Genomic DNA, 288358 nt, shown 5'->3' with positions numbered 1-288358 from the left:
GAAATCCCGATTCTTCACCTCACCAGAGGCGGTTCAGGAATGGCTTGATGGACAGGCGCCGGAGGCTCCGGCAGCGCAGAACCGCGACAACTGGAGGGAAACCGGGGCCCCATCCCCAGGATCGGCGGCGGAGAAATCGGCCGTAGATGACCAGAGCCAGAGATCGTGGCGTTCAAGGTCTAACAGTCCTCGCTGGGACCCTCTTCAGGACACCGCGGCACAGTGAGGTGTTGGGCGGCAGGCCGTGCTGGGATGAACGAAGCTCCACAAGCGTACACAGTGGTAAGACTCCCGGTCACTGCCAGGGGAAGCGGACGCACTCGTCCATGACTGATGTACTTTTGAGCTGACTCCTGAAATGCCATAGTCTTAAGGGACATATAGTTGTGGGGACACGGGCATGGCGGCTGGAGTTGGGACTGGCACACGTGCCTACGAACAGTGTTTCCTCAGCGGGGGAAGTGGTTTACTCTCTCCGGGGTGGGGTTGGGCGACAGGCGCTCTGCTAATTGGGGTTGTGGGTAGTTTGAGGCCTACAGAGCAGGGAGCAGGGTGGGGGGGTTGTTCAAAGAAGGGGGAGGTTAAGAGGGGGGTAACGGATTCAGAAGTTACAGATCCATTGATGAATGCGGAGTTGGCTTCGGCAATTCATGTTGGGGGGTTAAGGGGGAGGGGAGGGGTGTTGGGGGATTTTTACGGTCAGGTATAGTTTGCCATGTCAGTCTCGATCAGGGCACTGGAAAGCGGGTTCTAGCTCTCACACACAGTAATGGTTATGGCTAGGAGGTGGGAAAAAAGTCTAAAAGTCCTGAGCTGGAACGTCAACGGGCTGGGGGATAGGCTCAAACGCACCATCGTCCTGCAATTTCTTAAAAGACACCAGCCGGACGCGGTTCTGCTCCAAGAAATGCATCTCATGGGAAACACATGTCAGGCCCTGAACAGGTGGGGTTACACCCTTGCAGCTCACTCAGGCTTCACCTCAGGCTCCAGGGGGGTGGGGATTTTGCTGCGTCGATCACTGCCTATCCACATAGACCACACTGAGGCAGACCCGCAGGGGCGCTTTGTAGTGGTGTACGGCAGAAGGAAGGACGCCGCCTTAACCTACTCTCGGTATACATCCCACCGGGTCTTCAAACCCAAGCATACACTGACCTGGGCACGAAGCTACTCTCCCTCCCGGACGGTCACTTGGTGATGGGAGGGGACTACAACGCTGTGGTGTCGGGCACTCTGGACAGACATCCCCCCAGAGATATACCACAAGGACAGCGGTGGCTGACACACTTCCTTGAAGCCTTCGGGCTCACGGACGTCTGGCGGCTACTGCACCCGGCGGAGGCCCAATACACCTTCTTTTCCGGTCCACATCACACATTCTCGCGCCTCGACTACATCCTTACTCTACTGCAACATGACATGACGATACATACCGCAACACACCTAACACGCGGCATATCTGACCATTCGCCGGTTTTTACGCACTTCACGTTTGGGACTCGACGGGAGGGCTGTGTCGCACCAATCAGTGCTTGGCACCTGAAAAACGAGGAGACTAGGAAAATACTTACGAAATCGATCACTACCTACTTTGAGAGCAACGTGGGGTCGGTAGACTCCCCTGTCATCGTATGGGAGGCCTTCAAAACCGTGCTCAGAGGGGAGGTGCTGTCGGCCATAGCAGGTAGGCGCAAAGATAGGGAAAGGCAGGTGGCTATGATGGAAGCGGACCTGGCGGAGCTGGAGAGGGAAGCGACTGAAGATAGGACAACAGAAGCGCAGCATAGGTTGAGGCTCAAGACCACAGAATACAGGGAGCTAGTCACGCAAGAAGCTCAAACAGTAGCCAGACACAAAATGGGGAGGATATACGACCAAGGGGACAAGGCTGGGAAACTAATAGCTTGGCTTGACAAGCAGCAACAGGCCAGTAGAGTAGTTCCGGAACTGTCAACAACCTCGGGGATCGTAATAACTGAACCCCGGGAGATAGTGGCGGAATTTGCACGGCACTACAAGCGGGTGTATGGCCAGGAATCCGACCGTCCAGAGGAGGACTCAGTAGCCCTCCTGGCGGATATCCGCATGCTATGCCTGTCGGAGGATGACCGAGAAGCCCTTGAGAGTCCGCTCGAATTTTCCGAGCTGCAACGTGCAATTGTTGATCTCCGCCCAGGTAAGGCCCTAGGACCTAACGGGCTTCCAATAGAGCTCTACAAATTACAGCCGGACGCCCTTAGCAAACACCTAAAGCCCATGTTTGATGAAAGCAGGGAGGTGGGAATCCTGCCACGAGATCAGCGCTTAGCAACATAGTGGCGATACCTAAAGAGGGAAAGCCCAAAGAGTTATGTAGCTCCTACAGGCCGATCTCGCTGATAAACGCGGAACCGAAAATTCTGGCCAAAACACTCGCAAACAGACTCCAACCGGTCCTGTCCACCCTTGTCCGCCCCGGCCAATCAGGATTTATGCCCCGCCGCAACACTGCGCTTAACATTCGCCGATTACAGGGGGTACTCGGGCAGCGGCACAGGCTGCAGGAGGACGCCGTGGTGGTTTCTCTAGACGCCACCATGGCATTTGATACCCTAGAGTGGCCATACATGTTCGCGGTGTTGCGCAAATTGGGCTTCGGACCGAATTTTATATCATGGGTGCGCCTCCTTTATACCGAACCACTGGCCCAGGTGGTGGTAAACGGAAAGGCGTCCGAAGTCTTTGCCCTCGAAAGAGGGACTAGACAGGGCTGCCCTCTCTCACCCCTCCTATTTGCGCTCTCTATCGAGCCGCTCGTGGCCTGGATACGACAGGATGTCTACCTTAAAGGCATAGCCTGGACGGACGGCTGGGAGGACAAGATCTCCCTCTACGCCGATGATATCCTCCTGTACCTGACCAGACCGCGTAGATCTATTATGGCAGCGCTTGACATCCTTGCGAGTTTCGGTCGAAATTCAGGATTCCGGGTGAATTGGAGCAAATCCAATCTTTATGTGTTGCACGGCGACCCTCCGAGACTTCCAGCCACATGCCCCTTGACTGTGGCGGCGGACGGCTTCCAATATCTTGGGGTCTTCATCTCCACAGATAAGACGCTGATTTACGAACGCAATCTACTCCCGCCCCTCAGACGGCTCCAACGAGAAGCTCAGTCATGGCAGAAACTTCCACTGTCGCTGTTAGGTCGTGCGGCCCTCTTTAAAATGGTGGCGCTACCGAGGTTTCTCTATGCGTTGCAGAACTACCCTGACTTAGTACCCAACTCATACTTCGCAGCAGTGGAGGCGGCGCAGCGGAGCCTCTTGTGGGCCGGTGCGCCTAGAATTGCCCTTCACAAACTCACGCTGAGGTGGTACGACGGCGGGATTGCTCTCCCGGACATTCGTAAATACTGCTGGGCGGCTCACCTATCGGCTATAAACCACGGGGCTTACAGTGCTGGGGACGACCCCGGATACAACATGGATAGATGGCTACTCCCAGGGGGGAATTACGAGATCGCGCTCTACTCTAAGCCGGGAAGACACCACCTCACCGGACCGACCAAACACTCAGTACACATATGGCACATTGCCCAGAAACAGCTAGGGTGGTCTGAGGTCCTCACTATGTCCACACCTCTATGGGCCTCCGAAAAACTTGGTACCCTAGGGCACACTAAGGGTTTCCGCAATTGGGATCTGATAGGAATCTCACAAATCAGGGACCTCTGGGGACCGAAAGGAATTCACACGTTCGCACACCTGCAAGACACATACGATCTGGCACACACCGAACACTTCCGATACCTACATGATGACAAACAATCCACCAGATACTGTTCTTCCTCAGGCCTCCCCATTGGAGGACAGATTGCTGGACGGTCACATCCCAGAACATGCCATCTCCCTCACATACAAAAAGTTAATCAACAATCCCCCAGACACCCTTCTTCCCCTGAAAGCAAGGTGGGTCGCAGATGGGCTAGAGATCGACGAGGAAGAATGGTCATACGCTCTCTCCTCACCTAGGGAGGTGGCGATCTCGGCCCGATTAAGGTTAATCCAGCTGAAAATCCTTCACAGGGTCTACATCTCATGTACCAGGCTAGCAGCGATGGGGAGAGGTGGAGAGGGGCTTTGTAGAAGGGGCTGTGGAGGGACAGGCACCTTCTTCCACACACTCTGGGAATGTTCAAAAGTGCAAGGATACTGGAAACGGGTGGTACACTGTATGCAGGAGGTTTGGGACGTTGAAATCCGTCTTGAGGCTAAGAGATGTCTCCTGAACATTTGGGAACCCACAGATCTGTCGTCCAGAGGGAGAACTTGGGTGACTCTTGGGCAAATGGTGGCAAAGAGAAATATTGCGAGACTGTGGGGTGCCCCCAATCCACCAAAACTGAGGGACTGGTAAAGCGACATGGATTGGTGCATGCTACAAGAAAAGACGGTATACACAGCAGAGGGTGCCCCCGTAAGTGGGGGGAAATCTGGTCAAACTGGAATGAATTTAGAGGTCATCTATGTGAGCCTCCCCAAGTCCCACGAGATGGCTCCGAAGCTATAGACTAATCCGTTTTTCTTTCCCTGACGAGCGTTACCTGCACACAAAGTGCTTTACACGCTACTTCTGGTGCTGACACAGACTCGAGTCTGGTGCAACTCACTGACCACCTTAGTTCTTATACCTGACAGGGGGGGGTTTGTTGGTTGTGGGGGTTGGGGGGGGGGGAAAAACAAAACTCTGTTCTACTGCACTGCATCCTACCATCGATGTCCTGTTTCACCACACGAGCTGACATGCGCTTTCTCAACATCATTGTTTGACGCCACCGGGCCCCCGGGATGCCGGTTTAAGGCTGTGTACACATGAAGATCGCCTCCTACTGATTACACATGACGCTGCCGGCCTCCGGGTTGTAGGCGTAAAAGCAGTGTATTGAATAAGCAATGGAATAAAGCAGTTTGAACGCCCAAAAAAATAAAAAATAAGATCTGCTAACCACAATAAAAAGTGTGATGCGCTATTATCATGGCCATACAGGTACCCTTCCTAGTATTGTGCACCATAAAGTACACAGGCTGAGAACTGTCCCATCCTGTCAATGTTCCTTACTTTTAACTAAACATCTTGACCTCAGTACCCACTCAGCAGGGCTTACAACATTCCTTTCAGTTTAGTTCAAACCATTTCTGTAAACATTATTCTTATTTTCACATCATCCGTTACAACCTAGCTACTTCACTAGTTATTGAAGGACTTGTGATGTCCCTACAACTTATATGCAAGGTTTGTAGTAACATGAACGTTGATGGTGGTGCCACTAAGGCATTCAAATGAAAGCCACCGACATATAGCTCCCTTTTAAAGGTCAGATTAGGGGACATCAGTCGTCTTACCCGTCCTTTAATTTTCAGCCAATTAAATTCCATCATTTTACAGGAAGGAGGGGCAGTAACATGGCATAATATGGTATTTTGTTACTGTCAATTTGTTCAAACACTGTTTTGTTAAAGCCAATTAGACGTGTACTTGTGAGGTACAGTGTCTTCATTTATTCACAAGCGTATTCACAGCATTCTACGAAGTGAATGGCTAAGAGTGAGTTGTCTTATGGAATTGGTCCCAGCATGGTCATTCCTGGACAGCGTAGGTAGGCTCAAAGAGAGAGAGTGCACAACAACAAGCTATCTAGTGCGCTTACCACATAGAACAGTACAGGACAATTCGCATAATAAGCACATAAGCTAAAGGAAAACATAAAACGCACAGTCTTTGTGTACACACAATACAGAATAGGACGCGACAATACATGTACCAAGCACAGAAACCGACGAAAAACGCAGTGTTAGTTGCACAAAAAGACTTTTTCATGCATGTTGTGCATCTCATAGTTCATTTAATTTACCCAGGGGCCAGGCTCCTTCCTTCCCCCTTTTTGACAGTAGATGACCTAAGCAGGTGACCTTCTTTTGAAAATACTTACTCTTTTTAATGGCTGGACACAAGCACAGTCGTACTAATACTCACAGTGGTATCCCCCAACATCTAGCAACGATAGTCCGAGTTGAGGTATAGGTGTAAAGTAGGGATGCCAGTCAGATGTGCAAAGGTACAGCTCTCATGTTTATATGTGGATGGAAGAAGAAGGGGTAAATATGAAACATGACAATATCTCTAACTTCTGGGGGGAGGGAGATAGGATGAACCCCAACCCAGGCGACCCTCCACTTCTCCATTTGGTCAGTGCATAAGTCAAATTCATCATTCTCACTAGTGTTCGTTACTTTGGTTTAAATAGGATAGAAAGTGTTCCTAGGAAAAGTGAAAGGTTGCCCACTAGTGATACCAGCTGTAGCCGGGCTCTTTGTACTGAAATAAACCTTCAGGCTCCTGATGTAAACTGCCCTCCCTTTCACTGGCTTGAAGGAGACACGTTTTTAGTAAGGAATGTGTCACATTTCAATTAAAATGCTATTTGTCTTCCGCATGCGGGCACCAGGTTCGGGCCTGTTTTTCACATCCCATTGGCCACCTGGTTAGCAACCCAGCCATACAAAAGCATTCTCATATTGACCCATATGCACATGACACATACACATACATACTATACAAACATTTCACGCACACACAATGCACAATTTCATAACACTAGCCTATTTTCGGATAAAAGACAGTGTGCTAAGCCTTTCCAACCTTCAGTTGAAACACCGCCATAACCTAAAGAAAAAGAGGTGGGGGGGGGCAGCATCTAAAGCACATCAATACGCATGATGATGAAGATTTTTAACCCACCATGAATCAGACTCATCTCTGAGATGCAGTCCTTGGCACCTTGGTATTGAAGCCCAGAAAGATTGTTAGTGCTGCAAGGTTAACTAATGGCGGAACATTCACTACATGGATCATTCAAGTGCAGCATTACAGACCGAGTGTAGGAAAAGGTCAGATGCCAGAGGTATTCAGTATAAGGTAGGGGGATGATGGATTAATGCTTTTATTAAAAAAAAAACAATCTACAGTGGTCTGGGGCTGTCCCCATTCACAGAATAGGGAAACTATAGGAGGTGGCAAGTTTCATTGGGTGCATCCTTGTTTCTAAGGGTGTACATTTTGGCTACAGTGGCAAGACCACTAACAAACTCGTTTAATTTTTGCATGGAGATCAGTTTTGTGGGCGGATGGGGGAAACACTGCAGCTCCAGTTAAAAATAATCCTGGGAGCACAGCTGTGCCTGGAAACCACAGATTTGTAACTGCCAGGGCTGGCAGACCTACCCATGGACTCCGCAACCACTGACTAGGACATACCTTAAATGCTTGTGCAGGGTGCACCACTCTATATGACATAAAAGAAGCTGTGCCTTTCTAAAACCGCATTATGTGTCTGCGCCTGACTCTTAAGATGCGGTGCCTAGAAAAGCTTTTCCATATTACAATCTAAACAGATGACCTTTTTCCTAGGAGGTTGTGGGTGGTTAAAACAGAGCAAGACTTTCCTTAAATGCTCATTCAGGTCATGTAACTTGTGCATGGACATCAAATGCTAACACTTAAAATGAGCTTTCTTGTGATGTTTATCCAAGCCCTGGCTTTGGCCATGCAAGCAATGTGTTAGGGAATATTTCCTCTCTTTTCATTTAATAAATTTACATCTCACTTCTGTCTAATGTTAGACTGGATGGAATACCCCTGGTAAGGCTCAGTAGGATTTGAAAAACCCCTCTGAAGGTTGGCAAGATTATTAGAGTGGAACGTGGGTGGGAAGGTAGGTGAAACACATGGTATGCAAAATATAAAATTATGATGTTTAGGACCCCAAGAACCAGAATGCACCTGGGGCTCACAGTCAACCAATATCTGGCTAAAGAACTCCCTTGGAAACTTTACAATAGTAGTACCAAAATGTTCAATGAGAAAAATGTGTGCTTTTGCTCCTTCAAGGGAGCTGCGAAGTAAAAGAGGCAGAATTTACTATCCTCCTCATTGACATATCTAAACGCCAGAATCTTACAAATTGCTTATGTTGTAGAAGTGCAAATAAATAAAACATATCTTGACTATTCTTTTAGCGTTGTTTCTGCGTACTGAATCTTTTTAACTTTTTTTTTTTTAGAATTTTATTACTCATTCTACTGGCCACTGAAAATTGAGTTTCTTCTTTGTGCATTTGTTCCACAATGAGCCATACATTATGGGACAAATACTGTACTTTATATCTAACAAACGATTCGAGCTTAAACAACCATTTTCCAACAACTTTAGAAAAGACAGGCATAATGGATATCGGTCGAAATAAATCTCTCAATTAATCCTAAATTCAGACAAGAAGTCTGCAGTACCTGACCTTTACTATTTGCAAATAGTAACTTCTGTTCAAAGCATCAATCGATCAATATTCACGAGGCTAATTCATTTTTAACGTACATGTCTTTGTTAGGGGTGCCTTCCGGCAGAGCCGGCTGACTGACTTCTAACAAACGGTCCTGCCTAAAACAACTACCACACAATCTAGAGAAAACAGGCATGACGTATTTACCGGTCAACATGAATATCTCACTCTAACAATTTTAGACAAAAAGCTTGCACTACCTGTCCTTCGCTGTCTGCAAAGGGAGAAAATATTCCTATTCTCTGTTGTTTGCAAGCAGGGAATGTCTCAAATAACTCAAAAAGGAATGCTAGTATTTGATCAAACTATTCAATCAATCAATTTGACGCTTTTTCACGACCTTACCCGGACCGTATGTACAGTTCTTCGTCTTCCCCTTCCAGCGCCTGTTTGTTCTCTCACTCCAATATCAATGCGGTACTCCTCTCGCAGGTCAATTGAGAGAGGTCAGTTCGGAACTGGTGAAGTTCAGTTGATCGGCAGCCAGACGAGGGTCTTTTCAGGGCAGGTTAACTCCAATCGTTAGATGTTCACTCCATCGTTAGGACCTCTCTCACCAGACCCATGTGTCACTGATGGACCCTGCGTTGGGACGCCAATTTGTGAAAAGCAGCGAGTCATCTAAGACCCCCAATGCTGCCCGGAGCAGGGTCACCTTTAATTCACTTAGGGTTCGCTATCAAAATAATGAGGCAGGTGCTGGAAACTGGAAGACAAGAAAAAAGTTTATTTCTCATGAGGAGAACCTGTCAACAGACACTGTGGTAATCTGCTGAGGTGTTTTAACAACAGCTCTCCTGCAGGTCACTTTTATACAGCATCAGGAGAAAGTAATCTTTATGATCAGTGACATGTAATTTTGGTATAGCCGCCCCTGGACAGGATGCCATACAAGCAGGACAAGTCTGTTTATACCCTCCCAGCCACAAACAATCGGACAACAAGTGATGTTATCTGCCAGCTGGTCCTTGCCTCAGGGTCGAGAACATGTGAGACTGGTCAGGTTTTAGTGTCTTTTACTGTTGATAGGAAACAAGTTCCATTGTCCATTGAAAGGTGAATTCTTTGGGGTGCAATAAACCATGTTTGTACGGGTCCTCTTGGTATCTGAAATCTTTGGTTGCGTGCACCAGTGTGGGGAGGAGAAAAGAATGCAAAAAGTTAATTAGGTACTGAGGACAGAACGAGGTGGTGGTTTAGAAAAAGGGCGCTAAGGTTTGTTGTGGCACTAGGGTTTATAGCCCCCAACACACATATCAGGTTTGGTCATAGAGTCAGAAGGATGCTAGCAAGGACAGGGTGAAACAAAGGTGACCAACTGAATACAAAATGGCTGCAGTCGGTCAGAATGATTGCAGTTTATGTGCACGTAGAAACTTCCATCAGACAAGATGGCGCAGATAATGTTCATGATTGTCGTTTTGCTTTTAACAGGTTGACAAAAATATTGTGTCAAAAATATAATTTGCCACAATATCAGTGCTTCTAGACTTATAATGGTAAGTACAAACATTTTGTTGACACTAATATCAACCAAAATATCAATATTTTTTATATAAATAGAGTTTCAATTATTCAATGAAATTTTAATATATAAATGAAATATCATGTAAATAATTATATTCCAATAATATTCAATACTATAATTAAATGTATACTTATTTAAACACACAAACACAAATATATGTGGATTTATATATATTATATATATATATATATATATACATTATGTATAAATAGTGTAACATAATAAAAATATTTAACATTCACATTCATACATATAAACCATTAAAAAAATCATCATCGTCATCAAAAGACTTTAGTTCGATCACTTGGATCATAAATGTACAACACAGAACATCAGACATACGTATAAGATAGATTAAAATAAACAAGCAATAAATAACACAATATGTACACATGAGATAAAATATCACAGTACATTTAGCAACCAATGATTAAGAAATTTAAAAGTGATGAACAATAGGAAGCATCGTAAAAAAACTATTAACAATACATTAGAATAGCAGCGTATAAGAGGTAAAATCCATACGAAATAGCAGCACCGATTAAAAAGCCCCTCCACAGTAAAAATTCATACAAAAGACTGTCAACAGTACAACAACATAGCAGCATATAAGAGGTGGGGCAAAGGGAGGTAGGTGTACTGAATAAAACACGGAACACAAGACAAAAATCCTGTGTGCCATTGAGAGTAGCTATCAGAAAAAAATACTTTACACAGGATTCCAACGTCTTATCCACATGGCCATTAAAAAATTGCCCAAAAAGAAGACCACAACCTGACTACGGTCGGTTTGTAGCAGTCTAAACCCCTCCTGGTACTTACTAATGCCCACATTTTTACAAAGTGGAACAATCCACTTTGTACGAAGCCGGTTATGAAACAGACAGAAGAACAATATATGGATAAGAGATTTGGGGCCCCCTCAGCAGACCATACAAAGACCATCGGCATCGACCGATTCCTAATAAAAGCTTTAACAAGTAGAGAGCCATTCCTGAATTGTAGGTAAAGCTTCCTTGCTAAAGGGGCACAATTTCTTCGATAGTGTTCTCTTAAACTGCACAAGGTTTAAAATCAATAAAGGCTAGGTTAAAGATCCCTTACAATGCAGAACATTCTCTTCCAAGGGATCCTCATCAATAGTCATAAGCACATGAATATTCCCACCCATGTGCGGGACCCCGGAAAACATATATATGTAGCTTTACATATATGTATATATGCATATATAAAAACACACTTACAATGCAGTCCTCTCTGGAAAAGCTGAACAATGCTGCAAAAGACTTCTTTGCACTTAAACATTCCAATAAAAGCAGGGAGAAAGAAAAAACCTTTGAAAACTGCTTTATTACACAGTAGCCGATCAACTGAACTTCACCAGTTCCGAACGGACCTCTCTCGATTGACCTGCAAGAGGAGTACCGCATTGATATTGGAGTGAGAGAACAAACAGGCGCTGGAAGGGGAAGACGAAGAACTGTACATACGGTCCGGGTAGAAAGAAAAAACCTTTGAAAACTGCTTTATTACACACTAGAAAAGGTAATCCTGCAAGGAAAATGAAAGCATTGTCAGCACATAGGCTGCATTGTAGGGAAAACCATAGAGTAGAAAGCTGAACAGCCAACTCATATAGAAAGTAACAGACAAACTGGCACTGTGCCTTTAAAGCAGCCATGACCCCTAGATCCCATCATGCCTCAGGGGTGACAGTTAGGTCAGTTGTTCTTTACGGCTCCTTCTGACAGGGCCCTGGTCTCTACAGCTCTTCTTTTTTCTGACTTTTAGTCAGAAATTGCTTCCCTTTTTGAGGTTAAACCTCTTTCCTTCTGCGTTTTTCCAGTGTTGAAGTGTTTTTCAACAGTTTTTGAAGGGTTTTGGCATTATTTTCCAGTCAGAAATGCCTTCCCTTTTTGATGCTTGCCCCTCCTGTGGCATACAGTTGGCTAAAACAGGCTCTCATTCAGTCTGTATTCTGTGTTTGCCTTCAGATCATGATCCTCGCACCTGCCAGCATTGTTGTCTTCTGTCCAAAAGAACTTTAAAAGACAAAGAGAAGATTCGCCTCTATGGCCTTGCAGAGAATAGAAGATCATCCTCTAGAGGCAGGTCACCGCTGAGGAAGAAGAGAACATCAGCGTCGGGCTCGGCGCTTCAAAACCCTTCTTCAGCTACGGAAATGGTGACAAAAGGACCATCGGCGGCGGACTCACCGTCGAGAGAAGACCGGTCGTCGTCGAGGTTCATAGGTACGTCGAGACCTCCGCCGTCGTCAACCAGGCAGCGATCGGCTTCGAGGCAGCGATCTCCGTTGGTGCTGGCTCGCACAACTGTCGAGAAATAGGTCTCCGTCGTCGCCGTCGAAGCGGCATTCGACGTCGAGACAGGCTCCGTCGACGCCTAGTCACAGGCGTTTGACGTCGAAGCATGGGATTCCGTCGACGTCAACCAGGCGATTGTTGACATCGAGTCAGGCTTCGTCGATCGCCTAGTCACCGGCGATCAACGTCGAAGCATGGAACACCGTCGGCGTCAACCAGGCGATTGTCGGCGTAGAGTCAGCCTCCGCCGTCGCAGGATCATCAGCGACCGGCGTTGAGGCATATGTCTCCGTCGACATCGTCCAAAAGGCGTTCGACGTCGAGACAAGTACCATCTCCTCCGTCGGCGTAATAACGATGTTCGACGTCTAGGTCCAGATCCCCGATGAGGCAGAAGTTGACGTCAAGGCCAAGGGTGTCGACGTCGAGGGATCGTTCGACGTCAAGAAGGTTTTCTCCGTCAGACAGAGCATCGGGGAGGCAGCAGGCACGCTCTTCGCATAGAGCCATTCGGCATCACGTCATACGACGTCGAGGCACTCAAGATCGACGTCGAGGAGACGCTCAAGATGCAGAGTCACCCCCATATTGGTGACGCAGAGGAGATCCACGTCAAGACAGACGTCTCATCCCTTTCCGCGACGACGGTCGCGTTCAAGATCATGTGGGGCCTCTTCGCATTCCATCCGAAGTCCCCCACAGATAATTGCCTCTTCTCGCAGTGCATCTGTGCAATCTGGAGGTCCTGCAGGTTCCCCTTCTAGAAGCCCTCATAGGAGACAGAAAACCCTTTCGGTTCACCTCTCTCCCAGATGGATGCAACCACTGCATGTGTGGCAGTCGACAGCAGCGGGCGGAGGAAGAAGGGAGGCTGAATATTCAAGCCCTGTACATAGGTCTCCTTTACAGCGCTTGCTGCAAGAACCAGACAAATCGCCTGCCACTCGCCCCAGGGAGCACAGGGGCAGGTCTCCAGACCGAAGACCTGCACATAGCCATCATAGAAGACAGCGTACACCATCATGGTCGTCAACGACAACGCAATCGTCTAAGAGGGATTACTCTACAACCCTCACGGAGAGTCCTCCCAGCAGAGTGTCACCCATTGATGACGTGAACACTTTCCACGATGTGTTATCCAGAGGTGCACATAAGTTGGGCGTTACCATGGCCACAACTCAGACGACAACGTCTATAATCTTTGAAACGCTGCACCAACGATCGATGTCTAGACCATTACTCCCCTTGGTACCGGGAGTCATGAACCGGTGATGGATGTTTTTCTGGCCCCAGCATCAGCAAAAGAAGCTCCCGCAAGGATCTTAAAGAAATATAAGCCTGCGGCTTCGGATCCTCTGTTTTTAAGATCTGATCCTCCCCCTGACTCAGTGATAATCACAGTAGCGAAAAAGACACGTTTGTGGCATCTTCATCTGTCCCACCAGACAAGGACAGTAAAGTTATGGACTCTTGGGGAAGGAAAGCCTGTGGTTCAGCTGCATTCTCGCAACAGGTTTCCAATGCTTTAGCCCTTTTAGGGCGTTATGACAGATCCCTGTGGGACTCTTTAGATCGTTTCAAGGCAAAACTCTCGAAGGAAGACCAACAGGACTTCGCGGAGATTATCCAAGAGGGATCTTTGGTTTCTAACCAAGTAATAAGCGCAGCAGCTGATGGTGTCTCCCTAGCGACGCATTCTTATGCGCATGGCGTTTGCACACGCTTTTCCTCTTAGTTACGACTCACCGCGTTGAAACCAGATGCTCAACAACGCGTTTTAAATTTACCCTTCTCCGGTACCTCTCTGTTTGGTGCCCTTGCAGACGAGGAGATGGGCAGTATGAAGGCGGAGTTGGACACTTTGAAAGCGGTTGGCCGTGAAAAAAGAAAGAATTCAGGAAGTGTTTTAAGCCGTACAATCGCAAAGGGGGCCAACAGAGGGTTCAAACCCCTCAATGGTCCCAAAATAAGCAGGGGAAATCCCAATATCAAGGCCAACGATCTTCCAGAGGAAGAGGAGGACGCCAGCAGCAATCCTCTTCCACACCCAAAGCAGAAGGGAAGCAATGAGTCTATGCTTCCTCCAGCACCGTTGCGCACTCCAGTTGGAGGAAGTATGATGCACTATGCTCAAGAATGGCGCACAATAACAAAAGATCAGTGGGTGCACAATATACTAGTGAATGGCGACGCACTACTTTTTTGCAAAGCTCCAAAAGACTGTCCTCCGATAAAATCCAGACAACATCATCTGGACCTCTTGCGTCAGGAAGTGGTGACCCTTCTAAAAAAGCAAGCGATAGAAGTGGGCCCATCACTACAAAGAGGAAAAGGCATCTATTCCAGATACTTCCTGGCCGGAAGAAAGACCAGCAAGGCAAATTCAGACCCATCTTGGATCTGCGTCTTCTAAACAGATGCATCAAGAAAGAAAAATTCCGGATGCTGACTCTTCATCAGATTTTCCCTCACCTGAAGACGGGCGATTGGATGTGCTCAGTGGATCTTCAGGATGCATACTTCCACATCACGATCACGGCACGGCACGGCATAGCAAGTTCCTACGTTTCACGGTAGGAAAAGATCATTACCAGTTCAAAGTCTTGCCCTTCGGCCTCAAGTCAGCCCCAAGGGTATTCACAAAGTGCATGGCGGTAGTAGCAGCATACTTATATCGTCAAGGCCTACACATATACCCATACCTGGACGATTGGCCACTAAAAGAATCGTCCCCTTGTCTGGTACAGGAGCATCTTCACATGTGTCTAAGCCTTCTTCATCATTTTGGCCTTCATGTCAGTCTGGACAAGTCAGTCCTGCTACCGACCCAATCGATCCACTATCTGGGGGCCACTATCGACTGCGTCCAAGGAAAAGTGTTTCCTTCGGCGTAAAGACTATCATCAATAAAGATCAAAGGAAACATGATTCTTCAAACTCTGCGGCCATTGGTGAGGCAGGTGGCTTCTCTGCTGGGCTCAATGGCCTCCTGCATTTTTCTCATACCCAATGCCAGGTTGAGGATGAGGCCACTTCAGCAGGACCTGAAAGACAAATGGAGTCAGGCCTCAGGTCAGTGGAACGACCGGGTTCTTCTATCCTCCATTGCGAGGAAGTCCATCCTCTGGTGGATACGCCCTCAGAATCTCATGGTGGGAGTTCCATTTCATCAGCCTACGCCTGTACAATCCCTGATCACAGATGCCTCTCTTCAAGGCTGGGGGGCACATCTGGGGCCTCTTCAAACTCAGCGGAGATGGACCCCCCACAAGCAGATTTACCATATCAGCATGCTCAAACTGCGGGCAGTCCACTTGGCCCTCAAGGCTTTTCAACCAGCCCTTCAGTCAGACTCAATTTTGGTTCAAACGGACAGCACAACCACCATGTACTATTTAAACAAACAAGGTGGAACATGATCTCATCCACTGTCTCTCGAGGCTAGGGCGATTTGGCACTGGCTGCTAGCCAGGAACCTATCGATCACAGCAGTCCATCTGCCGGGAGAGCAGAATATTCAGGCAGACTCCCTAAGTGATCATTTCCAAAAGCAAGAGGACTGGGTGCTCAACGACGACGTAGTGTACAACATTTTCAAGCAGTGGGGTCATCCAAGCATCGACCTCTTCGCAGACGAAGACAACAGAAAATGCCATGCCTTCGCATCCAGGTTCTTCCGACCAGGAACGAGGGGGAATGCACTTTTGATCAGTTGGTCAGGGACGTTTGCATGTGCCTTTCCACCCCTCCCTCCGAAGGTGGTGGCGAAGCTTCTGAGATCCAGGATGAAAATGATACTAATAGCACCGGATTGGCGTCGCCAGTGATGGTACCCGGATCTCCTGCAATTGTCAACTCGCCCGTATCGGAGACTTCCATGCAGGCCGGACCTTCTTTCCAAGATGGGGGGAGAGATCTTCCATGCGAGCCTCCCCTCCTTCAGCCTGACAGCATTGCTCTTGCGGTCCTGCAGTATGGACACCTAAATCTTCCTGCAGACTGTATGGAAATTCTAAAGGAGTCAAAGAGGCCTTCCACACGAATCTCATACTCTATGAAGTGGAAGAGGTTTTATCTGTGGTGTGTTCAAAAGGGTTGGAGCCCAACTACTGGTCAAGAGGAAGTCATACTACCGTACTTACTCTATTTGGCCAAGTCGGGTTTAAGGTACTCTTCTATAAAGGTACATTTGGCAGCCATTACGGCTTATCGCAAGTCTCCTAACCAACCTTCATTTTTGCAGCTTCAGGTGGTTAAGGATTTCCTAAAGGGGCTAAAGAAGGTTTACCCTCCTGTGAGACCTCCCTCTCCACCTTGGGAGCTGAATTTGGTATTGTCCAAGTTCATGGGCCATCCGTTTGAGCCCATCCATAAAGCATCTCTGCAACACCTGTCCTGGAAAGTGGTGTTCCTGGTGGCACGCAGAGTTAGCGAAATTCAGGCTTTGTCATCTAAAGAACCCTATACAGTGTTCCACCATAATAGAGTGGTTATGCGAACCCACCCTTCTTTTCTACCTAAAGTAGTGTCGGAGTTCCATGTAAATCAGTCCATCTCTTTGCCCTCTTTTTTTCCAAACCCTACGACTCCAGCGGAGTGAGCTCTGCATTCGCTGGATTTATAGAGGGTTCTCAAACTTTACTTAGAAATCACAAAATCTGTGAGAAAATCTGACCAGTTGTTTGTAAACTATGGTTCGGTCAGAACGGGTTTTGGTGCTTTCAAACAGACCATCGCTAGATGGATAGTCTTGTGTATAAAGTTATCTTACCAATTGGCAAATAAACCTTTGCTCTGTAGTGAAGTTCCTATTTTCCCAATAGGCTCTGCGCATTGGAATAACATAAACGATAGTTTAGACGTAGGACTGAGGTCGACTAGGTCTCTATTGAATATGTTAGACTTAATTTAGGTTTGCCAGCTAGCTCGGAGGTCACTAGAAACTTTCTCGAATGAACAGGGAGGAGTGAACTTCCCTGATTAGACAAGAAGGGATTCAGCTTCTGACAACCGCATAAACATGACAACTTTGCTCCCCCAGAATAAGGAGTATATCTCCAGAGTTGTGTGAAAACAATAGATAGCTATTTCACTCACTCAGTTGTGCATACTTAGTTTCACCAGAGTGCAGAGAAATAGAGAGACGGGCGTTTTCAATAAAAAGATGTTATTTATTGAACAGTCTTCTTTCTCATGCAAGAGAAATGAATTGCTATGATTGCAATACTTGTTTTAAAGTAAAGTGCGTACAGTAAACGGAGTATTACAAAATAATACTGTAAAAGCATTGATATGGTTTCTGAGCCATATGATACTTAAAAGGTATAAAATATATACAGTTACATACAAAGATAAAAGCTTGACCAAAGGTACTCAACTGGTGCTTCTAATTACGCCTACCCGGGTGTACCTAACCTAAGCCTAGTACGTGGGAAGGAGTAGATGGGCTGCAGTTTAAGTTAAGTTAGTGTTTGCCAAGTATCAGACCCAAGAATTCTCTAAGGATCTAATCAGCTCCGTACCTTGGTTTTTAGAATGGAGGAGGTCTTGTATCTCGCTATCAGGACTTGATCCCCCAGTCACCCGCGAGGGTGACTGGAAACACCGGAGCTGGATTTTCTCGGCAGGAGAAAAGACAGCGTCTTTCTCAGTGGGTCAAATGGGAGGGACGGCTTCCTTCGGCACTCGCATCAGCTGGGCTTCGGATAATTAGATAGCCGCTCTGCTCCACACCACCGTGTGTTGCTTAAGGCAAACACTAGTATATTTATACCTGGAAGGTGCCGTGTTTGACGTAAAGTTGGACATAAGACGTCAATTAAAGATGTCACCAAGAACTGACCGTTCTTTCAGTGCTTGCAGGAGTTCTAAGACAAATCAAAACAAAAGCACGGGGAATTCCCAGGTTGCTGGAGGTTTGGAATGTTGTAAGAACTCGTCGTGCTTTCTAGGAGTCTGAGGAAGTAGCCTTGCCGCATTTGGTTTGCATTGGCTATTACTAAATATGAAATATTTAATTAGGGTCCTAGATAAAACACAACACCCACTCCACGTATAATGTCCATCATTACTAAATACTAAGCAATATATAAACATATAGGTATGCATGTGTTTTTCCATCCCACCCCAAAATACATTAAAAGCATTTGAAACGGTATAGATACAAGAAAATGAGTATTATACTGTACGCATTCAAGCAGTGGTATCATTCAGATAATTCAAACATAAATATCAGCTGAATGATTTGCGAAAATTACATTTATGAAATGGCTCTTAATACAGAAGAGAAGGCCGAGACCATTTAATCACATATTCATACAAGATTGTAAGTGTGCTAGAGGCTGATTCAAAATATTGTCTCTAGAGTCTCTAGAAATAGAAGCTCTGTTCTCTAAGAATAGTTCTACTCTAAGCAGAGTACCTTGTGCCAAAAAAAAGGATAAATATTTTGAAAGTTCTCGGAGAGAAAAAATAAATTTTCTTTCAGAGTAAGAAAAATAGTTACAAGTCTCTTCAGCAGTGATGTTTTTTTTTAAACGTTGAAGGCCGAATTCAGAGTTCAGGGAACGCTGGGTGCTCGTTATTTCAATTGTTATTCTCGTTGTTAGGAGAGAACATTACCTCAGCTAGACCAGCAAAAAATTTGTCTACAACAGTAGGTGACAGTTGGGCCAACGCTGAAAAATCAGAAATAGTGCATATTTGCGATGCATTGCCATCATCGGTGTTTAGATCAGCAATGTTCACAGAAGATTGTACCTGTGTGCTGCCGCTTTCATCTCGTCCTTCACCGCCACCTACTCGTAATGGTGAAGTCTCAACGAATGCCGTCATCAGAATCGGTAGCCGCTGGGGACAACACGTTGCATGAGTCGTTACTGGACAAAGCAAAGCGTCAATATCCATTGGTACTATTGATGGTAGTGTAAGAGAAACGTCCAACACGCATTCTTCTCCGCATAGCAGACATCGAAGCAGAGGTAAGATGCAATTTTGCCAGATCGGTCTGAATGAAAGAAACCAGGTTGTATTCAGATCTCTTAGCCGGGCAAATCCGAGGACCTTAGTGTTACGGTCTCGGTATCGTATTGCTAGGATCGTTTCTTCCATCGAAGCCTGAGTTTTGTTTGTGACTTGGCTTGCCATATCGGAGCAGAAGGAGCAAAAATAAAATTCCTGCTACGAGTCCCAAAATGAGTGGCAGGCCACCAAAAAGAGAGTGGACAAAATTCGGGAAGATGCCCAGGACTGTCTCAAAGGGTGTTAACAGTCCCGAAAAAATTGTCTTAAATACATGTGTGATGCCACTGGTATCTGACATGTTTAAAATTTGGCTTAACATTTCTACGAAATGCACGGGCAGTTTGTTGATAAAAGGGTATGTATCTCTGCGCTGTCCTTCCAGCTTGCAGGTCGTACGTCTCTTTGGACTAGGTTAAAGGCACAGTTGTCTGTATAAGAATAGACTTCATTCTGCTTAAAGTATCAATTTGAATAGAAGAGATATTCTCATAAGGCCAAATTTCCGCCTCCATATCTGGATTGCTTTTTGGATACAATACTTGCATACAACAAATGACCCTGGAAGTCACGCTCACGAGATAGGGTTTTCCTGGCACCATGCCACAACAGCTGCGGTCACTTAATATAACGTAGCTACCGTTGGAAAGATGTCTGAAAAATGGCTCTATCTGTGTAGCCGGGGTTCCGTGCAGGTGACATGAAAGGTTATTTGATGAACCCTTGCAAGGTCCATGCAGATTTATACCTTCGCATAGGAGTGTACCGCTCAGTGATGTTTTGCAGTTACTACCACTAAGAAATACCTCTTTCTTTCCCCCACTCCAACACCTGTGTGTAAATGGTAAATTCCAGGTTGATTTGATGTACCCTTTACCCAACCTTTCATACAGGCCTGCTGGTATATACTCTTGGCAGCATTGAAACTGAAAAGTCGTTATCGGGATTGTAATGGTGCCATGTATTATCTATTCAATGACAGGTCTTTCTGACATTGTCAATGGTAATCTCTCAAGTTTTTCAATGCTTAGCACCGTATAGTCTGCTCCTTTCTGTGCCAACAAGATTTGTCTACCAGTAAGGTTAAAGATAGAAAATAATGACGTTATGTTGATTAGACGCCGTGGCACGTGGCCTGAAAGCAAATTTTGTAACGTCCAGCCTAGCTCTACAATAGAACGCAATTGGGACTGACCATGTTGTAACAGTATCATATCCTGTTCTATTATATTAATAGCAGATGATACAATGCTATCCAGTGAATAGAGTCTGGAGGACAGAGTCGTTAACCCATTGTCCACTACAGAAAGTGCTTTTTCCAAATTAATATGATCAATTTCTCGTATTTTTTCAGCAGTTTCAATTTGATTTAATTTCCAAGCTTCATTGTATGCTGCATATATACCGGCGTATATGAAACGTTTTTGACGCTGTTTGCGTCCCATTATGAAAGCTCGCAAGTCAGCACCTTCTTTAAGTAAAGTTAAGTGTTGCTTAATTTCTGGAAGTGTGGATTTCTGTAGCCATTCGAGGCATACTTTTCCCACACTGTATGTTGTAATTATCCCTGGATGTTGTCTTTGGGGATATCTTGGGTCTGGCCTGTTTTGTTTGAACCCCTGTATTTTGTTCAGGAATCTATCATGACAGTTATTAGTGTCTGAGGGCCAGAGTAACCATTGTTTCCAATCAGGAAGTGTTCTGTTTTGTTTTAAAATATAGGCCACGTCTAATCCTTCATCTGCAGTGGTGTTTCCATCAGGTATTGGCTTTGGTATAGACAAGTTGTTTAAATCTTTTATCTTGGCTAAACCAAGACAGGTTGTTTGCTGAACTGTGTCATTCAGGAACATTATTTGTTCTGGGATCATGCAGGCTCTGAACAATGCTTCTACACCTTGTACTTGCCATTCTTTTGTTCCCCAAGTGGTTTTTGTCTCAATGTTATTTTTCCAATATTCAAAACCAAATGTAGACATTTTTTCATAACATTTTTCTGAATAAATCAGTTTAGTATTTGTCAACATATTTTTCACCCCTGTCTTATTTAACATTTTAAAATAGAATGTTTCCTGATCAGTGACATTAAACCCCGAGAAGTATGGGAATTTTTCAAAAAATGTAATTGAGCTGCCTTTTGGCGGGGTTGGACAATGCTCCCATTGATTATAAACCAAAGTATTTCTAGGATTTGCGTATTTATGCAGATAATGATGCCCGTAATGGTTAAAACAGTACACCTCCTCATAATTCGACGAACCCTGTAAATAATCATGTGCAGTAAATTTTGCTGACATTTCTAAATCGGACATCATATTATTAATATTTTCAAAGTCCCATTCATCAGAGAATCTACTAGGTGAAACAAAGTCACTCAACGAAATCTTAAATTGGTGTGGTAATTTCAAGAGCTCAACCGGGCCATAAATTTCATAGTCAGTTTTGTCCCATGCTATACCACCAGGTATGGGGATGGCTGTGATGTTCACTGATGACAGTTCTCTTTTTTCGATGTGTGATGATCTGTGTGGTTTCAGGACCAAGTTGATGTTCTGACTTGCTGTGTCCATTGTACTACATTTTCCATCAATAAATCTACCCAAACTTAAAACCAAGATGAGCCACAGAAAGAGGAAAAGTACGCCTAACACAATCCACAATTTAATCCATTGAGGAGTTAGATATATTTCTTTGAGTTGATGAAAGAGTTCTTTTACTTTTTCTTTGAATGTTTTCGTTGCTGGCTTGTCTCCATGTTCACTTGGATCATCGGAAAAATCATCAAAGTTGATAAAATAGCCAGATGCAGTTCTGTCAATTGGTGGAATTGCTTCCGGATTTCCATTGATCTTTGCATTTTCTTTTGTTACATTTGTATAGTCTGAAGCTACATCGTGGTAGACTGGTGTTTCTTGTTGAACTTGTTGAACTGTAGCAATTTGGGTCTCAAAAAGGCACAAGTTCCATGGCTTTGTTACATAGTCCTTTCCTAATCACTGTAGGTTTATCAAATGTGATTAGTCTCTCAGTTTGTGTCGTGCTTGCAGCCGGGGTCGTGGTTGGCAAGAACAGCAACCAGTTGGTTGACAAGGCACGCTGCGCATGCGCGACGATCTGAGCATGCGTATGAGCGCCTTCCCCGGCATTTAGTCCCTCCCTTCCATTCCAAGAACGCTTCGCGTTCCTTTCCGGTTCCGGGGTCGATTGATACTGAGTCCGGGTCACGGTGGTGGCGTTCAGCGGGTCCTGTCGGGTTTGCGGCTGTCGTCGGTTCGGTTACAGTGAAGACTTTCTATCCATGTCCATATTTCAGGTATTCAGCTTCTTTGGTCGTTACTTGTGCATTCGTCTGTTTCTTTTGGCAAATAGCGGTTTGTGATTCAAAGGCAGTTTCTCATTAGAGACGCTTATAAAGATTCGAGTCTCAAATGCTAATCCCTGATACTTAAAGGGATCTGCATTCCTTCTGCTTTATTCTTTAATTTACCCTCGGACTTTCTGTCCATTACTTAGTATAGTTTTTGTATATAGAAAGGTAGTTCTCCCTGTCATTTTAGTTGGAACTAGAGGAGTATCTTTTCTAGTTCTAGCTTCTAAGTTCTACCCTACGCATACACAAATAGGCCACGGATTATATCCTCTACATCAGAGGTCTTCAAACTTTCGTCGGCTGAGCCCCCCCCATCTAAAACTTTTTATACGCCGAGCCCGCCCCCCCCCCCCACCATCACCACCACCTGACAAAAATGTTCTGGAAGGTGGTACTCTGCATCATTGATGGCCCTTCCCTCCTGCAGAGCCCAGGTCGCATAGGGCAAATAATATTAAATAAATTAAGAGTGTTTAGTAAACTGAAGTCTGCTTGCCGGTAGATATCTGGAGTACCCATAGGACATCTTGAGTTCCCTACAGAGGGCTGCCTTTAAGGGGGGGCACTGACAGTGCTGCACCACCTTTTGTAGCCTCCTGATGGCTTCTTCGCCTTTTTAGCCAAGTCCATTTTATGGCACAGCCGGAGAGGCAAAGAGATTCACCCTCCTGCAAATGAGAAACTGCGGTCTTGAGCACTCTGCCACTCCAGTTCAGACATGGCCATATGCAAATCAGTCTGACCCTGTGCCTCATGGGAACAGTCCAGCCCAAACTGCCAAGCCATGCCTTCTCTGGACCGGAAAGAAGCTTTGGTTTTGCTTTGTTCGCCATAAGTCAGACGGGAGTGCCTTGCTCACTTTGCCATTGGATTCAAGCGGGCCGGGCTGAAGATGGCTGAAATGCCAGAAACCAGTTCTCTGAAGCTTGTTTCCGGTCCAGGGAAGGCATGGCTTGGCAGTTTGGGTTGGACTATTCCCATGAGGCACAGGGTCAGACTGATTTGCATATGGCCATGTCTGAACTGGGGTGGCAGAGTGGGCTAAAGAACGGTGATGGATTAAACCCAGATCGTTTGACTGGGTGTGAGTGTTTGATTGGTTCAGATTCTCCGTCCATCACCACCCCCTTTTGTACTATTTTGTACTCTTGAATTGAGCACTAGCACAAGTGAGGGATTGAAAATCTTCACTAACCACTAGCAAACTAATACTGAATTTGCTAATCAAATCAAAAACAGCCAGGACACACATGAAGTGAGGTTCATAGAAATGTAGCTACCTAAAACTCCCCAGCAGCCTCTATATTAACATAGAAATAACCTACTTAAAAATGCAAAAACAGTTATTGCGTGCATGGGATGGTCTTATTGTAAGGTATTTTTAAACGTGACCACTGTAATAGAAGGTCCTGTGAGCTTGTGGCGTGTTTTGATGGAATTACAGGGATTTATCAGAGTTTGCAGTCGACATCACTGGAAGCTGCCATTAAATAAAAACATATTCCCTCTTATAATCACTGTGCAAGAGGTCACCGCTCCTTCGTGCTACAGAAATGTTCTGCATTTTTGGAAAGTTCTCATTGTCTTGTCTCATTGACCAGGACCCTTTATTTATCTAGGCGAGTAAATTAGAGCATCCCCAGTGCTGTGTTTCTATTTCCCTCCCTCTTGATTTTCCTTTGTCGCTAGAGCAGAGGCCATGGAAATTCTTGTGTTTTTAAATTAGGATAAAATTCATATACTACGTCCGGTGCAGCAAGAGAATTAACCCATTGTATCCATCTTGGATGTGAAGCTTTAGCATTGGGGATGCTTGCTCTTGTTACTGCTTCTAGGGCAGGTATTGGTGTAACGATAATTATTCGTTTACCTTGGGCTAGGGCTCTTTCTTTTGCTACAGCCGTCTGAACCGCAGTTAAAAAAAATTCTGTTGAACTGAATTTCATTTCAGCTTGTGTGTACAAATGTGATTTGTAAGCTATTGGTACCGTTTCTCCCTCATTAGAGGTCAGGTATGTGAATCTGCATCTTCCTGGGATGATTCGGATTACAAGGTTAAATTCATTCGCGTGTGTTTGTAGTTTTGTTTTAGTTAACATATCTGTCTGCAGTGATCTTAAAACTTCTGTGTGTTTTTGAGTCCAATTAATTGATTTAAAATCTGGTTTTATTAATTCGTAGAGAGGTTTAACGCTCTCTGCATAATTTAAAATGTATGTTCCTCCGAAATTCAGGAAACCTAGTATTGATTGCAGATTTTTCAGCGTTTTTGGAGCTTGGAGTACAGCACACTTCTCTAAGAAGTTGTCTGCCAGGCTTTGCCTTCACTTGATAATTCATATCCTAAAAATAGGACAGTTAAATGGACAATTCTTGATTTTTTAAAATTAAATGAGTACCCTTCAGAAGCGAACCCAAGTATTATGGTGTTCACTCTTTTCAAGTGAGTCTCCAGGTCATCATCTGTAAGATAGATGTCGTCGACATAAGATAAAGCCTCATCATCATAAATTTGTAGTAACTCTGTTACCCTTGCTGAAAATAATCCTGGGCTGTTCTTGAATCCCTGTGGGAGACGACAAAATTGTTTTTGCGACCCCAATATTGAGAAAGTTGTCAAATACCTGCTTTCAGGTGCAATGTTCGACAGAAGAATCCATTAAAGATATCTAATGTCGTTTTATATTTTTTGCGCACGATGTTATTCATTAGTGCTGCACTGTGTGAGTTTTGGACTGCAAACGTTTTACAGCAGGAGTTTAGATGTCTGTAGTCCAAAACTAGACAATATGAATCGTCTGGCTTGGAGACAGGAAACAAAGGATTGTTCATTCGTGAGGTGCATGTTTCAATTACCCCCTGATATTCAAGTTGATCTAAAATTTCTTTTACTTGTTTTTTAGCTTCTTGCTTAACAAGATACTGCCTTTGTGCAGTAGGTTGATTTTTTAACTGGATTTTATGGTGAGGAGAATGCTCATCCCATCCTACATGATTTTTATATAATGCTGGGGCTTGGGCCACTGCCCATTTCTAGCAAGTGTGTATTTTTTATGTATTGGAATGTGATTTGAGAAGGCAAGCATAATAATTTCTTCGCCATGTGGGCACTCCCTGACAAACTCTGGTGGCCAGTCTTTTTCTGCTAGAAGGATGTCATAGCCTTTCAATAGATTTTCTCAAAAGAGACTTTTTATTTTCCTAGTTTTATCTCCCTCTATACGCAATGTTAGTTCGTACAGTTTATGGGGCACACTCACTCGGGTGTCTGCAGTTTCCACTTGAATGTATTCATTCGTGTCCACTGTCTCCAGAAGATTCATCAGAATCTTGCGAACTATGCTCACTTCTGCTGCGCTGTCTAGCATTGTCTGGGCCCACTCTCCATTTTTCAGTTGTGTCCTCAGTATTCTTGGCATGTTTTATTTTAATACTTGCTACCTTCTTTCTTGGAAATTGTGATTTTTTACCTTGATGAGCAGGCTCTTTGTCTTTGGACTTGACGTGCTCTTCTTTATGTTCTGACCGTCCTCTTCTTTCCGATTTCTTTGAGGAAGTCTGAAAAGATCGAGAGGAACGTGTATCAATATCTTGATATCTGTCAGGTTTTCTCAGATTGTCCCTATTTTTAAGGTTATATCTTTTCTCAGAGGACTCCCTTTGGGGAGACTTGCCCCCCATCTCTGGAGATCTATTTCTCCGTTGGGGAGACCTTCCTCTGGACTGAAATTGTTTTTCTCTGGGAGTGGTTTGTTTGTTACCCTCCCAGTTCTTGTTTTGAGAATTGAGATTATTTTTAATAAAGGTTTTTTCCGGATTTTCAATTAGTTGGGGTTTTACTGGTTTACCACCCAAACTATCTCTGCCTAATTCTTCATAGGATTGTTCAATTATTTTTGCGAGCTCAAAAGGTTGGTCTGTTATATCTGTCTCCTTCATTTTTTTGCGGATCACCACACATGCTGCTTCCCCTTTAATATTGGCCAATAATATAGCCGAGACCTGCTTAAAGTCTTTTAGTAATTTCATACCCAGAGTTAAAGCAGGTTCTGGACCGTATTAATTTTGAATCTGTCTTAGCACATCTGGTATAACCGCCATAGACGGAACACCATGTGTTTTTGTGTAGATAGAAGCAAAGACTGTGCCCCAAATGTCACAGTCCTCCACATGTGGTGCGATCCCCATTGGGAGGCAGATAGTCAGAATTCTGTGTTTTTCGTGTGGGGGAGTATCGGGAAATACTGCCTCTATCTGAGTAATTTTTTGAGCTAACCAGAATGGAATTTGTTCCCGTTTTGCGGGTGTTTTACCAAGACTTGATTGTATATTCTGTGGTGTAAGTTTGTTTGTGTTCCCCTGATGAGGGGTGTTTTGTGGAAGTTTAATTGCAGGTTGGACTGTTGAAGTCCGCATGACATATTGGACCAATTGTCTATGTATTTTAATTAGTTGTTTTAACTGAACTAAAAGTTCTCTGTCTGACATTGTTTCAATGTCAGGATGTGGTGTGTAGCTGGCTAGAACCAGCCATGTGGCTCCTGGTCTACCCAATGGACCATTAAACAAGAGAAGGTGCTCTTGGTATGTCAGTGGAATTTCAACTTCCTCGAAAGGAGAGTATTCCTCTGGAGATTCCGCTACTTTGTAGAAGTGGAAAAGTTATCCAGGAATAGAATACCTCTGTCTGCCGAAACTCATGTGCCTCTACCACAAATACGGCCGTACCACCTCTTGTTGTTACTTTCTATAAGTTTTCTAGTTATGGTTTTTTAGGTCTCGGCTAGCCGCGCGGAAGCGCGTCTCCACCGAGAACTTTTTGTCGACGAGTGTGCTTCCCAGGAGACACTGCTGGCCTCACGCAGGCGATTCTAAAGTGGCACGCGCACAAGTACGAGCGCTGCGCGAAGCTCCCACACAACACACGCATGCGTATACATAGAAACACACACAGAAGCGCACACGCACGCACATACATACAGAACCCCCCCACTCATACACACACGCGCACACACACACACACACACAAGTGCACCGCCCCCCTCCCCCCTCGCCCTCCTCCCCTTTAACTTACTGTGGCAATCTGGGGGACTCCGCTCTCCGCACGGGCAGGGAGAGTTGACGCTGCGGCTCTTGGTAGCTCCTTTCCCGGGGCTCCCTCTTGGTCAAGGGAGCCCTGCAACACGTGTGCAATGTCCTGTTGTCGGCCCCTGGGCTCTCCACCGCTCGCAGGAGCCCCGGGCTGCTCAACGCATTTCCTCCGCCTGCCTCCTCTTCCGATCCGGACGCGGCTCCGCCCCCGTCACAAGCGACCTTGCCTGACTTCCGGTGCGGCCGCGGCGGAATTCCGGGGGCAGTAAGAGTTATTTTATATTTTTCTAGTGTGTTTTCTCGTGATGGTGGGGGCGTGATTGTTAGCAAGTTGTTGTATTTTCAAACTTTATTTCCGCTTGCACAGGATAGAACGGGCAACACGAATGTAGCACGCAGGGTGAGTTTATGGTTATTACAGGCTTGCTCCTTTGCACGAGCCGCTTAGGGTATGTGGACGCGCTTTGCAGAGTGTGAGTGCAGAGTTGAGAGTAGTGAGTGCAGAGTAGTGAGTGCAGAGTAGTGAGTGCAGAGTGCAGAGTAGTGAGTGCAGAGTAGTGAGTGCAGAGTAGTGAGTGCAGAGTAGTGAGTGCAGAGTGCAGAGTAGTTAGTAGTGAGTGCAGAGTAGTTAGTAGTGAGTGCAGAGTAGTGAGTGCAGAGTAGTGAGTGTAGAGTGCAGAGTAGTGAGTGCAGAGTAGTGAGTAGTGAGTGCAGAGTAGTGAGTAGTGAGTGCAGAGTAGTGAGTGTGAGTAGTGAGTGTGAGTAGTGAGTGCAGAGTAGTTAGTAGTGAGTGCAGAGTAGTGAGTAGTGAGTGCAGAGTAGTGAGTAGTGAGTGCAGAGTAGTGAGTGCAGAGTAGTGAGTAGTGAGTGCAGAGTAGTGAGTGCAGAGTGGTGAGTGCAGAGTGGTGAGTGCAGAGTAGTGAGTGCAGAGTAGTGAGTAGTGAGTGCAGAGTAGTGAGTGCATAGTAGTGAGTAGTGAGTGCAGAGTAGTGAGTAGTGAGTGCAGAGTAGTGAGTGCAGAGTAGTGAGTGCAGAGTAGTGAGTGCAGAGTAGTGAGTAGTGAGTGCAGAGTAGTGAGTGCAGAGTAGTGAGTGCAGAGTAGTGAGTAGTGAGTGCAGAGTAGTGAGTGCAGAGTAGTGAGTAGTGAGTGCAGAGTAGTGAGTGCAGAGTAGTGAGTAGTGAGTGCAGAGTAGTGAGTGCAGAGTAGTGAGTAGTGAGTGCAGAGTAGTGAGTGCAGAGTAGTGAGTGCAGAGTAGTGAGTAGTGAGTGCAGAGTAGTGAGTAGTGAGTGCAGAGTAGTGAGTAGTGAGTACAAAGTAGTGAGTAGTGAGTGCAGAGTAGTGAGTAATGAGTGCAAAGTAGTGAGTGCAGAGTAGTGAGTGCAGAGTGCAGAGTAGTGAGTGCAGAGTAGTGAGTGCAGAGTGAGTGTGCAAAGTGCAGAATAGTGAGTGCAGAGTGCAGAGTAGTGAGTGCAGAGTGCAGAGTAGTGAGTGCAAAGTGCAGAGTAGTGAGTGCAGAGTAGTGAGTGCAGAGTGCAGAGTAGTGAGTGCAGAGTGAGTGTGCAGAATGCAGAATAGTGAGTGCAGAGTAGTGAGTGCAGAGTGAGTGTGCAGAATGCAGAATAGTGAGTGCAGAGTAGTGAGTGCAGAGTGAGTGTGCAGAGCAGTGAGTGCAGGTGCAGAGTGATGTGTGCTGTTGAGTGCAGAGTGCTGTGTATTGGCAATGTAAATGACAATGCCATTTATTTACGATTTAAAGAAAAAAAAAGAAATGTCATGAGCAATGCCAATAGCTCTACCTTTAATGATGCCGAGACCATTGCATTGCAAATGCTTGTCTTATGTTGGCCGGGATGATTACTGCATCATGGTCGTCTTCATTCAACCCAGTAATGTCTGTACCCGGTTGATTCGCATTTACTGCGGCTCCACCGGTTTAGTTGTTGTCGCCGTTAAGCGACATTATTTAATGAAAAGTGTCTTGCTGAGCAAGTTTTTTTTTTTTGAGGAAACAAAAGATTAGGTGCACAATATTTTGGAACACTGTATCCTTCAACGTTGATTATACCGTAAACTAATACATAGGATTCTCATCCTACTAAGTTCCGGCGGATATTAACCTTTCACCCACTCCAGACATCTATTGGAGTTTTTACGGGGAAAAAGAGTCTGTGTGAAAAAGCACGACTGAGTTACTCTAGTATCTTGCGTTAGATTATCGCCTTACCAAACGTTGGGCGCCATGTAGTGTAGTTCCTATTTTCCCAATAGGCTCTGCACATTGGAATAACATAAACGATAGTTCAGACTTAGGACTGAGGTCGGCTAGGTCTCTATTGAATATGTTAGACTTAATTTAGGTTTGCCAGCTAGCTCAGAGGTCACTAGCAACTTTCTCGAATGAACAGGGAGGAGTGAACTTCCCTGATTAGACAAGAAGGGATTCAGCTTCTGACAACCGCATAAACATGACAACTTTGCTCCCCCAGAATAAGGAGTATATTTCCAGAGTCGTGTGAAAACAATAGATAGCTATTTCACTCACTCAGTTGTGCATACTTAGTTTCACCAGAGTGCAGAGAAATAGAGAGACTGGCGTTTTCAATAAAAAGGTGTTATTTATTGAACAGTCTTCTTTCTCATGCAAGAGAAATGAATTGCTATGATTGCAATACTTGTTATAAAGTAAAGGGCGTACAGTAAAAGGAGTATTACGAAATAATACTGTAAAAGCATTGATATGGTTTCTGAGCCATATGATACATGAAAGGTATAAAATATATACAGTTACATACAAAGATAAAAGCTTGACTAAACGTATTCAACTGGTGCTTCTAAATACGCCTACCTCGGTGTACCTAACCTAAGCCTAGTACGTGGGAAGGAGTAGATGGGCTGCAGTTTAAGTTAAGTTAGTTTTTGCCAAGTATCGGACCCAAGAATTCTCTAAGGATCTAATCACCTCCGTACCTTGGTTTTTAGAATGGAGGTCTTGTATCTCGCTCTCAGGACTCGAACTCCCAGTAACCCGCGAGGGTGACTGGAAACACCGGAGCTGGATTTTCTCAGCAGGAGACAAAGACAGCGTCTTTCTCAGTGCGTCAAATGGGAGGGACAGCTTCCTTCGGCACTCGCATAAGCCGGGCTTTGGATAAGTAGATAGCCGCTCTGCTCCACACCACCGTGTGATGCATAAGGCAAACACTGGTATATTTATACCTGGAAGGTGCAGTGTTTGACGTAAGGTTGGACATAAGACGTCAATTAAAGATATCACCAAGAACTGACCATTCTTTCAGTGCTTGCAGGAGTTCTAAGACAAATCAAAAGAAAAACACAGGGAATTCCCAGGTTGCTGGAGGTTTGGTATGTTGTAAGAACTCGTTGTGCTTTCTAGGAGACTAAGGAAGTAGCCTTGCCGCATTTGGTTTGCATTGGCTATTACTAAATATGAAATATTTAATTAGGGTCCTAGATAAAACACAACAGCTCGCTACCCCTAAGGCTCATTCAACTAGGGGCAAAGCGGCAACAGTGGCTTTTTAACATAATGTACCGATGGCTGAGATTTGCAAAGCGGCAACTTGGAAATCGGTTCACACATTTACCAGACATTACTGTCTGGATTCAGACTCCAGAGCAGATACCCAAGTGGGCCAGGCCTCCTTGCGGAATCTGTTTAAGTGTTGAAGGCTCAGAGTCTGTGCTCACCTAACGGCGGGTTGTTTTCTGATGTCTGCATAGTTTCCAGCCTACTTGCCCGCCGGATGAGGGGTTGGCTTGCTATTCTATTCATGTGCTTATGACTATTGATGAGGATCCCCTGGAAGAGAAGGATTAGTTACTTACCTTTAATCCTAGTTCCCTTCCAGGGGTATCCTCATGTTCAAGTTCAGAAATTTGTATAGTGCACTACTCACCCAGAGGGTCTCAAGGCGCTTGAGGGAGGGTGGGTGCATTACTTATCGAATAGCCAGGTGTTTAGCTGCTTTCTGAAAGAGAGGTGGTTCTGTGTGAGGCGGGGGGGAGTGGGGAGAGAATTCCAGGTTTTGGCCGCTAAGTAGGAGAAGGATCTTCCCCCCATGGTGGATCTATGGATGCGCGGAATTGCAGCGAGGGCTTGATTGGATGATCGTAGTTGGCGGGTGGGTGTGTAGAAGGACAGTCGTGTGTTGAGGCATTCGGGTCCTAGGTCGTAGAGGGCCTTGTATGTGTGGGTGAGGAGACTGTAGTGTAGTTCCTAGTTTCCCACTAGGCCCTGCGCATTGGAATAACATAAACAGTAGTATCGACGTGGAACTGCAGATATTCCAGGCCTCCACTGACTATGCTAAACTTAATTGGGTTGTGTTACCAACTAGCTCAGAGGTCACTGGAAACTTTCTTCTCTGCATAGGAAGTGATCAGCTTCCTTGGCACAGACAAGAAGGGATTCAGTTTTCCAACAACCGTGCAACATGACAACTTTGCTCCTCAGATCAAGAGTCGATCTCTAGGGTCGTGTGAAACAATAGACATAGATTTCACTCAGTCAGTCTAGTGCAGTTTACTTTCACAGTATGTAGAGAATAGAGAGACGGGCGTGTATCAATAAAGGTTAACATTTATTGAACAGTCTTTCTTCTCATACAAGAGAAATGTATTGCCACAATTGCAATCACTGTTATTATAAAAAGTACGTACAGTAAGATAAGAATTGCGAAATAGAACTGTAAAAGCATTGATATGGTTTCTTAGCCATACAATGGTTTAAAAGTAATAAAACATATATACAGTCATATATACATTAGGCTAACATACTCAACTGGTGCTTCTAACTAAGCCTACCCCGGTGTGCCTGACCTAAGCCTAACACGTGAGAAGGGGGAGTAAGTAAGTAGCTTAAGTTAAGTTGGTTTTGCCAAGGTTTGTTTCAAGAATTCTCTTCTAAGGGTTTAGTCAACACCATACCTCTGAATAGAATGATGGAGGATTGGTATCTCCTTCAGGGGTCTCTCTCGATATCCCAGTCACCCGCGAGGGTAAACCGGAAGCGTCGGGACTGGATTTCTCTGCACGAGAAAGGCAGCGGCTTCTCTCAGCGCGTCGAGGAAGGAGGGGTGACAGCGTCCGCGGGCAGCTGGGCTGGATGTCTTCGCAGAGGACGGCTGCACGGCTCCTCAAGCGTACTGAACCACAGTTCGCGCTGTAGCGGCGATAATGGTAATCAGTAGCTTCACCACCACAGGATAGCAGGCTGCAGCGACAGAGTGCTAGTTGTTACCAACACTGGTCATGCAGGCAGCTGGCATCAGCAACAGGCAACGCTCATTGCTTAAGGCAACGTTGGTAATATTTATACCTGACAGGTGCCGGGTTTGACGCAAGTTTGCTGGACATAAGACGTCAATTAAAGATGTCACTAGGAAGTGATAGTTATCAGTTGCTCATTAGAGTTCCATTACTAATCAAAACATAGCAAGCGGGGATTTCCAGGTTTGCTAAGTTTTTATCTTGTTGAAGAACTCGGAGTGTTATCTAGGAATATCAGATAGTGACTGCTGCTCTGTCATTGCACTAATTGGTCGCAAAGGAAGTAGCAGAGAGTCATGCTGGAATGTGGCTCTGTGGCTCTGCTCGTGTGAGGCCAGAGATGACTTTTCAGAAAATCGCACTTGAACGGTTATGCCAATATAGGGAATAAAGGGCTTTATAGCCGAATAGGGGCATAAGGTCACAGTATCGATCAGGAACCTAGATAAGCACATGACACCCACTTCACGAATTCATGTCCATCAAAATTACTAAGACTAAGCAATTAGATGCATGTGTAACATTGTGTAACATAGCCCACCCCAAAATACATAAATGCATTCGAAATAGGCGTACTTGTAATACATGGAATTTAGGTACTGTACGTAGTTTTAAAACATAGTAATCATTCAAAAGGTATTGCATATAAAATCAATGAACGATTATGCAAAAAGAATTACACATGAAGTATCTCTGACAGAAGAAATGCGAGATAAATCATCACATAAAAATGCATTGTAATAACATGTGTGCTAGAGGCTGGTGTAATGTTGTTATGTCTCTAGATGTGTTTAGAAATAGAAGTGTGAAGCTTCTGTTCTCTAAGAATAGTATTTACGTTAAGCAAAGAATTGTTCGTGCCAAAAAGAAGAAAAAGGTCAATATTTAAAAATTGTCCAATTCAAAGAAAAATCAGTTTACCAAAGCTCCTGGCAGTTTTTTGTTGATCAAAACTGAAGGCCGAATCCAGAGTTCATAGGAACGCTGTGTGTCGGAAAGCTTTCCAAAAAGTTATTGTTTCTCTGTGGGTGAGAACATCGTATCAGACAGGCTCGCAAAGAATTGGTCTACAAAATCAGGTGAAAGTTCAACCAAATTAGATAGCGCTGTAACTTGGCAGGTGTGAGAATGATTGCTGTCATCTTAGTCGGGACCAGCAATGCTCACAGAACGTTGTACCTGGGTGATGTTGCTTTTGTCACTCGCTCCACTGTTACCACTTGGCTGTAGTACAGGAGTCTCCACGAATGCCGTCATCAGGATTGGTAGCCGCTGGGGACAACACAATGCGTGAGCCGTTATTGGACTCAGCAAAGTATCGACGTCCATTGGTACTGCTGATGGAAGTGAAAGACAGATGTCCAATACGCATTCATCGCCGCAAAGCATACACCTTAGCACAGGTAAAATGCAATTTTGCCATATCGGTCTGAATGAAAGGAACCAGGTCATGTTTAGATCTCTCAGCCTGGCCAATCCGAGGACGTTAGTTATCCTGTCCCGGTAGCGCATTGCTAGGATTGTCTCTTCCATTCCCATGGGAGCTATGTCTGAGCCGAGGCTTGCCATATCGAAGCAGGAGGGTCAAAAATAGAATCCCTGCGATGAGTCCCAAAAATAGTGGAATACCACCAAAGATGGAGTGCACAAAATTAGGAAATATTCCCAAAATTGCCTGGAAGGGTGTTAGCAGTCCCGTAAAGACTGTCTTAAATATGCCTGGGATGCTTGTAGCACTAGACATGTTTAAGGAGTTGGTCGAGCATTTGTACGAAATGCACGGGGCAATTTGTTGATAAAAGGTCATGAACCTCAGTAGCCGTCCTTGCGACTAGAAGATCATACGTCTCTTTAGATGACGTTATAGGCACTGTTGTCTGTAAAAGCACAGATTTCATTTTGCTTAATGTATCAATTCGTATAGAATAGAGATTCAGACGAGGCCAGATGGGAGTCACTATGTCTGGAGGCCCGCTCGGGAACAATGCTTGCATACAGCATTTGACCATGGACGTTACTTCTACTAGATAACTTAGTCCGGGCGCGAGGCCACAGCACCTGTGATCCGTTCTAAGAATGTAACTCCCATTCGAAAGTTGCATAAAGAAGGGCTCTATCTGAGTTGCAGGTGTGACTAGCTGGTGGCATGAGAGGTTGTTTGAATTCCCATCACACGCTCCGTGTAAATTAATACCCTGACACAAAAGTATACCGCTTAGTGAGTGTTTACAGTTGTCACCACTAAGAAATACATTTTTGTCGCTGTCACTATAGCAAGAATAAGTGTATGGTAATTTCCATTCGGATTTTATATATCCCTTACCCAATTGTTCATACTGGCCAGCAGGTATGTATTCAAGGCATTTATGAAATCGGAAAGTTGTTATCGGAATTGTGATAATCCCGTGTATTATCCATTCAATGACAGGACTCTCTGACATTGTCAATGGTAATCTCTCGAGTTTCTCGATGCTCAAGATTGTATAGTCTGCTCCTTTCTGTGCCAAACTGATCTGTTTATCAGTAAGGTTAAAAATGGAAAATAATGACGTTGTGTTAATTAAACGCCAAGGCACATAGCCTGAACGAAGATTTTGCAACGTCCAGCCTAGTTCTATAATAGAGCGTAATTGAGACTGGCCATGTTGTAACATTAGCAAATCTCTGTCTATCACATCAAAGGCAGAGGATACAATATTGTCCAAAGAATATATTCTGGAAGACAGAGTCATTAACCCATTGTCTACCACAGAAAGTGTTTTCTCCAAATTAATACGATCAATTTCTCGTATTTTTTCAGCAGTTTCAATTTGCTTTACTTTCCAAGCCTCGTTGTAAGCTGCATAGATACTGGTCGCTATGAAACGCTTTTGACGCTGTTTGCGTGGTCCAAGAATGAAATCGCGCAAATCAGCACCATCTTTTAATAAAGACAAGTGTTGCTTAATTTCAGCCAGTGTGGATGTAGTTAGCCATTCTAGGCAGAGTTTCCCTACACTGTATGTGGTTACAATCCCTGGATGTTGTCTCTGGGAGTATCTAGGGTCTAATCTGGTCATTTTTAACCCCTGTGTTTTATTCAGGAACCTATCTTGACAGCTATTTGTGTCTGTAGGCCAGATTAACCACTTTTTCCAATCAGGATGTGTTCTGTTGAAATGTAAAATGTGTGACACGTCTAACTCATTATCTGCAGTTGCATTCTCAGCTATTGGCTTTGGTATAGACGGTGTTTTAAGGTCTTTGTTCTTAGCTAGGCCAAGACAAGATGTTTGGTGTACAGTGTCATTTAAAAATAACATTTGTTCTGGTATCATGCAGGTTCTAAACAGTGCTTCTAAGCCTTGCACCTGCCAATCTTTTGTACCCCAAATTGTTTTCGTTTCAATATTATTTTTCCAATAATCAAAACCAAATGTCATCATTTTGTCATAAAATGCTTCTGAATATATCAATTTAGAATTTGTCAGCATCGTTTTCATTCCTGTTTTATCTAACAGTTTATAATAAAACGTTTCTGCATCACTGGTGTTAAACCCTGAAAAATATTTGAATTTCTCAAAAAATGCTTTAGAACTGCTTTTAGGTGGTGTAGAACAATGTTCCAATTGATTATACATAAAAACATTTCTAGGCTGTGCAGATTTATGCAAGTAATGATCACCATAGTGTGTGTAACAGAATAACTGCTCATAACTAGATGAACCTTGTAAATAATCATGATCTGTGAATCTAGCTGACATTACTAAATCAGACATCATGTCATTAATACTGTTAAAGTCCCAATCATCAGAGAATGTACTAGGTGTAACAAAGTCACTTAAGGAAACCTTTAGTTGATGAGGATACTTCAGGATTTCGACCGGACCATATATCTCATAGTCTGTTTTCTCCCATACTACCCCACCAGGTATTGGAATTGCTGTGACATTTACTGTTGACAGTTCTCTTTTCTTCACATGGGATGATCTGTGTGGTTTCAGGACTAGGTTGATGTTCTGACTTGCTGTGTCCATTGTAATATATTTTCCTTCAATGAATTTTCCCAAACACAGTACCATGATGAGCCAAAGCAGGAGGAAAAATACACCTAGACCGAACCAGAACTCTAGCCAAGGGGAAACAAAGTAGATTTCCTTCAGTTGATGAAAGAGTTCCGTTGCTTTTTCTTTAAAAGACTTTTTTGTTTCTGGCATCACTTCGGGGTCGTTAAAATCTTCAGAGAAGTTGTCGAAGTTGATGAAATAACCAGAGGCAGTTCTGTCAATTGATGGGATTGTTCTTTCAATCTGTCTCTCGGTAGCACTTTCTGATGCCACATCATTGTAGACTGGTGTTGTTTCTTGACGAACTGTTTCAATCTGTGTTTCAAGAGGCACGAGTTCCATGGCTGTATTGCATAGTCCTTCATTGTGCACTGCAGGCTGATCGAATGTGATGAGTCTTTCAGTTTGAACCTCTTGGATTGTTGCAAGTTTGGGTATTCTGTTGTTTCTTGGGAGTCCACTGGGCCTACTGTTGATTATAGGCCACATGCTTGTGGTTTTACCAGATCGATGGACACGATTCTGTTCTCCTTTTTACCAGCAAGGGGCGGTAGCACAACTGATCTTGTTCCGGTGACTGCTAAGACAGGTACTGCTTTTCTGTAAGAAGGCCCAAATTCCTTCTTCACCGCGATCTTTTCTCTGACTAGATCCCCAATCTTTGGAATCCAGACAGGCCTTGCTGGGGCTGTTGCGGGTGGTGCCTCGTCAGTGGTATTTGGCTGTTGCTTTAACTTTATGTTGCTTAATGATTTTCTTGTTTCATTCAGTTCCTGTAAAACAGCCAAACGGTCTTTTACTTCAAACTGCTTTGTTTCTTTTTGTACCACTGACATCTGACTATCGAGGTCCTGAACGTTCATTCTAATTCCGAACAATAGTTCGTATGGGCTGAAACCTTTTAGAGAATTTCTTGGCATGTTGTTAAGACTAGTCTGGACACTTATTAAATGTTTGACCCACCCAGCGCCTGAACCTAATACCTTCGCTGTTATAGATTGCTTTATATCCCGGTTTTTTCTTTCTATCACACTATTCCCTTCCGGGGTATGACTGACAAGAATACCACAACCCAATTCCCATGCTAGCCATGGCCTCCCCATAAGCTCGAGAGCTAAAAGCAGGACCCTGGACAGAATGGAACGTGGTAATTGCGTATATGCCGATATGGACTCGCTAATCTTTTATAACAGTTCTAGGCGTCAGCCGAGTGCTGGAGGTCTCATTATTTTAAGTGTATTTCGTCTTAAAAGTTGTACACTGGGACGCGCTTCTCTTCTTTGATTGCGCAGATAGACCGCCTTATGCTGTCTAGAAGGGATCCTGAAACTACACTGGCCTTTTCATTTCTGCGATCTCTGTTGCAGCCTTCACAATTTTGAGCAAAACATTGAATATCTATACTCATTCCTGGCCACCAGTACTCTGATTGTAATTCTTTCAGAGAGGCTTTGATTGTTTGGTGTTTCAGACCCAACCCCATGTGTGCTTCCAGTAATAGGAAGCCCCTCCTGCTCCTGTTTGGAATTACTCTATCCCCCACTCCAGGGATTCGAGCAAAAGGAACGGAGTTTGCATCGATTATGTATGCATAATTGAGTGGATAGTTTACGGGTAGTGCTGCACAGTCGCCTTTTACGGTCGTTCTTACTGCCAGCATGGTTTCCCCGTCTATATACTTATCTGTACGCTTTTTTGTGGCTACGGAAGCCGGGTTAGTTGCTTCCGCTGTGGCTGTATTAGCCAATGAATTCCCTGCAACGTGAACGCCATCACGTTGAAGACTCTGTGCGTGAATCACGTGAGTCTTTTGTAGTTCTTTGTGTAAAAGAGCTACCTCGTTCCAGAGCTTTTTATGCTTTATTGTGGCACCTGTGTCATCTTTGTAGTCGTTTTCGATCCAACTCTGCAGTTTGTTATTGTAAGAATTGACGCAAAAATGAGAATCGCACACGATAAGTGTGGGGAATTCGCGTTCTGCATTTTCGAGCGCCATCTTTAAAGATCTGATCTCAGTTCTTTGAACCGAACAGTTTCTTACAGATTCAGTTTTTGTTACTTTCGGTCTGAATTTACCGCACAGCCAACGACCTTTAATGATCGCACATGCTGCATTGTAGGATTTACTCTCTACATTAAAATGCTGTACAAAGCTATCTGTATAGATTATACATGCGTATTGTGGGAGAGGCAGGATTTCGATTGGCAGAGGATATTCTTCTTCATATTCTAAATCATTCAGTTCTTCGTATTGAGGGGCAAAATAGTATTTCACGTCTTCCGCTCCTAGAGAATCTATGCACTGTATCCATTTTGGATCCAGTGACACTGTAGGCAGGTTTACTGGGCTGAATAGCGCCTCGAAGGCGGATTCCGCTGTGAGGATATTAATCCGTTTGCCGTGTGCTAGTTCTCTTTCATTTGCTAATGCGATTTGCACTGCGTTCACAGTTTTTTCTGTGCGACTGAATGTTTTTTCTGCTTGTGTGTACAAGTGAGATTTAATTGAAATTGGTACCTTTTCTCCTTCATTAGAGGTTAGGTACGTGAATCCGCATCTTCCTGGGATGACTCGGATTACAAGATCACGTGTGTTGTCACGTGTGTCTAATTTTGTTTTTGCTAACATGTCTGTTTGCAGCGATCTCAAAATTTCTGTGTGTTTTTGAGTCCAATTGATTTGTTTTAAATCAGGTTTTATTAGTTCGTAGAGAGGTTTAACCCTCTCTGCGTAATTTAGAATGTAGGTTCTTCCGAAATTCAGAAAACCTAGTATTGATTGTAAATTCTTCAGCGTTTTTGGAGCTTGGAGTACAGCGCACTTCTCTAAGAAGTTGTCCGCTAGGCTTTTCCCTTCACTTGATAATTCGTACCCTAAAAATAGTACTGTCAGATGGGCAATTCGGGACTTTTTAAAGTTGAATTTGTAACCCTCTGCTGCGAACCCAAGTATAATGGTGTTCACTCTTTTCAAGTGAGTATCCAAGTCGTCGTCTGTGAGATAAATATCATCTACGTAAGATAATGCTTCATCATCATAGATTTGTAGTAACTCTGTTACTCTAGCTGAGAATAGTCCTGGGCTGTTCTTGAACCCCTGTGGGAGTCGACAGAATTTTTTCTGCGACCCAAATGCGGAGAAAGCGGTCAAGTATCTGCTTTCTGGTGCAATGTTTTGACAAAAGAAACCATTAGAAATGTCTAATGTCGTTTTATATTTTTTCCTAACTATGTTATTCATTAGGGCTGCACTATGCGAGTTTTGTACTGCAAAAGTTTTGCAACATGTATTAAGGTGTCTGTAGTCCAAAACTAGACGATATGAATTGTCTGGCTTGGAGACAGGAAACAAAGGATTGTTCATTTGAGAGGTGCATGTTTCAATCACCCCCTGGTATTCAAGTTGATCTAAGATCTCCCTGACCTGTTTTTTAGCTTCTTGCTTTATGGGATACTGCCGTTGGGCAGTTGGTTCACTTTTTAGTTGGATTTTGTGAGGCGGAGAATCCTCATCCCATCCTACATGATTTTTATACAATGCAGGTGCCTGGGCTACTGCCCATTTCCGCGCATATGTATATTTTTTGTGAATCGGTATGTGATTCGAGAAGGCAGGCATAATCACTTCTTCGCCACGAGGGCACTCCCTGACAAACTCCGGGGGCCAATCTTTTTCAGCTAACAGAATATCATAGCCTTTTGAGAGCTTATCCCAAAATAGACCCTTAATTTTCCTAGTCTTATCACCCTCCATACGCAATGTTATTTCGTATATTTTATGGGGCTCGCTGAGTCTGGCGTCGGCAGTTTCAACCTGAATGTATTCATTCGTGTCCACTGTCTCCAGATGACTCATCAAGTTCTTGCGCGCTATACTGATCTCTGCTGCACTGTCCAACATTGTCAATGCCCACTCCCCGTTTTTCAACTGTGTCCTCAGTATTCTCGGCATGGTTGATTACTCTAATACTGGCTACCTTCTTTTTCTGAAATTGAGATTTCTTATTTTGAGCAGGTTCCTTGTCTTTGGACTTGGTGTGCTCTCCTGGGTCTGACCGTCCTCTTCTTTCCGAATTCTGTGGAAGAGATCGAGAGGGACGTGTATCAATACTTTGATATCTATCAGGTCTTTTTATATTATCCCTATTTCTAAGGTTATATCTTTTCTCAGAGGGCTCCCGTTGGGGAGACTGGCGTTCTCGAGTCGGAGTTCTTTCCCTCCGTCGAGGAGACCTTCCTCTGGACTGGAAAACTTTTTCCTTGGGAGTGGATTGTTTATTTCCATCCCAGCTCTTTTTAGGAGTGTTTAAATTATTTTTAATAAATAATTTTTCAGGATTTTCGAGCAGTTGGGGCTTAACTGGTTTTCCACCCAAGCTGTCTCTACCTAATTCTTCATAGCATTTTTCTATGATTTTTGCAAGCTCAACAGGATCTTTTATATCTGTTTCCCTCAACTTCTGGCGAATCGCCACAGATGCTGCTTCTCCCTTTACATTGGCTAATAATATAGCCGTGACCTGCTTGAAGTCTTTCAGTAATTTCATACCTAGATTTAAAGCGGGCTCTGGACCGAATTCATTTTGAATCTGTTTTAGCACGTCTGGTATTACCGCCATAGACGGAACACCGTGTGTTTTTGTGTAAATGGAAGCAAAGACTGTACCCCAAGTGTCGCAGTCCTCCACGTGTGGTGCGATTCCCATAGGAAGGCAGATGGTCAAGATTCTGTGCTTCTCAATAGGGGTAGTATCAGGAAATACTGCCTCTATTTGAGTTATTTTCTGGGCTAACCAGAAAGGAATTTGTTCCCGTTTTACGGGTGTTTTACCAAGACATGACTGTATGTTCTGTGGTGTAATTTTATTTGTGTTCCCCTGATGAGGGGTCAGCTGTGGTGAATTAACAGCTGGCTGGACTGTTGCAGTCCGTATTACATATTGGACTAATTGCCTATGTATTTTTATTAATGTGTTTAGCTGTGCTAACAGCTCTTCTCTAGACATTCTTGCAATGTCAGGATGTGGTGTGTAGCTGGCTAGAACCGGCCACGTGGCTCCTGGTCTACCTAGTGGACCGAGCCTGGTTATGTGATCATTGTGTTTTAGGGCGCCATTAAACCAGAGCAGGTGCTCTTGAAATTTAAGTGGGATTTCAATCTCCTCGAAAGGAGCGTACTCTCCCGGAGGTTCCTCTATTTTGTAATAGTGAAACTCTTGTGTTATAGCGTTTACCGCTGGAAAGTTTATCCATGAATAGAATACCTCTGTCTGCCGATACTCGTGAGCCTCTATCACGAAAATTACTGTACCACCTTGAGGTGTCAGTCCATTCTCCATAAGTTTTAAAGTTATAGATCTTCTTAACTGGACCGGGATGATAATAGCATCCGGGTCTGCTTGTAGGAGACTCGTGTCTTCCTCCATTAGCTGGGATGCCAGTCTAACTGCTTCCCTTTCTTCTTCACTGTCTGTCATTTAAAAAAAAAAATGCAGGTTTTGCAGAGTAGGTCTCCAAGGAGACAAAGATTAGATGCACAATATTTTGGAACACTGTATCCTTCAACGTTGAATAAACCGGAGCTTTACATAGGAATCTCTTCCTACTAAGGTCGGGCGGATTTTAACCTTTCACCCACTCCAGACGTCTATTGGAGTATTTACGGGAGAAAGGGGTGTGAAATATGCACGACTGAGTTACTCTACAAGTCTTACGTTAGTTTATCGCCTTACCAAACGTTAGGGCGCCATGTAGTGTAGTTCCTAGTTTCCCACTAGGCCCTGCGCATTGGAATAACATAAACAGTAGTATCGACGTGGAACTGCAGATATTCCAGGCCTCGACTGACTATGCTAAACTTAATTGGGTTGTGTTACCAACTAGCTCAGAGGTCACTGGAAACTTTCTTCTCTGCATAGGAAGTGATCAGCTTCCTTGGCACAGACAAGAAGGGATTCAGTTTTCCAACAACCGTGCAACATGACAACTTTGCTCCTCAGATCAAGAGTCGATCTCTAGGGTCGTGTGAAACAATAGACATAGATTTCACTCAGTCAGTCTAGTGCAGTTTACTTTCACAGTATGTAGAGAATAGAGAGACGGGCGTGTATCAATAAAGGTTAACATTTATTGAACAGTCTTTCTTCTCATACAAGAGAAATGTATTGCCACAATTGCAATCACTGTTATTATAAAAAGTACGTACAGTAAGATAAGAATTGCGAAATAGAACTGTAAAAGCATTGATATGGTTTCTTAGCCATACAATGGTTTAAAAGTAATAAAACATATATACAGTCATATATACATTAGGCTAACATACTCAACTGGTGCTTCTAACTAAGCCTACCCCGGTGTGCCTGACCTAAGCCTAACACGTGAGAAGGGGGAGTAAGTAAGTAGCTTAAGTTAAGTTGGTTTTGCCAAGGTTTGTTTCAAGAATTCTCTTCTAAGGGTTTAGTCAACACCATACCTCTGAATAGAATGATGGAGGATTGGTATCTCCTTCAGGGGTCTCTCTCGATATCCCAGTCACCCGCGAGGGTAAACCGGAAGCGCCGGGACTGGATTTCTCTGCACGAGAAAGGCAGCGGCTTCTCTCAGCGCGTCGAGGAAGGAGGGGTGACAGCGTCCGCGGGCAGCTGGGCTGGATGTCTTCGCAGAGGACGGCTGCACGGCTCCTCAAGCGTACTGAACCACAGTTCGCGCTGTAGCGGCGATAATGGTAATCAGTAGCTTCACCACCACAGGATAGCAGGCTGCAGCGACAGAGTGCTAGTTGTTACCAACACTGGTCATGCAGGCAGCTGGCATCAGCAACAGGCAACGCTCATTGCTTAAGGCAACGTTGGTAATATTTATACCTGACAGGTGCCGGGTTTGACGCAAGTTTGCTGGACATAAGACGTCAATTAAAGATGTCACTAGGAAGTGATAGTTATCAGTTGCTCATTAGAGTTCCATTACTAATCAAAACATAGCAAGCGGGGATTTCCAGGTTTGCTAAGTTTTTATCTTGTTGAAGAACTCGGAGTGTTATCTAGGAATATCAGATAGTGACTGCTGCTCTGTCATTGCACTAATTGGTCGCAAAGGAAGTAGCAGAGAGTCATGCTGGAATGTGGCTCTGTGGCTCTGCTCGTGTGAGGCCAGAGATGACTTTTCAGAAAATCGCACTTGAACGGTTATGCCAATATAGGGAATAAAGGGCTTTATAGCCGAATAGGGGCATAAGGTCACAGTATCGATCAGGAACCTAGATAAGCACATGACAAGACGGAACGTTATTCTCTTGTTGACGGGGAGCCAATGGAGGTCTTTCAGGTGACCGGAAATGTGAGCTTGACGGGGTATGTCCAGTATGAGTCTGGCTGAGGCGTTTTGGATGCGTTGGAGTTTTTTCTGTAGTTTGGCTGTGGTCCGGCGTAAAGGGTATTTCCGTAATCGAGTCGGCTAGTGACCAGTGCGTGGGTGACTGTCTTTCTTGTTTCGGTGGGGATCCAACTGAACATTTTTTTGAGTATGCTTAGGATGTTGGAGCATGAAGATTAGACGGCGTTGACTTGTCTGGTCATCGAGAGGGAGGAGTGTATGATGAAGCCTAGGTTACGTGCGTGATCTGTGGGTATGGGTGCTGTACCCTGGGCCGGTGGCCACCATGAGTCGTCCCAGGCAGAGGGGGATGATCCTAAGATGAGGACTTCCGTTTTGTCCGAGTTTAGTTTTAAACGGCTGTTCTTCATCCATTCGGCTACTTCTTTCATTCCTTCGTGTAGATTGGATTTGGCGGTGTTTGGGTCTTTGGTGAGGGAGAGGATCAGCTGGGTGTCGTCTGCGAAGAAGATGATGTTGAGGTTGTGTTGTCGCGCGATGGATGTGAGGGGGCTCATGTAAACGTTGAAGAGGGTGGGACTGAGTGATGATCCTTGTGGTACGCCGCAGATGACTTCGGTGGCCTCTGATTTGAATGGGGGGAGGCGGACTCTCTGGGTTCTTCCGGCGAGGAACGAGATGATCCAGTCCAAAGCTTTTCCTTGAATCCCGATGTTGCTGAGGCGTTGTATGAGGGTGCTATGACAGACTGTGTCGAAGGCGGCGGAGAGGTCAAGTAGGATGAGGGCAGCTGTTTCTCCGTTGTCCAGTAGTGTTCGAATGTCGTCAGTTGCTGCGATGAGGGCGGTTTCGGTGCTATGTTTGGCTCGGAAGCCGGACTGTGAAGGGTCGAGGGATTTGTTGGATTCGAGGAAGGCGGCGAGCTGGCTGTTGACGGCTTTCTCGATGACTTTCGCAGGGAATGGGAGGAGCGAGATGGGGCATCCTATTAAGGCAGCTCTTATAAACGCCCGTTCTATGGTGAAACATGCAGAAAATGTATTCGAGCTCATTAGAGACAATAATCTAGACATTCTGTTCATCACAGAAACGTGGCTAAGCGAATCATGTGCCCCAGTGGTTGCAATAGCAGTCTCACGTGGTTATCGCCTGGCAAGAGCCGATCGCCCCTCAGGCAGAGGGGGCGGCATTGCTGTTATATTCAGAGATACATGGACCTTTTCCTGCGACACTTCTCCGAGTGTGCTGGATGGCGAAGCTCTTGACTTCTCCTTTACACTCTCTCCCCACTTCACTTTAGGAGGGACCTTGATTTACAGACCGCCGGGGCCGATTGGCTCCTTCCTGAACTCCTTGGGTGACACTTTGACGGACCGTGCATTACGGTTCCCTAAGTTTCTCCTTTTAGGGGATTTTAACATTCACATGGATTCATCTAGCTCCTCGGACACATTGGGCCTTCTAGACATTTTGGCCTTAACGCACCTAACTCAGTGGGTCTCGAAACCGACGCACTCACTAGGGCACGTGTTGGACTTAGTGTGTTCTAACTTTGCTCTGGTCCTTAAAGATCCCCAGCCTGTTACCTGGTCTGACCATGATTGTCTGAATCACATTAATTGTAGCTGCCTCACGGAGTTGACAGAGAGAAGCCTTTGAGTAATATGAATTGGTTACAAGAGCACCTTTTCAAACATCAGCCTCAGCGGGTAATTCGTGCCCTTGATTGAAGATTTCATTAGCTTATGACCTCCGCTACGGCTTCACGTTAGCTGCCTCACGGAGTCGACAGAGGAAAGCCTCCGATTAATGTGATTCAGTCACAGGAGCAGCCTTCCAAACAACAGCTTTAGCGTTTAACTCGAGCTCCTGATTCGAACATCGTCGAAGTTTGTTAAACACGGAAATGGCTATTTCATGTGTTAATTAATTAACATGATGCTCTAACAGAACAGTTCAAAGACCATGTTCGGCCTGCGTCATATACGGAATAGGCTACTTGAGAATAATTAAAATAATTTTAGCGCGATGCCAAAAAAAACAAATTTTGGCTTCTAATCACTTTGGAGTGACCTATAAAGTTGTCACCATTCACGACGCCCTTAGTGCCAAGTGGAACAGCGCCACTCACCTGTGTGTCTATTATAGCATTGCCCCTCCCCAACTCTCCCAGTCCTGCACACGTCCTGATGAAGACCCCGTATAAGGATTTAATGTAGCCTACGGCTAGGGGTCGAAACGTCGACACCTCTTCCTTCTCAGACCTCCGGCACATGCCCCTGAACATTCGGAATTGTGGTTGTGTCCGTTGATTGTCTGCCATATAATAGTTTCCTAAAGGATGCCTTTAAAAATTTAGGCTTTTTGTATCAGATTTGCTTTGATTCTGTTTTACAGACTGTTATAACTCACGATTCTTTATGACTGTGTGTCCTTTTTTCTTTGACTTAACACTGCCCTGAGCACATCCTCCCTCCCCTCCTTTCCTTTTCTTACTGGGGCTATTGATTAGAGATGAAATTTTCCAAATTGATTGTAATTCGGTATTGTTACATAAAAGACAATACTTGTCATTCATCTGATTTATATCCCTTTATTAATGGTTGTGTTATTCAGTGTTAGTGTATATTGTACATAACACGCTCTCCTTGCGGGGGCCCTCCTTTACACATACCTTGGTAAGACAGCTGGGATCGAATTTGGTCGCTCTATCAATTTGAGACCTTCATTCCAAATGTGGTCGATTATCCGAATAGTGTGAGCTTGCCTTTGAGGTAAGTCTTTAAAATCGTAAAGAAAACAAACAGTCTGTTGGACGTCTAAAGTGAGGTGAAACCTCTTAGCAGCGCGGACCATCAAGTTATGAACGCTGTCAATGTCCACAGGAGGCGAAGCTAATGGCGACGTTGGTGGGGTTGAAGGTGTGTGAGCCCTGTAATCGTCCCACTCTTGAAGGCCGTTATCATCATCATCATTCTGATCTGTGTTGTGAGGGTCTTGATCCTCATTATCTGTATCCTGCTGGGTAAGCACTGGTGACTTGGGTGGAACTGGTGCAGGAATTTGAGGCTGTGGAGGAGGTTGCGGCACTGGAGAAACGGGCCTAGACGGTGGGAATCTGCGATTATAATCTTCCAGCATGTGCTGCAAATTCATTACCAAAGACAGTGGTATCTGTGTCGTTTGTTCCGCCATAGGTGCCTCCGACCTGTCTACAGGAAATAGATCTGCCCCATCTTCGACATTCTCTTCCTCCTCCTCATCATGATCTTGGCACTTGATGTATAGCTTGGATGGGCTAGTCGCTTGTCTAAAGACATTCTCCATTTCTGAACCATCATTGGAGTCCTCCTCCGCAGACTGAAACAATTGGTCAGGAAGAGTAGAACCACTCTTTATAGGACTCAACTATATAAGAGGCATCCGTTTAAGTGTGGAAGCAGTGACCACTGTGAAGGTGGTAGCCGTGACCAAAGGATGGTGCAACGTCGACGAATCCGTCGACGTGGTGGTGGATGCTCCAAAAGCCGGTTGAGGCGTTTGCGCCGTGACCACGGACAAAGAATCCGTAAGTGAAGCTGGATGTGATTTAGCCTTCGTCGACGTAGATTTTTTTGCCATCGACGACGTCGTCGACGAGGGTAGAGCCTTGCTCGTTGACGGAGATGGTCCCGTCGACGAAGGTTGGACCGTCGACGGGGTGGCAACCGTCGACGAAGTCGCCGTCGGCGGTAAGGCTGTCGTCGACGAAATAGTCGTCGACGAGGAAGGTCCCGTCGACGGACGGCGGCCCGTCGACGATGCTGTAATCTTGATCGACGACGAGGGGTGCCATGACGAATGACACGTTGACGGTGGTTTCTTCGTCGACGGAGTTGATTTGATAGTCGTCTCCGAGATCTTTAAGATAGAGGTAATGGGTCTCACCTCATGGGTAGCCGTCGACAAGGTGGTCGTCGTCGACGTAGTCCTGGAAGACATAGAACATGTCGTCGTCGACGTGGAGACAGCATCCACGGATTTCGTCGTCGTCGTCGGACGCGTCGACGATCCCGTCGACGAGCCAGTGCCCGTTTTTTAGGATGATGGCATGCCTTTGGACAGTGACGCCAGAGAACCAGGTCTCGTAGGTGTAATTGGAGGTAAATCCTGTGGGGAGACATCCTTAGAGATTTCTACAAGTCTACTTTTCTTGAGAAAAGGAAAAGGCATCTCTGTCTCCGACCCACACTTCTGAGAGGTCTTTGACTGGAAAGAAGAGACACTCTCATCCTCCTAGACCACAGTGTCAGTTGTCTTCAACTTCTGAAGCCACAGAAGGAGACGGGCCTCTCTGTCCCTTAAAGTTTTAGGTGGAAAAGTACGGCAGTACTTACAGTTCTTTACTTCATGGTCCGGGTAGAGACAGTAAATACATTTACTGTGTGAATCTTCATGAAAGAGACGCAATTTTCCACATGATGGAAATGGTTTGAACAAAGATTTCTTTGAGGAAGACATCTGAGAAGAAAAAAACAGCTATGTAAGAAGAAAAACTGAGCAGAGCTCAGGGAGACTCCCTTCACACGACGTGCAGCAGAAAATCTGAGGACTTGGGCTTCTGAGGAGAAGGTTCTAGAGGGAGCTACAGCCTAATTGGCTAGAATGTGGACCAATACATAATGACACTGATATGTTACTAAAGTGAGTTCTCCCTTAGGCTTTCTATGGGCCTATTCTGTTCTATGGTACTTTTAAATTTTGGAAAATGTTCTGTATTTTATGTATGTATCTATATAATTATGGAACTTTTTATTTATATATGCATATATTACTGCTATTTGTACCGTGGGACTCCCACTTCGACGACGGCGAATATTCAAGCAAGCATTTGAATCTATGAAAGACACCCCAAATACTGGAGAAGGGTCGACTCCGGCATTCCCTCTCTTCCCGGGACCCGGAGCGACCCCAGACTGGCGTCAACCGACACCGGTTCCGGCGACGTTGGTTACTTTTGTGCCCTTGATCGACCCTGGTACTTTAGACCAGATTGGCAGCCAGAAGAGGGAGAGGAGGACTGGGAGGGGTCTGGTGAACCTCTAACTGACCAATTAGGCTATGAACCAGACTGGAGAGAGAAACTTGGGGAAGCCAGTGGTCTGGATACCTTAGCAGACCTTGGCATGGTGTCTCCTCCTACCGTGGCTACGGAGGAGGGAGCGTCTTACGCCGTGGTGTTACATAGGGCGGCTGAGGCTCTCACCTCGAGTGACCTACAGTGGCAGTCAGGACTTCCTGACAGAGGTGCTTTAACTGGCGGCGAGCTCTTGGGACCCCCTGCTATCGTTTAATAAAGCCCTCACTGACATCCTTTTGGGCACCTGGTCCAGGACCAAAAGAGGGGCTCCTGTGGATAGGATGATTGCCTGATGCCACCGCCCGGCTCCAGGCGACCCATCTTACTTCTCCCAACACCCCACCCCTGAGGGCTTTGTGGTCCAAGCTTTCATCTCCAAAGGCGCATTCACTAACGCACCATCTCATAGGGTATCCAAAAATCTGGGCCATCTTGGGAAGATGTTTTCTTCCTCAAGTTCAAGTTCAGAAATTTGTATAGCGCACTACTCACCCAGAGGGTCTCAAGGCGCTTGTGGGAGGGGGGGGTACATTCCTTATCGAATATCCAAGTTTTAAGTTGCTTTCTGAAGGAGAGGTGGTTCTGTGTAAGGCGGAGGTGGGTGGGGAGAGAATTCCAGGTCCTGGCCGCTAAGTAGGAGAAGGATCTTCCCCCCCTGGTGGATCTATGGATGCGTGGAATTGCGGCGAAGGCTTGATTGGACGATCGCAGTTGGCGGGTGGGGGTGTAGAAGGACAAGCGCGTGTTGAGGCATTCGGGTCCTAGGTCGTAGAGGGCTTTGTGTGCGTGGGTGAGGAGTCGGAACGTTATCCTCTTGTTGACGGGGAGCCAGTGGAGGTCTCTCAGGTGACCGGAAATGTGAGCTTGGCGGGGGATGTCTAGTATGAGTCTTGCTGAGGCGTTTTGGATGCGCTGGAGTTTTTTCTGTAGTTTGGCTGTGGTTCCGGCGTAAAGGGTGTTTCCGTAGTCCAGTCGGCTTGTGACCAGTGCGTGGGTGACCGTTTTTCTTGTTTCGGTGGGGATCCAACGGAACATTTTTTTGAGCATGCGTAGGATGTTGAAGCATGATGATGAGACGGCGTTGACTTGTCTGGTCATCGAGAGGAAGGAGTCCAGGATGAAGCACAGGTTACGTGCGTGGTCCGTTGGTATGGTTGCTGTTCCCAGGGTTGGTGGCCACCATGAGTCGTCCCAAGCAGAGGGGGAAGAGCCTAAGATTAGGACTTCCGTTTTGTCCGAGTTCAGTTTTAAACGGCTGTTTTTCATCCACTCGGCTACATCTTTCATTCCTTCGTGTAAGTTGGTTTTGGCGGTATTTGGGTCCTTGGTGAGGGAGAGGATCAGCTGGGTGTTGTCTGCGTAGGAGATGATGTTGAGGTTGTGTTGGCGCGCCATGGATGCGAGGGGCCTCATGTATACGTTGAAGAGGGTGAGACTGAGTGAAGATCCTTGTGGTATGCCGCAGATGACTTCAGTGGGCTCCGATCTGACATCCTCCAGCTTGGGATTGCGGTCGGTAAACACAGCATGTCTGTTGGGCCGTTATACCCACTACGTGTGGGATACGTTGGCGCAAGTGCTTCGTCAGTACCCGGAGGAGGACTGGACCGTAGTCTCTCATGCAGTTGCCGAAGGGAGAGACGCAGCAAAGTTCACCATCCGCTGTGGGCTGGATACCGCCAACTCACTAGGCAGGACGATTTCCACGTTGGTAGCCCTTCGAAGCTACACCTGGTTGTCGTCGACTGGTTTTTCAGGGGATGTCCAATCCACTCTTATGGACATGCCCTTTGATGACCGTCGCTTATTCGGCGACAAGGCAGACAACGCGCTGGAGTGCTTTAAAGATTGTCGGGCTACGGCCAGGTCCTTGGGCCTCTCCACAATTCGCCCTGCGCAGTTTGCTTTTTGCCCCTTTTGTGGCTACGGAGGGGTGTCCTGCCACGTCCCACCCAGGGCCACAGGCCAGCACAAGCTGTTCAGCCCCTGTGTGGCCGGGGATATGGGAACCACCACCGTGGTTCTGGGGGCCAGCGGGTGGGCCCATCCACCACAGCCCCCTCCGCTGCAGCCGCCAAACGCTCCTAGTCCGACCTTTCAGGGCCACCAATTGCCAGTGGGCGAAAGGATTCACCATCGCCTCCCCCACTGGTGCACCATCACGTCGAACAGGTGGGTTTTGAAAATAGTCCGAAGGGGCTACTTCCTCCCCTTCAAAGCTACCCCCCATCAATGCCACCTCAGTACCGTGGCATGTCGGAGGATCATCTGGCCCTTCTCAAACAGGATGTTTCATCACTTGTGGCCAAGGGTGCCATTGAGCAAGTTCCTCTCCCACAAGTAGGTTGTGGTTGCTATACCCACTACTTTCTGGTGCCCAAGAAGGACAAAGGCCTGCGTCCTATCTTAGATCTCAGGAACGTCAACCGCTTCCTCCGGAAGGAGAAGTTCAAAATGTTTACGCTAGCTAAGGTCCTGTCTGCCCTCGACCCTGGAGACTGAATCGTAGCGTTGGACTTGCAGGAAGCTTACTTTCACATCCCCGTCCTGCTTTCGTTTCCTGCGGTTCACGGTAGGCCATAAGCACTTTCAGTTTACTGTGCTCCCATTTGACCTTACCAGCGCTCTTCCGCTGTTCACGAAAGTGATGGCGGTGGTCGCAGCACATCTGCGCAGATCAGGGGTTCCAGTCTTCCTCTATCTCGGCGACTTGCTGATGAAAGAGGGCTCACCCCAGGCTGTCATCTCCCACCTCCAGACTACGGCCAACCTCCTGCATTCGCTGGGGTTCTCCATCAACGTGCCGAAGTCACACCTGACTCCCTTTCAGAAGCTCCTCTTCATCGGAGCGGATCTGGACACGACACAGTTTTGGGTCTATCCTCCCAAGCAGCGAGCGCAGAATATTCGGGCTATGATTCCGATCTTTAAGCCTCTATCCCGGATTTCGATCAGGATAACCCTCCGGCTACTGGGCCTGATGGCCTCCTGCATCCTGCTGATGGACCATGCTAGATGGCATATGCGGGCTCTGCAGTGGGACCTGAAGTTCCAGTGGGCACAACATCAGGGGAACCTATCCGATTGCATCCAGATCTCGGAGGGCACTGCATATCAATTGCAGTGGTGGCTAACAAACCAGGATTGGGTCAACGGCAGATGTCTCTCCCTTCCCCAACCAGAATTCACAGTGGTGACCAATGCATCACTTCTGAGATGGGGGCCACAAGAGGGAGGTGGAGATCAGAGGCCTGTGGTCTCCGGCGGAGTCCGGGCTCCACATCAACTTTCTGGAGCTTCAGGCGATTCGTCTAGCACTAAAAAGCATTCCTTCCCTTGTCCGGGGAAGAGTAGTGCAGGTGTTCAGGGACAACAAACAAGGCGGGGTGAAGTCGTGGACCCTATGTCAGGAGGTCCACAGCCTCTGGACATGGCTGGAACATCAGGGCATATCCCTGGTGGTTCAACACCTGGCAGGTTCCCTGAACGCCAGGGCGGACGAACTCATCCGCAATTGCATGATGGATCACAAATGGCGTCTTCACTCGGAGGTGGTGCAAGGACTCTTTCAACCGTGGGGAGAGCCTTGGTTAGATCAATTCGCCACCGAAGAGAACGCGCAATATCAGCAATTCTGCACATTGGAATTTCCAAGGCGGCACTCGCTAGGCGACGCTTTTCGCCGTGAGTGGAGTTGCTGTCTTCTATACACCTTTCCCCCTTTACCACTTCTGTCCAGAGTGCTGAAGTAGATCAGGCGTGACTTGGCCCAAGGCATTCTTGTGGCTCCGGATTGGGCACGAAGAGTCTGATCTCTGGAGCTGCTACACATGGCCATCGATCCTCCTATCAGACTGCCTCTTCGGAAGGATCTTCTGTCGCAGCAGCAGGGGACGTGCCTCCACATAAATCTGTCCAGCCTCCACCTCCTTGCGTGAAGATTGAGCGGCGGCAGTTGACGGTGTTTGACCTGCCTCCTGAAGTCTGTGATGTTATCTTGGCAGGCTTGCATTCTAGCATACCGGTGTGCGGTCTTTTGGCGGTCGAGTACTGCTACCAGTCCTTTTCTACCAGGAGCGTCACTATCTTCATCAAACCTAGGCTTGCATTCTAGCATACCGGTGTGTGGTCTTTTGGCGGTCGAGTACTGCTACCAGTCCTTTTCTACCAGGAGCGTCACTATCTTCATCAAACCTCACGGGCAATGCTATGACCAGATCATCCTCCATAGTATCTTCCGCTCCTGGGACATCCTTTCTACTTTATCTTTAGGTGGATACAAAATATTCGTGCTAACAATTATACATCATTATTGCTCGCCTCCGGATATTTTATCAACTTGTGGAGATAAATACTCGCTTCCTTCACTATTGCTCTCATCACCTTACCATCTACTCACTGGAAGTTATCCTCGTGGAGATTCTACAAATGTCAACACAAATAACGATCTGAATCTAAGCTACCTCCACTATACTGTTCTACCACCTCCTTTTCTCTGATGTCATAACATCATATGACAAGCTATAGGACTACATCGTTCCACATCTCAAGATCTTTAGAAGCTGCCTTTACCAACTGACCTTTTATATCCACGCCACACCTAACCGTGAGTCCTGGACTCTTTGAAACTCTAACAATAGACGGTCACCTGAAGAAGGCTCGAGAGACGAAACGCGCGTAGTGGTGTCTACCGCTTTGCCTTCATCACTGTATATATGTTTCATGTCTATTGATTTTGTATTTTCTCTTTTGTATTTTTTAATTCAAGACTATATAAAATTTAAACACATAATCACTTATAAAAACTATATATACAAAAAACAGTAAAAAACAAAAGAAAAATAGTCAACAACAATAAACAATAAAGCTCTATCAGAAATTATTTTGCTCATTGGTTTCTGTACACAAGTGGACTTAATATACTGTTTCATTCTAGGTTTTTATTTACAAAAAAACGTAAATTGTATTATCTAATCAATGTCTGTCACTTTGCTATAGACCTTTCCTAACTCCGTTATCTTGGCAGCCAGGCATGCTTCCATTCGGACCGTATACGCCTCTAGATGGAACAAATTTGTGGCATAGTGCGCAGCAAAGGCTGTGGATCCCCTTTCTGCTCCTCTTTCTGAGGCTCTCTTGTTCGTCCTTTCTTTGGCCCAGCAGGGCTCTGCTCTGGGCACTCTAAAAGGCTACCTCTCGGCCATCTCAGCCTTTCTTAGGCTTCCTGATCAGCCTTCTCTTTTCAAGTCCCTTGTTGTAAATCTCTTCCTTAAGTGCATTACTCATCTTTTTCCTCCTGTTCCCTTCGTAATGCCCCAGTGGGACTTGAACTTGGTTCTTACATACCTTATGTGCGCTCCCTTTGAGCTGCTACATAACTGTCCTCTCAGGCTTCTGATTTTAAAAACTGCCTTTCTGGTGGCCATCACCTCTCTGCGCAGGGTGAATGAGCTCCAAGCACTTTCTTCTAAGCCTCCTTTTCTGGCTGTTCATCCGGACAAGGTTGTCCTTTGAACTCGTCTATTCTTCCTTCCCAAAGTGGCTACTGTGGTTACTTCTTTCCACATTGGACAGACCATCACTTTGCCCACCTTCTTTCCGCCTCTGCATCCTTCCAAAGAGGAAGAGAGGAATTCTAAGGTAAGGAATCTATACCTAACCTATGTTTCGTACAAATATATCGTTACCGAAGGTAAGTAACTTGTTCGTTTAGCAGGGAGTGTACTCCATTGCAAAGACAACGGCATACTCTTGCAACCAAATTGAAGGTCCATCCGCCTCATTATAGTCAGGCAGACCATCATTATATCGATGGTAGAGACGACTACTTCTCCACTGCAGACATACACTTCCGATGGCCTGACAGAGTAACGGGCCTTCAAGGCTTTGCCATTTGTCTTCCCGTCCTATTTAGAGTGCGCGGACAAATAACAAATGTTTTTTGTCCATAACAGTCAGGTAAAATTTGTCAGTGAGGGACAGTGAGAAACTGTAAGAGATTTCTCCTGGGCTTGAAGATATCTGAAAATTTGGCAAGCTAGATACCTTCGCAATGGCAGCAGTAAAGTGCTCCGCCATGGACACTGTACATACTCCATCTGCCAACCTCTAAATCAGAATCTAAGTTCAAATGTAGAAATCTTGGCAAGCAAAGGTGCAAAAAGTATCTGCCTAATGAGAGGACTTTGTTGGCTCAGAAATCTGACTATCTTCCACTTGATGAAGACTTTGACCAATACAGCCTTCAACCTTGACCCGCTTTAGAATGTTGCCGTCCATAAAGAAATATTTGACAGCCTGCTTGGTGTATTCGACATGCACGTCCAGTGCAGTGGTCCTGAAATTAAGGCTAGCTATCGGTCAACCATAAACAGTGATTTCTGGTTACTTTTTTCTTGGCCCTTTTTGCCTAAAAACTTTAAAAAATCTATATATTTCTACTCCCCCCCCCCCTATAGACTTTAGTTGTTTTCATTTTTCCTATTAAGTTTTTCTTTCTTTTTTTAATAAAACTTCTTTTTATTACAGTGTTACAGCAAAATTACATACACATAACTTATTGGTTATCCACCATTCCGAAAAAAATATCAGCACATTACATCAACTATCTGTATTTATATTTCACAACATTTCCATCACTCCCATCCCCCCGCATTGTCGACGTTTAATAATTTCCATCCTCCAATCCCTGTTGTCGAGTTTGGGCAGTAGGGGCGGTGCACAGTAGTCCTCTACACTCGTTCGGTTTAGTCCAGACCCGTCACCACTTTTGAGGATAGCCCCTATTCTGGTAAGTCGTTTTTTCGGCCACCATGCACCAGTCCATATCTTTTTTCCAGTCGCTGAGTGTTAATGTCGTTTCAGCTCCACAACTCCGTGCTACCTTTCTTTTGGGGATTACCAGGGCTAAAGTCACACCCATTCTCCCCCCCTCTCCAGATCCATTGCCTCCCATACATTAAGCAAACATAACTTGGCCGACAATTGCACCTCCACTCCGCATAGATTACTTAAGCAATGGGTTATCTTAGTCCAGTAGGACTGGATCCTGGGATACACCCATATTATTTGAAAAGATTTTCCCTCTTGACTGCAACCCCTTGGGCAAAGTGAATCTAGTCAACTACCCATCTTTGCTAATGCGGTGAATGAAATGTAAGTTCTGTGGAGCACTTTGAGATGTATGAGGCAGAATCTGGACCTAATGGCTACTTCTCTAGGGGAAGATAGGGTGTCGGGCTATTCGTCCTCTTGCATGTCTGCGATGTTCCTTTCCCATTTTTCCCACAGTTCTGCTAATGAATCAGGGGCCTTATTTACTAGCTTTTTGTATTTTAACGATATTGCCTTTTGAGTTATGTGTTCTTCAAGCAATCTGTTCTCTAGGAGGGAAGATTCTGGTAGTTTTTCTTGTCTGGGTATTATAGTTTGTGTGGCGTGTTGAAGTTGCAGGTAGGAGAATACCTCAGTGGGCGCCAAGTGATATGTTCCCTGTAGGTCAGCAAAGGACCGTATTCCTGTGGATGAGTAAATATCTCCCACCCTTGAGATCCCTAGCAGGACCCATTTGTCGAAACCTGGGATGATTCTTATGTCTCCAAGGAGGCCAGATTTCCCTGGGTTGTAATTAGAGCTCCCGGTTTCATGGTATTTATTTTTTTTGTCATTTCTGTCTGTATTTATCCCTATTTATTTTTTGCTAATTTCATCTGTATTTATCCATATTTATTTTAGAATTTGTGGAAAAATTAAGCTGAAATTAGTATGTTTCCACATTTATTTAACAGATAAATATGCACTCATGCTTGAATGTCTGCCAGGTTTCAGTGCTGTGAACACCCGCAGAAGATAAATCAGTGCACTTAAATGAAAATATGCAAATTTCAGTATCAACCTTGTGTATAACTACAATTGCTAAAGCCTCTTTACTAAAATTCCTTTAGTAAACCCCCTTATCTCTCAATCCACAGATCTGTTGGCCTGGCAGTCATGGCAGTCAGTATTTTGAATTATTCAAAAAGCAACCAATTTCCATTTTTATCCACATTTAAAAATAAATACAGACAAGAAAATCAATGTTTTCTATATGTATTTATCTGTTAAAATCAATAAAAACAGAAAACAGGGAGCCTTAGTCGTAATACAAATCTGTCCATCCGATATGCCGAATCCGTGATTGGTTGATTAGCCCACTGGTTAATAACTACCAGCTGCGCAGCTCGGTAATATGACTGAAAATCCACTGTCATACCACCCTAGAGTTAATTTATTGAGCGCTATTCTATGGGAACCCCATCCCACAATAGGGTTGTAACCTCACTCTGTATGTCTCTGAAGTAGGCATTTGATACCGGATAAGGAGTATTCTGTAAGACATCTTAAAAAACGCCGCCCTTCCCAACAGGGGTATGGTAGGGACCGCCAATGGCTCACGTCGCCCTTCGGTCGTTATAGTGGAGGTGGTAGGTTTTTTGACTTAAAGAGGTTCTGACGAGTCGTAACAAATATCCTAAAATAACGGAACCCCACCGTTACCTCCTGTGTCTCACACTCTCTCAGCATTCATGGTGATGAACCGCTTAAGACAAATACCTCAAACTTAGCCCAGTTTATTTCATATCATGAATACTGCTGGAATGTGGCGAAAATATTGAGTATTCTGGAGATGGACGCATATGGGGCCGCCACATATAAGAGAATGTCATCTGCAAAGGGGGATATTCTATCCTCCCAGTCTGCATTCCATTGAAAGCCACAGATAAGTGGGTCTCCCCGTATCCAAGCTGCCAGCGGGTCCACACCAATGCAAATAGCAATAGCGAGAGAGGGCAACCCTGTCTGGTGCCCCAACGGAGTGGGAAAGTGCGGGATACTCTACCATTCACCACCACTTGCGCTAGAGGGGCTGTGTAGAGGAGGCTAATCCAGGCAATGAATCGTTGTTCTACTCCTAGGTGCTCAAGGACTGCGAATAGGTATGGCCACTGCTTCCTCTTGGATTTGGTGAACTAGCCCAAGGATTCCATGTAGTCGTCTTAGATTGAGGGCCATGTTCCGGCCCGGCATCAATCCAGATTAATCTGGATCTGCCAGTTTGACAACTATCAGGATGAAATGGTGGGCTAGTAATTTAGCCAGGATTTTCACTTCAGCATTTATCAAGGATATGGGTCAATATATTCCACAATTGTCAGGTGATTTTCCCTACTTGTGGATTACCACTATTGTCACGAGGCTCTGGTCTCTGGGCAGAATACCAACTTCCCTGCTGTTCTCGTCCATCCAGAGTAGGTACGGTGCTGTAGTTGTCACTGTTAGTTTGTACAATTCAACTGGGATCCCTTTGGGGCCCAGTGCTTTCCCGGATTTAAGCTCGTTGATCGCCTTCCCCACCTCCTCACCCATCAGCTCGCCATTTAAGGTTTGAACATCCACCGGAGTAGGTTTCGAAAGGGGTCGATCCTTAACCTTTTCACTGCTAGGCCTTTTCCCCCTGTGCTAAGCCTTTTTTGGCTATTTGGGGTAGTTCGCTCTTAGGCCCTTGTGACTTTTTGATCACATAAGGTATCCACGCCAAATTTGCATCCTTTTCTTCCAACATCATGGGAATTTTAGTATTAAATCTGTTTATTCAGAGCAAAAAAAAATACGGACCCATGCTTGTGAAGGCACCGGCCACACAATTACAATGCTTAAGTAAGATCATAGCGGGTATAGGTGTCATTCAGGACGCATTAAAAACAGCAAGCTGCCTACAACCCAGTTGGGCCGGCCGCGTCGTAAGGCAATGGAGTGTGTCGGATGCTGAAATGATCTGTGCAACAAAACCAAACCCCAAACGACCCCCCCATCCCCCACCCCCTTCTTGTCCGCTAAGTAATCCAGGCTGAACCCTCTCTAGCCCAGCAGCCCTAAAGGGCCGGTTCTTGAACTATTTCACACTGAACTTTACGCCTGCGGGTCTTGACCTTAGGCTCAGGGAGCGGGATGTCTGCGAGATGCAGCAATCATAGGTATCGGGGGCAGCTCAGCTCCTGAAATTCCCCAGTGAGCAAAGTCAGAAATGGCCGCCAGATGTCTGCGAACTCCTCGCCCCGCCCTGCCGCTGTCAGGGACAGTTTCTCCATCCCCAAAACTGTCCAGAGTCTATGTAGCCAGCCAAGATGTATGGGTGGCTGTGGGTCTCTCCAGCGTGCCACAATGTTCTGCACCGCGGCACCCAGTGCTATGGCAATTAACCTCCCTCTCATGGATTTCAGGGGATACATCAGCGCGTTCGGCAAGCCAAGAAGCACATAGGCAGGGAACCTAGGAAGTTGGGTGTCTAAGTGCGCGTCTACGAGATCTAGGATGGTGGACCAGTATTGTTGCAGCCTCTCACAGCTCCAGAGCAGGTGTTCGAGTGTACCCCGTTTCCCACATCCCCTCCAACAGCGATCACTTGCCTTGGGATCCCAACGATGGATGCGCGCTGGTGTGTGGTACCAATACATGGCTACTTTTGTCAGGGTCTCTGGAAGACCGGTGTGGTAGGCCGAGTGTCTGGCTCTATGATAAATCCCCTCCCACTCCTTCCGCGTGAGTTACCTCCCCAGGTCTTCTTCCCATCTAGCTTTCCCTGGGTGGTAGGTGTATATGTGAGTGAGGAGCAAGTGTTGGTATAGATCTGATAGTAGTTTCTTCTCAGACGTGCGCGTGAGGAGCCATTTCTCATACGGTGTGAGGAAACGCTGCGCTCCCGGCTGAATGGAGGGGTGTAAGACCCAGTGCCGGTGCTGTAAGTATGGGAGTCGGTCTGCCTCCTGTATCCCATACTCCTCTTTCACTTTCTGAAAGGAGAGGATGCCCTCCAGGTTGAACATGTGCCCTACCTCCCTACAGGGAGTAGTCCTCCATGTTTTGAAAAGCTGCGGTTCCAAGCCCGGAGTAAAGTCGGGATTCCCGAATATGGGCATCAACGGGGAGGGAAACGAGGTGAGTTCTCTGCGGACAGCCACTTGATCCCAGACTTTCATCACAGTGCTCGTGTCATGGGAATTTTAAAGGTACCCAGGGTTTTTTTATTCCCCTGGAGGGGACACAGAAATTAGCCACAATACCACATTTTTGGGGGTCGGGGGGGGGAATGGGAACAAAGTGCTGCAGAAGAAAGTGTCTGTTTTTTTCCCCTGCAAATGGTATCAACAAAGGGTTTGTGGTGCTGAAATCACCATCTTATCAGCTGCAGAGGGAAGACCGCTGTCTCACTTGGAGGTGTCTATCTTAGGAAAAGGTGTAGAGCCCCTAGTCGGGGCTGCAAGGAAATAGAGGTAGTCCCTCAGAAAGGTAGCTGACCAAGGGGCACCAGATATACTCAAAACTTTTCCGGGAGTCTTCAGTGATATCAGTTAGTCGCTCCATTGCCAGTGCCCTCCAAAGGCGCGCATGCCACTTCTATGGCTATTTATTTATTTATTTTTGTAAACATTTTTTATTTTCAAAATTGACACCGAATACACAGCTTTACGCCCACAGCCCTGAGGCCGGCAGCTGTTGAGCATTCTACACAGCTTTTTAGCCCACATCCCGGAGGCAGGGCAGCGTTACAATTAAGAATTGTAGTTCTCACCTTCGTGTCAGGGGCATACTCTGCGCACCAGTAATCGGGGACATTACACAAAGTTTATATGTCTATGGCCATTTTGGCAATACCCATGCACACCCATAGGACCGAGCGATCGCCATGTGTTTGGTATTTGAGCAGTGGGTCTCGGAGGCCTAGTAACACATGTTCCATAGACTCTTCAATAGGGTATCCCAGGATGAGCTTAGTTTAGGCGAGGAGTTCTTTCCAGAAAGTCTGGATGACTGGGCAATCCCACCAGATATGTTTAAAATCACCTAGTAACCTACATCCCCTCCAGCAACGGTCGGAAGTGCCAGGAAAGATGGAGAGCAATTTGTGGGGGTGAAGGTACCATTCATATAATGTTTTGTAGTGGGATTCTCGGAGATGCATAGATCTATTGAATTTTGCTATATCTCTATAAAGGGATTCCCATTGATTTTCCGTCGATGGAGTTCGGAACATGTCCCCCCAGAATGTTTTGTGTTGTGCCCGATGTGGTGAAAGCTGAAGTAGAAGCGTGTATAAAAAGGAGATGCAGCCCTTGCCCATAATGCCTGTTTTTTGTTTTTTTTTACCTTGTATTATATAGCGCGAACTTGACCCGAACCGAATCGGCTATCAGAGCGCTTTACATAGCACCAGTTACGTTACATGAGGACACCTTTTCTATTGGAAGGAGGTCCCTGGTGGCAGCTTGACGAAACCGTGGTTGTTGGACCCAGTGGATTAGTTGTGCGAACAACTTGTGACATTTTACAAATATTACTAGATAGTCTGAAGGTTTTAGATATACAAAAAGAACTTTTGCGCCAGATTCTTAAAAAGTACGAAGTAATAAATAGAGGCCAGGCAATAAACCTTTTAACAGAAATGAGTACCTTGGCCATAGCCTGTGCCATGGGGAAGTTTATTCAAATAGTTAAAAGTATTTCTCAAAAGTGAATATAGCTGAAAGATTGTTTTATAGTTTTAGGTAATCTGTGTATGTGTATAGTGGATAGGACAATTGAGTGTTTTTCACTTGAAATTTTTATGATGTTTTAAGAATTGTGATTTTATAATTTGTATTAATCTATTTTTAAAACGTTTAAAGACCACTGGTCTAAATAAACTTGCTTTGAACAACAGTGGATTAGTAGCGTATAGTGGAACCTCTCAGAGTGTGGGAGGTGAAAGTGATTCATGCAGTCTGGAAAGGAGAGTATTTTACCGCCCTGGAACAAAGCTGAAATAATGAGACAACCTCCGTCTCTCCACTGGTCAAAGGCCCCTCCCGTGAGTTGGGGGAAGTCCTTGGAGAAATGGATGGGGTTGTAGGTAGAGGGAAACAAGGTCAAGGGTAGAGATTTGGTGACTGTGTCCCACACTTGCAGGGTGGTAGAGGTAGGGATTCTCAAGTATGCGTTTAATGGCTATCAGACTTGTGTCTCTAGGGTAAGTCCCATATAGTTCTCCAAGTAACCTGTCTATCAATGTGGAGCCATAGCTTATCAGACTCCTGTAGAGACCATTCGCCCAACACTCTTAGTTGAGCCGCCCTGTAGTAAGTTAAAAAATCTGGAAGGGCCAGGCCCCCTTGGGCACGTGATCTCGTCAGTACGTGGTATGACAGCCTCGCCCGTTTCCCCTGCCAGATAAATTTGAGGGTATTTACCTCGTATTTGATATTCATGTCAAATCGATTGATGCATGAAATGGGCTTTTTTCTTGAATCGTACTTATTTGTTCAGTACTAGTGGGGCTAAAATTGATAAATTCTCACCCCCCATTGATAAATTCTCACCCCCCAGCTCACATACTGATAGTTGTGATTTTTCTAAATCTGATGGTTACTTTTCAAAAAAAATTTTTGATTGTCCATGTTTATGTTAGGATTATGAGCACCTTTGTGATTTAAATGTATTTATACGTTTTCTGTTGCATTCATTCACTGTAAATATTCACAAATTTGTATTGTAAACCACACATGGTTATACGTGAAGTTGATGGCGACCTTGTTCTGTGTATAAAAAGAGAAAACAAATTGTGAGAATCAAAAAACAAAAGATAAAATTGACTGTTGGGGTAAACAAATAAAGTTATGTTTATCCGTCAAACAACATTTAGTGTTTCAATTAATTCTCAGAGGTTTAGGTAAAAACTCCCCGTTTTTTCAGATAAATTTGAGGGGCATTGTTTTCAAGTCCGGGAAGAGGGATTTTTCAGGTAAAAAAGGGAGTCCCTGAAAAAGGTAAAGGAGGCGGGGTAATATGTTCATTTTAATTGCATTAATCCTGCCTATCCATGAAAGATATGCAGCGCTCTATGTTTTAAAATCAGATTTAAGTTGTTGGAGCAGGGTGGGAAGTTGCCTTTGTACAGATCAGAGAGGTGGGGGGTAATTTGGACACCTAGGTACATGATAGCTTTCCGTGCCCCGTGGAAAGGGGACATCTCCGCGATCGAGGATTGGGTCCTGGGGGAAGAGTAAGGTTTAAAAGAGAAGACTTAAAGATATTGATTTTAAAGCCCGAGACCACTTCGAATTGTAATAGTTCCTGTCTGATCTCTGGCAGGGAGACTTCGGGGTTGGCAATCGGAAGGAGGACATCGTCCGCAAAAAGGGCAATTTTATGGTCAGTTTCCCCAAATGTAATTCCAGTGATTTTTTGGTTGGCTCTTATACGAGTCGCAAAAGGTTCTATGCTTAGAGCGAAAAGTAGTGGGGGCAAAGGGCACCCCTGCCTAGTCCCCCTCGTAAAGTTAAAAAAGTTGGAGACCACACCATTCACCACCATGCGCGATCTAGGGGCACTGAAATTGGCTTGGACCATTTGTATGAGAGTCTCACAAAATCCAAATCGCCGCAGAGAGAGTGGTAAAAAGTTCCAATCAACTCGATCAAAAGCTTTTTCTGCGTCGAGTGAGAGTAAGGCTGCCGGGATGGGTTTCTAGTGAGCCTTATCGATAAGGTGAAAGGTCCGTCTGAGTTTGTTGTGGGTTTGTCACCCTTTAATAAACCCCAACTGGTCCGGGTGAATATGGTTGGGTAGAATTTTTTCGAGGCGGGTGCCTAAAGTGTTTTAGTAGAGTTTTGCATCCAAATTTAGGAAGGCAATGGGAGGGTACGATGAGCATTTCTGTGGTTCTTTCCCCGGTTTTGGGAGAACCGAGATCACCCAAAGTCGGGGAAACTGTCTTTTGGGAGGCAATGGCATTAAACAATGCGGTCAGGTGAGGGCTCAGATCCGCTACTAAGATGCAATAAAATTGGGCCGTGAACCCATCAGGGCCCGGTGCTTTGCATAGCTTGAGGGAATCTATCGCCATCGGAACTTCTTTTCTAGTAATTGCTGTGCCTAAGCTGTTTTTGATGGTGGCAGGGACTTGAAGGAGGTCTGGAGTAGCGAGATACTGCAATTGGTCAGTGTTGTTGAGGGCGTCAGCCTGATAAAGTGTTTGGTAGAATTCTTGGAATGCCCGTGCCTTCCCCTCCTCACTATTGTTGTTGTGCCTTGATCATCTATAATTTGTTTGATGAATTCCTTCTCCTGTTTGACTCTTAAGTTGTTTAGCTAAGAGAATACCCACTTTGTCCTTCCCCTCATATCCCTGGGCTTGGAGTCTAAGAAGAGTCTTCTCCGCTCTATTTGTATATATGGCATTAAGTTTTTCTCTAATGGCCGTAAGTCTCTGCAAGGAGGGGGCTGAGGGGCGTCCTTATGAGTTTTCTCTGCATCCGCGAGCTCTTGCTCTAGCCCCAAGCGCTCGTTCGTTTGGAGTTTTCTAAGAGAGGTAGCTAGCGAGATACAATGACCCTGAATATGTGCCTTAAAAGCATCCCAATTAGTCATTGGGGAGGTATCTGCAGGGTCGTTGAGTAGGAAGAAGTCTTTAATCGCCTTGCGAATATCATCACGGTGTAGTCAATCCCTGCCCAAGAACTCGGGATAATACCACCTAGCTGGGTTGGAACGTGGAGTCGGCCAGTCCAGTAGACATATCAGAGGAGCATGGTCAGAGAGAGCTATGGGGAGGAGGAGCGAGTGTGTGACTGCATGTATCAGCGATTGGCTTATAAACATATGGTCAATCTGTGAGTATGTTTTGTGAGCATGTGAGAAGAATGAAAAATCTTTTGAAGTCGGGTTGAGATGGCGCCATATGTCTGTCAGTCCTAATTGCTGCATGGAAAGCTTAAGTAACGCAGGGAACATCCCCTCTCCCGATCTATGGGTGTGTGAGGAATCCATGGTGGAGTCCCAGACAAGGTTAAAATCGCCCATAACAATCAGGTCCCCATTTGCAAATCCTAGCAGTGTGTCCAGAAAGGAAGATAGGAAATCCGCTTGGCCAGTGTTGGGGGGTATACAGAGGCTATTGTGCACAGCCTACCTAGAAGCATACCCTTGACTATAATGAATCTCCCCTCCCTGTCTTTTTGTGTGGCCTCATGCATGGAATGGGCGGAGGTGTGGAATAATAATGCTACCCCATTATGTTTCTTATGGCTAGTGGCCTTATAAATGAGGGGGAATCACCTATGCTTAAGTCTACCCTCCTCCTCCCTCTTGATGTGGGGTTCCTGTATCACCACCACCTGAGGGGATGGGTCTCCCAGAAACTTCCAGAAGCGCTGTCGCTTGTTTGGGGAGTTAAGCCCCCTAACATTCCACATGAAAAGCTTAACCCCCCCATCCCGGTCACAATGGTCAAGCGAGCTAGACTGGGCCTCTTCCCGCCCACCTTTGTGTTCTCCTATTTCCCCTGTGGAGCCCTCCTTGGGTCAAAGCAAAAAAACAAAAAAAACAAAAATAGAGAGTTAAACAATTAGTAGAACTAGTTCGCCATGCAACGCAGGGCTTGTAGCCTGCATTTCCAGGTGGTCATTGGGCCAGGACCCAACCCTCATCGATCAGTCCGCTTCAAGTAAAGTGTGACCAATGTCTCAAAAGATCATCAATATCAGGAGCTGCAAGGAGTTGCTCATAGATAAGCCAGAGGGCACGCCATGTTCAGAGAGCCCACTACTGCAGTGAGAGGGTGCAAGTATCCATTGGAGGTGGCGGGAAGAGGTAACGGACCAGTTGATGATTTTGTGCCGTGTTCATGGTGAAGCTAGGGTGAGTTGCATGTACTTCTCATGGACGTTTTTTTTGCCAGCGTTCGACACCCGTTGCCAGGTCCCAGTAGTGTCTCGAATCTTTGTCCTTCTTCTAGTGCCGTCTGCAGGTGTGGGATCCGTCTGTGATGGCGAGCCGGTGATTTCCAGGAGGTCCGCCGCCCCTTCGACCTCAGTAAAGTGGTGATGTTTGCTGTTGTAAGAGAAGGCAAGACCAAAAGGATATGTCCATCTGTATTTCACCTGTTTCTCCTGCAAAGTTGAGGTGATGAGCTGGAATTGTTGACGCCTTAGAGTGTGGCCTGGACGACATCTTGAACAAGAGCGCAGGAGCTACCTTGATATTCGATCAAGTCACTGCGGCGGGCTTTACGGAGCACAAGTTCTTTGGTTTTAAAAGAGGCGAATTTAGCCAGGATATCTCTTGGGCGATGTTTCTTATCTTGCAGAGCCGGGCCGACCCTGTGCACTCGCTCCAAGAGGACCTGTGGACCGCCGTCTCTGATGATGCTGGTGAAGAGGCCCACCATGAATTGCTCCAAGTCAGCTCTCTTGCGTCCCTCCTTTAGGCCCACACCCTAATATTGTCCCGCCTAGAGCGGTTTTATAAGTCCTCGCATTTTAATACTGCAGAGTTCAATTGTGCAGTAAGGGTGTCAGAGCCCTCCTCAAGCGGATGAAGTCGTTCTTCGAGGTTCTGGCATTTTGCTTCTAAATCAAGATTGCGGGTCCCCACCGAGTCCACATCAGACTGTATTTCAGTTAGTTGGAGGCTCATCTCTGATTTAATGGCATCAAGTGAGGCACTGATATCGGCCTTGATGTCGGCACGTTGTTTGCTTTTGAAGTCCCGCAGTGGCACCAGGAGATCCTCTCGGGTGAACGACATGTCGCCCTTGGGCCGATGATGTCCACTTTCTGGCCCGTCCGTCCCACCGGAGGCTCCAAAGTAACTGGAGACCTTGTTATTTTGCGATTTCTTGGTAGGCATAGGGGCAGGTGGAGTCCTCTGCTCCCGCATCCAGGCGAGTGTAAGTCCCTCGGGGGGGTTGCTAGGTGTCCTTCTGCCTTACGAAGGAAGCCTGCTAGGTGGCGCTCTCCACTGGTCTCCAATACCAGCTCCGCTGTGCAGGCATAGCTTAATTGCAGGGATCAGCCAGACCAAAGGAAAGCCCTCAAAGAAAGCTCCCGCAGGACCCATCCGCCTGTTAGAGGCAGGTCGTCATCTTAGGGTCAGGCATGCAGGTTCAGGCGGCTCGGTAGAGCAGATTCCGGCGTGGATGCGGGCCCCCAATCGCGCCCCTGGTTCTCCCAATGCGTCCTCACAATGATGTGCACCTCAAGGGGCAGGTGGTCCAGTCCACCGGTGCTGCAGGTAGCTAGATATGCGCTACTGTGAAGGGGGGTAGGTGCTCTCACTGTTTAATGCGAATCTCAGAATGCTTAGAGTTCTGGGTCGCTGACAGCACCGCGAAGGTCCCACATTGCATCGGTCGGCATGGCATTGGAAGCAGGTCAAGCTGTTGCCGCGGCCGACCAATCTTCACCGAAACGGTTGTCCCAGGCAGCCGCCATTTTGCGAGAGCTAGTATCCTGCGCGGATCCCCGACTCGTCACTCAGGGTTCTCCAAGCGTGTTCCGAGGTACAAAACAGACCGGTATAGCAGGTGCCAGCGGACGGGTCAATGTCCCACAGCTTCCCTGTAAGCAGCACACCTCCGGGCTGGCGGGCAGGATGCCCGACAACTCTTATCTACTGGCCGCCATGTTAGAGTAGAAGACGCCTCCTCTCGCGTCCTGCACCTCGGGAGTCGGGGCACTTTCCCTTGCATCCCAGCACTTCCAATTGGTCACTAGTATTCAGGCATCCAGACGTTGCACAGTCAAGCCTGTGGGCGCCCCGATAGCCGCCAAATTCATCGGTAGAGTGGACCCTGATGCGGGGAGCCGAATCAAATCACGTCCGCATGGCCATGATGGTTGGCCACGCCCCCTTCAAGGTCTTTTTTATAGAAACTAACAGTTGGAAAACAGAAAAAAATTAAAAAGGGTTGAAAAAAACAGCCATTTGTGCCCACGTTTTAACCTGTAACTTTTTCTACGTATGACAGATTTCTGAAAGCAATATACCTTTACATCTGCTGGACCCTTCCTGTTGTGGGGATATTTAGGACTTGCAGTGTCTTGCAATGGTTTTTCATTGTGTACTGGGTATATTAATTTGGTAACATATAAAGAGTGAAAAATAGGTAAGAAAGACACCTATTGTTAGAACTGGCTATTTCTGGTAGGCTAAGGCTGACGCCAAAGCCAGGCAGAAACCACCATTCTAGTCAGGGCAAGGAAGTCACACGCCAAGGTAACCCCTGCTCACCCTCTTGGTAGCTTGGCACAAGCAGTAAGGCTAAACTCGGAGGCAATGTGTAAAGCATTTGCGTCAGCGCACAACAGCAACAACATACTAGGCACACCACAAAAGAGACTCCACACAAGGTTATTATAAAAATAACTTTTGTATTGTAAAAACACATATCAGATAAAAATCACACATGTACATTGTGCCAACTGGCACGGGCAACATTCATAAGGGATTATTTACAAGACAGGGCCACATGGGCCATTGTCAGAATCAGATATAGTACTTCTAGAATAAGAAATAATAAACATAACATGGTAATCACAAAGACCACAACCAGTATCCACTGGTAACAGGAACCAGGACCTTACTAGGACCACCTGTACTAAAAAGGACAACCACCTAAGAATAAAATACATTTAGGGGTATACCAGAACACATTACCCATGATGCATGAACCACATTCAGAGGAGTAATAAAGAGAAACACATGATGCCTAAAACATTCAGAGGTGTTAAGAATAAAGCACATGATGCAATAAAATACATTCAGGGGTGCAGCGCAAGAAGACACATGATGACTAAACATTCAGAGGTGCAGCACAGGAAAGAAAGACACATAATGCATAAAAACATTCAGAGGTGCCAGAGCCCTACAATAGCGCAAGGATCACATGATGTCTAAAAACATTCAGAGGTGCAGGAATAACACATGATGCAAGAGAACACATTCAGAGGTGCAATAACCATATAATTGCGCAAAGACTCACATAAGCCACTACCTGTGGCAGTCCCTAGGCCAACTGCCTAGTTGGGGCTCAGACGCCCTGAGTCTCAATGTCAGGGTGCGCTGCCATGCAGCGCCAGTCTCAAAGTACAAAAAGCCTAAACGTGGCAGCTGCCCACAAAGTGCTGGGCAGCTGTGATCAGAACTGCGGCCGGGCCCTCACTAGCCCTCCGGAGCAAACTGCGCCCACTGCGGCCGCCAAACATGCCCAACGTTGGAGCTCTCAGGCTCTAAAAACAATGGTGCCCCCATGAGCCTCACCGGACTCTTAGAACACTGTGGGGTCGTTGGAGCCCCCTCTGGGGCTCGTCGTCATGAAGATGGCCCCCGAGCCTCTCTGGGCTCTCACACGTTGGGGCGACCCACTGCCAACCGGGGCCACCCTTGGAGCCCTCATGGCTCCACGCGCACAAGGAGCGCGAGCTCGCGCTACTGGGGGGGGGCGGACACCGACAATGTGTCCCGGCGCCCCTCCCTGCCGTCTGCTCACTCACCGGTCGGCGGCTTCTTTATTCGGGGCTCTCCCTCCAGTCGGGGAGCCTCGCGGTGGGGGCAGGCACCGGCAATGTGCCTTGCGCCCCCCTCCGCTCGTACCTGCAGGCCGCTCCTCTCGCTCATCCGGGCACAGGCCGATCTTCCAGTCGGCTCCTTCACTCACCGGGCGCAGGGTCAGATGCCTCGGAGCTCCAGCGACGGCTTCTCCGGAGCAGAGTCTTGCTTCAGGGGCTGGGCCAATCCCAGCGCGGCCCTGCGGCGAGCCTCCGCTGACGTCAGCGCTTCCTGGGCCAATCAGGACGCGACTTCCTCGTCGAGCCTTCCGCTAAGGCCCAATCCGTGCACGGCTTTCCCGGATCAGCCGCCAATCAGCAGGCAGTCCCTTCGGTGCAATCTTCGTGGCTGTGGAGCTGCGGCGGTGATTTCCCAGGCAGATGCAAGCCCCGGGTCGCGGCGGTGAACCAAGGAGCATAACAAAGGGGTGAGCACCCTCGCTACTAAAATGAAATATACCAGCGAGGCGGGCACTCGCAGCAGGGGCATATAAACTGAAGAAATCCCGTACCTAAAAAAATAAAGTGCACACGCAGCACTCGGAAGGCACACCAAGGGCAGGAGCGCTTCCCATACGGGATAGCCGCAGCGCTCTGCCCGAAATCAGGGTAAAAGCGCCCAAGCCCAAAAATAAGGCGCAGGAAGGCTGTAATGAAGCCTTGGCAATACCAAAGCCAACCAAAAAGGTATCAGCAGACCTGGAGATCAAAGGATGGAGCAACAGAGCTCCCAGCAAGGAAAATGCAGCTTCTCCATGCTGCAGAAGGTCCCAGAGATTCCCAGGGGGGCAAAGCCAAGTCCCCCCATCAGCCCAAGCAAGGCAGAGGGGTCCCCCAGGAGTCCAGGAAAGTCCATCAGATGTCCAGGGGCTGGGCAGAGCCCAGGGGTTCCCCTGAGCCCAAGCAGCAGCAGCCCCTGGCAGATTCAAGTTGAAAACAAGGACATTTTGGAAGGGGACACAGCCCCTTCTTATACAGAATAAAGTTTTTGAAGTCCTTTGAAGCAGGCAGTGTGAGAACCAGCTAGAACTGGTTATAGGGAAGTCCCTTCAGTATCAGGGACAGAGGTGACAGTCGCCCAGTGGGAGGTGGAGCCAGCTTTGTAGTCAGGCAGGCACAGCCCTTCACTATCAGGTGCCATCTCCTCCCACTTCCCTGGCAGCAGATGCTGCCTTTCATCCATGGGCTGACTTCAGACAACCTCCTGGGCTCTCCAGCCCCTGTTATCCTCAAACCAGACAGTCAATCCACAAGCAGGCCCAGGCACTCTGGGTCAGGCTCACCAGCCAATCACACGCTAGAACCAACTTACACAAATATGCCAACTTCCAAAAGTAGTACTTCTAGACTAGACACAGTCATGCCGCATATATCATTTTGCAGCATTCATTCTCACGAGTTCGCTCATACCAAACGCGCCCCTGCACTCCCCACACATCAGGAACTACCATGGGCATACATATTCCCCATTCATTCCTATGGGAGGGCAGGTCACTCACCACTCATTCACAGAGAGCTCAAGCACTTTACACTGTACCACAGTGAAAAAGTGCGCAGAGGCCTAAAATCACCACCACCAGGTTCCAAAAACAGGCTAGGAAAAAGCAAAAAGTCTAGGGGTGAACCTGCCTAAAGGGCCGGGTCCAACACAACCCCCTTCCAGCCAAAACGCAGGGTAGACCAATCACACCACTGATGGGCTTCCTTACTTTGGGCGATAAAACACGGACACGGACCCGCACAGCAGGGACAACCTCCGGTTTTTCGTCACTCTGAACCTACATGGTTTCCTCCAAACAATAACTCTCTGACACAACTAGGATACCCCACTGGTACTCCCTAGTCATCCACAACCAAGACCAGGCCATAGGCCATCCAAATCACAGGTCCTAACTAATCCACAGAGCGGGGGGGCAGTAACCCCTGGCACACAATAGCCATTCTCCACTCTTCCTCAGTGTAGCTTCAACTACCACTGATCCAACAACCTAGGGTCCACACCCCCAGGCTGACCAGAGGTCACGGGCAAGAATGCCCCACCCTACCTCTACTTCTGGGTTTCCGCACCCTCACAGAGAAGCACTCACCAGAACACAATTCTCCTACCAGATCAGGACCTCACTCCATCACGGGTCTACCACCTGGAAACTATTTCACTTCAGAGGTACAAAGCACACAGCACAGTCCCTCTTCAAGCAGGTGGGGGGACACAGCACACAGCAAAGTCCCCTTTCTCTACCTTAGTGGAAACAACAAACTGCAGGTGAGCCCCAGAACACACAGAAAGGGCAGCCTCCTCAGTCTCTTCAGCTGATCCACTTTGGTAGAGATTCCTCTTGACCTAGAAGTTTCCTAATCTCCCAACCTAAGATCTAAACCCTCAGGTTACACCGGGGTTAGAAGTAAGGACACCGTCCCTCTGCACCCCCTTCCAGTTCCAGTATGTCTCAGGCTAGACAGAGCACACGCCAGCGGCGTATCAGCGACACACTCTCCTCCAGTACTCCCTATCACAGGGTGATTCTCAGTATGTCCCAGGCTAGACAGAGCACATGCCAGCGGCGTATCAGTGACACACTTTCCTCCAGTACTCCTTCCAGGTCAGGCCACAACCCCAACCTGGCTTTCCCCCCTCCTCGGGGATCGACCTCCAGAGGCCCCACAAATGGTCAAGCACTCTAGACGGTCAAATGCTCAGCGAGCCAGGACTTCTGCACCCTCCAGTAGGAGCGGTACTGCCCAACACTAGGACCGCCGGAGTTCTGGTTACAGACACTCCCCGTCCTCTAGACACAGGAAGATCCTCCTCAAATGACCTATGTACAGCTTAGGCCCCTGACCTGGCGCTCCCTTAGGGAACCCTCCAGGCCCTGAGATAGGGTTTCAGGCCAACGTGGGACACACCGTCCCACACTCACTCCATCTCCACTGAGACAGGGCGTGAGCTTCTACACCCCTACCATACTACTGGGACCTAGCTGGGTTACACATGAACCTCTTCCCCTTCACAGGATCATCAGATACACAAGCTACTCCTTTTGGAACCACTCCCTAATGCCTCTGCAAGACATCTAGCACACCGCCGGACATCCACCTTCCTGTCCAGTGCCTCTGTAGGACCTCCTGCACACCACCAGAGGTACACCTCACGTGCAAGCTCCTTAAAAAAAACTCACACCAACTCCTCCAGTTCAAGACACCACTCATCCACACACTCCCCCTCCAGACTGGTGAGACAGTTCCTTACTGCCCCTGACTCTCAACCTGTCACCCTCTTACTGAACACCAGGCACCATACTCTGGGAACTGGGAATGGGACTTCACATGCACTGAACACATTTAAGCTGCCACCACTGGATCCTACCACACTGGGGAATCCAGACACACACACTACACTCAGGGAACAACCACCCTCCTGAGCTAGTCTTTTCTCCTCACACTCCTTCTCTTCCATCTACCCACACAGGGATAGGATTTGGGATTGGACACTGGACCCAGCAAGGGATTCCTAATCTATGGGAACCTCCCCCTCTACTGGCATCCTGCCCTGTCACTTTCTCTCATCTGCCACTAAACATAAAGCGCAGGAACACATTTGAAAATGACACTCTTGAGGAAAAAAATCAAAAACAATAATCCCAAACATGTGACTATCTGAAACAAAATTGCAGAGTTTTGTAATGTAGCCAGTTGTCGCTATGGCACTGCGCAAACACAAGTCCAAATCCGCATCGCTGACCAACAATGTTAGAACTGGCTATTTCTGGTAGGCTATGCCTGCAACACAATCCCGGGAAAGGAACTGTAGTACCCCGGGGAGGGTTTGGGGTCCCGAATCACCCGTTCGAAGTCCTGCAGATGGACTACATCCAACTAGACAGATGTCAAGGCCTGAAATATGTACTTGTGGTGGTATGCGCATTTAGCAAATGGGTGGAAGCATATCCAACCCGTGACAACACTGCTATGGCCACAGCAAAAGTACTGTTAAAGGAGTTTTTCCCCCGTTACGGCCTTTGTCGAATTTTGTGGAGCGACAATGGCCCCCACTTCGTAGCCGAAGTTATCCAACTCATTTTGAAGGGGTTGGGTGTAAAACAAAAGTTCCACGCAGTCTTCCACCCCCAATCTGCTGGACTAGTTGAACGACATAACGCCACACTAAAACTAAAATTGGCCAAAATAGTAGCTACCACAGGATTGAAATGGCCAGACGCACTCCCCCTGGCATTGCTTTCAATGCGTTCCACCCCCACCAAACACCACTTGACGCCATACGAGGTTGTTTTCGGCCGGCCTATGAATGTCTGGTCTGCACCTAAACCAACTTCCATTCATGACGTCCCGGACGTCCTAATGTCTGATTACTTATGTCAGTTGACTAAGACGCTGTCTGTTATCCATCAACAGGTGCTGCATGCCATCCCTGACACTTCCAGGGGTCCCGGACACACCATTCAGCCTGGGGATTTCATCCTGATCCGGAACTTCCAGCGTGCCAAGAGTCTGGAACCCCGGTGGACGGGCCCTGGCAGGTCCTCATCACCACCCGAACAGCACTACGGGTGGAGGGTAAACGCAACTGGCTGCATGCACACCACTGTAAGAAGATCTCCTCAACCCTGACCTCGACCGAAAACATCGGCAACCAAGAAGAGCTCCTGAACAAGGACCGACCGTCACTAACCTGCTATCCTGATACCGACACACTTGAACTTTCAAAATTCTCTGATCTCACAGTGCCATCGAAAGAAGGGTATTTCCTGCGTCGAAAGGAGGGAGTCTCGGCTAAGTAGACCACGGACTGAGTTAAATCTCAGAACGGTGACCTAAACACTACCAAGGGTTACCCGGAGAGAAGCAAAACAAAGTCTGTGGTTCTGCCCGCTACCGAGCCCCTTGAAGATGATGGAAGCGCCAGATAAGAAGATGATGGAAGCGCCAAATAAGAAGATGATGAAGGAAACAGGAAATACCCACCGCAGAAACCCAAAAGCAGACAGACTCCATAGCCCAAAGACTATTGCACTCTTCATCACAATCCTCTTCTGCTTTCTCCTCATGACCACACTCTGGATTGTGGAAGAAAGTGCACCTGCTCACGAAACATTCCTGACCACTGTCCAGCCTACCACCATGAAGGAACATTATCTGATCTCACTCTCTCCCCAACTCAGAGAGAGGCGAAAGGAATTTTGGAATAACTCCTTCGTACAACTACTTCACCAGCACAACCTTGCCACCAATGCCACCAACTGTTGGATCTGTGGGTTGCTACCCCACGCCACTGGACACTCGATACCATTCATCCCTTCACCTTTCTCAGTTCATGGCTCCTGTCTTGCCTGGCTGATGCTTCTGCAAGAAAGCTTTAAGGACAATGCCACCTCCAGCAAAACCGCGACGCACTTCTACCACGGGGTCTGGCGGAACGGAACAAAGACACACTTCTGCCCACAGACCAACGACAACACAATCCACTTGGACATCCCTGCTAAAGAACAAGTTGAAATGCAAGTGTTCAATAATCCAACCAGAACCACCTTCTCCTACCTGCGAAAACGAACGGCTGCCACCCTGACTGTGGCCCTGTCGGTCATCAACGTCACCGGCCATATGTGTATGGAAGGGCTTGGGACTCAGCTGGTAGGCCACAGTGCCTGTCGGTTTTCCAGAACTCTGGACTCCACCGACCCACCCTCCTTTGTGGCATCACCAAACACGTATTTCGTCTGCGGCACAAAGGCTTACACCTGGCTCCCCAAAGGCTGGGGGGGCACTTGTTTCATTTCCTTCGTCCTTCCTCCGACCTATGTGGCACCAGCAAATCATCACAGACAAAAACGAGCCAAGGACATCGAACAAGCCGACTCAACAGGAGCGCAATTCATCGATGCTATGAAAGGACTTGTCCCCCTCTGGGGCCCGATGGCAAACAGCCGTGCCATCCGACATCTGACTCAAGCAGTCGAGACAACAATGAACATCACGGCTGGTATCCTTGCTAACAACACCGCTGAACTTCAAGCGGTCCGCTTGGTGGCCCTCCAGAACCGCCTTGTCCTGGACGTGGTTCTTGCGGATCGTGGTGGGGCATGCCGCATTATTGGGTCCAGCTGCTGCACGTACATACCGGACAACTCACCCTCAGTGTACAAAGCCATCGAACATCTTCATAGACTCTCTTCAGAAGTCCACCAAGAACAAGAAGAATGGTCGCTTGGTGGGTGGTTCTGGAGCATCGTTAAGAACTGGGGCTGGAGACTATTCACCATTATCCTGATTCCTGTGGTTGTAATATGCGGTTTATGCTTAGGAATTCAATGTCTACCACCTCTGTGTACATTATGCGTAAACTGTATTTGCCCTAAGACTGTGGACTTTGGAAACGAACATATGAGGGCAATATATGATGCCGAGGTTAGGAATTTGATGAAGATTGACATTGAGTAAGCAAGTTGGCTAAGATATGTTGAAAAGGGAGGACTGTTAAAGATTAGACTGCAAACGTCAACATTATCGGCGCCATCTTGCCCCTTTTCGAGCCCATTTGTGCGCGTAAGCGGCAGCCATTTTGAGCACCACGGCCTCCCTGCCCCTCGCTGATAGCCAGCGCGTCTCTCTCTCCTAACCTCGCAAACATCCCCCCCGCACGTTGACAACCCCCGCTCTCTCATGCCTTGGGTCATAAACCCCTCTTCAGCGCAGCTCCGCCACAGAACCCCATCCTGTTCCCAGCGCGACACCTCCCCTCATTCCTTTCATGGCCTCAGATCCTTTTGATACAAACCCCCTTTTCCTGTATCCCCGTTTGTCTTCCTTGTTCCCAGGCCGCCACCTGGCCTTGCGGATACTGTTTATTACCCCGTACAGTAGGAAGCTTCCCCTCCCCATCAAAAGACCCTCGAGCCGATCAAAGCCCCCACCCTATGATATCCGATCAACCCCATGCATTCCGTGAATCGGCGGAATGCCCTGCTGTGCGACAACCATCACCTGTTGTGACCGGGGTGGGGAATCCAACTGTAAATGTATGTGGGAACGGGCCTGAAGGGGAGATTCCGAGGATGTTCTTTCAAATACTAAAGTGTTGCGAGAATGTGTTATGTGCAATAAAGGTCATAAAACCCTAGTATAAGAGGCCAGGCCTCAGAGATGTGGTTAGAGCACCTCGTGACGATACTTGCTGTCTGAATTGATGTGTTCTCCTCCGGAGAGAATAAAATCCTCGTTTCCTGCCTTCCAGTCTCCAGCGCCCGCTTCTTCATTGATTAACATTGGTGGGTCATAGAGGCGATACCGCCGGGCAACATAAAAAGGGTCTTTGGTTACTGGTTGTCTTTGGAACCCCTTTTTTACAATTGGCGTCCCAAACGTGGGGCCCATCAGCGACTCGTGGATCCAGTGGGAGAGGTCCTGACGACAGAGTGAACGACTGCAACGATCGGAAGGTACCCTGTCCGATAGACCCTCGTCTGACAGCCGATCATCCGAACTTCACTGGTTCCGAACAGACCTCTCTCGAGTGATCTGCGGTCCTGACTGGGAACCATCAGGAGTGCCACGAGAAGTACGGAGAGAAGAGGACGATCGGGCGCTGGATTCGGAAGACAAGAAACTGTCCATGCGGTCCGGGTAAGGTCGTGTAAACACGACGAATTGCGAAAGTGATAGATAATTGAAAGTGATCGATAATTGTTGAGAAAATACTAGTATTACTTTTTGTTAATTTATTGGAGATTCACTGTCTACAAACGGAGAAACAACAGGCTCTCCCTTTATAAACAGCGAAGGATAGGTACGCACCCGTCGGACCTATTTTTCTCCCCTACTGAACAATTGCCCCTTCCCCCCATTGATTAACTGTTATAGATTGTTTTCTGGAGATTCTCTGTCTGAAAACAGGGAAGATTAGGTCCCCTCTTTACAGATAGTGAAAGGGTAGGTGACGCGAACCTTAGCGAGCTTACTTATTCTCCCCATTGACCATATTGATTTTTTATTTTTGACCTAACATTGATTGATCGAAATTGATTCATGAGGTATTCACTACGTGCAAACAACGTAGAATAGAAATATTCTGTCTAGTCTTTGCACGCAGTGATAAGATAGGTAGTGCTGACTATTATCCCATTGTGATCCGTCATGCCTGTCTTCTCCCCACTGGTTAGTAGCCTGTTTAACCCGGACCGCTTATTAGAGATGAACCATCCGGCTCCGCTGGAAGGCACCCCTAATAAGGACATGTTCACGAAGCATGGATTAGTCGCTATAGCCTATAGCCAGCTATGGCATAAATATACGAAAAGGGATCGAGAAAGTCAGTGGCCACTGATAGGATCCTTCGAAGATGATAGAATAATCGCACTAGAAACAGCCCTTGGTAAAAACAAGACGACGTCCACTATGCTTGACAGCTTCGGCATGTGGCGAAAAGAAGCCGAACAACGCAAAAAGAGAACCGAGAGTAGGTTGGGAAAAGAGCTGCGGAAAGCAGCCCACCTAGCGGCCCAGAAACTAGAGAAAGAGATAAAAGAAAGAGAGGATACCAAACAGAAGCTAGAAATAGAAACATCAAGCCAGTGTCTGGTTAGAACTCCCTCCACGCTCTACCCTGAATTACGCTCAAAACAACGAACCGACGATGATCTGCTGCTAGGTCCTCCGATCATCCACATGCCCCCTCCATATGCCCCTTCCCAACCCTTAGCCCAGCACCCACTATCCCCAGGTACCACCGAGAGTAGCACCACGGCTTCAGCCCCCATGGCCCCCGTGCCGGCTGAACTCCTTGTATTAGATACTACGCAAACGACAACGCTGAGCGACCCGGAAGCCCGAAGGGGTGGTCCTGCTAGAGCATATAGACTAAACAAACATGAACGAGCGGGGGTCGACAAGATAGCAAAGATACTGATAGAGAGGAGGGAGGATGAAGAGTCCGTCATGGATGTGTTTAATTCTTATACTGGGAGTCACAGACGACACTTCACTGTACAGCTGTGTTACCATGTCTTAAATGCATACGAGGACCGATATCAAGAAAAAGGTCCACAGAGCCTAACGACTCTGTACCGGAAGGTTGATATCGGGGATGAGAGTGAGAGTGATGTGACGGACCTCCTTACGCGTACGCTTGAGGTTTTCCGCCACCTCACTGAACAAAAGCCGAAAATCGAATCCACTACCTCCGTAGCAACCAACCCGCAAACTGAACGACCTAACACTATGATGCCGATACGAGAGGCTGCTCCTTACTGGGTTCCTCCACGAGGTGAAGGGACTCACGATGACGCAAACAACAAAGATGCAAAGGGAAGGGTAGTGTACAATTGGGTCTACCAACCATGGGACCGGCAAGAGATTCTGACCTTCCGGAAATCTCTGCCTGACCTACGTAAAAACCCCACTGCCTTCTATACTGAGTTAGGTACGGCCCTAGGATCGACGATTATGACTCTAGCTGACATCGACTTGTTTTTCGGGTTATGTCTACCAGCTGATGTGTGGAAGCAAATCCGGAAAGTCGACCACTCTGAGCTGTTTGGACATAACTGGTCACAACTTGATGGCATAGACAGACAACGAGAACCCGGACAAAAGCCTTTGAAAGCCATTTTAGACCTCCCGGATAAAATCGTGCAGAAATTAAAAACCCTGATCCCAGAAAAGAAAGTGGACTGGTCGATAGTAACGGCTTGTCGCCAGAAACCTCAGGAGGATGTATCGGAATACTTCTCCCGGTTTGAAACGGTGTTCTCCGATTACAGCGGCCAGGACCTGACCACTGCAACCGGACACCATCTGTTTGTCCAGAATTACGTTAAGGGCTTATCACCGGAGGTCTCGCAGAAACTGCAGGCCAGCGAAAGTAGTTGGGCAGCCTCCAAACCTACGGCTATCCTCCAGATGGCCCAATATTATGAACATCAGAAAAACGAAAGCGATAGAACAACAGAGAGAAAGAAGAAAGAATTAAAGGAGAGGGTGATGATAGCACAACTGCAAGGGGTAACTCTGGGACGAGACCAATACCGGGGAAACCCTCAGATGAACGTCCCTAAAACGGCACCTCCCAGAGACCGTGCTTCAACTCCCCACATTGGACGTACAGACATTAGAGAGGACCAGTGTGCCTTCTGTAAAGGATCGGGCCACTGGAAATCTCAGTGCCCGGTTCTTTTGGAACTCACCAGAAATAGAGATCCTAAAGATCCAGCAAACGAACCAAGAAATAGGGGACCACAGCGAGGGCCCCCAAACAACGCGACTAATGATAGACCAAGTAGACCAAACACATTTGATCGACCCCGACAGAACCAATGCCAACAATCTGACTACGATGACGTTCATGACTTTGCATAGGACTGCCTAGGGCAAGGGAGGGATCCAGTCGAGCTCCATGTTGACCAGCAAGGCCCTTATGTCACTGCTAAGGTCTTGGGTACAAAGTCACCATTCCTGGTAGACACTGGCGCAACACGTAGTGCATTATCTAAACGACTGATTCCAAGGGCACCCTTGTCTGGCTCACTAATAACATCGACAGGTTTCGATGGGACGCCCTCCACTAACCCTTTGTCCGCCCCAATCCTCTTTGACTTAGAAAACAACACCACTGACACTACGTTTTTGCTTTCCTCCAATAGCCCTGACGCAATCATGGGACTCGACCTATTGAAACACTTCCGAGCAACGATTAGATGTTCTCAAGATGGAGTCCGAGTTTTCCTTTACGACAATCCTGTTCTGCTCAGACATTGCCTCCCCAGACACATGTTTTCCATCACCGACGCTGACACTTCCCTGCTCGACACTCTGCCTCCGTATCTGTGGGCCAAAACGGATTCGGATGTAGGGCGCATGATGATTGACCCAGTGCACATCACTGTTCGACCAGATGCAACACTCCCAAAACTTCCACAATATCGGATATCGCCCGAGGGCGAGAAGGCATTGGTAGAGATCATCCAATCACTGATAGACGCAGGGGTGGTAGAGGAAGTAGTTAGCAACGTTTGCAACAGCCCAATCTTGCCCATCATTAAGAAACAGGGAGAAGGGGATGAGAAAGCATACCGCTTCATCATTGACCTTCGAGAGATCAACAAAGTGGTGGTACCCCAGTACCCTGTGGTCTCGGACATTACCACCATCCTGACCTTGATTCCCTCCACTGCCACCACCTTCACTGTCATTGACCTCAAAAACGCATTCTTTTCCATCCCCATCCACCCAGACAGCCGATATCTCTTCGGTTTTACCCTAAAAGCCCGCTCATATAGGTTCTGCCGAGCACCCCAGGGCTACACAGAAAGCCCTAGCATCTACAGCCAGGCCCTCAAGAGACAACTGGATCAAGTCCAGTTACCCGATGGAGTGGTGTTAGTACAATATGTCGATGACATCCTCTTGGCAGCCGACACCACTCCACTAGCTGTCGCAGCCACCATTCAACTCCTGCATTTCCTTGCAGAAAATGGCCACAAGGTCTCTAGGAAGAAGTTGCAATTCTGCCAACCCCAGGTCACTTACCTAGGCCACCTTTTGTCCAAAGACGGAAGGAAATTGACTCCTGACCGGATCCAAACCATTCTTGACACCCCCGCCCCTAAGACCCAGAAACAGGTCCGCTCCCTACTAGGCCTCACCTCCTTCTGCCGACAGTGGTTACCCAACTTTAGCCTTGTAGTAAAACCACTGCTTTCATTGTTAGCAAAGGACATCCCTCTCCCACTCCCTTGGACCCCTGAGTGTCAGGCTTCTTTCATGCAACTACGAGATGCCCTCTGCTCGGCCCCTGTGTTGGGTACCCCCGATTACACAAAGCCCTTCTCCCTTTACACCCATGAAAGGGAGGGGTGCGCTTTATCTGTCCTGACCCAGTCCATCGGCTCAAAGCAACGACCATGCGCTTACTTCTCAGCCACTCTTGACCCTGTAGCCAGAGCCCTGCCTGCTTGCCTTCGAGCCGTAGCTGCTGCTGCGATCTCTATCCGACAGAGTGAAGGGATCGTGCTCTCGAATTCCCTCACAGTACTGGTACCCCATGCAGTTGACACCCTCCTAAACCAAACCAAAACGCAACATCTGACGAGTGCACGACTGACAGGATACGAACTGACTCTGCTCGCACCCCACATCACTCTGAAGAGATGCACCACACTGAACCCAGCAACCCTACTGCCCTTACCAGAAAACGATCCCAATGCACACCCTGTACACGACTGTGTGACCCTCACAGACGAACAGACCAGAAGTAGGGTTGACCTCAGAGACACGGCCTTCCCCAACCCCGACGGAGAGCTGTGGGTGGACGGTTCTTGCATCAAACTCCCCGATGGCACCACTTCAGCTGCCTATGCAGTCACCACGGCTCGAACTGTGGTCGAGACAGCCCGCATAACGCAACGATCTGCCCAGGCAGCGGAACTGATTGCCCTGACACGAGCCTGTATTCTAGCAGCAGGAACCACAGCAAACATTTACACCGACAGCCAGTATGCCTTTGGGGTGGTTCACCATTTTGGGCTCCTTTGGAGGGAGAGGGGATTCTTGACCTCACACGGCACCCCCATTTTGCACGGCGATCTAGTCTCCGCCTTGATCGAAGCCGTCCTTCTCCCCAAAAAGCTTGCAGTCATCAAATGTCAGGCACACAAGAAGGTGACGGACATTGTTGGACAGGGGAATGCACTAGCCGACATCACTGCCCGAACGACAGCTGAAAATAGGACGACAACACGCATGTACGTGACCAGGTCACAAGCAGAAAAATGGTCTGACGCTAGGGACACTATCAGAGACATTCAAATGGCTAGCACACAACACGAACTGACTGAATGGACACGGGTGGGATTGAAAGATGACGAAGGCTGCTGGCGGACAAAAGACACAAACAAATGGTTGTTACCCGACTCGTATCTGATTCCCATACTGACAATGGCACATTCCCCTGCCCACATAGGATCAGCTCCCATGATTGAACTTGTCTCCAGAGTTTGGCACAATGATAAGATCACAGAGTCCGCCAAACGCCTGGTCCAACAATGTTTGATATGCCTGCAACACAATCCCGGGAAAGGAACTGTAGTACCCCGGGGAGGGTTTGGGGTCCCGAATCACCCGTTCGAAGTCCTGCAGATGGACTACATCCAACTAGACAGATGTCAAGGCCTGAAATATGTACTTGTGGTGGTATGCGCATTTAGCAAATGGGTGGAAGCATATCCAACCCGTGACAACACTGCTATGGCCACAGCAAAAGTACTGTTAAAGGAGTTTTTCCCCCGTTACGGCCTTTGTCGAATTTTGTGGAGCGACAATGGCCCCCACTTCGTAGCCGAAGTTATCCAACTCATTTTGAAGGGGTTGGGTGTAAAACAAAAGTTCCACGCAGTCTTCCACCCCCAATCTGCTGGACTAGTTGAACGACATAACGCCACACTAAAACTAAAATTGGCCAAAATAGTAGCTACCACAGGATTGAAATGGCCAGACGCACTCCCCCTGGCATTGCTTTCAATGCGTTCCACCCCCACCAAACACCACTTGACGCCATACGAGGTTGTTTTCGGCCGGCCTATGAATGTCTGGTCTGCACCTAAACCAACTTCCATTCATGACGTCCCGGACGTCCTAATGTCTGATTACTTATGTCAGTTGACTAAGACGCTGTCTGTTATCCATCAACAGGTGCTGCATGCCATCCCTGACACTTCCAGGGGTCCCGGACACACCATTCAGCCTGGGGATTTCATCCTGATCCGGAACTTCCAGCGTGCCAAGAGTCTGGAACCCCGGTGGACGGGCCCTGGCAGGTCCTCATCACCACCCGAACAGCACTACGGGTGGAGGGTAAACGCAACTGGCTGCATGCACACCACTGTAAGAAGATCTCCTCAACCCTGACCTCGACCGAAAACATCGGCAACCAAGAAGAGCTCCTGAACAAGGACCGACCGTCACTAACCTGCTATCCTGATACCGACACACTTGAACTTTCAAAATTCTCTGATCTCACAGTGCCATCGAAAGAAGGGTATTTCCTGCGTCGAAAGGAGGGAGTCTCGGCTAAGTAGACCACGGACTGAGTTAAATCTCAGAACGGTGACCTAAACACTACCAAGGGTTACCCGGAGAGAAGCAAAACAAAGTCTGTGGTTCTGCCCGCTACCGAGCCCCTTGAAGATGATGGAAGCGCCAGATAAGAAGATGATGGAAGCGCCAAATAAGAAGATGATGAAGGAAACAGGAAATACCCACCGCAGAAACCCAAAAGCAGACAGACTCCATAGCCCAAAGACTATTGCACTCTTCATCACAATCCTCTTCTGCTTTCTCCTCATGACCACACTCTGGATTGTGGAAGAAAGTGCACCTGCTCACGAAACATTCCTGACCACTGTCCAGCCTACCACCATGAAGGAACATTATCTGATCTCACTCTCTCCCCAACTCAGAGAGAGGCGAAAGGAATTTTGGAATAACTCCTTCGTACAACTACTTCACCAGCACAACCTTGCCACCAATGCCACCAACTGTTGGATCTGTGGGTTGCTACCCCACGCCACTGGACACTCGATACCATTCATCCCTTCACCTTTCTCAGTTCATGGCCCCTGTCTTGCCTGGCTGATGCTTCTGCAAGAAAGCTTTAAGGACAATGCCACCTCCAGCAAAACCGCGACGCACTTCTACCACGGGGTCTGGCGGAACGGAACAAAGACACACTTCTGCCCACAGACCAACGACAACACAATCCACTTGGACATCCCTGCTAAAGAACAAGTTGAAATGCAAGTGTTCAATAATCCAACCAGAACCACCTTCTCCTACCTGCGAAAACGAACGGCTGCCACCCTGACTGTGGCCCTGTCGGTCATCAACGTCACCGGCCATATGTGTATGGAAGGGCTTGGGACTCAGCTGGTAGGCCACAGTGCCTGTCGGTTTTCCAGAACTCTGGACTCCACCGACCCACCCTCCTTTGTGGCATCACCAAACACGTATTTCGTCTGCGGCACAAAGGCTTACACCTGGCTCCCCAAAGGCTGGGGGGGCACTTGTTTCATTTCCTTCGTCCTTCCTCCGACCTATGTGGCACCAGCAAATCATCACAGACAAAAACGAGCCAAGGACATCGAACAAGCCGACTCAACAGGAGCGCAATTCATCGATGCTATGAAAGGACTTGTCCCCCTCTGGGGCCCGATGGCAAACAGCCGTGCCATCCGACATCTGACTCAAGCAGTCGAGACAACAATGAACATCACGGCTGGTATCCTTGCTAACAACACCGCTGAACTTCAAGCGGTCCGCTTGGTGGCCCTCCAGAACCGCCTTGTCCTGGACGTGGTTCTTGCGGATCGTGGTGGGGCATGCCGCATTATTGGGTCCAGCTGCTGCACGTACATACCGGACAACTCACCCTCAGTGTACAAAGCCATCGAACATCTTCATAGACTCTCTTCAGAAGTCCACCAAGAACAAGAAGAATGGTCGCTTGGTGGGTGGTTCTGGAGCACCGTTAAGAACTGGGGCTGGAGACTATTCACCATTATCCTGATTCCTGTGGTTGTAATATGCGGTTTATGCTTAGGAATTCAATGTCTACCACCTCTGTGTACATTATGCGTAAACTGTATTTGCCCTAAGACTGTGGACTTTGGAAACGAACATATGAGGGCAATATATGATGCCGAGGTTAGGAATTTGATGAAGATTGACATTGAGTAAGCAAGTTGGCTAAGATATGTTGAAAAGGGAGGACTGTTAAAGATTAGACTGCAAACGTCAACATTATCGGCGCCATCTTGCCCCTTTTCGAGCCCATTTGTGCGCGTAAGCGGCAGCCATTTTGAGCACCACGGCCTCCCTGCCCCTCGCTGATAGCCAGCGCGTCTCTCTCTCCTAACCTCGCAAACATCCCCCCCGCACGTTGACAACCCCCGCTCTCTCATGCCTTGGGTCATAAACCCCTCTTCAGCGCAGCTCCGCCACAGAACCCCATCCTGTTCCCAGCGCGACACCTCCCCTCATTCCTTTCATGGCCTCAGATCCTTTTGATACAAACCCCCTTTTCCTGTATCCCCGTTTGTCTTCCTTGTTCCCAGGCCGCCACCTGGCCTTGCGGATACTGTTTATTACCCCGTACAGTAGGAAGCTTCCCCTCCCCATCAAAAGACCCTCGAGCCGATCAAAGCCCCCACCCTATGATATCCGATCAACCCCATGCATTCCGTGAATCGGCGGAATGCCCTGCTGTGCGACAACCATCACCTGTTGTGACCGGGGTGGGGAATCCAACTGTAAATGTATGTGGGAACGGGCCTGAAGGGGAGATTCCGAGGATGTTCTTTCAAATACTAAAGTGTTGCGAGAATGTGTTATGTGCAATAAAGGTCATAAAACCCTAGTATAAGAGGCCAGGCCTCAGAGATGTGGTTAGAGCACCTCGTGACGATACTTGCTGTCTGAATTGATGTGTTCTCCTCCGGAGAGAATAAAATCCTCGTTTCCTGCCTTCCAGTCTCCAGCGCCCGCTTCTTCATTGATTAACATTGGTGGGTCATAGAGGCGATACCGCCGGGCAACATAAAAAGGGTCTTTGGTTACTGGTTGTCTTTGGAACCCCTTTTTTACATAAGAATAAAATACATTTAGGGGTATACCAGAACACATTACCCATGATGCATGAACCACATTCAGAGGAGTAATAAAGAGAAACACATGATGCCTAAAACATTCAGAGGTGTTAAGAATAAAGCACTTGATGCAATAAAATACATTCAGGGGTGCAGCGCAAGAAGGCACATGATGACTAAACATTCAGAGGTGCAGCGCAGGAAAGAAAGACACATAATGCATAAAAACATTCAGGGGTGCCAGAGCCCTACAATAGCGCAAGAATCACATGATGTCTAAAAACATTCAGAGGTGCAGGAATAACACATGATGCAAGAGAACACATTCAGAGGTGCAATAACCATATAATTGTGCAAAGACTCATATAAGCCACTACCTGTGGCAGTCCCTAGGCCAACGGCCTTGTTGGGGCTCAGATGCCCCGAGTCTCAATGTCAGGGTGCGCTGCCATGCAGCGCCAGTCTCAAAGTACAAAAAGCCTAAACGTGGCAGCTGCCCACAAAGTGCTGGGCAGCTGTGATCAGAACTGCGGCAGGGCCCTCACTAGCCCTCAGGAGCAAACTGCGCCCACTGCGGCCGCCAAACATGCCCAACGTTGGAGCTCTCAGGCTCTAAAAACAATGGTGCCCCCATGAGCCTCACCGGACTCTTAGAACACTGTGGGGTCTTTGGAGCCCCCTCTGGGGCTCGTCGTCATGAAGATGGCCCCCGAGCCTCTCTGGGCTCTCACACGTTGGGGCGACCCACTGCCAACCGGGGCCGCCCTTGGAGCCCTCATGGCTCCACACGCACAAGGAGCGCGAGCTCGCGCTACTGGGGGGGGGGGGGCGGGGGGACACCGACAATGTGTCCCGCGCCCCTCCATTCCGTCTGCTCACTCACCGGTCGGCGGCTTCTTTACTCGGGGCTCTCCCTCCAGTCGGGGAGCCTCGCGGTGGGGGCAGGCACCGGCAATGTGCCTCGCGCCCCCCTCCGCTCGTACCTGCAGGCCGCTCCTCTTGCTCATCCGGGCGCAGGCCGATCTTCCAGTCGGTTCCTTCACTCACCGGGCACAGGGTCAGATGCCTCGGAGCTCCAGCGACGGCTTCTCCGGAGCGGAGTCTTGCTTCGGGGGCTGGGCCAATCCCAGCGCGGCCCTGCGGCGAGCCTCCGCTGACGTCAGCGCTTCCTGGGCCAATCAGGACGCGACTTCCTCGTCGAGCCTTCCGCTAAGGCCCAATCCGTGGGCGGCTTTCCCGGATCAGCCGCCAATCAGCAGGCAGTCCCTTCGGTGCAATCTTCGTGGCTTTGGAGCTGCGGCGGTGATTTCCCAGGCAGATGCAAGCCCCGGGTTGCGGCGGTGAACCAAGGGGCATAACGAGGGGTGAGCACCCTCGCTACTAAAATGAAATATACCAGCGAGGCGGGCACTCGCAGCAGGGGCATATAAACGGAAGAATACCCGTACCTAAAAAAATAAAGTGCACACGCAGCACTCGGAAGGCGCACCAAGCGCAGGAGCGCTTCCCACACGGGATAGCCACAGCGCTCTGCCCGAAATCAGGGTAAAAGCGCCCAAGCCCAAAAATAAGGCGCAGGAAGGCTGTAATGAAGCCTTGGCAAAACCAAAGCCTACCAAAAAGGTATCAGCAGACCTGGAGATCAAAGGATGGAGCAACAGAGCTCCCAGCAAGGAAAATGCAGCTTCTCCATGCTGCAGAAGGTCCCAGAGATTCCCAGGGGGCCAAAGCCAATTCCCCCCCATCAGCCCAAGCAAGGCAGAGGGGTCCCCCAGGAGTCCAGGAAAGTCCATCAGATGTCCAGGGGCTGGGCAGAGCCCAGGGGTTCCCCTGAGCCCAAGCAGCAGCAGCCCCTGGCAGATTCAAGTTGAAAACAAGAACATTTTGGAAGGGGACACAGCCCCTTCTTATACAGAATAAAGTCTTTGAAGTCCTTTAAAGTCCTTTGAAGCAGGCAGTGTGAGAACCAGCTAGAACTGGTTATAGGGAAGTCCCTTCAGTATCAGGGACAGAGGTGACAGTCGCCCAGCGGGAGGTGGAGCCAGCTTTGTAGTCAGGCAGGCACAGCCCTTCACTATCAGGTGCCATCTCCTCCCACTTCCCTGGCAGCATATGCTGCCTTTCATCCATGGGCTGACTTCAGACAACCTCCTGGGCTCTCCAGCCCCTGTCATCCTCAAACCAGACAGTCAATCCACATGCAGGCCCAGGCACTCTGGGCCAGGCTCACCAGCCAATCACACGCTAGAACCAACTTACACAAATATGCCAACTTCCAAAAGTAGTACTTCTAGACTAGACACAGTCATGCCGCATATATCATTTTGCAGCATTCATTCTCACGAGTTCGCTCATACCAAACTCGCCCCTGCACTCCCCACACATCAGGAACTACCATGGGCATACATATTCCCGATTCATTCCTATGGGAGGGCAGGTCACTCACCACTCATTCACAGAGAGCTCAAGACTTTACACTGTACCACAGTGAAAAAGTGCGCAGACGCCTAAAATCACCACCACCAGGTTCCACAAACAGGCTAGGAAAAAGCAAAAAGTCTAGGGGTGAACCTGCCTAAAGGGCCGGGACCAACACCTATGTATTTCCAAAATGGTAACAAAATATAGAGTTTAGAAATAGTAGCTATTTGCACATCGCTGAAAATGTGGGTACCCATAATAACATGTGAACTATAGGACATTTTTCAAAGTGACTTCTTTTTTTACACATTGTCTTACATTTGGAAGGCAGAAATGCATCAAAATTCAAAAGGTAATAACAGTTGCTCTACAATTCTGTGTTCCCCTAAGTTTCCCGATAAACATGGTACCTCACTTGTGTGGGTAGGCCTAGTGCCCGTGACAGGAAAAGGCCCTAAACGGAACATGGACACACCACAGGTTTTTACAGCGAAAAACAATCCTTTTTTTTGCAAAGTGAATAGCTGTAGATTTTGAACGCTAGCTCTGCCAGCACCTAGGGAAAGCTAGCAAACCTATACATTTTGGAAAACTACACACACCCTGGGGAATCCAGGATGGGGTGATTTGTGTGGCTCTCACCTGGTTCTTTTACCCAGAATCCCTTGCAAACCTCAAACTTTGTCCCAAAAAACTAATTTTCCTCCCATTTCTGTGATTGAAAGTTCTGGAATCTGCGTTGGTCCGCAAAATGTAACCCACCTGGCATTCCCCAAAGTCTTCCAATAAAAATTATACCTCACTTGTGTGTAGGCCTAGTGCCCGCAACAAGAAACGACCCAAAAGGCAACGTGGACACACCACATTTTAAAGTGAAAACATACCCTTTTTTTGAAAAGTACCTAGGTGTAGATTTTGAACCCTAGCTCTGCCGGCACCTAGGGAAGCCTAAGAAACGTATACATTTTTGAAAACTAGACACCCAGGGAAATCCAGTAATGGGTGACTTGTCTGGCTCTCACCATGTTCTGTTACCCAGAATCCCTTGCAAACCTCAAACTTTGCCAAAAAACCCACTTTTTCTCCCATTTCTGTGATGGAAAGTTCTGGAATCTGCGTGGGTCCACAAAATGTAACCCACCCGGCATTCCCCAAAGTCTTCCAATAAAAATGGTACCTCACTTGTGTGTGTAGACTAGTGCCGGCAACAAGAAACGGCCCAAAAGGCAACATAGACACACCACATTTTACTGTGAAAATTGACCCTTTTTTTTGTAAAGTACCTAGGTGTAGATTTTGGACCCTAGCTCTTCCGGCACCTAGGGAAACCTAGAAAACCTATACATTTTTGAAAACTAGACACCCAAGAAAATCCAGGAAGGGGTGACATGTCTTGCTCTCACCAGGTTCTGTTACCCAGAATCCCTTGCAAACCTGAAACTTTGTATAAAAAAGTATACTGAAGATGTCGAGCGGTTTCTTGTTCAAATCACTGGTAAACTTTAACACCTGCATTAGTGATTTTGGGGGTCGATCAGTCACAAAATGGTCTCCTTCATAGTAAACCTGAGCGAGGCTTTCTGTTCATTGCTTTGTCTATTTTTAGGGCATGTGTAACTTTACATTGGATTAGTCCTGATTCCCCCACCTTTATTAACTGGAGGGCCCGACTATTGGCAACGTATAATATGGAGTCAGCCGTTTATAGAGTAAAAGGCCAGAGAAGACAGCAAATGGGTCGCAGAACATGGGCTCCTGTCACGGATTGGCTAGGATGAATTTCCTGTTTTTGATTATCATTTATGTGTATTATCTGCTCTTTGTTCTTTTTACGCTGTTTCTTTTTCTCTTTTCTATGTATTATCGTATTGTGTATTAATTTGTTATTTTTCTGTATATTTTCGAACTTTGTATTGTTCAAAGACAAAATTGTTTTTTTTTAATGAAACTTTGTGGAAAAAAACCATTTTCCTCACATTTCTGTGATGAAAGTTTTGGAATATGCGTAGGTCCACAAAATTCCACCTACCCTGCATTCCCCAAAATCTTCTGATAACAAAGGTACCTCAGTTGTGTGGGTAGGCCTAGTGCCGGAACAAGAAACAGCCCAAAATGCTTTATGTACCTGTGTAGCTTCTTTCTGCACTTCTCTTGCCTCTTTCTGCTCCTCTTTTGCTTCTTTCTGCACTTCTCTTGCCTCTTTCTACACCCCTCTTGCCTATTTTTGCACCTCTGTTGTTTCTTTCTGCACTGTTCTTGCTTCTTTCTGCACCTCTCTTACAAATTTCAGCGCCCTCTTCCTGTAGCCCTCCTCCCTCTTTCTGCACCTCTCTTGCCTCTGGCTGCACCCCTGTTCCCTCTTTCTGCCCCTCTTTTGCCAGGTTCTGCAACTCTCTTGCCTCTTTCTGCAGTTCTCTGCACCACTTTTCGACATGCACGGGTACTGCTGCCAAAAAACTATCCGGATCCAGTCTAGTGCCTGGGGGTAATTCTAAGGTAAGGAATCTATAGCTAACGTATGTTTCTTACAGATATATTGTTACCAAAGGTAAGTAACTTGTTTGTTTAGCAGGAAGTGTACTCCATTGCAAAGACAATGGCGTACTCTCCCCGCTAAATTGAAGGTCCATCCGCCTCATCATAGTCAGGCAGACCATCATTATGTCGATGGCGGCGACTACTACTTCTCCACTGCAGACATACACTTCCGATGGCCTGACAGAGTAATGGCCCTTAAAGGCTTTGCCATTTGTCCTCCCGCCCTATTTAGAGTGGGCGGACAAACATCAAATGTTATTTGTCCATAACGGTCAGGTAAATCTGGCAGTGAGGGATAGTGAAAACTGTAAAATTACCCTCATTCCCATGCCGAGGTAGTCACTGATTTTTTTATTTTCAAAAACAAAATCCTGCTATTGATTCTGTTTTTGGAAATAAAAATAATTTACTGCAAGCGGGGTGACTGTGATGGTGAATCTGGAACTGTAAGAGATATCTGCTGGGCTTGAGGCTATCTGAAAATTTTGCAAGCTGGGTACCTTCGCAATGGCAGCAGTAAAGTGCTCTGCCATGGACATTGTACATACTCCATCCACCAAACTCTAAATCAGACTCTTAAGTTCGAATGTAGAAATCTTGGCAAGCAAAGTTGCAAAAAGTATCTGCCTAATGAGAGGACTTTGTTGGCTGCAAAATCTGTATTTCTTCCACTCAATTAAGACCTTGACCAATACAGACTGCAACCTTGCCCCGCTGGAGAATGTTGCAGTCCATAAAGAAATATTTGACAGCCTGCTTGGTGTATCCGACCTGCACGTCCAGTGCAGTGGTCCTGAAATTAAGGCTAGCTACCCGTCAACCATGAACCGTGATTTCAGTTACTTTCCGCTTGGCCCTTTTTGCCTTAAAACTTTACAAATCGGTATCTCTACTCCCCCTTTATAGAATTTAGTTGTTTTAATTTTTCCTATTAAGTTTTTCTTTTTTTTTAAGTAAAACTTCTTTTTATTACAGTGTAACAGCAAAATGACATACACATCACTTATTGGTTATCCACCATTCCGAAAACATTAGCAGCATATTACATCATTTATCTGTATTGATATTGCCGTACATTTCCGTCACTTCCCCCTCCATGGTCCACGTTTAATAATTTCCATCCTCCAATCCCCTCTGTGGAGCTTGGGCAGTTGGGGCAGTCCTCTTTACTTGTTATATTTAGTCCAGGCTCTTCCCCATTTTTTAGGACAGCCCCTATTCTGGTAGGTCGTTTATTCGGCCACCATGTACCAGTCCATATCTTTTTTTCCAGTTGCTGAGTGTTGGTGTTTGTTGAGCTCCCCAACTGTGTGCTATATTTCTTTTAAGGATTACCAGGGCTAAAGTCACACCCATTCTCTCCCCCCTCTCCAGATCCGGTGCTTCCCATACATTAAGCAAAGACAGCTTGGCTGACAATGGCACATCCACTCCGTATAGATTACTTAACCAATGGGTTCACTTAGTCCAGTAGAACTGGATCCTGGGACACACCCATATTATTTGAAAAGATTTTCCCTCTTGACCGCATCTCCTTGGGCAAAGTGAATCTAGTCGTTTATCAATCTTTGCTAATGCGGTGCATGAGATGTAAGTTCTGTGGAGCACTTTGAGATGTATGAGGGAAAATCTGGACCTAATGGCTACTTCTCTAGGGGAAGATAGGGCATCTGGCCATTCGTCCTCTTGCATGTCAGCAATGTCCCTTTCCCATTTTTCCCACAATTTTGCTAACGAATCAGGGGCATTACTTACTAGCTTTTTGAATTTTCAACAAGATTGCCTTGTGTGTTATGTGTTCTTCTGTAGTGTATTTCCTATATCCCCGATAGGCTCTGCGCATTGGAATAATATACAATATAGATGTGGCATAGGACTGAGGTCAGTATGCCTCTATCGAGTACATTAAACTTAATTACTTGTGTGTGCCAGCTAACCCAGAGGTCACTAGAAACTTCTCAAATGAACAAGAAGGGATTCGTTTCTGACAACCGCATAAACATTAATTTAAAAAAAGGGACACTGTTCCTAGTGCAGGGTGCAAAAAGTCACCAATGCATGAGGGTGCAAAAAGTCACCCACATGTGAAAAAAAGGAAATGAAAAAAGAGAAGAAAAAGAATTCCTAGGTAAAGTGACCCACAGAAAACGGAAACCATTTTGTGTCCTCTGTTGCCCTCACACACCTCGAAAGGTGTCATGCTTCATCATCGGGCAGTTGCTCCTCGTAGGGCCAGCGCTGCAATTCCCTATGGGTCCCCCGAAAGGTCTCTTTGTCGGAGATCTTTTGTAGGACTGCCGGATGGTGCATGCGGGTGTACGGGGTCAATTGAGGGTGATAAAAAGTGTGTGCAAGTGTAATGTGAAAATTCATAATGGGTAGCCATGCAGCAAATGTTTGGATCATGTACCCTAAGCAGACTCATCTGCTAAATAAAATCTAGCCCCTGTGGCATACTATGCCCGGGTTTTGAAAGACATAGGTCAACATCTTTCGCGCCTGTGTCGCCTTAAGGGTCGTTGGCGCTTCTTTAGGACCAGAATTATAAAATGTAAAGTGCACGTGAAAGACAAATTAAAATACCCTCATAATCGATCAGGGCGGGCAGTAACCTGTATACTCAACAGCTGGCTACAGCTGCATGTTGTAACCGCTTCTGATCAGTACCTCGCTATGCTGAGGAAAACCATCCACTGGCACCAGGCAATGGACTCCCTCAATTTACCAGGATCTTCAAATGGGTGCTGCCTCCTCCACACCTACCCCATCATTGCGTCAGCCAGGAATAAACATGACAACCTTATTTCCCTTTAGAATCGGAACAGTCTCAGAATCGTGGAAATAATAGATAACAGGTTCACTCAGTCAATCGTGCATGCTTCGTTTCTACAGAGTTTTACACAGAAATATGTAGAAGGGCATTTCAATAGAAAGGGTTTATTGAAAAGCCTTATTTCTTGTGCAAGAGATATGAACTGCTACAATCGAAAGACAGAATGGCAAGTATAATACGTACAGTGTCAGCAGTAAGATTAGGTAATACTGCAATAGCATGGTTTGCAGCTATGACATATATTCATAAAAATACATAAATAACACAGGCTAAAATGTGAATACTCATCTGGTGCTTCTAGCTAGTTCTACCCCAGTGTACCTTACCTAAGTGGAGTAGGAGGTATGAAGTAAGTGCTGTTTTTCTATAGTCTAGTTCAACTATAGTTTGCCAAGATTTGTCAGAGTTGGCAAGAGTCCCTCTAGGTTCTAGTCTGCTCCATACCTTAGAATGAGAGAGGTCGGAATCTCTTTACGGGTCTCGAACTTTAACAGCCGGCAAGGGGAGTCAGAAACACTGGAGCCTGATTCTCTGCGAGGAGGATGACAGCGTCAGTTCAGTGCGTCAGGTGGGGGACTTGACTTCCTTCCGAACTTGCCTTGGCGAGCCATGCAAGTATGTAGCTGAACCGTGCTGTGGTTTGCCATGGCAAAGAAAGGTATATTTGTACCTTGAAGGTGTTTAGGAATGCCAGTATTGACATAAAAGTCGGGCAGAGGAACGTCATGAATGAACCTCTAAGGAATAGATGTTCATGCATAATAAATAAGTTATTGGAGAAATCAATAATCCAAGCAAGGGGAAGTCCAAAAGGCTTAAGAGTCTGATTTTCCAAGAAATCGCTGTGACGTGGATAGACGGGTGTAGGTGGCCATGCCTGTATTTGGTTAGCATGGATAATGCCTAAATAAGGGTAGGATTTCTATCCCTAAATAAGGGCAATGTGAGTTGTGCCTATATAAGGGCGGAAACCTACATAAGGTATCTAATTCGACACACAACGCCCACTCCAGTTTTGTATGAACAACATTACTAAATTCTAAACATGCTAAACATATCTAAAATATAGCTACACATGAATTGCTAAAAACATGTCTAAAATATATTCTAACAAGCATTTACAATGCAATAGATCTCGCATTGACACAAGTTTGAGCTATTGGCATTGCAAATAACGATGCCTTTTATTTTTGTTTTCTTTTTAAAAAAATAAATATAAGACGTTGCCATTTACAATGCCAATAGCTTAAAACTTGTGTAAATGCGAGACCTATTGCATTGCAAATGCTTGTTTGTATACTTTCGTGGTTACCAAAAAGTCCTTTGCTTCCAGTAGTTATCCTCTGCCTGGCTACTCCAGAAGTATCAGCAGCAGAGATCCCTTTTAGTTACCACAAGCTACAAGTGTCATGACCTCTCCTTTGAAGCAACCCGCACCCCGTGTTGTTCCAGAGCCATTTATTAGACAACAGTTATCTAGGCTTCAAAGTCACAAAAAAGCAAACTACTGGCTTTTGTGAGACTTTGCCCTACAGCGCGGCTTTTTGTCACAGTCCAGCGCTATACAAATCAGAGAAAGGAACGCATGCCTAATTAAATAAACTGTGAAAGTGTTCACACCGTGGTAAGCTCTGACTTCCTACATCAAATATACTTTGATTGCATATATATTTGCTACGTCCGACTGCAGACTCTGCCAGCCTTAAACACATCTCTCCTCACTTCTGCCAGCACAATATCACAACAGACTCATTCCCCAGCAGATCACGTGCTCGACGCCCGCTTAAGCCCTTCTCGGATTGGCTCCAAATTCCGTCCCGTACTGCGCTTTCATACCCAATTAAATGTACCTGTCATATTTTATCACCCTGCCACAATAGATATTTCAATGACACATTATGTCATCTACATTACAATTATATCACTTTTGCACCTCGTTGATCGGTAAGACATTGCGACATTTGTGTGTTATGACATATGTGTGTTATGTGCATTCCGAGGTGCAGACCTCTTAACTGTCTGCCAACTGTGCACACCGGAGTGACAGACATCAGCATGGGTGGTAATTAAGCAATGTGCAATTTGACCCCGAGATTTCCCCGGATTTGCATCCTTTAATTTACAATTACGTTAATTTACTCCATGAAAAGTGTTCTGTCACCATTCTTGGGTCTCCTAGGCGCTAGAACAGTGCTTGAAATGGAAAAATAGAAGTGCAGGCGCTTTGCACTAAAGTACTTGCTTTTTTCTGAGAAGTGCCGGTGCTCTCCAATCAAAAGTATAAATTTCTCTTGAAAAGTGTTGGTACTCTCCCTCTCAAAATAAAACAAGCGCAGCCCGCGCTGAGGATACAGCGGCGGCAGCGGCCCCAATGGATGCTATATGCTTGCTTTGGCGACAACAAGCACCGAACGGCGGGATGACCTTGGAACGTCGAAGAACTGACCCTCCGGGGTCGGACAGAAGGCCATCGGTGTATTTACACCACGCTTGGAGGATAGCGCCTGACTGGGAGGAAGGGACGAGGGCAGCTGGAGCACTTGTTTACCTTCTCCGTTTCCCCTCCTCCCCCTGGAGACTTGGCTCAGTATCTGTGCAGTTTTTACATTGCCAAGGAGCGGGACCCGAGGCTCAATCCAGAGCATCGGAGCCTGGTGAAGACACGACTCGGAGTCAGCGTCAGCACCGACCTCTGGCAGCCCCCAGAGATGCTTAAAATCATAGAGGGACAGGTGACCGTCTTTTCTTTTCGGCAGAACGCTAGATGACTCTTCGAACAAGGGTCAGCAGTGGGCCGCCGTGTCGCACTAAATTCTAAAACGTTAATTTCTAGCTGTAGCGAGGTATAAACACCACTCATGTATATAGGTGGAATACAGTTCCAGAACTCCGCAAAATAAGGCTTCGCACAGATCACCAGATTAACGGGGGGATAGTGGTGTGAAGAGAATAAATGGGTGGGACAGCAACACAGTAAACAGCTTCACAAACCTGTGGGACACCGCGGTGCCCCCGCTCCAGGCACATCCCTGCCCACACAACTTAGAGATGCTGATTGCTTAGCAGGAGGCAAGTGTGGCGAAGCAGTCGGCTACTACAAGGTGCGGGGCTATATAACTAAGAAAATAAGAAGGGTGGATAAACAATCAAAACACCGTAAGGGGATGTTTGGAGGCCGAAATGTAAATAATGGGTCTAGAGGAAGAAATGGAAGCAACGCACACTTACCAAAATTGTTGTTATGTGTGCATGGGTGGAGGTCAGGGGACACATGAGCAGCCGGGGGTACACTTCGGGGACAGGGGTCGACACTCAGGAAAAGGATGGGCAGGAGAGCTTAAGATAAATGAAGAGGTGGAAGGGGGAGTGTCCGGTACACGTGGTGACAACATAAGGGGGCGGGGGGCATGAGGAACAGAGACGGGGAGCCAAAAGTGCAGAGAGGCACTCAAGCAGTATGAGCTGTTGGGATAGGGTAGCCGATGACTGCCAGTGGTAGAGGTCGTTCCACGAGAGAAGGGCATGTTAGATGCTTTATGAATCCAAGGAAGTGATATCAGACCGTTAGCTTTCTTATGGTTGCTCAAGTGGAATTGCAGGGGCAGTGAGCGAGAACACACACGTAGTTCCAAGGGCAGGGCTTTAACAAGCGCTCGCCATAGACTTTTTTCTTTTTCTGCCGTACCACTTGGGCGGCCTCGGCCTGCTTTCCTTCTGGCGTAAAAGGTTTTTAATGGGGCCATGTGTTTGGCCCCATAAAGATAAGAAACCTTTTACGCCAGAAGGAAGTCCGACCAGGCCGTCCAAGTGGTATAGCCGAAAAAGAGAAAAGTGTACGTCATCAACACCTCTTTCCGAATGGCTGGCCACAGTTTAGCCTAAACGGTGACGCCGGCCAATGGGAAAGAGGGGTGGGGCTTAAAGCCTGCTTGTGAAAACTCCTCAATATCATTAAATCTCGCCAGCGAGACTGCGCATGCGCAGCCTATGCAAGCTCGACCTAAAAATGCATCAAAACTGTTGCTATGCATAAAAAATGCAATGGTGCTGTACATATTAAAGCGATGTTTCATTCCAAGCATATATTTATAGTGAATGCTAAATGAATGAACATACATATATTTCTCCAGTATTAGGGTGTCTTTCATAGATTCACATGCTCGAATATTCCCCGACGTCCGAGTGGGAGTCCCACGGTAAATAAAATAGCAATAACATACTCATAATATGTATATGTAAAACAATAACACATGAAATACACATTAGAAAAAAGGCAGTAAAAGCCTAGACATAATTCCACATAGGAATACATGAAGAGAGAAAAGACACTTGTAGTCTATTCCTGTCATTATTTTGGTCCGAACTGTAGCCAATCGGGCGCCAGCAGCCCTCCAGAACCTTCTTCTCAGAGCTCAGTACCTCAGATTTTCACAACACAAGAGTGACCAAAGAGTCTAAGAGGAGAAGAGAGCCTCTGAGGGGAGTTGGATGGGTCGCATGTGAATCTATGAAAGACACCAATACTGGAGAACCACCTGTTTACAGGTAAGTAACAATTGTACAACAAAGAATGGTCTCAGCACACTAATAATTAATAAATACAGTCGGAAAAACAGTTCTTATATAACGTTGAGTTTCAACACTTGTTCAAAGTAAGCACATAGGAAATAATCCAAGTGTAGTCGATGTTCTTTTTTTCAAAACTTTTTCTTCCTTTATTATTTAGAGTGTGAAAACTCTTCAATTTGATAAAATCATCTCATACACAGCCATAGCCAACGCGTTTTGTCTCTTTTCTAGAGACTTCTTCAGGGCTTTTAAGAGCATGTACAATGTTCTCAATTGATTCGCATGTGAGGAGAAGAATCAAAATCGTAACTCCTCTGGAAGATCCAGTAAATCTCCAGTCAGATACACAAAAGTTTTAGTGAAAGGTAATTCAGCCTTCTATTGTGGCTCCATGAAATGTTTAAATCGTAACCGCACGCCGACAATCCCGATCCGAAGCGTTTTGAAAAAAAGAACATCGTCTACACTTGGATTATTTCCTATGTGCTTACTTTGAACAAGTGTTGAAACTCAACGTTATATAAGAACTGTTTTTCCGACTGTATTTATTAATTGTTAGTGTGCTGAGACCATTCTTTGTTGTACCTATGTTTGTAGGTTTTTACCTACAATTTGTGGGGAGTGGAGGGGGAAGCATTCCCAGGTCCCTTGCACCTATTTACCAAACGACACTAACGGTTAGGTAGATTGCGGGTTCTATTGGCCCCTGCCCTCTGTTTCTTGTATCAGGTAAGTAACAATTGTTCTTCTCCAGTATTAGGGTGTCTTTCATAGATTCACATGCTTGAATATAGAATAGAAAGCAGTAATAGCCGAAAAAGGCTTCCATAGTCATGATACCCATGAACATACTTATAAGACCAAAGTTTATATATATATATATATATAGTCAAGCAAGTCATACAGTAAAATGGTAAACCATAATGGAGGAGGGAAGACAGAGGCTCACAAGTTGAACCCTGAAAAATATGGAAATTTGTTCGCAAAAGTTTTTGAGCTACCCTATGGAGGTGTAAGACAATGTTCCCATTGGTTATACATATATACATTTCTAGGCATTGCATATTTGTGCAAGAAATGATGACTATAATGGTTATAACAATACATTTGTTCATAGTCTGATAAACCCTCTAAATATTAATGATTTGTGAATACTGCACACATTTCTAGATCAGACATCATGTTATTAACAATCTCGAAGTCTCAATCATCAGAAAAGGTACTAGAGGTAATAAAGTCACTTAATGAAATCTTGAATAAGTGTGGAATCTTCAAAAGCTCTGACGGGCCAAAAATGTAATATTCAGTTCTGTCCCAAACTATACCATCTGGTATAGGAACCGCTGTGATGTTCACTGCTTACAAGTCTCTTTGTTCACTATGGGATGATTTGTGTGGCTGGAGAAGTAAGTTCACTTTTTTACTTGCTGTGTCCATTTGAATATATCTTCCATTTATCAGCATACCCAGAGATATTACCAAGCACACACTCATCCATACAGCCATTCTCACTATCACTCACTCACATATTGTCACTTATATACTCCAACACTCACATATACTGCCTTTCACATATTTAGTTACTCATACATATACCACTGAGACATCATTCACTCACCAACATAGCCATACGCACACTCACCCGTCAGAGTGTAGTGTGCCTATTGTGTATGTGCCGATATAGACTCGCAAATCTTTTATAACAGTTTGAGCGTCAGCCGAGCACTGAGGCCACATCCAAAGGAACCTTGAATTAGTGTTTGTGGGACTGCATTCGTCAATGAGGACGCCTGCACATAGATAGTCTAATGCTGTCTAACAATGGTGTCTGTACTGGGCTGGCTACGCTGTAGTCAGGTATCCAGTGGCGTTCCGTACTGCGATATCTATTGCAGTTTACAATCACTGACACGAGCACACACTCATCCATACAGCCATTCTCACAATTACTCATTCTCACATATAGTCACTTATATACTCCAACACTCATATATACTGCCTTTCACATATTTAGTTACTCACACATATACCACTGAGACCTCCATTCACTCACCAACATAGCCATACACACACTCACTCACCCGTACAGCTGCTCGCAGATGCAATCCTGAACCCATACACCCAGGGAATCACCCACCCACACAGATACTCAGGTACTCATACAGGTACTCAGACAACCAATCATTAACCCATATAGAAACTCATGTAGCTACTTACAAACCCATGCAGCCACTTACACACCAACTGACAGACTGATAGACATTCACATAGATTGGTCATTCACCCGTGCATTCACTAAGACATGTTTAATCACTCACTTATACAGTCAGTCACATACCCACTAAATCATCCATTCGGACACTCATACACCCACTCATTCTTCAATACACCTTGGCGTATGTATATATACATATATAACATTCCTAAACGGTTTAGAAACACTCGCATGAGGATGTCACCAGTGATGTCATTTGAGATGTCATCAGTGATGTCACTGCCCATGTCATGAGTGATGGAATATGTGACGTCATTTATTTATTTTATATATTTAAGAAATTTGTAGAGCGCGCAAATACCCATGGGGGTGTCTGCGCTGCGGACTGTGTAGTGGAAGAGCTAGGGATGAGGTGCCTATTGATTAAAAAGCCAAGTCTTAATCAGCTTCCTGAAGGCGAATAACGTTGGGCATGATTTGACATGCTGGGGAAGGTGTTCCATCGTTTTGGCAGTGGCGACGGTGAATCTTCTGTCACCCCAGGCTACTTTGTTTGTGCAGGGAATGTTGAAGAGGTTAGCCGTTGATGAGCGGAAGGTTCTGTTAGGGGTATATCCACACAAGGCTTTCTTCATGAAGTAAGTTCCAGTTTTGTGTATGGCCTTGAAGGCAATACACAGAGCCTTGAACTTAATTCGGCTTGTTATTGGAAGCCAATGAAGTTTTTCATCAGCAGTGCATTGCAGGGGCGCTGGTTATAGTTAGCTCAGCTAGCTATAATGGCTGAATTTCTCTGGTTATGTATGAGTGTAATGTCAGCCTAACTATAACGTCCCTTAAACTTCTGTTTTTTTCAGTGAAAAAAAAAATATATATATATTGGTATATGTTCCGGTGTCCCCACGCAAGGGGGGACTAGTCATTGCTTATGACTTTGATGAGTGTACCCCTGGAAGAGAACGAGGATTACAGGTAAGAAACGTATCCTTCTGGCGCTTCAATCATTCCTTCGAGGATACAGAACTTTTCTGTCTCATACGAACAGAAACCACCACCTGCATGAACTACCTGAACAAGTAGGAGGTACAAGGTCTTTCATATTATCTCTGGAAGAGCATAAAATCTGGAGATGGGCCTTTCTTCCCAGCATTTCCTTCAGAGTGGAACATCTCCCACGACCGAGCAGCAACCTCGGTGACACCCTCTGCAAAACCACTCAACCCTGCCACGAGTGTGAACTCAATTAATCGATTCTCAACTACATCTTCCAACAGTGGGGCATGCCGAATCTGTATATCTTTGCCTCTTGACTGAACCAAAAATGCTGGTTTTAACCCAGCTGGGAACTGCAGATGGGGTCATGCATTTTCGATAAGATGGTCAGGTATTTTTGCTTACACTTTACCCCATGCCCTCTCATCCACCTCGTAAATTCCTCTCCGGAACAAATTCTGCCTTATCTTATCTACTTGACCAAATCAGGACTGGGACATTCCTCAGTTAAAGTACACCGTGCTGCAATCTCTTGCTACAGGTGCTCCTCTTCTTCAATGTCTCTTTGTTCTACTCCCATTGTCAAACAGTTTAAGCAGGGATTATTCAGAACGGTTTCTCCCATTCGGCTTCCTGCACCTGAATGGTGCCTCAATATAGTCCTTTCCCAACTTATGAGGCCACTGTTTGAGACTGTTCACAAGGTAGAACTAAAGTTTTTCATTTGGACAGTTGCATTGCTGTTAGCTCTCAGCTCCGCCAGGAGGGTTAGTGAACTCCAGGCTTTCACTATAAGGAACCTTATCTATGCGTCATGACGAATATGTTCTCCTCAGAACAAATCTGAAATGTTATTCCTTAGGTTCCATCTCAATTCCACCCCAATTAATCTGTGGTTCTAAGCACTTACTTTCCGGATCCATCCTCACTGGAACACGGCGATTAAATCCCGATCCTAGACGAGGTTAAAAGGCTACATCGGATTCAACTCAAAATTATCAGTATCTTCGCTATATGCATATATATATATATATGTATATTCTTCACACGCAAATCAGAACCACGACCTCCTATTACTCAACTGGAAGCAATAATTGATGCAGAGGTCCCTATACTCCTCTAATTTGCAAATCCTTCCATACTCGACTACTACATTGAAGTGACTGAACATACATAGAGTACGTTAGACATCCAAACCACAACCTCCTATTACTTAACAGAAACCAGTAATTGATGTAGGGGTCCCCATACTCCTCGAGATTGCAAATTCTTCCATAACCGAGTGCTACAATGAAGTGATTTTACCTTCATAGAGAACGCTAGGCACTCCTCCTCTGCATTCACCTGCTCCCGTAATTATTCCAGACTGGTCACCTTGCCCTGATGATGATCTTGACTAAGTAAAGATCGAAACGTCGTCAACACCCCTATGAAAATCCCCCATTGTATATATCGTTGTGGATTCTCCAGTATTGGGGTGTCTTTCATAGATTCACATGCTTGAATATTCCCCGTCGTCGGAGTGGGAGTCCCACCGTAAATAAAATAGCACTAAGTACTAAATATATAATAATATATAATAAATATATATATACATAATAAGGAAAAACCCAAAAAATGCATACAAGAAGCATAGGGTACCTAACTAAAAAGTCCTCCATAGGAATGCATGGGAATAAAACAGTTCCAATGCAGCCTATCCTTGTCATTATGCTAGTCCAAACTGCAGCCAATCAGGCGCCAGCAGCCCTCTAGAACCTTCTCCTCAGAGCTCAAGCCCTCAGATTTTCTACCGCACGTCGTGTGTAAGGGAGTCTCCCTGAGCTCTGCTCAGTTTTTCTTCTCTTCAAGTGTTTCCAGTCTCTCCACAATGTCTTCAAGTAAGAAGTCTCTCTTCAGAGCTTGTTCCTCCTGTGGAAAGCTGAGATTATTTCATCATGACCCACACAGTAAGTGTATTTACTGCCTTTACCCAGACCATGAGGTAGGCACCTGTAAGCTCTGTAGAAAATTCTCAGAGAAAACTCTGAAGGACAGAGAAGGCTGTTTACTTGTTTGGCTTCAAAGGCTAAAGGACAAGGACAATACACTTTCTGATGCTGAAAGTCTTGTGTCAGGCCGTTCTAAAGCAGCTTCTAAACGTGGTAGTGTGCAGGAGGTGCCTTCACCATTTCTTAAAAAAAAAAAGAGGAAACTTGCCCTCACTTTGGCCCCTGCGGTGTCTTCACCATTACCTGCCACGTCTGGGCCCACGAGACAAAGCTCTCAGGCTCCTTCTGCTTCAATTTCCAGTTTTTCTGTGAAGAAAACGGATTTGTCGTCGACGACGGTAGTTTCAGCTCCGTCGACGAGAATGGCTGTCTCTGGTTCAAAATCGACGACGACGGTCACGACGACGCTGGCCTCTGGATCGTCGTCAGCTTTGGCGTCGACGTCATCGTCGTCGATGAGAGTGGTTCTCAGTTCTAAGACCGTGTCTTCTTTGATTCCAATTTCATCTTCGTCGACGAAGAAAGTTCACTCGTCGACGACCCGGTCGTCGTCGACTAGAAGTTCGAAGACTCTGGATTCGTCGACGCCCTCGACGGTGAGCGCACCGCCGACGTCTGTCCCGTCGACGAGAGGGCCTCTTCTATCTGCTCCGTCGACGACCGCTCCGTCGACGACCGCTCCGTCGACGACCGCCCCGTCGACGACCGCCCCGTCGACGACCACCCCGTCGACGACGACTCCGTCGACGACGGCTCCGTCGACGAAGACATTAAAAGTAAAGGTTCCGTCGACAATGGCTCCGACGACGATGCCAATAAAGATTGCTCCGTCGACGGTCTCCTCGTCGGCGATGGCATCCAAGACAATTCCATCGCAGAAGACAACTGATGTCATGCCGTCGACGCGTACGCAAGGCACAGGTTCCACGCCAGCCTCTTCTTTTGCATCAATGCCTTTATTGCCTTTAAATTCCAGCAAGCCTCAGTTCGAGACTTTTACAGAAAGAGAGATGATGAATCCTCCATATCCGCTGTTTGCTACTGATTCTGAGCAAGAGTCTGATAACCAAGCTCAAAGTCTTTCAGATTTGAGCATTAAGTGCCAAGAATTCAGTAACGACGAAGAAGATCTCTATGGCCAACATCAAGCAACTCACCCTCAAGTTCTAACTGCGATGTTGCCTATATCAATGATTTCGAACCTCCAAAGTATGTTGGAGGATTACAATCGACGTTTCCCACCAACTCCACAGGTTACGGCTGTTCCATCGGTGTTGAATCCAGTTTCGGAGCCGGCCCTAGATCCTCCTCAACCAGCGTCGCCTGTTACTGTCCACAGAACTACATCAGTTCGGGTGCACACAACAATTTTTCCAGAGGATGATGATGACGAGAATCCTCCAGAACGTGAGGATGGAGAAGTTTCTGAAGTAGATGAGGATGGTGAGGAACATTTAGCGGAGTGGGATGACTATCGTGCTCAAACACCATCCCCTTCTCAGGTGCCAACGGGGGATTCTCCTCCAGTAGATATAGCAGGATTCCACCAGTTAATGGACAGGGCGGCGCAACGATTCAAATTGCCACGAGCACACAGAGAGGAAGATTGCTTCCTATACGATTTCAAGAACCAGCCCTTGAAACAGATACACACAGTCCCGATTATAGACTTCATCTGGTCTGAAGGGGAAAAGATAATGAAGACGCCTAACTCTCTACCGGCACAACTGCCGAGGTTGGAAAAGAAATACAAGGCTCCTGTGGGCTCTCCAGCATGCCTCACAGGTCAACCTAAGCCCGACTCTGTCGTCACGCAGGCAGCTCAGAGAGGTTCAAAGAATCCGGCGTCTACAATCACCGCTCCTCCAGACCGTGAAGGCCGTCGCCTAGATGCTATTGGGCGTAAATTTTCCTCCATGTCCTCTACAACGGTTCGAGTAGCTAACGCTATGGCTATATTAGGTCGTTATGACCGTCAGGCTTGGGCTGACATGTCCGCCTATGTGGCATTACTCCCGGATGCTTCCAAGGCAGAAGCACAGAAAATTCTGCAAGAAGGAGAAAGGACGGCAGAAGAACTTATTGATTGTGCAGTGGATGTGGCCTGCACTGGTTTTCGCCAACTCGCGGGAGCGGCCGTCCTGCGACGACAGGGTTGGCTACGCGCAACTTCATTTAGACAGGAAGTTCAGGCAAGAATCCTGGATATGCCATACGACGGCGAGTCATTATTTGGAGCGCATATTGATGAAGTGCTACAATCCATAAAAAAGGACACGGACACTGCACGTGCTTTGGGTACCCTTCAGTTTAAGAAGCAGCCCTTTCGGGGTGCTCGAGGACGTGGCACTACGTCCACTTTTCGTGGAGGAAGCAGTCAATATCGGTCCTTCAACCAAGGTAACCAACGCTTCACTGGTAACCGCCAACAGTCTTCCCGCCAACAACCTGCCAGAACTTACAGAGGAAAGTCTAATTTCAGAGGACAATCTACCAAACGTCAATGACTTGTCTGTCGAACGGAGAATTGGAGGTCAAATCTCTCTGTTTGGTTCTCAATGGTCCTCCATTACTACGGACCGTTGGGCACTCGACATTGTGAAAAGAGGCCATGCATTGGAATTTGTCGAGATACCTCCTCCAACACCACCTTCCGGACCGCCACCTCCGCACCTCAAAGAACTGTTTCATCAAGTTCGCCTTCTCATTCAAAAGGGTGCGGTGGAAGTAGTACCAAAGTCTCAGAGAGGGAAGGGGTTTTATTCCCGTTTTTTCCTTGTCGTCAAAAAGAACGGAGAATGGAGACCCATACTGGACTTGAGAGCACTCAATCACTATCTCAAGGATCAGACCTTCCGTATGTTAACGCTTACAGAGATCTTGCGTTTGCTCTCAGTCGGAGATTTCATGACAACCATCGATCTCCGAGACGCTTACTTCCATGTCCCTATTCTCGCGGGTCATCGCAAGTTCCTGCGTTTCAAGGTGGGGCACCTTCATTTCCAATTCAAGGTCCTTCCATTTGGCCTCCGGTCGGCCCCCAGAGTCTTTACAAAAATGTTGGCTCCGGTCATGGCTTTTCTTCGTCTCCAAGGCATACAGATATTCCCATATCTCGACGACTGCCTCCTGAAATCACAATCCCGCTCACAACTTCAACACCATACTGCAGTTTGTCAGACAGTATTCCGTTCCTTGGGTCTGTCCATCAATCTGGAGAAATCTCAATTGCAGCCAACAACTTGCAAGGATTTCCTAGGAGCAACGCTGGACACCAAACTAGCCAAAGCATTTGTCTCCCGGGAACGTCAGCAAAGGATTCTCCGACTAGTTTCGCTTCTTCTGTCAAAGAAGTGCGTTTCAGTCCGATTGTTGAAGTCCTTTCTAGGGATGGCTTCGTCGTGCATCGCTCTTGTCCCTCATTGCCGACTACGAGCACGACCTATCCAACAGGCTCTGGACAAACAGTGGCGTCAAGTCACCGGTTCCTTCAACGATCAGGTTTCCATCACCATTCCCATGAAGAAAGCGCTCAAATGGTGGGCACAACCACACCAGCTAGCGGCAGGCACGTCCTTTCTGTTCAACACCCCAGATCTGACTCTAACGACGGATGCCTCCCTGGAGGGCTGGGGAGCTCACCTCCAAGACCTCTCCGTCAAAGGGAAATGGACTTTGCATCAAAAGACCTGGCACATAAACAAGTTGGAGCTTATGGCTATCTTTTTGGCCCTGAAATCATTTCAACCAGTGCTGCAGGGAGAGTCAGTTCTCATACAGACGGACAACACGACCTGCATGCATTATATAAACAAACAGGGCGGAACAAAGTCTCCGGTGTTATCCCGTCTGGCAGAGGCGATTTGGGACTGGTCCATCAATCATCAAATCCAAATCACCGCAGTTCATCTTCCGGGGTTGTCCAACCTTCTGGCGGATTCCCTAAGCAGGTCCCGATCATCCAACCACGAGTGGGAACTCCACCAGCCAACACTCTATATGGTCTTCCACCGTTGGGGATTTCCGGAAATCGACCTATTTGCGACTCCAGAGAACCGCAAATGCCCCGCTTACGCAAGCTGGCATCCCCACAAAGGATCCCAAGGCAATGCCCTTTTGATGGATTGGTCGAATCTCTTCGCCTACGCTTTTCCTCCGATCCCTCTAGTGCCTCGAGTACTTTGGAAGATGCGGAGAGAACCCTGCCACATCCTTCTGATTGCTCCCAGGTGGCCACGACAGGCGTGGTTCTCGGAGCTGCTACTCCTGTCTCAATGCAAACCCATTCTTCTTCATCCTCGAATGGATCTTCTCTCCATGAACAGGGGTCAAATCTACCATCCGGACCCCTCTTCCCTGAGCTTGTCAGCCTGGAACCTGAGCACTGTGAATTTGCACATCTGACCATCCCTCAGGAGTGTCGTAACATCCTTGCACAGGCCAGGGCTCCATCAACTATAAAAACCTACAAGTTAAAATGGAAACGTTTTTGCCACTGGTGTGCAGACGCCGGAGTACATCCTTTGCATGCCACGCCCGCTGAGCTCCTCCCTTTCTTTCTCCATCTGGCTCAGTCGGGTTTGTCACATGCTACTTTAAGGGTTTTTCTGGCGGCAATATCACGCTTCCGCCATGATGGCTCCGCCTCCCTATGCTCATCCAGATTGATACGCCAATTTTTCAAGGGACTTCTTCGGACTTTTCCTCCAGTTCGGCGTCCCCCTCCCGAGTGGCGCCTCAACATTGTCCTATCACAATTAATGACTGCACCTTTTGAACCAATCCATAAAGCAGACCTCAAGTATGTCACCTGGAAGGTCGCGCTTTTACTTGCCTTGACGTCTTCACGTCGAGTGAGTGATTTGCACGCATTCACAATCAAACCACCTTTTCTACAGTTTAAACCGGATTCTGTGCTTTTACGCACTAACCCTACTTTCCTTCCAAAAGTGCCTTCAGACTTCCATATTAATGAGCCTGTTATATTGAAGTCTTTCTTTGCTAACCCGCAAACTCCTGCAGAGCAACGATTGCACTCCTTGGACATTAAAAGATGTTTAAAATTTTACATCAGCAGAACAGCCCAGTTCCGAAAATCAGATCAACTCTTTGTAGCCTATGGCCGCTTTCAAAATGGGCGGCAAGTCACCAAACCTACAGTAGCTCGCTGGGTGGCTTCGGCGATTGCTTTCTGCCATCAGAAAGCGGGAAAGCCTTTACAGACTGCAGTACGGGCCCACTCCACCAGGTCTATTGCCTCTTCGACTGCACTCTTTGCCGGAGTTCCATTGCATCAGATTTGCAGAGCAGCCACGTGGTCCAGCAGGCACACGTTCACAAAGCACTACAATCTGGGTGCCATGGCTGAAGGAGATACCGCAGTGGGACAAGCTGTGCTCCGTAATCTCTTTCAATAAGGTGAGCCTCTGTTCTACCCTCCTCCTAATAGTTTCCAGTCTAATGCATGTCTTCTCTATGTATACATATGATTGTATAACTTCTATGGCATGGGTTTTTATACCTGTTAATTCCAGCCTTTTGTTTATACATTGCATTCTGGAAACTTTGTGTTGGAATACGGACTGCTAACTATTCTATATTCAAGCATGTGAATCTATGAAAGACACCCCAATACTGGAGAAGAACAATTGTTACTTACCTGTAAACAGGTGGTTCTCCAGTATTGGTGTCTTTCATAGATTCACATGCGACCCTCCCATCCTCCCCTCAGAGGCTCACTTCTCCTCATAGACTCTGTGGTCACTCTTGTGCTACGAAAATCTGAGGGCTTGAGCTCTGAGGAGAAGGTTCTAGAGGGCTGCTGGTGCCTGATTGGCTGCAGTTTGGACTAACATAATGACAAGGATAGGCTGCATTGGAACTGTTTTATTCCCATGCATTCCTATGGAGGACTTTTTAGTTAGGTACCCTATGCTTCTTGTATGCATTTTTTGGGTTTTTCCTTATTATGTATATATATATATTTATTATATATTATTATATATTTAGTACTTATTGCTATTTTATTTACCGTGGGACTCCCACTCCGACGACGGGGAATATTCAAGCATGTGAATCTATGAAAGACACCAATACTGGAGAACCACCTGTTTACAGGTAAGTAACAATTGTTCTTTCTTGTTATATATTGTTTGTGATATTCCGTGTATCCTCACTTTCTCTTAGTCACGCTACGCACCTTTTTCACTCATGTGAGCACCGTAACATAACTGTGAAAAGCCAACTTGCAACCGTAATGATTAAAAGTATACATGTTGCCCTACATACTGTACTCCCTAGTTTATTGAATATCCCGAAAAAATAACTTGTATCATGTACCTTGGACCTAATTTGGCCACCCCTGAACAATTGTTCATCAGACATATTAGAAAGACCAAGGCACATTCCATTAGAGCAGTGTCTTCCTTTGATGCTCTCTTTGGGGGGTCCCACTAAACAAGATATGCCGTGCCCCAACGTGGAAGACCACTGTTAGAACTGGCTATTTCTGGTAGGCTAAGGCTGACGCCAAAGCCAGGCAGAAACCACCATTCTAGTCAGGGCAAGGAAGTCACACGCCAAGATAACCCCTGCTCACCCCCTTGGTAGCTTGGCACAAGCAGTAAGGCTAAACTCGGAGGCAATGTGTAAAGCATTTGCACCAGCGCACAACAGCAACAACATACTAGGCCCACCACAAAAGAGACTCCACACAAGGGTATATAAAAATAACTTTTGTATTGTAAAAACATATCAGATAGAGTCACACATATACATTGTGCCAACTGGCACGGGCAATATTCACAGGGATTATGTACACAAGACAGGGCCACATGGGCGCCTGTCAGAATCAGATATAGTACTTCTAGATAGATAAAATGTAGAATATAAAATCACTTCTAGAATAAAGAATAAATGTAACATAAAATAATAATCAAAGATAACAACCAGTAACCACTGGTAACAGGAACCAGGACCTTACTAGGACCACCTGTACTAAAAAAAGAAGAACCACCTAAGTATCACACAGCATTTAGGGGTCTAAGAAAGAATACATTACTCATGATGCAATAAACCTACATTCAGAGGAGTAGAAAAGACAACCACCTAAGTATCACTCAGCGTTTAGGGGTCTAGGAAAAGAACACATTACCCATGATGCAATAACCTACATTCAGAGGAGTAATAAAGAGAAACACATGATGCCTAAAGCATTCAGAGGTGTTAAGAATAAAGCACATGATGCAATAAAATACATTCAGGGGTGCAGCGCAAGAAGACACATGATGACTAAACATTCAGAGGTGCAGCGCATGGAAAGAAAGACACATAATGCATAAACCTACACATTCAGAGGTGCCAGAACATAAGTCAATAGCGCAAAAACACACAGTAGGCAATTACTATTAAAAACATAGGAATCACATTGCGCATAACTTACATAAGCCACCACCTGTGGCAGTCCCTAGGCCAACTGGCCTTGTGGGGCAAGGATGCCCTGAGTCCAATGTCAGAGCGCGCTGCCATGCAGCGCCAGTCACAAAGTACCAAAAAGACTAAACGTGGCAGCTGCCCACAAAGTGCTGGGCAGCTGGGATCAGAAAGCTGTGGCAGGGCTCTCAGTAGCCCCTAGAACAAATCTGCGCCACCTGAGCCACACAGGCTCTAAAACACAATATGGCCCCTCTGAGCCACACAGGCTCTCTAACGTTGGGGCGACCCGCTGCCAATCGGGGCCGCCCTGACCAGCAACAACAAAAGGGCCCTCGAGCCTCGCCGGGCTCGTGAATCAAGAAATGGCCCCCTAGAGCCTCTCATGGCTCTATACACGTTGGGGCGACCCACTGCCAACAGGGGCCGCCCTTGAAGCCCTCATGGCTTGACTCGCGTTGGGGCGACCCACTGCCAACTGGGGCCGCCCTTGAAGCCCTCGTGGCTTCATATGCACAAGGAGCGCGAGCTCGCGCTACTGGGGAGGGGCGGACACCGACAATGTGTCCCGGCGCCCCCTCCCTTTCTCCTGCCCCACTCACCGGACTCGGGTGCGGGGCTCCTTCGGAACACACAGGAGCCCGGCCTTAGGAAGACGCCTCTCTCTCTACCCGGCCATCCACCAACCGTGGGGGCGGCCCACTGGCATCGGGGCCGCCCGGAGAGGAAGCACTGGCCAGGTCTCCCGCCCCCTCCCTTCACTCACCGGGACTCGGGGCGGGCTGGTGCTGGCAACTCTCCTTCGCTCTCCTCTTCGGCGCTTCACTGGCGGTGGGGGCGGGCACCGACAATGTGCCCCGCGCCCCCTCCGCTCTCTCCTCACTGTGGGCTGGTGCCTGCGGGCCTCTCCCACAGCCATGGGAGCCAGGCACCGGCCGCCATCTCTCTTCTCCTCTCTCTGCTGCGGGGCGGGACTTCCGGCCGGCCGCGCTGAGATTGGCCGGCCAGTCACTTCCGGGTCGCCGCGGGCAGCGCGGCGGCCCCCTCTAGACAGGCAGGCGGGCAGGCAAACTTTCCCGAGGAGTGGGCTCCCTCGTGGAAAGTAAAATATCGCGGCAAGGTCCCTGGCAGGGTAGACACCTGCCAGAGGGCAATAAATCCAAAATAAGCGAGGTGGGCACTCGCAGGATAGATCATCCAAACACGGGCAACATCGCAGGGTAGGCACCTGCCAAGTCTCACGCATCGGGCGTGAGACGCTAAAAACGCCCGTAATATTGCAAGGAGCGCTCTCAAGGCTCTAGGGGCATAGACAAGCCACAGGAACGACCCCTGCATCAAGAAGGGTCCCAGGGACACAGCAAGTCCATCAATAAAGTCCCTCCTGGAACAAAGGGGGCAGAGTCCAGCCAGCCCCCAGCAAGGGCAGCACACAGCAAGTCCCAGCAATAAGTCCTTCAGGAGTCCAGTAAGCAGGGGGACAGTCAGGAAGAGTCCCCCATCATTCCATCAGGCGTCCAGGAGCTGGGCAGGGCCCAGGGATTCCCCTGGGCCCCAGCAGCAGCATGCCCCTGGCAGATTCAAGTTAGAAACAAGAACATTTTGGAAGGGGACACAGCCCCTTCTTATACAGTGAAAAGTCTTTGAAGTCTTTGAAGTCTCAGTGTGAGAACCAGCTGGACTGGTTTAGAGGGAAGTCCCTTCAGTATCAGGCACAGAGGTGTCAGTCGCCCAGCGGGAGGTGGAGCCAGCTTTGTAGTTAGGCAGGCACAACCCTTCACTATCAGGTGCCATTTCCTCCCACTTCCCTGGCAGCAGATGCTGCCTTTCATCCATGGGCTGACTCAGACAACCTCCTGGGCTCTCCAGCCCCTGTCATCCTCAAACCAGACAGTCAATCCACAAGCAGGCCCAGGCACTCTGGGCCAGGCTCACCAGCCAATCACACGCTAGACACAAATTACACAAATATGCCAACTTCTAAAAGTAGCGCTTCTAGACTAGACACAATCATGCCGCATATATCATTTTGCAGCATTCATTCTCACAAGTTCATACATACCAAACTCGCCCCTGCACTCCCCACACATCAGGAACTACCATGGGCATACATATTCCCCATTCATTCCTATGGGAGGGCAGGTCACTCACCATTCATTCACAGAGAGCTCAAGCATTTTACACTGTACCACAGTGAAAAAGTGTGCAGAGGCCTAAAATCACCAACACCAGGTTCCATAAACAGGCTAGGAAAAAGCAAAAAGTCTAGGGGTGAACCTGCCCAACGGGCCGGGTCCAAAAACCACTCTGTGTAATTGCCTTGATTTACCAATCTGCTGTGATGTGGCTGTACGACAAGCGGTTCTACGAAATCTCTCCCAGTAAGGTAAGCCTCTAGTCATAGAGGTATTTTTTCTCTTTCCCTATATATATCTAATTTCGCTTCATGTGGTTTTATCACTGTTTCATTGGATATAGTTGCATTTTTTGTATATTATTATTATCGTTATACATATATAACGGATGTTATTACCTGCCGTCCTCTAAGTGTACATGTATTCACATTGCATTGTTATAACTGCTTACTATTCTGATTCAAGCATGTGAATCTATGAAAGATCCAATACTGGATAAGAAAATGAGTTACTCACCTGTAACTGCAGTTATCCAGTATTGGTACCTTTCATAGATTCACGTACTCACCCTTCCCCCGTGAGAGGCATCCCTGTGCTTTTCTACTGGGTTCTTTGCTCACACTAGTGCTTGAAATTTAAGGGACTGAGGGCCAGATGTAGGAGGAGTATTTCCGGTCGGTAACGGCCGAAATTACCGAATTTCGTCCGTTACCGACCGGAATTAGGCTTTTCATATGTAGGTGGCTTCATTTCAGATTCAATTCAATTAAAAAATTCTTTATTTCAGCCATTTAGGCCATAAAAGAGTACAAGGTAACAATGATAAAAGGAGATAAAATATAAAATCCATTAGATAGACACCATGAAATTCATTATACACATATTATTCGTAATGCAATAAAAAAGTTCCTAGTATTTAAAACCTTAGCATTCAATATCAATTAATTGGCGTCGCTTGGTCCACATAGCTAACAAATACTTAGAAAGTGAATATACGATAGAACTTGATATGTCAGTCTTTAGGATCCTAAAAGCATGTGAACAGTTTTTTAAACCTAAGTTTCTGCAAAGTGGTACCAGCCAGTACTTCCTGGATTTGGTGTAGGCTGTACAGAAGAAGAGCACATGAAGTTCATCCTCTACGTCACAGCTACATCCTGGACAAGACTTATTAGTGGAGGCGGACCATTTGCTGGTAAAAGCTTTCAGTGATAAAGTCCCGTATCTCCATTGAATAAAACGTTTCCTTGCTAAAATCGGGAAAACAACATCCATAAAATCCTCAAAGAAGTAAGGATTTTTGAAAGCTAAAAAGGAGTTAGTCAGGGTGCCAGGATTAGGGGCACAGGCAACGGAGTTCAGTTTTTTTTTTCTTGTAAATGCTGGTGAGAGATTTGCGTGATACCTCGGAACAGCCCTTTTCCGGATTGTTCCACATATGAGCCAAACCTAGACTTAAGAGTTCACGCTTTATAAACGCCAGCCAGGGAAATTTGGCTTCTCTATTGTAACTTAATATCTGCTTCAGCTCTTGCCTATAGTTTAGCAGATCTGTTGTTACCCATAGCCTACTCCATAACCTGAGCGGCTTCAATGCTACCTCGTCTTGTATAGGTGACAGTCCCAGATCTAGCCTTAAGGGGAGTAGCGGGGTACTTTGAGGAAGTGTCAGCAACCTTCTAATAAATTTTGCTTCTATCTTAGTAATTTCCAACCCAAATGAATGGCCCCAAAGCTCCCCCATAGAGAGCCGCAGCCCTTACTTGGGTCTTGTAAACCTCCAGGGCTGGGCTCACTGGCTTGAGCGTCGATGTATTTGAGACTTTAGATATACCACCCGCCAACTGTGATAATTTCAGTTCGGATTTAACTTGTTGAGGTCGCCAAGAGAGATTTTCATGCAGTGTGACCCCAAGATACTGGAATGTCGTGACCCTTTCCAGCCTCACACTGCCCAGGGTCGGATTCGGTCGAGTGGATGCCGGAGGATTAAATATCATAAATGTTGTTTTATCGGCATTTATCTCAAGGCCTCGGCACCGACAGAAGTCCCCAAAACCATCCACTATCCGTTGGATCCCCATAAATGACTTGGAAAGCAGGAGGGTATCATTGGCAAACATAATCCTTCCTGCCTGCCAACCTTGGCGCGTCATTGTTGGGGACACTGTCCAGGTGTGAAATTACACCATTAACATAGAGGCAAAACAGGGTTGGTGCCAAAACACACCCTGGCTCACCCCTCTGGCGACTGGGAACCTTTGCAACAATGCCCCATTCCTCCCACATCTGACCTGGGCAAAATTCCGCTCATGAAGCCTCATCAACACATTCAATATTTGGGACGGAACTGCCAAATCCTGGAGAACCCCCCACCATTTTCCCCGTGGCACTAGGTCAAACGCGAACCGGAGGTCCACAAACACCATGTAGAGGCTGCCACCCTCGACCTTTGCCGTTTTCCAATACAGAAGGATCAGGCGAAAGATCTGATCCATGGTGGACGTGTTCCTCCTGAACCCCGCCTGAAAGGGACTTAAAACATCATGTTCCTCCATCCAAGCCAGCAGTTGGTTCAGGATAAGCCGTGCAAAATTTTTTTGCGGGACATCAATAAGTCTTATGGGCCTGTAATTGGCTGGGAGCAGAGGAGAACCCTTCTTATAAATCGGTACTATCTCTGCTCCCAGCCAAGTACAGGGGACCACCATGCCTCTCAGAATTGCGTTAAAAAGAATGAGCAGGTAAGGGCCCCAAATCCCTTGATGATGCCTAAAAAGGTCCCCAGGGAGTTTATCAAGTCCCGGAGCCTTACCCACTGCAAGTTTCCCTATTGCGTGAGACTCATCCCTCAGGGTGAACTCTAGTGCCTCATCCTGAGCATTCAGAAGTACGGATGCCGCCATACTATCCTCAACCGGTTCATCTGAGTATAAAGGTTTAAAATGTGATTCCCACACTGATGCATCGATATTAGGCTCAATTGCTGATTTTGGTTCCCCCGAGCCTATGTTGACTAGTGACCAAAATCTACGTGCATCCCTTGAGTCCAAGGCAGAGGTTAGATTAGACCACCTATCCAGGTCCCAATCACTCTTTGCATGGGCAATTACTTTTTTATAGTACAGTCTTAATTCACGAATTTCGGGCTTATTAGTCCCAGACTTTACCGCCGTAATCAGCTCAGACTTAGCCTTTCTGCAGGTTGAGTTATACCAAGATGAAACTGGTGCTCTATTCTTCCTAGTAGGAACCTGGGGATTAAGAACTTCTGCCAGGTCAGAAACCAAGTCCAGGTCGATATGCCATAGTTCCCCATTAAAATCTGGGGGTGTCCGCTGGGTAATTAAGGTATCAACCTCCAGAAGTTGGGAGAGGACTAAATTATACAGCTTAGCAAGTTCACTTTGGGATTCCACTATTTTGCCCCACTTTACCCTGCGTCTATTATTTGAAAGTGTCATCCCTTCACCCGGATCATGCGTTTCTGGTGTTGAAAATTCCTTTGGCCCTGGGAAGGCCATCTCCAGCCGTAATGCATTGTGGTCGCTTTCGACCCTAGGGATTACTTTAAAATCAATAACCTTAGACCACATCCTTGTCTCCACCATGATATAGTCCAGGCGAGATTTGTGACACCTTTTATTAAAAGTGCACATCGATGGAGTGTCGGACGGTGTACGTCCATTACAGGCCCTTAGAGAATTGTTTAAAGGAAGGGCCGTGATCTGAACCGCTAAGGGAGACCATGACTTGGGACGTGGAGTTTGGCATGATGGAATAGCCCAAAAATCATCTTCGCCCATAAGAGCACCCTCACTTATTCCTAGAAGAGGCTCGTAATGGCAATTCACATCCCCAGCCACCAGAAGATGGCAGTCGCTGGGCACTGTACTCAGAAAATTAGATAAATCATCAATGGTGGGCGATTCGGAAGCCAAACTAGCTGGGCGCGAATATACATTCACAATAGCTAGTTTGAAAGAATTTGGTCATTTCAGAAGTATGCACTGTACATCTTCGGAATGTGTGGCTATATTCTCTGCCGTACAACCCAAGTGAGTAGCGACCCAGATGGAAAGGCCACCTGATGGTCGTCCTTTCCCTCCCCACCTGGCAGGTACATGGAATGTGGCAAACCCCACTCTAGAGTGTTCATCCCTAGCCCAAGTCTCTTGGAAGAGACAAATATCAATTTGGTCCACCAAGGATCCCCACTCTGTACAGTTTAATTTATGCAATAGACCCGCCACATTCCACGATAATACTGTCATCGCCTTTACTGTTGTAACAGGATTTGAAAAAGCAACACTGCCCAGTAGCGCTCCAACACCCGAGGTTGCTTGAGGGGAGAGCACTATATGAGGCAGCACTGTGCTCCTCGATCCATCAATACCCATTTCCGTGTTAAGCCCCTGTGTATGTGTATAAGGATCTGCAGGTGGACTAGATGGACCAGTGTTGCAGAGCTCTGCTACTCCGCTGAATTTGTCAGAGTTCCTAGATTGGGTGATGCACAAAGTATCCTTCTTACTATGCTGTAGTCAGTCCACCATTTCCAAACTGCTAAACCTGTTATGGGTCGGTAGAGAACTCTGGGGGATTGGTCGCCCATACCCACCCCTCACCACCCTTCTTCTGCGGCGATACGTAACTGGAGACCAATCACCAGCACGATCTACCGAATCTGTTGAGGGATAGAAAAATGACAAGGCGTGAGATTGAATAGTTTTCTCTACGTTGTTGTGACTCCAGGTACAAATGCAAATATGCTCCACTGTACGGGGGTCCTTAACATTTACCAGGACACAATCGCCTGTAGTAGTTTTGGGGCTATGACCCACCCAAGAAACCCTACGTACCATCAAAATTTCACTAGTAATATGGGAGGGTAACAGTCTTTTATAGTTGAGCCAATGGGTCACTTTGTTTTTTAGGGATGTGAACGATTCCTGTCCTGGGTTAATTATTTCAGGACTACCTGTCAATACTACCAGGTATGGGCTAGTTTCAGGAGGTAAATCAATTCTAGGGGCCCTCTGCGATAATGCCAAAGATGGGATCTGTCCACTCTCTTTTGGTTTTGCTGCGTTAGCATAACTACTCCTTCTCAGATTATCTGACGTACAGGCAAGACGGACTGAACGTCAACATTGCTTAGCATAGATGGTTTAGTAACGTCTGAGGTAGATAGCACAACGGGAGAGAGGGGATTATGTGTTACACAGCCATCACATAGGGAATTAATTTGAACATTACCCTGACATAAGCCATTTGACTTTGTCTTATCCATCGTACCCTGTGTGACCAGTTCCAACTCAGAAAGCTGCTGTTTGATGCGGCCAAGTCTCTCTTCTATCAATCCAAATTAGGATTTCAGTAGGTCACCCAGTTTTATAAGCAGAGAATCTTCAGCCATCATTGAGCCACCGATAAGCTGAGCCATGTCCACAGTAGTGGTTTTGGATGGATTCGGACTGTTGCGGAATTCCAGGGCATAAAATGCAGCCCGGGCAGTATGTCTGCAACATGTGCACCCATACACATTTGAGGGGTGCAACAGGGTGTCAAAGGGTGTCAAAGTGTCACCCTGCCACCCTTCAATGTTTCCCCCATTTACCGAATCGGTATTTACTGATTCGGTAATTGACATTCATTCCTATAGGCTACCAGGCCCATAGGAATGAATGGCAATTACCGAATCGGTAAATACCGATCCGGTAATTACCAAAACTTACCGATTCGGTAATTATTTAAGAAAAATTACCTACATCCCATCTGCCTGTTCTTAAATACCGAATCGGTATGATTCGGTATTTAAGAATCGGTAATCTGGGATTACCTACATTGGGCCCTGAGTCTCTCTTGAGTATTCTAAAGGGTGCCATCGCCTGATTGGTTAGAGTTCAAGGTTGGTTCTTTCTACAAAATGACATGGATAGGCTATTGTAATGATTTTCATTGCATTGAGGCGTATGGCTATATGTCGTTTACTACTTTTATAATTATTTGTCCAATATGGAAAAGCACCGCTCTACAAGTTGGTCTCATCCAGTTTTAAGAGACTAGACAACTTTCCTAGTGTCCTTTTATACAAACGCTGAGTCTTGATGTAAGTTTGTAATGCTCATTTAATGATCCATTTTAGGAAAACACCAGCCAACACGTTTCGTTCTGAAACCAAAACTTCTTCAGGGCGAAGTAGTTGTTCCGAGGCAAGTTAACTTCCAATCTCGAGAAGTAGCGGAATGGGGGAAAAAGGGCTTTTTATCCTTAAGCTTCTTTTCTATTCTTTATATTGTGACTTCCCCAAAAGCGAACTCCAAATTGCGAGAATTATAAATATCCCACTCTAGTATTCTTCCTTGTGTAAGTGATTGGGAAGACCGGAAATTCTTTAATTCCCAGAAGATTTTATGTATATTTGATGATACTTTATCTTATGAAGGAAAAATCCGTCTTTATATCATGGGGAATGTACGTCTTATTTAATCCAGTAATAATGAGTATCTTTGCGGTAGTCACCTCGTACAGTTGATCACGATGCATCAACAACTCGGCGTTCTGCCATTTCAAAACGCTGCCATTTCCGCTACCTCAGGTATGGTATTGAGCATTACAAACTTACATCAAGACTCAGCGTTTGTATAAAAGGACACTAGGAAAGTTGTCTAGTCTCTTAAAACTGGATGAGACCAACTTGTAGAGCGGTGCTTTTCCATATTGGACAAAAAATTGACTGCTTACCCCAGGTTTGGGTGGTGCTCTTAGGACAGGGAGCATTTGGAAAGAGCACGCTGGAATTTGAAAACTAATTTATTTGGTGATCCCAGGATTGGTGCCTTGTCTTTTCTTTGATTGGTCCACTGTCGGAAGTGTTGTTGCATAAATACTTTTATAAATATACCATGGAACTCCCACCTCGACGACAATGATGATTCAAGCGTGTGAATCTATCAAAGATACCAATACTGGATAACAACAGTTACAGGTTTGTTTTTCTCCTTTAGCCCTTTGTTTCCCTGTCCTTCTCTTGTCTTCTCTCTCCCTCTGCTTTTATTTCCTTCCGTGCCTCATCTTTACCTCTGCTTTTGCTGCCTTCCAATGGCTCTCTTTCTTTGTTTTTTTATTCCCTTGCTTCTTCCCTCTTTCTTGTTCCTCCTTTATTTGGCCTTTCTTTCCGTTGCCTTTTGCTTCTCTTTCCTTCCATTTCTCTTCTCTCCCTTCCTTGTCAACCCTTTACTCTGCTTTCCTCTCCCCTCCTTTCCTAACCTTATCCTTACTTGTCTCTCTTCCTTTGCTTTGCTTTCCTTCTCCTTTCTTCCCTTGCACCATTCTCTGTTCCTTCTATTCTCCCTTGTTTTTCTTTCTATTCCTTTGCTTCTTTTCCTCCTTCCTCTGTTTGTCATTTCTTCCTTTGTACTCCTCTCCTTTGCCTATATTTTCAAGCTTGTATTTCCCATCATTTTCTTCCCTTCCTTTGCTTATCTTTCCTTCTATTGACTCTCCCTTTGTTTTTTCCTTCCCTTGCACCATCCTCTGTTTCTTCTCTTATCCCTTGTTGCACTCTTTCTTCCGTGTCTCTTCTCTCCCGTCTTTGTCCCTCCTCCCTTCTCTCCCTTCCTTTGCTTATCTTTCCTTCTTTTGACTCTCCCTTTGTTTCTTTCTTCCCTTGCACCATCCTCTGTTCCTTCTCTTATCCCTTGTTGCACTCTTTCTTCCGTGTCTCTTCTCTCCCGTCCTTGTCCCTCCTCCCTTCTCTCCCTTCCTTTGCTTATCTTTCCTTCTTTTGACTCTCCCTCTGTTTCTTTCTTCCCTTGCACCATCCTCTGTTTCTTCTCTTCTCCCTTGTTGCACTCTTTCTTCCGTGTCTCTTCTCTCCCGTCCTTGTCCCTCCTCCCTTCTCTCCCTTCCTTTGCTTATCTTTCCTTCTTTTGACTCTCCCTTTGTTTCTTTCTTCCCTTGCACCATCCTCTGTTTCTTCTCTTCTCCCTTGTTGCACTCTTTCTTCCGTGTCTCTTCTCTCCCGTCTTTGTCCCTCCTCCCTTCTCTCCCTTCCTTTGCTTATCTTTCCTTCTTTTGACTCTCCCTTTGTTTCTTTCTTCCCTTGCACCATCCTCTGTTTCTTCTCTTCTCCCTTGTTGCACTCTTTCTTCCGAGTCTCTTCTCTCCCGTCCTTGTCCCTCCTCCCTTCTCTCCCTTCCTTTGCTTATCTTTCCTTCTTTTGACTCTCCCTTTGTTTTTTTCTTCCCTTGCACCATCCTCTGTTTCTTCTCTTCTCCCTTGTTGCACTCTTTCTTCTGTGTCTCTTCTCTCCCGTCCTTGTCTCCTCCCTTCTCTCCCTTCCTTTGCTTATCTTTCCTTCTTTTGACTCTCCCTTTGTTTCATTCTTCCCTTGCACCATCCTCTGTTTCTTCTCTTCTCCCTTGTTGCACTCTTTCTTGTCTTCCGTGTCTCTTGTCTCCCGGCCTTGTCTTCTCCCTTCTCTCCCTTCCTTTGCTTATCTTTCCTTCTTTTGACTCTCCCTCTGTTTCTTTCTTCCCTTGCACCATCCTGTTTCTTCTCTTCTCCCTTGTTGCACTCTTTCTTGTCTTCCGTGTCTCTTGTCTCCCGGCCTTGTCTTCTCCCTTCTCTCCCTTCCTTTGCTTATCTTTCCTTCTTTTGACTCTCCCTCTGTTTCTTTCTTCCCTTGCACCATCCTCTGTTTCTTCTCTTCTCCCTTGTTGCACTCTTTCTTGTCTTCCGTGTCTCTTCTCTCCCGGCCTTGTCTTCTCCCTTCTCTCCCTTCCTTTGCTTATCTTTCCTTCTTTTGACTCTCCCTTTGTTTTTTTCTTCCCTTGCACCATCCTCTGTTTCTTCTCTTCTCCCGTGTTGGACTCTTTCTTCCGTGTCTCTTCTCTCCCGTCCTTGTCTCCTCCCTTCTGTGCCATCCTTCTCGCCTCTCTGCGCCCCTCGGCCGGTCCCGCGGCCCCTCCCGGGGCACGAGGCAGGCGCCCCCACCCGGCGGCCCCCGTGGTCCCGGTCCCATCCGATGGGGGCCGGAGGGGGTCTCCATAGCGACGCGGTGCTCGGCGGTGACGTCACGAGGGGGCGGCGCCCCGTGGCGTGGGCGGCCCGGGAGTGAAATACTAAACGAGAGCAGAGAGGAGCGAGGACCGAGGACCGCGGCGGCGGCATGAGGACCTGAGCGGGGCCCAGGAGCGTGCAGCAGCCGGGAGCCGAGCATGAAGACCCCCGGGGACTCAGGTACGGGGCCAGGGCCGCGATCGGGGTGCCCGGGGCAGCAATCGGGGGCGCGCAGAGGAACTCCCAAACTTCCGCGTCCCGGGAGGGGGCGCAGGCCGGGAGCCGACACAAACTTTGTGTCCTCTCGGAACAGATTCCATGCAGGGGGGGTCCTTGAGAGGGAGTGTGGGACCTTAGTGCCCCCCTCTACTCTTCAGCAAGAGAGTTAAACACCTTTACACCCTACCCCCCACCCCCCTTGTATGCATGTATGTTTATATGGAGGGGGGTGGCAAGTGATCCTCCGCTTTACATAATTCCGCCGGGGGCTTTTTCAGCCTCTCCCTGTCAATACTTGTGTATGTATGGGGGGTGGGGGGTGGGGGGGGTGATCTCGCCCGCCCTACTTGAATCCGCCGGAGGGGGATGTGAAGTTTAGCGGCCCCTCCCCCACCAGCCTGGATCCCCTTTGGCGCCACCTCAGCCCCCGCCCGGAATGCGAGGCTCTGTGTCTGCTTCTGTTAAAACTTGTTTCCTCCTCTAATTAAAGCCGCAGCCTGAAACCCGAGCAGGAGGCAGGACGGTCCTGCCCTACTGCTCGGGCACAGCGTGTCTGCTGCCCCGGCTCTCTCTGATCTGCCCCGCTGGCACAAGACTGTGCCCTACAGCCTCGACACTGGGCATCTCAGACCCCACTCACTGTCCCGACCCGCTCTGATCTGTCCCACTGCCATAATAACACTTTGATCCTCCCTACAGCCTCAAGGCTGGGCTACTAGTGGCCAGACCCTACTCACTGTCCCAGCAGTCACTGGTGTCTCCTACTACCAAGGCAAAGACTTCACACTACAATAGCACACTGCCCGGAGCGGACAAAGCCTCGCCACTGCCCGGTACTCTGGACAGTCCTAACTCCCGTCTCATTGCCCTGTCTATCCATGTACTGCCCTCCCCCGGATTCTCCTGCTGCCCTAAATGCTGCCTGGCGTGTCCCTGCCCGGCACAGCCCTCCTCGGCTGCCCCCTTCACCGGGCAGTGATTTCCCTTCTGAGTCTGCCGTTCCCTCCACCCGGCCCAGCAGTCGCTGAGTTTCCATTTACTTGGAAAAATCTGTGCCGCCCTGGCACACTGGTGCCCGCTGCCCGAGCGGAGTTTGCACAGTGCCCCGAGTGTGCAGGGCTCTGTCCCAGCAGTTCCCACTGTCCCAGCGCCTGCCAGCGCCCCTCCCCCGCCCGCCGCTGTGTCTTTAAGTGCTGCCCTCGGCAGTGATGTAATGTTAGTTTTTGAAGCTCGGATTGAATTCCAGCCTTTTAGCTTTTGGCTCTGGGGATTAGTCAGACGGGGTGGTGTGGGGGCTTCTGGGGGAGGCGGGGGCTTTAAAGAGGCAGGCCGTTGAACAAAGCAAGGGCTCTGGAAAACAAGAGCCCGGCAGTGCCACAGGGGCATCTCACAAGTGCCCTGGCAGTGCCACAGGTAGCGGGGGCGTTTCTCGGTAGTACACGTGCCCTGGCAGTGCCACAGGTAGCGGGGGTGTTTATCGGTGGTACAAGTGCTCTGGCAGTGCCACAGGTTGCGAGGTTGTCTCTCTGTGGTTCAAGTGCTCTGGCAGTGCCACAGGTTGCGAGGTTGTCTCTCTGTGGTACAAGTGCCCTGGCAGTGCCACAGGTAGCGGGGCGTTTCTCGGTGGTACAAGTGCCCTGGCAGTGCCACAGGTAGCGGGGGCGTTTCTCGGTAGTACAAGTGCCCTGGCAGTGCCACAGGTAGCGGGGTTGTTTATCGGTGGTACAAGTGCTCTTGCAGTGCCACAGGTTGCGAGGTTGTCTCTCTGTGGTACAAGTGCCCTGGCAGTGCCACGGGGGCGTCTCTCTGTGGTACAAGTGCCCTGGCAGATCTCACGGTGTACATGTGCCCTGGCAGTGGCATAGTCTGGGTGGGCGTCTCGGTGGCACACGTGCCCTGTCCTAGCAGGGTCACAGGCTGCAGGGGAAGCACCATCTCCCCTTCAGAGTGTGGTACAAACTTAAGATGGCCCCTGGCTCGGAGGGTGCCCAGTCTCTCGCCGCCTGTGGCATCCACTCTCAGCCGCCGCTCGCAACGCGCTTCCTCCCCTTGATGTAATCAGACGCCGAGCGAGGGAACATCTGACTCATAGTGTGATCTCCGCCAGTGCAGCCTGGCTCCATCCCCTGCCGCCAAGTGCGAGTGAGTGGGGGCCTGGCCCCAGGTGCCTGCGTGCGTGGGACCCGTGCGGGGCAGCTCGGCTGTGGGGGACGGTGACAGGCTGCGTGCGTGAGGGGGAAGGACGTGGGATCTCGGAAGACATGGCCGTGGGCGGATTGTGGAACAGTTTCCCACTCGGAACAAATGTATCCGTGGGATTGTCGTGGGGATCGGAGCCAGCGTGACACAACAGAGTACCGCGGGCGTGAGGCGTGCACGTGTGGTGCCAGCCTGCGGCCAACTCTTATAATGCCCCCGCACTCCAGATGCAAAGTACACATGCCGGACTCTTGCATTCCTCATCAGATGGAGGGGGCTCTTCCCGCCATACATTGCCTCGTCGCTCGGCCGAGACCAGCTCACTTTGTCAGCTTCATCAGTATCTTGTGCCCTCTTTCGCCACGGGTACCCCCGCGGACGGTCGCCGAGAGCCTTCCGTCTGTCCTGTGGGAGATCCGTCGGCAGCCACGGGGGCTAATGATGGGCGGCCCGGCGGCTCAAGTGGTTGTCACTAGTGGTGGCGGAGAGATCTTCGGAGGAAGGGGCAGGCGGGTGGTCAGGTGGCACCCTTGGCAAAGCCGGCACTGTACACTTTAGGAGCAAGGGGCAGGCGGGTGGTCAGGCGGCACCCTTGGCAAAGCCGGCACTGTACACTTTAGGAGCAAGGGGCAGGCGGGTGGTCAGGTGGCACCCTTGGCAGAGCCGGCACTGAACACTTTAGGAGCAAGGGGCAGGCGGGAGGTCAGGTGGTACCCTTGGCAGAGCCGGCACTGAACACTTTAGGTCCTAGGGGCAGGCGGGAGGTCAGGTGGCACCCTTGGCAGAGCCGGCACTGTACACTTTAGAAGCCAGGGGCAGGCGGGAGGTCAGGTGGCACCCTTGGCATAGCCGGCACTGAACACTTTAGGAGCAAGGGGCAGGCGGGAGGCCAGATGGCACCCATGGCAGAGCCGGCACTGAACACTTTAGGTCCTAGGGGCAGGTGGGAGGTCAGGTGGCACCCTTGGCAGAGCCGGCACTGTACACTTTAGAAGCCAGGGGCAGGCGGGAGGTCAGGTGGCACCCTTGGCATAGCCGGCACTGAACACTTTAGAAGCCAGGGGGAGGCGGTAGGCCAGATGGCACCCATGGCAGAGCCGGCACTGAACACTTTAGGAGCAAGGGGCCGGCGGGAGTTCAGATGGCACCCTTGGCTCTGAAATCTTGAACTATCCATGTCACGAAAGGGACTCTGGCACCTTTGGGCAATGTTCGTGTTACATAAAAGGAATAAACTGTGGGTGGCAGGACTTGTCTGGTGACCACGTGGGAAGGAGGGAGGGGACATAGTAGGTGTTTTTCTTCCTGGTGAGGACATGTCTAGGCCAGCTGCGAAGGCTGGTCTGTTGGTCTTGTCCCCGTGGTCCCGTCGCTGGTGTGCAGCACAGTTCATGTATCGCTTGCTTCTGATGGTGCTAGTAACTTTAGGTATCGGGCTGTAGGGTGGATGTTCTCTTGCATGAGAGGCTTTCTTTCAGGCAGTCCTATATATTGCTTTTAGTGACGTTACTCATGTTCGAGAGCAGCACCTATGAGTAGCACCAGAGACGATCAAGATTGAGTGGGAATAGCAGCGTTGGTCGCTGCGCTCAAAGGTACACAATTGTTGTCCTTGCCCCCCCCCGTCTCCTCCCCCCCCCCCCCCCCCCCTCCTCCCTTGGTTACTTCCTGCAGCCCGGGCTCCGGCGGCCATCTCTGTCTCTGGTCCAGCCCCGAGGCCCCTGGACTCGGTGGCCACGCCAGCAGCAGTCCCTGAAGGTGTGTGCGCCACGCACCCGTCCACAGAGGCTGTGCGCCACGCACCCGTCCACAGGCTTTGCGCCACGCACCCGTCCACAGAGGCTGTGCGCCACGCACCCAAAGAAACTCAGCAACTGCTTTCAATGGATTGCGCTGAGAGAGGGGTCACACCCGTGTCTGGTGGATATATGTTTGTCTATACCTCCCCCTAAATCTCACCACTCATCTAACGTGTTGGAAGGTTTTCTTTTTCAGTCCACTTTATGCAAAAGCATTGGCAAAGCTCGCGTCTTTATAAGGGTGCCGAGCTGTTGGCTTTGCCTAAGATTATCTATTGAGTATTGCGTGGTGTTTTTTATTTTTTTCATCAATTCTTCTGGAGAAAAAGCAGACATTTTATGGTATCTCAACACTGTACATTGAATTCAATGTTTTTAATCGCTATACGTGGTTTGGTTTACTTCTTCAAATACTTTCAGCCAGGAAACTAAACAGAATAATTTTTATATATATCTATCTATATCTATATCTATATATATATCTATATATATATATATATATATATAGTGTCTGAATGTTAAGGGAAACGCTTGCTGAGGCCTCATTTACTTTCCACAGGATTCACCCATTTGATTCTCTGTAGTAGCCCAGAGAGCTGCAGATGGCCCTTCACATGTAATCCTTTCTGCAACTAAGTTTATGATTTCATGTAATTTGTGGAATGCAGGACATAAAACCATAAACCATTAAAGTTTGCTCTTCAGCCATACCACAGCCAAACAAGCTAGGATGGGTGGGGAGCAACACAAGTTAGGGGGGGTTATATGAACAATGGAGAGAGAGGTAGAAAACACATGTCCTCATGGAGTGCTGAATGAAAAAGAAGAAAGTTCCCTCAATGTGAACTGTAGAAAGATACAAGTCAGCCTATCAAAAGCTATGTTCCTAGGGAGGACAAACACAAGAAAAGGAAGGCAAGGTACATTAGTGCCAAGAAAGCTAAGCAATAAGCAGGCTATAATCCCATTGCAAAATGACTACTTGCACGGTCTTGTAGGCGAAGTAAAAAGCAAAAGGTTCATGTTTTTATAGCTCTTCTTGCTAAACTGTTACAGCAGTGCCTTCCCAACCAGCAGTGCAGCTGGGCTCCATGTTGGGTCTTACCTTTTAAACACTGTGAACTCCACATTCTGTATAAAGTATCCATTCTGTCGAGACCTCTGACCATTGTGCTTGACAATGTTCGGGGAGTCAGTAGACTGAGCATGTACTGCATGAATACGTTTGAGCTCACAGTTGCAGCTTCGTGTTACCTGTGTGTGCTCAACTATTTACCCTTCTTGGGTGAATAAAACGAGTTTGCTAGAGATGGAAGCAAAAAATATGGTTTACTGTGTCTGTTGTTTCCTTCTAATCGTCCCCGTTACCAGTGCCGATGTGCAGGTTATTCCCTTGTAAATGTCTCCGTCTCAACTGGAATGCCATCTCGGAAGGAACCTGGTACTCAGTCTGTTGCACCTAGACGACCTTGTCCTTCCTATCAACTTCTACGACCACTGCATCACTTTCAGCGCAGACTCCTGGCACCTCTGGAAATCGCGACCAGGCCGCGAGCAGCCTTGATTCACTACCTTCAATGCACCACTACAAGCAGCTCCAGTGCCAATGGAGACTTGCCCATCACAGACAAATTTACAAATCAGCCCTCCAACAATACCACCAGCACCTGAAATCCACCAACCGCAAATCACTGAATGAGTAGAATAGACAGCAGGACCAAGAACGTAAAGGGAATCTTCCTCATAGTGAATGAATTCATCATGCCCGCTGCCAGCTTCGTTACCATCGCCCCTCCGCTCAGGAGCTCTGCTACCGGTGCACGTTTGCAACAAGATAAGCACAATCTGTGACCACTTTGCACACTAACCGAACCCCTCTGCTCTGACAGCCCTCCTTCAAGATGATGACAGTACTCCGGAAACTATCCTAACTCCATCATCATCCTCATGGAAACCACCATTGCCGTCTGATCCATCGACTCAGAAGCCCAGCCACACTTCACGCTCGCAAGAGAACTCAAGACTATCAGCACCCTCCTCACCCTGATGCTCAATGGCTTCATTACCATGGCTACCTTCCAGAGCCGCTGGAAACACACCACCATCCTGAAGGCACCCAGAACAGACCTGCCATCACCAGCTGTCCACAGGCCAATCTATCTGTTACCCTACCCAGCAAAAGTCTTGAAGGAACTCGTCAACATGAGACTAGAAAACCACCTGAACGACAGCCACCTCCTACACGGTTCCCAAGCAGGCACCAAAATCATTTTCATAGCTGCTTCCAACGACATCAGGACCATCATGATACTAGGCAACCCTGCAGCCCTCATCCTGCTCGGCCCTCCTTGGGTCTTTCAGTACTGTCTCCTGCTCGATCGTCATCCAACACACCTCAAAGTCAATAATTCGAGGAACATCTCATCAGTGGACCATCTCCTTCCTCGCATGGTGCACGGAGACCAGCAGCCTAACCTTCTAAACCTCCCACCCCACCGAGCTGAAACGTGCAGCTCTTCCAGGCGTCACCACTCAGCCTCAAGCTCCTAAATATCGACATGGCCCTACTCGCCAACATTGTGTGAACTCATAGAATCAACTCCTCCTCTCCCTCTGGAAGAACACAGTCCGCAGCCAAGCAAAGTTCACTGAAAGTATGTCAGAAGTCATCTTATTTATGAAATTCAACTGCTTTAAACTCAACTCTGAGTTCTGCTTCTCGGCCTGGTGGCCATCCAAACTTGGACCCACACCCACCCTGTCCAGTTAGGCTAGTACCCTGGGAATCATGGTCGACAACAACCTATTGATGTCCACCCAAGTCTTCTCAATTGCCTTCTCCTGCATCCACACCCTGGAGACTCTGAAATGCTCAAGTGGCTTTCTTTCAGCCCCTGCCGCCCACCCATGCACTTCTTACCAGCAAGCTAGATTATAGAAACACACTCTATGGTGGAATCTTGGCCACTTCACCAAGTGGCTCCTGATCGTACAGAATGCAGCAGCTAGACTCAAACTCTACCTCCTGCCACACACCCACATTTCCACTTATCCCAATCACCTCTGGCTCCACATACACAAGCTTGCACTGTTCAAATGCATAACCAAGTACTACCCAATCTAGGCCTCCACTCAGCTAACCTCCTGATCACCGCTATCCCCTCATGCGTCGGTGGCCCTGCGCTGTTGTACGTGGCTCCAAGAACACCCCTTCACATGAGGGCTACCAACTCAGTCCATGAATTCAGAAAGAAATTGGTGGCTCTTCTCCTAGACCCCAGTCAGAGCACCCCCTCCCCCCTTCGTACCAGTGCCAGGATACCCTCCTGGATGAAATGTGCTCTTTAAATGTACCCTTACAATAAGTTAACATGTTGCAGTAATGCCTCGTAAGGCTGCGAAACTCACCTGGCTGTTTCTAGTATGTCTGTTTTCCAGTTTATGACTCTAGGCCATGGTTGATCAATACTTTGCACTGGTGCAAACCTTGTTCAAAGTTGATCAGCTTTGTCCTAAGCTGAGTGATGGTCAGATGTGGGTCTGAGCGATTCACTCCACCCCCTCCAAGCAGCTCACACATCTGTGCCGTGTCAAATATTTGGTAGAATTGCACCAGGAAGTCTGAGCGGTTTATTTCCCCCCATTTGTGAGGCCATAAGGCTCAGGCACGGGAACTACTGACGTTATGCCCCTGCTGGATACGCTACTGAGAGACCTTCCCTCGATTTGTGCACATCTTTACTTTTACTGCCACTTCGAGGCACTGTAAATAATATATTAATATTGCCCAATTTAGTATCGTCCGAAGGATGAACCTTCGCTTTGGCCGAGTGGACGTGTTTCCGGCAGGTACTGCCTCCTTCAGAGGGCGCCTCCTTGCCGTCCTCGTTACAAGCGCCTTGCAGCATAAACGCTGCGCCTTGTGCTCCTCTGCGCCGGGCGCCCCGCACGGGTCCGGTCCTCTCCCTCCCATGGGCAGCGCCCCTGGACGTGTGCAGCGGGCGAGGAGCAGCTGTGGCAGGCTTGCCTAAATTATGTGGCAAGAAAAAACAATTAGGAAGGGATACGTGGCACATTTGGTGATAGTATTTCTCTCTCTGTTCTACTTGCACCGCATTAGTACCGGTTTAACACCCACGCATAGCAAAAAGCAACTGAAAGATGACCAGTTCACTTTTGGGAAGGGTCTTTCTTCCACGCCTTACTTTTTTGTTTAAATAAGCTTTGAACCACTTGAGCCAGACACGATATTTTTTGTGTTGAAATCTGCAGATTATGCAGCAAATTATGTATTTCGTGGCACAATCTCAAATCCTTCATTATGTGGAAAACAGCACGGCTGCAAATTGAATAATTCCAGTGGCCCCGAGTGTAGGAGAGGCCTGCGAGGCTGCCGCATGGACGTCTTCACAGTGCTTGGCAGCCTGTTGATGAGGAGCGCCAGCACTACTTTCAGTGTGTCGTGGCGCTCGTGTTTTTTAATTTTATTTCTATTTAAGCTCGTGTGCGCCTCTTGATCTGTGCCACATTGATTGACCTGACGATTTTCAGTCGCTAAATAAAAGGCGCGGGCTTCTCATGTCCATGGGGTACTCTTGAAGGGCCCAGCAGTGTCCTGTGTCCCCTTCTTCCGAGCCCCACATGTGTTTGGGCACAGACCCTGCAGTGTCTCCTCCCTGCCCCCATGGCATGCTCCAGGCTTGCCACCCTCCTGTGCCAGATCCAAGGTGGTGGCTGAGAGGCGACTCCTTCTGGCACATCTATCCGAGTTCAAGCATGGTGTCCGAGGCAGTGGCCTTGGGCAGGCCTCGGGCGGCCTTCCGAGATTAAGAAGGTCTGACTGCCTCTTGTTGGTGAAACGGACGGTCTATCCGGTGCCCCAGTACCGGCCGCGCACCTGTCCCGGGCCGGGTGCACGGCCCACCCGTGGCTGGGATCAAAGTGGAAGGGTGGACAGGCCTGGAAGCGCGAAGGCGGCAGCCGCCCGTCCGCGCCCCTCGGGCCCTTCCTTCCACTCCAAAGTTCACATCCCCGGCTTGTTTCACCCTTCCAGGAATGCACACAGGCTCCGTTCGTGCATTCCTGCCAAGGCTCCATGTCCGGGGAGAGCGGCAGGCGGCTGAGGAGCAAAACAAGGCCTGCCACCGAGCCCCGGGGGCCTCCGCAAGAGGCCACCAACCAGGATGCGCACAGCAGCCTCCCCAGGGCCCGGGAAACAAACAAGCCCCCTCCCCGGGGGAGGGCAGTGCCAGCCGACACGCAGCGTGCCCGCCCGGCCGCAGGTGGATTGCAGCCTGGCTCCCACTGCCATCAGCCGTGCACCCTTCTTCGAGTCCTGGAGAAAGAGCTTCTCCCACCGGCTCCTTCGATGGAGTGAGGGGCTTTGTTTTCTTTTTATCCCTCGCTGGCTGCGTAGCCTCTCCCAACACTCCTTTGCGCTCCTCCTGTCCTCAAGCAGGCAGTCACTGAAAGAATCCTCTCCCATGCCCAAAGCCCCCTCGATTCTAGGCTCTAGACCACGCCTCCCGGGGACAATGGGGTCTTGGTCACCGGGATACTTGCCAGCTCAGTCTACGGTGGTCACCTTCCTTCCTTCTCAAAGTTGCCTCAAGGCAAAGTCCCCGTAACTTTTACCCAGGCAGACGGATGCCGATACCTTCGTGATGATTTTTGTCTCACGCTTTTGGCACACAATTGATTGCCTTGTTTCTCTGCAGCCAAAACGTACCCAGGGCCCTCTGTCTCCCCGTGTAAAGTCGGGTGCTGAACAAAGCTGCTAATGTTGGACCCGTGTCGCCTGTGCGCAGGAAGGCTGCCGGAATGGCCTCGGCTGACGAAGTTATGCAGCAGAAGGGTGGTTTGGTCCCATCAGACCCTCGTGCCTTCAGCACGAACCAGGGGTTCAATCTTTCAAAGGGAATGACACTTCTTCCTTAGCTGTCCTCGACCTAGAAGGCCAAGAAGAGACTATTCCGCTGCAAGACCTTAGCAGACATGTCCTTGTGTCTTTTCCAGCCATGCCACCTTATGGGGTGTGTGGCCCCCTCTCCTCGAGGCATGCCTCCCTCCGTGTCCCAAGAACTCTTGGTAGCCGTAGAGTAGGGCCTGCCTTCTGGTGGCAGTGCTTCTGCCCACACAGTTTTTTCGATTACGAACATCAGCCAGTGAACTCTAACCCCTTCTGCGTTTTTAAAACTGAAGCCATTCTTTCCCCTTCAGAAGTTCAAGATGCCGACTCTGGCGCTAGGCAGCAGGCCAGCTGGGCTCTGGGCATGTTCCGGGGATCACAAGGGTGCGTGTTTTAATGTTCACTCTGGTTCCCATGAGAGGGCAGCATACATGAGCAGTACACAGTGATGCTTTGGTGGCCTCCATAACATACCTGCTGGCTCCACCAGGAGCACTTCTGTTGGATCCTAGAGTTCTACTCGCTGTATGAAGTCCATCCTACACTGCCCTAGATGGCTTCTGGTGAGAGCTTCCTAAATGGAGCAATGTCTGCCTTGTACGGTCATTGTCTCCTTCAGATCTTGGAGTCCCCGCAAACTTCTTTCACCAACTAAATATTGTGTTCACGGTGGCCATGGCCTCAGTCTCTGTGTTCTCATGTGACTGTCCCCCAGTTGCCCTCCCACGTGCCCTGCAGACACAGACCTGTGGCGTTGCCTGTCGACGCCCTCCGCACACTGTCTCCAGCATCCTAAGAGTTATTCTGGACACAGGTCATGTGGAAGGAAGACTGCCGGCTCAAAGGGAAGGGGACTGATGGACCGCTCCTGGAAGGCATGACGGTTCTAGGGTATTTTGGACTGTAGGCCTCTTGCACTTATGTTTAATTAGCCTGTTGGCAACATACAGTCCTGCTTCTGGGTTCTAGGACATCCTTTTACCTCCTTCAGATAGTTCCTTTGCTAGTCAGTGGGCAATTAAAGGACCTGTCCTCCCTTTGTATAACATCTCAGCTTTACTGGTTCCTGCAGAGCAAGCATTTTCCACCTAGGCTTCTCCTTGGATATCCTGTCTGCTATGGCTTTGTCACAGTGCTCTGTCCCCTGACGCCAACTCTTTCTCCAAATACTTGTCAGTCAGTTCTTGTACTCCAACTTTGTCTAACCTTAACCATGAGAAAAAAGCGAGGGCATTTTTTTTTTCTGCCATCAGCGAGTCTGTCAAATACAGACTTGCTTCCTTTGATAAGCTGTTAGATGAGATTTTCCTTTGCTTGATGCTGAGCCCCTTTATACCTGTGACCTCCTGCAACATAAAGTAGAATTGCTGATTGCCATTAATTAGTACAGGTCTTAAGCGAGCTGTCCAGCCAGTGCTTCTCAAGCGTGTCCACTGTTCTCCAAGTTGATTTCATGCTAGTCTAGACTTGTTCCTCTTGTGTTCCAAAGGTGGTGTCCCCAGTCTTCTTGTAGCACTCTCCTTCCTCGGAGGAGGATGTTAAACAGCTTTGACGCCTTGGTGTAGTCCATCGGGAGGACCATGGAGCTGCCTTCTTGTGTTCAGCTTTTCTGTACGTTCAGCTGCTCCCAACTTTAATCTTCCATGGGATGCCTCTTCTAGAGAATATCTTCTCTATCCAGGCAGAGGTCTAGGGCATCTCTGAAGTCCACCTTTGATGGAATAAGTCACCTCTCAAGCATTCCTTACGAGTCAATGCCAAGAGGAGTTTAGAAACCTGCTTGTTCTGTTTCCCAAATCTGCCTTCTCTTACTGTTTCTTATTCTCTTGCTGTGGTCATTACCCACAGTATGATTGATGCTCCTGCTCTGTAATCCCAACATTCTCCTGCCTTCCTCTCTACCGTTGGTTACAGCTATAGCAATGGTGTGCCCCCGTTTCTCTTTAAAAGTCGACATCTGGCGAGTCCAAGGGACTTGGAAGATATGCATCCAGTTGCTCATAGTCATAGAAAGCTTTTATAGAGCGATTTGAGCTGTCGGTTTTAGGTCTTGCCTAGGCAGCACATGCGCTGTTTCTTTGAGACATGCTGTCTTCAGTCTATAGGCTTAGAGCCCGCCTGCAACTTTTAGACCCGGCCTCCAACTTTGCAAAATTTAACTCCCATGGAGTATCGCCTCCAGGACTTGTGGGCTTCTGCTTTTTAATATTTGACTGTAGGTTCAGGAATTCATTTTTTTATATAGTCTGAACAGCGGTTTACGCAGCACGGCGCCCGATTCACGGCCACCGTATTTCCTCTGCTCTTTGCTGACCCTGCTCGCTCTCCTCCCCTGCTGTCGCTGGGTCCACTGGTACTGCCATTCGCTCGCTCTCCTCCGACTGCAGCTGCCTCCTTCTCCCTTCTGCTCTTCGGGCTCTTCTCTCCCCTGCAGCCCGTACGGTGCAGCTGGTTCCCCTCCCCTTGTTCTATCTGCCTCTCCCGCCCGTGTTTTAAGGTTCTCCTACTACCATCCTTTCTCCCAGCCCCTAAGCTCACTACCCTCCACTTTGTTGTCCATGGCACCTCACGGTTTAAGTTCAAGAAATTCAAGTTTATATTTATGTGCTGTATAGCCACTACATTGAAAGCGAAATACTGCGTTTTGAAGGTAACTTTCAAGTGCTCTGCTTGAATTGAGATGTTTGCGGTTGTAATCTGTACAGGTCTGTCTTCTATGTCAACTAACTCCCATTGACCTCGTAGTTTGTCCACCTTCTGTATCTACGTTTCATTTAGTAAAGTGCTGTATGTGTTGACGCCACATTTTGCGGTGGCTTGCGGGGTTCTATTCAGCGTGCCTTCCTTCCTGTCAGAGTTTTATTGTGTGGGCTCATGTCTGGTCCAAACTGTGGCCTGATGTGATCCTTGGGTGGAAGCCGGTCGACTCCTGGTGACCACCCATGGCCATACAGTGACCCTGCACAAGGTTGTTAGTTTGTCACATTTCTGATGCTTTGTGGGTTGAGTATATGCAGTATCAGAGGGATAATGTGTACATGGTTGATTGCGTGGTGTGGGTCCAGCACAGCTTGTGTTTCTATTGAATTTGCGCTGAAAACTATGCACTTGTAGCATTGAGCCTGGACCAGCAGAGTCCAGTGTCTACTTGTAAATAGGATGACCAGACATCCTGGATTTTCCAGGACCGGCCCGGTTTTTGGGGCATTGTCCCAGGCACATTTTAGTACACTAAACATGCCCACTTTAATGTTTTTAATTTTTTTTTTACGATTTACTCTTAAATACTGCATCATTATGAGTCGACTTGGTGCATCAGTAGAAATAACTTCTCATTCTTGTGATTCAGTAAGCGAGTCTCGGTGGAAATGTGAGCGTGCATGTTAAACTAAAGTGCATGCTCACATTTCCACTGACCATATCTTGCACAATCACAATGTAGAGGACGAAGTGGACCCTGATCATGGAGCGCAGCAGTATTTCACTGGAGCATAGATAGACTCTCAGCCAAACTCCAGGCTCAGCAGCCTTTCCCTGTGCTTTATCACAACATGGGTGATAGGGGAGGGGGAGTTATTTAATCTTAAAACAATGCATTTTGGGGGTTTAAACCTTAAGCATGCGTTCCACAATCGTTATAGCTATGCTAATACAAAAAAGGTGCCCTGAATGTGCTTTCTTTCGTTATGTGTTGGAATAAAAATAATTCACATTTCTTACATACCTGCATCTCAACACCACTGACTCCCCACAGAAACATATATGCTTGCTTATCCAATTCACAGGTATGTCACTGCCCTACCACATATTTCCACTGTACAACTTCAAACCACACAATTTCAATTCACCACATCTCTCCCTTGCACTCCACCAACCCTGTCAACTGTCCCCACACACCCTCTTCCCCTCCCCACCTGCCACTACCCCCTCTCATCTCCCAATCCCTCTGCCCCCTCTTATCCCTCCCTCACACTCTCATCTCCTCTCTAACTCACACACTCTTTCCGCTACTGTCTAGAGTTCATTCTCCACTTCCTGCGCAAACTACCTATCCCTTTCTGTCTTCCTTTCGATCTATTCCGTGCCGCTCTTACCCCTATTTATTCACCATGCCACATAATTCCACTACCTAAATACACTCCACACAGTTCCATAATTAATAATTCCAATACAACCCACATAATTCCACTACAATCCAGACCAAAACACAAGGGTAAAAAACATTGTCATTTACAATGCCAATAGCTCTCTTGCACATGCAAGACCTATTGCATTGCAAATGCTTGTTACTTCAGCCGCGGGTCATAGGGCACAAGAAGTCTAGAATAGGACCAATTCAAATCAACTTCTTAAATGTACGCCCTAACCACACACTATGAAGAAGACTGTTAGTAACCTGTTCTTTTACACTTCACCAAAACCGTTGCACCCAGGTTGTTTCTTAGTGATCCATCCATCCTGCTGCATCTTTGTGGCAAGTGGGGCAGCACAGTCCTGGGGGAACAGGGTCGCGGTGTGCAGCGTTTCCACGCGATGTAAAAACAAATGAGTGTAGGACAGGCAAGGGAGAGTATGTGGCGGTAATGCCAGAGCAGCCCACTTTGGACCTGGGGTTCTGGCCAAATCACTTAATCTCCCCGCACCGTTTATAAAAAAAAACTGGTGTAAAAAGCATCTTCCTGCCAGTCTCCATCGTCGACAGCACTGTGCAGAACGAAGATCCACATAGATTCTCAACTAGCTCCTATTAGAAGAAGTGATCAAAGGAGTGCAGTTTGTGTCTCTTGTAACCCAGACTGTTTTAACTAACAGCTGAGACAAACGAGTCCTAGAGATTTGGCAGCATTTGAACGGCTTGAGTGGGACGGCCTTGATGGCGGGTTCTGTGGCGCGTAGGCGGTCCGATCTTGGAAATCAAAACAAATGGCACCTTTATTCTAGCAACCATCACCACTCTTTAGGGGAAATCTAAGAAATGTCTCTGCAATCATCACTGACGGTGATTGTACTAGTAAAATGGTTACCTTCTCCGAAAACGATTGTGTTCTTCTAGAGTTCAGTCTGCGGCCCAGGAATTGTTTGCACAAACTGCTTCCCTTCTTTGTCAGTTTGGGCAGTTTACCAAACAGTGTTCTATATCTCTAACTTTTAACATACTTTTCAATTGGTTGACACATTTGGATCTTCAGCAAAAAATTATGTAGATAATAAAGTATATCTTGAAAAATGTTTCACTGTCTTCATCTCAATCCCAATCTGGGTTTAAAATTTGAGTGCGTACATCCGAAAAGAAAATCACGGTTTTGGTTTAAAAGGTATCTGTGAAAAGGATCATTAATAAATATTGCTAATTTGGAAAGCATTATAAATTACTGCTGATTTCGTACCAGATCATGGAACCAAGTTATGACCCAATTTCGAAACTGCTGAAGTTTGGATTCTCCTTAGCTTTTTATTTTATTATCATAAGTGTCAAGACATATTTGAGCTATCTGGCAAACTCAGTCCTTGGCTTCGCTGGAGTGTGATCTTCTATGGGCATCCAGGACACGTTGATGCCTTTCTGTCTAACCCCCTCATAGCGTACTCTAAATTTTTAACCAAAATTAGACATTTACTTAAAATATTGTTATCCCCCCTATAAAAAAAATCTTGCAGCAGGTACCATAGAGCTTTTGTGACACATTAGATTTCTGAAATTTTTCAAGAGAGATAAATGTTAACTGTTGCTCTACAGAGTTGGTCTACAGCCACCTGAAGGGCTTGTGAGTTGTGCATGACCTTACAATGGGGATGTTCTACTTCTAAATTGTTGAGCTAGGCAGACGCCTGTATCTGAAGGACGTTTGTCACTGACTGGCCGTTGGACTCTGAAATGTGCAGACTGGTTTTTAGGTCGAGCCAGTGCAGCACATGCGTTGCTCTGCGAGGCATGCTGTATTTGAGTAAGGACGCGGACCTCCACCCATACTTTTCATTGGCTTGTGTCATTGTCCTTTGTAAATGCCCGCTTCTGATTTGTTAATAGACTTGATAGTCCTTCCTTAGTACCACCGTGTCTTCATTTGTAACCTCCCATTTACTTTGTTGTTACACTGTATGCCTGCAAGCCCTCTTGTCTTTAATGAGTTTCTCCTGCTGTAGCCACAACAAGCTTTCCTGCAACATTCAGGGCTCCATGCACACTTTCACTTTGCAAGCAGCCCGGGAAGAAAGCAGCCCGGGAAGAAGGCTGCCCCTTATTTGAAATTAAATAGGTCTTGCATTTACAAGAGTTTGAACTATTGGCATTGTAAATGACAATGCCTTTTATTTATGTGTTGATTATCAAAATTGATAAATGAATGGTATTGTCATTTAAAATGCTAATAGCTTAAACTATAGCAAATGCGAAAATGCTTGTTATAGGTTGTGCTACTGCTAGTCAAGGAGGTTTTAGTATGAAGATGGTTTGTGTGGCTCATGCAGCAGCTGAGCTGCTTGTACTGAGACTGACCGACGGATTGACTGACCCACAGAAAGACTTTACTTCGAAATGGGGAGCACTGTCTGGTTACCTGCCTCTTTACCCATGTGTATTCCGCAGAAAACCCCAGAAGGTGACGCCACAGAGGGCCTGACGGAGTCCTTGGAGTGGGAAAAGGCTATCCATGAGTTTGTAATTAGATGTCATGTCGCAGATATAAAGTAAGGGGAAATCGGTGGGGCCAGTTAGAATCCTGAGGAAAAAAAGATTTATAGAAGATCCTCGTCTGCCAGGGCTGCAGACATGGTGGTGACAAAATTCAGCTCGCCAGACAGGCATGAGTCTTTTGAAAGCCCCTCAGGGTGGGTGACCAGGCCTATGAGTTGTAGACTAGAGCCCTGCTAACCAGATACAGGAAATGACAGGGCCCAATACATAAAGGGGATGAAACAACAGTTGCATCCATGGAGGCCCTTCTGAAGGTGCCAGCCTATCGGAATGAATACATGACAAGCCTACGTTCTAAAATGGAGGCAATGACGATGAAAGTGATCGGTGTGTGTGTGTGCAAAAGCAAAGCAGTGGTGGTATATCAATCTATTAGGGCAGGATTGTAATTCTCAAGGTACAGAGTGAGCGGCCATGACTCACCCTAGCACAGTTGCCAAAGAGAGTGCCACATGGTTCGTAATGCAGCACCCCTCTGCAAAAAAAATTGTCAAATAACGAGGTTCTGAATGTGGTGCCTCGAAATGGCCACTGCATGGTGTTCAGGAGCAGGTGCCAAGTCCCATCCACACTCCCCAATGAAGGTTTCTGGAGAAGGAGTTGCCCCCACACCCCCCGAAATATTTGGAAAGGAGATCTAATGGTGTATCTTACTACTCAGTAGCCCAATTAATGCACTTTGTGTACTGCAGCTCTAAAGCTCTTCCTTTGCTCTCCGGGTGGAAGACTAGGCCACAGCTACCATTCTGGCTAGGCCTTCAGCCTGTAAGGTGTAAAAGCGAGGCGAATGGGGGTCTGCTTCTACTACCTTAAGTGTCAAACCGACGTATTAAAAAGCTGTGCTCTACCACGGCCCCTAAAAATCTTCAACCTGATTCTCGTCAGCCTGTGAGATGAAAAGTCATCTTTTTTTCTGATTGATGTTGTTTGGGTTCTTTATGGAGTGTAGAGTAGGTGCTTGGACTACTGTCCAGCTGTTCGATGTGGACTTTCTGCTATGGACGTGCCTACTTTGGACCATGAATGCAGATAGAGCTGTGAATATGGGCCCCTAATCTAATCGATTGTATAGCGCATGGCTACCCTGAGGCTTCCAGGCGCTGCTTCAAACCAGCAGCTCAGAAGGGCCACCCAGCTAGGAGCAGAGGGAGGGAACATTAGTAAAGAGCCATGTCTTAAGAGCTTTCCTGAAGACCAGTTCAGAATCTGACGAACGCAGTTTGAGTGGCAGGGAGTTCCAGAGTCTGGGTACCAGAAGTTTGAAGGAGCGACCACCACATCTGGATCTACGAATTGTGGCTGTCATTGCGAGAGAGGAGGTTGTGGACCTTGGAGCTCTGCCAGGGTTGTATGGCTCGATCCCTGATGGAGCACTCGGGATTCATATCCTGGGCGATAGTGAAGCAGCCAGTGCTCGTCCTAGCTGGCACTGCGCCTAGCCTCGGTGCCACTGGGGCTATCGGCTGGTGTGAGGTGCCCCTCCTGTCTCAGTGAGCCTGTTGCTGCTTGCCGAGTGTCTTGCTGTGGCCTGGTAGCCTGCATCTTGTACTACTTCAGGCACCCGTGTCAAGGCTTTCAGCTTCCCCTGGCACTACACTCTGCCTGCTCATGCAGGAACCTGCTACTGAGTCCCCCAAACCCTCCACCCCATCTGCACGTTCAGAATCCTACTCCGGGGCTTCCCGCCACCCTGCCTGCACACTAAGGCGCCTGCACATTCAGACGCTTACTCCGGGGCTTCCCGCCACCCTACCGGCACGCTCGGGGGGCCTGCACATTCAGGATCCTACTCCGGGGCTTCCCGCCACCCTGCCTGCACATTCAGGATCCTGACCGGGGCTTCCCGCCACCCTGCCTGCACATTCAGAATCCTGACCGGGGCTTCCCGCCACCCTGCCTGCACATTCAGGATCATACTCCGGGGCTTCCCGCCACCCTGCCTGCACATTCAGGATCATACTCCGGGGCTTCCCGCCACCCTGCCTGCACATTCAGAATCCTGACCGGGGCTTCCCGCCACCCTGCCTGCACATTCAGGATCATACTCCGGGGCTTCCCGCCACCCTGCCTGCACATTCAGAATCCTGACCGGGGCTTCCCGCCACCCTGCCTGCACATTCAGGATCATACTCCGGGGCTTCCCGCCACCCTGCCTGCACATTCAGAATCCTGACCGGGGCTTCTCGCAACCCTGCCTGTACATTCAGGATCATACTCCGGGGCTTCCCGCAACCCTGTCCACACATTCAGATTCCTGACCAGGGCTTCCAGCCACCCTGCCTGCACACTAAGGCGCCTGCCTGCTCGGGGGCTTCCAGCCACCCTGCCTTCACACTAAGGTGCCTGCCTACTCCAGGGCTTCCAGCCACCCTGCCTGCACACACTGGACCCTCCTTCTGAGCTCCTGCTTCCGGAAGGCTGTCCCCATGCTCTTCCTGGAAGGGAGTCATCAAGTCTGGGGAAATTCCACTGGCCGCTGTCAGTCAAACCCTGAACCCTTCAACCCCGTTCTAGACGTTCATCCTTCCTTGGAGTGAATGTAGCTGGTGATGGGTGCAGAGAGGCGCATTTCTGGCCTGTGCTTGTATCCGGTGCACGCTTTGCCTCCTGCAGCGCCTGCGGGCTGAGGAGAGTTTAATCTTCGAGGCGCTTCTGTGGCCTGTGCTTGTATCTGGTTCATGCTTTGCCTCCTGCAGCGCCTACGGGCGGAGGGGAGTTCATCTTCGAGGCACTCTCTGGCCTGTGGTTGTATCCGGTGCCTGCTTTGCCTCCTGCAGCACCTACGGGCTGAGGGGAGGTCATCTTCGAGGCGCTCTCTGGCCTGTGCTTGATGGAAAGCAGTGAGACTCCCAAGACTTTCATTTCCGCTTGTTGCAAATCACCTCTAATTCACCCTAAGATTAGTGATCAAAATAAGGAGGCAGGCGCTGGGAGTTGGAAGGCGAAGAACAAGTTTATTGCTCTAGAGGAGTGTGCATCACATCAGACACCGGGGCTATCGTCAGGAGGTGCTCTAACTGCATCTCTGTGGCATGGCCTTTTATACTATTTTCTGTCTTTTTATTACATGGAAAACATTCCTGATATCACTTTATTGCATATTCAAACATCCTTGGAATCCCCGCCTTAAGCTAGTTCCCACACAGACCTTGCTGCAATCGTCCCCCACCCAGATATAACAGATGATCGCTATCTCGCAGCTGGACATTCCAACAGGATCTAAAAGTACGTGGGGTCGGTCAGATCAAAGGGTTTGGGTTATTGATTATGTCAGGCTCCTTTGTTGGTGAAACAAGCCCTGCCATGTGTAGGCAATAAACAATATCCACAGGGGTCGGTTAGTGCATGGGACCGGACTGAGTGGCCAGGTGCAGGGATGGAGGTTATAAAAGGGGGCTTGCCTGTGCATTGAGGATGAAAGGACAAGTGGGTTTGGTGCGGGAAGTGACTCCGGGGCACTGTCATGGTGACATGGTTTTATGACCCCAGTATGTGTGCTGGGGCTTAATCAGAGCGCGGGGGATGATGGCAGGATCAGGGTGACACACAGGTGACCAGCAGTGTATGAAATGGGCGTGTTGTCCAAAATGGTTGCCGCTTACGCGCACGCAAAGGCCTATGTTACACAAGATGGCGCCGGCAGTGTTCATATTTATCGTCTTATATTCAACAGTCGCCCCTTTGAACATATAGGGGCCAGCTTGTCAGTTTGCGTCAATGTCCATAATGTCCTGTACCTCTCTGTCATACATTGCTTTCATGTTTTCGCATCGAGTGTCCAAAGTCTTTGAGCGTGGAGAATGCAAAGAAAGAGAACACAGGGGCGGTATACAATGTATCCCCAGACAACAGCCACATATTACTAAGATCGGAACCCGAGGATTATCAATATCTTCCAACCCCATTCCTCAAATATGCCCCTAAACCAATTTCCCAGTGTCCAAGTCTGGTTCTTGATGGATCTTTGATGCTAGCCTGTGGGGATGTTCAATTGCCTTGTAGACTGATGGCGAGCTGTCAGGGACGAAAGTGCAGCAACTGGCACAGATGATGCAGCATGCTCCTCCACGGTCTGCTAGTACCACGTCTAGAACAAGACGGTTCTGCAAAGCTACCAAGCGGACCGCCTGAAGTTCGGCTGTGTTGTTGGTGAGGATGCCAGCTGTGACACGTTCAAGGCTGTTTCCACTGCTAGCTATAGGTGTCGGGTGGCTCGGATGTTTGCCATCGGGCCCCATAGCGGGACAAGTCCTTTTGCTGCATCAAGGAACTTTGATGCAGTGGAGTCTGCTTGTTCTGTGTCTTTGGACCCCCTTTCTCTGTGATGGATTGCGGATGCTGTGTAGGTTGGCGGCAGAACAAAGGCAGTGTAGCAAGTGCCCCCCCCCCCAGCCTTTTGGGAGCCAGGTGTAGGCTTTTGTACCACAGATAAAGTACATGTTGGGTGATGCAACAAATGAAGGGGGGTCAGCAGTGTTCATAGTCCTCATTATCTGGCAAGAGCTGTGACCTACGATCTTAGTCCCTTGGCCTTCGATGCAGACGAGGCCTGAGGCGTTCACCACAGGTAGGGCCACTGTTAGAGTTGCGGCAGTTCGTTTCTTCAGATAGGAAAAGGTGGGTCTGGCTGGGTTGTGGTACACTTGCATTTCAATTCTTTCTTTGGCGGGGATGTTCATAGAAAAGGTTGCATTCGAAGTCAGAGGGCAGAAGAGAGCAGAGGTTCTCCCCGTCTTGTTCAACCAGAACTCATTGTAAAACTGTTTGATGGTCCCATTGGACGTGGCATTGTCTTTGTAGCTTTCTTGCAGGAGCATTAACCAGGCAAGGCAGGATCCATGAGCAGAGAAGGGTGAAGGGATGAAAGGAATGGAATGTTCAGGGACATGAGGTAGCAACCCACAGATCCAACAGTTGGTGGCATTTGCGGCAAGATTGTGCTGGTGAGACAATTGTACTAAAGAATTGTTCCAGAACTCTGTGCGCCATTCTCGGAGGCGCAGTGACAGTGTCACCAGATGGTGTTCTTTCTTGGTGGTGGGTTGCATGGTGGGTGACATGGTCCTGTAAGTGGAAGCATTTTCTTCAAGGTACCAGATGGCAACAATCAGCAAGAGTCAGGGCGTATCTCCCAGAAGCCTTGTAGTGTTAGCTATCGATCTGAGACTTTTGACTCACTTAGTGGCCTGCTTGTCTGAGCACTCTCCTTTCGTCGATCTTAAATTGTACCCCTCCTTGGATGGTACCGTGCGGTCGGGAAACTCTGCCAATTCAAGTGTCTCTGTTTGTGTATAGCAACTCAGGGCGGGCCGGTCTTTGGTCAGGAGCTCTTCTTGGCTGTTCACTTCTCCGGGGGGCCGTCAGTGTTGGAGGTATCTTCTTACAATGGTGCTCACGCACCCAGTTCTTCTTTCGTTCCACTCGAAGGACAGTTTGGGTGGTAATCAGAACCTGCCAGGGGCCCGTCCACCTGGGTTGTAGACTCTTCGACCTCTGGAAATTTCAAATCCGCACGAAGTCCCCAGGCTGGATATCATGCCCTGGGCCCCTGGACACGTCTTGAATGGCATGCAGCACCTGTTGGTGGATAAGAGTTGGTTTGTTCGTCAATTTGTACAAGTAATCAGACATTAGTATGTCCGGGACATCATGGATAAAAGTTGGTTTAAGTGCCGTCCAAATGTTCATAGGCCTGCCAAAGACCACTTCATAGGGGGTTAGTCGGTGTTTTGTTGGGGTGGAGCGCATTGATAGCAATGCCAGTGGGAGAGCGTCTGGCCATTTCAACCCAGTTGTGGCGACTATTTTTGCTAGCTTCAGTTTTAGTGTGTCGTTGTGTCTCTCTACCAGGCCTGCTGATTGGGGGTGGAAAACGGCGTGGAACCTTTGCTTTACACCCAACCTCTTCAATATGTTTTGTATAACTTCTGCTACGAAGTGGGGACCATTGTCGCTCCATAAAATTCTACAAAGGCCATATCGGGGGAAGAATTCTTTTAGTAACACCTTCGCTGTAGCTAAGGCGGTGTTGTCATGGGTGGGGTAGGCCTCCACCCATTTACTAAAAGCGCACACGATCACCTACGTATTTAAGACCGCGACACCTTTCTAGCTGGATGTTGTCCATTTGGAGGACTTCAAAGGGATAGTCGGGTACTCCAAACCCTCCCCCGCAGTACTACAGTCCCTTTCCCTGGGTTGTGTTGCAGACATACTAGGCATTGTTGTACTAGGCGTTTTGCTGATTCTGTTATCTTGCTGTTATGCTATACCCTGGTGATCAATTCGGCCATGGGGGCAGATCCTATGTGTGCGGGTAAATGTGCCATGGTCAATATAGGGATCAGATAGGCATTTGGCAGCAGCCATTTGTCCCCGTCTTTTGTCCTCCAGCAGCTTTCCTCGTCTTTTAGTCCCACCCGAGCCCATTCAGTCAGTTCGTCCTATGTGCCTGTTGTTTGTATGTCCCTTACAGTCGTTCTAGCATCAGTCCATTGTTCTGCTTGTGACCTGGTCACGTACATCCGTGTTACTGAGTCATTTCTAGGGGGCTGCACTCTAGGGACATTCTGTTGGTATCCTCCTTTATACGGTTCCCGTCCTGTATTCACCCCTTGGAGTTGGGCTATCATTACTCTTTCCTTCAAATCTTTCCTTTTCTTTTCTGTGGCTCTGTCATTCTCGTTTTTCTGATGCTCATAATACTGGGCTATTTGGAGAATTGCCACTGGGTTAGAGGCTGCCCAACTACTTTCGCTAGTCTGTAATTTCTGGGATACCTCCGGAGTAATTCTTTGACGTAATTCTGCACAAATAAGTGGTGTCCGGTCGCAGTGGACATGTCCTGTCCACTGTAGTCGGAGAGCACTGTTTCGAATCTTGAGAAATACTCGGAGACATCCTCCTGTGGTTTCTGGCGGCACGCTGTCACTATGGACCAGTCTATCTTTTTCTCTGGTATCAATGTTTTTACTTTTTGCACTATTTTATCGGGGAGGTCCAATATAGCTTTAACTCGTTTTTGGCCAGGATTGTGCTGCTTGTCTAATGTGTCGAGTTGTTCCCAGGTATGACCAAACAATTCTGAGTGGTTTATCTTTCTGATCTGCTTCCACACATTGGCGGGCAAACATAACCCGAAGAACAAGTCAATGTCGGCAAGTGTCAATATCGTGGACCCCAAAGCGGTACTTAGTTTGGTGTAAAAGGCAGTGCGATTCTTCCGTAAATCTGGAAGGGATTTTTCGGAATGTCAGGATGTCCTGCCTGTCCCATGGCTGATACACCCAATTGTACACTACCCTCCCTTTAGCGTCCTGGTGATTTATGTCATCATGAGTCCCTTGTCCTCTAGGGGGGACCCAACATGGGGCAGCCACTTTTATCGGCATCATGTTATCTAGCTTCTCTATTGGGGGAGTCACTGGCTTCGATGCTCTGTCTGCATCTATCCGCCCTTGTTCTACGAGGTGGCGGAATACTTCTAACGTGGACAAGAAGAGTTCTTCTACCTCGCTGTCGTTCTCGTCTCCTATGTCGACTTTTCTATAAAGAGCCATTAGCCTCCCTGGTCCTACATCCTGATATTTCTCTTCATAGGCAGAATGTGCGTAGTAGCAGAAGCGCACAATGAAGAACCGCTTGTGGCTTGCGTCATAAGAATTGCATTTGTCAGTCACATACTCTTCTGTTTCTCTCCTATTCACAAAGGTTTTGACTATCTTATCAATGTTTGTTCGCTCGTGTGTACTTAATCGCGGAACCCGGGGTAACCCTTTTGGTATTGGTCCTATTATCACTAATGCGTTTGTTGATGAGGCACTGGGTGTAAGTGGCTCGATTGGAGCGGAAATGATCGTAGCGTCTCCGCTGGTACCTTGCTGTTCTTGTTGCTGTACTACGGAATGATTAGGGGCATAAGGAGGTGGCATGTAGATAATCGGGGGACCCAGTAAGAGGTCATCGTTTATTCTTTGTTTAGCCGGTAACTCTGGGTACAGAGTTTAAGGCGTTCTAACAGGGCACTGGCCCGATATTTTCGCTTCTTGTTCACTTTTATCGTTCTTTCTTTCTTTGATATCATCTTCTAACTTTTTACAGTTCTGGTAAGCAGACTTTCGTGTTTCCTTATCCTGCCTGGCTTCATCTGTTTTCTTTCGTTGCATTGCTTCTTTTCACCATAAGCCGAAGTTGTTGAGCATGGCTTGCGTAGTTTTCTTTTTAAAGAGCGCTATTTCTAAGATTGGTCACTGATTTACCCAGTCCTTTCTAGTATATTTGTGCCATAGTTTGGTATAAGCAACGATGGCTACTCCATATTTGACATACATGTCCTTGTTAGGGGTGCCTTCCGGCGGTGCTGGATGACTGACCTCTAACAAACGGTCCGGTCCAAAACAATCAAACAATTTTGAGAAGACCGGCATGACGTACAAGCGGTCAAAATAAATATCTCAATAGGTTGTGGACAAAGGTCTGCACTACCTGTACTTCACTGCCTGCAAAGAGGGAATATTCCTATTTCACGCTTGTTTGCAAGCAGGGAATACCTCAATTACTACCAATAACTTCAAAGAATGGAATACTAGTACTCGAGCGAACAATTTCAATACAATCAAACAATTATTCTCTGTTGTGTATCACGTCCTTACCCGGACCGTTACGGACAGTTTCTTCGTCGTCCCCTTCCAGCACCCGTTTGTCCTCTTACTCCAAAGATACAGCGTTCCCGCAAGGTCCCAGTCAGGACCGTAGGCCATCCGAGAGAGGTCTGTTCGGAACCGGGGAAGTTCGGATGATTGGCCGCCAGACGAGGGTCTCTTTCAGGCAGGTGCACTTTCCCGATCGTTGAAGACGTTCACTCCGTCGTTAGGACCTCTCTACCGGACCCACGTGTCGCTGATGGCCCCACGTAGGGCGCCAATTGATGAAAAGCAGCAAGACTCCCAAGACTTTTGTTGCCGCTTGGTGCAAATCTCCTCTAATTCACTCAAAGATTACTGATCAAAATAACGAAGCAGGTGCTGGAAGTTGGAAGGCGAAGAACAAGTTTATTGCTCTAGAGGAGAGTACATCACATCAGACACCGGGGCTATTGTCAGGAGGTGCTCTAACTGCATCTCTGCGGCATGGCCTTTTATACTATTTTCTGTCTGTTTATTACATGGTAAAACGTTCCTGACATCACTTTATTGCATATTCAAACATCCTTGGAATCCCCGCCTTAAGCTAGTTCCCACACAGACCTTGCTGCAATCATCCCCCACCCAGATGTAACAGATGATCGCTATCTCGCAGCTGGACATTCCAACAGGATCTAAAAGTATGTGGGATAGGTCCGATCTAAGGGTTTGGGTTATTGATTAAGTCAGGCTCCTTTGTTGGTGAAACAAGCCCTGCCATGTACAATGTCCACAGGGGTCGGTGAGTGCCTGGGACCAGACTGAGCGGCTAGGTGCAGGGAAGGAGGTTATAAAAGGGGGCTTGCCTGTGCATGGAGGATGAAAGGACAAGTGGGTTTGGCGCGGGAAGTGACTCTGGGGCACTGTCATGCTGACATGGTTTTATGACCCCAGTATTGTGTGCTCGGGCTTAATCAGAGCGTGGGGATGATGGCGGGGTCAGGGTGACACACAGGTGACCAGCAGTGTATGAAATGGCTGTGATGTCTAAAATGGTTGCCGCTTACGCGCATGCAAAGGCCTATGTTACACAAGATGGCGCCGGCAATGTTCATATTTATCGTCTTATATTCAACATGCTTGTATCCGGTGCCTGCTTTGCCTCCTGCAGCGCCTACGGGCGGAGGGGAGTTCATCTTCGAGGCACTCTTTTGCCTGTGCGTGTATCTCAAGCATGCTTTGCCTCCTGTAGCGCTTATTTGCGAGCGGAGGGGAGTTAATCTTCGAGGCACTCTTTTGCCTGTGCTTGTATCTGGTGCATGCTTTGCCTCCTGCAGCGCCTACGGGCGGGCGGAGGGGAGTTCATCTTCGAGACGCTTCTGTGGCCTGTGCTTGTATCCGGTGCCTGCTTTGCCTCCTGCAGCGCCTGCAGGCCAAGGGAGTTCATCTTCGAGGCGCTCTCTGGCCTGTGCTTGTATCCGGTGCCTGCTTTGCCTCCTGCAGCGCCTGCGGGCCGAGGGGGTTCATCTTCGAGGCGTATCTCTGGCCTGTGCTTGTATCTGGTGCATGCTTTGCCTCCTGCAGCGCCTGCGGGCCGAGGGGAGTTCATCTTCGAGGCGCTCTCTGGCCTGTGCTTGTATCTGGTGCATGCTTTGCCTCCTGTAGCGCCTACGGGCGGAGGGGAGTTCATCTTCGAGGCGCTCTCTTGCCTGTGCTTGTATCTGGTGCATGCTTTGCCTCCTGTTGCGCCTACGGGCGGAGGGGAGTTCATCTTCGAGGCGCTCTCTGGCCTGTGCTTGTATCTGGTTCATGCTTTGCCTCCTGCAGCACCTGCGGGTGGAGGGGAGTTAATCTTTGAGGCTCTTCTCTGGCCTGTGCTTGGATCCGGTGCCTGCTTTGCCTCCTGCAGCGCCTGCGGGCCGAAGGAGTTCATCTTCAAGGCGCATCTCTGGCCTGTGCTTGTATCCGGTGCATGCTTTGCCTCCTGCAGCGCCTACAGGCTGAGGAGAGTTCCTCTTCGAGGCGCTTCTGTGGCCTGTGCTTGTATCTGGTGCATGTTTTGCGTCCTGCAGCGCCTACGGGCGGGCGGAGGGGAGTTCATCTTCGAGGCGCTTCTGTGGCTTGTGCTTGTATCTGGTGCATGCTTTGCCTCCTGCAGCGCCTGCGGGCAGAGGAGAGTTCATCTTCGTGGCGCTTCTGTGGCCTGTGCTTGTATCTGGTGCATGCTTTGCCTCCTGCAGCGCCTGCGGGCGGAGGAGAGTTCATCTTTGAGGCGCTTCTGTGGCCTGTGCTTGTATCTGGTGCATGCTTTGCCTCCTGCAGCGCCTGCGGGCGGAGTAGAGTTCATCTTCGAGGCTCTTCTGTGGCCTGTGCTTGTATCTGGTGCATGCTTTGCCTCCTGCAGCGCCTGCGACCCAAGGGGAGTTAATCTTCGAGGCGCTCTCTGGCCTATGCTTGTATCCGGTGCATGCTTTGCCTCCTGCCGTGCCTACGGGCGGAGGGGAGTTAATCTTCGAGGTGCTCTCTGGCCTGTGCTTGTGTCTGGTGCATGCTTTGCCTCCTGTAGCGCCTACGGGCGGAGGGGAGTTCATCTTCGAGGCGCTCTCTGGCCTGTGCTTGTATCCGGTGCATGCTTTGCCTCCTGCAGCGCCTACGGGCGGGCGGAATGAAGTTCATCTTCGAGGCGCTTCTGTGGCCTGTGCTTGTATCTGGTGCATGCTTTGCCTCCTGTAGCGCCTACGGGCGGAGGGGAGTTCATCTTCGAGGCGCTCTCTGGCCTGTGCTTGTATCCGGTGCATGCTTTGCCTCCTGCAGCGCCTACCGGCGGAGGGGAGTTCATCTTCGAGGCGCTCTCTGGCCTGTGCTTGTATCCGGTGCATGCTTTGCCTCCTGCAGCGCCTACGGGCGGGCGGAATGAAGTTCATCTTCGAGGCGCTCTCTGGCCTGTGCTTGTGTCTGGTGCATGCTTTGCCTCCTGCAGCGCCTGTGGGCCGAGGGGAGTTCATCTTCGAGGCGCATCTGTGGCCTGTGCTTGTATCTGGTGCATGCTGTGCTTCCTGCAGCGCCTACAGGCGGGCGAAGGGGAGTTCATCTTCGAGGCGCTTCTGTGGCCTGTGCTTGTATCTGGTGCATGGTTTGCCTCCTGCAGCGCCTGCGGTCCGAGGGGAGTTCACCTTGGCTCTCTGGCCTGTGCTTATATCTGGTGCGTGCTTTGCCTCCTGCAGCTCCTGCGGGCAGAGGAGAGTTCATCTTCAAGGCGCTTCTGTGGCCTTTGCTTGTATCTGATTCATGCTTTGCCTCCTGTAGCGCCTACGGGTGGAGGGGAGTTCATCTTCGAGGAGCTCTCTGGCCTGTGCTAGTATCTGGTTTCTGCTTTGCCTTCTGCAGCGCCTTCAGGCGGAGGAGAGTTCATCTTCGAGGCGCTTCTGTGGCCTGTGCTTGTATCTGGTTCCTGCTTTGCCTCCTGCAGCGCCTGCGGGCCGAGGGGAGTTCATCTTCAAGGCGCCTCTATGCCTGTGCTTATATCTGGTGCATGCTTTGCCTCCTGCAGCTCCTGCGGGCAGAGGAGAGTTCATCTTCGAGGCTCTTCTGTGGCCTGTGCTTGTGTCTGGTGCATGCTATGCCTCCTGCAGCGCCTGCGGGCCGAGGGGAGTTCATCTTCGAGGCGCTCTCTGGCCTGTGCTTGTGTCTGGTGCATGCTTTGTCTCCTGCAGCGCCTGCGGGCCGAGAGGAGTTCATCTTGGCTCTCTGGCCTGTGCTTGTGTCTGGTGCATGCTATGCCTCCTGCAGCGCCTACGGGCGGGCGGAATGAAGTTCATCTACGAGGCGCCTCTGTGGCCTGTGCTTGTGTCTGGTGCATGCTATGCCTCCTGCAGCGCCTGCGGGCCAAGGGGAGTTCATCTTCGAGGCGCTACTGTGGCCTGTGCTTGTATCCGGTGCCTGCTTTGCCTCCTGCAGCTCCTGCGGGCCGAGGGGAGTTAATCTTGGCTCTCTAGCCTGTGCTTGTGTCTGGTGCATGCTTTGCCTCCTGCAGCGCCTACGGGCCGAGGGGAGTTCATCTTCGAATCGCATCTCTGGCCTGTGCTTGTATCCGGTGCATGCTTTGCCTCCTGCAGCGCCTACGGGTGGAGGGGAGTTCATCTTTGAGGCGCTACTGTGGCCTGTGCTTAAATCTGGTGCATGCTTTGCCTCCTGCAGCGCCTACCGGCGGAGGGGAGTTCATCTTCGAGGCGCTCTCTGGCCTGTGCTTGTATCCGGTGCATGCTTTGCCTCCTGCAGCGCCTACGGGCGGGCGGAATGAAGTTCATCTTCGAGGCGCTTCTGTGGCCTGTGCTTGTATCTGGTGCATGCTTTGCCTCCTGTAGCGCCTACGGGCGGAGGGGAGTTCATCTTCGAGGCGCTCTCTGGCCTGTGCTTGTATCCGGTGCATGCTTTGCCTCCTGCAGCGCCTACCGGCGGAGGGGAGTTCATCTTCGAGGCGCTCTCTGGCCTGTGCTTGTATCCGGTGCATGCTTTGCCTCCTGCAGCGCCTACGGGCGGGCGGAATGAAGTTCATCTTCGAGGCGCTTCTGTGGCCTGTGCTTGTATCTGGTGCATGCTTTGCCTCCTGTAGCGCCTACGGGCGGAGGGGAGTTCATCTTCGAGGCGCTCTCTGGCCTGTGCTTGTATCCGGTGCATGCTTTGCCTCCTGCAGCGCCTACGGGCGGGCGGAATGAAGTTCATCTTCGAGGCGCTTCTGTGGCCTGTGCTTGTATCTGGTGCATGCTTTGCCTCCTGTAGCGCCTACGGGCGGAGGGGAGTTCATCTTCGAGGCGCTCTCTGGCCTGTGCTTGTATCCGGTGCATGCTTTGCCTCCTGCAGCGCCTACCGGCGGAGGGGAGTTCATCTTCGAGGCGCTCTCTGGCCTGTGCTTGTATCCGGTGCATGCTTTGCCTCCTGCAGCGCCTACGGGCGGGCGGAATGAAGTTCATCTTCGAGGCGCATCTGTGGCCTGTGCTTGTATCTGGTGCATGCTTTGCCTCCTGTAGCGCCTACGGGCGGAGGGGAGTTCATCTTCGAGGCGCTCTCTGGCCTGTGCTTGTATCCGGTGCCTGCTGTGCCTCCTGCAGCGCCTATGGGCTGAGGGGAGGTCATCTTCGAGGCGCTATCTGGCCTGTGCTTGTATCCGGTGCCTGCTGTGCCTCCTGCAGCGCCTGTCGGCCGAGGTGATTTCTTCGAGGCGCTTCTGTTGCCTGTGCTTGTATCCGGTGCATGTTTTGCCTCCTGGAGCGCCTGCGGGCTGAGGGGAGTTGATCTTCCAGGCGCTTCTGTGGCCTGTGCTTGTATCTGGTGCATGCTTTGCCTCCTGCAGCGCCTGCGGGCCGAGGGGAGTTAATCTTGGCTCTCTGGCCTGTGCTTGTGTCTGGTGCATGCCTTGCCTCCTGCAGCGCCTATGGGCGGAGGGGAGTTCTTCGAGGCGCTTCTGTGGCCTGTGCTTGTATCCGGTGCATGCTTTGCCTCCTGCAGCGCCTGTGGGCTGAGGGGAGTTCTTCAAGGCGCTTCTGTGGCCTGTGCTTGTATCCGGTGCATGTTTTGCCTCCTGCAGCGCCTGCGGGCTGAGGGGAGTTCATCTTCCAGGCGCTTCTGTGGTCCTGGTCAGCCTGGCTGGTCGCAGGGAGTGCCCTGAATAGCAGGGTGTATTAATGACCCTGAGGCATGTGGAAGTCTGCCTCGGGTGCGACGGCTAAACTTGGCCTGGGCTTCAGGAAACTGAACCCGGCCTCTTCCTCCATGTGATGTCCATGTGTTCGGAGCAGGAAACCCTGGAATTGGGCTGAGCTCACGGGCTATATTAAGGCGCCTAGAATGCGCTTCCGCTCACCCGGCGCTCCCACAGGGCAGAGAGCTGGCACAGCCCTGGCACCAGCAGGGACAGTTGACGTCCCGCCCTTCATGCCCTTGTTGCATTTTCTTGTGTCATCCTTGTGTCTTCGGGTGATAGTCATTCAAACAAGCATTTGCAATTCAATAGGTCTCGCAATTGCCAGAGTTTAAGCTATTGGCATTGTAAATGACCATGCTTTTTATTTATCTATTTTGATAATTTACACATAAATAAATGGCATTGTCATTTACAATGCCAATAGCTCAAACTCTTGTCAATGCAAGACCTATTTCATTTCAAAGTAGTGGCCGCCATTTTCCCGGGCTACTTGGAAAGTGAAAGCGCGCATGGCATGCTGAGTGTTGCAGGAAAGCATGTCATGCCTGACATAGGAGAAACCCATTAAAGAAAAGAGGGCTTACAGACTAAATAAGACATACCGTGTAACAACAGAAGTTAAAAGGGCCAGTTCTCGTGGGCGGTACTAAGTAAGGACTAAAAATCCTATTAACTAATCAGAAGTCAGTATTTACGAAGGACAGTGACACAGAATGGGAGGGGCTTCTAGTCCATACTCCAATACAGGATGTCTTACAGAGCAGCACATGCCCTGCCCAGGCTCAACCTAACTAAAGCACCTTTTCTTAGCGCCCAGGCGAGTCGTCGTATATTTCTTGTGATGGCCATGAAGAGCAGGAAGTATTGGCAAAGGACTCGCATTTTTTACCTATTTGCGTTGCCGATGCTTTTTGCAAAAGTAAACGCAAAAGGTATAATGATATTAATGTGCACTTTCATGTCATTAACAGGGGCACATTTACTCTTCCAAATTAGTAGGCACAATTTGGAGTGGTAAATTTAAAATATTTATATATAATTTCACTTTTGTAAAAATGCTTTGTTTTAGAAAATGGGCTTGCTCAGCATCTAATGGCAGCTGCCTTTCAACCCCGCCCCACAGAAAAAGGAAAAAACACAAACCATACATTTGGCCTGGGGTGTGGCGGAGCTATGGAGTGTGTGTAATGCAGGGCGATGAGGTGAGACTGGTGAGAGGTTATCGCCTGCGTGGACAGAAAGGCATGTGGGTGCCAGTCTGCCACGGCTGCTTCTGGTCATTGGGCTGCAGGAGCCAGCACGCACATGGGTGAAGCTGGGGTCCCTTACCTATGGTTGTGTGCTATGTCCCTTTGGACTCGATACATCCACTCGCGTGTGAAAGGCTCTTCTAGCGCCTGTAAATCTCCAGATCTCCCGTCTCTTCTATTCGACGCCTTCTGCCGGGAGTCAGCGAGGGTAAATGTGAAACTACTGCGGATACAAACCTGCTGTGCCACCGCTGGCTATTCAGTTGCGTTCATTGTGCCGACAAGGTCTCTACCAGTGTGAGGCACTTCCTCAAGCGCTATGTTCTGTGTGACCGAAGGATTGGTCGGTCACTGTCTGTGTGTGTCCATGGCTTGTTTCCTCTGTCATGCAGACAAACATACTTTTTTGTATATATTTTTGGGGAGATTGGGCGAGGCAGTGCCTGAACTGTGCTTGTGCTGCCGCCCTGGCAGTCTCGTGTTTGAAGAATTGGAGACCATGTTCATTCCTTCTGGCAGCATCAGATGTCGACCTCCCTGCATTCTAGTTGAGACAACTAGGGTGCGAGAGTATGGCTATGTCTGGTCTGAACCTCTACCCCCTAGCTGAGGCCTTGTTTTTACTTGGTGAGCCTGCCCCACCCTAGTTCAGACCATGTGTACTTGGTGTAGGTGGTGAGAGTGGGGCTGTGTATGATCTGAACCTCTGCCCCTTAGCTGAGACCGTGTTTTACTTGGTGTAGGGGCGAGAGTGGGTTGGTGTCTGATCTGAATTTCTTTGCCCCCTAGTTGAGACAATCTGTACTTGGTGAGCTTTTCCCACCCTAGTTCAGACCATGTGTACGTGGTGTAGGTGGTGAGAGTGGGGTGGTGTCTGATCTGAACCTCTGCCCCCCTAGCTGAGACCGTGTTTTTACTTGTTGTATTTTAGCTGGAGAGAGTGGGTGGTGTCTTATCTTCACCGACCCCTGGTTCTGGCTTTTTAGAAGACCTTTTAATGTATCGCCCTCCTCCTTTCTAAGGTCGCTCTCAACAGGTGGGGATTCAGAAACTCGTGTCAACGAGTTAATGAAAGTCATGCCCCTTCTTTGCCTGTGTGCCAATGTACTCCGACACCCACCTCCACCCATATTATTTTACTTTCTCAGTTTTAGGCAGTGGGGGGAGTGTTGTGCTCCCCTTTAACCACATGCGTGCGGGGGGTTATTTTTGCGCTACGCGCTTTTTTCCAAAAGCCGCGTTACATGAGGAGCTCAGCTCGTCATCAGCACACAACCACCGTGGCTGATGATGAGCTGAGCTCGTCATCAGCATCGAAGGGGTTAAGTACATTGTTTGCTATGAACAGTCTATAGGAGGGACCTTGCACAGCATGTCCTGCGATCTGGTGTAAGATAGCCAAGGCTATACAGTAGTCTATTCAGCAGCAGCTGATGTCATACTTAGCCCTACTGTGCTCTTCGCCGTCTTCAATTATGGAATACAAGCGGCTGCGTGTATCTGCCTCCACCCAGCTGAGGCCTTGCTCCAGTCCTACTGAGGATGGATGGTGGCCCATGTGATCAGATCAGGGTGGTGGTTCCGCCTGTGAACGGTCTTACCACTATCATGGTTTCTGCTGGCGTTAGTCTAGTCTACGGAGGATGGGGCGAATAAACCCCTCCATAGTTCTGGCAGCGACGCTAACCCCACACATGGAAGGTCTCGTTGGGCTAGCCATCAGATGGTGGTGGCCCTGCATGTGGAAGACCTTGGTTGGGTAGCCTCCAGAAGATGGAGTGAGTGAGCCCCCTCATAGTTCCGGCAGCGGACGGTGGTCCTGAATGTAGAAGGCCCCAGTTAGGCTAGCCAGCAGATGATGGTGACCCCTCGCGTGGAAGGCTTTGGTTAGCCTAGTCTGCAGAGGATGGGGTGAGTGAGCCCCTCTATAGGTTCAGCAGCGGACAGTGCCCTACAAGTGGACGGCCTTGGTTAGGCTAGCCAGCAGATGGTGGTGGTCCTGCACGTGGAAGGCCTTGGTTAGGCTAGCCTCTGGAAGACTGAGCCAGTGAGCTCTTTAATAGTTCCGGCAGGGAACGGTGCTCCACAGATGGAAGGCCTTGTGCCGGTCACCCTGCTGTTGGAATCCGACATGCCTCATGGACCTCTGGTGAGCCCACCGTTTGTTCGAGCACCACACCAAAAAGTGCACGTGGCAAACTTTGCTCCAGCCAACCTCCTGCTGGGCATGTGGGAGACTCCTATGCAAGCCCATAGCTAATACTGCCAGTGGTGGTGGCTGCATGTACATGATCTTGGAAGAGACTCAGGAGTGGTTGTATATTGGAATCATAGGATCATTTTTGCAAGGTGTGTCTAATCTGACATTTGTACAGCGCTTCGGAATCCCCCTTGCCACCGGGAGCTAATTTTGGCTCCCTTTTGTTCATACTGACACCAGCCTTCCTCATCTGTAGCTCACCTTGTACTCCTATCGCTCTATTGTTGCCACCTTATTTGTGTTTCTGCATCTTTCATACTCAAGGGGTAATATCAAGCAGCCTGTTTGCTTCAGTGACATAACTGTATATAATCTTATGGTTGTAAAGCAGACGTTCACCTGAATGAGAAATTTGTTTCCTAGCACGCCCCTGCTGGTTGCTGAAGGTCAGGCCCTGACTCACGGCGCACTCCTCTGCGCATTGCGCATAGCTCCTTTTCAGTGGCAAGGAACTGTAGTCTTGCCACTCTTTACAGAGCACATGGCCTAGAGTTTTTTTTTACTGGCGATGTTGTAGGTTCTGATGTGTGTTGTGTAGGCTGAGTTGAAGAGCACGGCCACTGAACCTTGGCCAAGGCTTGTTCTCTTGTGAGTCCTACAGGTCTTACTGGGCGCTCTCGAAACTGTGCCGGCTGATGCTCTCGAAACTGTGCCGGCTGATGCTCTCGAAACTGTGCCGGCTGTTGCTCTCGAAACTGTGCCGGCTGTTGCTCTTGACACTGTGTCGGCTGTTGCTCTTGAAACTGTGCCGGCTGTTTCTCTTGACACTGTGCCGGCTGATGCTCTTGAAACTGTGCCGGCTGATGCTCTTGAAACTGTGCCGGCTGTTGCTCTTGACACTGTGCCGGCTGATGCTCTTGAAACTGTGCCGGCTGATGCTCTTGAAACTGTGCCGGCTGTTGCTTTCGAAACTGTGCCGGCTGTTGCTCTTGACACTGTGCCGGCTGTTGCTCTTGAAACTGTGCCGGCTGTTTCTCTTGACACTGTGCCGGCTGATGCTCTTGAAACTGTGCCGGCTGATGCTCTTGACACTGTGCCGGCTGTTGCTCTCGAAACTGTGCCGGCTGTTGCTCTTGACACTGTGCCGGCTGTTTCTCTTGACACTGTGCCGGCTGATGCTCTTGAAACTGTGCCGGCTGATGCTCTTGAAACTGTGCCGGCTGATGCTCTTGAAACTGTGCCGGCTGATGCGGCGGGTACTAGAGATCTACGGTTTGGGGCCCCAGGGTGTAGGAGTAGTATTATATTGTTTTTGTCACACAGATTTCAATAAAACACTTAACACCCAGTACAACCATAAGACTGTGTAAAAGCTGCCTCCATGTCTTAAAACCTGTTGAATGAGCTAATCCCATTTTCCCAGAATACAGTAAACTAGATCTAAAAATGCCATTTATCAATAAAGATAAATGTTGTTGAGAAACAGTAGGTAACGGTCCCCCTAATTGTTTTCATAGTCACTTCTTTCAAAAGTGTCCGCAGATGCATTTTCTTTAGTGTTAACAATTTCGGGCAAATGTACATTCTGACTAATAAACAAACACAGTTTCAATGAGTTTCGGATTCCGTGTGCCTCCAGATCTGTATATGAAGTAATCTGGGTCTTGAATATTTTTTTAATGCACCTTGTGAATTTGATTCAATCTATTCTTGATTGATAGATAAATAAAATTCATACACCAAGTCCATATGTCTATATGTCAACACTGAGGTGACGTCATTCTCCCTGCTGCCTCAGAGAAGAGTCTTTAGCGGGTCTTTCCACGTGGTGTAATTCATTTTCACCAATCTGTCAACTGCTGGTAGTTTAAATTCTTTAATTACCTTATTGATTGATGAGACATTTAGTTTAATTCCATGTTTCGGAATGAATTTGTTTTTAGTTCTGCCAAGTTTCAATATTTTAAAGTCCGCGTAACTGCGACAGCACAATCCAAGAAATAGTTTGTTGTGGCCCCAGTTTGAGGTATGGATTAGGGGTTTATATTTAATTCTGGCCTTAAACGTAGCCTGGTTGGATGTTAGAAAGTGGCCTGACATTGTGCATATGCGTTTTGTTGCAATTCTGCTACGTCACCATTAAAAGCAGTGAAGCTTCTAATAGCAGAGGAGTTGTGTCATCTTTAATGCTCGGTGATGCTCAGGTGCTCTATGGGAACTTATCACCCGTGTTATGTTAGTGGCTTTTGGGTGGTCCTTGATAACTTACTGTCAGCTACCTCCCTAAAATCATGATTTTTGTTTTCCTATAATTCGCCGAAAGCCCGTTCGCTAAATTAAACTCGTTTAACTGAGTTAATCGTTGTAAACCCTTGGGGTGTTTGAGAGAGAGTAAATCGTTGCATGAACTATTCCTATTTTAAGTGGGAATTCCTGCTTGTGGTTCAATTTTTCAGGAGACTCCGCAATATATAATGTAAAATCCAATGGTGTTTGCAGCCCGCTGGGGTTTGCATCTCGGAGGATGCACCGGCCCTGGGCGCGAGTCTTCTTTTCATCCAGGTTTCCGAGTGTTGCTCAAGTGCAGCCGACATTGGTAAAATCCCCAATTAAAAAGTGTCTTCCATAAGCGTTTCTGATTGATTGTATCGAATGTTGAGCTGAAGTCCACAAAACATATTTATAGGGCCGTATCATTCTTTTTCATTGAAGGGTCATTGCAGAAAGCGTATCAATCGTTGAGCAGTGGGGTCAGAAACCTGTAGAATCGGAGGCTGTTCATTTGCCCGGGGTCGCATGCTCGAAACCTTGGAGCTTTTCTACTCTGTAGCTTCAGCCTGAGCTCGAACTGCACCATTCTCAATTTACAGGTCGATTGGGGTTCTATACGCTTCAGAAATGCAGCATACGCGCTCTTTCTGTGCTGCAGAAAAGGTATATATGTCAACATACGCGCAGTAAAAACCCTGGAAGGGCCTTTAACTCGCCCTCGCCCTCGCCCTGAATCTGCTGGCAGCTGTCCATGACCTGGGCTGCTTGCTGCGCCTAGATTCATCCAGACAATCCTGCAAGCGAGGGGGGCGTGCGCTGGCGTGGGCTTCCTGTCCCTTGCCTCCTGGGTGCTGACTATCCTGGTGCAGGGCTGGGCAGAAAGCAGATTACAGCTATATCCTGTGAGAGTGGTGTCTTCACTGAAGGTGCCTCTTATGGAGGGAGAGCAGAGAGGGCAAGCCAGGCCTTTTCATGTTTGCTACTGGTCATGTGATGGCTTGAAGTGGAAAATGCTATTTTCATATTTGACCTTTGGCTGGCAAAGTTGCAGTCCAAAAGGCAGCCAAGTTGAAAAACTTTTCTCGGAGTTCTGACCTGTACTGCCCCTCCCCTTACATCTCGTTTCCTGTCCTTAATGGGTGGCTGCACACTGCTTACTAAGCAGCATTACAGTTGACAAATATCCAAAGAATTCTCTTGTTCCAGTTGAGGTCACTGGGCATTTTAACAGTAGAGGGTGTGCAAAATGTGTGTTTTTATTCCGCATGAAATTTGCATAAAATGAGATTACATTTCTCAAAATCACTTTTTTGGTATCATCACACCAATAAACGACATACTTTGTGTTCAAAGGTTGCACGCCAGGAGACTGATAGGAGAAAGGTCTCCAGCAAGATAAAACTATGCAAAATATTGAAGGCATTTACAGGTTTTTCCCCATAGATTTACCCCCCCAAGACTCTAGCTCTTCCCTGTGATGCACATTATCCCAGATTTTCTTGACCTCTTTGCAGTAAATGGGTAAACCTATGAGGGGTTTCCAGAACTTCTATCCCCCAACTGTCATTGTCATATGTCTCTTTAATCCCAGCCAGCCCTAGAATATCCTAGTAGGCTGGCAAGGGCGGCCAGACCTCCTCTCTGTCCAATTCAACTCCAAAGCTGCTGTGGACGAGAACGTTTTAGACACCGATGGGAGAGAAGTATTGGGTGGGTGGAATGAAACGACTCTCCAGAAATACAGTTTCCGCACCCAATATAGTCATCATCGCAATGTCGGAGACAAAACTATTACTTTGTCGTTTAGAAGTCTACACAATTGGTCATGACTCTTCTCCATGTCTGATCGCGTGGGCCTTCTGTCATTGAAGGTCCTGGGTTTTGCTTTCCATCATCGGCCGAATGGGATTTCAGAATGGTGAGGTGTAATCGCTGGTGCTTCACTAGCCAACCAAAAGCAGACTTAGAGGTCCAAAAGACCCTTTCCTTAGCTGGGAAAGGAAGATGCCACCATTCCTTTTGGAAAAGTGTTTCTGTATAGGCCTTGCAGTTGTCACTAGAAAGAACAGCCAAAGGTGGAACATCTTGATGCCTTTTCTAAAACCACTGCTGTCAGACCAAATGGAAGAAGCCACAGCACAGCATTGACGTGCATTTCTTCTCCAGGGATGGGCTATTTTTGGGATATGCCTGCACCTGATCTTCTTTCAAGTGAGATATTGTAGATAACTTAACACAACTATTTTCGAATCTGAAGATGGCATGGCCTCTAGAAATTTGGTATTAAGCTAATCGGCCACCTTCTTGCAGCCTCCAGCGCAACGAACACCGATTCCTGTTGCGGAAGTAACCAGGAAATCTACATCTGTGCAATATGTGCATGGTCACTGCCAAATCCTGGTAAACCTTTATAGTGATATCGACCAGACAAGTTAGCCTTTCTAGTTGTTCAAGGCCTTTCAAAACCAGAGTCTAGCCTCTGGCCACTCTGCTGCCTCTTGGAAATCCTCTCCTCTATCCAAGACAAGGTTCTTTAGAGGAATGTGAGTCTGTTTCCAAGGCCTAAAGCTGAAGCCAGCAATCCTAGTAGCTTCATGAGGTGTCTGCTGTTCTCCCTGGCTCTCACTCTGCCATGATGCCTCGTCTCCGCTGGCGCCCTATCACCACAGAAGCATGATCCCTCTTGGTGATATAGTGTGGTGTACAGCATCTCCAGCTGACCCCAACAAGCCACCGCAGACTTGGTTCACATCACTGGAGGTACAGGCATTTGAGCAGCTCCGTTTGGATCAATAGCACAGCCTTGTCCTTGGAAGGTGCGCAGAGATATCCCTCCGATTACCGTCTTGCAAAAAAAAAAATAGTAGCGGGCTCCTACTTACTCGATGTTTATTCCCGAATTCCTCGCCTTGTTGCAAAAACTTTTACTTGACTCCTTGCAGCTATCCAGAACAATTGTTGGATGTGTTGAGTTCTCCTGCAGAAGGCTTACTTCCATGGAGTGAGCTGCAGTGATTGTGGCAGAGGGGTGGCTGAGAGCACGGCCACCCCAGGGCCGCCCGGCTTGTATGGAAGCTGGAGTGAGCCGCAGTGGTTGTGGCAGAGGTGTGGCTGAGAGCACGGCCACCCCAGGGCCGCCCGGCTTGTATGGAAGCTGGAGTGAGCCGCAGTGGTTGTGGCAGAGGGGTGGCTGAGAGCACGGCCACCCCAGGGCCGCCCGGCTTGTATGGAAGCTGGAGTGAGCCGCAGTGGTTGTGGCAGAGGGGTGGCTGAGAGCACGGCCACCCCAGGGCCGCCCGGCTTGTATGGAAGCTGTAGTGAGCCGCAGTGGTTGTGGCAGAGGGGTGGCTGAGAGCACGGCCACCCCAGGGCCGCCCGGCTTGTATGGAAGCTGGAGTGAGCCGCAGTGGTTGTGGCAGAGGGGCGGCTGAGAGCACGGCCACCCCAGGGCCGCCCGGCTTGTATGGAAGCTGGAGTGAGCCGCAGTGGTTGTGGCAGAGGGGTGGCTGAGAGCACGGCCACCCCAGGGCCGCCCGGCTTGTATGGAAGCTGGAGTGAGCCGCAGTGGTTGTGGCAGAGGGGCGGCTGAGAGCACGGCCACCCCAGGGCCGCCCGGCTTGTATGGAAGCTGGAGTGAGCCGCAGTGGTTGTGGCAGAGGGGTGGCTGAGAGCACGGCCACCCCAGGGCCGCCCGGCTTGTATGGAAGCTGGAGTGAGCTACAGTGATAGTAGGAAGCTGGTTCTGAATATCCTATACCAAAGTATGGTATAGTGCGCACTGAATCCACTGGATCCCCAGAGGTGTTTGAGGCTAGAGTAGATAATAACAAAGGCGCTCTTTTGTGGTACTGTGGTTAAGCAGCCAGGTTTATCAGAGGGCAGTGTTAAGCATTTATTGTACACTCCGGCAAGAAATTATTACACACACTCGATGATCTAATCCTAGACCAATTGTTTGTAAAACTATTTCTTTTTCTAACTTTATTACTTGGAACCAAAGATACTTAGTTGCAGTAAAAAAACATTTTGTGAAATCGGCTTTTAAGTATAAAAAGTGGACACTTGAAGCATTTTTTGAACAGTTTAATGTAAACCTATGAGAGGAAAACAACCATGCAATTTCACTGGTAAGTACATGATTTACAAATCCAGTCTTGGGGTTTTAGGACCAACACTTGGCATAGATATGGTTAGTGTAGAGACTGCACCACCAGCGGCACTGGGGCGGTCTGGTGCAGAGGTCAAATTCGGTCTCTGGGCCCAATGTTAGTCAACAGAGACTGGGGCACGTAAGGAGGTGCCAGTTGCAGGTAGGTCAATGAGAGCGGTGGGTGGGGGGAGAGTCAATCGCCATGGATTAGGACCAGCACTAGGACGGGGGCGACGAGGCACCACCAAACACACACCCTCAGTGACATAGAGGTGGTTCCACTAGCTGAAGAGGCCTTGGCTAGCATAACAAAGGGAATTTAGCCTTTGAGGCTCACAGTCCTTGAACGTTGTTACGGCTTGGGGGTAGGTGACTGATTGGTGATAAGAGTATGGCCACAACAGGGCCACGCAGGGGGGTATTTGTGTCGAAGCTGGAGTGAGCGGCAGCGATTGTGGCAGAGTGGCTAAGAGCAGGGCCACCACAGGGCCTCTTGGCGGTTAGTGGAAGATGGAGTGAGCGGCAATGATTGTGGCTAAGAGCACCACAAGTCCCTCGTGGCTAAGCGCACGGCAACCACAGGGCCACTCAGGGATCTGTGGAACCTGCACTTGTGTCTAAGAGCACCGCCACCACAGGTCTGTTGAAGCGGGAGTGAGCTGCAGTGATTGTGGCTGAAGCACCCTACCAGGAGTATGGCGGCTAAGACCAATACCACCACAGGGCCACTCGGGTCTGTGGAAGCTTTCCTCGTGGCTAAGAGCACGGCCACCACAGGGCTGCTCAGGCGGTCTGTGGAAGCTGGAGTGAGCGGAAGTGATTGTGGTAGAGGCACCTTACCAGATCCCTCGTGGCTAAGAGCACTGCCACCACAGGGCCACTCATGGTCTGTGTACACTTCCCTCGTGCCTAAGAGTTCCTCTACGCAGGAACGTCGGCCAAGCTCTTGAGATGGCTGCAACGCATCCAGAAGGCCTCGGCACGTCAAATCCTTGACATCCCCCGCCTCAGCCACATCACACCCCACCTGAGAGACCTGCACTGGCTCCCCGTTAACAAGCGGATAACCTTCAAGCTCCTCATCCACGCACACAATGCTCTCCACAACACTGGCCCAACATACCTCAACAGGCGACTCAGCTTCTACACCCCCACCCGCCAGCTCCGCTCTGCCGGCCTCGCCCTCGCCATAGTCCCCCGCATCCGAAGAATGACCGCCGGCGGCAGATCCTTCTCTCACCTGGCCGCCAAGACCTGGAACACCCTCCCCACCAACCTACGGCAGACCCAAGACCTACTGGCCTTCCGAAGACTCCTCAAGACCTGACTCTTCGATCAGTAGCAGCATCCTCCCCCCCCCCCCCCCCCCCGCCCCTACACCTTGAGACCCTCCCGGATATGTAGTGCGCTTTACAGATGTCCTGATTGATTGATTTATTAATTGAGAGCATGGCAACCACAGGGCCACTCAGGTCTGTGGAAGCTGCACTTGTGGCTAAGAGCACGGCCACCACAGGGCCACTCGGGGATCTGTGGAAGCTTTCCTCGTGGCTAAGAGCACGGCCACCACAGGGCCACTCTGGGATCTGTGGAAGCTTTCCTCGTGGCTAAGAGCACCGCCACCACAGGTCTGTTGAAGCGGGAGTAAGCTGCAGTGATTGTGGCTGAAGCACCCTACCAGGAGTGTGGCGGCTAAGACCAATACCACCACAGGGCCACTCGGGGTCTGTGGAAGCTTCCCTCTTGGCTAAGAGCACGGCCACCACAGGGCCGCTCAGGCGGTCTGTGGAAGCTTCTCTCGTGTCTAAGAGCACGGCCACCACAGGCCACTCTGGGTCTGTGGAAACTTCCCTCGTGACTAAGAGTACGGCCACCACAGGGCCGCTCAGGCGGTCTGTGGAAGGTGCACTCGTGGCTAAGAGCACAGCCGCCGCTCGGGCAGTCTGTGGAAGCTTCCCTCATGGCTAAGAGCACGGCCACCATATGGCCGCTCGAGTCTGTGGAAGCTTCCCTCTTGGCTAAGAGCACGGCCACCACGGGCCGTTCAGGAGGTCTGTGGAAGCTTTTTCGTGGCTAAGAGCACGGCCACCACAGGGCTGCTCAGGAGGTGTGTGGTAGCTTCCCTCGTGGCTAAGAGCACGGCCACCACAGGGCTTCTCAGGCGGTCTGTGGAATCTTCCCTCGTGGCTAAGAGCACGACCACCACAGGCCACTCTGGGTCTGTGGAAACTTCCCTCGTGGCTAAGTGCACGACCACCACAGGTCACTCAGGCGGTCTGTGGAGGCTTCCCTTGTGGCTAAGAGCACAGCCACCACAGGGCCACTCATGCGGTCTGTGGAAGGTGCACTCGTGACTAAGAGCACGGCCACCACAGGGCCGCTCGGGCAGTCTGTGGAAGCTTCCCTCGTGGCTAAGAGCACGGCCACCACAGGGCCGCTCAGGCGGTCTGTGGAAGGTGCCCTCGTGACTAATAGCACGGCCACCACAGGGCCGCTCGGGCAGTCTGTGGAAGCTTCCCTCGTGGCTAAGAGCACGGCGACCACAGGGCCGCTCAGGCGGTCTGTGGAAGGTGCACTCGTGGCTAAGAGCACGGCCACCACAGGGCCGCTCAGGCGGTCTGTGGAAGGTGCACTCGTGACTAAGAGCCCGGCCACCACAGGGCCGCTCGGGCAGTCTGTGGAAGCTTCCCTCGTGGCTAAGAGCACGGCGACCACAGGGCCGCTCAGGCGGTCTGTGGAAGGTGCACTCGTGGCTAAGAGCACGGCCACCACAGGGCCGCTCGGTCTGTGGAAGCTTCCCTCGTGGCTAAGAGCACGGCCACCACAGGGCCGCTCAGACGGTCTGTGGAAGGTGCACTCGTGGCTAAGAGCACGGCCACCACAGGGCCTCTCAGGCGGTCTGTGGTAGCTAGAGTGAAATTTTAGAATATAAATATCTGCTAAGGAACGCAACGTTAGCATGAGCTAGAGACATGGACGAGAGGCAGGAGCAGACCAAGGACTGTAGTGATCAAGTAGTCCCTCGTGAATGTCAATGCATTCCCTCGAGTGCAAGTGGAGGGGCACACCAACCACCCTCGCATTACTCCAGCCCACTCTGTGTATTGTTGGTAAAAGGTGTCAGAACCCAGAGCCAAAAATGCGCCTTCGCGGGGACCTCCTGGGGCCCCGGAGATGAGTTGGGGAAGTCTGGTTGGGCAAGAAGTAATGTTTATTCCAGCCCAGAAAGAGACCTTTGCAAATGGCTTCCCGTGAGCAGTGGCCCTTCTGGCTCGGAGGGCGTGCGCCCAGTCCTGGTTTGGGGGCCGAGGCGGATCCACCCCCTGACGCAGAAGGACCCCTCCCTTAGACGCTCCTATATGATGGGGGGGGGGTTCCTAGGGTGGGGACCTGCTCCCCGCACTGGGGTACCGAGAGCCCCCTCCTTAGGAGAGAGGGGGGCTGGTGAGACAGGCTCTTGCAAGAGGAGGGGGAGTCCTAGAGGCGGTGCAGCTTCTAGGGGTGCAGGGGGCTAGCTGTGGCTGGGAGATGTACAGAGTAGCCGTGTAGTCCTGGTGAGTGCTGCATGCCCAATTCCCCAATCCCTCCCCCCCGGCCCCCCCTTAACGGGCTTGAGCTCCTGTGGGCCTCCCCCCCCCAAATGCCCTCCAGTGTAAACTCTGGCCCTTTGGCCTCGACTATCTCCTGGCTCTGCGGGAGTGAAGGGCTAGTGAAAGCCCAGCCTGGCGACCAGCTCCTCACATGCCGTCGCACAGAGTCCCACCACCTGTTGTCTGCTCGGCAAGGATGTTTCAGTAACTCTGCCCACCGAGAGCCAGAGCTGTTCACGATGAGGCCACATTTTGGTCCGCGCTATACCCGTTTTTTTTGTTTTAACTTGTGTGATCACTGCAGATTTTTAAGTTGCATTTTTTTCTTGTCTGAAGTTTATTTTTAGCTGTGCCTTTCAATTTCGCTTTCTCTGTATTCCCGTTGCTTGGATACTGGTACACTGTTAGAAGATGTATCCTCTAAATGCCACACGTATTCAACTTGAAAAAACTTGGGGGGTGAAGGGGGGGGGGGGGGGTGGTACATACACATACATGTTTTCTTTCTGCCGAGTTCCTTTTTGCTAATATTCTGACGCCCTTGAGTTCCGGAGATAGTAGGCTGTGGTGCGTCCTGGGAGTTCCGCCAAGGTGGGGTGGGCGCTGCCCCTCCCGCTCACCGTCCGGAGGCCTTGTTGTTGCCTAGTCTGGTCCACCCTGGTTAAAGTTTATAACTGGGCTCCTGTGGCTAGCCCCGCCCGTCAGTGTGCAGTGCATCGTTATGTTGTGTTATTGGTGTTTTTATAGTGCGCTAATCGCCCATGAGGGTATAATGTGGCAGGTGTGTGATGCCAGCCCTGGGGACTTGCTCGAAAAGCCAGGTGTTCAGCTTCTTGCGAAATCCAAGAAGCGAGGAGGAGGCCTCGATGTGTTATGGGGGGGTCTCAAGAAGCGAGGAGGAGGCCTCGGTATGTTGTGGGGGTCACAAGAAGCGAGGAGGAGGCCTCAGTGTGTTGTGGGGGTCTCAAGAAGCGAGGAGGAGACCTCGATGTGTTGTGGGGGGTCTCAAGAAGCGAGGCTGAGGCCTCGATGTGTTGTGGGGGGGTCTCAAGAAGCGAGGAGGAGGCCTCGATGTCTTGTGGGGGGTCTCAAGAAGCGAGGAGGAGGCCTTGGTGTGTTGTGGGGGGTCTCAAAAAGCGAGGAGGAGGCCTTGGTGTGTTGTGGGGGGTCTCAAGAAGCGAGGAGGAGGCCTCGGTGTTTTGTGGGGGGTCTCAAGATGCGAGGAGGAGGCCTCGGTGTGTTGTGGGGGTCTCAAGAAGCGAGGATGAGGCCTCAGTGTGTTGTGGGGGGTCTCAAGAAGCGAGGAGGAGGCCTCAGTGTGTTGTGGGGGGTCTCAAGAAGCGAGGAGGAGGCCTCGATGTGTTGTGGGGGTCTCAAGAAGCGAGGAGGAGGCCTCAGTGTGTTGTGGGGGGAGGCTCAGTGTGTTGTGGGGGGTCTCAAGAAGCGAGGAGGAGGCCTCTGTGTTGTGGGGGTCTCAAGAAGCGTGGAGGAGGCCTCGATGTGTTATGGGGGGGGGGGTCTCAAGAAGCGAGGAGGAGGCCTCGGTATGTTGTGGAGGGTCACAAGAAGCGAGGAGGAGGCCTCAGTGTGTTGTGGGGGTCTCAAGAAGCGAGGAGGAGACCTCGATGTGTTGTGGGGGTCTCAAAAAGCGTGGAGGAGGAGGTCTTGGTGTGTTATGGGGGTCTCAAGATGTGGGGGGGTCTCAAGGAGGAGGTCTCGGAGTATTGTGGGGGGGTCTCTTGAAGCGAGGAGGAGGCCTCGTGTGCTGTGGGGGGGTCTCAAGAAGCAAGGAGGAGGCCTTGTGTGCTGTGGGGGGTCTCAAGAAGCGAGGCGGAGGCCTCGATGTGTTGTGGGGGGGGTCTCAAGAAGCGAGGAGGAGGCCTCTGTGTTGTGGGGGTCTCAAGAAGCGTGGAGGAGGCCTCGATGTGTTATGGGGGGGGGTCTCAAGAAGCGAGGAGGAGGCCTCGGTATGTTGTGGAGGGTCACAAGAAGCGAGGAGGAGGCCTCAGTGTGTTGTGGGGGTCTCAAGAAGCGAGGAGGAGACCTCGATGTGTTGTGGGGGTCTCAAGAAGCGAGGCTGAGGCCTCGATGTGTTGTGTGGGGGTCTCAAGAAGCGAGGAGGAGGCCTCGATGTCTTGTGGGGGGTCTCAAGAAGTGAGGAGGAGGCCTTGGTGTGTTGTGGGGGGTCTCAAAAAGCGAGGAGGAGGCCTCGGTGTGTTGTGGGGGTCTCAAGAAGCGAGGAGGAGGCCTCGATGTTTTGTGGGGGGTCTCAAAATGCGAGGAGGAGGCCTCGGTGTGTTGTGGGGGTCTCAAGAAGCGAGGAGGAGGCCTCAGTGTGTTTTGGGGGGTCTCAAGAAGCGAGGAGGAGGCCTCAGTGTGTTGTGGGGGGTCTCAAGAAGCGAGGAGGAGGCCTAGATGTGTTGTGGGGGTCTCAAGAAGCGAGGAGGAGAACTCAGTGTGTTGTGGGGGTCTCAAGAAGCGAGGAGGAGGCCTCAGTGTGTTGTGGGGGGTCTCAAGAAGCGAGGAGGAGGCTCAGTGTGTTGTGGGGGGGTCTCAAGAAGCGAGGAGGAGGCCTCTGTGTTGTGGGGGTCTCAAGAAGCGTGGAGGAGGCCTCGATGTGTTGGGGGGGGTCTCAAGAAGCGAGGAGGCTGCCTCGATGTGTTGTGGGGGGGTCTCAAGAAGCGAGGAGGAGGAGGTCTTGGTGTGTTATGGGGGTCTCAAGATGTGGGGGTCTCAAGGAGGGGGTCTTGGTGTGTTATGGGGGGTCTCAAGATGTGGGGGGTCTCAAGGAGGAGGTCTTGGTGTGTTATGGGGGGTTTCAAGAAGCGAGGAGGAGACCTCGGTGTGTTGTGGGGGTTTTCAAGAAGCAAGGAGGAGGTCTCGGAGTGTTGTGGGGTTCTCAAGAAGCGAGGAGGAGGAGGTCTTGGTGTGTTATGGGGGGTCTCAAGTAGGAGGTCTTGGTGTGTTATGGGGGTCTCAAGAAGCGAGGCGGAGGCCTCGATGTGTTGTGGGGGGTCTCAAGAAGCAAGGAGGAGGCCTCGGTGTGTTGTGGGGGGTCTCAAAAAGCGAGGAGGAGGCCTCGGTGTGTTGTGGGGGGTCTCAAAAAGCGAGGAGGAGGCCTCGGTGTGTTGTGAGGGGTCTCAAAAAGCGAGGAGGAGGCCTCGATGTGTTGTGGGGGTCTCAAAAAGCGTGGAGGAGGAGGTCTTGGTGTGTTATGGGGGTCTCAAGATGTGGGGGGGTCTCAAGGAGGAGGTCTCGGAGTATTGTGGGGGGGTCTCTTGAAGCGAGGAGGAGGCCTCGTGTGCTGTGGGGGGGTCTCAAGAAGCAAGGAGGAGGCCTTGTGTGCTGTGGGGGGTCTCAAGAAGCGAGGCGGAGGCCTCGATGTGTTGTGGGGGGGGGTCTCAAGAAGCGAGGAGGAGGCCTCGATGTGTTGTGGGAGGGTCTCAAGAAGAGAGGAGGAGGCCTTGGTGTGTTGTGGGGGGTCTCAAGAAGCGAGGAGGAGGTCTTGGTGTGTTATGGGGGGTCTCAAGAAGCGAGGAGGAGACCTTGGTGTGTTGTGGGGGGTTTCAAGAAGCGAGGAGGAGGTCTTGGAGTGTTGTGGGTGGTCTCAAGAAGTGAGGAGGAGACCTTGATGTGCTGTGGGGGGTCTCAAGAAGCGAGCGAGGAGGAGGTCTTGGTGTGTGGTGGGGGGTCTCGAAGCGAGGAGGAGGCCTCGATGTGTTGTGGGGGGTCTCAAGAAGCGAGGAGGAGGAGGTCTTGGTGTGTTATGGGGGGTCTCAAGATGTGGGGGGTCACAAGGAGGAGGTCTTGGTGTGTTATGGGGGGTCTCAAGAAGCGAGGAGGAGACCTCTGTGCTGTGGGGGTCTCAAAAAGCGAGGAGGAGGCCTCGGTGTGTTGTGGGGGGGTCTCAAGAAGCGAGGAGGAGAGACCTCGATGTGCTGTGGGGGGTCTCAAGAAGCGAGGAGGAGGCCTTGGTGTGTTGTGGGGGTCTCGAAGCGAGGAGGAGGCCTCGATGTGTTGTGGGGGGTCACAAGAAGTGAGGAGGAGGTCTTGGTGTGTTGTGGGGGTCGTTTCGGGCTTTAGGGGCCAGGTACGAGAAGGCGGGCCCCTGCTCTGTTTTTGTGTGTTCGGCAGAGCGGAGGTGTCTGGAAGGTTGGTGGAAGTGAATGCGACTGTTCAGGTGGGCAGGGCCAGTGTTGTGGAGAGCGTTGTATGTGTGGGGAGGGATTTAAAGTGTGTGTAACGGGAGCGAATGGAGTTCTTGAGGTGTGGTGTGGGCCTGGTGTGGGAGGTTGAAGACTGGTCTAGATGCTGCATTTTGGACAGTCTGCAGTCGTCTCTGAGATGGTTGGCAGTCCCTGTATGAGGGCGTTTCTTAAGTTTAGTCTGCTGGGGAGGAGGACTACGGCGATTGCTTTCCTGGTGGTGTGTGGTGGCTAGTTGAATATTTTCTTCATCATCCTTTGTGTGTTGAAACAGGCAGAGACCACTGCATTGATTTGGGCAGTCGTGTCCAGTTTGTTGTCTTCCTACTTGGTGTTATTGCTTTGCCCTGCGTTGTTAGTATCCAGTGAAGTCCTCTACATGATGGTGGTGCCTGGGCCCCTGTGGACCGGGCCCTGTCGGTCAGCAGTGCTGTCTCGCCTGGGCCCCTGTGGGGCTGCTGTGCAGTCTCGCCTGGCCCCTGTGGACCGGGCCCTGACGGGCAGCAGTGCTGTCTCGCCTGGGCCGCTGTGGGGTGTTATATGAAGATTCTGGAAACAAGTTGTAGTTTGAAGTCTTCTTTATTCTGGGAAAACAACACCCACAGGTATGTGCTGCCGCTCGACTCCAGGACTCCATGCAACTGACTAACGTTGCCCAGAGTGCTAGAATCGAACGGAGCCATTGGAACAGCAGTACAAAAGAAAACATGAAGTATTCCCTCGTGCTGAGTACAGCACGAGGAGAATAGACATATACTACAACTTCTCCCTCTTCACAACATATCAAAGGAGAAAGCAAAAGAAAAAGGTCAAGGAAAAAAAAGAAAGCAAAAGCATTTCAACCTGAAACTAGAACATTAATTTCAACTTAAAACGTAATCATTAAACCTGACAGGTAACTTCCTACATCGAACAGATGAGGCAGAAGCTTGATGTAAAACCTTCCCATCAACCTCAGAATCAATGGATGGGGAAGAGGAACTTGCCAGGGATGCAGATGCATCAGACAAAGAACTCGATGAGAAGGGATCAGTAGAAATAGGGACATCTAACCAAAAAGACCAGTCACACTGATCAAATTGTTCTTTGGTCAAATTCAATAAAGAGCGTGCTTGTGAATTGGTCAAGTGAACTAAAGCTCTCTTATTCCACCATCCCCTGCTGCCAAGTAAAGCAGAAGCTTTACTGACAGAAGTTACCTGAACTGGGGTAGAGAATTTTGAGAGACCTTTAGCAACCTTTCTTGTGTTTTTGATGAGAACCCAATAACCAATTTTTAAGTCAATAGAACTGAAACATTTACCTGAATCATGTTTGCTCTTCATGACAGTCTGTTTTTGTAAAACTTTTTCAGATAAAGTTACATCAGAAAGTTCATGGGCCTCGACATTCTTCTCAGACAACCATTTGGGACACAACTTAGTGTGAACATTCCTATTTCTTAATAAAGAAAAAGGAGACATGCCAGTTGTACAATGAGGAGAAATGACTCCAGGACTCCAGGCAACTGACTAACGTTGCCCAGAGTGCTAGAATCGAACGGAGCCATTGGAACAGCAGTACAAAAGAAAACATGAAGTATTCTTCCCTCGTGCTGAGTACAGCACGTGGAGAATAGACATATACTACATGGGGCTGCTGTGCAGTCTCGCCTGGCCCCTGTGGACCGGGCCCTGTCGGTCAGCAGTGCTGTCTCGCCTGGGCCCCTGTGGGGCTGCTCTGCAGTCTCGCCTGGCCCCTGTGGACCGGGCCCTGTCGGTCAGCAGTGCTGTCTCGCCTGGGCCCCTGTGGGGCTGCTCTGCAGTCTCGCCTGGCCCCTGTGGACCGGGCCCTGTCGGTCAGCAGTGCTGTCTCGCCTGGGCCTCTGTGGGGCTGCTGTGCAGTCTCGCCTGGGCCCCTGTCACCTCCCAGGCATGTTGCCCCTGGTCTATGGTTCGAATCCTGGTCTGTGGTGCCCCCCTGGCCTCCAGGGATGTTGCCCCTAGTCTATGGTGCCCCCCCCATCCTGGCCTCCATGGATGTTGACCTGGTCTGTGGTTCGCCCCTGATCTGTGGTTCGTCCCCGGTCTGTGGTGGCTCCCCGGAGGGTCCACCACAATAGGTCTCTTGATGCGATGGATCTGTTGACAGGCGTACTGGGGGGGTCTTTGGGTTACACGAGTATCCAGAAAGGAGATGGTCGTGGGGGGGTGCTCTGACCCTGCCCCCCCTCGCCACACGCGCTGCCGTGCCTCTCTCGGGGCGGCGATGACTTCACCCCTCTAATGTTTCTGTCCTGCCCTTGAGCACGCAGCCCTCCATCCCTGGCGTCCATTACAGGCCCTTGAATTATTGATGGCTCCTGAGGGCTGCTGTTTGGGAAACCATAGACCAGAGCACACCGTGGATGGGTCACTCGCTGCACGCCCCACCTGCAGATGGGGCCTAGAAGCCTCGGCCTAGGGCCAGGAAACCTCAGTCTAGCGCCAAAAAGCCACAGCCTAGGGCCAAGAAGCTTCAGCCTAGGGCCAGGAAGCCTCAGCCTAGGGCCAGGAAGCCTCAGTATAGGGCCAAGAAACCTCAGCATAGCGCCAAGAAGCCTCAGCTTAGGGCCGGGAAGCCTCCGCCTAGCGCCAAGAAGCCTCCGCATAGGGCCCAGAAGCCTCAGCATACATAGCGCCAGGAGCGCCCGTGTGTTTCATGTGCCATTTCAACGCTGCACCACACTCGGTTGCATTTGACACTTCTGCAGCAAGGAGCCGCGGGCTCGCACTGATTCATGGGTAAGGGCCCCATTTTGTAGGAATTTCAGCCTTCGGTGTTCGATGCAAAGTTACTCACAAGAGCGCCAAGAGGCCTTACTAAGGCAGACTCTACGCTATAGAAGTGAGAAACCAACCCGGGCAAAGGGGGGCGCTTCACACGGTGGCCCCAGGGGAGTTGAGCCGTGGAGTGAGTGAAGTGTACAGAGCTCACTCGTTCCTGGCTTCTCTGTCCTCCGAGCGATCCTGTCTGTCCTCGTGATCCTGTCTAGCGCCTTGAGGTGAATGAGCCGCCCTGCGACGCTTCGTTGGCGCTGAGGAAAAGTCTCCTCTTTGCTTTGAACGTCGGCTGCTCTGCCATGACAGCCAACAGAGCGCTTCGGAGGTGCCAGGGGGCGGCACGGCCCAGGGCGGCGGGAAGCAGAGGCCAGGGCCTCGGATGGACCTTGCACGCGTGGGGTCCGGGGCAGCCGATCACGGGTGTGCCGGTTCTGTTCGGTCATTAACTGCGGATTACAGTTCGGTCGGATTAGATCTGGTGTCTGATTCTGATGGGAAGTCTGTGTGTGTATGTGTATAGTAGTTTCAGGGTTAAGAGATTTCTTACATTTTAGGGATGAGTTCGAAATAGATGTTTTTACGGTTTAGAGGTGTATGTTTTAAGCGGGTAAATATATTTTAGAAGAATATATATATATATATATATATATATATATATATATATATATATATATATATATATATATATATATTAAACGGGCTAAAGTAGTCCGAATTCATTGTAAACAAGCCTTGAGTTGAAATGAAAGGTAATCCGATGTGATTGTGAGCGATGTATTTCTTTCTCTGGGATCCCTGGCTCCCGTGGTCTCTCGGCCCCACCTGCAGCTCTGGTTTCCTGTGGGTTTGGGCCGCAGAGGGGATGGATCTGTGTTCATCGGTGCCCGCAGCTGTGTCCCTTCAAGGCTCCGCCATTTCCTGCTGTTGGGGTCGGAGGTTGGCTCACCGATGTCATTTGTGGCAGACAAAACTTCAAACCTGTCGGCCGTGAGTGTTTTTTGGGGGTGGTCGGTGTGTGTGCGCTTTTGTGTTTTTTTTCCCAAAGTATTTTATTAGTTTTATAAACAAAGACATTAGCATTTCTGTTACAAGGTTAGCCAGACGTAGTTTGCAGAATAGTCTTTACAGGCATTTTGAGTTATGTTTAGCTAACCCCCTCTGATTTGACTTACTGAAAATTAGGCAAAGGGTATCGGTATCAGATAACCATAACTCTCCGAGCCGGTAAGAACCGACGTCCACAGCTGTGTTGCTGGGCTGCGTTGAAGCTCCCAGCGCCGGGTTTGGGGTCTTGAAATGCTTCTTCAGGCGGTGGCTCCAGGCGCCTTCTCCGCCGTGCTTTGAATTATTATGACCAGGAATGAAAGCATTTCAAGCTGAGGTAGGATGGTGGCACGCGAGCTCCCGTGCCCAGAAACCGCGGTGCTTTTGGTGGTAGAAAGGCTGGCTCGATGCTTTACATTTTCTTTACGTTGGTGTTGATCTCCAACGACCAACACGTTTCGGTAGACTTCGATGCGTCTTAACGAATTGGCACTTTTCTTTGGCAAAGGGAACGGAGATGGGTCCAGCTATCCAGTATTGGGATATCTTTCGCTCATTCAAATTCTTTATTCGATCTTACACATACGATCATAAAAGTATTTACAGTCACAGTTTAAGAAAAGATATAGATAAAAATAACATAAGTCCTGACACTTACCTGAATCATTCCCAGTCGTCGTAGTGGGAGTCTCACCACGACGACGGGGAATGATTCAGGCAGATACCAATGCTGGTTAACTGAAGTTACAGGTAAGTAACTTGTTTATTTTGCGTAAGTGCCTGGGCCTTAAAGTGCTGTGGCTCTAAGAAAGGCCTCGAGGTGTTGGCATTCTGGAGGACCGCTGCTGGCATGAGATGCCAGCCCTGGACCTGGGTCTGACTTGGGCAGAGGAAGTGGTGCTGTGGAGTCTTTGTGCAGAAGGACTTGATGTTATGCGCTGCGAGGCCCCAGGGCGGTTATGCGATATACAAATGCAATTTTTCATTTCATTTCATGTTCTCGGGGTTTGGGGTGTCGTTTCAATGGTGGGTGTGAGAAGCTCCTGTGGTTGCGCATTTTGAGGGAACACGTTGGTTATTAGTATAACATATCATGCATTGTTTGTGTATTGTATCATTTGCTGCACAGTGGTCTATGGTAATGTTTTTAAACTTGTAGTGAACCCCTGACGAAGGGCTATGGAAAGCCCGAAATGCATTGGGTTAATGTAATCAACTACCGAGGATGCTTTATGTAACCTCATGCTTCAGAAAAAGGCCTGGATTGGCATATCTGGAGCAGTCGAAACTTGTGCAATACATAATGCGCCTCACATGTGACAGGATAACAAGTTAAGAGCAATATGACATTTGGAATACCTGGAATAAAATTTGTTGAAAATATGGACAAGTTTGGAGTATTTCGTTCACGAATTGTGGAGTGTTCTTTGCGTCCGGCGTGGGAGTGATACTTCGCTCCCGTTTTTGATGAGTTTACATGCACGTGGTATTCGGACAGACCACATTTCCGGACTGCACGCCATATTTTCAAAAATGATTTAACTACCCAGTGAAACTATTTGGAGACAAGGTGTGCACTTGGCTGCCCTCTCAAATGTGTCATTTGAATCCCCACATGGCGCTGTCACTCTCAGCATGCCCTAGTTTGTGGTACAGGTGGCGTTTTGGGGATCCTAGTATCCACTCTGTGGATGGGGCCCTTTTACCTGTTCAGTGCCCCCAGTTTATTTCCTCCAGCTCTGTCTGCAGGTCCTGGCTGGCGCCCACAGGACACGCCTGGGATGCAGACCTTCCAACTGCACCCGTGTCCGTGGAGCGGCGACTTCACGCAGGAGAAGCGACTCTCCGGACTCTGCTCTCACTTCCTCCCCTGCTCATGGGTCGGTCTTAGGAGGGGAGTGTCCGCTGAAGCTAAAAGTGCTGTTTCCTGCCACGGAGACCACACTTGCAGCATTGGAGCGGTCCTTGAAGGGGTTCTAGGCTGTCCTTAATGCACCGTAGCACACCCCCAACACGCGCACACAATCGGAAATGCAGGTTGTTGCTTGCACCTTGAACAACAAATAAAATCCGACTTACTTGCAGGATAAAATAGAGACTGCAACGCAAACAAATGATGGATGGAATGCTGACTAAAACTTACATTCTCCCCCAGTCGATATCTGGGTTTAATCAATCGTTCACATGCTCAATATGCCGCCCCAGTTTAGAACCAGCCATATGCAAAACAGTCTTGACCCTGCTCCCCATGGGAACAGTCCAGCTTGAACTGCTAAGCCAGGTCCTCCCTGGACTGGAACAAACATCTTGGGACCTATTTCGGGGTTTCATCCCTCATCAGCCAGGACAGCTTGACTCCAGTGGCAAAGTGAGCAAGGTACCCACGTCTGGGCATACCCTACCAACTTAGGATGAACAAGGTTAACACAAGGAGATGAAAGACGGATCGCTGAAACTTTTCAGACACTCACCCCCAACCACAGACTTGGGTTGAATCCATCATCCTTCTTTATCTCAATTCGCTACCCCAGTTCAGACCCAGCCATATGCAACTCAGTCTTGACCCCTTTACTCGTGGGAACAGTCCAGCATGACCTGCTAGGCCTGGTCCTCCCTGGACCTGAAAAGAGTGATGCATCTAACATGGCATGTTGTGCAGCCATCTGCAAATCTAACACTACAGAATAACTGGGCTCCATGGATTATTTTGCTGCCAGTCCGCAAAGCTCTTTTTAAGGACTTGTTACAGGTAGTCTGTGTTCCTTTTCTGCGCACGCTATGGCCAGGACTTCAGTTTGTGAAGCTGTGCCTAGACCGTGACATTGTGAACCGGCGGGTGTCTGTAGTGCTGTTCCTTTAAGGCTGGCCCCGTATGACCAGGACTTCAGGCTGTGAAGCCGTGCCTAGACCAGGCCTTGGCGTAGTTCGCGGAGTTTCGCTACGTGGAACCCCTCGAAGTGACCAACTCCAGGGACTTCTGCAAGTGGCAGAGTGCAGTGCGAACTGCCGCTCATCTTCCTGCCGCTCGGGCAGAAATTCTACCATACCGCCAGCTCGCGCTCTCCAACTTACCGCTCGTGAGCGGGGAAAAAGCACAGTTGTACTTCAAGGAGCAGAGTTTTCTGCACTCTGTGAGCTCAGTGAAGCGCAGAAAACTCTGCAAACTCAGCGAACAGAGCGGAGTTCACCGCCCAGGCCTAGCCTACATCGTGACATTTTGAATTGGCGGGGGTGTCTGTAGTGCTGTTCCTTGAAGCCCTGGGATCTGGAGTGAGAAGCAGTGAGATCAGGTCTGGTTCTTTCTCATCTTTTCGGAGCAGTGAGAGGGAGGACGCCTTCCCTGCTCTTGCATGGCACGGCCATCTCTGCCCTGAGTTGGCGCCTCCCAGGCTTTGTGGCATCTCCTGACCAACCTGTCTCGATGCTGAGGCCTGGCACACACTCAACTGGGCATGAGCGGGGACCGGGCAAGGGCCCCCCGGAGGTCCACGGCGGATGCTGCTTTATGCAGCCAAGGTTGCAGCTCCAACCCTCCCACCAGCAAAGGCTGGGGGCCCAAGCACGACCCCCTGGGGGCTAAGGACGCAGGACCACTGGGCAACACTCAGAGGCAGCAACCCCGGCTGATTGGACGGGCGGGTGGTAACATGGGGCGCTTAGAAGCAGGCACTACGGACCCACCCACTGGCACGCACAGTACTGATCATTAGACTGAAGGAGTCGGACCAGCAGACTGACGTAGCAGGCACAAGAGGGCAAGGCAGACCACCCGGAGTCTCTCTGGGTCTAGGACCCTCGGTCCACTATAGCTTCCCCCCCTCCCCCACCCCCGCTCCCTCATGTATACCCAACAATTCTTCCTTCTTTAATTATCTGGCTGTAGCTCGGGGAAGAAGAAAAGTCTCTGTATCTTACATATGCCAGGTCTGGTGCCTTAGTGGATTTATACGTAGGGGCCTGTGTGACCTCATGTCACAGGCTCAAATCCAGGCGGGTCCACTCAGCTTTTCATCCTTCTGAGGGCGATAACATGAGTACCATTGAGTTGGGTAACAATAAACATCTGTTCAACGCCAAGATACCCTCAGGAGAACAGATGCTTTACAAATACAGGTTGTGTGTGTTATTCCTCCTTACAGGGGATTGCGGGAGCAGCGATCCGACTCCTTGCTGTTTGTCAGGCCCTCCATGAGCGCTGGAAACCTGAACAATCTGCCTTTTTTTGCCTCCAGCTTTAAGCACCTTACAAGTGCTCTAACCCAGACCCACCCCAGTTCCACGGGTATCGAGGGAGGCAGACCCCCAGCCTCTGAAACGCCCCCCCAGGGCTGTAGTGCCAGCTGCCATGTCATCCAGATTCGGGGTGGAGCCCACGGCACCGGGTTCAAGGGTTGCCAAATGTTTGGCACAGCCTGTAGTTTTTACCTGCTGTGTGCTTAATGCCGGAGCCACTGCTGTGAAGTGATCCTCTGCCCTCCTTGAGGAGTGTAAAAAATGCCCTTTGTACTAAATCAACTTTATAGCAAACATAATGGAGTGCTCCACTGTGCCATTTTGTGGACACAAGTGGGACGGCCGTCCACAGCTTCCGGTGTAGACCTTTGGACATCGGCACAAGTCATGTCAAAGAAGGGATGTGTACTGGCCCCACTCCTATTTATTTTATACATCAATGAGTTACATAATGTGCTGTCTAACCGGACCACAGATGTCCCGATGATTAATGGTAACAAATTGCCTGCCCTACTATATGCGCATGACGCGGTCTTAATGGGCCGCACCCCAAATGCACTGCGCACTTTAGTTAGGGTCTTTGTTGATTTTATTGACAGCTTGGACCCTTGTACAAACTTTAGGAAATCGTTTTTAATGAATTTTGGCCCCAAAAAACACTTTGCTAATGTAATCCCCTCCGGCTCTGAAAATCTGCTACGCACTCGCACTTTTCCATACCTGGGTCTAGTGTTCTCAGATAATGGTTCTTGGGCAGCTCATCTGGCGCACAGCCCGAGTAAATTCTTAAAGGCTGTCAACTCGATTCTGAGCCCCCCAGAACCGAGAAGAACCGAGGTAGTGCTATCTCTATTGAAAATATTTAAAACACAGTGCATACCCACTGCAACATATGGGGCGGAAGTTTGGGGCCATACAAATTGTAACCGCATCCAGGTCGAAGAAAACCAATTCTGCCGGAGAATCTTGGGGGCACCAATCTCGTCCTCATCCTTTGTTTGCCACAAGAAGTTAAAATTGTCCTATGTTGAAGACTATATCAGGTCTCGCCCAGCTATATTTTGGTTAAAAGTTTGGCAAAATCCAGCAGCCACGTTAATTAGAGAAATTATAGTTGACTGCCTTAAATGTGACAAGGGCGAAGATATACCGTGGTTGGCGGCTGTTAGGGCGAGCCTGTCTAGCGTAAACCTCGATCATATCTTTTTAAACCCAAGTCATATGGAGGGTATTAATAAAAAAGATAATTCAGGAGGCCCTATATGAACACTATGGTGGCATAAGATACGAAAAGAACTCTCGAAATGATCAGTCGCTCGGTATATATCCATGGTGGTCGTTGAGGGTCCCCCTTCACATTTGGTAGCTAGTTACCTCCTAAAAGCCATCACCACTGGGACCGAAGCTTGCTCTTTCGCCTCAGGGCTGGCACTTTAAAATATCTACTATGTTTCCCCCTAGACTAACATCAATCCTGAACAAACGGCCTCTCCCTGTGGCAACCGTGGTAATCAATCTATGTTACACTTTCTATTTTTTTGTAACTTTTACCACAAAAAAAAGGCAAACATCTGTTTACTTTTTTTTAAGGATCTGCCCATTACTGACTTTAGGGCAGCCTACAGGGCCATTCTTAAGCTTAAAGAGGAAAATGAAATTCTCTGCGTCAGCACTTTTTAAAAAGTGGCCATGTGCTCACGCGTCTCCATGAACACTTTATAAGTAGACCTGATCGCACTTTTTACATCTTTGTTGATAAGGAATCTGGACTTTGATTGATGCCCTGATTTTTTTTATTTATTTTATGATCTTAACTTTATAGTCTAATTTGATTGCACTTTAATGTACCAGGCTGTTCACACTGCATAGTGTCCTGAAAATACTGGTTATTTTGTCAAACCTTATGCACTTTACTACATTATGCTGCTATACTCTATCCTCTGCCCTCCTTGGGGAGTGTAAAAAAGGCTTTTTGTACTAAATCAACTTTATAGCAAACAGAATGGAGTGCTCCACTGGACACACGTGGGCCGGCCGTCCACAGCTTCCGGAGTAGACCTTTGGACATTGGCACAATTCATGTCAAAGGAGGAGGCCCTGCCTTCGGAGGCCCTCCTGCCTTCTCATGGCTCGGCCGCGCCGCCACGTGTGGGGTGATGACCCCGGAAGAGGATGGCTCCACCCCGACCCACCAGTAGTATCCTGCGCTGTTAGACCAATCCATCAGAACATTTATAGAGCGCGCTACTCACCCCTGAGGGTCTCCAGGCGCTAGAGGGGGTGAAGCAGCCTTGTCTCACTGCTTGATTAGATTGTAGATTTAAGCGCACCTTATCACCCTGAGGGTATCCAGGCGCTGGCCATGGGCAGGGGGAGATAAAAACCCAGACCCCCAAATCCCGAGTCTTGCGAGGGGACAGCATCTCTTCCCCACCAGCGCCCACGGCTCCTTACTGAGCACACAGTGACACCTGGGGGACCCCGGGCAGGGCGGGGGAGGGGGGGGGGCAATGAGAGGCATGGCTCCTTGTTTTACGCACACCCGCTGCTTGCATTGGGACAGCATCTCTTCCTACCCCAGGGTTCCTTACTGAGCACACAGGGACACGTGGGTGACCCCGGGCTGGGCGGGGGTGCCAGCGAGGGGCTGGCTCTGCCTGAGCTTTGCTGCGATGGCTCACATGCTGCAGCTTCAGCACAATGCGGGATTGAGTGGTCCCACGCCTGCGGCCATTGTCCACGGTCTCCACCCCCCGCCACTTCCAAAGAGCGCTGCTTATCCGAGGGGGTGGGGGGGTCATGTGAGCCGTGGCAGGCAGGGCACCCCCGGAGAGTGGTGGCTGATGGACGGAGAGCGAGGTATTGTCCTCTCGCGCTCCTGGCCCCAGAACAGGCTTTGCTTCTTGCGCCAAATTCGCATGTGCTCATTCCTTCTACCTCTTCCAAGCCCCATAAAAAAAAATCTCGGGTTTTACTCGGCTAAATAAGTTGAAGGCCGTTTGCATGCGTTTACCGCCTTTAGTATTTGTGCACCCATTCCCCTTCGTATAGCACATTCTGAGTTGACTCTGCCCTTCGGTCCGCTTCCATCAGTAGGAGGCCCTCATTCAAGAGTCACCTCTTGTACTATTCCACAGACCCACCCGCGCCCCTTTCCACAGGCCCATCCCACGCCTGCTCCCCTTCCACAGGTCCATCCCACACCCCACGCCCGCTCCCCTTTCCCCAGGCCCATCCCGTGCCCGCTCCCCTTCCACAGGTCCATCCCGTGCCGCTACCCTTCCACAGGTCCATCCCGTGCCCGCTCCCCTTTCCCCAGGCCTCTCCCGCGCCCCGCTCCTCTTTCCCCAGGCCCATCCCACGCCCGCTCCCCTTTCCACAGGCCCATCCCACGCCCGCTCTGCTTCCACAGGCCCATCCCACGCCCGCTCCCCTTCCACAGGCCCATCACACGCCCACTCCCCTTCCACAGGCACGTCCTGCTCCCCGCTCACCTTTCCACAGGCCCGTCCCACTCCCCTTTTCACAGGCCCATCCAGCGCCCGCTCCCCTTTCCCCCAGGCCTGTCCGGCGCCCGCTCCCCTTTCCCCAGGCCCGGCCCGCACCCGCTCGCTCCCCTTTCCCCAGGCCCAGCCCGCACACGCTCCCCTTTCCCCAGGCCCATCCCACGCCCGCTCCCTTTTCCACAGGCCCATCCCACGCCCGCTCCCCTTCGACAGGCCCATCCCGCTCCCCTTCCACAGGCCCATCCCACGCCCCTCCCGTGCCCGCTCCTCTTTCCCCAGGCCCATCCCGTGCCGTGCCCCACTACACAGGCCCATCCCGCGCCCGCTCCGCTTCCACAGGCCCATCCCGCTCCCCTTCCACATGCCATCCCACGCCCGCTCCCCTTTCCACAGGCCCATCCCACGCCCGCTCCGCTTCCACAGGCCCATCCTGCTCCCCTTCCACATGCCCATCCTACGCCCGCTCCCCTTTCCACAGGCCCATCCCGTGCCCCACTCCACAGGCCCATCCCGTGCCCGCTCCCCTTTCCACAGGCCCATCCCACGCCCGCTCCGCTTCCACAGGCCCATCCCGCTCCCCTTCCACATGCCCATCGCAAACCCGCTCCCCTTTCCACAGGCCCATCCCACGCCTGCTCCCCTTCCCGCGCACGCTCCCCTTCCACAGGCCTATCCCACACCCGCTCCCCTTCCACAGGCCCATCCCACACCCGCTCCCCTTCCACAGGCCCATCCCGCGCGCCCCTTTCCACAGGCCCATCCCACGCCCGCTCCGCTTCCACAGGCCCATCCCGCTCCCCTTCCACATGCCCATCCCGCTCCCCTTCCACATGCCCATCCCACGCCCGTTCCCCTTTCCACAGGCCCATCCCGTGCCCCACTACACAGGCCCATCCCGCGCCCGCTCCCCTTTCCACAGGCCCATCCCGCTCCCCTTTCCACAGGCCCATCCCGCGCCCGCTCCCCTTTCCACAGGCCCATCCCACGCCCGCTTCCACAGGCACATCCCGCTTCCCTTCCACATGCCCATCCCAAGCCCGCTCCCCTTTCCACAGGCCCATCCCACGCCCGCTCCGCTTTCCACAGGCCCATCCCCCGTCACCAGGCCCATCCCGTGCCCACTCCCCTTCCACAGGCCCATCCCGCTCCCCTTTCCACAGGCCCATCCCGCGCCCGCTCCCCTTTCCACAGGCCCATCCCGCGCCCGCTCCCCTTTCCACAGGCCCATCCCGCGCCCGCTCCCCTTTCCACAGGCCCATCCCGCGCCCGCTCCCCTTTCCACAGGCCCATCCCACACCCGCTCCCCTTTCCACAGGCCCATCCCACGCCCGCTTCCACAGGCACATCCCAAGCCCGCTCCCCTTTCCACAGGCCCATCCCACGCCCGCTCCGCTTTCCACAGGCCCATCCCCCGTCACCAGGCCCATCCCGTGCCCACTCCCCTTCCACAGGCCCATCCCGTGCCCACTCCCCTTCCACGGGCCCATCCCACACCCGCTCCCCTTCCACAGGCCCATCCCACACCCGCTCCCCTTCCACAGGCCCATCCCGCGCCCCTGTCCACAGGCCCATCTTGCGCCCGCTCCCCTTTCCACAGGCCCCTACCGTGCTCCGCTCCCCTTCCACAGGCCCACCCTGCTTCATCGCCCCTCCAGGACAGTCACTGGGTGGAAGTGAGCATGATGACGTGATGGCAGGCGTTGGCGTAGCTCCCTTTCCAGCCCATGGCTCCCAGTCTCTTTTGCACTGTGTGGTGTGCAGGGGACCCCTCCCCCCCAGGACAAAGCCCTGCTCTAGCTGCTCAGCACGCCTCCTCCACTGCGACCTTGAGGCGCTGGAGATCATGTAATGCATACCTTGCAGGCATTGATTTTGTTTCCCTCTTTCCCCCCTCATACTTCCAGCAGGGAGGGCCTCACCACACTTCCTTGTGGCTTTTACTACCTTAACATGTTTGTTGTGTTATATCTGCAGGGGCTGCTCTGGCGATGGGTATCCTGGGTGGGCGAGCACATGTCCCCCTTGTAATGCATCCTTACCACTAGCTCCTCTGCTTTACACGAAGTAAGGGACGAGACTGTGGAAGCAGGGTAATCTGTCCTCACCACCATCTCCTGTGCATTACAGAGTAAGGGGCGAGGCTCTAGAAGCAGGGTATCCATTGTCACCACCAGCTCCTGTGCATTACAGAGTAAGGGGCGAGGCTGTGAAAGCAAGGTATCCATCGTCACCACCAGCTCCTGTGCATTAGAGTAAGGAGCGAGGCTGTGGAAGCAGGGTATCCATCGTCACCACCAGCTCCTGTGCATTACAGAGTAAGGGGCGAGGCTGTAGAAGCAGGGTACTCCGTCCTCATCATGTTAGGAAGAGAGGGGCCCTTGCCTTATGAGATGAACCCTAGCAGGGAAACAATATTTAGGAAAAGGGGAGCAAAAATGCACTGGGTTATGTGCCTGTTTAAAGGAGTGAAAGAAGAAGTTATACTAATTAATCAATTGACACTCTAGGTGTTCCTGTTATATTCTTATATTTTATTTATTATTATTTCATCTATTTTTTTGTTTTTATATGAAATTGGTAGCTAACAAGGAATATATACAGACAAGGTGCTTGTACATGTGACATAAATATTATGAATAGATACTACAGAAAAATGGTATCAAAGAATCAATACAATTCATAAAATACAGAAACACATTCTCATTCAACGCGTTTCGGCGTGAGCCTTCTTCAGGAAGTCTGTATTTCTTACACAATAGCGTTTACTATAAAATAAAGGATGAAATACAATTAGAATTTGATAAATTGCGATTTCCATCACAACGTCTTCCCCTATTTACAAGATTTAATGCATCTACATTTTTGTAATTTATTTATATAAAAGACCTCTCATTTGAATAAGTCTAGCAGAGCCAACAATAATTTCACATTTAATATACATTGCAAAATTACACATCTATATACATAACTATACATATTTACAATACATGACTATATCTCAGCAGTATTATCTGATCCTCTATACATACATGCACTGAGTCATTTGTTCTAGCTTAGGAATGCTAATAAGCATAGAACTGACCAATGTATGCTTACAGATAGGCCATTACAAAAAATTCATATTCAAAAGGGGAGATACCCAGTCCTTGGTGTACTTGGGGAGATAATAGGGCTAGGATGTTGCGTAAGGATCCATTAAAAACACAAAGTGTTTCATTTTTGTGTTATTCAAGCGTTGTAGACAACTAGTTAACAAATGTCTACAAAGAAACCAAACAGAAACCCATTTTACCAGGGTGAAGGTAAAGGTCTGCCTAAATGCAATAAATGGACATCGATAATACGCTTCTATGACTAACTGGAATTCATGTGAAAAAAATAGTTATGTATATCAAATATCTCTAGTATGGTTCAATGGTGATGAATATGTTCTGAAGGTATTTATCAAATATAAATTACACCATGACTCTCAAGTGTGTCGCATATTAACTACAAATACAAACGGAAAAGGAATGAAACAAAATTAAACAAGAAGGTGCAATTACCCTAGGTTAGCAGAGACTATTTCTTATAGGATCTAATAAACCGCTAGTCATATACCTTATGGGAAAATACATTTTCTCGTGGTGTCTTTATAATAAACAGAGGGATTACAAGGATCCGTTGATAGGTAACAGGGTCATCGCCCGTTCTTATCAGCTCGCTGTGAAACGAGAATAATCTGAAAGAAAGGTATGCATGTGGTCAGCCGCTGGTGATATAATACCAGGAACTAGTGACCAGAAGAAGATCTAAACACTGCTCCTACCTTTGCTCGAGAAATGAGGATAACTGAACATGGGGACTGTGTAGGAACATGGCTTCATGGCTTGGAAAGTCCCGGGGAGAATGATAGATCTATACATTCAGCGGGAATATTGTATAGTTAATTCAGCAATAATGGCCTGCGAGAGGTAGTTCAAGGCAGTGCCCAGTAATGGGGAACCTATTTTAAAGTCATTTCGACGGAACTGAACGCGACGGCATCTTTCTGTTCATTTAAAACTCCACTATATATATATCACTATTGTGGGGGAGCCGCACGTATGAGCAAGTGCCTATACTTTTCCTACTTTCAGTAAATTGGTTAAAAAGAAATGTGCACAATGTAATCTAGGCCTATCCAGGCAGGCTGATCCTGACTTAAGTGCGCGATTGCTAAAAGTGAACCTGGGGAAGAGATCGAGCCCACGGAGAGATCAAATAAAGTCCCTGCGCACAGTGAAGTATGCGATTACCCACGATCACAATGATCTGGAAAACGGGGCAGCCGAGGTAAAGGCGCCTTGAAAAGATGTAATCGAGCATCTACAGCGGGCGACTCCCAACGGATCCCCTCTGAGAGAAGAGTCTCACTGGTCTCTTTAAAACGCCGAGATTGGCGCGCGAAAAGGCCAAATCTCGCGTTGAGAATGACATCAAACCGGAAGATATCCTCGTATTATGGCAATGCGTCCGAATTTGGTAAATGAAGGCGCCATCTTAACAGGGTACAGAGTCTGTGATCGTTTCTGTAAAAACGATATTCAGATATCTCTGTATCTATCAAAACAATACGTTAATCGTAAAGAGCTCGAGAGGAGAATTCTTATTCCAAAGAGATTGATCAGCAAGTAAATGGTTAAAAAGGAAACATATATTATCTAAAAATTCGAAAAAAAACTCCGCTGGTATATAGCTGCCCGTAATAATTACGAAAGAGTTATTACAAACAAAAGGAAGGTTCCAAGAGCGTGTGAATACAAATCAACTAGAGAGATGTTCCTACTTGACGGCACTCTAAGAGTTGTAAATAATACTACCGCCATCTTGGCACAGTCTAGGGAATGAACAAACTTTATTAACAGTCCCGCTGGTATATAGCTGCCCGTAATAATTATGAAGGAGTTATTACAAACAAAAGGAAGGTTACAAAAGTGTGTGTATATAAATCAACTAGAAAGTCCTCACCCCCAGCTCCTGTGCATTACAGAGTAAGGAGCGAGGCTGTGAAAGCAAGGTATCCATCGTCACCACCAGCTCCTGTGCATTAGAGTAAGGGGCGAGGCTGTAGAAGCAGGGTATCCATCGTCACCACCAGCTCCTGTGCATTGCTTGAAGTAATGAGCGAGGCCCGGTAATCTGTCCTCACCACCAGCTCCTGTGCATTACAGAGTAAGGAGCGAGGCTGTGGAAGCAGGGTATCCATCGTCACCACCAGCTCCTGTGCATTACTTGAAGTAATGAGCGAGGCCAGGCAATCTGTCCTCACCACCAGCTCCTGTGCATTAGAGTAAGGGGCGAGGCTGTAGAAGCAGGGTATCCATCGTCACCACCAGCTCCTGTGCATTACTTGAAGTAATGAGCGAGGCCAGGCAATCTGTCCTCACCACCAGCTCCTGTGCATTAGAGTAAGGGGCGAGGCTGTAGAAGCAGGGTATCCATCGTCACCACCAGCTCCTGTGCATTACTTGAAGTAATGAGCGAGGCCAGGTAATCTGTCCTCACCACCAGCTCCTGTGCATTAGAGTAAGGAGCGAGGCTGTGAAAGCAAGGTATCCATCGTCACCACCAGCTCCTGTGCATTAGAGTAAGGGGCGAGGCTGTAGAAGCAGGGTATCCATCGTCACCACCAGCTCCTGTGCATTAGAGTAAGGGGCGAGGCTGTGGAAGCAGGGTATCCATCGTCACCACCAGCTCCTGTGCATTACAGAGTAAGGAGCGAGGCTGTGGAAGCAGGGTATCCATCGTCACCACCAGCTCCTGTGCATTAGAGTAAGGGGCGAGGCTGTGGAAGCAGGGTATCCATTGTCACCACCAGCTCCTGTGCATTACTTGAAGTAATGAGCGAGGCCAGGTAATCTGTCCTCACCACCAGCTCCTGTGCATTACAGAGTAAGGAGCGAGGCTGTGGAAGCAGGGTATCCATCGTCACCACCAGCTCCTGTGCATTAGAGTAAGGGGCGAGGCTGTGGAAGCAGGGTATCCATCGTCACCACCAGCTCCTGTGCATTGCTTGAAGTAATGAGCGAGGCCAGGTAATCTGTCCTCACCACCAGCTCCTGTGCATTAGAGTAAGGAGCGAGGCTGTGGAAGCGGGGTATCCATCGTCACCACCAGCTCCTGTGCATTGCTTGAAGTAATGAGCGAGGCCAGGTAATCTGTCCTCACCACCAGCTCCTCTGCATTACAGAGTAAGGAGCGAGGCTGTGAAAGCAAGGTATCCATCGTCACCACCAGCTCCTGTGCATTAGAGTAAGGGGCGAGGCTGTGGAAGCAGGGTATCCATCGTCACCACCAGCTCCTGTGCATTACAGAGTAAGGAGCGAGGCTGTGGAAGCAGGGTATCCATCGTCACCACCAGCTCCTGTGCATTAGAGTAAGGGGCGAGGCTGTGGAAGCAGGGTATCCATTGTCACCACCAGCTCCTGTGCATTACTTGAAGTAATGAGGGAGGCCCGGTAATCTGTCCTCACCACCAGCTCCTCTGCATTACAGAGTAAGGAGCGAGGCTGTGGAAGCAGGGTATCCATCGTCACCACCAGCTCCTGTGCATTAGAGTAAGGGGCGAGGCTGTGAAAGCAAGGTATCCATCGTCACCACCAGCTCCTGTGTATTACAGAGTAAGGAGCGAGGCTGTGGAAGCAGGGTATCCATCGTCACCACCAGCTCCTGTGCATTAGAGTAAGGGGCGAGGCTGTAGAAGCAGGGTATCCATCGTCACCACCAGCTCCTGTGCATTGCTTGAAGTAATGAGCGAGGCCAGGTAATCTGTCCTCACCACCAGCTCCTCTGCATTACAGAGTAAGGAGCGAGGCTGTGGAAGCAGGGTAATCTGTCCTCACCACCAGCTCCTGTGCATTAGAGTAAGGGGCGAGGCTGTAGAAGCAGGGTATCCATCGTCACCACCAGCTCCTGTGCATTAGAGTAAGGGGGGAGGCTGTAGAAGCAGGGTATCCATCGTCACCACCAGCTCCTGTGCATTACAGAGTAAGGAGCGAGGCTGTGGAAGCAGGGTATCCATCGTCACCACCAGCTCCTGTGCATTACAGAGTAAGGAGCGAGGCTGTGGAAGCAGGGTAATCTGTCCTCACCACCAGCTCCTGTGCATTACAGAGTAAGGAGCGAGGCTGTGGAAGCAGGGTATCCATCGTCACCACCAGCTCCTCTGCATTACAGAGTAAGGAGCGAGGCTGTGGAAGCAGGGTATCCATCGTCACCACCAGCTCCTGTGCATTAGAGTAAGGGGCGAGGCTGTGGAAGCAAGGTATCCATCGTCACCACCAGCTCCTCTGTATTACAGAGTAAGGAGCGAGGCTGTGGAAGCAGGGTATCCATCGTCACCACCAGCTCCTGTGCATTGCTTGAAGTAATGAGCGAGGCCAGGTAATCTGTCCTCACCACCAGCTCCTCTGCATTACAGAGTAAGGAGCGAGGCTGTGGAAGCAGGGTATCCATCGTCACCACCAGCTCCTGTGCATTACAGAGTAAGGAGCGAGGCTGTGAAAGCAAGGTATCCATCGTCACCACCAGCTCCTGTGCATTAGAGTAAGGGGCGAGGCTGTAGAAGCAGGGTATCCATCGTCACCACCAGCTCCTGTGCATTAGAGTAAGGGGCGAGGCTGTGGAAGCAGGGTATCCATCGTCACCACCAGCTCCTGTGCATTACAGAGTAAGGAGCGAGGCTGTGGAAGCAGGGTATCCATCGTCACCACCAGCTCCTGTGCATTAGAGTAAGGGGCGAGGCTGTGGAAGCAGGGTATCCATTGTCACCACCAGCTCCTGTGCATTGCTTGAAGTAATGAGCGAGGCTGTGGAAGCAGGGTATCCATCGTCACCACCAGCTCCTGTGCATTGCTTGAAGTAATGAGCGAGGCCAGGTAATCTGTCCTCACCACCAGCTCCTGTGCATTACAGAGTAAGGAGCGAGGCTGTGGAAGCAGGGTATCCATCGTCACCACCAGCTCCTGTGCATTAGAGTAAGGGGCGAGGCTGTGGAAGCAGGGTATCCATCGTCACCACCAGCTCCTGTGCATTGCTTGAAGTAATGAGCGAGGCCAGGTAATCTGTCCTCACCACCAGCTCCTGTGCATTACAGAGTAAGGAGCGAGGCTGTGGAAGCAGGGTATCCATCGTCACCACCAGCTCCTGTGCATTAGAGTAAGGGGCGAGGCTGTGGAAGCAGGGTATCCATCGTCACCACCAGCTCCTGTGCATTGCTTGAAGTAATGAGCGAGGCCAGGTAATCTGTCCTCACCACCAGCTCCTGTGCATTACAGAGTAAGGAGCGAGGCTGTGGAAGCAGGGTATCCATCGTCACCACCAGCTCCTGTGCATTAGAGTAAGGGGCGAGGCTGTGGAAGCAGGGTATCCATCGTCACCACCAGCTCCTGTGCATTGCTTGAAGTAATGAGCGAGGCCAGGTAATCTGTCCTCACCACCAGCTCCTGTGCATTAGAGTAAGGAGCGAGGCTGTGGAAGCAGGGTATCCATCGTCACCACCAGCTCCTGTGCATTGCTTGAAGTAATGAGCGAGGCTGTGGAAGCAGGGTATCCATCGTCACCACCAGCTCCTGTGCATTAGAGTAAGGGGCGAGGCTGTGGAAGCAGGGTATCCATCGTCACCACCAGCTCCTGTGCATTACAGAGTAAGGAGCGAGGCTGTGGAAGCAGGGTATCCATCGTCACCACCAGCTCCTGTGCATTAGAGTAAGGGGCGAGGCTGTGGAAGCAGGGTATCCATTGTCACCACCAGCTCCTGTGCATTACTTGAAGTAATGAGGGAGGCCAGGTAATCTGTCCTCACCACCAGCTCCTGTGCATTAGAGTAAGGAGCGAGGCTGTGAAAGCAAGGTATCCATCGTCACCACCAGCTCCTGTGCATTAGAGTAAGGAGCGAGGCTGTGAAAGCAAGGTATCCATCGTCACCACCAGCTCCTGTGCATTGCTTGAAGTAATGAGCGAGGCCAGGTAATCTGTCCTCACCACCAGCTCCTGTGCATTAGAGTAAGGAGCGAGGCTGTGGAAGCAGGGTATCCATCGTCACCACCAGCTCCTGTGCATTGCTTGAAGTAATGAGCGAGGCCAGGTAATCTGTCCTCACCACCAGCTCCTCTGTATTACAGAGTAAGGAGCGAGGCTGTGGAAGCAGGGTAATCTGTCCTCACCACCAGCTCCTGTGCATTACAGAGTAAGGAGTGAGGCTGTGGAAGCAGGGTATCCATCGTCACCACCAGCTCCTGTGCATTGCTTGAAGTAATGAGCGAGGCCCGGTAATCTGTCCTCACCACCAGCTCCTGTGCATTACAGAGTAAGGAGTGAGGCTGTTGAAGCAGGGTATCCATCGTCACCACCAGCTCCTGTGCATTACTTGAAGTAATGAGCGAGGCCAGGTAATCTGTCCTCACCACCAGCTCCTGTGCATTACAGAGTAAGGGGCGAGGCTCTAGAAGCAGGGTAATCTGTCCTCACCACCAGCTCCTGTGCATTACAGAGTAAGGAGTGAGGCTGTGGAAGCAGGGTATCCATCGTCACCACCAGCTCCTGTGCATTGCTTGAAGTAATGAGCGAGGCCAGGTAATCTGTCCTCACCACCAGCTCCTGTGCATTACAGAGTAAGGGGCGAGGCTCTAGAAGCAGGGTAATCTGTTCTCACCACCAGCTCCTGTGCATTACAGAGTAAGGAGTGAGGCTGTGGAAGCAGGGTATCCATCGTCACCACCAGCTCCTGTGCATTGCTTGAAGTAATGAGCGAGGCCCGGTAATCTGTCCTCACCACCAGCTCCTGTGCATTACAGAGTAAGGAGCGAGGCTGTGGAAGCAGGGTATCCATCGTCACCACCAGCTCCTGTGCATTAGAGTAAGGGGCGAGGGTGTGGAAGCAGGGTATCCATCGTCACTACCAGCTCCTGTGCATTACTTGAAGTAATGAGCGAGGCCCGGTAATCTGTCCTCACCACCAGCTCCTGTGCATTACAGAGTAAGGAGCGAGGCTGTGAAAGCAAGGTATCCATCGTCACCACCAGCTCCTGTGCATTAGAGTAAGGGGCGAGGCTGTAGAAGCAGGGTATCCATCGTCACCACCAGCTCCTGTGCATTACTTGAAGTAATGAGCGAGGCCAGGTAATCTGTCCTCACCACCAGCTCCTGTGCATTAGAGTAAGGGGCGAGGCTGTAGAAGCAGGGTATCCATCGTCACCACCAGCTCCTGTGCATTGCTTGAAGTAATGAGCGAGGCCAGGTAATCTGTCCTCACCACCAGCTCCTCTGCATTACAGAGTAAGGAGCGAGGCTGTGGAAGCAGGGTAATCTGTCCTCACCACCAGCTCCTGTGCATTACAGAGTAAGGAGCGAGGCTGTGAAAGCAAGGTATCCATCGTCACCACTAGCTCCTGTGCATTAGAGTAAGGGGCGAGGCTGTAGAAGCAGGGTATCCATCGTCACCACCAGGTCCTGTGCATTAGAGTAAGGGGCGAGGCTGTAGAAGCAGGGTATCCATCGTCACCACCAGGTCCTGTGCATTAGAGTAAGGGGCGAGGCTGTAGAAGCAGGGTATCCATCGTCACCACCAGGTCCTGTGCATTAGAGTAAGGGGCGAGGCTGTAGAAGCAGGGTATCCATCGTCACCACCAGCTCCTGTGCATTACTTGAAGTAATGAGCGAGGCCAGGTAATCTGTCCTCACCCCCAGCTCCTGTGCATTAGAGTAAGGGGCGAGGCTGTAGAAGCAGAGTATCCATTTGCCATCTTGCGAGTAAAAGCGCGGAGATACCCCGTACGGGGTCGATTCTTGCGCTATACAAGAAATTAAATAAATAAATACATTGTCACCACCAGCTCCTGTGCATTACTTGAAGTAATGAGCGAGGCCCGGTAATCTGTCCTCACCACCAGCTCCTCTGCATTACAGAGTAAGGAGCGAGGCTGTGGAAGCAGGGTATCCATCGTCACCACCAGCTCCTGTGCATTAGAGTAAGGGGCGAGGCTGTAGAAGCAGGGTATCCATCGTCACCACCAGCTCCTGTGCATTACTTGAAGTAATGAGCGAGGCCAGGTAATCTGTCCTCACCACCAGCTCCTGTGCATTACAGAGTAAGGAGCGAGGCTGTGGAAGCAGGGTATCCATCGTCACCACCAGCTCCTGTGCATTAGAGTAAGGGGCGAGGCTGTGGAAGCAGGGTATCCATCGTCACCACCAGCTCCTGTGCATTGCTTGAAGTAATGAGCGAGGCCCGGTAATCTGTCCTCACCACCAGCTCCTGTGCATTACAGAGTAAGGAGCGAGGCTGTGGAAGCAGGGTATCCATCGTCACCACCAGCTCCTGTGCATTACAGAGTAAGGAGCGAGGCTGTGGAAGCAGGGTATCCATCGTCACCACCAGCTCCTGTGCATTACAGAGTAAGGGGCGAGGCTCTAGAAGCAGGGTAATCTGTCCTCACCACCAGCTCCTGTGCATTACAGAGTAAGGGGCGAGGCTGTGGAAGCAGGGTATCCACTGCACCACCAGCTCCTCTGTATTACAGAGTAAGGAACGAGGCTGTGGAAGCAGGGTATCCATCGTCACCACCAGCTCCTGTGCCTTAGAGTAAGGGGCGAGGCTGTGGAAGCAGGGTATCAATTGTCACCACCAGCTCCTGTGCATTAGAGTAAGGAGCGAGGCTGTGGAAGCAGGGTATCCATTGTCACCACCAGCTCCTGTGCATTACAGAGTAAGGAGCGAGGCTGTGGAAGCAGGGTATCCAACGTCACCACCAGCTCCTGTGCATTACAGAGTAAGGAACGAGGCTGTGGAAGCAGGGTATCCACTGCACCACCAGCTCCTGTGCATTACAGAGTAAGGGGCGAGGCTCTAGAAGCAGAGTAAAGCGTCCTCACCGCTATCTCGTGTGCATTACACGAAGTAAGAAACGAGGATTTACATGCAAGGTAACCTGTCCTTCCCACCCGCCCCTGCGCGTTAGAGGGAGTACAATACCCACGATGCAGAACTTGGATTGCAAATAAGTACAATTTACCCGGATCTTCACTGATACTTGTGTGTTTTTGGGACCATTTACTATTCTAGTCCACATGCAGGACTACCAGTCAAGCACAAAAAAACTATCCCGCAGACCGCCTAGCAGAACTTTATCTGAAAATATACTTCTGAGCAGCTTGGCCAACCGAGGTGGCGGCTGGAGCATGCTCATCTAAGCAGTCGTGCTGGGTGGAGATGTGGACGGACTTGCTGCTGCTTTACATATTGCTGCCACTGAGACATTAGTTAACCAAGCTGCACGTGTGTTTCTTGACCTTTAAGTTTGCCAGGAAGATTCGCTGGCTAATTAAGAATGGGAGGTAATATAGAAGACTATCCATCTGGAAATATGCTGTTTGTAGAAAGCTATACCAGTGCGGAGAAGGCTATGCTTAATAAGTTGAGACCGGTATCCTGGCCAACTAAACCTGAAGAATCTTCAAACTTCAAGAGAGTGGGTGGATTTCTCTGACAGGCTGGATCATCAAAAAAGAAAAAAAGTCAACAGTGACTTGTTTAATATGAAAATTTACTACAGCTTTTGGTAGATAAGAAGGATGTGTTCCTAAGGCAAACTCTGCTGCATATAGGGCGTGCATCTTGCTTACTCTGTGGCAGATGTAATGGCCACTAGAAAAAGCTTACTGTGGAGGTTGTTTTATACTCCTGCTGTTAGAGCAGTTATCTTCCACTGCGAGAGTGAGCGGATATTGAACCGCAGTAGTAGCATAGCCAAGACGAAAGAAGGAGAATTATTATTTCAAAATCCCTTCCAGGGCGAATCAACGTAATGATTTCACCAGATAATATAGCCCCCAGCGGAGGGCCTGTACATCCTTCTATCTTGACTGTCACCCCTGTTTGTATCTATGGTGGCAGCAAAACTAGGACCCGCACCTACAGACCACGCAAGAAACCTCAGAATCATCCTAGACAACAAACTCAAAATGACCAAGCAGGTAAACGCCATGTGCTTATTCTGTTTCCTCACAACTCCTAATGTTCCGCAATATCTGCAGGTGGCTCCCCACACATGCAAGATGAACAGCCACCGAAGGCCTCATAACCAGCAGACGGTACTACGGCAACACACTTTGTCTGCATTTTTAACCAACTCATTCAACGGGTCCAACACCCCATAATGCTTCTGCCAGACTCATCCTAGACACCCCCCGCAATGCTGACATCACCACTCTCAGAGAGCTTCACTGGCAACCTACCCAGACAGAAACCACGCCATTTCAAGCCACTCACCCATGGCTAGAAAGCGCTAAACGATGCCGTACCTGCATACCTCAACCACCGTCTTAACTTGTCCTCGCCTTCAGATCTCTGCGCTCCGCATATCTCGAACTCACATGAGTTCACCGCATCTACAAAATCCTTTCAGTGAACGGTCTTTGTGCTACAGAACGACTTCCCGCAACACATGGAGGTCCCCATCCCTTCTCAACTTTCGAAGGAAGTCTTAGCTGTTTGACTTTGAGTTCCATAGAGCCTTCACCCCTGCTCAGCGCCTGAATACCCTCACGGTGATTAGCCGTGCTCTACAAATCAAAAGAACATAACCTGGTTAAATGGCCATTTAAAGAGTTACCATGGACAGTAGTTAATAGTGACGAAAGCAATTTGGGTAAGAGTTATTGAGTTTGAAACATTAACACACAAAGAGCCATTTATGCAAATGCACAAGAACACAACACTTCCTGGTGCATCTTAAATTCATGCCGAAAACAAGCAAATTGTTTCTCTGCACACCAACTGTCTTGGAGACAAGTGAGTAATTGTCACACTCCAGTGTCTCATCTTTCACACTGTGTAAGGGCTGTGTCTACAGTGCGGGCTTAGGCACGATGTCCCCGAGTCATTCAAGATATGCCTGTGGTGTACGCCCACAAAATACTCTTGCCCCAGTATTGGAACTTTGATAGATTCCCATGCTTTGTATCATTCCCCCGTCGTCAGCCTGGGAGCCTGACGACGGGGGAATGATACAAAGCATGGGAATCTATGAAAGTTACCAATACTGGGGAACCAAAGTTACAGGTAAGTAACTTGTTTTTTTCCATGCCCATCCCCTAGATGGCAGAATTCTGCATGGCAGCTGCATCCTTACTAGGGCAGGTCGAGATCCTGGTTGTTTCCGGGCTGACCCTTGTGCTCCTGGTCCATGATCACCTTTTCTCAGTTGAATCTGTCAATCACCATCCTCGCTCAGTATCCTCCGGCGTAGTTGAGCTTGCCGGCTACCCCTCGAGTGCACGAGGAGCGGCCCTTGTCCCTGGTCCTGCCCGGAGAGCCACTGAGAGAATGGTCTATTGCTATGTGAAGCATGGTTTGATACCTGTAGGAAGAGTAATCCAGGATTAGCAGTGGAGTGCATGTTACACCGATGGTTCAGGTCGCGTGCTAGGACCGCGGTAGCTCCTGTATTAATGGAGTTTGTCAGAATAAAGACCGATAAACCTTTTCTCGTTTCCATCTTCTAATAGTGTGTGCAGACCGGTCTCCAAGAATGGGTGCGGTGCCTTGGAGCAGGGCCACAGTGTAGTGATTCCAGACTATTCCAGCTTAAGAAACCAGAACCTGGTTTGTAATTCTGTTTGGGAAGTCGAGATGATGAGAGGACAGCCAATGAAGAGAGTACTCTATGGTTTGTTTTTCTCTGTTACGTAGCACATCGATCACTGCTGTATTGCATGCTTTAGCATTAAACATTAACAGTTTGATAGATGGGTAATTAAGGCATTTGCCAAGGAGAGCATTATTTATTAGTCCTGTGCTGAAGCCGGGATTAAAATCAGCAGTTCAGCCCCTTTACCGCATACCCAACCACTAAAGTTCTGTTGTGTGTTGAGGATTAGACAGGGTTGCTGGTTTTTTCAACAAACAGACGTGATTGGTCGAGAGGCGCGCCAGCGTTACAGGTGTGGTTGGTCACAGGCTGTGCCACATTTGTTGGTTGCTTGGCTGCATATTGTATTTGTGACCGTTGTGTTGTGAGCTGTACTGGTGAGTGCTTTGACGCATGTGCTATAGTATGCTGTGGGCAGGGACGGCTCCTCCGCTAAGGTGGAGGAGCGTCGCCCCACTGCTCTCAGAGCAGCAAAAATAAAATGATAATAGCGTTATTACGATTGTTTTTTTTGTAGCTGTGGGGCTGGGTTAGGGAGGGGTGGGGCTGATGGCACAGGGGGAGGAGTGGTTTGCACACTCCCTAAGTGCACATGACTGTTTGGCCGGTCCTTTTGGGCCAACCAAACAGTCATGCGCACTTTGCATGTTTCTCACCAGTCTGCATTACACAGCAGAGTGAGGAACATGCAAAGCCTTCTTGTCCCCTTCTGAGCGCCGAACCAGGGCTCTGAACCCAATCGCAAAGCTGCATTGCAATGTTGTGATTGGCTCAGGGGAACCCAGATGCTTCCTGCTGCCAGGACTGCAGGAATAAGGAAGCTGAATAAGACAGAGGAGAGGCGGCAGCCAGCGAAAAGGTAAATAGTAATTTTATTTTCATTTTTGTATTTTCTCTACCACCTGCCCCCTCCATCCCCGCATCTCCTGCCATCCTCTACTGACTATGGGTACAGAAGTGGTTGTTGCCGAGGTGCACTGACGGTAAAGATGTGATTGGTCACAGGCTATGCAACTTTGGTTGGTTGCTTGGCTGAAGAGGGTATTTGTGATCTTTGTGTTGTGAGCTGTTGTACTGATGAAGCCTTTGGCACTTGTCCCGGAGTACGCTGTGGGTACAGATGTGGTTGTTCAATAGGTGCGCCAGCGGTACAGATGTGTTGGTTACAGACTGTCACAGGCTGTGGCACATTGGTTGGTTGCTTGGGTAAACATGCTTTATGTGGTTCTTTGTGTTGCAAGCTGTAGTACTGATAAAGTTGGCGCATGTGCCTATGTACGTTATGGTTACAGATGTGGTCAGTCTAGAGGTGCGCCGGCGGTACAGATGTGGTTGGTCACAGGCTGTGCAATGTTTGTTGGTTGCTTGGCTGCAGATGGTATTTGTGACCTTTGTGTTGTGAGCTGTAGTACTGATAAAGCTTTAGGTGCGAGTGTCGTGTACAGTGTGAGTACAGTTGTGGTTGGTCGAGAGGTGCGCCGGCGGTACAGATGTGGTTGATCACAGGCTTTGCCACCTCAGTTGGTGGGGTACAGATGCTATTTGCCGTTCTTCATGTTGCGAGCTTTAGCAATAATGAAGCCTTTGACGCATGTGCCGGAGTATTCTGTGGGTACAGATGTGGTTGGTCACCGGCTGTGCCACGTTGGTTGCTTGCTTGGCTACAGACGCTATTAGCTGTTCTTCATTTTGCGAGCTTTAGTAATGATGAAGCCTTTGGCACATGTGCCGGATTCCGCTGTGGGTACAGATGTGGTTGGTCGAGAGGTACGCTGGCGGTACAGATGTGGTTGGTCACAAGCTGTGGCATTTTAGTTTCTTGCTTGGGTACAAATGCTATTTGAGGTTCTTTGTGTTGTGAGCTATAATACTGATGAAGCCTTTGGTGCATGGGCCGGAGTACGCCGTCTGGACAAATGTGGTTGGTCACAGGCTGTGGCACTTTTGTTGCTTGCTGGGGTGCAAATACATATAGATACTATCTATGTTTCCTTCCCTGAGTCCATCAGTAATTTTAAATTTATCCCGCCGGAGAATACTCACCCCTCCTGAGGGTTTTTCCAACCTCAAAGCTTTAACTGTTTTGGAGACTTAGTCTTCTCTCCAATGTGAAATCTGGCTCTCCTCTTCACCCCATCCCACCTACCGTGCTCCTATGTGTGGAGGAAGCTATTGCCCCCGTGCTCTGTAATCTACTGAACCTTTCCTTTGCCTCTAGCCGAGACCCTCTTGATTGGAAACATGCAATGGTGGTTCCTTTACTAAAGAAGTCTTCCTTAGACCCTGCTCTCCTGGAAAATTTGAGACGGATCTCACTGCTTCCTTTTTTTTCGCTTAGGTGGCTGAAAAATATTTTAATTCCCAACTGACAATGTTTTTTTTATTATTATCAACTTTATTGGCATTTTTGAAAAGACCAACTGACAAAGTTTATTGACGAAAATAACCTTCATGGGACCCAGTCAGGGTGTCGATCTCTGTTCAGCACCGAATCCGCTCTTCTTCTAGCCTCTGAATCCCTAAGATTATCTGCTGATGCGACCCTGGTTATGCTAGATCGGAGTGCTGCATTCAACGACTTTGGGGCCTTTGGTGGGGCGCTGCGCACTTGATTAGATCCAGGACCACATCTTTCAGGTCTCCCCGCAGTTCTTCATATCTGAGGCTCTCCTCCTGCAGCAAGGATTGCCTCAGGGTTCGGCTTTGAAGCTCGACCCTATTTAATATCTACATGCGCATTTGTGGCGGATGTAGTCGAGTGTCACGGGGTGAACATGGTATCTTATGCTGATGTTACTCAGCTGATTATCCTCTTGACACAGGACAAAGATGATGCTGTCTCCTAGTTTAAATTATTTAAATTATCCCTGGTCGATCTGGCAAAATGGATGGATTTCAGCTGCCTCGGACTGAACGCTGCAAAGACTGAGGTCCTTGTGGTTGGCAAGAAACAGTCTATTTAGTCCTCTATATGGTGGCCATCTGAATCGGGGTCAGTTCCTGCTCCTAAACTGAAGATAACAAATCTTGGGGTATGGTTTGACTAGGCACTGTCCTTTGATTACCAGATCTCTACTTTGGCTGGCTCCTGCTTCGGCATCTTGAAGATGCTTGGGAATATTTGAGAGCTTCTGCCAGATTTGATTATGAAAACAGTTATCCTGTTCCTTTTTGGGCTCTTCACTTGCTAAGCTCCATTGGCTTCCTATTCAGGCCAGAGTAGCTTTCAAAGCTCTATGCTTATGTCACAGAATCGTGAATCTTAAAGGTCCTCAATTTCTGTTTCCTCATATCAAACTTTATTTGCCAAATCACTTCCTTATATCCTCTGGAACGTCCATGCTTATGATACCCAAACCGCATAGAGCTTGTTTGGATGGTAGCTTCTTCTGTCTTCTTGCGACAAAGATGTGGAATCTACTCACTTTGGACCTTAGAGTGCAACCTTCAGAAATTCTGTTTCATAGAAATTTAAAGACCTGGATCTTCAGGCAATCAATAATATAATTGTTATGGCTGGCTTTTCTGAATAGATTGAATTGATTGCTATTAGGAGAAAATCTAGCGCAGGCACACTCCTTATTGGAGTAACCAGGCGTTTACAAATTTTTAACATGGCAACAGAACAAATGCTATTTGGGGTTCTTTGTCTTGCGCTCTGTAGTAATGGTGCAGCCTTAGGCGCATGTGCAGGATTCTGCTGTGGGTGCAGATGTGCTCGGTCGAGAGGTGCGCCGGCGAAGCAGATGTGGTCGGTCGAGAGGTGTGCCTGTGGTGCAGATGTGGTTGGTCACAGGCTGTGCCGCGTCGGTTGGTTGGGTACAAATGCTATTCGCCGTTCTTCATGTTGCGCTCTGTAGTAATGGTGCAGCCTTTGGCGCATGTGCCGGATTCTGCTGTGGGCGCAGATGTGCTCGGTCGAGAGGTGCGCCGGCGGTGTAGATGTGCTCGGTCGAGAGGTGCGCCGGCGGTGTAGATGTGCTCGGTCGAGAGGTGCGCCGGCGGTGCAGATGTGCTCGGTCGAGAGGTGCGCCGGTGGTGCAGATGTGCTCGGTCGAGAGGTGCGCCGGCGGTGCAGATGTGGTTGGTCACAGGCTGTGCCGCGTCGGTTGGTTGGGTACAAATGCTATTCGCCGTTCTTCAAGTTGCGCACTCTAGTAATGGTGCAGCCTTTGACGCATGTGCCGGATTCTGCTGTGGGTGCAGATGTGCTCGGTCGAGAGGTGCGCCGGCGGTGCAGATGTGCTCGGTCGAGAGGTGCGGCGGTAGTGCAGATGTGCTCGGTCGAGGGGTGCGGCGGTGCAGATGTGCTCGGTCGAGGGGTGCGCCGGTGGTGCGGATGTGCTCGGTTGAGAGGTGCGCCGGCGGTGCAGATGTGCTCGGTCGAGAGGTGCGCCGGTGGTGCAGATGTGCTCGGTCGAGAGGTGCGCCGGCGGTGCAGATGTGGTTGGTCACAGGCTGTGCTACATCAGTTGGTTGGGTACCAATGCTATTCGCCGTTCTTCAAGTTGCGCGCTGTAGTAATGGTGCAGCCTTTGACGCATGTGCCTGAGTCCGCTGTGGGGACAGCGTGCTTGGTCATGTGGTCTAGTGTGTGCAGATGGAATTGTTCACAAGATGTTCTGGGATAAAGCTGCCGTTGTTCGCTCAGTGTGCGGCCTGTGTGGATACGCACAGACCTGGTGGTGAATGCATTGCTTGTTCTCTGGTTTCCACGTTGACCTCATCCTCTGGTGCTAGCTCACCCCCCTCTCCTATGGAGACTTCTTGGAAATCCGAGTCAGACCCCGTGCTTCACGCTTGGCAGACGTTAAACTCTTGCTGTGCTTTTACAAGGTAGAATTTTTCTGCCAGATGGGTACAGGTTTTCCACCCTGAAGCAGCAATGCTTTCATTTACTTGCTTAGTCTCGTGATATTATGAGCATCACTGTGTACCCTCGAATTTGGATGTAAACGCCTGAATTTTCAGGCTTTAAAACTAATATGCAAATCCCTTTGGGAATTGGCTGATAAAAACATTGCAAGTCATATAGTTTGAAATGCGCTTCGGGAAGGAGTATAAATCTAATGAGCTGTACAATTACAATAAATAAGCCAAAAAAATAATATCCTCTACGCACTTAAGAGTTGGTTTTAATGAATTTAAATAGTTGTTACTGCCTAGTTTATAGCATAGATAAGCAGTTTGTTGATGAAGGTAGCTTCAGGCTGGTGTCCTAGGGGACTAGTGTTGGGCAGTCATTGGCTGTTGCTGGTGCGGACAGTGGGCGGTTGTGGACAGTGGGCTGTGCTGGTGCGGACAGTGGGCTGTTGCGGACAGTGGGCTGTGCTGGTGCGAACAGTGGGCTGTGCTGGTGCTTAACACAGCCCAAGCCCGTGCAGGTAAGCGGGTGGGGCCGGGTTAGGGGGTATTCGACAGACGACAATCAGGAGAAAGTATATAAATAATTCATTTTTCCTGATCGTCTGTCGAAAGCCTGCCACTCTTACCTGCACGGGCCGTGGCTGCCTCTACAGTGTGCCAGCGCTGTACAGTGGGCTGTGCCGGCGCTGTACAGTAGGCTGTGCCGGCGCTGTACAGTGGGCTGCGCCGGCGCTGTACAGTGGGCTGCGCCGGCGCTGTACAGTGGGCTGTGCCAGCGCTCTCAGGGTGCTCTTTAGCGGCTGTGCTTATGCTCTCCGGGTGCAGCTCTTTAGCGGCTGTACCTGTGCTCTTCGGGTGCTCTTTGCCGGCTGTGCCCATGGGTAGTATTCAGTGGCTGTTCTAGTGAGCACAGCGGCTGTTCTCATGCTGTCCGGGTGCCCTTTAGCGGCTGTGCTCGTGCTCTCCGGGTGCTCTTTATCGGTTTTGCTCATGCTCTCCTGGTGCTCTTTTCGTGGCTGTGTTCGTGCTCTCTGGGTGCTCTTCAGCGGCTGTGCTCGTGCACTCCGGGTGCTCTCAGAGTATTCTGCTTCATTCAGAGACTCTGTCTATCACCACCCCCTGTTGTTTAATTATTTTTTCCACCATAAGCGTGGAAGGGTATACTCAGACGTGAGTCCCTTGCTCATTGCACCATCAGGATTCAAGCAAGCCGGGCCGAAGACGGCTGAAATGCCAGAAACCGGTCCCCGGAAGCTTGTTTCCTTCCCTGTGAAAGAATTGGCTTGGTAGTTTGGTTTGCCCTGTTCCCATGATGCACTGGGCCAGGGACAGACTAATTTGCATATAGCCAGGTTCTGAGCTGGGATGGTGCAGTGAGCTAAAAAACGGTGTTGGATTAAGCCCTGATCTCTTGACTGGGTGAGAGTATTCTGCTTAATTCAGAGACTCTGTCCATCACCACCCCCTGTTGTTTAATTACTCCGGGTGCTCTTTAGCAGCCGTGCTCGTGCTCCCTGGGTGCTCTTTAGCCGCTGTGCTCATGTTCTCCGGGTGCTCTTTAGCGGCCGTGCTCGTGCTCCGGGTGCTCTTTAGCGGCCGTGCTCATGCTCCCTGGTGCTCTTTAGCGGCTGTGCTTGTGCTCTCCGGTTGCTCTTCAGCGGCTGTGCTCGTGCTGTCCGGGTTCTCTTGCTCTCTGGGTGCTCTTTGGCGGCTGTGCTCATGCTCTCCGGGTGCTCTTCAGCGGCTGTGCTCGTGCTGTCCAGGTTCTCTTGCTCTCCGGGTGCTCTTTAGCGGCTGGGCTCTTGCTTCCTGGTGCTCTTTAGCGGCTGTGCTCGTGCTCCCTGGGTGCGCTTTAGCAGCTGTGCTCGTGCTCCGGGTGCTCTTTAGCGACGTGCTCATGCTCCCTGGTGCTCTTTAGCGGCTGTGCTCATGCTCTCCGGGTGCTCTTTAGTGGCTGTGCTTGTGCTCTCTGGGTGCTCTTCAGCGGCTGTGCTCGTGCTGTCCGGGTTCTCTTGCTCTCTGGGTGCTCTTTAGCGGCTGTGCTCATGCTCTCCGGGTGCTCTTTAACGGTTGTTCTCATGCTCTCTGGGTGCTCTTCAGCGGCTGTGCTCGTGCTGTCCAGGTTCTCTTGCTCTCTGGGTGCTCTTTAGCGGCTGTGCTCTTGCTCCCTGGGTGCGCTTTAGTGGCTGTGCTCATGCTCTCCGGGTACTGCCCTTTAGCGGCTGTGCTTGTGCTGTTCGGGTGCTTATGCTCTCCGGGTGCTCTTTAGCGGTTGTGCCCGTGGGTGCTGTTCAGTGGCTGTTCTAGTGAGGACAGTGGGTGTGGTCGAGTTCGTCAGCGGTTGTTGTGGTGTGGGCAACGACTGTGCAGGCTGTGCTAGCTAGGACATCGGCTGTGCAGGCTGTGCTAGCTAGAACATCGGCTGTGCTGGTGACGAGATCTGCAGTAGATAATCAGACTGAGGCAGACGAAAATATTGGCCTGAATCCAAAAACGACTTGGCATCAAAGTTGCCCTAACATTGGGCGAGGTGGGCCAATGTGGCATTAATGCCTCCCATATTACTGCTTATTGATCCACTGCCCATTGATCCAGTGCCCAGGCGGGTGTGGGGATGACCTGTGCTTCTAAGCCCGCCGCAGTATCTGATCCACACCGCTGGGTTCTTTAGCCCATGCTGCGGTGCAGAGCAGACATCTTGTGTCGAGATGCGATTGGTGCTGAGGGAGCGCGGGCTTCGGGAGTAGCCATCTTATTTCTGTGTAGTTTGTCTTTTTTACGTTCTGAGCCTAGCGGGTCGATGCCACCTGGTGGTGGGAATGGAAACTGCCTCCATAACTTTATTATGATTGTGCTCTCGGGAGACATGAACATATAGTGGCAGGAATACCTGGATCTCCTTCAGCGTCCATTTACGTGGTTGTGAGTCGTGCAGTTTACTGCAGGACATGCAGTTCTGCCTAATCGAAGGGATTGCCTTTGTGCTGAGGGGTTGCAAACATTCGTTTGACCCTTGGCGATGCCTTGGTCCTGCCTGGATGGTACATCTAGTGGAGGAAGCAAAATGTTGGCTGGTGACCGAGGATTTAGGAAAATCTGTGGAGCTTAACTATTTCGTTTATGCAGAAACATCAAAAGCCATTGGTACAAACTTGGAATTAGCTTGCCACGATTCAGATATGAAGTGTTGGAATGAATGTTTGTGGTTGATAACTCCTGTAACTCAGTAACCTTTGTGTGTGATTGAGGCCAAGGGCTGGACCTGTTTTGAAAAGCTCTCCTTCGCAGTTCTAGGTCTGAGCCGCAGACCTGGCTAATGAGGGGAGGGCCTTTGACAGCCAGGGTAGCCAAGGCAGCAGGGATAGAGAGGATTCCAGCTTCCACCAGCGAGGGCAGGGGGTTCTAAAGGAGAAACAGAACAGCAAGCCTTGAAGTGTTGGGGCAGAGGGTTCGAGCGTCCGTCATGGGACCAGGGGTGCTTCAGCTCCCTTGGTGGAGCCCCCAAAACCCACGGTGCACATTTGTGCTCCGGCTCAGCGATTGGTGATACCAACCGGAATGCTGTCTTCAGATTCCGTGGGGGGGGATGGAGCCCCCTCAACCCTTCATGAAAGCTGCTGACACCGACAGTGACTCTGTCGTGCATCCTCACATTGCACCGAATCTATATGTTTAACATTGTTCCATGTCCTTTTGCAACTGCTAATAGTGACGTTATGTGTTGGCATCAAGCCACGAATGTTTAATGTTGGTTATGAGCAGTAAGTCTGTGAACCTTCATGCACTTGAGATATATTTAAAAACCTGAATCTAAGACCTCGTGAACAATGCTGCCCGTGCTGTGCTGTGTTGTATTGTATTTACTCATGAAATATGACCATGTTTGCATCGCCTTTAATTGTTTCTGTGACTGAGCTTTCTGCGTTTCAGTGGTAATGAGTGGAGGTGAATGCTCTTGGTTTTTTTCCCTAGCGGTCCGATCTGATCCCTGATTGTCTTGACAGTTGCTTGCAGGATCCCTGATCAATTCTTCATGTATCTGGATCCCTGCTGCAACGCGTTCTGCTGTTCTGTGCACCTCTCGCCATGTTTCAGAGTGCTGTAAATGAAGTAATGCCTTACATTTGAGAGCATTGATGATCTTGTTGAACCTAGCTTGTCCAGATAGCACAGTGTGTAGTAAGTATTTGTGTAAATTTTTGAGCAAGTTTCTGAAAAGTCTTCCCTTGTAGAATCCACTGGCTCTTGACTAACATGTCGTTCCTCGAAGGCCGCCAGACGTTTAGCGATGCCTCTGTTGAAATGGTCACTGGACCTGTGGAAGCGCTCTTCTCCTATAAAGGTGTACCCGTCCACCATTCTCCCCAACCCAACTTGTGTCACACTGCCGGACTCCCCTCCCCATGATCTGTCTGGAGCCTCCAGCTCTGGGGGATGCAGCATATCCTAATTCCCAACTCAGTTTCATCTCTCCTCTTGCTGTCAGGCAGCTGTGTCTAGAGAAGAATGCACTGGACCCCTACACAGACATGCACATTTCTCTCTGAAGGGCTTTATATGTATTCTCACGGGAATTCACATGGTAGGACATGGACTAGTATGGCTGTTGTGTGGTTTTGTGCTGTTATGACATCGCTGAAGGAACCTGCCCCTTCGTTATTCGCTCTGTTCATGTACGGCTGTGCTGGAATATCACGCTTAGATATGCCATCACCACGAACGGCCATTTTGTAAACGCCCCGTGGCCGACTTTATCTCAAAAGCAAGCAGTGTCTGCCTCCTACCTCCAAGTGCAGCTCCTTCTGGGGCTTTGGATGCACTGGGATAGTGGTGTGCTGACAGGGAATCTCCCTTTTTCCAGTGGTAGGGTCGTGTCTTGTAACATTCCTTGCCTGTTGGTTCACAGGACGTTCAGATCACTTTTTAAGGGAAGGAGAAGGTGGGAAGTGTTGCATCCCTTGTGCCTGTAACTATACATCTCCTCCGTAAGAGCCAGTTGTTTCCGCGTGCTAGTTTTTTTTGTTTTTTTTCTTGTTTAGTCCACTCCTTCCCACCACCGTGAGACAGTTTTTTTAAGTCCTCAAATGTAATGTAATGTAACAGCTCCTGATTGACTGGCGCTACAGTTCATTGGGATAAACACTTAAGGAAGCAACATATCCATTTTATGAATCATTACACAGCCATGTATCGGCTTTCATAACTTACGGATGTCAGATTATCTTTTAGGAACCATACCAAGACAGTAACCCTGAAACGGCTTATAGACGTATTTTACAAAGTAGGTACCTGAAGTAGCGGCCAGAATAAATACCTGTAATAATCATAAATGCACACACAGCGCTCCGCACGCATCAAGAAGGGAACGAGATACTGGGTAATTCACTCTTTACCAGCTAGGTAGCTCTGATATAGGCTCCAAAGGTTTTTAGGTCGGCTCTGGGGAGGGAGCAGTTCGCTATATAATTCAGATTGCATTTTACAATACATCATATCCCTTGATCATTGAGCCATAGTGGGAGGTGGTCCTTGAGCCTAACGCATAGCAACTCCCTACTTAGCTATCAACAATCCCATATCAACTAAGCGTCGTATATCTTTCCGTATCAGCTTAGTGTAACCAAGGAGAGCTAGCAAGGGGTCCGGCGTCAGGGACTCTCCAGTAATAACGCTTCATTTAAAAAATATTAATATCTAATAATAGGCTATGTCAGGACACAGCCAAGCTAAATGCGGGAATCCCGCTGGTTCCACACCAAATTACACTTCGATGTGTCCTGAAGACCGTATCTATGCAGTCGGGATGGGGAGTGTGGCTCACTGGTTAGAGGAGGCAGATCTGGAAGCAGAGGTCAGCCCGGGACCAGGGTTCAATTCCCGGCTCGGCGGGGTCTTGAGTCCTAAAATGTCCATGGACTCGACAATTCTCGCTCCAGTGCCTACTCGATTCGCGGGTTCACACTCTGCGACTCTGGGCAATAGATTGCTTAATCTCCACAACTGCCCCTCGTGGCGGGATGCCTGGCTTTCACCTTGCGGATACCCTGCCGGGGCTATCTCACAGAGGAATACCAGGATGGGTTCCCTAAGCAAGCGCTTAGAAACCGGTTGGTGATTTGCGCTATATAAATTCCTGTACATTTACATTTACATGGGGTATAATAGACTGTATTAAGACATTTAAATTGGATGAGTCGGTGCGTCCATTCAGGGAGACACGTCAATCTATCACTCCAGCCTGGCTTTAATGTAAAAGTTCTTCTGATAACCTTGTACCATACTATAGATACCGGAGACAATTTTACAAGGGGATTCCACGCGTAACATTAGCAAAAAAAGGAGCCACTTCTGGTGGTTCCATCGTTTCCTCACCGAACATATCGCAGAGCTCATGCCTGACCCTATAGAACTGGTGCTATGGTTATCTGCAGCCGGTGGATCGAGTTCAGTGTCGTCTCATCAGTGGAGTGAAGGCCGTGGTGGTACTGAGTTTTACCAAAACCCACGCACACATGCCCCTTTCCCTCATCGGATGTCCAAGACGTCAGCTCATTTTGGGAGGACAGGGGGCTTTACCAGGTAAAATAAGTCAATGAATTGGGTGGGGTAGGACATATGAGTCATACGCGACTCAAATCCTTGTTTGTGGCCCGCCCCTGTATTCACAACATAACCCCTAGAGAGGCGGGCGGTATAGCAGTTAGAACCGAGAATTCACAACCAGGAGCTGGCCTGCAGGCTGCAATGGTGGGTGAGGTCCGGGCAGCGACAGATCCTAGAACCTAAAAAACACACAAGAGGCAGTGCCTCAAGAGTCCAGCAATTGTATTGTAGAGTTTGTTCTCTTGTTTTCTTCTCTCCTCCTTTTATGAAGTACGCATAGTTCAATGGGGTCAATATTAATGTACTCTCCTCCAATAGCAGAATAATATGGGAGCCGTGGTATGAAGTCTCAAAACAATTCTCTTTATTATTAAATTCATCAAAGAAACAGCCTGACCAACGCGTTTCATCCTCTGAGAGGACTTCTTCAGGGATAATGTATTTTTTTTACAGTAATGTCACATTGAATTCTAAGTGTAAAATGGATCAGTTCTCCTAGAAATTCTTAAAACGCTTGTACTGATCCTATATTGTTGTCGGGAAATACCAGGTGACCTTATATAAGTATCACAGCTTAATATCCACACACTATTGGGTTCTGTAAGCTCTGACAGGATAGTACCTCAGGCCGCCACCGTTACTGACCTTCTTCAATGGTGCTAGACTCTTGAGACTCTTGAGGCACTGTGTGTTTTTCTGTTTTAATGCATTTATTGTTTTGGAGTGCAGACTGCTATTACTTTGTGGAATTAGCACCTGTGCAGCTGCCTTTAGCCAGAACTACTCTTGCTTTGCGGCCCTAGAACTGCAGCGGTGCTATGCGCCTCAAAGTTGCTATTTGTGGAGCCACTGCGATTGAGGCACTGGCTTTATTGTTTGCCAGGATTTAGCCGCTTTTGTGGTCCTATCCCTTGCCGTATGACTCTGGAAGATGTTCTCTTCAAAAGGTGCACCGCCGGTGATGCCGATATCCCTCATTATGACAAAGCCCCAACATAGAGAAATTTAGCTTGGTGAAAGCGTACAAAACTATTTTGGGGACACCTTGTCATCATAATGAAGAAATACAATCTTCACAGAAATCTTTGGGCTTTTGTGAAAAAAGGTTTTTTGAAAGTAGGTTTCCTAGGTTTCGAGTTTGAATCCTGCTTCTGAGATTGAATCTCAGGCCAGATATTTTTAATAAATCTTGCTACAACATTAGGAATTATTGGAAGAAATATATTTAACAAGCATTTGCAATGTAATAGGTCTCGCATTTACGAGAGTTTGAGCTACTGGCAATACAATACCTTAAACTCTCGCAAATGCAAGGCCTATTGCATTGCAAATATCTGTTAGTTTAGTAGCGCCCATCCAGCGCTTTCACATTCTAATGTAGCGCCAGAATCATGGGCACTCACGGTGCCTCAGAGACAATTGAGTGCCGGTGTTTGCGCCTCTGTAAGCGGGCCAAAGAGGCTTCCCCACTCCCAGCCAGGCCACTCTAATGTGGCGCCAGAATCATGGGCACTCACGGTGCCTCAGAGTCAGATGAGTGCCGGTGTTTGGGCCTCTGTAAGCGGGCCAAAGAGGCTTCCCCACTCCCAGCCAGACCACTCTAATGTGGCGCCAGAATCATGGGCACTCACGGTGCCTCAGAGACAATTGAGTGCCGGTGTTTGGGCCTCTGTAAGCGGGCCAAAGAGGCTTCCCCACTCCCAGCCAGGCCACTCTAATGTGGCGCCAGAATCATGGGCACTTGCGGTGCCTCATTGTCAGATGAGTGCCGGTGTTTGGGCCTCTGTAAGCGGGCCAAAGAGGCTTCCCCACTCCCAGCCAGGCCACTCTAATGTAGCGCCAGAATCATGGGCACTCACGGTGCCTCAGAGACAATTGAGTGCCGGTGTTTGGGCCTCTGTAAGCGGGCCAAAGAGGCTTCCCCACTCCCAGCCAGGCCACTCTAATGTAGCGCCAGAATCATGTGCACTCACGGTGCCTCGGAGTCAGATGAGTGCCGGTGTTTGGGCCTCTGTAAGCGGGCCAAAGAGGCTTCCCCACTCCCAGCCAGGCCACTCTAATGTGGCGCCAGAATCATGGGCACTTGCGGTGCCTCATTGTCAGATGAGTGCCGGTGTTTGGGCCTCTGTAAGCGGGCCAAAGAGGCTTCCCCACTCCCAGCCAGGCCACTCTAATGTAGCGCCAGAATCATGGGCACTCACGGTGCCTCAGAGACAATTGAGTGCCGGTGTTTGGGCCTCTGTAAGCGGGCCAAAGAGGCTTCCCCACTCCCAGCCAGGCCACTCTAATGTAGCGCCAGAATCATGGGCACTCACGGTGCCTCAGAGACAATTGAGTGCCGGTGTTTGGGCCTCTGTAAGCGGGCCAAAGAGGCTTCCCCACTCCCAGCCAGGCCACTCTAATGTAGCGCCAGAATCATGGGCACTCACGGTGCCTCGGAGTCAGATGAGTGCCGGTGTTTGGGCCTCTGTAAGCGGGCCAAAGAGGCTTCCCCACTCCCAGCCAGGCCACTCTAATGTAGCGCCAGAATCATGGGCACTCACGGTGCCTCGGAGTCAGATGAGTGCCGGTGTTTGGGCCTCTGTAAGCGGGCCAAAGAGGCTTCCCCACTCCCAGCCAGGCCACTCTAATGTAGCGCCAGAATCATGGGCACTCACGGTGCCTCGGAGTCAGATGAGTGCCGGTGTTTGGGCCTCTGTAAGCGGGCCAAAGAGGCTTCCCCACTCCCAGCCAGGCCACTCTAATGTAGCGCCAGAATCATGGGCACTCACGGTGCCTCAGAGTCAGATGAGTGCCGGTGTTTGGGCCTCTGTAAGCGGGCCAAAGAGGCTTCCCCACTCCCAGCCAGGCCACTCTAATGTGGCGCCAGAATCATGGGCACTCACGGTGCCTCGGAGTCAGATGAGTGCCGGTGTTTGGGCCTCTGTAAGCGGGCCAAAGAGGCTTCCCCACTCCCAGCCAGGCCACTCTAATGTGGTGCCAGAATCATGGGCACTCGCGGTGCCTCAGAGTCAGATGAGTGTCGGTGTTTGGGCCTCTGTAAGCGGGCCAAAGAGGCTTCCCCACTCCCAGCCAGGCCACTCTAATGTGGCGCCAGAATCATGGGCACTCCCCTGACATGCGTTGAACTGAGGCTGGGGTGCGGGTGTTGTTTTAGCCTTTGTTGCTTTCTCACCACGGCGGAGTGCATGGCGTGCTCAGCCATGAGGCCACTTCTCTTACCACCTCCCTAGCCCATTATAGCCTCAGGCGTTTAGCTGGCAAGGGGGGTGTCAAAAAAAGCAGTGTTATTTCTGGCAGGGCCGTCACTTTTAGACAATGTGGGGAGGGGGTGCAAGGAGGGTGTGTTGTATGCAGGGACCTCACGGGGGGGCAGTGATATTTAGCCATTCTCACCTAATCCCCCCCCCCCAATCCCCTTTACCTGAGCCCTAGTGTCTTTTAGACCTTGTTGGGGGAGAGGAAAGGTTTGCATATAATTGAATGCAGTGCCATGTAATGTAATGGTATCTTGTAAAAAGCGCATGTATCACCCCGCCATGGGGTATCTCAGCGCTGTAGACCGCTGGGGAACCCGGCCTGGCTTTCCCTGTGAGATCTCCAAGGTGAAACCAGGCATCCCCGATGTATGTGGGGGGCCGTTGTGGAGATAAGGCAAGCTAATGCCCAGAGTTGCCGAGTGTGATCCCTGGTTAGAGTAGGCACTGAGGCGAGAATTATCGAGTCCGCTGACCCTGGTCCACGACCCTGATCCGAGCTGCAGATGTTGAACCTGGGTTTGAGTCCCAGCATCAGCTCAACATCCTGTGGTTCTGGGCACATCACTTCATCTCCATACTGAAGATGAAAATGAATTTGATCTTGTGTAATGCAACTAGTGCTCATGTCTCCAATCACTCTGGACAGAGTTCATGCTATATAAAACTATAACACAAAAGAAATAACCAGATTCCAGTGAGACTAACCAGATGGGGAATGTGGGCCACTTTTTTGGGCGTGCCCGGGCCGAATTGTGATCCCAATCCGACCCTGAGTCCATGTAGTTTTAAAGAAACGAGAGGTCGTTCTGAGCATGACCCGCCTATCCACAGGGTCCTGTAATGCCTGCCTCCTCAAGCCCACGTTTTATCGGCACATACACGGTCGGCAGGGAGGTCGAAGACTTGGCATAGAGCATTACTCTTTAAACACATTCGCCAACTATCCACCTATTAGTTCTTCGTGTTTCCTCTAGAATTATGCAAATATGATCAATGTTTCTTCCGCGTTCAGCCTCCTCTTAGTCCCTCAATACTGTAATTTCACTAAATAATTCCCTAAGCTCAAGGAAGTGTGACTGGTCTTACATTCCCTCCAGCAGAAGCAGGGATTGAGGACCCTGTGGGATATTTTTCCACAAGGTAAGTACATCTCCGCTGAATGCACAAAAGTGCTCACCCTTCTGATGCTGGGGCTTGATGACACTGCATCCAAACGCCCTCCCTGCCCTGCCTGCCCAACCCACTTTCCTTTCTGTAGCTACTTTCTCACACTTCACCATTAGTAATGCAGTAATGTTGTAGAGTGCATCTACTGGGTTTTCCTGACCTTGTTGCATGCTAGTTTTCTTTTTTTCTTTGTGTGAGGTGTTTTTGAGCCTTTGCCGCTCCTTACCTCTGCAGCTAATTGATACAATTGTCCTGGGTGCTTGCGCTGCGCTATGTCCAATGTACAGGACATTCTCTTCCCTCAAACGTCGGACTGGGACAGAAAATAGACCTGGGCTCCAAAATAAAAGTGGCCTCCATATGAATTAGATAGCTACAATAATGGCCCATGTTTGTTACTCGAGGCAGCTTTGAACATGTAAAGACATCCTGTATGAGTTTTTTGCAAGAAATGGCAAACTGCATGTATTTGAGCTTGTTGCAAGCAATGCTGGTTTTAAAACCAGGAAAAATCACAGTAAAATCCAGCCTAGAAGAAATTAAGAGTCCCACAGATGGTCCATAGACTTACCAATCAGACCAGCCCATCAGGACCTGCCGGATTGCCCTAGAGACCAGTGGAACTGTAGTTTTGCAGCGTGAATCTTTTCTGGATTGACATGCTGTGCATTATTCCGCCATCTAGTGGTTTGGTCCGGAATTGTTGTATTTGTCTGTTTTTTTTTTTTTTTTGCTGTTGTGCGTCGACAAACCACCATTTGGTGTCCCTCTGCTGTCGACGTGCTTCCTCCGGAAATTCCCACCTCTGGTCGCCATCTTGAGATTTTTTTTTCAGCCACTGGAACTGGCTCTTTATGGAAGGAGCTCCAAGAAATTGGAGTGAAGAATCGCGAAAATAACAGGTAAAGAGAGAAAAACTTCAAGAAGACCACGAATCAAGGTATTGCACTTAAAATCGAGGTGCCGGAGGGCACAGAGAAGGGAAAAGACAACTTCGTTGACGCCTTACAGAAAATTGCGTGTACAGGTGGCTCCCTGTACTTGGAAATGGACAAGACATCATTCAAGTTTTGCCTTAATTGCCACCGTAAGTACGCCCAGAAGGACCAGCATCTGGCCTTCCGGTCTGCAAGCTCTGCTTACCAGTGGATCATCGAAGTGAAGACTGCAACACGTGTTCAGCTTTTTCCCCGAAGGTGTTGAGAGTAAGAGAGAGGCAGAGAAGAGCCAACTACAACATGCAAGGCAGCATCACTGAGAGACCTGGGCCTCTCCAGTGACGATGAGGAAAATGTCACAGAAGGTCCAGAGGGCGGCACAGATAGCAACATCCAAGTTGTGGAGGTCGAAAAGAAGACTTTGGAAGAAGAAGAGAGGAAGAAAAGACTGAGAGACTTTTAAATTCAACTTGTGCATTTGAACAACCTCCTAGGGCTTGCTTGTGAACTTGCCCCCTGAACTGCGCCCCAGGAACATTGGGCGCTAACCCCCCCTCGCCCCCCTTCAGGAAGAGCTGCTGTTTGTGTGGTCTGACCCTACAGCGATGATCCAGAGAAGCGGAGTGTGTGAGGAATCCTCCCGGCACATTCTAGAAAGCAGTGCACCCCCGTCCCCCGAGCAACTTGACCTCTGCTTGGCCGCGCCGCAGGAAGAAAATCAAGCCCAGCCCCGCTGGTCTGAGCACCGTGAACTGTGCGCAACACTGAGCCTTCGGTTGCAAAGTGAAGAGGACCCGTCTGGTCCGAGCGCCAACGAGCTTCTGGCCCCGAGCCGCAGCACATAAAGTAAAGACGGACCCCCGCCCTGCCTCTGTTTTCCCGCTGTGATCGCATTGAGAACGCCCCGCTGCTGTAAAGTGCACAGCTACGGAGCGTCCAGCGAGAGAGTACGTCCCGTTTTCTTCAACCCGTACTCCCACCCGCACCACCTGCAGCCGCTCCCCCTCCTGGGTAGAAGCGCACGCTGCGGGTACGTCTGCCATACCAACCCCCTCCCCCCCCCCCACAAGGCACCGTTAACCTAGGAGCACCGCGCCTGCACCCGCCTTGAGCCGTAGCTCGCATCGCCCTCAGGAAGACATTGCGATGTGGGAGGATTGACCCCCGCATGCATCCTCCTCGAACGTTCCCCCAAGAAAAAGGTACTGTACGCTGTGAACGGTGCATGTCGCATGTAAGCCTACGGCTCGCATCGCGCTTTGTGCCTCAAAAGCCCTGGTACGTGCCGCATCGTGTGTTGCGCCCGGACAAAGGTGTCCGCGAGGCGCATGCTGTTGTAGAAAGCCCGGGTCGTACGCGCCATACGAACCGCACAGAAGTGGTACGACTCGTACCCCTATTGAAGGACAGGCCGCGTCGTACGCGTCTAACACGAGGCGCGTGAGCCTTAGCGGGGCCGTTTCCTTTACACTGCACGAGGCGTACAGGGGCACTACGGAGCGTACAACATTGATAATTAATGCCAAAAAGAACTGTATCTTGCTCTGGATATTGTGGAATCCCTTTTAACAATAACTGAAACCATTAAAGTACTGAGAGACCGTTTTAAAGGGATTGAATCCATCCTCAGTACTGCCCATTATATTTGAACACTGTGGCCATTTTAAAAGTAACTGGAAACGTTTTTGAAGCCTAAGAACTGTATTTACAAGCATGCTTGAGAGTTTATATATAAAGAAGTATATTTTTACCAACAACCAGTCTTGTGTCTCTGTGTGGTGGGTTAATGATTTATTGTGTGTGTTATACCACATGCTTAACCGTATGTGCTCTGGAGTTTAGCCTTGTCTGCTCGCGCCACACCGCCTAGGGGGTGAGCAGGGGTTATTTCTAGAAGTAAGTCCTTTGCCCTGACTTAGAGGAGAGGGTCCCTGCTTGTCACAAGTGAATACTTGCGCCAACCAGAGAACCCCAATTCTAACAACGAGGAAGGACTAGCACCCAACCACCTCCAACAGTGACCATAATGACAGATGCCTCAAAGATGGGTTGGGGTGCTCACATTAACAACCTCAAAGTGAAAGGACGGGACACAGCAGGAAGCTCTACAACACATACACATTCCGGAGCTGAAACTAGTATTCCTAGCATTAAAAGCCTTTCAAAAGCAGCTACACAGAGACCATTCTGATACAAACAAACAATACAACCTCCATGTTTTACATTAACAAATAGGGTCGGACACATTCTATGGCACTGTCCACTCTAGCTTAGCAAATGTGGAGGTGGGCGATTCCACGAAACATAGACATAATAGCAATCCACCTACCAGGGAAGAACAATGTGAAAGCGGACAGGCTAAGCAGGCAAGCCTCCCACAAGTGGGACATGAATCAGTACAAACTCAACAAAATATTCCAAAGATGGGGAACTTCAGAGGTCGACCACTTTGCAGCACCCCACAATGCAAAATGCCAACGCTTTGCATCCAGCAACCGTGCAAACAGTCCCTAGGGAATGCTCTATGGATAAGCTAGTCTGGGATATTTGCTTACGCTTCCCCCCCGATACCACCACTATTACACAATGTAATCCACAAATGCAAGATCAGCCACATGACAATGATTCTCATTGCCCCACCATGGGCGAGACAGACCTGGTTCTCGGAGATAATGTCAATATCTCCGGGATCAATCCACAAATAACTAAACAGACAAGACTTACTAACCTTTCAAGAGGGGAGGGTGCTCCACCCAGAACACAAAAGCTTGAGCCTGCTGCATGGCACCTAGGGACATAGAATTTGCACACCTTAAACTGCCAGAGCGCACAATGGCAGTCCTAAGGGAAGCATGAAAACCAACCTCTAGAAAGTGATATACTGCCAAATGAAAAAGATACACCATATGTTGCATCAAAGCAGGTCTGTCCCAAAAAATCACAAAGGAAAAGACAGTACTTGACTCTTCTACTGCATAGTAAGTTAACCTACACATTGTTGAAGGTTCACTTGGCAGCAATCGTAGCATACACAAGAGGCCACACGGGGAAGAGCTTCTTCACCTTTCACGTGGTCAAGAGATTCCTAAAAGGAAGAAAAAGAATTGCACACCAAAAACAGTTCCTGCACCCACATGGAACCTGAGTATATTATTAGCGCAGTTAATTAATGCACCATTTGAGCCACTGCACAAAGCCACAGCACAAATGCTCATACTTATGACTGCCTTTTTAGTGGCGATAACATCACTACGTAAAATTAGTGAGTTGCAGGCATTAACTTTACCGGAACCCTACTTCCAAATACATAGTGACAGAATCGTCATGAGAACGGATCCACACCATGCCAAAGGTGGTTTCACAATTCCACATAAACCAGTCCATTCAAATACCAAGTTTCTTCCTGAATCCAAAGACACATGCAGAAAGAGCATTGTACACTCTGGACGCTAGAAGGGCAGTCATGTACTATATTGAAAGTACAAAAGAATACAGGAAAACAAAGCAACTCTGTATCCTTCGCAAACAGTTTCTTTTGAAGATCAGTAACCAAAAACGCAATTGCACGATGGATTGCACAAGCCATACAGCTGTGCCACAAGCAAGCAGAACAGCCATTGCAAACAGCTCTGTGAGCTCACTCAGCAAGAAAGAAAGGGGCAACTATCGCCTTTCTAGCAATATTCCAATTCAAGACTTCTGCATGGCTGCAACATGGTCTTCAGTGCACACGTTCACAAAGCACTACTGCATGGACATCCAAATGAATAAAGAAGTGCAAGTGGGACAAAAAATCTTGCAGCATCTATTCACAAACCAGCGCTCATCTTCCACCCAGCCATCACGAAACGAACAAACTGCTGCAAAATCTTTGCACAGCATGTGAATCAAGAAAAGATTCACGCTGCAAAACTTAGTTTCTTACCTGTTGGTGTAGTTTTGCAGCTTGAAGAATTTTCTGTATTCACTAGCGAACCCACCCTCCTCCACCAAAGAAGATGAGACAGAAAGAGAAAAAAAATAATAATAATGAAGATAGAAAAACAATTGGCAACAAACTGGAAGTTATCTTAAAAAAAGGTTTCGCGGAATCCGAAGATGGAGACCAGGTGTCGATGTAACAGAGGGACCCAAATGATGGTATGTCGACACTCACCAGCAAAAAAACAAAGACGAATACAACAATTCCAGACGCAACCACTAGATGGCGGAATAATGCACAGCATATAAATCCAGAAAGTTCTTCAAGCTGGAAAACTACACTGACAGGTAAGAAACTTTACGTTTTCTCTCCTGTATCCAGTATTGTTGGGACCCGAGTGACTGCGTTGTAAATCCATGCTAATCTGGTGTCCACAGTCATTGCCTGTCCACAGAACAAAGTACAAAGGGAAAGGTGGTGTGAAGCTACTAGCACGCTTAGCTACACACCTGCCTACTGGTTCCTGTTTGTCATGTTTAGCCTAGGAACTTCACTCATGTCTTACTAGGGGCAGGGGGCGCTAGAGGGCGCACTGCGGAATGGCCGCACTGTCGTGAGGCTCCCGCTGCCCGGAGCTAATATCCGCCTAGGTATCCTGATTGCCATCGCTGCGCCCTGAACTGACCCCACGGTTCGGTTGGGATATCGGCTGTCCACCCACGGTCCAACTCCTGTGCCATTCGGAGGTTGCTGGCCGAAGTTATGAGGGTCCCAGGTTTCTCCGACTCGCGCTCTGGAAGTCTGATGCCATCTTGCCCGGCGTCGCCGTTCATGCCAGTCCGGGGCTCTGCACGTGGGGTGTGGGCCTAGCTCCGCCCATCTCCGCCAGGCCCGATCGCTGGCCGGGCGAGACGCTTGGCTCTCCCTTGTTGTCGGACTTTTCTTGGCTTTCCCATCTGCTTGTCCAGGTACCATCGCCCACGGAAGTGCCACGGATTTAATACTTGGTTTCTGGGATTTACAACCTCGGGCTGGGAACGGCGACGGCCTTTGCTCATCGGTGGGAGTGGCGGGGCGTGCTAGCCTGCTCGTGCCCCCACGATTCGAGCTGCTTTCTGCTTGGCCGGGTCCCTTGGCCGACCTGTATCCTGACTCCCATTTGCCTCGTTCCCCTTCTGTACCACCGTCATGGGGAAGCCGGACGCTAAACAGTCCAAACTGTCCTTTGACTCTGGAGGGGCCAGGCGTGGGGCGCGTTCGCTCCAGGAAGCTGGAACTTCGCGGTCCCCCCCCCCGAATGTCGCTGAGAGTGTCCCGCACCCACCTCCACCGGACTTCGCCCAAATGATGCAGGAGATGAGGCAGGGGTTCGCCACTATAGTGGACAAAGTGGACAAGATATCGTCACGCATGGATGCGGTCGTTCAGAAATTGGACGTACATGAGGAGCGCTTGACGGCGGCGGAACAGCGCATTTCGGACCACGATGACACGGCGGCCACCCATACCACCCAGCTGGCGAGAATGGACAATATTTTGCGTGTCATTGCCGCCAAGAACGAGGAGTTGGAGGCGAGGAGTAGGCGCAACAACGTGCGCATTGTGGGTGTACCGGAGTCCACGAATGTGGGCAAAATGGAGACTTATGTGGAGAGGCTACTGGTGGGCGCCATTGGGGCGGAAGTTTTCTCGTCCCAGTTCATCGTCGAGAGGGCGCATCGGACGTTGGGACCTCGTCCGGCCTCTGGGGCTGCACCGCGTCCCATCATTGCGCGCCTATTGAATTATCGTGATCGAGACGCTGCTCTTCAGGCTGCCCGCACTAACAGGACTCTCTCCTTCGAAGGGGTGTCTTTCACCATGTACCCCGACTTCACACCGATGGTACAGGACCAGCGTCGGAAGTTCTTGGGGGTGAAGAGGAAGCTTCGGGACCTTCAAGTGGACTACGCCTTGCTTTATCCGGCTAAACTACGAGTGACGCACCAGGCTAAACAACATTTTTTCACCAACCCACAGCATGCTGAGGACTTTGCGAAGCGCCTCCAGCGCGAGCGCGCTGCTGCGGATCGTGGTGACGATCGAGATCCGGAGGGTGAACATTCGGCTGCTGAGGAGGAGGTCGCCTGATTCTGGTGACTTTGGACTTTGTCTATCTCTTTCCCGGTTCTTGTAGTATTGTGGATATGTAATTTTTTGTGTTGGGGCCTGCTGGCTTCCTTCTCAGTATTTGTGGCCTAGCCATTGTCCGTTTTTGGTTTTTTTTGCTGATGCGTGGGTTATGTCTGTATCATGATGAGTGAGTGCGTTTTGCTGTTTTCGTGGGGTTGGGATGGCACCGCGGGATGGTGTTATGGGATGTCGCGCTCCGGGCACCCACCCCCTCGCGCTGCGCCTGGGGCCGCCTGATACTCGTTGGCGCGGACACTGGCGTGGCGTGAGGGAGTGGCGTCGTGCACCTCTGGAAGGTTCCCCGGAGGGTGTGCCCCATATTTACCTCTTGTTTGGATTCTAGTCCTATGTTGGTTGACTGGATGTTTGTTGAGGGATGGGGGGGAGGGGTGTATGTGGCCTGATAGTTGGGGTGGTGTCAGGTGGGTGGATGGGGGGGGGTTGAAGCTGTCCATGTTTGTTTGCCTGAGACTTTTGGTTCGCCTTAGTAGCTGCTATTGTTGTTCGAGTGCACGGACATGTCGGGGCGCCCGCTATCCGGGCTGTTCCACTTTCCTATCTTACGGGACGGGTTCTGGGATCCGTGCTCCCGTCCATTTTGGGCCCGTGTGCGCCGGCCGCCATTTTAGGCTGCCACGTGCCGGGGCGCACTCTGCGAGCGTAGCACGTGTGCGTGATGTGGGCCGGGTGGAATGGCTTGGCAGCACGTGGCGCGTAGGCTGTCCCGAGTGCTTGCTGCGTGGATGGATCGGTTGGGGGGGTGTTGTTGTATTCCTGTTTGGTTGTTTTGGAGATGACTGGGAAATGTATGGAGCGTATGTGGAGGTCTGCCCGTGCCCTGAGGCGCGGACCTATCAATGGCTGTTGCTGGTAGTTGGATGCCCTGTATTTGGTTATAGGGTCCTGCGGGGCCCTTACTTTACGTGATGTCAACTGCTGTTATGGATCAGATCTCGATTTTGTCCTGGAATGTACGGGGCCTTAATGATGCCAGGAAGTGTCGCAGCGTGATACAGTATTTGGACAGGCATGCTATTCAAGTTGCTTTTCTCCAGGAGACGCATCTGCGCCCCGCTCCCTCCCCCACTTTCGGCGGAAGGTGGGCTGCGGCCAGGGGGTTTGCTTCATACTCTTCTTATGCTCGTGGGGTTGTTACCCTTGTTAAGAAGTCGCTTGCATTCCAGGAACTTGGATCTATGGGGGACCCTGAGGGGCGCTACGTGCTGCTGTGGGGACGGCTTGGGCAGATCACTGTACTGTTTGTTAATTGCTATGCTCCCAATGTTGATACGCCAATCTTTTTTGTCACTCTGTGGGGTCATGTTCTTGCTGTGGATGCTACTCACATTGTGTGGGGGGGTGATTTTAATCTTGCATTTCAGGCCCAGATGGACAGATCGGAGGGTAGCCCTCAGTACAATGTACAGGCAAGGGATGTGCTGCGGGGGATAGTGGAGGAGGCCGGGATGGTTGACAGCTGGAGGTACACCCACCCTGCCGCCAGGGAGGGCACCCATTACACCACACACGCTCGTTCCTGGGCGAGACTGGATTATGTATTGCTTTCTAGGGGGTTGATGGCTGGCCTAAGAGGGGCCTCACATTTGGCTCGGACGTATTCAGATCACTGTCCGGTGAAGGTTGATTTGTCCGTCCCCGGGTTACACAGGCCGCGCCCGCCTTGGCGTTTGTTTCCGACTGCTTTGCTTGACCTGGTGTTCAAGGAGGAACTCGGTACGGAGGTGGAGGCGTTCTTCCCTAGGAACAAGGGCTCAGTGGAGAGCATTGAGGTCATTTGGGAGGCATTCAAGGTTACGATCCGGGGTGTCACTATTTCTAAAAGTTGTGGAGTACTCCGTCTGATTGTTCGGACCCTCGAGAGGTTGGAGGCTGACTTGCGAGATTTGGAGCGCAGGATGCAGGTGACTTCGGACCCCGCTCTTCTGGCACAGTTCCGCACTAAGCTCTCCGAGTACGAGGAGGAGGCTGCTCGGGAGGTTAAGCACAGGGGGAAATACTGGACGGCGAGGCGATACTGCGAAGGGGAGCGGCCCGGTAAGGTCCTCGCTGCCCTTACTAGACATCCTAGGCATGGGTCGGACGTGTTGGAATTGGTGTCTCCGGATGGCACTCGCTGTCGAGATACATCGGAGATTCAGCGCACTTTTATTGATCATTATGCACACCTTTACACGACACAGCAGACGGGTGAGACTCGATACGGTGGCTTCCTCGACGAGTTGGCGCTCTGTTGGCTATCGGATGGCCATCGGGAGTTCTTAGGCAGGCCCCTGGAGGAGGAGGAGGTCAGGAATGCCATCATGTCTCTTTCTAATGGGAAGGCCGCCGGGCTGGATGGCCTTCCTGCTGAATTTTATAAGTGTTATATTGACATTATGGCCCCTGTGCTCCGTGAGGTGTTTGAGGAGTCTCTGGAGGAGGGACGCCTTCCGGGCTCCATGCGGGAGGTCGCCATCACGTCGCTGCTCAAGCCGGGTAAGGATCCACTGGATGTGGGATCCTACAGGCCCCTCTCATTGCTCAACTGCGATGTTAAAATTCTCGCGAAGGTCTTGGCGGTGCGATTAGCCGAACTCATGCCCGTTATCGTGTTGCCTGATCAGTCGGGATTTGTGCCCGGTCGCGCCACCTCTCACAATCTTCGCACTTTGTTCTCGCTAGTGTCGACCATCGATCCTGCTGTCCCGGTTGCCGCTGTCTTTCTTGATGCCACTAAGGCGTTTGACTCTGTCGAGTGGGGCTACCTTATTGATGTTCTTTGCCGGATGGGTTTCCCCAGGATGTTCATCTCTTGGGTTAAGCTTCTATATACTGATCCGATGGCGAGGGTAGTAGTGAATGGGGTGCTGTCCCCCTCGTTCCCTCTCACGAGAGGGACCCGACAGGGTTGCCCCCTCTCACCCCTCTTGTTTGCTATCGCTATTGAGCCGCTAGCCTGTAGGATACGACAGTTTCATCAGCAGAGCGCCTTTAATTGTCTTCAGCGGCAGGTCGGCATTTCTTTATACGCTGATGATGTCACACTCTATGTCAAGGACCCTGAGAACAACCTTAATTCGCTCCTGCGGGAGCTGGTCGCTTTTGGTGGCGTATCCGGGGTTCATATCAACTGGCGGAAATCTCAATTTTTCCCCCTCACATCTGCGGTGGCCAGGTTTCCCCTTGACTACCCTCTGGAGTGGTGTGACTCGGAGTTGCGCTATCTTGGTATTGTTGTATCCTTGGATAGAGGAGACGCGGTTCGGCTCAACTATGGTGTGGCCATTACTAAACTGGCGGATGATGTCACCAGGTGGATGTCTTTACCCCTCTCCATGGCCGGTAGGGCGTCTCTTATCAAGATGGTGGTTCTGCCCCGCTTTCTTTATCTCTTTCAAAACCTCCCATATCATCCTGGTGCTTATTTCTTTCGTAGACTTCGTTCTGAGCTTCTGCGACTGTTCTGGGGGGGCAAGCAGCCACGGGTGGCCTGGGCTACCCTTACGTTGCCTTATGCTGATGGCGGTTTCGACGTCCCTGATTTTGAACTCTATTATCTCAGCGCTCAGGCGCACTATGCCTATCATTGGATGCGCCCCACGCCATTCATGCCCCAGATTGCTGCTGAGCATTGGGTCGCCCACCCGCTCCCACTAGAGGGGATGGTTTTGGGCAAGGTGTCAGATGTGGAAACGCCCCGCACGACGGTGACTTGCACGGTGGATGCTTGGAAGCGGACGGCTCATTTGCTAGACGTTTCCTTCCTCTACTCGCCGGCCTTGCCTCTGTCTTATCATCCGGATCTGTCGCTGTTGTTGGAGACGGGGTTTCAGCGAATGTGCAAGCGGCTAGGTATTCTTACGTGGGGCGACTTGTTTCATGAAGGTGCCCTTCGTACGCAGGCTCATTTCTTCGGCTCGGCCGCTTGCTCCCCTCTAGACCTGTTCTACTTTGTCCGCCTGCGGCAGGGCATGCGTGCTCTGCTACCGGACTACCCTTCGGAGCCTGGGGTAACCCTCCCCCTCCATGTGCTGCTGGTTTCAGATGGGCGACACCTGGTGTCGAAGTTATACGGGGCTATTCGCCGACAGCGATCGGTCCCGACCAATCGGGTGCGCGAGCAGTGGGTTGCCGAATTGGGTGCTCCTATTACAGACGAGCAGTGGAAATATTGTTGCGGGCTCACGGCCAATGTCTCTTCTAGTTGTCGCCTTAAAATTATCCATTACAAGTTTGTTCAGAGGTACTACTATACCCCGGCGAGGAAACTGCGGTTTCATTTGGCGGAGGATGACAGGTGTGCTAGGTGTCGAGCGGAAGGCGCTGACTTTTTGCATTTGGCTTGGAGTTGTGCGGGGGTTTTGGAATACTGGGCTCAGGTTCATGAGGCCCTGCAGGTTATGGCGGAGGATGGGGTGGCGTTTGACCCCTTGGTGATGTTACTTGGCTTCACTAAGGACGTACCTGCCTCTCACCGTAGATTTGTCAACGTGGCCCTGTTGTTGGCTAAGCGTAGGGTTGCTTGCTGCTGGGGTCGTGGTAGGGTGCCGCGCTGTCAGGACTGGGTGACTGACCTCATTTACTGTCAGGATCAGTATAATGTCTATTCTGAATTGATGCCTGTTCGATGCAGACCAAAGGACTTTTGGAGTCCGCTCCAGGTGTACCTCCTGACCAGGGCTGCGCGGGACTCTGATTCTGAACTTGAGGACCGTGAGGGGATAGGCTGATGTCAACGAGATGGGCTGGGATTTTACACGACACCTGCTGCTCTTCTGATATCGGAGGGGGGGCTGACTGTCTCCTGTTCCTGCGAGCTATTGAAGGGTGGGAATCTCCCTTCGGACAGGTATTTTTATCGGGAATTCGGATTATACCCCTGCGCGGCACCCCTCTATCCAGTGCTCCTCATACCTGGGTCCCCTCTGGCTCACGTGTTCTCCGCTACTGTACTGTATTCATATTGCATTGTCTTATTGGCTCGCCTGTCCATGCTGGCTCATTGTATTTTAATATCTCCTGCACATTTCGCTGTTGCTCCTTGTATTGATTGATGCCTTGCCCTGTACTTCCTCGTGTCTCCATATGTAGTTCTGTTTTGTATGCTTTCTGGGCACTGACGTACCACTGTAATGGCCAAATGTGATTGTATGTTTTGAATGTACACTTCCCTTGTACCTACTTGTCTCCAAATAAAGGTTTAAAAAAAAAAAAAAAAAAAAAAATGTCTTACTAGGGGCAGCCATTCTTTCTTTTCTCCAGCATCACATCTTTCATAGATCCACATGCTCAATTGATTCTACCTTGTCAGGCTGGGAGTCTTTGTACTAATAAAATACCAATAAAAGGGGTGGTCAGAGGCTGCAGCAAGTCACACTACATAGTATACGCACAGTATCAAACATAAAAGACCAGAGGATCAAAACTCAGTGTAAACAAAGAGCACTGCACAGAATGTAACCATATATCTTGTAAAAGAGAACGTCATTCCAATTCTTTTTCAGGGGATACTCATCAATGGTCATAAGTACTGAATAGTCCTGACCACGTACTTCAGGGGTCCCCCATTACACACATCCGGCAAGGGGGTAGTCAGTTCTTGTACTCTACCACCTCTATTGCAGTTTGTCCTCTAGAGCCTGGAGTTCCCTATGCAATTCCTTCTGGATACTCTTTGATCAATACTATGGCCCGCATCACTACCTTAAAGGCTTCCCATTCTATTCTAATCAAAGTTGCAGAGACCTGGTTATGAGTGAAGTAGTCTGAGATCGCTTCTGCCAAGGAATTGTGAAAGCATGCATCCTCCAAAGAGGCCGGAGTGAGCTGCCATGTAGGGGCAAGTCGGTGCTCCCCTCTCAGTGTGAACCCCCAGAAATAGGGCTGTGATTGGATGAAGTGCGTCTAAATATTCAGAGTGAACAATGCTCTGGGTACGTTTTTGGGAGCACACAAAAAGATCTCTCTGGGTGGGTAGGCTACGGACATGGGAGCAATATAAGAAGTCTCGTGCTTCCCTTTTCTAGGTCCTCCAGATATCCAGCGTCCCACCCAGTCGTGTAGTCTCTGCCAGCTTATCCGCCATTGTCCCCACTAAAGTGGGAGTCGAGCGGTCAACTTGTACATCCAATACAAAATTGAAATCGCCCCCAGTAGGCTATTAATTGGCAGGCCAGCTCTGTAGGTAGAGAGGAAGCCAAGGAATGCAATCTGGTCCCGAGTCGAGGCATACATGCACCCAATGTCATTTCTTTCCCAAACAATTGCCCTCCAGAAGGCCCCGGGTGTGCGGGTCTCTTGTGCTGGTGGTCCTGGGTGTGGTGGTCTCTTGTGCTGGTGGCCCCGGGTGTGGTGGTCTCTTACGCAGGTGGCCCCGGACCCGTCCCTTCCTGGATAGCGGTGGCAGCCGGGGGCGGGGGCGCCCTATTCCTGGCCCCCTCGAGTGACCGTGCACCAAGGGCAGAATCAAGCAGCACCCAGTGGGTGCCTCGACCTGATCCGAGGGGATGGGACCCTGGGGACCTCCCAAAGTCCGAAGCTGGGATCATCCTTCCTTGTGCGGGGGCAGAGCGGCGCCTAGTAAGCTTTTAATTCTGCCCAAAGCTGCTGCGCCGCTTTGCCGTGAAGCCTCATGCGCTGGTTAAAGAGCCCTCGGCTGCAAGGAATGCCTCGGCGCATCGCCGGCTCACGGCCTCAAGAAAGGGCCTTTGTGCGCCTGGCTCTGACCTCAGCTCCGAACTATGCCTCTGGTCAAGCTCTGCCCCTCCCTCCGAAGCACGCAGCCCTCATTTCAACCTTTCTTCCCCAGCCTGTTAACAGAACGCACCTTTTCTGGAGGGGGTGCTGTGCGGGGGCCTCCGGTGGCGCGCCTGGCACAGGCCAGCGACGCTTGTCCACCGCCCCTGCTTTCCCTCGGGCCGCCCGTGTTCACAGTATCCCGTTTCGCCGCCGTGGTGTGCTCTTTTGAGTTCCTAGTAACATGTAAAGATGGCGTGTGGTGTCTTTCAGTGGTAAAGCTCGCTGCTACTCCGCGGCGTCCTGTCCTGCTGGTGGTGCTTGCTCGATGCTCTGGACAGGGCTTGTAGAAGACGCCGGTTCTGCCGCTTTTTTTTTTCTAGCACTAGTACAAATCCTGTTCTCACCCGAGCAGCCTTCCATCTCTGTAGAGCCTTCAAGGCTGTGGAAACTTTTTATAGTCCCAGTACGAAACTGGATTCACTGGATTCAAATGGCGCGAACAAAACATTCTTAAGTAAATATTTTTTTGTAATCCCAAAAAAATCTAACCCCCTCTGGCGCAGTGGAGGGTTGCCCACAAGGCCTGGTCTATGGCCAGGTGAGTGACTACCCCCTGCCCCTCCCCAGGCAGCCAAACCTTGGGCCTTTGGTCTGGAGACCTCCCCTTCGATCCCACACCATATTGAAAGGGGAGGGTGGCGTGCAGTCTCTCTTCCTGGCCTGGTGCGATATTTAATGGGGGGTTGAGAGACAAGCGATAACAAACGCAGGTTTGACTATGGAAACTAGGTGACGGGACGGGCAAGTGAATAATGCGTGTACCTCCTTTTTTTGTGCCTTATAGCAAGCATGAATCCAACTTTACCAGTGCACTCTGCACTGCTTCGGTTGGAACAAGTCCATGATAACCTAGATCTACTATTCTTCAACTCAAACCCTCCCACTAAACCCACATGAAAGTCACGGAGGCAGCGAGTGCTGTTTTGGGTATTGTTCACGGCCTACGGATGTTTGAAGGCCTCGTGTGCTCTTTGAAGTCTCTCTTAACCCACATCAAGCCCTGGCTCGCCTCTGGCTTTGGGCACTTCTCTGTACCTTCTGGAGACTACGTTTCGGGCACACAAAGCTGAATTGTTTGTTCCAGCCAAAATAAACGGAAGCCTGTGGCCTTGCTGTAAAGAGACTAAGTGGCCGACCTGCTGTTGGTAGTAACCTGAGACCCTGTTTGGTTCCAGGGCGTTGTCATGCTTCGTGCTGGCATCGGTGCCCATGCAGTATCCACGGTAGGCCATGATTCTCACCTGAGCTCGCATATATGTCCCAGACTTTAGTTGAGATATACCCCTTTTAGGTATGTGGGGAGTTTTTATTAGGTCTCGCCTGATCCAGCGCATGCGCTGTCTGGCGAGACATTTAGTGAGTGGGCTTTAAAAAGCAGACCACACCTTTTTGTGTTGCCTAGAGCGTGCGGTTACGCGCACAGTTACGAGAGGAGGCGCCATCTGGCTTTCCTCTATCGTCATGTGCACGCACGCACCACTCGCGTGCTTTTTATCTCTGGCACGAGGGATGCTAAATTAAAGTGCTGAAAGTACCACATGTTCATTAAAGTGCTTTACATCATACTGACAAGCAGCAGTTACTCCTATCTCCACACCATGATACTACATTTTTCCCTCTCCTTCAAAACGTACTATGGCGCCAATAATAACGTGCAAATGAGCATATCCAAAAAGTGCTACAGTGTCAACTTTCCTTCGAAGTTTAAACATGCCAGTGACTTCTCAGCGCAATTCCTCTCCACCTCGAGTGCGAGGGTCTGCGTTTTCACAGGTAATTTAGAATGCACTCTGGATCAAAATTGCTATGAGCCACAGAGTGAAGAGGCAAGGTCCTGGGAGGTTGCTTGGTTTATGTGCTTTAATATTGTGATTGCTGCCTGGAGTGTGAACGCAGTCCGGTGTGGACAGCTTTAATATTTATGATATTGTTCGACGCATATTTCCACTGCACACAACTCCATTGATCAGTGTGCAGAACTCTACATGCATGCGCAGCAGAGAGCCATGTATCCTAGCTATGGGTTCATACTTTCAGGCACCTGCATATATATGCTAATTACTTCCACACGCAAGTGCTGGTCGACAGGCTTGTATGCACACGCGCAGTTTGTTACAAAAGTATTTTTGTGAGAAGCAAAAAGTCAGGATATTTTGTGTGTTCACTGAACTTTTTCGTTGCACATGTGACATCCATTTCAGATTTTCCCTTTGTTGACATAGCCCTATGTTTTTTTCGTAAAAGTAACTGTACTGACATCCGATTCGTTTATGGATTCCCTATAATCCGATCCCTTAGGTTCGTGATGTTAGCTTTCTCTCTTAGCCTTTACTGCCCTCTCGTGGAATACATCCAGAAGTAGTTTTCATACTGGTTTGAAACTTCCCTTGATTGACTATTTATCAAACCCTTTAAACATCACCTTATCAAATCGTAGTATTGATAAGTATCCAGAATTATAATTCTTATTTATTCAAGCTGTAGTAAATAGAGCACAGAAATAATAGGGTAATGTATTGTACTTTTTGAAAGTAGTCCACAAGCACAGTTGGATTGGGATCAAAAACATGCCCGGGCACCCTAAATAAACAAGCATTTGCAATGCAATAGGTCTTGCATTTTAGAAACTTTGACCCATTGGTATTGTAAATGACAATACCTTTTATTTTTGCAGGTGTTTTTTAAACACACAAATAAATGCATTGTCAATTACAATGCCAATAGGTCAAAATCTCGCCATTGCGAATGCTTGTTTTTGTTTTGTCACAGTGGCGGTTAGCCAATGTTTAAGGTCGTATCTCATTGATTTTGATGGGTTCCTCAAACAGTATCTACTTTTTCAGGCTTTGTTTTTACATATTCACTGTAAGAATGCATTTCCGATCAAGAGCATAACGCTGCCTGTGTGAGTAGAATGCACATCTGCCATTTGAATAACCTTGGACACTAGTTTTCATGCTAAGGTTTCGAGTCGTCCTGGGATAGTATTTTGACGTGCTCAGGTCTGCACTTCAGATCTGTGTTGAGTGATAGCCAGGTTATCCTTAAAGCTCAAGTGTAGGAGGACACATGTTAATCTTTGTGGTGGCACGGTTACCTGTAGGGCTCTAGAGTAGGACGCCATGTAGTCATGTCCGTGGGGGGGACGGTTACCTATAGGGCTCTAGAGTAGGACGCCACGTGGTCCTGTTCGTGCTCAAGAGTAGGAGGCCAACTTGTCATGTTTTTTTATTTGATGGCACAGTTACCTATAGGGCCAAGAGTAGGGTGCCACGTGGTCATATTCATTGATCTGATGGCACGGTTACCTGTAGGGCTCTAGAGTAGGACGCCATGTAGTCCTGTCCGTGGTGGTACGGTTACCTGTAGGGCTCAAGAGTAGGAGGCCAAGTGGTCATGTTCGTGGTAGCAAAGTTACCTGTAGGGCTCAAGAGTAGGACGCCACATGGTTATGCTTGTAGATTTGATGGCACAGTTACCTGTAGGGCTTGTCCTCGCCACTGTTCCCCGCATCCATCGAACGACCTCCGGCGGCAGATCCTTCTCCTACCTCGCCGCCAAGACCTGGATCACCTTCCCTACCCATATACGGCAGACCCAAGACCTTCTCGCCTTCAGAAGGCTCCTCAAGACCTGGCTCTTCGAGCAGTAACAGCATCGCCCGCCCCTCCCCTCAGCGCCTTGACACCCTTACGGGTAATTATCGCGCTTTACAAGTACGCTGATTTATTGATTGATTAGGGCTCAAGAGTAGGACGCCACATGGTTATGCTCGTTGATTTGATGGCACGGTTACCTGTAGGGCTCGAGAGTAAAAGACCATGTGGTCCTGTTCTTTGATTTGATGGCATGGTTACCTATAGGGTCAAGAGTAGGGTGCCACGTGGTCATATTTGTTGATCTGATGGCACGGTTACCTGTAAGGCTCAAGAGTAGGAGGCCACATGGTCATGTTTGTTGATTTGATGGCACGGTTACCTGTAAGGCTCAAGAGTAGGAGGCCACATGGTCATGTTCGTGGGGGGACGGTTACCTGTAGGGCTGACGAGTAGGACGTCACGTGGTCATGTTTGTTGATTTGATGGCACGGTTACCTGTAGGGCTCAAGAGTAGGACACCATGGGGTCATGTTTTTGGGGGCACGGTTACCTGTAGGGTTCACGAGTAGGACGCCACGTGGTCATGTTTTTTGATTTGATGGCACGGTTACCTGTAGGGCTCAAGAGTAGGACGCCATGTGGTCATGTTTTTGGGGGCACAGTTACCTGTAGGGCTGACGAGTAGGACGCCACGTGGTCATGTTTGTGGGGGCACGGTTACCTGTAGGGCTGACGAGTAGGACGCCAAGTGGTCATGTTTGTTAATTTGATGGCACGTTTACCTGTAGGGCTCAACAGTAGGAGGCCACATGGTTATGTTTGTTGATTTGTGGCAGTATCTTATTCCAACTCGGTAGATTTGATGGGGGTGGGAGTTGGTGTGGCTTCAGGTACTCTTTGGTACGTCAGATTCCGATTCCCAGTGGGTTGGTATGTGCTTAGTTCAGTTGACTGAGCTGGGTTGGAGCTGTTACTGTGTGTCTGTTATTTTATGTGTGTGTTAATGTAGCTCGAATAAGGCCCTCGACCGTCAGAGCACCTTACAGAAAGTACTTCCTGTATGGAGACTATTGAGGGGGACATGCAGAGAATACAAGGAAGAAAAACAGCAACCAATGCACAGCAACTGTGAAAAATAAGTCAACAACATGTACAGGAATGTAAGCAGAGTAAGGGTCGGTTTAAGCCCAGGCATACTCCATGAAGGGCATGCACATGGCAGTGATGGAGGTATGATGAGCAGAGTCGGACTGGAAGAGGCAGTCCCATTGAGGGATAAAGGAAAACGCGAAGGTCCCTGAGATGTTCTGGATTCTTTTTTTAGTGATGTTAGAAGTGCTGTCAAAGCTGCTTGTAGGCGGTTGCTAGTGCTGTTGGCTGCCCTGTCGTGGATTCTGTGGGTCTCTGAGTGGTGTATGGTGTGGCCAGCTTTGCAGAAGTAGCTCCATATCTGAGGGTCTAGCATCCTCAGAGATGCACGCAGCCTTGGCCGGTACTGCCTCTTAGTATTAAACACACGAGCAGCCCCTCCCAGGGCCCTGCCTCCTGTGCACCCACCAGACGTCTATCGATTCCAGCTCAAAAGCGAGCATGTGTTTATTGGAAAGTAACACTGAATGCCCAGAGGATGCCAGGCATCATCTCAGCCACAGCTACTGCCAGTCAGGGTATTCTCCCAGAAAATTGACAGTTATGGGTGGAAATGGATGGACCCTGGTTGGACCGAGGTGGCGGCCCTGTCCACCCGGGTTACCTGCACAGCCCCCTCTTATTCCCTTCACTCGATTTACAGCCTTGGGCCTGCACTGCCAACAGTACAGGAATGTTCATGGCCAAAGCGAGCGTCGCCCCAGAGACGTCCTGTGTCTCTGGAGTCAGGACGTCCGTCCCTTCAAACACAGAGAGCGGAGCCCTAAGGACACAGGTCTGTGCCTTCGTTTCAAGGGCAGGTCAAATCCCAGTGTAGGAGCCTTGGTCTCTGTGCACCCCTATTGTACTTTTGAGGTTGAGCCCACCAGCCCGTCCGAGCGGCCTATTGTGAGCTTACCATTGGTTGGTTTTCTGTCACTCATTGGCTTGCTTCTTATATGACCGGCGTTCCTCTCGTGTTAGTCCCTCCCCTGGAGCACGGCCCGCTTGTGATTTGCTTGGCTTGTATTCTTCTACTGCTCGTAGTTAGGGAATCGTTTGTTTCCATGTAGCCCTCCATTCGAGGGCCTGCGCGCTCCCTCTGGCGCTTGTGGCTGCTCCCCTCCCACCCCATTGGTGAACTCGCAGCAGCAGGGATGTATGGCTGAAGAGCAGCCTTTAAGGCTTGTGTTTGTTTGATATTTTGCATGAAAGCACAAGCTTTGGCACACGCTAAGGGGTCCATTAGAATGTCGGGTGGATTGCCTCCGCCAAGGTAGCGGTGGCCACCGCCACCCTGACGGAGGCAATCCGCCCGACATCCTTCCCTGCATACCCCCCCCCGCCATATTACGATGGCGGAGGGGACCGCAGCGGTGGCAAACACCGCCCGCCTGTTTTCCACCCCGGTCGCCTTGCAGCCGGGGCGGAAAAGGGATAACATGGTGGCAGTGTCTATCAATGTCTTTCCGTGGCGGCAATGCCGCCACGGAAAGGCATGCGGTCTTCACTCTGGGGGCCCCCTGCGGGCCCTCAGAGTGAAGTACAGTTGGGGGGGTGCACATGGGGGTACCTGTGGTACCCCCCCTTCATTGTCATTTGCAAAGCGGCAGGCACCGCGCGGTGCCTGACACTTTGCAAATGAAAATGTGAAAGTGCATTTTCAGCATTGTGGCGGCATACAGGATCTGCCCGCCACTGTGGCGGGCACATCCTAATGGCACCCCCGCCCTTATGGCGGGCGGTCCCGATTTACGATAGGATGACGGGCGGGCAAAGTCTGCCCGTCATCCTAATGGACCCCTAAGCTTGTATACTGCTGGGTGAAGGGCCATCTACAGCATCAGAGGCAGAAGGTGCACATAACATGACACTTCTAGAGGTTTGTAAACCTGCAGGGGCTGCTGCATCCTGTGGGATGAAATGAAGCCTTGGATAGCGTTTCTCTTCACATTCTGACACTTCTTATTCTATTACAGTTCTGTTTGGAGTTTCCTGATAAGTATTTGATAAAACAACCATACCATGTATCGAAATTGAATGCTTTGAATTTTATGTGCACTTTTTAGACACCATTTGATATGTTAGCTTCTTCCCCCGCATTTTTTTAAACTTAAATACTACATTGCCACTGTTGCTTTTCTAATTTAAATAAAAAATACTCTGCAGACAAACACTGGCGAAGTCAGCATCTCGACACATGCAGTATAAAGGCGAGACCAATTGACTTACCAAGGTTTTTTCCCCCATGCGAACTCCATACCTTGTACCCAAGTGACTTTTTCCATGATGTATGTAACCGCATTGGATGTGCCGTCGATGCGGCATGCCTTGTAGTGGTCCCCCCCCCGCCACCTCCCCAGCGGAGTCCAGGGGGGCATGCCTTGTAGTGTGCCCCCCCCCCCAGCGGAGTCCAGTGGGGCATGCCTTGTAGTGTCCCCCCCCCGCCACCTCCCCAGCGGAGTCCAGGGGGGCATGCCTTGTAGTGTTCCCCCCCCCCCGCCACCTCCCCAGCGGAGTCCAGGGGGGATGCATTGTAGTGTGCCCCCCCCCAGTGGAGTTCAGGGGGGCATGCCTTGTTGTGTCCCCCCCCCACCCCCCAGCGGAGTCTGGAGGGCATGCCTTGTAGTGTATCCCCCAGCAGAGTCCAGTGGGGCATGCCTTGTAGTGTGTCTCCCCCCCCCCCCCCAGCGGAGTTCAGGGGGGCATGCCTTGTAGTGTGCCCCCCCAGCGGAGTCCAGTGAGGCAGGCCTTGTAGTGTGTGTGTGTGTGTCCCCCCCCCCCCCCCCAGCGGAGTCCAGTGAGGCAGGCCTTGTAGTGTGTCGCCCCTCCCCCCCCCACCCCCACCCAGCGGAGTTCATGGGGGCATGCCTTGTAGTGTCCCCCCCCCCCAGCGGAGTCAGGGGGGCATGCCTTGTAGTGTCCCCCCCCCAGCGGAGTCAGGGGGCATGCCTTGTAGTGTCCCCCCCAGCGGAGTCCAGTGGTGCATGCCTTGTAGTGTCCCCCCCCCCCCCCCCCCTCCAGCGGAGTCCAGTGGGGCATGCCTTGTAGTGTCCCCCCCCTCCTAGCGGAGTCCAGTGGGGCATGCCTTGTAGTGTGCCCCCCCCAGCGGAGTCAGGGGGGCATGCCTTGTAGTGTCCCCCCCCCCCCCCCCAGCGGAGTCAGGGGGGCATGCCTTGAAGTGTCCTCCCCCCCCAGTGGAGTCAGGGGGGCATGCCTTGTAGTGTGTCCCCCCCAGCGGAGTCAGGGGGGCATGCCTTGTGGTGTCCCCCCCCCCCCCAGCGGAGTCAGGGGGGCATGCCTTGTAGTGTTCCCCCCCCCCCCCCCCCCCCCCAGCGGAGTCAGGGGGCATGCCTTGTAGTGTGCCCCCCAGCGGAGTCAAGTGGGGGCATGCCTTGTAGTGTCGTCGTCCCCCAGCGGAGTCAGGGGGGCATGCCTTGTAGTGTGCCCCCCAGCGGAGTCCAGTGGGGGCATGCCTTGTAGTGTCCCCCCCCCCCCAACGGAGTCAGGGTGGCATGCCTTGTAGTGTACCCCCCAGCGGAGTCCAGTGGGGCATGCCTCGTAGTGTCCCCCCCCCCCCCAGCGGAGTCCAGTGGTGCATGCCTTGTAGTGTTCCCCCCCCCCCCCCGGGAGTCCAGTGGGGCATGCCTTGTAGCGCGCCCCCCGGCGGAGTCCAGTGGGGCATGCCTTGTAGTGTGCCCCCCAGCGGAGTCCAGTGGGGCATGCCTTGTAGTGTACCCCCCAGTGGAGCATGCCTTGTAGTGTCCCCCCCAGCGGAGTTCAGGGGGGCATGCCTTGTAGTGTTCCCCCCCAGCGGAGTCAGGGGGGCATGCCTTGTAGTGTCTCCCCCCCATAGCGGAGTCAGAGGGGCATGCCTTGTAGTGTCCCGTCCCCCCCCCAGCGGAGTCCAGTGGGGCATGCCTTGTAGTGTGTTGTTGTCCCCCCCCAGCGGAGTCAGGGGGGCATGCCTTGTAGTGTGTCCCCCCCCCCCCAGCGGAGTCAGGGGGGCATGCCTTGTGGTGTGTGTCCCTCCCCCCCCCCAGCGGAGTCAGGGGGGCATGCATTGTAGAGTGTCCCCCCTCCCCAGCGGAGTCAGGGGGGCATGCCTTATGGTGTCCCCCCCCAGCGGAGTCAGGGGGGCATGCCTTGTAGTGTCCCCCCCCCCAGCGGAGTCAGGGGGGCATGCCTTGTAGTGTGCCCCCTAGCGGAGTCCAGTGGGGGCATGCCTTGTAGTGCCCCCCCCCCCCCCAGCGGAGTCGGGGGCATGCCTTGTAGTGTACCCCCCCAGCGGAGTCCAGTGGGGCATGCCTCGTAGTGTCCCCCCCCCCAGCGGAGTCCAGTGGTGCATGCCTTGTAGTGTCCCCCCCCCCCCAGGGGAGTCCAGTGGGGCATGCCTTGTAGCGCCCCCCCCCCGGCGGAGTCCAGTGGGGCATGCCTTGTAGTGTGCCCCCCAGCGGAGTCCAGTGGGTCATGCCTTGTAGTGTACCCCCCCCAGCGGAGTCCAGTGGAGCATGCCTTGTAGTGTCGTCGTCCCCCCCCTCCCCCCCCCCCCCCCCAGCGGGGTCCAGTGGAGCATGCCTTGTAGTGTCCCCCCCCCCAGCGGAGTCCAGTGGGGCATGCCTCGTAGTGTCCCCCCCCCCAGCGGAGTCCAGTGGTGCATGCCTTGTAGTGTCCCCCCCCCCCCAGGGGAGTCCAGTGGGGCATGCCTTGTAGCGCCCCCCCCCCCCCCGGCGGAGTCCAGTGGGGCATGCCTTGTAGTGTGCCCCCCAGCGGAGTCCAGTGGGTCATGCCTTGTAGTGTCCCCCCCCCCAGGGGAGTCCAGTGGGGCATGCCTTGTAGCGCCCCCCCCCGGCGGAGTCCAGTGGGGCATGCCTTGTAGTGTGCCCCCCAGCGGAGTCCAGTGGGTCATGCCTTGTAGTGTACCCCCCCCCCCCAGCGGAGTCCAGTGGAGCATGCCTTGTAGTGTCGTCGTCCTCCCCCCCCCCCCCCCCCAGCGGGGTCCAGTGGAGCATGCCTTGTAGTGTCCCCCCCCCCAGCGGAGTTCAGGGGGGCATGCCTTGTAGTGTTCCCCCCGGCGGGGTCCAGTGGAGCATGCCTTGTAGTGTCCCCCCCCCCCAGCGGAGTTCAGGGGGGCATGCCTTGTAGTGTTCCCCCCGGCGGGGTCCAGTGGGGGCACGCTGGTGAGACCCCCAGCATCCGTGAGGAAGGCTGGTGCTTGGCGTGACTCCCAGCATTGGACGGGTGCGCGTAGTGCCCTGCGTGTGGCTTCACGCCCGCCTTCCCTGTGGTCCTGTGCCCATCCCCTGCCCCTCCGGTTTCGGGCTCCGGTGCCAGCAGCAGCCGCCGCCAGTGCTGGGAAGCGAGGCGCTTGGACCGCGGCCCGGGCGCCGCTGTGCGTGGAGGCGACGGGGCTCTTCCTGTCTGTCTCTGCCCGTCAAGGGTACAGTCTGCTGCCACCGTCCCCGATCGGTGTGTGGTGCCAGGGCGGGCTGCTGCACTGCGCCCTCCATCACTTGTACCCTCTGTGGCGTGGGCACCGGGGCTGTTGTGTCTGATCACTGTTGAGACGTGTGTGAACAGAACGGCCCGGCTTGTCATGAGTGTGTGCGCGTATCTCTGTGTGCGTGTCTGTGCGTGGCTCTGTGTGTGTGCGTCTCTGTGTGTGTGCTTGTATGTGCGTGTCTCTGTGTGTGTGCGTGTCTCTGTGATTTCGTGTCTCTGTGTGTGTGCGTGTCTCGGCGCGTGTGTCTGTCCGCCTGTGTCTGTCCCTCGGAGCGCAGCGCTCAGGCGCCTTTGTTCCGCTCCATCCCGGCGCAGGCAGGTGTGGGTGGCGTGACTCACCTGCTTTTCTTTCACGCACCTCCGTGTGTTGATTGAAGGACCTTTCAGCCATGCATTTGCTCCCACTCCGGGCCACCCACGCCCCCCCAGGACGTGACACTGGCTGCAGCAGATGGGGCTGTCCATGGCCCAGGGGCTCGTGGTCTCTGCCTGCGTGGCTGTGCGTGCGCCTGTGGATGGGTGGGTGGGTGTCTTTGCCCTCAGAGAGCCCCACGCGTGCCCTGGGCTGACCCCTGGTGCCGGCCGGGGCACAAGTCCTAAAAAAAACAAGTGGAGGGGAGCTGACCTAGTTAATCAGTGTGCACGTGACGTCACAGCGCGTGACATCACAGGAAGTGCATGCATCATAAGAGTGACATCAGATCTTAAGCTCTCGCACATATGTTTACCATGTCTATCATGAGTACATGTTTGGAGTCTGCAGGGAAACCCTCCTCATTTAGGCAGAAGATTCAATTTTTTTTCAGCGTAAACTTCCTCTACCCATAGTGCTTCACAAGACCAAATAGTGAAATTTAAATTATTACAACGCCTCCTCAGGGGCAGTAAGCACTACATAAATGCTATTTATTTTGTGTAAATACTGGGAAAGACCAACACATCTAACAGTGAAAGCTCAGTCCCTTTTAGGAGATATGCAAAGTGTGAGGTAATATAAATTTTATGGTCATGTTGTGTTCCCTAGCGAGTACCCCACCGACTCCATGTACGAGTTAAAAGTGCATGTAACTTCCCTCCTGTACCAGCTATGAAGACGCAAATACATTTGCGTCCAACGTTAACTTGTCCTCTTTCAGACCCACCATGAATGGGTTTGATGGTCCGTTCCTAAATATGCTATGCCAACGTCTTTTTGAAGTGTACTCCTACGTTTTTCAGCCTGGCTGAAAGTAGGCCCTGAATCTCTGCCACCGAGCCTCTTTTCTGGCTTCTGACTGCGAGGGCCTCTGCCCAAGCAGCCCCCGTACCCGTGAACTCTGACTTACTTCTAGCGCGGCCCTCCGTGCTCAGCTCAGCCTGCTGCCTGCCAAGATTGACTATAACCTTCGAGTTATCTGTTTTCCTTTCCGAAGATACATTCCAGCCTGCTAGCTTCAGTAAACATCCCTCCCCAGCTACAGGGCTAAAGGGCCGACCTGTCTTTATGCAAGTAATTCATAGCCTCTGTTGCCATGCTTCCATGGAAGGCCCCATGCCCCCACGCTTCTCATACAGACACTCAGGCGCTTATACACGCACTCACAGCAAGTATAGAATAGCTTCTGCTCTAGAGACCTTTCTGCCCAGATAGCTTAGTTCCTAAACATCAGATATCAGATATGATAGAAGCACAAGTTGATCTGACATGCCAGACTTCTGTCTCTTTTCGCCAGTGTAAATGTCAAGTCCCCTGCACCCCGTCTATCACACGTCATGCAGCTGCGCGCGCATCCAAGCTTCCGATTTCTGCTGACATTGCAACATTCTGTTAGCACCACCCCTTGGTGCCACCCACTTGCGTCACCTATCAGTGACGTTTCTAGCACACACGCCTAGTTTACGCCTCTTGATGATGTATTAGCACCACGTGTATACTGTTATCTTGTCTTCTCTCAGCTGTTACGCCTCTTACATTGAACCTTATGATGTAAATCAAGTATATAAGCTATGTATTGTCAATAAACGACGGCGCGCTCATCTATCCCTTCTGACATCCTGTGTGGTGGTCAGAACATGATATCCTGATTCCTTTATGAGGAATAAAACCCTTAGAAACTCTTACACCACGGACTCTGTTTTCCTTCATTTCGATTGAGTTATTATTGATTAAGTACTTACCTGCATAGAAATTAAGAGAGTAAATTAATTATTTACATCATTTTGGCGCCCGAATAGGGACCCCTCCCCCACCTCACGCGCCGGAAGGTGCGTTGCAATCCGTGTCCCCTGCCATCAGTTAGACGGACAACACGTGTACTGGCAGGATTTCCTGCATCCCCCTCTGACACACGGAGGTGACGAAGACTGCGATCAGTGCCCAGACGAGGCGGTGAGGAGTGCGGAGGATCCCGACCAGAGCCCAGCCGAAGGAAGCAAGGTCCGAGGTGTGAAGAGGCCCACCAGTTTTCCGAAGTTTCCCGAAGTTTTCCGAAGTTTTCCGAAGTTTTCCGAAGTTTTCCGAAGTTCCGAGTCGAGTCCAGTCGAATTTTCCGAGGCCTTCTGTTTTCCGTGCTTCCCGGTGAGTACCATTGCTGGGTCGTATCTAGACGGGTTTGGGTACGCAAGTCCGGTCTGCACTGTTTTTAGGCAGTGTATCTGTACTGTTTAGCAGTATATAAAGTATTCCGAATTTCTGCACTGTTACAGCAGTGTATCTGTATCGTTGAGCGGTACATTCAGAGTAGGGGGAAGTTAGCTATGTCTTTAAATGTTTCATGTGATTAATGTCGTGGTATGAATGTGATTGTTTTTGTGCATTATTGTGTTTTTTTTGTTTAAATAGTTACAGTTGACATTAAGTATCAAGGATCAAGCATTCCAGTATCAAGTAGGCACAATGCCGTTTTTTAACAAATTAAAGCAGATAGGAACTAGGAAAGGGATGTTAGAGGAAGAGATTCCAATCCCCCCTAGGGACACTCCAGGTAATTTCATGTATAATAAGCATGGCATAGACGCCATCTTGTATCTAGAGTTATGGACAGATTATACCAAGCACCTAGAGGAAAGATACCGATGGCCAGTTAACGGAACATGGGATGCCGAGTGCATCATAAAGGTAGAAGAAATATTACGGAAAAAGAAAGCTAGACAATCTCAGAAAGACGCCATAGAATTTTGGCGTAAGGAATCACGTAAGCGTGCTGATAGAGCACTCCGTAGAGAAGACAGGCTTAAAGAATCAGAAAAGGCCCAAGAAAACGAATTAGTTACTGAGGGAATTCGAGTAAAAGTAGAACAAATAGATCGTATCCTAAATGGCAAAGTGAACAACATGTATCTTTTGGCCGATGGTACCCCTGACGCCATTTCAGAAATACCGAAAAATTTGCCGTCACCATTAGTTCCAACTAAAGTAATGCATAAGACTACTAAAGACATATTCCTAAATTCATATCTCGAAGATGTAGCGCCAGCTTACACCAATCTGCCTGTTCGTGCCCTGCCTACTGACAGGGCCGGGGGTGGTACTGCCCCCCAAGATCACTCTCAGCCGACACCGAAAAAGACTAGTTCCGTTCCGCCAGCTCCGCCACTTCCCTCACCTAAAACTGATCTGCCGAAACCACTTCAATCAGATCCTACTAAAAGACAAATTCAGATACTGACTACACACAGAGATAATGCCCAAGCTTCCGCTTCAGGAGGTGCGACCGCGGGTCTACAGACCCCGCCACCGACTCACAGATTAAATCTCAGAGGTCTGCAGAGTCCTCTTACGCACAGATCCCCCCGTTCTTCTAATTCATCCCGTCTTGATGCACTAAAAGAAAATATGTCAGTTTGTAGATATGATCCAGAACCTGGACAGGACGACTTAATGGTATTAGCGTCTTTACGGTTAAGATCTGCTACTGATAGTTTGTTATGTTACGCAGGAATGAAGGAGCACCTAGATAGAATATATGAGTTCGTTCAAACGGGAAAGGACCCCGACAGTATTAAGGATGCCCTGGAGAAACAGAAAGTTACCATGCAAGCACTGATACTAAGATTTTTCATAAATTGTCTAATAAGAGAACGAGACAGGCCCGGAACAGAGCAGAGTGAATTAGATGCATTGAACAAGTGGGGTCAAAATATAGCCGATGGAAAACATGACAGACAAAATTGCATAGAGGCCATGTATAAAAAGATTAAGAAAGCAGTGATAGCAGTACACGAGAAAAAGAAAGAAAAGGCTCCCTCCGAGGAGGAAGAAGAATCTGAAGAACCAGAACCGACTACAAGCACTATAGCATATGTAGGTAAGGGAACTTATCTTAGGAAAGGTGTCCGTCCGGAAAGCAAGAGAGTTTTCTTCTCTGCCTTAACGAATCCGAATTCTGCTGAACATCAGTTCCAGGAAACTGATAAACGGCTTCGAGATCGAGTTGGGTACCATGTACTCAATTCTATGGATGAACAAGAATTAGCCCGATCAGCGGTATCATGGGCCGAAAATGCAGACATATATAATGATGACACCGTAGCACAGACATTTCTGAACCTCTCCCCCGACGAACAGAAATTAGCAGGGGTATATATGATTCAGCACCTTCTCATTAAGTACAGAAAACATTATTCCGATCCAGGTCCCTTACATGAGACACTAGAAGCACTACTGATGGATAGATGGAGAGGCTTAAGCACTAAATTAGTTCAAATAATTCTAGAACAACGACGCAGATATGACACCTTTGTAAGTCCTGAATATGTTCCCGCCCCACCTCCAGAAAGGAAAATGTACCATATGCAGTGCGGGGGTGGTATTGAAAGTCAGAACCCCTTGCGAGAAGTGCACCCTGTTATGGGTGAGGATAAAATTTTGAAACGCGTGTATGTACACACGCCTCTAACTAAATTAGAACTGTTAGAAATGAAGAAATTAGTACCATGCCATGATAAAGACCCTGCAGGTTTTCATAGAGAGCTCAAAGACATGTTACTAATGGGGGACTACACATATGATGATATCATGAAAATGTTGAAAGTATTATTGCCTACGGGTATATTCGAGAAATTAAAGGAAAAGGACTGGGAGGTGGGAGACGCAAAGATTGCCTGGGCAGAAATAGAGGATGAAGAAAAGAAACGGGTTCCAGGGTTAGGCCTTGGGGACAAAACTAAAGCATTACCAGGTTTAATAGTACAGGTCCTGCCCAGATTATTGACAACTAGAAAGGAGGATTGGGATGCAATCTCGTCCTGTAAACAGAAACATGATGAAGATACTAGCGACTTTTATTCAAGATTCGAGAAATGTTTTATTATCAATAGTGGCCTCCAGCCAAGTAGCGAGTCGTACCCACATCTTTTTGTATCAAAGTTAGTCGAGAATTCCCTACCGTTAGTTAAAAATAGAGTGTATAAAGTCGAGAGTACATGGCAAGCAAATACGCCATCCCAGATGTTACAAATGTTACAATATCACCAGAATAGAATTAGGGAAGAACAAGATCAGGAACAGAAGCGCATGAAAGACACGAAAATGAAAATGTTAGTAGCCCAGACGGTCCCATCCGACAGTCACAGGAAAGGTACGACCCAGACAAGTCACGCTGCAGCTCCTGTTAAAGGGACATGCAATTATTGCAAGCAGCCAGGTCACTACGTTCACGAACGTGCAGTTCTAAAACATAACATAGCGACAGGTAAAACTAAAGAGAGACCGCATCCGCCTAGACCAGACCATAACCAGCATCAGTCTACACAGAATACACAGCCCATGCATGCATCCGCACAGACAGCACAGACCGTAGCAGTACCACAGCCACAGCCCATTGCTGCAACTCAGCAAGTCTCACAACAGATGTATCAGTATGCCCAGTCTGCTTACCCCGAATATTCCCGATATACATGAAACAGCCTAGAGAGGGAAGGTGGCTTGCCTCTTATCGAGATTCCTGTAGATCAAGAAGGTCCTTATGTACACAGTCAGGTATTGGGGAAAGATAGAAAGTTTTTAATTGACACAGGGGCAAGTCGCACTACAATAAGTCATGACGAAGTTCCAGGGGCACCCCTCTCAGGCTCACAAAATGTTTCCCTTGGTTTTTCAGGACAACCTATTGTAAATGAAGTATCAGAACCAGTTCCCCTGGCTGTGGGTCCATTATCACGCGTTACAGACCTGTTACTAACAAAATCATGTCCGGAAAATCTGTTAGGAATTAAAACACTGAAGGCTCTAGGAGCTATAATATGCTGCTCCCCGGAGGGGGTTAGACTCTTTCTGCGGGATTTCAAGGGTCATTACGTCCTTCGTGAGTTTGACGTCAGATTGAAAAATGTACCTGATTACTTGTGGGCAAAAGGCCCAACTGATGTAGGATGTATGCACATTACACCATACCGCGTTACCCTCAAGGCAGGTGTTGTATTACCCAGAATCAGACAATACAAGTTACCACCCGATGCTGTAGCGGCTTTACTGAAAATCATTGAAGAGCTCATTGCCCAAGGAGTGGTCGTCGAGACCGACTCCAATATCTGTAATTCACCCATCATTCCGATTCTTAAACGTACTGATCCCAATGCACCGCCAGTATATCGGCTGGTGATTGATCTTCGAGAATTGAATAAATGCATTATCCCACAGTATCCTGTGGTCCCCGATATATCATCTCTCTTGACTGCTATTGATTCAGAAGCGACGTTCTTTACTGTAATTGATCTCAAGAACGCCTTCTTCAGCGTGCCTATTGATCCAGAGAGCCAATATCTCTTCGGATTCTGTTTAAATGGACGCAGTTTCAAATTTTCGCGCGCACCTCAAGGATTTACAGAAAGCCCCAGCATCTATAGTCAAGCACTGAAAAGACAACTAGATTGTATTCAAATGCCAGTTAACACCGCTTTACTACAATACGTCGATGATCTGCTGATCACCGCACGAAGTGAGCCCGAATGTGAAAAAGCATCACTGACAGTTTTACATTTCCTGGCTGACAAGGGACACAAGGTGTCTCCTTCGAAGCTACAATTCTGTGTTCAGCAAGTTGTGTACTTGGGTCACTTGCTGTCCAAAGTGGGGAGACAGCTCACTCCCGATCGCATTCAGTTAATTGTGAACATGCCGCAACCCAAGACACAAAAGGAAGTGCGGGCCTTCATAGGCCTCACCTCGTACTGCAGACAATGGATTCCCCAGTATGCATTTCTAGCTAAACCACTCATTCAGTTAACGACACAGGAGGCAGCGACTTCGACTGTCCTCCCTTGGACTCAGGAACACACACAAGCTTTTGAAGAATTAAAGAAAGTTTTATGCCAAGCACCAGTTTTAGCGACACCATGTTACAGCAAACCGTTTACACTTTTTGTTACAGAACGTGATGGCACAGCGTTGTCTGTCCTCACTCAAGACCAAGCAGGTTCACATAAGCCTTGTGCTTATTTTTCTAGTACATTGGATTCAGTAGCTCAAGCACTCCCTGCGTGCTTAAAGTCAGTAGCAGCAACAGCGTTAGCAATAAGACAAAGTGATTCAATTGTTTTAGGTCATCAGTTAACAGTTCAAGTACCACATTCTGTAGAGGTTTTGTTAAACAGAACCCAGACTCAACACTTAACTATAGCACGACTGACAGGTTATGAATTAACACTATTCCAGCCACACATAGAAATCAGACGTTGCAGCATCCTGAACCCAGCAACACTGTTACCTACAGTTATGACAGATCCAGCTCCGCATGATTGTATAGAAATAATTAATGCAGTAACTAAGCCTAGACGAGACTTAACAGATGTCCCATTGACAAATCCAGACCTGACACTTTATGTGGACGGTTCATGCATGAGAACAAGTACAGGAGAATTAGTGGCCGCGTACGCCGTGACCACTGAAACTGAAATTAAAGAAACACATCGTATTGACACCCTGTCTGCTCAAGCAGCAGAGCTCATCGCTCTGACCCGAGCTTGTATTCTAGCCAAGAACAGAAATGTTAACATATACACAGATTCCCGCTATGCCTTCGGAGTTGTACACGACTTCGGAGTCCTCTGGCAAGAACGAGGTTTTCTGACTTCTCATGGGGCCAAGATCCAACATGGCCCCCTCATTCAAGCACTGTTAGAAGCAATACATTTGCCCTCGGGCATATCAGTCATGAAGTGTAAGGCACATACTAAAGTCACAGATTCTGTTTCCCAGGGTAACGACCTGGCAGACCAGACAGCAAAACATACAGCACTGACTCACACCCAGACTACTGATGTGACAAAGACAATAGTTCAGACCCAGTGTATGGCAGTTAGAGATCCCGCCCTAGATGTAATTGATATCCAGACACATGCTACTCCAGAGGAGATAAAGAAATGGACTGAACTAGGAGGGATTCAGACAGATCAAGGTTGGGTGACGAAGGGAAAATCTATATGGTTTCTCCCCGACTCAATGGTTCAAGTCATGATAAATACAGCACATAGTCCTGCCCATCTTGGAGAGAAAGCCATGTTAGACAGTTTACAGAACCTCTGGTACAACAAACACTTACGAGCAGCAGCAAAACAGAAAGTGCGTACTTGCATGATCTGTTGTCAGTTCAATCCAGGTAAAAGCGTCCCTGTTGAGCAAGGTGGATTTCATCCTCCCGATCACCCTTTTGAAGTCCTCCAGATGGATTATATCCAGATGAATAGCTGTAGAGGATTTAAGTATGTCCTTGTAATTGTTTGTGCTCTGTCCCGCTGGACCGAAGCATACCCAGTCCCAGACTACACTGCTCCGACCACTGCCAGACAGTTGGTTCGTGAATTCTTCCCACGGTACGGTTTGCCCCGTGTCGTGTATTCAGATAACGGACAGCCGTTCTCGTCCGAGCTGATGAGACAAGTTTCCCTCTTGCTAGGATATCAGTGGAGGTTCCACTGTGTCCGACATCCCGAAGCAGCTGGCCTTGTAGAAAGGCATAATCAGACACTAAAGATCCGTCTTGCCAAGATCTGTCAGGAAAAAGGGGTCGACTGGATAGTCGCCCTGCCCGTGGCACTATTCTACATGAGAATGGTCGCCCACTCGAGATCAGGGCTATCCCCGTACGAAGTGGTCTTTGGCAGACCGCCGAATATGTGGGGGACGCCCGTTCCGAAAAAGATCACTGATATTGATTGTAACATGTTGACAGATTACCTTGCCTCCTTGATGTCTGCACTCCAATCATGTCGTTCACAGGTTGCCGCAGCCTTCCCTGACAACACCGATGTAAAGGCGCATGAGGTCCGTCCAGGTGACCTGGTACTCGTCCGGAATTTCGACCGGAAAAGTCCGCTGGAGCCCCGCTGGAAGTCTCCGAAGACCGTTCTGCTTACCACCAGGACCGCCGTGAAAATCGAGGGGAGAAAGGGGTGGGTCCACACGAGTCACATCAAACTATGCAATGAACTAAAAAACGGACTGAAACAGGACTCTGACTCGTCCACCCCCACCAAAGACTGTGTTGAAGCACAAGACGTTACTGTGCCTAAAAGAGAAAAGACTCCTCAAGAACTTTACCGAATGAAGCTTCGATCTAGCAAGTCAGACAGTTTAATTGTTTAAGTCCTCCCTTAGGTGAATCGGTTAAATAGTTTCTGACATGTATCCCCTAGATCGAGTTAGAGAGAGAGAGGAAAAGAGAAGAACATATTGCAAATCACTTCGTAGTCACTGCATAGTGACACTAATAATCATGTTTATTCTGAGTATTCTAATTATTATTGCCAGCATTCTGCTCCCTATGTACTGGCCTATTTTCAGGCGTGAACAATCTGCTTACAATGTCTCTGCTGAACACACTTTTAGTGAACTTCCTGCACATGAACTCTCTTACAGACTTGCGCTGCGCAACAATACATTCATTAGTATGTTACACCATTCTCATCAGACAAATAATGCTACAGACTGTTGGATATGTGGCCGACTCCCTCCCTACCAGAATTACAAGGGAGCTCTGCCTCTCTTTCCGTACCCATTCACTCACAATGGCTCCTGTGGAGCATGGTTTAAAATAATTAATTCTTTAGATCCTGATATTGCTGTTTTCGATGGGGGCTGGGTTTGGGGAAACTTGAACTTAGTCCTGCTCAACGTCTGTTATCCTGATCAAGACGGACTTCCCACTCGAATAGGAACTGATCTAGAAAATGAAGTATATGGATTAGGTAATTACACAATTAGCCTTATGATCCTCACTGTTGAATCTGAAACTGCTCCAGTTTTGCCCCATATGTTAGTACTACCAGTCACAGGTGAATTATGTGTTAGCAAGAAAGGTTCAGTACACGTAGGTCATAGTAAATGCACTACTGTGGTCGAGTTCAGTGACCATGGTAAATCGTCTTTTAAAGCTACCAGTCATTCCTACTTTGTTTGTGGTCATACCGCATACATACGTTTGCCCCCAGATTGGGATGGTACCTGTTACATTGCATTCCTTCTGCCACCTGTTTTCCTAGCTCCTCCTGATTACCATAGAAATACGAATCTAGCACCGAATAGACCCAAAAGAGATATTCCCCTTGTCGACTACACAGAAACGGCATGGGAACAGTACACTGATTTCAATAAAGGATTCTTTTTCTTCCTAGGACCTGTCCAAAACAGTAAATTAATACGCAGATTAACGAGAACACTCGAAGCAGTAGTGAACGAAACTGCCTCCGCTCTAGGTAACTTAACAGAGGAGCAGTCTGCTATACGGACTGTTGTCCTTCAAAATCGTCTTGTGATTGACGTCATCTTGGCAGATAGAGGTGGAGCTTGTAAGGTCATCGGGTCAAGTTGCTGTGTTTTCATTCCACAAAACGCACCATCTGTCTATCAAGCTATCACCCGTTTACATAAAATTGCAAATCAGATACATCAGAATCCAGGCACCTGGACTTGGTCCGGTTGGTTCTGGACTACGTTAACAGCTTGGGGATGGAAGATCTTATCGTTCCTAGGCATTGGCCTTGTTATAGTATTCAGTTGTTGCCTGTGCCTGCAGTGTGGGCCAGCGATATGTGGACTGTGTGCCACATCCTGCATCGAGCATTCCAGTTGCCTCTCAAACAGTCAAAGAAAGAAAGACGAACATATAATGCTACAAGAACAAACTGATCGATTTATGAGGATCGATATATCATGAAGGGTCCGTAGGGAACAAGGAGGGAATGAGGTAATATAAATTTTATGGTCATGTTGTGTTCCCTAGCGAGTACCCCACCGACTCCATGTACGAGTTAAAAGTGCATGTAACTTCCCTCCTGTACCAGCTATGAAGACGCAAATACATTTGCGTCCAACGTTAACTTGTCCTCTTTCAGACCCACCATGAATGGGTTTGATGGTCCGTTCCTAAATATGCTATGCCAACGTCTTTTTGAAGTGTACTCCTACGTTTTTCAGCCTGGCTGAAAGTAGGCCCTGAATCTCTGCCACCGAGCCTCTTTTCTGGCTTCTGACTGCGAGGGCCTCTGCCCAAGCAGCCCCCGTACCCGTGAACTCTGACTTACTTCTAGCGCGGCCCTCCGTGCTCAGCTCAGCCTGCTGCCTGCCAAGATTGACTATAACCTTCGAGTTATCTGTTTTCCTTTCCGAAGATACATTCCAGCCTGCTAGCTTCAGTAAACATCCCTCCCCAGCTACAGGGCTAAAGGGCCGACCTGTCTTTATGCAAGTAATTCATAGCCTCTGTTGCCATGCTTCCATGGAAGGCCCCATGCCCCCACGCTTCTCATACAGACACTCAGGCGCTTATACACGCACTCACAGCAAGTATAGAATAGCTTCTGCTCTAGAGACCTTTCTGCCCAGATAGCTTAGTTCCTAAACATCAGATATCAGATATGATAGAAGCACAAGTTGATCTGACATGCCAGACTTCTGTCTCTTTTCGCCAGTGTAAATGTCAAGTCCCCTGCACCCCGTCTATCACACGTCATGCAGCTGCGCGCGCATCCAAGCTTCCGATTTCTGCTGACATTGCAACATTCTGTTAGCACCACCCCTTGGTGCCACCCACTTGCGTCACCTATCAGTGACGTTTCTAGCACACACGCCTAGTTTACGCCTCTTGATGATGTATTAGCACCACGTGTATACTGTTATCTTGTCTTCTCTCAGCTGTTACGCCTCTTACATTGAACCTTATGATGTAAATCAAGTATATAAGCTATGTATTGTCAATAAACGACGGCGCGCTCATCTATCCCTTCTGACATCCTGTGTGGTGGTCAGAACATGATATCCTGATTCCTTTATGAGGAATAAAACCCTTAGAAACTCTTACACCACGGACTCTGTTTTCCTTCATTTCGATTGAGTTATTATTGATTAAGTACTTACCTGCATAGAAATTAAGAGAGTAAATTAATTATTTACATCAAGTGAAAAGCTGCCTCTCTTCAGTATGAGTGAGCTGCTTACAAAGTGTGAGCCTTTGTTTCCCCTCTGATGCATTTGCTTCTAGGTGTGAGGAGACTCCACAAAAGGAGGCCTGAAGACCCCTCAGACTCCCTTTGTTATGGGCTCAGCAGGAGTCTTAAATAAGATAGCCCGCCCCCCCCCCCTTCTGCACGGTGTTGTTGATCTAAAGCAGACAACAACCGCTGCTGAATGTGTCCCGATGTTTGAAAATTACACTGGGACGAATTCAGCACATTATTCCGTGGTGCCCAACTTCTTGGCACGGTGGACGGCGTCCACCCTGGGAAAATAGTGGGTGGACGCCGTCCACCCGCGAGTATCCCCGACTCTTGCCCTGGTGCCGGCCCTCGGCCTGTGCGGGCCCCCGTTGGCTGTGCGTGTCTCTATGCGTGCGCCTGTGGCTTGGTGTCTGTCCCTTCAGAGAGCCCCACGCGTGTCTTTGGCTGGCCCCCTTTGTTTGTGCGTGCGCCTGTGGCTGGGTGTCTGTGCGTACGCCTGTGCGTGGGTGTCTGTCTGTCCCTTCAGAGAGCCCCACCGTGCGCCTTTGTCTGACCCCTGGTGCGGTCCCCTGTGTCTGTGCGTGTGTTGGTGTGTGTCTGTCCCTTCAGAGAGCCCCACCGTGCGTGTGCGCCTGTGGCTGACCCCTGTGCCGACCCTCGGCCTGATCTCCTGTCTTCTTCTCTCACAGGCTTCGCCTTCCCGGACTGGGCCTACAAGCCCGAGTCCAGCCCCGGCTCCCGACAGATCCAGCTCTGGCACTTCATCCTGGAGCTGCTGCGGAAGGAGGAGTACCATGACGTCATCGCCTGGCAGGGCGACTACGGCGAGTTCGTCATCAAGGACCCTGACGAGGTGGCCCGGCTCTGGGGCGTCCGCAAGTGCAAGCCCCAGATGAACTACGACAAGCTGAGCCGGGCCCTGCGGTGAGTGTCCTCCGCGCGTGGCCCAGGCTCTCGCCAGGTCCCGTGCCCCCCCCCCCGGGGTGCACTGCTTATGTCTGGGTTCACGAGTAAATCTGTTCCAAAAATACTTTTCCAGTTTAACCCATTTATTCATTTAATTCAATTTTTCTTCCTTTATTCATGTTTCATCCAATGTTCTCGTAAGTCCCACCGCTGCCGTACGGGCTTTTTTTCTATAAAGATGGAGATTCACCCTTCTTCAGAACACGTCTAAGGTCATTTCGGGCACTCTATGACTTCTTCAGTGGCAACTACAAAAAACAGATAATCTCCGGCTAGTGTGTCCTGATGGTTTCAACCTGCACCACTGAACGAATAAGCCGTGCTCCATTCGACTGACTTCAAAACAAATACAATTCAACCCATAAAACTTAAACAAAAAAACTGTTGTTTTGCTTTACTGTGCTGCCCTTAGCGTGCCTTACTTCTCTAGTGGCATTCATGTTGCCCACACTCCACACTGTGCCACTCACGGAAACATATGCGCACCCTGACTCCGGGACCAGGGAGCTCCCTCATTTGTTGCGCACGGTTCCCCTGGGGTGTCCTGGCGCTGAGCACTCCCTGCTGCTTATCAATATGTATTTATTTATTTATTTATGATATTTAATTAAGCACGAACAATTGCCCTTGGGCGTCTCGGCGCTGCGACTTCTGCAAAATTCTCCCGAGCTAGTTCCTGAGGGTTTGCTGATTAAACAGCCAAGTTTTTAGCATTTTACGAAATAACCAGAGAGAGTGACTGGTCCTGATCGACTGGGGTAAGGCATTCCACAGTCTAGGTGCCGTGACCATGAACATTGGAAAGTGTTACTGTGTGAAAAGCCACGTTTTCAGCCCCTTTCGGAAGGAGAGAAGATCTACTGCGTTTCTTAAATGGAATGGGAGATCATTCCATGCCTTAGAAGCGCAAGTGATAAAGCTCCTGCCCCCGCACCCCAGCTGGCTTTTTTAATCGGGGGAACTAGGACTTGTTTTGCTTCTGCGGACCGAAGAGTCCTTCCAGGAACTTACCACTTCCATTTTTGCCTCAGGTGGTTGGGGCCTATTCCATTGAGGGCTTTAAAAGCCACGCAGAGGGCCTCAAAACGCACCCTTTGATTCACGGGGAGCCAGTGTAGTTGTTTTAACTCATTCTTTACAGAGACACATTTTGGTGTCCCTGTCAGCAGTCTGTCCGCTGCATTCTGCACGATTTGAAGCTTCTCAATGTGCTGTTTTTGGGCATTCAAATATAGACTGTTATAATAGTCTAGCCATGCCATAATGAGTACCGTGAACACTATCCTAAGACTACCTTCAGGAAGAAAAAACTCTATTTTCCTTTTAATTCTGAGTATTAGGAAATGTGCTGATACCACTGCACTTATGATCGCAAAACGTAAGCTTATTGCCCACAATCACCCCCAGGTTTTTTGCTTTCCTGGTGGGAGGGAGGCAGATACCCAGTTCTTCTGGCCACCAGTCGGGCGTCCGTAAGTTAGGGTTATTCCCAAACATGATGACCTCTGTTTTGACTGAATTTAGTTTTAGGCAATTGTACGACATCCACCCAGAGATGGCTTTCGTACAATCGTAGAAGCGAGCCCCTGTTTCCTTCTCTTCCCCGTCCCTAAGTAACAACACTATTTGAGTGTCGTCCGCGTAGTAAGTAAGTTGAAAGCCAGAGGATCTTATCAAAACTGCCAAAGATATCACATACACGTTAAAAAGCGCCAGGCTTAAAGATGAGCCCAGTGGCCGCCACATGGAAGAGAAAACGGGTGTGCACCTCATTGTGCACTTTCACTTCACGCGCATGCGTGCAGCGCATCCACAGGGTTGCACGCAGTATTAAGGAGCCCGTGAGCATTAGAACCATGAGGCGTAACAACCAGGTGTGCACTCGTCTTTTGTGATGTGTGCATAGAACTCCCTGGTGTCTGCCGTAAGCAGGCACACCCCTCACTGGCGCACACCACAACCCGGAGACTCCAGCTCTCTGCCTTCTCTCATACAAAATGCTGTCCCTTGCTACTTTTCCCTCAGCCCAGGGAGGTTCTCTCCCAGCGCTCCAGTTTTGTGTTAGAAAAACTCAACACATGAACCTGCAACCACAGTGCAGCTCACGAAACACTGGTTCACCCAGGAGCTCACAAACGGAGCGGAGAACTGGGCACAGTGACCGGATGTCTGCTGCGGCTTGAGATGTATACCAGAAGTGCCCTCCGACTTCAGTAAGAATATTACAACGAAAAAGAATATTCTAGACTGGAATATAGGTGCAGTCCACGGGACAGGCTCCAGTCTAAAGCGTCGGCTGCAGAATCCCAAATATCACAGTATACAGGCATATGATGAACACAATCTTACGGCGGCTCCGCCGACCCTGGCAGCAGCCGAGCCGCCTACAGTTACACAAGAGCTCTGTGCACCTCCCGGCATGAGGTCACTGCAAAGTCTGCCGTGCAAGCATAGGAAAGATGTGCATGGGGAAGCAAAAGCAAGACGCGACCCCCTGGCAGCGGTCACCCACACATTAAAGCCTCATTGGACGCAGGCGGCTGGTGGGGAGGACTTGTGGGTTCTTTAAATCTGTCATCACAAAGCACCTCAGATGCACAGGACGGCTCTGTGGTGTGAGTGGCTATGCACGGTTCTCAGGTGCCCCGGGCAGATCTGCAGGAGGGTCTGCTTAGAAACTGAGCTGTCCAGCTCTTAGAAAAGGGCAAGGAGGTTACCTAAAGAGAAAGAAATGCAGGCCTGTCACCCTGCCAGTTCTACCCCTCCAAACGTTTGATGCTCAGGAGGGTTCTATATGGAGAGGAGCTCTGGTTGGTTCAGGGAGAAGTTTGGGCTCTTTTACATAACAAAGGTTATGGGTTTCAAAAGGAAATTGGCCGAGGCCTCTTTTCAGTGTGCTATACTACTAAGCATTGCCTTTTTATGTTCCGGAGACTCCCGTCTCGACGACGGGGAATGATTCAGGCATGTGAATCTATGAAAGCTTCCAATACTGGAATACTACAGTTTTGCAATCTTTCTGGATTTGCTATGCTGTGCATTATTCCGTGGTCTTGTGGTTGGGTCTGGAATCGTAGTCTTTCCTTTCTTTTTTTTTTTCGTAGCCCAGATGAGTGTACTTCCTGTGACGTCGGTACGCTTCCTGCGGAAGCTCCCACCTTTGGGCGCCATCTTCAGATTCTTTTGTCCGCCGTTGGGTCTGGATTGTTCCGAAGGGGCTCCAGAGTTTTGGAGAGAAGAAGACGCAGGAAAGCCGAATTTGCAAGAAAAATTCAGAGAAGACGACGAGCAAGGACGGCGAAGGAGAAGGAGAACTTCTTAAACTTCAACGTCCAACGGAAGATGTGCGCACAGGGAGGGGGCCCCCTGAACACGAGAAATGGACAACACACCGTTTAGATTCTGCCGTAACTGCCACCACAAGTACGTGCAGAAGGACCAGCACCCGGTTTACGACCTCTGCCTACCGGTCGATCACGAGAGCAAGGACTGCAACACCTGCTCCGCCTTCACGCTGAAGACTCTCCGGGTTAGAGCGCGTCAGAGACGAGCCAATTACAGTATGCAGGGCAAGGGCCAACCACCGTCCCTTCGAGACCTGGGGCTATTGGGCAACGAGGAGGACTACGTCGCCGAAGTAGAGACCGATAAGAAGACTTCAAAGGAGGTAGGAGAGTCGACGACCCCTAACCCCCTGAAAGACCCCCAAAGGTCTGAGCAGGACCCTCAAAGAATGGAGTCAAAGTCCACGAAAGGAGCACTGGCGCCAAAACCCTCGACGGCCGCAGATGCATCTAGGGGCAAGCAGCACAGCGGATCCTTAGATAAGGACTCCCAGATGGCAAAGACCGGCGAAAAGCCAAGGTCGTCGAAGAACGTCCTCGAAAAGGAGCGTTAGTCTAAGAAAGACAAGGATCGACGCCGAACAGGCGGCCGAAATGGAAAGGAAGAAAAGATGGCTCGAGGCAGAGATGGATAACATCCTGCAGAGGAAAAGGGAAATCGATGAAAGAATGAGGAGCTTAGCGATTGTCGAAACAAAAAACGGTAATCGTCGAAGTGGAAGAGGAGGACGACTATGAGGCCGAACAGCCGCCGAAAAGTCCTGAGAACCTGGACCAAACCGAGGAGGAAGCCTCCTGCTACGAGGAGGAGGGGGACGACGATCTACGGACGATCCTCGGCTCCATATCCTCGGGGGCACAGGACCTGGAGTGGCAGGACCTCGACGCCGAAAATCCAGAAGAGGGCGTAGACTTGTACCCTTTGAGGCCTTCGCCGCCAGACTACATTAGGGCCTACAATATCGCCATAAAAAATGCGCCAACAGCTTTTGGATTTAAGCTGGATGAGAAGCCGAAAGCAGACTTCCTCTTCGAGACCCTGCTCCCTACACAAGCTAGGAGCCAGTACCTCCCCATGCTGGACAGTGTCATGGCCCAGGGAAAAGAGGCGTTCAAAGAACCGGCAATCTGCAGGTCAGTGACGCCGAGAACAGAAAAGAAGTACAAGCACTCCTCTAAGGATCCTCCCTACATCGGAGGATCTGTAACGGCGGACTCCATCATTGCGGCGTCAGCCAGAAAAAGGGCAAATGTGCCAACAACAACAGGGCCACCACCAGACAAGGAAAGCAGGAGGATAGACCTAACAGGGAGGAAGATAGAGAGAAATGCGGCAATGCACTGGCGCATGGCAAACTTTAACGCCCTGCTAAACAGGCACCAGCACCAGATTCTGGATGAAATCGGACAGCGGCTGAAACATCTACCAGATGAGTGCCAACAGAGGGCTGCACACCTCATGGAAGAGGAGAAAAATGTGGCAAACTCTTGCCTCAAAACAGCCTTGGGCGGTGCGGACACGTCCAGCAGGCTGATGATGTTGGGAATAACGGAGAGGAGACAGGCCTGGCTCAGGATCTCAGGCTTCAAACCGGAGGTGCAGAACAACATCCTAAGCACCCCGTTCAATGGGGAGGCACTGTTTGGGGTGCCGGTGGATGAAAAACTCACCCTGCTCAAAAAGGAGAACGAAACGGCAAGGTCCATAGGGGCCTTACAGTTCAGGGGCACAAAAAGGGTACTCCGTCTCGGAGACCGAACGGAAGGGGGAAACCAGCCTGGAACGTCCCACTAGGCCTTCCAGCAGTCCAACCAGGGGGACAGCCAAACACAACAAGGACATCAAAAACAAACCTGGCACTACCAGCAAAAGGGCCAGTCCTTTCGCGGGAGGGCGAACGGATGGGGACAGAATAAAAGAAGGGGCCACCAACCCACCTCTAAGTGACTCCCCCATGCACTACGTGTCCACCCACGCAACTCCTCCGGGGGGGGGGGGCACGACAAAACGAACACAGGATTACACGGGCAGAACACCGACGACCATGTAACACCAGTAGGAGGCAGGCTAAGTCACTTCTTCAGACAATGGGAGAAGATAACAGACAAGTGGATACTCAACATCATCCAGTTCGGATATTGCATAGAACTGGAAAGGACACCGCCAAACAGGAGACCAAAGAGAAGGGTGTAGTCAGGAAAGGACCTAGAGCTACTTCAAAAGATAGCGAAAGAACTCCTCCAAAAGGAGGCCATCAAACCAGTACCTTACAGAGAAAGGAACAGGGGGGTATACTCGACATACTTCCTGTTTTCAAAGGTGGACGACACACTGAGACCCATCCTGGACCTAAGGTTCTTAAACAAGTACGTAAGAACACAAAAGTTCAAAATGACGTCCCTGCAAGAGGTCATTCCTCAGCTAAGAGACGGAGACTTCATGGTCACCATCGACCTCAAAGATGCCTACCTGCATATCCCAATGAACAGGCGGCACAAACACCTACTGAGATTTGCCATCAACATAAATGTAAATGTAAATGTACATGTATTTATATAGCGCAAATCACTGACCGAGGTCGGTATCTAAGCGCTTGCTTAGGGAACCCGTCCTGGTATTCCCCTATGAGATAACCCCGGCAGGGTATCCACAAGGTGAAAGCCAGGCATCCCGCCGCGAGGGGCCGTTGTGGAGATTAAGCAAGCTATTGCCCAGAGTCGTAGAGTGTGAACCCGTGAGTCGAGAAGGCACCGGAGCGGGAATTATCGAGTCCGTGGAATTTTTTAGCCCAAGACCCGCCGAGGCGGGGAATTGAACCCTGGTCCAGGGCTGATCTCAGCTTCCGGGTCTGCCGCCTCTAACCCCTCAGCCACACTTCTCCACACTTCTCAACAGAGATCACTACCAGTTCACAGCCCTGGCATTCAGACTAAAATCTGCACCAAGGGTTTTTATAAAGTGCCTTGCAGCAGTGGCAGCGCACCTAAGGAGGGAAGGGATACATGTATACCCTTACCTGGGCGACAGGCTAATAAAGGCAAGTTCACACACAGCATGCAAGGAACATGCACAGCGCGTGACAAGTACACTGGTGGACCTGGGATTCTCCATTCACTGGGGGAAATCCTCAATAGAACCAGAGCAAGTAGAAATCTTCCTGGGGGCACAGATCAACACTATATAGAGCAGGATGTGGCCCAGGGACAAGAGAACACTGGCCCTACTGAAGGAGACGCACCTCTACCAGAAGGGGGAAGCTCTGACAGTGAAGACAGCAAGCAAGATCATGGGCATGATGGCCTCCTGCATACATCTGGTCCCAAATGTACGGCTCCATATGAGACCATTCCAGGAATGGCTGCAAGAACAATGGTCACAAGCTACAGGAAGTTGGGAAGATCTAGTCGTTGTAACGCACGCAGTGCAGGAGGAGATGTTGTGATGGAACAAGGAGAATATAACACATGGGAAGCCTTTAACACCACCGACCCCAACAGTAACCATCACCACAGACGCATCCCAGAAGGGATGGGGGGCTCACATGACCAAACTCAAGGTGCGGGCCTGTGGATTCCAGCGGATGCAGTCAAACACGTCAACTACCTGGAACTAAAGACAGTGTTCTTCGCCCTGAAGGCCTTCCAAACTAAACTGTACGGCCAGAGAGTGTTGATCCAGACAGACGAGTGGGAGCTCAATGCACAGAAAACGTAAAGGCTGTTCAGAAAGTGGGGAACACCGACAATAAACCTGTTTGCAAACACTAGAATGCAAAATGCCAAAGCTTCGCATCCAGGCAACTAGTCGAAAACATTTTGCCTACGCTTTTCCCCCAATACCACTGATACACAGGGTACTCAACAAGTGCAGAACCAGCAGCATGACCCTGATCCTGGTACCACCACAGTGGGCCAGACAGACCTGGTACTCACAGATAATGGAAATGACGCAGGGTGCACTCCACAAGTTCGGGAACAGGAAAGACTTACTCTCCATGCAAGGCGGAGAAGTCCTGCATCCAGAGCCAGAGAGCCTCAGCTTAGCATCGTGGCTCCTGAAGACTTAGAGTTTGCGCACTTGAAGTTACCTGAGAGCACCCTGAGGGTACTACGAGAGGCAAGAAGACCGAGCACACAAGGGTGCAATGCGGCAAAATGGAAGAGATTTACACTATGGTGCCACAAGAAAAAGCTACACAAGAAGATGACAAGAGAATCAACTGTGTTATCTCACACACCTGCTGAAGGAAAACCTAAATTCCTCCTCGCTGAGGGTACACCTAGCGGCGATAGTGGCCTTCACAAGAGGGGAAACTGGGAAGAGCCTCTTTACATCATAGATGGTGAAAAGATTCCTGGAGGGGCGAAAAGGATCGCACCTCCAAAAAGGATGCCACAGGAACCTCAATTTAGTGCTAACAGAGCACATGAAGGAGCCTTTTGAACCGATTCATAAGGCATCACTACAAATGCTAACTATGAAAACAGCCTTCTTGGTGGCAATCACCTCGCTGCGCAGGGTGAGCGAACTACCGGCACTAACACTACAAGAACCCTACATCCAAATACACAACAATAGGGTGGTGATGAGGACTGACCCACACTTTATGCTAAAGGTGGTATCAAGGTTCCACAATCACCAAACATTACAAATACCAAGCTTCTTTCAGAAGCCAACAACATGCGCAGAGAGGGCACTGCACACTCTGGACGCTAGAAGGGCAGTAATGCACTACATAGAAAGGACCAAGGAGAACAGGAAAACAAAGCCGTTCTTTGTGTCCTTCGTAAACAGTTGCCTGGGTAAACCAGTAACAAAGGTAACCATTGCACGGTGGATCGCACGGACCATACAATTATGCCACAAACAGGCAGGCCAAGAGCTAGCAGAGGGGAAACAAGCCCACTCTACTAGGAAGAAGGGAGCAACAATAGCCTTCCTGGCTAACACACCCATTCAAAACATATGCCTGGCGGCAACTTGGGCTTCAGTGCACACGTTCACTAAGCACTACTGCGTGGATATACAGATGAACAAGGAAGGACAAGTAGGACAAAAGGTGCTTCAACATATATTCAACAACCAAAGCTCCTCTTCCACCCAGCTGCCACAACAATAACAAACCGCTACAAAGTCCATGCACAGCATAGTGAATCCAGAAAGATTCACGCTGCAAAAAGAATAGTTTCTTACCTGTCTGTGTAGTTTTGCAGATTGAAGATCTTTCTAGATTCACTAGCGAACCCACCCACCTCCGCCAGAAAGATGAGACTGGAGAAGAAGGTGGTAATACAAGGACAAAACAGAAAACAGACACCTTGAAAGTCAAGCGGGGAAAAAGTTACTTACTTAAAAAAAAATTTAAAAAATAAATTAAAATTGCCAAAGGATTCACAAACAGAACAATCCAAGAAAAAAAGAATCCGAAGATGGCGCCCAAAGATGGGAGCTTCCGCAGGAAGCGTCCTGACGTCACAGTGAGTACACCAAAGGTGGGACGTCGACGCCCACCTGGGCTACGAAAAAAAAAAAAGAAAGGAAAGACTACGATTCCGGAACCAACCACTAGACCGCGGAATAATGCACAGCATAGTGAATCCAGAAAGATCCTCAAGCTGCAAAACTACACCGACAGGTAAGAGCTATTCGTTACAGGTAAGTAACTTGTTTTTTTACCTGCACGTACATATCCCGCAGGAACACTCATGAGCCCCTTTTCATGGGGCCGTGAGAAAATCCCCTTGTCCTCCTTCAGGGAATCTACATCAAAGCCATAGTCGTCTGCAGCACTTTTGCAATATTTGTACTTGTACCGTCATGTGCCACCTTTTGTTTGGAAGGTACCATTAAAGAATTGTAAACCAGCTTTGGTACACTGTCTGCAAATCCAGATTGGATTAATTTAAATTGGATTTTGTGAAAAAGATCATAAATATAAACACAAGTGAGTGTAAATATTTTATACAAAGTATTTTTAAAAGTCCCCATGGTAGAAGAATGTTATGCGAGCAGATAGATGCCCTGTTGACCCTTGGGAAGTAGCAGCAGCGTCCAGCCACGCCAAAGTTGTTTCTGTAGAACCATAGTATGCTGATCCATTGGTAAACCCTTTCTGACCTTCCCACCAGCGAAGCTCATGACGTCAATGAAGATTGCCATTAAAGAACAACGGGCCAGATGTACGAACAGTGTAAATAGCGTCTCGCAAATTGCTCTCTATTGCGAGTCGCAATTTACAATGTACAAAAGTATCCTTGGGACCACTGCCTGCCCTCAAAAATATTTTTACAGCCAGTCACAAAGGGGAAGGGGTCCCCTGGGGACCCCTTCCCGTTTGCGAGTGGTTTGCCACTCTTCTTTGAAGGGCGGTGAAATGTGACTGTTTTGCGACCGCAATTACGATTGCAAAACAGACCTACATGGCATTTGGGGTCTCTATTAGGAAGGGAACGCCGCTTTCTAATAACGAGTCGCAAACCATATTTAGTGAGTCGTAAATAAATTGTGACTCGCTAAATAGGTTTTGTACATGGCCTGTTTTTCCATGTGCAAATGGATCGCAAACCCGTTTGCTCATGCAAAACGGGTCGTACCCAATGTTCACAAATAAGTAACATTTCCATTTGTTTCAGGAGACCGTCCTAGGTGTTCATTAGCCATAGCAAATTAATTACTGTAAACTGCAATGATAAAAAAACCTAAAGTCTTGAAATTAAGAGTCTCGATATGTGAGGTTTGGCCCACTTGGGCATCAATCCGACGTCTGAAACTAGACAATGTCTCATAAGGGGATGAATTGATCTCCAGACAGCTACTATACCGATTTATTGGAATTGTGATTCTTTCGAACGGTTTAGTATCTACCGGCACTACACCAGATATATCCCAAGCTACAACAAGGAGACCGGATGTGTAACATAGACCTACAAGATGCCTATTACCACATAGCAATCATTAATATTTTATGATTCATAGAGGGTTCTAAACCTCTTCAATTCATGGGTCTCCCATTTTGGCTAAAGTTCTGGGGCAGACATTTTCGAAATGCATGGCTGTCATTGTGGCACATCAATAAAGCAAAAGATGTTGCAGCACAGTTCGGACAGTGGACCACTCCAGCACAAAGCAAAGCACCAATCCAAATATCACCAAATTATTCAATTTTCAATAAACCAGCGTGCATTTTCCATATGCTCCCTGTCCCAAGAGCATTACCCAAAGCCTGGGTAAACAATCTATTTTTGTCCTAAATGAAAAAGCACCGCTACAAGGGTTAGTCTCCACCGATCATGGGAGATTAATAAGTCTTTCAAATATCCTCTTATATAGACGCTGAGTCGTGATGTACAAAATTCAATGTTCTTTTAATGATCCACTTATAGACAAGACACCAGCCAACGCGTTTCGTTCTGTCACCAGAACTTCTTCAGGGCGCAATCGATATTTCAGAGACGTGTTATATTCCAAAAAATATTCATTTTCGATATTTTCCCATATGTATAAATTTTCTGTATTTGGTTATCCTCCTACGGTAAGCCCGATGGTCTGGGTACTCAAATAATTCCCAGATTTAGATCTATATTTCTTATAAGTGTATAATGGACAGGGCTTTAACCTTGTGTGTTTGAAGTTCGTTCTATGTAGTCAGAAAATCCCACCTCCTATTCCATTACAGTAATGGAGACGACATCGCGTTAGGATACCGAGACGCCGAATTTGCGATATCCAAATTGACCCAACAGGCAACTGCCGAAAGGAGATATCAACATGGTTTTCCCAAAGGAATAGGAGGTGGGATTTTCTGACTACGTAGAACGTAGATCATCTGCGGCGTACCCCAAGGATCCTCCCTCAGCCCTACACTGTTCAACATCTACATGGCCCCACTCGCCCACGTCGCCAGACTGCACGACCTCAACATCATCTTCTACGCAGACAACACACAACTGATACTGTCTCTCACCAAGGACCCTCTCACCGCCAAAACCAAGCCTCCATGAAGGTATGAAAGCCGTCGCCGAATGGATGAAGAACAGCCATCTGAAGCTGAACTCTGACAAGGCGGAGGTCCTCATCCTCGGCTCCACGCCTTTGGCCTGGGACGACTCCTGGTGGCTGACCACCCTAGGAGCAGCTCCAACACCCACCGATCACGCACGCAACCTGGGATTCATTCTCGACTCTACACTCTTCTTGAACAAGGAAGTCAACGCATCTCATCCTCCTGTTTCAACACCCTCCGCATGCTCCGAAAGATCTACAAGTGGATCCCCACCGACACCAGAAGGATGGTCACTCAGGCCCTCATCAGCAGCAGACTGGACTACGGAAACGCCCTCTACGCTGGAGCCCCGGCCAAACTGCTGAAACGACTACAACGCATTGAGAACGCCTCCGCCCGCCTGATCCTCGACATCCCTCGCCACAGCCACATCACACCCCACCTGAGAGATCTGCACTGGTTTCCCGTCAACAAGAACACCTTCAAGCTCCTCACCCACGCACACATCCCCAACACTGGACCAGCACACCTCAACAAACGGATCAGCTTCTACACCTGAACCGCCAGCTCCGCTCCGCCAACCTCGCCCATGTCCCCCGCATCAGGAGAGTGACCACCGGCGGCAGATCATTCTCCTACCTCGCCGGCAAGTCCTGGAACACCCTCCCCATCCCCCTACGGCAAACCGAAGACGTACTAACCTTCAGGAAGCTACTTGAGACCTGGCTGTTCGAGCATTAGGAGCACCCAGCCATATGCAAATTAGTCTTGACCCTGTGCCCCATGGGAACAGTCCAGGGCGAACTGACAAGTTAGGTCCTCCCTGGACTGGAAACAAGCATCCAAGGACCGGTTTCGGGCTGTCATTCCTCATCAGCCTGGATAGCTTGATTCCAATGGCATGGAGAGCACGGGACTCGCGTCTGAGCATACCCGTCCCACTTGGGGTGACAAATGCAAAAACAACAGGTGATGTACAGAATGCAGAACAATGTCATACGTTCACCCCAGTACAGAGATCTGGGCCTAAATCCATCGTTTTTTTGCTCACCATGCCATTGCAGTTTGAACCTAGTCATATGCAAATCAGTCTTGATTCTGTGCCCCATGGGAACAGTCCAGCCCGAACTGCCAAGCTTGGTCCTCCCTGGACTGGAAACAAGCATCCAAGGACTGCTTTCGGGCACTTGCATGGCACATGGGGCACTTGCGTGGCACATGGGGCACTTGCGTGGCACATGGGGCATTTGCATGGCACCAGGAGTACTTGTATGGCAGCTGGGGTACTTGCATGGCACCAGGGGCAGTACTGAAAAGGAATCCATTCCATCACCTTTTAAGCATTCTCAAGGTCACTATGTGTCGGTCTCTGGAGGGTGCAGATAAGGGAAACACGTTCGACAAAAGTTTTTTTTGACTCTTGACTTGAAATTTCACTGCATGCGCCTGAAAGAAACGTTGAAGACAGGTCAAATCTTGGAGCCCCATTGGCACACATCCAAACCAGATGGCGGGGGGAAAAAATCTAACTTCGAGTCAGTGCCCCTGAAGCCCACCAAGATAAAAGTCCCAGTGCATCCTGGGAGTCTAAAGATTTCTTAGAAAATAAGCAATTTACTAATGTCCGAGCCCAACACCAGATGTCAGGAACATTCAGAGAATGTGAATCTACAGCACTTCATGCTACCAACAGATGCTTATAAGGTAAGTAACTTTTTTCTTTATCTTGGTCTACCATTTGCTTATTGATATTGTTAATGCCAACGTAGAAATGTTTCTTCTGAATCACAGGAGTGTCTCAAATTGACTTCTAGGGTTGTCAGCAGCTTCCTCGAACTATACAGATCTCTCACGGCTGGTTAGTCTCCCTTAAAGAAGCCATGGGAGTAAGAGACCAACACAAATTCAGAAACCCATACTTTTTATTTTAAATGATTGTGGAAGTTGTGTCTAACTTATTTTCTAAATCTGCATAAAAAGCTATTACCTCGAAACTCGTTTGTGGTGTTGCAACTTCACAAGAAGTGAGACCAGTTAAGATATGAAGGTAATATTTTGTGTGCAGTAGTTGTCAGCCAGTTCAGACGTTCCATCACGCTACGCGAGCAAGTCTCCATTGCTGACAATATATCTGCTCTCGGTTTGTGGAATCGTTCCTACATCATCAGAGCATATCGTATATGTCAAGTATTAACCATTGGATGAGTGGTTTATTTGTTCTTCCTTTTCTCTTTGTAGGTATTACTACAACAAGAGAATACTGCATAAAACCAAAGGCAAACGTTTTACTTACAAGTTCAACTTCAATAAACTGGTGCTGGTCAACTATCCGTTCATTGATATGGGCCTGGGAGGTGAGTATGTGCAGCTGCCTCCTCTCTAGTCTAATTTCAAAGGCCCTGGCGAGGGTTCTCATCCTATTGGGAGGATGAAACAAGGTCTGTGGAGAGAACCGGTGGTGCTGGTTGGGGGGAGGGAGGATACTGGGGACTTCAATCTACTTTATGAATGACTGAGTCGTTGATGAAGATACGTCCAGCTGTAGAAGAGTTGCTGGTCCGGGGTGCTTTTTGTTTTCCTTGTGAGTTTTACTGTATGATGGCCTGTCTGAGGCGATGACAAAGCTCTTCATCCCAGAACTCTCATTAGTGATCCATAAACCCTTGAACTAATAATGCCTGTGCACATAATTCTGGAACACCTCTTTGTCAAGTTTTTAAAGCCTATTAGAATGACGCCAGGCGTGGAACTCGGGTCTTAAAATCTTGTTTGAAAATGTATTTTCCAAGGGAAAGTAAACTGGAATGGCTAAATTCCTATTTCTGAGGATCCAAGCTGCCAGTTTTAGGTCTCGCGCTTAGCGTTGCAGAGCACAGCACTGATTGTGCAGCGCGAGGCCTCTTGTATGGGGTTCTGAAAGCTGACCACATGCTCATGTGTGTGATCATACTTTTGCCCGCTGCCATTGGCTTGAGCCTGTTTTTTTTACACAAATAAGGCACGCAATTGGGCAAAGGCGAGCTCATGTCCCGCCTTTGCTCTGCCCATTCCCGTTGGTGTCTAGGACTCGCATCTGCGCGGCACAGACAACAGGCGCCCTCGCTCCTCTGTGGTGCGCGCGCACCACTGGTTTCGATTCCTGCGTTGTCTCCTCTGTGGTCCGTGTGCACCACAGGTTTCGATTCCATGCTTGTCTTTTTTGTAGCATAATAGACAGTTTCCTGTTGTTATTCTCCAAATACCTCCAATGCGTTTCAACGGAAACCTGAGGCTGGCCCGTGATTTTACTGTCTGCCGACCCTAATTGCCAGGGTGAGAGCTGGGCAAGGCTGACCCTTCCATGGCACTAACGAGACAGCAGTCTTCAGGAAATATTTGACATCAGAAGAGACTGACTCCGTCCCAGCCCTACCAGCCTTTCTCATGTCTTATATTAAGCAGAGCATCAGCAAACAGGAAGATAGCTTAAAGAGTCGTGGGCTTTGGTGAGTACAGCATCTGTGAGTCCTGCACTCCAGGAAAGATCGGTGAAGTGCATTCACAGCAGTGGGATTCCCTTGACACACCCGGGCTGGATGGGGCTGACACCATGCCGTCGCAGAGGGGAAGGGAAGGGCTGCTGTCATGCTTAAGCCTGGTTTTTAGGATGAGCCTGCGAGACTATGCGCTAGAGTATGCATTCTCGCTTGCAAGACTCTTATATTTAATAATGGGCTTGGAACTCACCCTTTGCTCACCATTCATAGTCATCATTGTTGCTCTTTTTTACAGCCTTGCCATTGGGCAGCGCTTGCCATGTGACACTTCCGCTTGGTCTGCAGCGCATGGACCAAGTACAGATTAATTAGCTGTGATTTAGTGCCCCTCTGCTGGCCATCTGCCACTCGCTCTTTGATTCAGGCACTATTTGCCCTATGACGTGGCCAACTCCTTTTTATTTACAATTGATCAGTTCCTGCACTCCTGTTCCTATTTTCCCTTTCCCTCTCAACCACCCTCCCATCCCTGTTTTCCAATCCCCTCCCACAGTTTAAAATGTTCACCCACTGGAGGGGATCATGAATCGACGTGCTGTTGATACACAGTATTACTCGTGTGGTTTTCGTCGGTGGAAGTGTCCTAACCAACAGCGGTCTTCGAACCGTCTCAGCCTCAAGTGCTGGTCACTTATGCAGGGACTATATATAGTGTGGTAAGAGTGGGAACCCCCTCAATGCTGTTGTGGTGATGTGCCGAAATGCACTTAGCGTTTCCCTCCCCGTGCACTTCTAAACACCTGACAGCTATGTCGTGCTGAGCCAGGGTGCAATATAAAACCGTTGTCGGCAACTCCTGCTTTTTAGGTTGAGCCTGGGCAGTGCAGGCATAGTTTAAGCTATTGGCATTGTAAATGACAATGCCTTTTAACTATCTGTTTTAAAAACAACACATAAATAAAAGGGATTGTCGTTTACAATGCCAATAGCCCAAACTCAAGTAAATGCGAAACCTATTGCATTGCAAATGCTTGGTCAGTGCATCAGTGCGCTACGGACGCCTCTGTTCCTCTGAATTATTTTTGCACTGGGCTTTGTCACGTTTCACCTTCCTTCTAAACAAAAAGATTTGGATGCATTTGGTTGGCCTCCATTTTGTTTAGCATATTCTGAAATCTTTTTGAAAAAGGAGGATTGCGTTTCCAGATTTCCTGGTTTCTGTTATAGTCCCCATTAGTTGAAGAAATCTGATAGCAAGAACCCCGAGTTAGGAAGTCTCAGTGTTTTGGTAATTAGTTAGATATGTAAATTAACACAATCGAGATGAAGGTGCTACATAAAAACAGGTATTCCGGTGACGGTGCAGTTCTGATGTTTATACGCGTGAGGAAAAAGCAAAAAGGATGTCTAATTGGTAAAGATGGATAAGCGCAGAAGCTCCCTCTGAGTCCTTAACTGCTCTGTCCTTTCACTTTCAAAGAAATCCACTGCGAGAAGGCGACACACCAACCCAGTTGATATGCTGGGCGGTCCACCTCCACTTATAATTGTTCTATGGCAAAGGCTGCAACAGACCTGATGAAGACCCGAGTATCAATTGTGTAACTGGGGTCGAAATGTCAAGTGCCCATGTGTTTGGACAGGAATTGTGACCACGAATAACCTCCTGAATCACATATCATATTTGGATCAAGTTCTTAAAACAAATTGATTACCATCCCCACTGCTGATTCTTCCACATGTTGCATCACTGGGCTTAACACTGAATTTACTGTGTGTGTGTATACACATGAATCCTGAGTGTATACACACAGGAGTACAGTGCCTTGACAAATGCATTTTCTTAACTATCAACCTTGTCTATGTTTTATCACTTTACTTACGCATACAATACAGTTCTCAACAAAATGAGACCTGTGGTGTTACATTTCTTGCTATCAAAGGTATTAATTTGTGCTGTTGATGATATTCGGACTGCACATTTGTCTTGAGACCAATGCGTTTTGGTGAACTTTGTGTACAAGTGATTTTGAATTCATGTTTCGGAAGCACTGTTAGTAAACTCATTTGAGAAAGCGTTCGTCCTTCAGAGGGATGTTCATGTTCGAGGCATGTGGGCTGCTGAATTCATATCTGTGCATAGATCGCCGCCTAGTGTTGGGTCCGGATGATCGCACATTGTTGTCCTGGAAAAGTCTTCGAAGTATCACGAGATAGGTGGCTCCTCCCCTGGACTACAGTGCGCATGGGCATCGACTCCATCCCCAGATTGTTTTTTTCCGCCATTGGGTTCGGATGTATATTGGTTCCCTCTAGTCGGAATCGATAAAAAACTTTCTTAAGGCCAAAAGGTCTTTAGTTTTCTTCGTCGGTATAGTCTTGCGTTTGGTGCCTGATTCTTCCAGCTCGGTTCCGAGCCGGATTCAATAGAACCGCGTGCTTTCGGTGCGGAGGGCCCAGTCGACGCCACAGACCCTATCGACTACTCATCATGGAACGGAGCCCGTTCAAGAGATGTCCCGTCTGCAACTCCAAGTATCCCCACATCGACGTCCACCCGGTGTGCAACAAGTGTCTGTCGCCGGATCATGATGAAGCCAGTTGCATGGCTTGTTCCCGTTTCAGGTCCAAGAAGACGCTTAAGCATCGACGCGCTGTGCGCCAGGAGGCCCAGCAATCTGCACCGGCGCCTGTGGACATCTTTGATGCCGGGGATGATGAGGAGGGAGCTGACCGGGAAGTTGGTGAAAACCTGTCGAACCCCGCGTCGGAGGTCGACTATAACTACGACGCGGACGCTGAAATGTTCGAAACTGAAGAAGTCGTCGATGAGGTAGGAGACGACGACGGGGCATTTGGGGCCGTGGAAGATAGCTCGAGCTAAGAGCTAACTCAAACTGACATTGGGGCCGTAACGCTTCAGAAGGCTCATGTCGAGGGATCGCCACTAGGCCTGACCCAAGATCTTACAATGGGTTCTACGGCCCCGCCTTCAGGCTCGACTACGGACATTACTATTGAGCCGCACCCTGCAAAATCGAAACTGAGAAATAAAACCAACGGTCTCGACGAAAGCGAAAGCACTGGTGCCCCCCTCGAAACCGAAAGTGCGCATTACTTTGGTCGGATCGAAGGCCTCGGAGCCGTCGGCGCCGACAAAGCAGAAGGGTGTTGTCGATCCGAAGACACAGGTCAAGGGCGTCGAGACGAAGTCTGCCACGCCGAAGACAAAGGTCAAGGTGGTCAAGCCGAGTAAATCAGCGCCGAAGCCGGTCGACACCAACAAAGGACTCGGTGATCCAAAGGTTCTCGAGACTCCGCGTCAACAAGACAAGGCCAAGAGCGGCGCAACCCGCGAGTCCCCGTCTAGTGGTGCCTCGAAGGATCCCGTCGACTCGGCGCGGCCGTCCGCCGCTTTCTCCAAGCAGGTGGCGGACTCCCTAAAGCGCATCAAGGAGAAGGGCTCGGCTGTCGGCCCGAAAGATCCTCCACCTTCGAAGCCGGTTGAGAAACCTCACAAAGCGTTGACGCCCATTCACTTCACGTTGCCGCCGAAAGTGGTGCCGAAGGCTTTCACCCCTAGGATGGGCGCCAGCGTGCCCGAGAAGGTGCCCTCGGTGCCGAAGTCGACGACAGTGGTCCCAACCTTAAAGCATCGGCAACCTTCATTGGAAGAACAACAAGAACACTTCATCAATGCCGAAACGGGCAGACTTTCCCTCCATAAACGGAAAATTACCCCGGAACAGCCAATGGAGTCCTACAAAATTCCTTTAAAGAAAAAGAAGGATTCCACTTCATCTCCTGTTCTTGTGAAACCACTTTCTCCACATGCCCATGATGTCTCACCCACTTACTCTGATGTGGACGCTGGGGAAGGCGATGATGAGGATGAGTACAGCTATCCTGTCTACACAGACCCTGAAGATACCAATGAACCCTGGGCAGCTGGTGCTGACCCAGGTGATCCTCACTCTGCCCCAGACACTCAACTCTATACTGTGAAAAAGTCGCCTACAGAGGATTCAGCGGCGTTTAATGCCCTAATTGAACGGGCGGCTAAAAATCATGACGTCCAGCTCCATGCTGACCCCATTGAAGTGGACTTTCTTTTTGACACCTTTTCCGTCTCAGAGTGAACTGTCAAAACTCTGCCTATGTTGAAGGGTGTCTTAAAACATGCTGGGGAGATCTTTAAAGAGCCTACCAGAGCAAGGGTGATAAACCCTAGGATTGAGAAGAAGTATAAACCAGCGCCTACTGATCCTACTTACATCAAGGGACAGTTGCCTTTGGACTCGCTTGTTGTTTCAAATGCCCAGAAGAGGGCTAATTCTCAAACAACGGGTTATGCTCCTCCCCCAGACAAAGAATCTAAGGTGTTTGAGGCATCAGGGAAAAGGGTGGCAGCCCAAGCCGCCAATATCTGGCGCATTTCAAATACACAAGCACTTCTAGCGAGGTATGACAGGGCACACTATGACACACTGGAGACCCTGTTGCAGCACCTGACAGACGAATACAAGGAGGCAGCTAAGATGCTCATCCAGGAGGGGAAGCTGATATCCAATGCTTCTATTAAATGTGCACTGGACGCGGCTGACACCGCGGCCAGAGCAGTCAACACTAGCGTAATGCTGAGACAACATGCCTGGCTCAGAATCTCGGGATTTAAGCCAGAGATACAGACCACCATTCTTAATCAGACAGTAAACCCTGATCATCTGTTTGTCCCAGAGGTGGACACCACCTTGGAAAAGATAAAGAAGGACACTGAAACTGCTAAGTCCATGGGGGCCTTGCAGTCCCAGCAATTCAGGGGTGGGTCTTTTCGTCGCTCAAGCACTAGAGGTGTTTCCAGAGGCCAGCTCTCCCAAACCACGCAGTACTACAAAGGCAACACGCAGTGCACATACACCAAACAAAGTCGAGGTGGATATCGTGGTAACAGCGCCAAAGGCAGGGGTCGTGGAAACAACAACTCCCTTTCCTCTGCCACCAACAAACAGTGACGCCTTGTCACTGCCCCCCGACCACGCAACACCGGTCGGGGGGAGACTTCAGCAGTTCCTGCCAGTCTGGAAATCCATCACCACAGACAGGTGGGTCACACAGCTCATACAGTACGGTTATTGTCTGGAGTTAACATCCACTCCACCCAACATGCCCAAAGACACCGTCCTATGTCCAACGAGCACTTGCACTTATTGCAGCATGAGGTCATCGTCATGCTGCAAAAAGGGGCAATCGAGCTCGTGCCTGTGGAAGAAAGAGGCACAGGAGTTTACTCACTGTACTTCTTGATACCAAAAAAGGACGGGTCCCTCAGACCCATACTGGACCTCAGACCCCTCAATCAGTACATTATATCGGAGCACTTTCATATGCTGACCCTGCAGCAAGTACTCCCGTTGCTCAGTCAGGGGGATTTCCTCGCAACTTTAGACCTAAAGGATGCGTATGTTCACATTCCGCTGCACCCGTCACACAGAAAATACCTCCGGTTCACCATCCAAAACCAACATTACCAGTTCAAGGTTTTGCCTTTCGGGGTCACCACGGCACCCAGGGTGTTTACGAAGTGCCTGGCGACGGTGGCAGCGCACCTAAGGAGCCAAAACATTCACGTCTACCCTTATCTGGACGACTGGCTCATCCAGGCAAAGTCAGCCCTGCAGTGTGCCGCCCACATGTCCCACACCATTCACCTTCTTCACGATCTGGGATTCTCACTGAATTACCCAAAGTCCCACCTGCAACCCGCCCACATACCGCAGTATCTGGGTGCGACGATAAACACTCTGGCAGCCACAGCACAGCCAAATTCAGTGAGGGTCAACAGCATTCAATCAGTGATACAAAGATTCAGACCTCAACACTCTCTTCCAGCGCGAGTGTTCATGCAGTTGATCGGCATGATGGCCCCCTGCATCTCCTTAGTCCCGCACGCGAGACTACATAGGAGTCTGCTTCAGGAGTGCTTAGCACGTCAGTGGACTCAGGCTCACGGACAGTTGAAAGACCTAGTGTTGGTGAGCGGTCGGGCATACAACTCTGCATTGGTGGAATCCACAAAACCTTTGCAAGGGACGACCATTCCAAGAGCCTGTGCCACAGATCATCCTGACGACGGACGCTTCTCTCCAGGGATGGGGAGCTCATGTACTCCATTACACTGTGCAGGGACTATGGACACCACAGCAAAGGAAGATGCACATCAATGTTCTGGAACTGATGGCGATCTTCATGGCACTAAAAGCCTTCAAAGTACATCTGTGCAGCAAGGTCGTGTTAATCCGGACAGACAACATGACGGCCATGTACTACATTCAGAAGCAGGGAGGAACACACTCTCCACAGCTGTCTCATCTGGCTCAGAGCATGTGGAAGTGGGCCATTCAGAGAAACCTCTTCCTCATGGCAGAACACCAAGACAATCAGATGGCGGACCTGCTCAGCAGGTACAGCCACCAAATGCACGAGTGGGAGATACATCCATCGGTACTCCACCCATACTTCCAAATGTGGGGTCATCCAGAGATAGACCTGTTCGCCACAAAGGAGAACGCAAAATGCCAAAGCTTTGCCCCCAGGTTTCCACACCCACAGTCGCAAGGCATTGCGATATGAATGAACTGGTCAGGCAAATTTGCGTACGCTTTTCCCCCAGCACCTCTAATACCGCTGGTGGCACGCAAGCTGAAGCAGCACTCGATGACTCTCATCCTGGTTGCTCCAACGTGGGCTCGCCAACCATGGTACACCACTTTTCTGGAACTGTCCGTGGTACCGCATCAAAAGTTGCGCCTCACACCCAGGCTTTTGACGCAGAGCCATGGAGACATTCAGCACCCAGATCCACAACTCAACCTGGCGATCTGGCTCCTGAGGTCTTAGAGTTTGGCTACCTCAACTTACCTCCTGACTGTATGGACATCATACGGGAGGCAAGGAAGCCCACCACCAGAGCATGCTATGCGGCGAAGTGGAAGCGGTTTGTCATTTATTGTGCAGGCCACAACATTAACCCGCTGGATGCATCTATTCAAAACATCATTTGTTATCTCTTACATTTGTACAAATGTAATCTGGCCTATGCTTCCATTCGGATCCATCTATCCGCAATGGCTGCTGATCTCCAAAACAGACAGCACCTCTCACTTTTCAGGGTGCCTGCCATTAAAGCCTTTCTGGAAGGACTCAAACGAGTCATTCCTCCACGAACGCCACCAGCTCCGGAGTGGAACCTCAATGTGGTCCTCACCAGGCTGATGGGTCCCCCCTTTGAACCACTGCATTCCGGCGGGCTTCAATTCTTGACATGGAAAGTGGCTTTCCTTATAGCGATTACGTCGCTACGACGAGTTAGTGAACTCCAGGCACTAACTATCCAAGAGCCATTTATTCAAATTCATTCTAACAGGGTGGTGCTTCGCACTAACCCTACATTCCTTCCTAAGGTAGTGTCTCAGTTCCATATCAACCAGACTATAGAACTACCTGTGTTCTTCCAAAATCCAGAGTCACTGGCGGAGAGAATGCTCCACACACTTGACGTCAAAAGGGCCCTAATGTATTACATTGATAGGACCAAGGATTTTAGGAAGACTAAACAACTCTTTGTTGCCTTTTCACCACAACACAAAGGTAACCCCATTTCCAAGGCTGGTATAGCCAGGTGGATCGTTAAATGTATTCAGATCTGCTATCTGAAAGCCAAACGCACTCTCACCATTCCGCCATGGGCCCACTCCACCCACAAGTTGGGGGCCTCCATGGCTTTCCTTGGAAATATTCCTTTGGAAGACATATGTAGAGCAGCCACATGGTCTACAACACACACATTTACAAAACATTACTGTGTTGATGTGCACTCCAAACAGCATGCAGCTGTAGGGCAGGCTGTTCTAAAAACTCTTTTCCAAACTGCTGCAGCTGGCACGGGCGGCCGCCATTAATGGAGGGACTGCTTTGTATTCTATGCACAGAAATGAATTCAGCAGCCCACATGCCTCGAACCGAATATGCTACTTACCAGTATGCATCTGTTCTTGGCATGTAGGGCTGCTGACATTCATATCGCCCGCCCTCCTCCCCGGCGCCCTTAGCAGCTGCGCCATTCACACATACTTCTTGCATGGTCATCATTCACTTAGTTTCACTCCATCTGGGTAACAATGGCTAAAAACAATCTGGGGATGGAGTCGATGCTCATGCGCACTGTAGTCCAGGGGAGGAGCCACCTATCTCGTGATACTTCGAAGACTCTTCCAGGACAACAATGTGCGATCATCCGGACCCAACACTAGGCGGCGATCTATGCACAGATATAAATGTCAGTCGCCCTACATGCCAAGAACAGATGCATACTGGTAAGTAGCATATTCGTTCCTGTGGTCTTAAGACCAGGAATGAACCTGCTGGCTGGCCAAGCTGGAAGTTCTCCTGAGGCTGTAACTAACATTCAGATGGCACCTCTGCCTTTGCAATAGGATGCTCGCCCAACAGAAGTGCCACAGACCTTGCAGGTGCCCACTGTGACAAACAAGAGGTTCCTTGCATTCCTGCCTTGACACACATGCTTTATTTCTATCGCTGTAGAGTCTCCGTGCTCTTCTGACATTTAGCATCCGTAGTGGCACCCTCTGCCCTAGATGTGGGTGATTCAAGCAACACTGACAGAAGCTTTTTGTGGTCATGACACTACCGTTGATTTGAACCTTGGGTGTGTCTGAATCCTACATACCATTCTGCCAATGCTGGGTGTCTAATCTCGTCTGTCTGAGACCACTTGTGCCATTGATACATGTAAATATAGAGTTTGTCAACACCGTCACCCACTCGAAGGACAGGCCTGAGTGTCTGAACTCTAGAACGGCAGTGGTGGAAGGGCTTGGTTGTGTTGCCGGATCGTGCTCAGCTGGTTCCCAGCAGCTGGAGGGGGGTGCACTCCAAAAACCCAAGCAGCTGGAAGAACAGGTTTGCCTGGTCCAGTTAATCGTCCCCTCTCACCAGTTCTAGTGCCCAGTGGACAGGAAGTAACTTTCCTTTTCAGCACTCAGGGTTGCCCCTGTGAGGGAGGCTGCGTCTCATCCTTTGCAGCTGTGATGGACCGAGAGCTCAGCCGGTCTGTTCCTCTGTGCAGCCTGGATGTGGGGGTTCGAGCCCTCAATGCGGACTCGCCACCACCGGATTGCTGGGGGACATCGCGATCTGGAGTTGAAAAGTTTACGTCCGGCCGGTGCCCAAGTCCCAAGGGAGCTGGAGACACCCAGGGTAGAAGGGGCTTTAAATAGAAGGGCCTCCTAATCATCGTGCGTGGTGACGGCACTTTCAGGGAGCAGTTATCCAGTATTGGGGTATCTTTCATAGATTCACATCCCTGAATGCCTCCCCGTCGCTGAGGCGGGAGTCCCACTGTACATAAAAAAGCAGTGCCAAAAGTAAATTATAGTAGTAGGCCCTAAATACACGCCTGAGGCCTAGATTGCAGTAGCCTATGTTGTTGTTGTTTTTTGTACTTGTATAGCGCGCAGCTACCCGGACCGGGTCTCCCGGCGCTTGTACTCATACCGCTAAGGAACCCTTCCTGGTTTTCCTTGAGAAGTGTCCACTCCTGGGCACCCCCATGGTGAAACCAGGCATCCTCGCGATGTTGGGGCCGTTGTGGAGATTAAGCAAGCTATTGCCCAGAGTTGCAGCGTGGGACCCATGATGAGAATAGGCACTGAGGCGAGAATATCCGGTCAGAGGAATTTGAGCCCAGACCCGCCAAGGCAGGAATCGAACCCTGGTCCCGGGCCAGAGCTCTGCATTAAGGTCTGCCGTTCTAACCATTGAGCCACACTTCTCCACAGCCTATCTACCTCATTGTGCTGAAAAGACCCAAGTCTTTACCACAACCAATCAGCTCTCAGCACCCTCTAGAACCCTCTCTGCAGAACCAGTTCTCCTCAGATTTTGACCGCACGTAGTGTGGAAGGGAATCTCCCTGAGTGCCTACTCAGTTTTTCCTTCAGGATGTTAGACAGGAAGGCCTTGTTCAGGCCTTGTAGAACATGCGACAAAAAGAGAGTCCATGTTGATGATCAACATAAGGACTGTATCTATTGCCTCTATCCTACTCATAAGGCACAGAATTGTAAGATTTGCCAAACCTTCCCTTCTAAAACCCTAAGGGATAGGGAGGCTAGAGTCCTATTATGGCTCAAACCTTCTAAAGCTGATGATGATGCAGCTTCAACATCAAGCAAGAGAGCAAGATCTCAGGAGAGTACATCAAGTGAGGGGAGAAAACAATTGAAAACCTCCCACTCCACTCCTGGTCATTCTCAAAGATCTCCATCAGCTTCTTCAGGACCTTCTACTCTAAAGGACTCTAAGAAACACAATACCGTGACTAAAAGCTGCTCTGTCTCTTCAGCTTTCTCTGTATCTACTATAACATCTTCAGCGCCATCGCCGACGGCTACTGTTTCTACTACTGCGATCACCTCAACAATCCTGTCGACTAGGATTTCCATTGTGGCTAACAGGACCATCGTCGACGAGAACCTCGTCGTCTAAGCATTCGTCGAAGAGAACCCCGTCGACGGCATCTTCGTCGTCGACGAAGTCATCATCCATGCCGTCGACGACGACAATGCCCCCGTCGAGACAAGAAAAAAAAAGAGCCCATTAACAGCTGTACCATCCACAGCACTGGCAACAACTTCAAATAAATCTATATCAACGATGCAGACATTTTCAACGCCTGTTGCATCCAAGAGTTTCCAGCTCACATCTTTCCAGAGACAGGAATACTCCTATATCTCGCCACTTACGCCTTCTCACCTCTTAGACACTTACGCTCAGGATGAAGAAGGAGATTATGATGATGACGAGAATGAAGGAGCCTTTGGAGTAGCTCGCCATCCTTCTGACCTAATAATAAAATGTCAAGACTACGATGAGGAGGATTACATTGCGCACTATTATCAGGAGGACATTGTGGTTCCTCATCATGCAAGTTATCCACCGACTGCAGATACCAGCCATCTGCCTCCTAACCTCATTCAGGACCTGCAGGCCATGTTGGCCGACTACAGGCAGCGATTTCCACCTCAACTGGTCATTTCACCGCCTACTTCTGTGGCAGGACCAGACCCGATACCTCAGCCTCAAACTCCAGCGCCCATGTCTCCGGTCGCAGAGACACACCAGCCTACTTCACCTCCTCGTACGCCTGATACATCTTAGGACGAAGAGGTAGAAGAAAGGGAACTTCCTGAGAATCCTCCCTTAGATCCGTGGGATTCATACGTTATCCCCATGCCATCTCCGCAAACCCCACAACCATCTGAATCACCACCTGAGGACATAGGTGGATTCCACAATCTCATTCAAAGAGCCTCGAAAAGGTTCAAGCTTCCAATTACAGTAGAACAAACTGATTGTTTTCTACATGATTTTAAGGAGGACACTAGAAAAATTTCCAGAGCAATTCCAATAATTGATTACATCTGGAAAGCAGGCATCAAAATAATGAAGAATCCTGCTTCTGTGCCAGCTGTGCTACCACGGATTGATAAAAAGTATCGCGCAACATCCGACAGTCCATCTTGCCTTTTGGGTCACCCGAGACCAGACTCGGTTATTTCACAGGCTGCACGGCAGAGGTCAAAAAATCCAACTACGCCCATCACTACTCCTCTGGATAAGGAGGGACCTCGCCTTGACCTTATCGGTAAGAAGTTCTTGACCATGGCTGCCGCCTCTATCAGGGAGCTATGATCGCCAAATGTGGTCAAAGATGACACCTTTCATTGATTTGATCCCTGAAGACAACCGAGCAGAAGCTCGCAAAATTTTGATGGAGGGTGAACGCTCAGCCTCAGAGACTATTGACTGCGCCCTGGATATCGCCAACACGAATTTCAGGCAGTTGGCTGGAGCCGCCGTCCTCAGGCGCCAGGGTTGGCTGAAAGCTACCACCTTCAGACCAGAGGTTCAGTTAAAGATATTAGACATGGCCTACGACGGCGAGTCTCTTTTTGGCAAGCACATTGACGATGCCCTCCAGGCAATCAAGACAGACACGGATACCCCTAGGTCTTTAGGTTCCCTGCAGTTCAAACGAGGCTCTTACAGAGGGGCTAGAGGACTTGGCTACTCCTCTAGAGGAAATTACCATCAGCAGTGCAGGCAATAACAATCACACTACCATCAAGATTATAATTCTTATTACCGTCAACCAAATACGGCTGGTTTCTCTCGTCAAGGAGGCCGCAGACGCTCCAACAATCAAGGGCGAGACACTCACAAGAACAAGTGAGTTTAACCGGGCGCCATCCGCATCCTCTCCCCTTCCTTTGGGCGCGAAAATATCTTTGTTACATCAACAGTGGCATAAAATTACCTCCGGTCAGTGGGTGTTGGATCTGGTACAGCATGGACACACCCTAGAACTTGTCACCAAGCCGCCAACTGTTCCGCCCAAGGGACCCCCTCCCCGTCGTCTTCACTTATTGTTCAAGGAGATTCAAACCATGCTCCTCAAGAACGCCATAGAAAAAGTCCTACTTCAGCAGAGAGGAACAGGTTTCTACTCCCGATTTTTCCTTCTAAAAAAGAAATCGGGGGAATGGCGACCAATTCTAGACCAGCGCCGCCTCAACAAGTTCCTCAAGAAGCAGGGGTTTTGCATGGTCACGCTTTCAGAGATCCTAAATTGTCTGAACGAAGGAGATTTTTTGGCCTCCTTAGACATGGAGGACGCATACTTCCGCATCCGCATCCATCCCAAATATCGAAAGTATCTCCAATTCACTGTGGCTGGCACCCATTATCAGTTTAAAGTACTACAGTTTGGCCTCAAATCGGGACCAAGAATATTCACAAAGTGCCTGGCCCCGGTAGCAGCAACGTTGCGCTCTTGGGGAATCCAAGTATTCCCGTACTTGGACGAGTGGTTACTCCAGGGCCCTTCATTAAACAGTGTTCAGGATGCCATGACAAGCTGTTGTGCTCTCTTTGCTTCTCTGGGGCTAACGGTAAATTTGAGCAAATCCCACCTGCGTCCAAAACAAGTCCTGCCTTTCTTAGGAGCACGTCTGGACACAATAAAATGCAAGGCAACCTTGACACAAGAGAGACAACTCCAGTTGCAGAAATTGGCAATCCAGGTATCAAAAAGAAAGTCACTTTCGGTTCGACTGTTTGCCTCCCTCCTGGGAATGTGTTCATCAGCCATGAACCTCATCCCTTTGGCACGTCTCAGGATGCGACCTCAGCAGGAAGAGCTGCATCATCAATGGAGACAGGTAGCAGGTTCCTTCGAGGACATTATCAAAGTCACTCCGCGCATGATCAGCGCTCTTCAGTGGTGGTCACAGTTGCACAATCTGAAGCAAGGACTATCTTTCATGCAGACGCCTCCAGACTTCATACTGACAACGGATGCATCCATGGAGGGATGGGGAGGTCATCTTTAAGATCTGCAAGTCCAAGGCAGGTGGACTCCAGAATACTGACCGCGTCACATCAACAGTCTGGAGTTGAGGGCCATCTTCCTTTCTCTGCAAGCATTTCTCCCCAGAATCGCAGGATCTTCGGTGTTGGTCCGAACCAACAATACCACCAGCATGTTCTATGTGAACAAGCAGGGAGGAACAAGATCTATGACGTTGTCACAGGAAGCTCAAGAGTTATGGGACTGGGTTACACTTCACAACATAACTCTCAGGGCGGAGCATGTCAAAGGCCTCCACAATACACTGGCTGACAAACTCAGCATTTCCCTGTCAGATTGCCACGAGTGGGAGTTGGACCAAACTCATTTGCACAAGGTTTTCCAGACTTGGGGCAAACCAATGTTGGACTTGTTCGCAACACAGCAGAACAAAAAATGCCGATTTTATGCCAGCAGGTATCTTAAACAGGGATCAAGGGGGAATGCCCTGTCCATGCGATGGTCAGGGATTTATGCTTACGCTTTTCCCCCGATCCCATTGATACCAAAGGTGTTGCGCAAGATGAAGTTCGAGAGTTGCCGACTAATACTGATTGCTCCAAGATGGCCACGCCAGTATTCGTTTCAGGAGCTAATGTTGTTATGCCAAGATCGTCCAATTCGCCTTCTTCCGTCTCTAACACTACTGTCACGGAATGAGGGACAGATTCTTCACCCAGATCCTCAATCTCTAAGATTGCACGCATGGCTCCTGATTTCTTAGAGTTTCAACACCTTCAGATTCCGCAGGATTGCAGGGATATCTTAAGGAAGTCTTGAGCTCAAAGCACATAAAAACTTACCGTCTAAAACGGAAGAGGTTTTGCTCCTGGTGTGTCTCCAATAGTGTACACCCTATTAAGGCTCCAGCAGAGGAAATTCTTCCTTATCTGCTGCACTTAGTTCGCTCTGGCCTTTCTTTTTCATCAATAAAGATTCACCTAGCGGCTCTGTCCAGATTCAGGAAGGTGTCTAACGTTCCTTCACTATGTTTGTCATCTCTAATTAAACAATTCATGAGAGGACTGTGCCAAGCTTATCCTCCAATTCGGCATCCCCCACCGGAATGGGAACTTAATACGGTTCTTTCACAGCTCGTGAAGCATCCATTCGAACCAGTTCATAAAGCCGAGACCAAATACCTTACATGGAAAGTTGCCTTACTCCTAGCTTTGACATCAGCTAGAAGAGTGAGTGAGATACAAGCGTTCACTATCAAGGAACCCTTCCTACATTTCTCACAGGATTGCGTCACCCTTCGAACCCATCATTTATACCTAAGGTTCCCTCACAATTCCATTTAAATGAACCAGTCAGACTGAAAGTCTTCTTTCCAAATCCTACTACACCAGCAGAAAGAACGCTGCACTCCCTGGACATTAAACGTTGTCTAAAGTTCTACTTACAGAGAACAAAAAGCTTCAGAAAATCTGATCAATTGTTCGTGGCCTACGGCCAGACTACGTTGGGAACAGCGGTAACCAAGGCTACTATTTCCAGATGGGTAGCATCAGCGATCCAATTCTGCCATACCAAGTCACACAGACCATTGACCAGAAATGTTAAAGCACATTCTACGAGAGCTGTAGCAGCGTCTACAGTGTTATTTGCAGGGGTGACGTCGAGGACATCTGCCGTGCTGCTACATGGAAGAATGTCCACACATTCACCAGACATTACTGCCTGCAATTGACAAGCCAGAGAGATGCAGCAGTTGGCCAGGCCGTCTTACGACACCTCTTTGTTTAAAGAAAACTTCAGGTAACATATATTTGATGTTTTTATGTTTATTAATTTGTAGATTAAGTAATTTCAATATGATTGCTACTATGTTAATATTACATGTCCATTCTAATGTTTCTAACGAATGCATAAGATTTACAGTCATCTTTGTCTGTGACAATAAGATGGTGTAGCATTGGTAAGGTTGTTGGTGATGGTATTACTGGGAGTGTATCAGTATAAATCTCCCACCATCCGCAACCGACTATTACCTGGTATACTACTTGCTAGTCTGATTCAGGCATGTGAATCTATGAAAGCAACCCCAATACTGGATAAGAAAACAAGTTACTTACCTGTAACTTCAGTTATCCAGTATTGGTATCTTTCATAGATTCACCTGCACCCACCCTCCTCCCCGGAGAGTCAGTTCTCTAGATTGGGATACTTATTCCCCACTTGTGCTAACGAAAATCTGAGAACTGGCTCTGCTGAGAGGGTTCTAGAGGGTGCTGAGAGCTGATTGGTTGTGGCAAAGACGGGTCTTTTCAGCATAATGAGGTAGATAGGCTACTGCAATCTAGGCCTCAGGCCTGTATTTAGGGCCTACTACTATAATTTACTTTTGGCACTGCTTTTTTATGTATCGTGGGACTCCCGCCTCGGCGACGGGGAATGATTCAGGCATGTGAATCTATGAAAGATACCAATACTGGATAACTAAAGTTACAGGTAAGTAACTTGTTTTCTTCCCCTTTCTTGGTCCAGTCACCCAAGATGGGAGGCACTGTGCATTATTTTTTAAATCAGCTTTCAGTCTTTGTATAAGATGGTTTTAGAATATCCTAAGTAATTCGATCTAAATAGAACTGAATGAAAACACTTACTCCTGATAATGGTTCAAATTGGAGATAATTGGAGGGCCAAAATGTTGGTGATTTGTACAGAATGACAGGTTGATTTGTCTTTTATTTACTGTATAGTAGGACTTAAGATTTGTGTGACAGTTTTTGTTCTCTGTTAGTGAATTTTGATTGTTATTTGTACATCTTTTGCTCACCCCTACCTTGATTGTGCCACTAGAGTCTCATAGACACGTTAACATGTTTATGTAATGAAGAACTTGAAAAGGATTTTTATAATTCTCTCTTGTCAGCCCCCTTGCTTTATTTGCACTTGTGATGTTTATCAGTATAATGATAGTTTTAAAATTATTTTGATGTTTAAAACCAGGCACGCAGATTGGACAACGCTGCTGCGTTTTCTGCTTAATTGTCACCACGCTTTTCACGTCCATCTGCTGCATATTTTGAATATTACTGTTAAAAAAACTAATTCATTCTAGCAGAAATGTTTTAAAGGTTACTTTGAAAGGAAATAAAAAGATGCACATGTGATGCTTTGCAGTGGCAGGCACATTGCAAGGCTAACTTGCCACCCTTCAGTAGTGGATTGCAATACTTCAGTGTTCAACAAGAGCTAATGAGGTGTAACATTTAGTTTTTATGTGCGTTAAAAATAAAAAACGGTGAAAGAATAGTGCCACAGTATGTGTTAATATACCCAAGGTGGAGACCTCCATAAACTACCGGTCTCCAAGACAGCTTTACCTTTAGGACATTAGCTTTGCAAAAGAGTTGATCTCTGATGAGAGAGAAGTTGGACTAACCCTTGTCTGTTTCTTCCAGGTGGACCCGTCCCCCAGAGTGCTCCACCTGTGCCATCCGGCGGAACTCATTTCCGTTTCCCACCTTCTACGCCCTCTGACATTTTGTCTCCCAATGAAGATTTGCGCTCTCCAATGTTCTCCTCCGTGGCCCGCCGCCTTGGCCGTGGTTCAGTCAGTGACTGCAGTGATGGGACTTCCGCCAATTCTGAGGTGGAAGAGGGCATAGCGGAGGAGCAGCGGCGAAGCCTTGAAATGAACTCTTTCCGTGGACCACCTCTCCCATCCCATGCTCGGATGGCCCACGAGAGCATCTTCAGAGTGTATCCCCGCTCCAGAGTCCCTGAACCCCTGAGCCCGTTCCCCGTCTCACCTATGGGGGCTCCAGGTGGGCTCCTCCCGCCCCAGCTGTCCCCTGCTCTCCCAATCACACCCAACCACATGAACTACACGCCATCGCCCACGTTAAGTCCCATGTATCCTGGAGGCAGCCACTTCTCCTTCAACACGGATGACATGAAGCGGTACCTTCAGGCTCATCATCAAAGTGTCTATAACTATCACCTAAGCCCCCGGGCTTTCCTTCATTACCCCAGCATTGTGGTACCCCAACCGCAGCGGCCGGAGAAACCCCTGCAACTGCCCCCTGAAGACACTACATCCTTCAAATTCAAGTTGCAGCCCCCACCACTGGGAAGAAAGAACAGGGACAAGCAGGGAATTGGGCAAGCAGATGGGGCGGGGAGCAGCAGTGGTTTCCACTCCTCTGAATATGCCAGCACGAGCTTGCCCCCGGGACTGCCCCAGATCAAAGTAGAGCCCATCTCAGACATGGAGTCTGATGAAGATCTGAATGTAGAGGTGACTGACAGTGACAGTGATGAGGAAGTGTTCAAGACTCCACCTCCACCTTTGCCACCAGTGCCTGAGGAGAGACCTCCCTTATTAAAGAGGGAAGATGACTCTCCTGCTGCCACCTGGGAAAAGAGAGGGCTGGAGGTCCTTCGTGAGCCGGAGGAGAAAGCCGAGAGTGGCAAGTGCATCCCTCTGAAGCTTCGCTTCAAGCGGCGTTGGAGCGAGGATCAACGGATGGAGGCCTGCACCGAGGAGTCTGATGACAAGAAGGTCCGGGCTGAGGAGGTGGTGGAGGCCAGACCCTGCTCCCCTGCCCGGAAGCAGTCTCTGAGCAGCACTGTCCAGGCTGAGCGAGAAGGGGCTCAGGAGAACATTCCCATCCGACGTGTCAGCACAGACCTCCAAAGAGCCACCGCCGAGCTCTCTCTGGAGAGCAGGGATTCCTGATCCAGCCATCTCCAGGCCTGCTGGCCTCTGAACTGAGTTCCCTCTTGCTTGGGCAAGACATGTTCTGGGTTTATTGAGGAAAAATGGAAACTGAAACAGACTGAAGAAGTAACACATTTTGCTGCCTTATAATCTCAGATGGGGAAATGGGCTGTGGGTTTTTTTTAATCATTACTGTCAAAACATCCTCAGGCTTCATTGACCTGCTCCTCCCCTTCATTTTTTCCAGCCCTACCTCTGTTCTTGTCTATATATGTTGTCCATAGCTTTATATTCAGTATATGAAATCTTTCTACCCTTGTTTACCTTATCCTTTGGCTCTCACTAGGGGTATCGGTGGGGAGGGGAGGAGGGTGACGTGGAACTATATTTTCCTCAGTTTTTTGAGACTGTATCCAGGTATATACTTTTTTGTAAGAAAGTTTTTAAATGGTTGTTTTAAAAACATCTTTCATAATTGCCTTGTTTAAACAAAAAACTAATGTGGAATTCATTTGATTCTTGTGAATATTTTTTTAAATTGACCTAAAATAAGGAAGTGGGTTTTGTAATGTTTTTTTCTTCATAGGGTGAGAAGAATTATGAGGTTAATTCTGGCTTAACTTTTAAAGTAGCCAAAGATTTGTAAAAACATGAGATCAAAACAAGCAGGAAGAATAAAACCAGTATTACTTTGGAAATGTGTAGTGTATTTAAAGGTGCAGTGGGTTGGTGGCAGGAGTATATGGACTCTTGTAACGTAAAATATGCTTCCTCTGTACATCTTCTCAATCTCCAGTTAGGATTGGAGTTGTGAATTTGTATCATTGTAACCAGTTGAAGAGCAAAGCCTGTGCCTGCACATAACGATGGTGCTCTGGTGGTTCTCAAGACCTTTTTCTATAAACTACTTATGCAGAGTGCCATTTGAGTGTCCTGCATTTGAACTTCTTGCCATAGCTCTGACAGGCAGCTTAAGGTTGGAGCAGTCCCTGTTCTACTTCTGTACTTGCTTTATATGATGCGATTGCAGTGCACGTTTGAGAACAGATCTCTGCTCTTGCATACCTGAAATGATTCTTTGCCTGTGCTTTTCGACATTTCTGCAGCGTGGTGCTTATAAAGTCGCAGGATACAATTAGGCACCTTCAAGACTACTTGTACTGTAAAGTGCCTGTGAAAGACCAACTACAAAGTGTAGGTAACCAAGTGTGCCCTTGTGGACCTGTTAACCTGTTTGTCTGGGACTTTGAGTGCACTCTTAGTTGCTTCTCCTTGTCAAGATTAGGTATTGTCTTCACTAAGGCATGTGCTAAACCAAGAAGTCTAGTTAGCTGTTTGAAATGAATTACCTCATATGTAAAGAGAGGGTTGAGCATGGTTATTGGGATAATGGACATCTAGCAGTGCTTAGGGGCCAACACGTATACCTCACCACACATTGGCTGCCTTTTGGTGGATTAAAGCATTACTGCTTTGCACTGGCTTGATGCTCAAGGAATATTGTCATATTAAAACTCCTTCATTTTCTGTGTTAGAAGATCAATTTGGATAGATATACTGTGTTGCAAAAGTAATTAATGTCCTAACTGTGGTTGCTTTTACCATTTGCCTTTATTACTGTCTTGCAAGAAAACCAAATGGTAAACTTCGCCACAACTCTGCTCTCTATCTAGAATTTCAGTCTCCCTTCCGCATCCACTTTTTCTTTGATGCTTGCTTATACACTTAGTGTTATGGTGAGTGTATCGTAACAGAGACCGCTTTGTTTATTCCTGCTAGTATGGCATTCATCCGGTTAGCTCTCCAGAGTGCTTGGTTTCCTTAAAACTTGATGGTCCCATTTACATTTTGAGAACTTGGTTGCCACCAAAATATCAAACCATGTGGCCCAGTTTAACCTAAGACAGGTGTCTTTTGGGCTTTCTTTGAGCTTAGAATCCATGATTAGCTGGGCACATATTCTTCGTTGGTAATTGTGCTTCTGTGGCTCTCACCCACAGCACACATCTGTATACCAGAACTCCCAAAGCATTCATTATTTTGTTTGGCGTTCTGGAAAGTATGACTTTAGGAACTAATTCTAATCTAACTGGAGATGTTCACTTTCTAGTGCAGCGTTGATGTAAACTTAGTTCCAATGGCCAATTGCAAGAGTTTAAGAATTGGCCCCTCCCTGCCCAAAGAAGACCGCGATCAGAAGAAGGGAGGGAGAGAATTAGGCAGAGCATTTCCTTGAGTTCAGGCAAACAAATAGGAAGGAAACAATGTTCAGACCTGAAATCTTTCTCCAAGCAGTTAGTTACTACTCCACAAGTTAATTTTAAAAAATAAGCCTTACTTAAAATATTGTAAATGTATATAGGAGTCATCTGAATTTTACAAATGTATTATATACAATAAAACATTTTTTGAAATGTTATGGCTTAGAACTGTGCCTGTATTAAACTTTTGATGGGTGGCATTTATATCATTCTGGTGCTGTGCTCTAACCATATCTAGTCCTAGTTAGTGGCACATTTCTTAGCTTTCAAGAAAGTTTAGATTGCATAAGGGGTGGTGGCGAGGATTATGCTTTTGATATTTTCTTAGCAAAATAGAAGCCAACATTGCAAAGCTTAAACCTTTTGAACAAAACTTCCCAGATTACTTAGGCCCTAGAGAATTGATTAATTAAACAACCATGTGATTTGAAGCAACCAATCATGAAGTTCCAATTCTCCAGTATTGGGGTGTCTTTCATAGATTCACATGCTTGAATATTCCCCGTTGTCGAAGTGGGAGCCCCACAGTAAATAAAATAGCAATAAAACCAATAATGTATGTATAGGAAAACATAATTACATACATTCCAAAACCATAAGTACTTATAAGTACTAAGGGTTGGCATTAACATTTAGGAATACATTAGAAGAAAAGAACACTTTTATAGCATATCCATGTCATTATATTAGTCCAAACTACAGCCAATCAGGCGCAAGCACCCCTCTAGAACCTTCTCCTCAGAGGCTTAGGGCCTCAGATTTTCTACCGCACGTCGTGTGAAGGAAGTCTCCCTGAGCTCTGCTCAGTTTTCAACTTCTTTCTGGATTTCTACAGTTTCTGGGATGTCTTCAAGTAAGAAGTCTTTGTTTCGACCATGTGCTTCTTGTGGGAAATTGCTGCTCTTCTCAGAGGACCCTCACAAGAAGTGTATTTACTGCCTCTATCCAGAGCATGAGGTAGGAAAATGTAAAATTTGCAGGACTTTCTCAACCAAGACCCTTAAGGACAGGGAAGGGCGTCTCCTCCTGTGGTTGCAGAGGTTGAAGGATACGGATTCACCTCTTTCTGATGCAGAAAGCCTTGCGTCAGGTGTGTCTAGAGCCACTTCTAAACGTAGCAGTGTGCAGGATTTGCCATCTCCTTTCCTAAAGAAGAGGAAACTTCAACTCCAGAAGGCTCCTTCTGTGTCTCCACCTCCTCCTGCTACGCCTACGCCCCCGAGATCTGACTCTCGGGCGTCCACGGCTCCTTCTACGCACATTTCCACTAAAAAACGTGCTAAATCGTCGACAGGAGCGTCGACGGTCATTTCCGACGACGAAATCTGCCGTCTCCAGCTCTCTGACGACGACGGTGACGACGATTTGTGCCATCAGGTCGTCGACGGCGGCTGCATTGACTTCGTTAGTGTCGACGATGGTGTGTGTGAGCTTCAAATCTGTCTTGTCGGCGATTCCAATCTCCTCGTCGACGTCTAAAAAGGGAATCTCGTCGACATCGAAATCTTCGTCGACGCTTGCTGTGAAGAGAGCCTCTTCATCGGCGGGTGCTCCCTTGACGGCAGCTCCGTCGACTGCTGTTTCGTCGTCGGCGGCTGCTTCGTTGACGGCTGTGGTCTTGCCGTCGACAGCTTCGTCAACGGTGGTTGTCACCTGGTCGCTTACGCTTTTTTGCCGATTCCGCTGGTTCCTTGAGTGTTGTGGGAAATGCGGAGACAGCTGTGCCACATTCTCCTGATCACTCCCAGATGACCTCGACAAGCGTGGTTCTCGGAACTGTTCTTCTCTCACAGTGCGAACCCATCCTCCTTTGTCCTCTAGCGGATCTCCTCACAATGGACTAGGGTCAGATCTGTCATCAGGACCCCTCCTCTCTCAAATTATCGGCCTGTAACCTGAGCACCTTGAATTTGCCCACTTGAATATTTCGCCAGCATGTAGAGACGTTCTTGCCAATGCGAGAGCACCGTCCACAGTAAAGACT

At 49.1% G+C, this 288358-nt stretch overlaps 1 protein-coding gene across 1 annotated transcript; it reads left to right on the top strand.

Annotated features, from left to right (window-relative positions):
* Positions 1-122757: 122757 nt before the first annotated feature.
* On the top strand, positions 122758-286532 carry ERF (ETS2 repressor factor). The gene is made up of 4 exons (XM_086933048.1): positions 122758-122917; positions 250853-251087; positions 264715-264830; positions 282852-286532. The coding sequence occupies exons 1-4, from the start codon at positions 122896-122898 to the stop codon at positions 284129-284131; spliced, it is 1653 nt and encodes a 550-aa protein (XP_086789174.1). The 5' UTR covers positions 122758-122895; the 3' UTR covers positions 284132-286532.
* Positions 286533-288358: the final 1826 nt, after the last annotated feature.

Source organism: Lissotriton vulgaris, chromosome 7 (assembly GCF_964263255.1).
Source record: "Lissotriton vulgaris chromosome 7, aLisVul1.2, whole genome shotgun sequence".
NCBI lineage: Eukaryota > Metazoa > Chordata > Amphibia > Caudata > Salamandridae > Lissotriton > Lissotriton vulgaris.
The sequence above is the reverse complement of the archived record's forward strand: the minus strand, read 5'-3'. Positions and strand labels throughout refer to the sequence as shown.

Excerpts from the sequence above, each read along its gene's own strand:
- ERF (XM_086933048.1), top strand. The coding sequence starts at position 122,896 with ATGAAGACCCCCGGGGACTCAG. Across the intron at positions 251,088-264,714 it reads AAGCTGAGCCGGGCCCTGCG|GTATTACTACAACAAGAGAA; the intron begins GTGAGTGTCCTC and ends TTCTCTTTGTAG. Across the intron at positions 264,831-282,851 it reads CATTGATATGGGCCTGGGAG|GTGGACCCGTCCCCCAGAGT; the intron begins GTGAGTATGTGC and ends TGTTTCTTCCAG.